We start from the raw sequence: 245,955 nt of genomic DNA, 5'->3' as shown, positions 1-245,955 counted from the left end.
ATTATTATATATATATATATATATATATATTATTTCTAGTCTTTTTAATTTGTATTGTACCATGCCATGTTTTTTTATGCTGCTGCAAGACAAACATTTCTCAAATTGGGATCAATAAAGTATAGCCTACTATCTTACCTTATCTTACCACCAATGTGTTTTTAAAACAATGAGCGCCCTTACTTTGGTGTTCGCGGTCAAATTTGACCGGTCCTGTTTTAACTGCTATTACATTAACACAAAAACCATTAATCATCACCAAATTTCATTTAACACCCTTTCAAACTGTAAGTATCAGACTACTGGTATACATGAAAAACTGCAGTAAATATACAAAGAACAGACACTGAACATGTATTGCGTGTGCCAGGTGTGATCCATGTGGGGGGATGGGCACATAAGGGGGGGAACACATCTAGAGTGTGTGTGCGTGTGTGTGTGTGTGTGTGTGTGTGTGTGTGTGTGTGTGTGTGTGTGTGTGTGTGTGTGTGTGTGTGTGTGTTATCTGATCTGGATGGTTACTAATTCCATTTATTTATGGCTGTCATTTTTGACCGGGAACAAACACCATGGGTGTTACAATGTTGACTAAATCATCCACAATTCAATGAAAGTGGTGATCAGCAATTTTATATGTTCAAATGTCTATGTGAAGGATATCATAAAGCCTTAATGCAATCGAATGTAAAACAAAAAAGTTATGATTGATGAAAGTAGTAAATCGGTCAGATTTGACCCGGAGGCAACAGGAGGGTTAAGCCCACAACGAGCACACGGGTATGGAGGACCGAATATGACATAAGTAAAAAATAAATAAATGCATAAATACAGAATAAATAGAGGAATAACCAAATTAAAGAATAAATGAATGTAAAAAAAAACTGAAATAAATAAATGTGGGAATAAATATAGGAATAAATAAAACACAAGAAAAAATATAAATATGGAAATAAATAAATAAATGTATAAATAAAAACATTTAAGGTGAGAATAAACAGAACACACATTATATATCTTTATGTGTTACTATTAAAGGTTTTGCTATTACCTAAAACTCAGTAACAGGAGAGTAAGGGATGGGATTTCTAACAGGTGAGACCTTTGATTTGAAGCTCTTCTCCACTATAGCAGTGAGATCATGCACAAATGTAACAAGCATCACAATACACATTAGGATAAATCAACATAATAACTGCACAGCTGGGAATTAACAAAAAAATACAAAAAAATATATAGATATTTAATATGACAACAAATGTTTTCTAAAACAAAACAAAAAGTCATAAAATAAGAATTAAAAACATTACTTTTCAAAACATTTTTATATAAAACTTGAAAAAAATATTTAATTAAAATAACATGAACATTTGGTTTTGTCAATGGGGACAATTATTTCTGTTTGCTGCTTTTAAGAAAAAATAATACACATTTAAAATCAGTCCTCAACCTGCTATAGCTCAGTGGTTCATGCAGGCAGATCATGTCTAGATCTCTGTGAGACGTGGGTTCGAATCTCCCCCCCTTAAGTTGTCTAAACTAAGGATATTGACTAAATTTAAACAAATGCAATAAAAAAATCCTTGATGCAAAATCCATTACCTTTTTTAGGTGTTATTAATGTACCAGGGAAAGTGTTCGGAGATGTTAGAAGTGCCTTTTTATTTCCTTTTAACATTCTGCTACTCTCTGACAAGAAAATAAAACAAAACGACAATATTTAATTCGGGCAAACAGGCCAAACAACATTGCATTAATGAAGCTTTATTCTGTTTGGTCGTGGTTGAGCTGCGTGCAGAGAGGAAGAGGAAATCTCCCCCATCTACCGGCAGGCTGTGCTGATCAGGGCGGGCTTACGCTGCGACGCACGGTGTGATCACTGGGTAGTCAACTCGATTGTGTGCGCATCATCATCTCCTCTTCTCCATCCATCCGCACAACAGTGTCTTGTCCTGGACATTTTCTCCAGGCTTCACAATGACCTTCAGGCCATCCATTTGAATGGTGTGTGCATAGTGGCTGCTCTTGTTGCTGCAGCCTTGCAGGGAAACGGATACCTGTGCTGCATTGGCTTCACTGCAGAGTGTTTTGGGGACAGCAGGTCCATACATTTGGCTGCATTGTGGCTGTGAAACCATGGCGAAAACAGTCACATCTTCCAGTGCAATAACAGGTAAGCTGAATGTTTGCTTGGTTTGGTATCATCATGCTATCGGGCTCTATTGTTGTGTTTGCGACGCGATTTAAAGCAGACTCATGAATGACGCAATTGACATTTCCACCGCTTTATGAGAATGATGCTGGCTGTGCAGACCGGCTTCAATGTTTTGTTTATTCGCTAAGGTTCTCTAACCCTTTTCGACGGAAGAAGATCTAAAAGATGTACACTTTTCCAAGTAAATAAACCTAAATCAAAAAAAAAAATTTTTTTTAATCACGAGTGAACGTCAACAAAACAGGATTAGCCTCTTGTGCGCACCAGTTTAGTCATTGTTTTTAATTCTGATCCAAAAAAATGGTGTAGCCATTTTTGGTGATGACGCGATTTAATCAGATAAAAGGGTTCAAACGGGTGGAGAAATGACGAGTGGTTATTGCCTATGACCCAGACAGACCCCATCATTTATTATGAGCATCAAACTATTTTGGGATGCCTTTGACACGGGTCATTATCTCACATTGTATTTGCCCTCTGGAATAAGTGGATTTGAATTTCACATAATTGCATGAGTTTTGTTCCAGAACATACTTTCCACTGTCTCATTGACTTTCAATGAGAAATTGCAAAGTGACAGACCACTGGAGGCACTTTATGTGTGTTTGTTTCACTGTCATGCCTAAGGCAGCATGTTGTACACATAATGTTGTTTCTGTAGCTTGCATTTTTATAAAACAGCTATGACAGGACATAGAGTATGAGCAGTATTCACCACAAAACCATAAGAATAAGCTACACTAAAAACAACCAGTACATTAGATTGTGGCCACTGAATAAATAATAATGTTAGGAAACAGGATACATTTGACCAGTTATCCATGATGAATGTATATGTTAAGTTAGGTTGGTAAAGCATTCATGCTTGGCAGCTCTCCTGTCTGACATCATGAGAGTTTCTGCCAGCTTTCAGTACACTCAATAAAAGAGAGGAATTCACCTCATCAAGTGAAGTAACTGTTTTTGATGGCAGCTTAGCTGACACGGCACATATTGATCCAGGGAATTTGTGGATTCAACTTTTTTTTTTAACCTCTGTATTTACATGGCAATTAAGAGACACGTCCAAGATCAGATTGCAATATTATTAAACTCAATATCTAATCTTTAGAGTATAGATGTATCTAATAACATTTTTTTTATCAGACTTATGATGTGAAATTGATGTGAGAGTAGCAGCTTTCTCTTAAGATCAGTGCTCCGTGTAATATTTTATTTGTTTTGTGCTTCAGGTGAAAAGATGGCACCGCCGTCCATCACTCTGCTCCCTGAGAAGAGATCTCCAACAAATGGTCACAGCTCTCCGGCCCGAACTGGAAAAACTAGTGAGTGTTCCTATCACATGATGCACCCTTTTTTCCAAGTGACCGCACAATTATTTGGAGAAAATGCACAATTACTAGAGACACATTATAGAATGCGTGATAAGACTCTGCAGGCCCAGGGACTTGTGTTTCAGGGCTGCTCTGTTATCAGCAGTCACAGCAGCAACATAATCAGAAGAGGCATTCAGCATGTGTGGAGGGACTATCACGCCAAGGACGGTTTCCCCCTCTCTCCTGCGTATTGCTGCAGTTTGCCCTTGGCATGGGTCTGCTTGGCATTTTGCTATACAATGCATTTACCACAGAGCAGCCCCTCACAGAGCTGCAGACATGTTTCCCTCTGCTGGTGTTAGAGCAGCACTGCAGGTCAGTATCAGGTGCTGATGTCATTCCTCTTTAGACAAAGCTGAGTGTGCTTTGTCTCCTTCTGTCATCACAGCTCCATCGAGCACAGAGAAGAAGCCGCAAATAAATGGACATGCGTCCCCTTCACACTTAACAGCTAATAACCATGCAGGTAAACAAAGTAAGTTTATGTTTGCATCTGTTCAAAAGCAAGTTATCTCCCTTTCCAATGCCTACTTTTTGTTTCCTGACATTTGTATTCCTCTTTCAGTTGTGGAGGGTTATATGAAGACGGACGACAGGATGCGATTAGCCAAAGAGAGACGGGAGGAGAGGGAGAAAAGCCTGGGTAGGTGATGTCCTTTTACTTTTGACACAAGTGTGAATAAAGGATCAGATTTTTGTGAACTGATGAGCTCTGAAGTTCCTGCCACTGCTGAGATTATTTGTCAGTGCACTTTTCCTGCAAAGTTTGTTCTCATGCAGTTTTTCTCCCAACAGTTTAATTGGTTATGGAAGACCTTTAATGGCCAGTGGAAGTTAAGTTCATGGAGCTCTGATATGATGAACTATGTCACTTGAGACAATGAGATAGTAACAGAGTAGTCCACAGAAATAGGTCATGCAGCTCCTGCAGTTGTCTCATGAAGACAAGGATTTCTATCTTCATAATAGTCCTTTCTGTGGATTCATATATAAAAATATACTAAACTACATAGAACTTCAGGTGAGTGTTTATTCACAAGTAAAAAATATATGTCTTAAAGAGATATTTTGAAAATAGATTGAAATGCATTTTTGAGTTTGAGTTTTCATTCTTACTCACATAACGTCGGTCCATTAGCTTCTTTTTTTTTTTTTTTTTCATGAAACCTTGTCTTGTCTCTTTCAGTGGCCCGGGAGCAGCTGATCAGGGAGAAGGAGTGCAGAGCTCGCCTGCAGTACGAACGCACAGTGGAGGAGCGCTGGAAGCGGCTGGAGGAGCAGCGGCAGAGAGAGGAGCTCCGCAGAGCTGCAGTGGAGGAGAAGAGGAGGCATCAGCTTGAAGAGGACAGGGTCAGCTGATAAAACAAAAAAAACATATAATCATGATCTGTCTAATGCACTCTATTTCACGTGTGGTTGCCGCAAGATACAAAAACAAAGTCCATTCATGTGACTTTTCCCTGGTGGTGTGTACAAATGCCAATGAAACAAAGCTAGTGGTGAGGTGACAGTAGTTACATAACAATTGTCTCTGCTGTGTTGCGTTCAGGAGCGCCTGGAGGCCCTGATGAGGCGCTCTCTGGAGAGAAGCCTTCAGCTGGAGCAGAGGACCAAACGCTGGAGCAGAGGCTGCCACGCAGGAGGCGGTAAGAACACAGATTAGAGTTTTGGATACAAGAGGCATGAATGCAAGGCATGAAGGATCTTAAACTTAGACACAAGTTTTGCTTTTACCAGAAGCATTGCATTTAGCTGTAGACACCATGACATATTATGTGTGTGTGTGCCCTGTAGGTTTCTGTGTGTATGTGTGTGTTTGTGTTAGCATGCATGTGTGAGTGTGTAAAAGAAAGCCTTTTTTCATGGCCCGACCTTGGCCAACAGCCTGGCTGCCTAAATACGCATGAGAAAAAATGTGTTCCTGATTTCCCACAGAGACATGATGGAGTTACATATCAGCACTGGTGTCTATGTAATAATAATAAACCTTTCAACAGAGTACAAAGTGGTCTACATGAAAAAACAACACATTTAAATACAAAGAAATAGGTCTACTAAAAACCTTGTGCGGCCAAATCTTAATAACGTAAATGTGAAAACAATAAATCTGTGCTTAAGTGAAATTTTTGGGCAGTTAACAAAGTCGGAAATGTAGAAAACGTACACGTAATTGCGTCATAGCACTACATCAAAAGCCTGTTGTGGTTACATAACATCACAACATCCCTGCTGGTATGTTAACTCCCCTCCGGGTCTCTGCAGCTGGACGAGGAATTGATAAACTGTTCATAACGCTGTGCTCTGCTCTGCTCCGCCCGCTGCCTTTAGGTGACAGTGACAATGCCCCACTCCCTTTCTCTGCTGTCTCTGCCTTTTCCCATGGCATTGCCTCCCCCCTTCCTGCTGTCAGCGAATCTGGTAAAGTTAAGACCCCCTTTGCCCTCCCATATGTATCACCCCTCCTATTCATGCAACACCTACCATGACTGTTTTTGTTTGCCTTTTGGTGAGTTGGAATTTCAACTTGCACCAAAGTCAAACTGTTGCTTGCTGTGATGCATGCTGCTCTGTTGTTAAAACTTGCAAATGGGGCATGATATGCAAAGTAATGTGCATGTTCTCTACACTTTTAGTATGTTTGCTGTGTTTGTGCTTTCTGCTGCAGTTACTTTTAGCATAGTTAAAGTGGGGATGGAAGCAAAACTGTGGAGACAGGCTTCAGGGATGCGATTTATTAGGCAGATGCAATCAGTGCCGAGGCCTTTACTGGCATTAAACCAAAACGTATAATGATCTAACCTTATTTTCAGGAAGATTTGAAGCTGGAACATTTTCATCTTCCTAATTTTCTTGAGGAACTTTCATTCCTCCCTCTCTTGTAGACTCTGCAGTTTGGCAGCAAGCAGATCACGATGTAGAAAAAAGAGGACACTAACAAAATGTGTCTTTTCCTTCATTAATTTGCCACATTTAGTCTGATATTCAAATGTTTGTTTCAGTAGCTGGTTTGTATAGTTCGCTTTCAAATTTCCCTTGAAGTCAACCTCTGGATTAGTTTCCCCAGATTAGTCACACGCAATTTAAAAACAGGCTAAAGGGCATAAGATCAGAATGACGTGATCCTAAACACTTTTATTTGTACTGTGTGTAGATAACTAGGAAAGTATTTGTTTCATTTTACCCTCGCTTCACAAATGAAGGCAGCTAAGTGGTTCAAAAATGGAGCAGACGTGTTTGGAGATTAATTGCACATGACCTAGAATAGAAATAAAATAGACACAGTCATCCCACTGAGAGCGCTGCAGCCTTTAGGGATTACTCTTTACAGATGGGGACAGATGGACCAGAACTAACAAATGATCGCAAGAAGACTGCTTAATGTTGTACGTAGGGCCTCTGCTATTGTGATTGTGGGTTTGCACAAAGTCCATGTGTGTTTTCATTTGCTTTTTTTGGTGTGGCAAGGACAGAAATGTTGGGAATTGGGACTGTGTAGCCACCGCGCTGGTATGTGTCTGCTTTCATCCCAGTGCATAGCATACAACCCCAGGATTAATTCCATTAACATACCCCATTATATCTGACTGTGATGTGTTCAATATCCTATCCTCAATCGGGACTAATCTAATTCTTGGAAATCAATAGCCTCTTTTTTGGCAGAATCAGAGCAAAAAATATGTTTGTCCAAAAGAAGACTGGGCATTGATTTGGACAAAGTTTTGCAGGGAATAATTAGATTTGAGCTTCCATGTTTTTCTACCAAACTTCTGAGCACCAACATTTCAATGGGAGAAGAAAAATGTATCACTCATTGAAAATGGAAGCCTATATCGCTGATAAATGTATACCTTGTGGCTTCAAATGCAACAGAAACAATTGTCTGTGAGCTGGGTGCTACACACACTGTCTGGTCAAACCCTCCCCTGGCAACTGTATTAACATCCCTTTTTCACTTGTGATTTGCCATCATTTGATTTGATAAGCATGCTGTTTGTCATCACGCAGCGCCCTGCAGCCCTCACCGGTCCCCTTTCCGCGGCTCGCTGAACCCTGCAGATCACAACAGAGCTGGACTTCAAGGAGGATCGCAGTCCACCCCCAATACCCCCAAGGTCAGACCTTGTACATATTTGTATATATATCATTATATATCATAATTGGGTAGGATCGGCAAGATCTTATGTATTTAATTCCCCATCTCTGTGCAGAAAGAGCGGCTGCGCAGAGAGAGAAGAACTGCATCCCCGGGCTGCGGATCCCCTCTCAGAAGATCTGAATCCCCTGCAAGTGTCACAAGGCACTTGGCGTCCCCTACTACCTCCAAGTAAGATTTGTTTGGTGAAAGGTGTGCAAACATGGCTGTCAGCAGTGATGGCTATACACACATCCTTTACTCGAGTAGAAGTACAGATACTCGTGTTTAAAAATACTCTGGTAAAAGTAGAAGTACTGACTAAACTTCTTTACTCAAGTAAAAGTAAAGAAGTATGGGCTTCGAAGTTTACTTAAGTAAAAAGTAACCATAACTACCAACTGTTTTAAAGAGTAACTGACCTCTCTTTATATTAATAGAACAATAATGTCATTGTTAGCTAATGAATGTTTCCATGCTGAACAACGGCAACATGACAACGTTTTCATTGGTCCCTCTTCTTTAGAGAAGACCAGGAAATGATGGATACACGGATCGTGTTCAAATCAATAGGCACGCAATGACTCTAAAGAATAATGATCACGCCACCAAACACAGATTAAAACCAAAGTAACAAACCTGTTTGGAAAATGTAAGAAGTAGAAAGTAAAGGTATTTGTGTTAAAAATGTAAGAAGTAAAAGTAAAAAGTTGTCAGAAAAACAAGTAGTGGAGTAAAGTACTGATACCAGAGAAATGTACTTAAGTAGAGTAACAAAGTATTTGTACTCCACTACTTCCCACCTCTGGCTGTCAGCTGGTACCACTACCTTGTTTGAACCACATTATATTTAAATGTTTTTATTGTCATTAACACTTAATCATTAAGGGGCCCTACTATGCTTTTGAGTTTTTTCCCCCTTCCTGTTATATATGTTTGTGTGTATGTAAATAGTCTGCTAAGGGGCTGGACATGTCTAAGCTTTTGACCAATCACAACAGAGAGAACATTAAAGCATGTAAACAAGTCACAGTAGAAGCACAAAAAGTTACCTGAAAATGAGCATAAAAGGGCATCTTTTAATGGAACATCTTTATCTGTGTGCAGGCTGGCCTCGAAAATGCGTGCCCAGTCTCCCTGCAATGCACATCAGTACCATTGCTCTCCTACAAGGCATCGTCAAAACCGGTCACCTGATGATAGGAAAGCAGAAGACAAGAAGGTGGAGAAACACAACGGACAATCCTCAGCAGTGAATAAGAATACGGACAACAACAGCACAATTCCTTCTTCACAAGATGAGAAGAATGTGGTCAACGTTGAAATCACTAAATCCAGATCACCTAAAGGTGAATCTTCGGATATGCATCTCAAAAGTGACAATAACCACACGTCTCCTAAAGTGGATTCCTCAGAGAAGAAGACGCACAGCAACGCTCAGGACGGAGATAAGAAAAAAGGTAGACTTAATACAAGTTATTGTATGAGAGTATACAAGGGTATGTGTTTCGTTACAGTTGTAAGAGTACACTTTGTTGATGTAACACCAATTTTTTCTGTGTGTTTTCAAGAATCAGCACCATGCGCCTCTACAGGGAAGGTGGCAGCTGGCACAACAAATGCAGAGGAGGCCACCAAGTTGCTGGCAGAGCGTAGGCGTCAGGCTCGAGCTCAGAAAGAACTGGACGAGAAAAAACGGGAACAAGAGGAAGAAGAACGGTGAGTCTATTGATAAATCAATTAAAAAGGCATTGGATTGAAGTCTTTAAATGGAGGTAATGAGTGTCTCCTCCTTCCAATCAGACTCAGGCAAGAACAGCTGAAAAAGCAATTCGCACAGGAGAAGCAACAGCAAGAGGCAAAGGCTCAACAAGTCAAGGACAAGGGTAAAATCGAAGAAGATCTTCACAGGCTTAAAGAAGAAAAAGACAGACTAAAGAAGGAGGAGCAGGACAAGGAGCTACAGACTCAGGTGGGCAAAGAGGCGAGACGTCATTATGAAGCCAATGTTTTTGCCCTGTTACTTTACATATTGGGTTCTGATTGTTGGTTGTTTCCTGTGAAAATTGTATTTCTTTAGCATGTTATCTGAATTGTTCTCCTATCTTAACAGAAAGAGCAAGTCATGGCTAAGGAGGAAGCCGAGCGCCAGCTGCAAGACAGAGGACTGCAGAAGCAGCAAGAAGAGGAGAGGCATCTAAGAAAAAAGGTAATTTTAAAACTAACCGATTGCAGAATACAAATATTTTAAACTTTGCAATGTTTTCAAATGTAATGTTGATATTTATTTTTTCAGAGAATTGAAGAGATCATGAAGAGAACTCGGAAGGCCGAAGCTGAAATGAAGGTACTGTGAGAGAGCCGCCCGTTCTCGTACAGTGTAGCTGCCTTTAAACACCTACATGTGATTTTTAAAAGTGGGACTTTCTGTTGTTATCTTCTTTATTAAATACTATTGTTCGTGATACTTTGGTTTTGTGTCCTGATTACCACAAACGTTGACTTGATCGTCTCTGTTCTGCATTGAATCAGAAGGAGGAGCAGGCGGAGACTAAGCCCGTCTCCCCACCAGGTCAGTGTGCTTTTCAGTCGCAATGCAGATACTTACGTTTGCTTGCTGCCCCTGCTTACTCCACCGCTCTCTGTACTCCTTGCAGCAAAATTGCAAATATACCATGCATGGTTTATGATGAGATTCCTTTATAAGCTTATTTTGTGCATGTGCAGCAGTAATCTTAACGTTGGCTTGTGTAAAGTCTCAATAGGGGACACATTTTTTACACATTCATCTGAGCGTCTTGTTATGCGATAATAATGTGGCTTTGGCTTTGGCAATTCTAAAGAATGAACCTCCTTGTCTTCATCAACCATGTTCCTTGGGTCATACATTTAATAAACATGTTGTGAAGATTATGCCATTTTCTTCCGGAAAATGGAGCAGGAGAAAAGATCTTCCCTCTTGGTGCTGAGAGGGCACTTTTTACTGTAAATCAGTGCCATGGGAGTTGCATGTAAAATGAGCTGCCCTTGAAAACACCCGTGGCAGATTTATCGAGGGAAAGCTGTGCACAATGCAAGCTCAAACTGTATTTGGAATGTTAAGTGTAAGTTCTCAGCTCATTGGAGCCAATGTCAATGTTTAGTATCAACTTGACCAGTTATACTGTTGATAGTGACATCCAGTATTGCTGCTAGAAAATAATCAAGTCAGTATAGTTCACTTGGAGTGACCAGGACCATCCAAGTAAAGTGAAGCCCACTGTACTGTTCTTCACTCTCCACAGGTGAAGTAAAGACTGTTCAATCTAAAGCTCAGGTGAACGAGCAGGCAGTGAAAAAGGTTGAGTTTCAGGTTAAAGAGCATGTCTCAGTCAACATGAAGGAATGTACCCCGGTGAAGAAAGAAGCGCCAGCAGCACAGATGGACCATCAGAAGAGTGTGCAAATGACAAGCAACACTCATCAAATGACAGCATCACGCAGTGTTACTGACAAGAGACCGGACACCAGACAAACCAGTGAAGAGCCCGGCAGCCCGACTAACAGAGAGGGCAAGGCCGGTGTCCTCAAGCAACAGGGAAGAGAGGTGGAGAAGAATGTAAACAAGCAGCAGGGAGCACATGTTAAAGAGCAGATAAACAAAGAGCAGACAAAGCCGACAGCAGATGCCAAAGTCAACCAAAGGGAGAGTAGTATGATGAATGGAGCAGTTAAGAGTGAGGGAAGTACCTTGAAGAGAAGCCATATAACAGCTGAGGTAAGCAAACAGAGGAGCCTGCATCATGTGGTGACTGCTGCTAGAGGAGGGTCCCAGATGGAGGTGATGAGTCCCTCTGTGGCGACCCTGCCAGTGGGACACCCGTCGCCGCCAATCATCAGGCTGGAGCCTCTAAATGTGAAGGGGACGGGGTCTTCTGATGAGGTGCAGGCCATGGAGGTCAGGTGAGGTCCTCTTGAATTGTTAGTATCGCTAACCACATCACCCACGGCCCCCCTGCCACCATAACATATTTTACATTTAAAACTTACGCAAAGCATTATTTGTTGAGACAATAGTGTTTTGTATGACTTTGCTATTTTTTATTCACCTTTTCTTGTTTCATTCCAATGTCATGACAGAGATTTGGGATGAATAAGTATGCTTTCAATTATAAGAAATATGTATTGTAATATAAAGACCACCATAATATACATATTTACAAGTACATTATTTTGGGCATTTATGGTGTTTGCTCTGCTCTCCTCTCTTTTTCTTTTTAAAACTTAGAATAAACATAACAATGAATATTGATAGGTTAACTCATAGTACATTCTTGTTTTGCTTATTTATTTAAATACATTGCAAAGAAATACAAATAAAAAGAGGAAAAGTGCAGTGCATTGTTTGTACCTATACCACAGCAGTCAAGAAAAGGCTGTATTTTCAATATCAGACTTGCCCCACAAATATCATAAACCATTGTTTTTTTAAATTATATTCCAGCCCAGCTGCTAAGGAGGAACTGATTTCAATCACAAACTTCTCACCAGTCAATGAAATCCAGCACAGCAGTGTGAGTAACAGCCGAGCTCTGGAAGACCTGATGGACCTGACAGGCAGCGTCACCTGCTCCAAACTGAGCTCTGAGGGCAACAAGGGTGACTGCAACAAGAACCTCATTGGGGGGGTTGTGAGTCCCATGTCTGACTCAAAACTCATTGTGATGTCGCCTCCTTCTTCAAATAAACTTAGCATCAAGTAGTCTGTTAATCTTTTAAACGTGTGTCCCTGTATCACTTCGTTGATGGGAATAGAGCCATAGAGATCATCATAACAGAAACTATGACTCTCAATATAAAGAAAACATATATTCTATATTCTAATCGCATAGCAAATGACCATTGAAATTATGTGTCCACGATTTGGCTTACTCTACTGTTCTTAGGAGAAAAAGTGTGTGTGTGTGAGATGAGTGGGAGAGGTGTGTCTGATGTGTGAAAAAAGAGGACAAAAAAAATCAGGGTTTTGAATATTATAGACATTAGGTAAACACACTATTGCTAACGTATAATAACTCTAAATTTCCCTGCACAGATTATTCACTGGGTCCCAGTTCAGTCCCAGTGCAAAGCCTGCTCTGAGCATTGATGGCTGCATTTGTTCCTCTGACTTAAATGCCCCCTTAAGCCATTAAAGTGTGTTGCTGATGGCGAAGGCATGATTATTTCATTTTCATGATAGCCTCATTGAAATACTTCAAAAATATTCTTCCCAGGTAATGTATTCATGCATGTGTCTGATTGATTTAGATGGAAGTTAATGGATATATCTGGTAAACTAAACTCCAGTGACTCTTCCTCATCAGCGAGGTCTGGCCATAAGATTGATCATTTTTCATTTGATTATCCTTTTTATTCCTTAATTGGAACTTTCTAAATGCATGTGAGAGAGGAGGTTGATTCCAAAGCTGTCAATTGAATGTTATTGCACATTAACAAAATCATCAATCAAATGATGGCCCACATACTACATGTTTGCTGCAGACTAGAGTGAATTTTTTTATTTGGCTCTTTTGCAAAATTGCCGTCATTTATTTCCAGGGAAGGCACCTCATTTTCAGGGATTCCATTCAAGAAATAGATTTCTTACAATGAAAATAGTGATGCCTGAGAAGCTTCGTGTGATTTAAAAAGTTTCTGTATGTGTGACTTTCTATATAAAAGGTTTCCAAGGCACAACACTAATTGACGCTTTAATCTATAAGACAAATAAAGTTTAGATTTAAAACAAGTGGATATTTGGCTGTTAATGTGTAAGACTGAAGTGCACTGGGGCAGGAATAATTGCTTAGCAATCCACTTGTAAGTGTATCCTGTAGCTATAAAGATGCTGTTTAAGTTTCTCTCAATCCATCAGGCTGTATTGTGTTGTCCTGTGTAGGAAATATTATGTAGTCTCTCTCTTGAGAAATACATTAAATGTCTTAATTGCAGTTCATTTTCTGTGTCCAAATGTTATTCCAGTAGAGATGCCTTACAGTATAAGGAACTTATTAGTTACTTTATTTTTTTGCAAACCATATGATGTTACCTGTAATACTTGAAACTTTGTTTTAAATGTTTCATTTCTGCCATATTGCACATTATTATGTCACGTATATAGTCAAATTGAGACTTGTGTTCCAACATACATAGTCTGGATCGACAGATGCTAATTGTAGTAGCCAAATATGTATGCTCCTTATAGTATTCGAAAGTTAGTGTTTGCTGTATATTTTGCACATTTGAACATTGCTGTACCACATGAACTGATTTTGGGAAAAGCAAAGGAGGATATACAACCATTTGATAGTGTATTATAGTTTGCTCATACCCATCCCAGTCTGCTTAACTTTTAAGTTAAATGATTACTGTAGACATTGTGCATGGTTAGCATGGTCATACCAATGTTATCTGAAACAATAAAATGTAAAACTGACATTTTTTGTTTTTGTGTGTTAATGTGTGTTTGTGTAATCAAGCAGTTCACATGACAATGATGATACTGGAAAACAAACATGTAGTGAAATAAAGAACAACATGGAAGAGTTCAGTGAAAGAGAAATCAATATAAATTAAAGCTGCAAGCAGCGATCAACGGGCCTTCGCAAGACAAGCAAGGTCGGGGTGCTTCCAGGATCCCTGCATGCGCAGCACCGTAACCCCATCGCCACTAACCAATCCGCATCATTAACCTGATTCGTTCCGTGCATGGGCGCAAATAAGCTACTTCTTGCCACCGCTTTCGTTTTGCAGGATTGTTGAAATGATTTCCTAACTACATTTCCCTTCATGGGAATCAGATTTTCCAGACCACACACACATAGACACACACACCTAGGCTACACACTATAGGGCTGCACGATTTGGGGAAATAATGTAATTGCGATTTTTTTTGCCAGATATTGTGATTGCGATTCGATTTGCTATATTCGTTTTTAAGCGACCCAACGGAAGTTTATTGTAACATGCGGCCATATCTCCGGCTAGGAAGGTCGTATCAACGTACTCACGTCTCTAGCACCCCCGCAGCCCGAGCTACGAGTGAAAGAACTAAACTTACATGAAACTTCCATTGGGATTGCTTTAGACCCCGGCCACACGAGGACGAAAACGGCTAAACGCATAGGATTAACGCAAACGCAATCGCAAACAAGCTTCCGTCCACACGCAATAGTTATCCGGATAGTAGGCTTGTTTGAGACGCGTTGCGGCTCGCCTCGAACGTAGACGAGAGTAGCCGATCGCAGCCGGGGGAGGTCTCAAAAAGCTCGCCTGAAGTCGGACAGCTCGGAGTCGGCTTCGTCTTCTTCTTCTTCTTCTTCTTCTTCTTCTTCTTCTTCTTCTTCTTCTTCTTCTTCTTCTTCTTCTTCTTCTTCTTCTCTCCGTTTTTTGGCGGATTGCAAACAACTTTAATGTGCATACCGCCACCTCCGGAGTCGGCTTGACTCGGTTTGCATTTATAAAGAATGCACACATGTGTTTAATCGTTAATGTCAGATATGTACTAAGTAAATACATTTGTTCCTGCTCAAGATTAGATTCAACTTTATTGTTATTGCACATATTACAGGTACTGAGACAACGAAATACAGTTTAGCTTCTAACCAGGTGCAACAGCAGTAAAGTTGAAAAGTAATGTACACAATCTACAGAATAAAATATAGAATGAATTGAACGATGAATAAACAGTGAGGGGTATGAATACACTAGATATCAGCCTGTGAGCAGTATGAACAGTGTGTATGAATATGCTAAGATATATAAAGTATGAAAACGGTAAGCAGTATAGTATAAAATATATAGATATTAATTTCATGATGATAAACATTGTGGAACAATGATGAAAAATGGGAATGGATGTGGCGACGTAAAACTGATACAAAACAACAACAAACTTTTGCCAGCCAATTGGAGAGTTTCATCAGCAGCACGTGGTAAAAACCACCAATGAGCGCTCAGCTCGAGATACCAGCGAGCCGTTTCCCATCAAGCATTTCGCTTCCGCAGCCCGTGGAGAGCAACTGCGCCAACTCGCCTCGCCTCGCTCTCAAGGCTGCGGGCGTCTTTGTCCCGCGAAATTTCAGAGTCTCATGTGGGCGGGCCTCCAGAGCAAGTCGGACAAAATGACTAACCATCATGCAACGCACTAGCAAGACGTTGATCGCAACTGCGCAGGTCTGCGCAGGTCTTGCTTGTCTCAAACAAGCCTAGTGTCTGTCTCATGCAGCAGCTGATCCAGTAATGAGTGACCCGGCCGACAGTACAAATAAACATATTTATAACTAGTTTAGGTAGTTTGAGAGGTGTCTCCGTCCTGTCAGATTAGACTTCGCTCGCGTGTATGTCCATATCGAGAGAAAGATAAATAATCTGAATTCAGTGTGCAGTTTACTTTAACGCGGGGGTGAGCAGCAGAGGTGGGGAGAGGCGGGGCTATTGCGCAATCATTATCAGAAAATGATCGCTGAAGCTGCAGTACATATCCACAAAAGCAGCGAGTAAGATCCCCCCGGATGTGTAAGTCTGCTGTAGATGTTGCACAAATAACTGTAGCATGGTCAGTAGCGTCCGGAGCACGATAGCAACTCTGCGATCCGCCATTGTTGTTGTTGTTGTTGGTGGCGAAACACATCAACAATGGCGCGGGGTAAGCGGAGGTGAGCAGCAGAGGTGGGGAGAGGTGCTATTGCGCAATCACTATCAGAAAATGTTCGTATAGGGCGCACACACGGAGCCGTTTGACCCCCCAGAGCGTTGCGTATGCCGTTCTATCCACATTGGGACCCGTTATCGTTTCCTCAGTCGTTTAGTGCCGTATGCGGTCGTCCTCGTATGGCCGAATGGTCTATATGACACTAAACAGTAACGCAAACGGCCGTTTTCTTCCTCATGTGGCCGGGGCATTAAAGTCAAGCTTCAGTTTAAGATTCACCCTGTAATAGATGTAAAACATGTGATGGAGCATTACTAACCTGACTCAGATGGTTTGTTTCACCAAACCCTCAAAGGCCAGTCTGTCTGTCACCTTTGTTTCACCAAACCATCTAGGAAAGCTCCATTGGAAGCCATTTGCAAAAATACTTGGCAGGTGATTGGATCAATCTGTCTTCTATCATGGGCCACTTCTGATTGGTTAACAATGGCTGGTACATGTGAAGCACAGCACTTCTGATTTGTGTGGATGACTGACACACAAGAAGAAAACATTTTTTTTTAAAAAGAAAACGTTTTTTTTTAAATCGCAGGCTCTGCAATTTGATAATCGCATCATTTAAAATCGCGATTTCAATTTAAAATCGCGATTTTAATTTAAAATCGATTAATCGTTCAGCCCTACTACACACACAATTATTGTTGACAATATTTTCCCTAGATTCCTACTTTTCGAGATAGTTATTAATTAATGTATGCAGAGGCAGTTATGTCATATAAAACATTTGATATATATTATATCTATATATGGATATGTATAGTCTTAAACTTACAACTGGCCTTTGAGGGCAACCATTATACTAATGTGGAAATTCAGTTTGACACACCTGACCAAACGGAAAAATCAGGAGATGGCTTTGAGGATGAAAAGTTATCAAAATCTGGAGTTTTCTTGAAGTGCCTTTTCCTGTGGCGGTCAAACCAAACAGGAAGTTAATGTTCTCCGGGTTTACTTTCTCTAAACGACGATTTTGATTCAACACATCTTTGCATCGCATCAGTTTACTGCTGTCACGAATGAGCTGAGAACCACACTGCAACACACGGGAGACCAGAGAAAGTGCGGCGGCGGTTCGCCGACGCGGCGTACCGGTTAGCAGACTGAAGCAGGGTCGTACGTGCCTGCTACCAGGTCTTATGACAGCGCCTGATGAATGCCTGGACAGACGGACAATGTAGAGAACAATGGGGGCTGAAACTCGTAGGCACACTGGAAAGGGGAAAGGCCGGTGGCGGAACTGATCAGGGTGTTGTGGGCGTACTCCATCCACAGGAGTTTGGTCTGGCCGTTGGCCTGTGGGTGGAAACCGGATGTGAGACTCACCGTCGCCCTGATCAGTTCACAAAACTCTCTCCAAAACAAAGAAGTGAACTGGGGCCCCGGTCGGAAACCACATCGGTCGCCATTCCGTGGAGGCGAAATGTGAAGAAGAATTCGCTCAGCCGTCTCCTTAGCTGACGGGATCTTAGGCAGGGGTATGAAATGAGCCATCTTACTAAACCGGTCTACCACCGTCAAAATGGCAGTATGTCCGTGGGACGGTGGTAGACCGGTCACAAAGTCCAGGGAAATACAGTAGGGCCTGGCTCATTTCGTGGCATCTGCAGGCAGTGGCAAGTCCTTCCGGCATATGCCACAGAGGCCACTACTCTGTGTGGTAGCTGTGGCAAGTACTTCCGGCATATGCCACAGAGGCCGCTACTCTGTGGTAGCTGTGGCAAGTACTTCCGGCATATGCCACAGATGCCACAACTTGCCGAGGCATCTGCCGCTGCTCAACGGGAGTTGCCACAAGATGCCAGAGTAAGAGAAGGTTTACGGTAGCTGCCACTCGCCTTCCGTGGCAAATGCTGCTATTTAAACCCGTATTTATCGTGTAAAATGTCGCTGTTTTGGCATGACTTTATCGAACTGATCTGTACACAGGACTGATGATCTGTGCACAGGGTTGGGTTGTAACTGAATACATGTAACGGCGTTACGTAATCAGAATACAAAAACCAAGTAGCCTAACTGTATTCAGCTCGCGTTACATTTGAAAAACAACTAATCCGAATAGAGTTACTTTCGTAAACCTGAAGTGAATACATTTTGGAATACTTATTGGAATTATTGGTGGAAAAGTTTCCTCACAAAATGTATCCCAATATTCATTACCGGCATAACTGTGTGCACAGCGCAGCAGCATGTATGTGAGGCCCCACCCCCGCATGCAGATGAGAGAGAGATCTCTTTTTAAATATATTGAAAGTTAGAAACGGAGATGGTGCGATAAAACGTGCAAGATAATGTTTATGTAGCATTTCTTTATTGTCGAAATGATGACATTTCATTACTGGATCAAATCAAAGTGAATGGCCTGCTGCTGCTGAAGGCATGGGGCAAATATAAGTCCTTTGCCTAATTTATAAAATAAACCTTAGCATCTCACTAGCAGTGGCAACTGCAATCAGTTACAGCTGCCCTAAGTCTGTAGCCAAGTCTAATAACACCAGTGTACACGTTGCTGTGTCAATACAGATATGTATTTGTTAATTATTTGTCTTTCATACACCTGGTTTATCGTAGCAAGCAGTGGAAACTCCCCTCGAGAAGCAAAAATTGCCAAGGGCGTTGCAACCCTCACTCGCCAATATTTCATCATCAATATAGCACGTTTGTTTATTTTAGCAAACCATGCTCCAAGTAAAATTGAATAGAAATTATAATGTTTAAAAAAATAGAGATCGGACCATCAGTCCTGTGTACAGATCATCAGTCCTGTGTAGAGATCAGTTCGATAAAGTCATGCCTAAACAGCGACATTTTACACGATAAATACGGGTTTAAATAGCAGCATTTGCCACGGAAGGCGAGTGGCAGCTACCGTAAACCTTCTCTTACTCTGGCATCTTGTGGCAACTCCCGTTGAGCAGCGGCAGATGCCTCGGCAATTTGTGGCATATGCCGGAAGGACTTGCCACAGCTACCACAGAGTAGCGGCCTCTGTGGCATATGCCGGAAGGACTTGCCACTGCCTGCAGATGCCACGAAATGCGCTTGCTGTCTCTCGGGAAATATGGACTTTGTGACTGGGACTGGGGCGACGTGGGACTGGTAACGGATGAAGGAGGCCAGCAGGCGCTTTGTGAGAGGGTCTGTGCTGATTGCACACAGGACAGGCGTTCACAAACTCCCGGGTGTCAGCTTCCAGCGTGGCCGACCAGAACCGTTGCAGGACCACCCCTCGGGTACGTTGAATCCCAGGGTGGCAGAAAAGTCTGGAACTGTGAGCCCACTGAAGCACCTCGGGCCTCAAGACCTGAGGTACACACAACCGGTTGGGAGGACAGGAACTAGGACCGGGCTGGTCCACCAGAGCGTTTTTAACCCTCTCGTCAATCTCCCAAGCGAGGGCGGCGATCACTCAAAGAGCAGGCAGAATAGTGTCCAGGATACTGCGAGTGTCTCCTCCCCCCGAACTGCAGGGCGTCTGTCTTCACATTGCGGGAGCCCGGGCGACAAAAGCTAAACTGGGTGAAACCCACCTCCACCACCAACTATCTAGCGGGGTCTGGTACTCGTAGGATTAAATATCGTCCAAATAAACAAAAACATGCCGATCCAACATGTCCTGGAGTACGCCGTTCACCAACGCCTGGAAAACAGTAGGGGCATTGGTAAGTCCAAATGGCAACCCTGTTAACAAGAAACCTTTGCTGTTGAAAACCTGACTAAATAAAGAGGATTTTTAACTTACTATTAGGGCCGGGACTTTAACGCGTTAATTAAGATTAATTAATTACACAAAAATTAACGCGTTAAAAAAATTAAGGCATTTTAATCGCACTTATTTTTGCACCGCGGAACGTTTCTCACTGGATGAGTTGCAGGCGTACCGATTATACTGGAGCACCAACTAACGTTCATGACTTCAGACAACAACAAACCACAGTGAACAACAGTGGGAAATGTTGTTTTAAAAAACGGACGGATGGAAGCGTCGATAAGAGCACGGTTGTGTGCAAATTATGCAAAAAGGAATTCGCATATCACCGCCGCACATCAAGCCTCAAGTATCACCTCAATACAAAACATATAGCAGCTAGCGTGGAAGCTAGCGTGGACGTTAGCCTCTTTTATCGCGTTCACACCAAAAAGAGCCGGTACTAAAATTAGTTAATGAGAACCTTTTTACCCCCACGAAAGTCCCTGCTAGAGAGCAGAGAGCTGCTAGAGAGCAGGGACTTTCGTACGGCTCTCTTGTGAGAAAAGAGCTATATTTCTGATTGGCTGGGCGGATTGCAAACCACGCCCCGTAAAACTCCCAAAAAGTTTGTGAAGCCGCCATTTTATTATCCTCGCATTAGCATTATTAGCATTAGCCCAGCGCAGAAACGCAGAGAGACTAACTTATGGCAACACAAAATAAAACATGGGAGCGGTGGAGATGAGGAGGTGTCGGCGTTCTGGCGATTTACTCGGAAGGCTGCTGGGACTCCCAGCAGCTTCTACTGAAGCCAGTCCCCAACTCCGGGGACTTCCGGCCGGGGACTTTGGGCGGCAGTATACGCCGTGAAGTGGTTTGCGGCCTACCCAGTAAACCCAAAGCAGAAGAAGAAGAAGTGACGTCAGCGGCTTCATTTGCCTAATCCTCCCCCAGGTTCTCATGAACTAAATTCTCATGAACCTTTGTGGGAAAAGTACTGCGGTGTGAATGCACCTAATGGTATACTAAAATCCATGTGAAAAAAATTGCTTCTCACTGTTCTCAGGTCAAATATTTATATGTGATTAAAAATGCGATTAATTAATTACAAAGCCTCTAATTAATTAGATTAATTTTTTTAATCGAGTCCCGGCCCTACTTACTATATGATGTGTTATATTTTATATTTCCAAATAAAACGTGTGTGTGTGTGTGTGTTTATAATCAATGCCCAGGATAACAGAACGTGTTTGTTGTGGAAATACAATTCATTGTGGTTGTAACTTCTCTTTGTTGTAGTATTATTATAAAAAAGTGAAGAGATCAAATAAGAGGTAAAGGCGCATACACTGGAGTGTCAGTCTTTGTAAATATGCAGTACCCACTCCGAGTCAGAAGGTGGCGCTTCAGTTTGACGCGCACACACATAGGTGATGGGCGGAGCGACGAAGAAGAGCAGCTCAACTGTGTCGCAGAAGCACGGATAGTTCATCTAATCCACGGTCTGTCTTTGGTGAGTGTCTTGCTAAACTTCAGAATTACACGTATTGGCAGTTAAAGGTAACGTATGGTGAACAATTATGTCCAGCCTAGCACTAAAATGTTGAAATGACTAACCAGCGGGCTGACGGAGTAGCAAAACACACAGGCTAAGCTAACTAGCCTTAGCAGCAGGCTTCGCAACAAGATAAGGCTGTACGCGTTATTTCGAACCACATATCTTCTTGTTTCTTAAGAGCATCCTTAAACAATTGGGTAACATTACTTACTAACGATACTCCTTAGCATACTGCTACAGTGAAGGGGGTTTTAATATCCAGAAAAATAACGAATTGACTGGGCCGTTTTTTTTTTTACGACCAGCCACAAATACCAAAAATGGTAATTCGACCTGCCCATAGCAATTACCAGGACCTAAGGGGGTTGAAACAGAAACACGGCGACCATATACAGATCTTCACCCTAAACCTGAAGCTGTTTTCAATAAGCAGTCTTTCGTTTTATCAGTCATTGTGTGGAATATGTACTTGTAACGGTACAATCGTTTTAAACGAGGTCGTACAGTTTCCAATTTGATCTTTCGTCTGATAATCAGAGTTGAAAGAAGTACTCGGATCTTGTAGAAATACCAGAGTGCAGGAATACTCTGTTACAGGTAAAAGTCCTGCATTGCAAATGTTACTCAAGTAAAAGTAGAACAACATATTAGAAAGTAAAAGTACTCATCGTGCATATTGGCACATTTCAGCATCATAGATGGGTAGCTTTTGGATTTAGAACAATTTAGTTGATGTGAATTTATATATATTACAAAAAAACATTAAACCGTGTCTCGTTGAAAGAAGACAGATGGAGTACAGTGTGATTTATCAGTGATCATATTGATTAGGTTAAGTGACTGGCCTTTTATCTCTGATTAATGGTTTACATATTTCTGTAGGTTGAATCTCGCAATGTTAAACCGTTAGAAAGCCCTTTGAACCTTTGTTTAGATCAGGGGTGGGGAACCTTTTTTCTCTCAAGGGCCATTTCAATTTTTTCAACATCCTCCGAGGGCCGTACAAATTATTGACCTCTGCTTAAAAAAACTAAAATCACAGCCCATTAATTTGGCCTTTCTTTCATGCTGTGCAAAGAAAAAGCAACCTCTTAATCCAGATATCTTACCATGATGATGCATGCACGTGCACGGTTGTGGCATGAACACCAAAACAGAAAGATATGGACACAAGATGTGTGCAAATGTATTTAGTTTTCTATCCATGTGGACATGATTTAAGTGGGAGGGGGGACCTAACCTCCTCTAGGGGGGTTCGGGGGGTATGCTCCCCCGGGAAGGTTTTTATTTTTAAATGTTGAAGTTAAAAGCATCAATCTGGTGCACTTTGAGAGCAAAATTAGGAGCTCTATGGATACATCTCTCAACACCCATATGAAACAGAACTGTAAACAGATTTACTTTTTCTTTATGGACATTTTACAAATCACTCTCCTTTCAAACTGTATTATTTTTACTGTCATATAGTATTTTATACCTGTTTACTTTATTATCTTATTTTTTTATAATAATGATCATATAAAGATGTGCCTTTACCTCACTGGTTGGAGAAAAAGCTTCTTATATTCGTTAGCCTAGCTAGCTAACCAGATGCTAATAACAACAAAGTTATTGACTGTATGATCAGTATGACAGTCATGAACAGATCGCCACTGGGCTTACAACTAAAGACACAGACACGCAAAAACTGCGGCATGTGTACGGCTCCTTATGGGTAGGCTACTGCAATTTTTGGAAGTGCCGGAGCAGTGTTCTGGTGCTCTCCGTCAGCACAACACCCCTGTCAGACGAGACATATAACACGTTAGGCTCGTGTTGTGTTCAAGGACCCTCACCTTGGCCAGGAAAAACAGGCACTCGCTTGTTTAATTTTTTTGCGGTCTAAATTTTTTTCTTTTTTGCGTGTGTTTATGAATTACCTCGAGGGCCGTACCAAATGGTCTCGCGGGCCGTATACAGCCCGGGGGCCGGAGGTTCCCCACCCCTGGTTTATATGATTAAGTGCAATATAAATGCAGTTAGAATACGTTTATTCTGCTTAAATCTAAATATTATTGTATTTAATATGTAGCCTTAACAAAATGACACATAGTACATTTAGTACATAGTACATTTTAGTGTAACGTATTATTCAACATAATTTAAACATTGACAATTAGGGATGCATATCGTTGACTTTTTTTACGATACCAATACCACTGAACGATACCGATTTTAGAGATGATCCGATCACGTGATCGGGGATCGGAGCCGATCTCGTGATTTTTAAAAGATCGGAATCGGGAGAAAAAGATCGGGAATCTTTTTTAATAATTTTTTTACGATTATTTTTATTTAATGTTACAAAACAAAAATGACCATGTTCACGTCTTAAAGTCATCCTGAGGCCTTAGTTTTGGTTTAAAATTACACAACATCATGTATGTGTTGCTTCTTTTGGGCTTGTTTTCAGACCTGGTTGCTTATTTCTCTCAAATCTGGCAAGTGGGCAGGGCGCAGTGTCTAATAGTAGCAGTAAGCTAACGAGAGGCTACGTTCAGCTGGTGACTCGGGAGTCGGGACAGAGAAAATATCAGGAGTTTGGAAGTATTATAAAATTGAAAGCGAAGGCAGTGTAACAGCCAGATGCAATGTTTGCAAGAAGGAGGTTCCGCGTGGTGGAAAGAACAGAGCTACGTTCAACACGACCAATCTAATACGCCACCTGAGAAACAAACACCAACAACAACACGGCGAGTACACTAGGGCTGTACCCGAATATTCGTTCGTTGGAGTACTATTCAGGTTTCAATTTCGTTATTCGGAAATACTTTTTGTTTGTTTTTTCATTTTTTCCCCCCGTTTAAAAAAAAAAAAATTGAATTTATTGAAATCTCCAATATCAACGTAAGAGCTTGTGCCTCTTCGGGGGGTGCTGACACTTAACCATAAACGTTATCGTTTACTTTCTCCGTCTTTATATGTAGATATTACTTTTCTCCGTTAATCTCCGTCACGTTGTTTCCAAAGCAGCAACAACTTCCTGTCAACAGCGCTACCTCTCCTTCAAAATAAAAGCATGTCCACAAATAGGAAGCCAAGCCAAATTACACTTAAGACATATACAACTTCAACGAAAGTAACAAACACAATGCGATATCTTTTTCAATTTCAAAGAACACAAATTGGGTTACATTAACAAATAACTATAAAACAACAATACTGTCGAATAACAAAATGAATGCCGTGAATACACCGAAACACACGTGTTGAAGTGGTTCGCTGCTGATTACTATTGAATTGTGTTACTCCAGTAGGATGGAAATATAATACTTTGTTTATTCATGTTATGTTAAGCTGCTGTTGTTCATTGCATTATTACTAGACTAGTTAGTCTTAAGGCTAGAATTCTGCACTAAGCCACATTTTTATTTTATTGTATTGCTGCTCGGCTGCTCCCAGTCTGTGGAATGCTCTCCCCGACCAAATGAGAGCACCACAGACCGTGGAGGCTTTTAAAAAAGGCCTCAAAACCCATCTCTTCAAAAGAGCCTTTGCCTAGACCTTTTTATCACCCTTTTATTTTTATTTTTTTATTTTTTATTGCTTTTTATTAATTCTACCATGTGTAGAATTGGTAGAATTGTCTAATGTTTATTTATACTGTTCATGCTCACTACTTGTAGCACTTCGGGATTTGAAATCAAATATGAAGTGCTTTATAAATGGAACCCATTATCATTATTATTATTATTATTTGTGACTGAATGTGAACTTGTAAAGCTAGTCAAGCTACCTCTTTCCAGTAGAGTTATTTTTGTTTTGTTACTGCACTATCTGCACTCAATTTGTTTACATGGTTATTTTTAGGGATGCACGATATTGGTTTTTTGAAACCGATACCGATAACTTCCTGCTTCTCAAGACCGATAACCGATAATAATATAATATATATATATATTAAATGTACCTGTAGTTTTTGCACACCTGGTGGTAAAAAAAAGACTAGTAGTGAGCAAATTACATGAGCATTACTACTATGAACAAAACTAACCCTGGGGTCGTCTCTGGCAAACTTCTTGCCTTTTTCAAAAGCTTCGTCGATAGGTAAAAGCCCCGATGCCTTTGCAGCTGGCTTTGGATTCGCCACTAGTTTAGCAGCGCAGGCGTCTTCGTACGCTTTTAACACACCATCGTGGCGATGTTTCAGGTGACTAATCAGGTTCGAAGTATTATAGCTCGTTGCCTTTTTCCCTCCTCGTGGAACTTCTGCATTTGTTAATACAAATAGCAAGCGAACTATCTAACTTTGAAATAGTCCCATACTACTGACGACATGTTTGTTTACTGTCCTGGCTTCACGGCCGCACACCATTTACGTCACAGCCAGGCATGAGTTAGGGAGCGCTGGATTTGTGAAAAACTCCCCTCTTCCTAAACCACTAATACCACAGTACTGGCAAAACGCTAGTTATTTTGTGGTGGACCACTGATAAGCGTTATTTTGTTTTGATCCAATGCTGCACAACTGAACTGATCCAATGCTGCTGTGAAAAAAAGAAGCGATATCCATGTTGGACAGAATGGATAGTTGGGTACTGTCATTTAGATAAAAAAAATAACCTTAAGGGACAACTTGAATGCTTTTTCCTTTTTTTTTTCTTAATGCATTGCATAAAGATCGGATCGGGAAAAATCGGTATCAGCAGATTGTCAAAATCAAATGATCGGGAGCAAAAAAAGGTGATCGGGACATCCCTAATACCGATACTCGACCGATACATATCGTGATACTTTCATGTTGCATAAGGGAACAATTGAATCATCCCGCAATTACTCCCATGAAGCGCTTTATGATATAGTTAACATGTCAAATGAATATTAAAATTAATTGTGGGACTTCGACCTTTTAGTACTGAACAAAAAATTGAAAAACACGTTTAACAACACGGGCTTGAAGACTGTACATTAATGTACTCTGATTTTATGTGACAGTAGCAAATGTTTTGAGAGGTTGGAGAGTGAATGGACAACGGAGCAGAATGTTTCGCCTCCCAAGACTTTACCCATTTCCTCTTTGCTTTTCGTTCGGGTTCACCTTGCACTTTATCAGTTGAATCAATTTGAACATTCGTTAAACATTTATTAAATTATCTAACATATGTTCAGCTGGCTCAGCTTGATACTACAAGGTTCTTGTTTCAGCTTTGTATTCTGGTGAAAGATTGTTGCATTATATATTTTTTTTAGGCTGTCAAAACTCAATATTCTTTCCTTGTCTATAGATTATTAGCTCACTTCCAAAAATGGTTCGACCACATTTTGGACCACCACGCCTGAAGCCAAGGTAATGAGTTTTTGATTATGTCAAGGTGCATGAAGATACTTGACCTTTAAGTCAGTGACTGTTACATATTTTGTAATTTTACTTTTAGAGATTTAAGCTAGATACCGACCCTATTTTTTTTAAAGTATTATTTAACTTTACACATTTCTGTTTTTCTTGTATCCTAGCAGACCATACGGAGATGGCCATGGCATTGGAACCAGTGAAGGGAATTACAACCCTAACTCCAAAAGTCGGAGGGATGTCCAGCCCTACCAGGCTAAGGCCCCTTTTCACTGGAAAGATTCCAGGGGTAGAGGACGACCCCCCGTTGTCAGAAGAGTCCCCCTGATGGGAGAGCAAAGGGAGCCACGTTTCAACAACTGGAGGTCCCAAAATCAGGATTCCTTTCAATCATACCCTCCCAAAATGGATCAACATCATGGCCAGAGAAGGCCTTCTCCATCAAGGCCAAACCGCTCCCCCCATGCCCAGCATCAGACATCTTCTCGCAGTCCTTCTCAGGGATCCCCGAGTCAAAGGGGTCCACCTTTTCATGGCCACCCCTCAGGTCACAGGTCACCCTCCCCGAGACATTTTCGCAACCACCCAGCTGACAGGAGGCCTGGCTCTGCGTTTGCCCACCAGGGGTCATTCAGGGGCCACAGAAGGCAGGCAGGTTTTCAGCATCAAGAGCAGCGGAATCGAGACCCTCGTGGGAATTTCAATCCCAGAGAAAGGCCCCATGAGCACTCGGGTCCTGGCATGAAGCGCTGGAACGAGCCAGGAGCTTTTTCTCATCCACACAATGGAGAGCACGCACCCTCTGGGTCACAGAGGAACCCCAGAGAGATGCATAGGAGAGGCCCATGTCCAGAGAGGTACAGGAGCGAAACAGCAACCCCAGCTGGGTAAAAATATTAAAAAGGAGGCCTGAAGATGGCCCAGTCCTCCCAGTCTCTGGGCATCATAGTGATTACCTCTACTCTGCCCCAACTCATAATTATTACAGGGGTCTGTTAATTGGGGTCTGGTGTTAATTGAGTTTCACCTGCCATTGAGAGGAGTGTTACATCTGTAATTGCTCTTTGAAAATATACTTCTCCTACCTGTTTCATTCTATCATAACGAGGGTGCTGCTTTAAGATAAAAGTTAAAAGATACACCTCCCACTTAATATGGAAATGGATCTATCATTGTAACGATTTCTCTATTGTTTGATGGATGTGCAGGTGGTCATCAGAGCAAGACTCCAGGCGGCAGCGCGGTCCAGTGGAGAGGCAGGGCAGCAGATCCCACAGTAGAGAGCGGGCACAGGAGACCCCTCATCCGCCCCCTTTCAGATCCCCTTCATGGAAAGGAGGACCGTCATCCTCCTACCACAGGAACCCTCAGGAGAGGCAAGTGGCAGGACCCCGCAAGAGGGGGATAGAAGACATCAGCATGCCCTCCGAAGACCCTGCACTGGAGCATGGCCATCCCAAACACCCAAGGAGAGAGAGGCCTCAGCTGCTGAGTATTCCCAGGCCCTTTGGTGGTAGACCTCTGTCACTTAGGGATAGAAGTTTCCTGGTTAAGAGCAGACAAGTCAAAGCAGAGTCTCTCATGAGGCTCAGAATCCCCCCATCTGTGAAACCAAGGCCTCGTCTAGGCGATTCTTCCTCACAGGAAAACTTCAGCTCTGTTCTTGCTATCAGAAAAAAGCGTTTCCAGTCAAATGAAACGCTGGAACAAAGGAGGGGAAAACCACAACAGTCACCCCCCAGAGAAGATAGCGATGCCAGCAAGTCTTCAAGAGACTCTGATACAGAAAAAGAACAGGTGGAGTCACGCCGGCCCTTGAACACACACAGGTACGGTATTTTTCTTCTAGCACTGTTCGCAGGGGCTTGATGATGATTAAGAGGTCAAGAAAGAATGTCTCTATGTGGAAAAAGGAGATGAGCTAAATGTGCAACACTGATTCAGTTGATGAAAAAACAGCAACGGTTTTCAAATGCCTCCCTGTCTGCGTGCTGCCTGTGTTTCAATATCTTCCAATGAAGTGGGCTGAAGAGAAAGTGCTAAGTTACGTACTGTATCGATAAAGCCAACCTGTTTAACCCCTGACAAATGTTTATTGGCCTTGATGAGGAGTGTGGCAAAGATTGGTTGATCTGAGCTGTTGAAGGATTCCTCGGTCTGTCAGCGTTACGCTCCAAAGAATAGCTCTTCCAGCATGTTGTGGAGACCCCTGCTCCTCATAACACAACAAACGCATTGACGCTGACGCTACAACAGTAACAGTATTTCAGTGTATGGAACATAAGGATATGAAAAGGACCGCACTTAACATCAACTAAACTGAAATTGCCATGCTGCCCTTCAGATTATTTGGCACTATGTCGGCCAGTCGTGGACCGCAGGAAAAGAGATGCATCGGATGAGTTTGGTGGCTGTTTACGCAAGAACTTAAACAGAAGAAAGTCAATTGGCATTTTTGATCATGGGATTTCGTCAAACAAGCTGCTCCAAGTTGTTACACTTGTTTTGACTTCGAATATAATCAGAGAAGAATTTGAAGATGGATGATTAAATACCGGTGACGGCAAAATCCAGAAATCAAAGAGGAATTTCTGTTGAAGGGCACAACTAGCCACCGTTAAAGTTACACGTCAAAGTGAATAATTTTTACTGATCACATTACTCGTATTGATATGCCTGAAACTATTTTTATGCACATCAAATTACCCAGAATGAAGTGAAGACTAAACAATTGATCTTCTTTTTATTGATGAAGCACGGCAATTACCATATTTAGGATTCCTACCTACGTGTGCAAAGTCGATTTAATTCCCAAAGGATTGGCTAATTCAGGTCATACACGATTCTGCACCACCTGACGATGGTCCTCGCTCCCTTTCAGCAGAACGAAGAGAAGCAAAATGACAAAGTCACACAGACCATAGGAAGTACCGGATTCTTCGCTTCTCTGCAGTCATGAGAAGGACACATTGGATATTCACCAAGCATTAGCCACGTCATGGCTGAAGAAATAACTTGATGCCTAAGGAGTGTTTAAGTCAAACCAGCGACCATAAAGCAACTATTTTGTCACCTCTATTAATATCACATTTACAACGCCCTGCAGTGAAAAAGGCCTTTATATAGCATTATCAAAGGCCAGAAGAAGACAAAAGAAGACTACATCAAGCTCTACGAACGACAGGAGAAATGGAAAATAAATTCAGACCTACGATTGGTTTTGATGAAACATGATGAAGAGTTGCCAGCTTGATCCTTACTGAGGATAGAAGCAAGACCAGTTTGGTAGCAGCTTGATATAATCTTAATTTTGAATGCACCTGGACCCACAGGTCAGCATGTTCTGTGGTCCGCTCCTGCACTAGTCTGACAGATGACATCACTAATAATCATAATATCAAGTAGCTGATTTACAAGCCAAATGCAGCCAAAGGCTTCTGCCCAGAGAGTCAATAATCCAAACCAACATTTGAAGACATTGTCAGTATGATATTCAAAAGATGTTCAATATCAATTCTCGACACCATGTCCTTACTCAAAATTATTACATGAAGAAGACAGTGCAAGCATCCCTACTGTATTTTACGGCAAAACCAAACCGATTTTTATTTAATGCTTGGCTTATTTGAAGTCATGTCCGACGCCCTAATTGTTATGAACAGTTGAAGATGTATTAGGAAATGAAGTCTCACTTGTCGGCACTGCAAGACATTTTGCCAGTTTGCTATGAAACCTGGACTTCTTCCCGGCAGATGAACGCTGGATCATCTCTTAAAGTCACGGCACAGCTTTGGAGAAGAAGATAAGCTGCTAAGCAGACACAATTATCGCTCTGGATGTAGTCAGTCAGTCACTCGGAAAAACGGATTGTCTTCGAGACAAAAAGTCGTAAAAAAAGTTCAAGGCAACTAAAGGAACAAGAAAATACCCGATGACAAAACAGTCTGAAGTTCAGTCCGACTAAACCAGCTATTGTCCTGCCGTGCTTCTGAGAGATGGATGATTTTGTGACGTAGACCATATCTAAAAGTTGTCTCCCAAGATTTGCCCGCTCTAACAATCACCGAGTAAACGAAGAGTGCTCAGATTGATTCAGGGTTCAAAAATAAAGGAGCATGGATATTCCATGTTTTTTGTAAGTACCCATGTGATGCGTGGCTTTATGATCAATGTTCTGCCTGCAAAACAGTGCTGTCCATTACTGGTTTAAAATGCATTACTGCTGAGATTGGACAGGGTGATTTAACTTATTAACTTGAAACCTGTCTGATAACTTGAATGAAGTGATGCTAATATTACCAGGCCACATTTCATATGTTCTTACTCTGCCAAAAGCCTCACATGAGAGATTAACGCAGTCTCCACCGATCTGTCCACAGATCTTCTCCCATAGAGAAACGTGACCTTGTTGTTCTGTCCCACTGGGACTCCTCCTCTAAGGACGGCTCGCCAACGAAAGATCGCAGCCCAAAGAAAGGTAATTGGTCATTTCCTTGTGTATTGCAGGGACAATACAGGGGACGATAACTATTATACAAAATGTTCCAATATCAAATTTAATTTCAAAACGGATTAATGTGAATTCCAATATTTGTATTTTGTAAGATTATCAAACAAAAACAGCTAAATACCGTTTTTCAAAACGTATTTTTTTTTACAAAAGGACCAATATATTGCTACCGATCAACAGTAATTGTATAACACCAAATCAAGGTTGTGTCCAGCACTATTGTGTGGTTGTTAAAAAAAGTAAACACCAGTTTTAAATGTAAGTAACAGCAGGATTTTCTATTTTTGTATAACTCTAAAAGTGCAAGTTTAGCATGTTCAATTTTACTTGTTCTGGTAAGTATGGCAGAGAATGTTGACTCCTATTATCTTATATCTAACTCTTAATCAAACAATCAGCTTAAGCTCCCATTATCTCAGTTTAATCTTTTCTTTTTTTTGTAGAGCGCAGTCCAGATCAAGACGCCTCACCGAACAGCCGAGCCTCAAAGTCGAATGATTCCAGATCATCGCCTGAAGACCGAAGACGAGGCTTTGTGGATAAGAGACCGTTCAGGTACATTGCATAACATTTCTCAGTCTTCAAACAAGGTCCTAATTCAAAAGGTCCTGCAGTGGTTTCGAATTGTCGAAATATGAAAGCATTGCAGACGAGATCCTGTGTCTGACATTACCTTATACTCTGCAGGCCATTTCATATGATGCACGACAGCCACAGATCTGGGAGGCCCTTCAGGAGACCAGGACCCGGACCAAGACAAGGACCCGGACCTATGCAGGTGGGCTAAACATTTGCAGTAAATAGCAGTACATTTGGTCACTCAAATATATACATTACAGTGAGTGCTGAGTCACAACTTTGAGATGTTTCAGTGATTTAAAGTGTTTTGAAAGCTCAAATATGACTAAATTAAATGGACTGAGCTGTCAAAGGTTTGAAGCTATATCATGTTCTTAAAACATTTTGTATTCAGCCTATGTGGTAGCAGGAAAATCTACACTCGGTTATTGAAAACTATATTTTGGAGGACGTGTATTAGCATCAATGATGGAAGCTGAGCAATCGGTTATTTATTGTGAATATCCACTGAAGTTTGTCAGCTGCCTTGTTATGGCAGATATATGAAGTTAAGTTTGTTTGACTACTGGAAAATTATGTGATGTAAAATAAATTAAAGTGGTTATAAACATACTGTATTAACTCGGCCTTTTAAATCCGTTTCATAGAGACCCAGATTCACTGGTGGTCGAGGGAGGGGGGGCCCTGAAATGTCTGGACATTTTAGAAGACCGCTCATGGTACGCATACTGCCTTCAGTCATCGCTAGATTGTTCTAGAAAAAAATGTAATGCCATCATTGATTCCTTTATTTTCTCTTATAACTGATGTTTGAATTTCTTGTGTTTTTTAAGGAGAGCTTAGTGACACGTCCCTTCCCCAATCAGAGGCCAGTTTTCAGAAAAAGTTACAGCATCATGTCCAAATACCGCACCATGAGAGTGATGCGTCAGCGAGCGCCGTACAACCGGGGGCCCAACCAGCGCTGGTGACACCCTGTGGTGAGTTTTTATTTTGTGTGTGACTCTGACGGGGCTGCATGGCGGTTTCAATTTACCATCTAGTGTAAACCTGTCAATCTTCATTTTAACATTTTCTTTGTTTTCAGTACTTTGTATGTGCAGTATGGCTGTGTTTGGAATGTTCTTGCTGTATAGAATTATTGATTTATCATGAATAAACATGGTCTATATAACAGGGGTGTCAAACTGAAATACACAGTGGGCCAAAATAAAAATATGTGCAATATACCGGCGGGCCAGAACTAATGGTAATTAGAAATTATCCTGCGGGCCGAAATTAACTCTACCACGTGCCGGATTTGGCCCCCAGGCCTTGAGTTTGACATATGTGGTCTAGAACAAGGTAGGTCCATATGAAGAAATTCACAATGTTTTTGTAAGCCTGAACACTGATTGAGGTTTTCTCAAAGTATTTACACATTAAGAATTTGGATAAATATTAATCAGAAATGTGAATTTATCGATTTAAGGGTATCCTTTATAATCACAATCAGAAACCCCTTGTTTTTGTCCCGCAGCAGGAAAATTACAGCCATACAATATCAAGTAGAAGGTTAAAGGCAAAAGAGTAGACTAGAAGGCAAGCACACGTTATCTGCTGGTGGACTACCTGAGAGATATACAGCAGGAGAACACGCCGTCCACCGCGGAGAATAAACAGAAGGGCAACCATGACAACCATGCTCCGGAGTCTTCTTCGCTGCTTTTGGTGTATTTTGTGGCGGCAGCAGCGCCACTTACAGGCCTGGCATATGTACTACAGCGTTTCCAGCATTTCCAGCGGTCTAGTGTGAACGGACACGTTAATGAATCGAATGCGTGTGAACGGAAGACTTTTTTGCGTTTGCTTATGCGTTTTACTGTATGCGTCCTCGTGGGGCCGGGGTCTAAGCCAAACTATATCCGGTCACAGAGATCTGCTATTTTAAAGTAAGGTCAACACATATAAATATAGTCTATATTAAGAACGAGAAAAGTCTTAACATATATATCGTTTTTTGTAAACATATGACAAATGTGTGAGGGTGATGACGTCAGAGCATCGTCCTGTGTGCCGGGCTTAGCCCCGGACAGCCCCAGCCCAATTCAACCCCTGGGTATTTGTGAGGGAGCTCCTATATGGCATTACCCCGCTGAAGCTCTCCAAAGTTTAATATATTTCATAGTTCAAAGTTTTGTCAATTGTTTTGTTTATTGGTCAAATTCTGGTTTCTGAGGAGTTCTACTGGAATGAAAGAGCACAGAGTACAGAAGCAACAAAGCAGCATACTGCACTAAACCTGACCTTCACAGAGAGGTTGAAGTTCATGTGGAGAGGAGGCTTCAGTAGTCTGTCTGCACTCTGTTTAGTTGTGCTATCTTTCAATCAATATAGTAAATGTGAGGTAAAGTGTGTCGCCAATGTAACCGGTTAGAACTCGAAGTTGCGATGAGGTCTTAAAATGTATGGAAAGGGTCTTAAAAAAGGTCTTAAAAGGTATTAAATTTGACTTCATGATTCCTGCATATACCCTGTCTAACCGCCTTCTGGAAAACCTTCACAAGTACGTTGGTAGGCAAATGCGCTTTGTGACACAAGTGACGGTACGCATTTCAGATTGTTGCCGCGCATGCGTACCAGTTATGTGCACCCCTGTACTACAGCAAAAGTATTCTCCGTCGGGACTTCCTGCAACAACACCACGCCGTTATCTTGATTCTGATTGGCCAGAAGACATTATCAAAGATGTTCTATTGAGAAGACGATCACTACGTGACAAAAGTTTTCAAAACCGTTTCTGGTCTTCGGTATTTCCAGACAAGTGGCTACTGAAATCAATCTGACTGACTGCTGTCTGTGCAATTCTCGGCGCGAGTTGGCGGACTTTATTTTGCTTACTTTAACATCATTTTTCATGGTGGGGCTAAGCCATTTCTTGGTATGGGTGTAGCCTACCCCAGCCTGCACATGCGTTAAATATTTTTAACGGAATTAATTCAAAAAATGTATTTCCGTCGTTAACGCGATCATTTTGACAGCATTAATCGGAACAGCTAGAAGTCTGGTTAAATCAACATCACTTTACCGTAATGCAACCTTTAATTCCAAAAAAGGCACTAAGGATATTCAAAATCTAACACAATCTTTAGTCGCCTATCACATTATTGATATGTTGCCCAGCCCTAATCAAGAACAATAAATATGATATTAACTTTATTTTTCTCTTGATCCCAGCACAGGTCCCACAGTCTTCAGACATGAGAGCAGAAACATCTGGAGACCTTCTCCGCTGGTTGGGCAGCACAAACCTTCCCGACTACGATCCCAACCTGCCTGTATATTGTGGAAGAGATGTTACTTCCAGATGTTCACTGGTATAAGGGTTTCAGTGGCATCTTTAAGGTACTTTTTGTTTTAGGGTATTTGTAACATATGCCAATATATTAAACAGTCCTGCTTTTTTTAGTCGTGTATAATTATTTGGGAGTTGCTGCTTGTGATTGTGGCAGTCATCCTTTTATTAGAATAGTTTTTTGTTTTGTTTACCCGCAGCAGCATTCGAAGTCCATTTAAAAATGTACTTTAAAATGTCACCTACTGTTTGTAAAGATGTATCACATGTCCTGTTTAATCATGGGTGGTTGGATTAGAAAACCGCAGCCTTTCAAAGGGCGTTCAGCTACTACATGTAAAGCTTGTATAATCACATGTTTGAGATTTGAAATAAAGTCCAATTTACCAATCTCTGTTTAAGGTTTCTTTTTTCAATGCCTCCATGCCGGTGACCGCTGTGTTCAGAGGAAGTATGTCTGTCAGGTTGTCGGTGCATCCTATTCTCGTTGTCACCTATCATCATCTGGGGGATTTCAAATTTTGTTGCACAAATGTCAAGGATCAACTGATTACATTTTGGTGGTTCAAGGTCACTGTGACCTTGCATATCATGTTCATTTAGTAATTAACTCGAGTATTAACTTGCTAATTATGGCAACTTCAAAACAAATATCTATAAGGATTAAAATCAAAAGTGATGACATTGATTTACTTATCGGGAATACAACCACGAGGCAGTAGTAAATTGTAGATTCGGACTAACAGACTTCCTGTCAACAATAATGATATTTTTAAGAATTGTAATCTTATCTATAAGATCGGTTTCTTAACCTCTGTTTTAGCAGTGAAATCGTCGATAGGAGAGTATATAAGTCTCATTATTTAGAGTGTCTACACGGTTTGAATGGTTATTGATATAAATTATAATTAAGTAAAATATTTCCAGGATGGTTAGGGGACTGAAATAAGTCGACTTGAATCCCCTTTATCGGCCAAGCTCCAAAATAATGGGTCTAAAATCTCCCATGATGCAATTCAATTGTTTATATCATTAGCTCCCCTTGCTTTCTAAAACTCCAGAGACTCAGATAGCTTAGTTCACTGCTTGAGGCTCCTCGTGATAAGCAAAAAGTAGTTGTGTAAATCAGCAGTGTCTGTTTGAGCATTGTTTGGAAATGAAAACACTTCCTGAGGCTCACAATGAATAAAAGCAGTTCTCCTGCCCAGTGTAAATATGACATATTGTATAACTGCGCACCAGTTGGTCCCTTTAAACACACCCCTCGCCCTTCGCTCTGCCCCGGTGATATTTGTGAGCAGAGTGCAGCTAAACTTAGCCGTCTGACAGTAGCCCTCCTCATCACAACAGACTGTTCACAGCACTGGGTTACAATGGACGGTGTCGTGTTACCACAGATGCTGCTGTATCTCACCACTGTCGCCGGCCAAACAAGGTGAGTGTGTGCCCCAGATCCTTGGCTGTGACAATAATCTGGTAATTGGTTTACTTTGTTAACTAATAAATGTACAGTATAACCTGTCACTGCTCCTCGCTGTGCGTTGGTTCCAGCATGTGTTGCACATTTGTTCCCTGCTGTGGCATGAGAGGGAGAGGGGCAGCTGCCACCAGTGAACCCATGTTTAGTGTCCCTTATTTAGAACTAAGATTAATGATTCAACTGAAGTTTATTTTATGAATTGATTATATTTTAACAAATGGAATTACTTTTTTGTCCTAATGAATTTCAATTTCTTAGCATGATATGAGAATGCATTGAGTTTCTGTGAATGTTTTCCCTACTGATTTGCTCCAATCTGTCATTTGTAGATGTAGACTTAAAGACTCTTGCACTTGTATTCCTCTCTCTCACGATGGGCAACTATAGCTCTGCCCTCATTCCTGGTAAGACTTGCAACTCTTATTGTTACAACCATCTGTTGCGACATACTTTGAAACACTACCATGCTTGACTGCTCCATGTTAATGCAGGCTTTGAATGACACAGATTGAAAATACATTCTCCATATACCACTCTTTGTAACATTTATTTTCTGTTTCTCTCAAAGTCACGGAAGAGTTTGACTCAGTGGTGTCGATGGCAGAGAGGCTGAATGAGCAGGTAGCTGCAGATATGAGCTTAGTTTACAGTCAGAGCTTCAGACTGGAAAGTATACCATTAAATTATATTCATCCAGAATAGTTGTATTATACAGTTATCATAACTTGGCTCACTGTAAGAAAGTGTTTGGTCTGCTGTGTCTGTGTCCCATCTGTCCTTGGGATACATTTAACTTTTCTGAGCTGCCTCACACACTCAGTCATGCACCGCAGTGAAAGATACCTTAAAGAGGCCCTATTATGCTTTTCTTTTTTCTTGTAGTGTATGATATAGGCTGTTGTGCATGTAAATGGTCTACAAAGGCTAAAATCCCAAAGTTCCCTCCAGAGGGAGTTTCTCTCTCATACACTTTGTTTACTTCTGTAACATCAATATGTAACAGTCGCGCTGCTATTGGCTAGCGCTCTAACACTAAGTAGGCTAAGGGGCTGGACATATCTGAGCGGTTGACCAATCACAACAGAGCCGGCCAGCTAACCAATCAGAGCAGACTGGGCTCTGGTTTCAGAGAGAGGGTGAAAAGAGGTGCTGCAGCACAGGCAGTATGAGAAAAATAAAGAGCTTTTTGAACATTAAAGCATGGAAATATCTCACAGTAGAGGCACAAAATATACATGTGAACCTGAACCCCTTTAACTATTTACTCAAAACTAAATTAAAATGTAATAATTTCTTAGAAATTTACTTGGATTTTACTTCTTTTGCATACTGCCATTGTGTGAACTACTCTTAAAATGTCCTTTAATGATCAGATATCTCAAACTAAACTACATTTACAGGTAGCACTCATGATGGAGGAGGAAGAAAAACAAAAGCAGAGCCAAGAAATTGATTCTTCATCACTTCAAGAAAACTCTCAGGAAATGAGCCAAAATGGGCCTTCCCTTCCTGTAAGTGTAAAAGAAAAGGCTAGGCACTTCAAATGTATATTTCAGATTTTTTTTCGTGTTGTAAGCCAGTGATGATGGGTTATTTTCTACAGGCAGCAACACCCAAAAGTGTGTCTACCCAGTCCTTCACCTCCCTGTTACCAAAGGCTCTCTCTGCTGTACTCTATCCGACGGGCCGTAGCTCCGACCCCCAGCAGAGCAGAAGTCCAGCGAGCCTGGAGCAAGTGCAGAGCGAGCTGAGAGAGCTGAGGGACCAGTTTCAACTGATGAAGAGACAGCACAAGTAAAGCTTTTTAAAACATGAGATCTTTTATTTACCTGCCCAGTTTCTTCCGGGTGGGTTGAGACCACCACTTGCATCCCTGCATTAGGCCTACTGTCTGTGTTTGTTTTTGCTGCACTAATCGGACAATATCTTGTGTTCCAGCAAAGAAATTAAACTGCTAATGAGCGAGCTCGATGAAGAGAAGAGGATTCGCTTGACTATACAGGTTACAAAGATTAAAAAGATGAAGCTGCATCAATGTGCAGAAAAACGTTAAGGTGACAATATTATATTATCTTGCAACTGCACTCATGGATTGATTTTGTTTTGTTTCAGATGGAGATGCAACGTATGAAGAAGCACATGTCTAAATGAGCGGAGAACTTCACCTTCATCAAAGACGAGTTATAAAGGTCCCGTTGTACACATATCTGATAAATGATATTTTTCTATGTTTGAAAAACTCCTTGCTCTTTTTCGTTGAAAAATATTATTATTCTTTTTGTATTACTTCTCTTCGGTGGTCATTTTATTCAACTTTTTTGTTGAACTGGCCTGAAGGACTTTTTATTGAGTAATTGCCTAAAGTTCACAGTGAGAGCAGACTTGAGGTGAGAGGAGTGTCTGTTATTATATCTCTGGAAATGAGCAGTGCACGGCCCTGGGATACATTCAGTTTGATTTATTTACTTCTTTTAATGACTAGTGTGTTGAGGAGGTAAAGAAATGTGTCTCCTATGACTGTTGGCCTGAAAGTGTTGATAATCAGTGTTCAATTGGTTGCAATATTGTTTGTTACAACCGTGTGGAAAACAGAGAGGGGAACATAAAATGAGTGCCAGTAGTACATTAAATATATCTTATAAAATGTAAAGGAGACACAAACACAAAGCTTCTATTGTATATAAGGTGCATGTAATTAATAAATAACTTTTGACTGAAGTCATTGAATAGTGTTGTGTATTTGTAAATTCAATAAACATGTTAACTTGACAATTTATTAAAAATGATTAAAAAAACACAAATAAATATATACTTACTAGTGAAGTCATTCGTTTGATTAAAAAAAAAATACATAATCTGGAAAAGTAGCCCAGTACTTTTTATGGTAAGAAAATCACGAAACCATGGTTTTGTTTTATGACAATTATTGTTAATACTTAGTTACTTAGAAATGTGTGATCTTATAAAGTACTAAAATTGGTCTGTCTCACTGTCTTTCTAAAAATAAATGTCATAACTTATGTGAACAAACAACACACTTGAAACCAAGAACAAATAAAAACTATCTTTAAAACCAACCTAGATTTTGTTTCACAAAGCCCAATATTGACATAGCTGGTCATCCAAAGACAGTATATATATAAAGCTGTCATCATGAGATTCCTTCAATTTCAAATACATTTAAAAAAATCTCATTCTCACAGTGGGATGCAAATAATTCCTTATTGGGGCAAAATGTAAAAAAAAAAAACATACATTATCTCTTAAGAACACATAATATCAAAAATGTGTTTAAGATCACAAATGATCACATCACAGCCAGGTGAGTACTATCTATGGCGGCCCTTTTGTTTTCCTTACAATCCTGGAGAGACTGATGAGTCGGCTGAATCGCTTCCAGGACGAGCTTAGTTTGATATTTATTTACAAGGTGGTCTCAGAAGTTGGAGTCTTCACATGGAATTGGCCTGAAGGTGACCTCTTTGTTTTCCTCGAGAATAACATCATATCGACAGAAACTGTGAAGGAGCACGTTAATGTTACTGAACGTCTTCAAATTCAATGTCAAATAGATACAAATCCTTAGACATTGATAACATTTAGTATGAATATGTTGCATACCTCTCCTTGCGTTCCAGGTGTGTGAGACGGATTCGGAGAACCCGGAGCTTATATTTGGGCTTCAACACGTTCCCAGTGGAGAATTTGAGAGACATTTTCTTCACTGACTGAAGGTCTTTGTCAAACTGGGCAAACAACTTGGTCTCTGTGAACTTCTGGAACTGGGATGCTCTGCTAATATATGAAAAAATGAAGAGGTTACCAAACCATTAACAGAGTGGAAGAGAGATGTTTGGGGAATCTTTGTTACAGAAGTTATAATACATGAAGTGAGGACTTACTGGTTAATGGTTGCCACAGTTTCTTTACCGTTACCATGGAGTTTAACAGTGATGTATCCCCAGCGGACGTCCTGGTTCCATATCATCACATCCACCCTGTAGCTTGTTGCTAGGAGATTACATTTCTTATTACAAATCAATCCGTTCACCATTTTGACATTAAATGATACATCCTCTTATAACGTCTACTCGTAGAGCAAAATATAATAAATAATGCCAAACAGTCAGATTAAATTGAAAATTATTTTCAATTTTGAAAAATGTACAGTCAATTTTCTGTAATTTTCGATTCTGTTGAACCTCAAACTAATTATCCACAGTGGATAATAAAAAAAGCGCCTTGATAACTGTCAATAAGAACTGGTTTAAGCTTGATGCACCAGACTACAGACGATGGCTGAACATTACCGGGATATTCTAATAATGGAAAAACTCACATACAGGTTAAACGTTATGAAAGATATTCTCTGAACTGATGGAAATATGCTGCTGCATTTCCAGCGTGAAGAAAATATGGATGACGATAACATTTATCTTGTAGTTCATATAGGATAAATTCACAAATTATCAAGTTTGCAGACAAACAGTTCAAAGACTGGACGTTCCTATATCATTTAACAAAAATAATGGTAGCCTATGCACTTGAATGTAAATCCCTAAAAATGTCTAATACATGTCAATATGGAAATTGCTGTATTAAATTACCACATCGGGGTCCTGCTATATTGTGGTGGGAACGTATTTATCAAATGTGAATAGAGAATCAAACCGTTCAGCTGTCTGTCGTATTTTATTTCTACAGTCTGCAGAGTGAAAGACGAAGAATAGAGTTTGGGTTGCATATTTAATCACAGAGAGAGGAGAAAGGTAGGGGTAAAGCTTGGTGATAATGAAAGGATTGTTAGGGAGGCCATATCAGGATGTTCTCAGTTCACCTGAGTTGAAGGTCATACTGTTGGTGCACATGGAGTGTAACTAACAACACTGCAACAAATGTTCTTAATAAGGAATGTTCCCAAGCTTAGTTAGCAAATAAGAATCACACAATGATATTATTAAAGTAAGTAAGTGAGTATAATATTACATATATATATGTTTCTGTCTATTACGATTGTGATTATGAGTGTTTTGTTACTTACTGCAGTACGGAGATACTTTATTTGTGTTGAAGTAAGTTTTAGTTTGGCCCAGCTTCAGCAGGACGTCTCTCCACTTTGTGACATCATAACCTGCATTTGAGTGAAACAGCTGCGTCAGCTCACATCCTTTTTTTTTTAAAAAGAACATCCAATTACTTTTACTCAAAAACACTAGTTCTGAATATATGTTGCTTCAGGAATGACTAATTTTAAATCTCACTGACTTCCATTCCCAGTACCCATTCTAGCATAAATATGTGTACTTTATTAGTTAGAGATAATTAAAGCACCAACCGAAGACAGGACATCCTTCAGCACCAAAGCCCTCACAGTTCAAGCAGTTTCCATTCAGAAAGTCTTTGTAGGAGGAGCAGGGGAAGCCCCGGCTGGTACACGTCCGATCCAAAGAATCAAGGAAGAGCATCACTGATCTCTGGTGGTCGCATTTAAAATAGGACGATCCTGCACAGTAAGTCAGAATTGTAACCATGATAGAAATCCTCATGAGGGGTGTTAAAAGTCCCCTATTATACTGTTTTTCATCAATATCTTACATACAAAACATTTCTCTCAAGTGTTTGGCTTGAAATACCAAACAAATCATGAATTGCAGCATCCCATAATCCCCTCTGTTTCTACCCTGTTTCAAAAGTGCTGATTCTCTGTCTGTTACTTTAGATGAAAATAAGGAGCCACTCCCCACGCCCCTCTGAGAGCTATTTGGTTACAAAGAACCTCAATGGTGCTCTAGGAGAAGATTCGGGTGATAAGGGGTGGGGGGGGGTGCTACCTTGGTTGGTTATTGGCTAATGGTTACACAAGCCAAAAAATCGTTATGACATCATAAAGTGGCCAAAATCTGATCAGCTCAGGTTTTTATAGAAATGGATCAGGACAAAAAGTGAGCGAATCTTTTTTCCTGAAACTTTCAGAATCTCTTTACACAGAGGGGAGGACACATGTTTATGTATAAAAGACACGAAAAAGTGGATTTTGCATAATAGGTGACCTTTAAAATCAACATTACTTCACTCAAAGATAATACATTTATAGTTTTTTTTTCTTATACCTCCATAATTTGAAAGCCCTTACCAGAGAACATGGTCTTTGGGCAGCCGGGTTGATCTGTTCCCCCGTTAGCGTAGAAGTCAATGTGACCCAGAGGTTCCCTGAAGCCCAGGCCTGTAGACGATGTGAAGAGAAAAATACCAACTTGTATGACAAACAATAGAGTGAATATAATATATAGTATTTCAGTTTAACTGACCATCTATATCTGTGTGCAGGACATCTACAAACTGTGCGTCCGTGGGGTCCAGTCGTTTCTCTGGAGGATTGCCGGTGAACTGAGGCCCGGCTGCATCCAGACCTGCAGACAGTAGAGCTTCAAGTTTATTCTCAAACCAAGATTAGCTGACTGGGGCTAGAAATAGCTTAGTCATGATTTAGATCTCTTAATTTAAAGAGCTTTTCCCTTTTTCTAAATCATCACTACTGCCTCTGCTGTGTTGATTATTTTCTAATAAATGCTGACCAGTGTTTCTCTTTTCCAGACATCTTTCATTGTAACACAGAAGTATGTTGATACCACCACGTCCTGTTTCTGTTTTATATGCCTGAACTCCAGATATCCAGTCAGGCCAGTTTTTCTTTTCTTTTTCTTAATTGTGTATACCCTACTCCTTTGCAGCAGTGCTGAGCTGGACATCTGTGGTCCCGCAGAGGAAAGGTGCTCAAATGTTACATAGTTTAACAAACTGTTGGAGGCAATGTGCGAGATTTCTGATGTACATTTTAACATACATCTTAAAAATATGTAACATATAATTGTCTACAGTTGTCATGTAAATGGAAGAAAACAAATAGTGTAGCTGTTTTGTCATTGTGAATAAAAGAAACAGAGATTTTAGCATAACGGTTTTGAATGATTATCATCAGTATTGTGCTGTTTCACAGTGAGTTATGGCAATGTCAACACCCAGATCACATCACATGCCATCTCGCGAATATCTGAGGGGTGATTGAAATCTGAAACAAAAAAAAAGTATTTGAACTCTTACCTGTAATTCTTCCAATAGACCCATTCAGGTTAGCACCTACGAAGCCTGCGATATGAGCACCAAGACTGACTCCGATCAAGTAGATGGAGTTCAGAGAGGCGCCATTTTCCTGAAAAAGATCCACCGTTAGTCTTGTTACTCACAACACAGCAGAGATGGTCACAGGTAATGTCAGATGCATCTCATACCTGCATAATTTTAATAAAAGCAGTGAGGTTGTCGGCTGCCTTGTATGTGTTCTCCACTGCCTTGAAATAATTGACATTAGCAGCTCCGTAGTTCCAGTCCACCACTATGACGTTCATGTCTTCCCTGGCCAGAAGCATGTCTGAGAACTTCTGTATCCACGCCGGTGGAGACCCCGTGGGCCGGTACCCGTGAATGATGAAGGCGGTTGTTCTGGATAGGTTGAACTGGGGATGTGAGGAGAAGTTGGCGTGGGACACAAGTGTAGCACAGGTGACATTTTCCCTGGTGTACAGCAACAACCGGACTTTGAGGTTGGTTCCGATTAATGCGTGACAGAGATTCAGATCTGTAAATTCTTCACATCTCTGAGCTGGGAGTGATAGTGAAGAATAAAAAAGACAGAGCACAGACATTTTTATTTAGGTAGGCGAGGATGACAAAAAGGAATAAATGAGGCATGCTAGTTTCCAAGAAACCTTTTTATATTTAGTAACTGACCACCGAAAGTCCCTGGCATCAGTGACACAGCCCGCTACATGAGTCAGTGTGGGAGTATTTAATGCATCTTTAGATTGTTTTCTAACACAGCTTCGTGGGAAGTATGAGTGAAACTATACTGCTAATACACTTTGCCAGGGATAACAAGAATAAACAATTAACAAGAATATAAGCAAAGTGCTTCAACTATATTACATTCCAACAAAAAAAATATGTGGAAAGTGAAAAAGACCATAGACATTACAAATGTACCAATCAAACTATGTAATACTATACTATATAATGATAACTATTGAGCTAAACAATAATTAAGGCTTAAAAAAACATGTCTACAAACAGACTGCCAAGCAGATACATTATGTGAACTGGTAGTGACAATTAGATTGAGTTGATATCTTGCTTGATGCTGGATCACTGACAGTATATTGAATTAAACTCAGATGGAAAAGTAGCTTTATGTTTGGTAAGCGTCATCATATGTTCTCAGTAAATGTTAGTGTTACACAATAGTTGTGGTTTTTCTACATACACAGAACACCATGATGCATGGCTGCATACACCAGCTGACAGTCCCCCTATGTGTGTAAACCACAATGTATGTGTTAGTTTTCCTTCAGTTCCTGAAATGTTTACTGAACTTAAATTTACTGACAAACGTGTTTGTGCATTTCATAAATTGCAGTGTTTGCTTATTGGCTTACCTTTGCATATTTGAACAGTTATCAGTAGGAGCAGCGTGAGCAGATATTGCCACAGGAACATGCTTCACACCAGCAAATATTCTGTAGACCATCACATGAAAGCACACCAGTCAGGCATTATTTGGCCCACAATATAATCACCAGCAAATCACATGGACACACACACAACAGGCATCACAACACAAGAAGACCCTTCAGATGGTCCTCTAAAACTTGGTGTTTTTCTCCACATCCTGTAGTTTTGCTCTAGAGGCAAATCTAACTGGACTGAAGCGAAGCCAAGAGGTATTTTGCTTATCTACTATCTTTCAAATGTTATGGATGAGTAGAAAAAACATCTTAAAGACATTGTTTGTGCCATTTAGTTCATTTGCAGGCTGATTACCTGTTTTCTAGCCCCACCCACTGTGATAAATCTCAACCAATGCCACTGTGTTTGTCAGCAAAACTGAAACATGCAGAAATCTTTCTGTGACTAAACTCTTCTGCCTCAATTGACACCTCATGTAAACTGAGTGTGAAGTGTCTTCCTTCAATTTAACAAATTTGACAACATTGAAAAAGAACATGCCATTCTTATCAGTCTTACCTTGGCAGTAGGATAATATTTCCTGGTCCGGTGTCTCAAACAACAAGTTATTCTCTGTTTGTGCCACATATTTGGGCAGTGTTCACTTCAGGAAGTGAGAGGTGGAACAGCAAGGCAATACTCCCGCCCTCTCTCACGAGGATAGCCACACCCCTTGCTCCAGGTCATCGAGCTTACAGGTGAAACATTCCTGTCGAGTCACACCTGGTTCCTTTGTGCTTAAACCGGTTATGAGACGGTTTCTTATGTCACTGCTTTGATCTTGATTTGAATCATTGTAAAATCAACATGTTTTGATTCCATTCTCATTCAGATGAAAACGAGTGAAAGAGAAACTAGTAAGATTCCCAAGAAGTTGTTACTTGTGTAGGAAGGAATATTCCCCTAAATTACCATGCAGTCAGGTTTTATGAGTCAAAGGAAAAACCGCACTGACATTTGCAAGAGGTTGCACAACAGTTTGTGCTCCATAATTTAACCTCAAGATTTCCCACAACACACTGAAGGCCTACATTTGGGATACTGTTTACAGTTTATTGTGCCATTTTAACCTGGCATGAACATTTGATACCTTTGACGGAAGTTATTTTCCATTTTATTAATGCATATTTAACTTGCCTTGATCCTTTAGAACAGGGGTGGCCAACCAGTCAGAGGTTAAGAGCCACATTTTTTCTATGTTACTGCAAAGAGCCACATCAAACACACTGATACTGCTTGTTTCAGTTTTTTGTTTTCTGGAGACAAGATTTCAACCACGTCACTGATGCATTTTTATGGCATTGGGATATATATTTTTTAAATCCTCTGGAGCAGAGAGGAGCTGTGGATTATTGTTATTGATTAATGCATCAGTGTTTCTTAGGGTCAAAAACACTAAACTCACAACTTGAAATGAAAGCGTTTAGTTTATTTAATAAAAGAGCACATGTTCAATGTGAAAAGTGACAGTAGTTATAGATTATTTGCAATTTGGTGCTATATAATATATAAAAAAAAAAAAAATTATATATATTTTTTAAACACCTTGAATTTCAGGGGGTGCGCGGGGCTCCGTCTGCGGGGTGCAGCGCCCCTCCAAGACAATGGTAGGGGAAACACTGGATAATGTTTAATCAACGATAGGTTTCCCCCCCCTCAAAGGTGATTGGTTCACTGCATCGCAGGTATTATTGTGATTGGCTCTTGGGCCACATCAAAATTAGACGCGCTGGCATCCTCTCATACTGACACCTGACACCACACATACACACGTAGGGAGAGCCGGGACGAAAGTAACACGGGACGAAAGTAACGGAGCGATTTTATCCGAGCCCAAACAACTTTGACCGGCCAAATTACGTCAGAATTATTAGCATTCGATACTTAACAGACCTACTAAATATTAGGTTTAACTCTGAGGAGTAGTGTTGTCACGGTACCAACATTTTGGTTTTGATACCAAGTCAAGAATTGCGATTCCGATTCTTTTTCGATACTTTTCTTTAAAAAAGGGAAACAGTCTTAAATGTAATTATTGTGCTTTATTTCACACCAGAACCATAACCATAACACAAACTTTTAAACAATGAGAACAATAAATAAAATAAATGACAAGAATTCGTATTAAATACAATTAATACATGTCTTACAGACAGGCCGAGGCGCAGCGGCAGTTGCACTCCCACTTGCAGCCATGCTTCTCGTTTTCTCACATGCTCTGGCAGCTAGCGCGTGCACGAGAGAGGGGAGGGACTTAGAGCGTGCTTGAGAGGGGCGGGACTGCAGGCACGGTGTCAGTACCAGATATGTTCGGCCTACCAAATATGTTCGGGTGTATTTCCGTCGCATCCGTCATCCGTCATATCCGTCATATACTCACCTCCCTCTGCTCCCAGCGCTATGCTGCCACACACCGGCCGTCTGCGGAACTGCAGCCGGAGGAACTCGGTACAGCTTGTTATGTGTGTGTACTTAATTATTTACAATTAAAAAATATATATATTCTGCGTTACTTTAGCCAACACTTTTATAATATATAAGCCTGATCATGTCGTTGAAAGCAAGTACAGATGTTCTCCCTTTTCCACAGTTCTGTGTGAACTTCATCTAAGGTAGATGCTTTGCTTCTGCACCAGTTTAGCAGAAGTCTGTTTTGTAAGACTGGTTTTGTTGCAGTCTGTTCATGCTATGTGTTTCTTGCGTAAGACTATATACACACGGAACACATGTATTACAGGGCTGTACCCAGTGTGCTTCATAAAACATTTTTGAAGCTTATTTTTTTAAATTAAGCCGTTTCCATGTTATAACAGCATCTCGTTAAATCAATATCGGAAACAATAATTGTCTTTTTGTGGTTATTTAAATGTAATTTATGGTGCTATTAGAGTGCTTATAGACTGACACGTTAATACAGATGCCCCCCCCCCCCCTTTGTGTGCGGTGAGCTGGAGAGAAGGCAGTCTATTTATTTTGGTGGAAAAAAAAACCCCTAACATATATGGATTGAATCAGAATATTGTGTTGGATCAAAACATATTGTACATTTTGAGAATTCTTACATCTATTACAATACATTTTGAGCTTTGGACAATGTTTGGATCAAACGAGCCAGAAACAACCTTAAGCAGCCACCACTGGAATATTATTGCAGTAATATTATAATACTAGTAGCCTTATATTAGTGTAGCCTAATATTGATCGACAAATATTTAGAAATAAATCTGGTTCTGCCTGCCTGCCTCATCGCACTCTGCCCTGCTGCATTACCATGTATAGTATTTACATTCATAATGATCCTTTTTTGTTGCAGAGCTTTAGAGGCTTTAAGAGACGAACTGTCAATGATGCCAACTTGGCGACCTACAAACTAGATATAGCAATCTTGGAGCTATTGCGGCTAGCTACTTTCATTGGAAAGAGTCTCTAATTTTTTGTATGTATATATTTAATATATCCATCCCAAGCTTACCTACCCAACTGAATGAATTCACACATTCAAGTAAATAGAAAGACAGCACAGCATTCAAGTGTTTATTGAGAATTTGAACTTCAACGTTAATGGAAAAAGCTCCAAACTTTTCTCTACAGCCCTTAGTATCAAGAAATCCTTCTAGTTCCTTTTACATGTGGATAGGAAAACAGCACAGATTGTTCAGAATATATGAGGAAGCCATCAGGGAAGCAGCATGACCCAAGGCAGGACTGCAGAGACAGGTTCAGCCACGACCCGAAGTCCACGACCCGAAGTCCACGACGGGCAGCGTCCGGGAAAACCAAACTTGAAGGTAAGATATCAAAGGATGATCTTCATTAATTGCAGTGACAATTTAGTCTATTCTGACATTTGTTTGTGTGAGTTAATCTTTACCTATGATATCTGGTTGCAGAAGGGACTGCAATAGCCTGGATGTTGGTCATCAGAGTAGATGCCCTGCAATTCTCCTCTTTTACCTTTCCCAACATATCCTATGAATAGAAAAAGAAAATATTGTAATTGAATCACACTAGGACCACAACACACTAAATATGTAATGACACATAAACATTATTATCCAGAATAAGAAGTCTACCTGGTTTGCAGTTTTTGTAAGGCTCCAAGCATCCACGGCAGGTGTCAATGGTGTACATGACGTTGAAATCCTGCTTGTATGAAGCAGAGAACAAACTCCATGTAGCAACACCTGTGTAAAACAAGCATTTCAATAGAGCCATTAAAAATATGCATAGACACCACAGCTGTCGTATACTGCTGCACCTTCACTGAATCACTTACTCTCAAGCCAGCGAAAGTGGGCCCCTCTTCTGAAAGACACAGTGGACATTGTGTCTCTGAAGGTGGTACACACTAGAGTGAGTGATGAGTACGCTTTGTCACCTTCCTGGAGAACCACTTCCATCAGAAGGTCCGAGAGAAGACAGTTTGGCAGCTGTGAAGTATTGGTCAGACTAGATCAAACATATTTAACAACACATTGACTAGACTGTTGCCAGCACAATCGAAATACCAAGATTCTTTGGGCTTCAGGTAGCAAAAAGACACATTTTTAATATTAATGTTGAATATATCACACACATTTTTCTTATGTTTTGTTATTCTTCTCCTTGAGGTAAAAAACAGCTATCAATAAAGTTAAAAAAAGCAGTGAGACATAATAGTTGGAAATTCTGCCGTGATCACAGGTCGTTTTTTAAACAAAAAACAGTTACTGCTTCACTGAAAAGATATTACCTCCAATATGAAGCACATGTCGGACTTTTGAAACTGGACCTTTGAAGGAAAATATAAGGTGTGGGTCATGTGATTGTTTAATTACATGTGTATACAATTATCAATATGTATGCATGTGTTAAATAATCTGGATCTGTCCGTGGCTATAAAAATCACATAATATCAGGATGAAAATGTAAATCAGTGTCAAAGAAACTGTTGTCTATAAAGTAACATTTAAAATGTATGATTTACCCTTCAATCTGGTACCGTTCCATGAGCATAATGCACCACCATTTCCGGATCTGTGCTATGTCCCGCTAAAAGAAAATGTAACAATAATAAAGTTGAAAATGAATGGAACCTCATCATTTGTCTACTCAATGTTAGCCCCCTCTTCCCCCTGAAATACTAACTCAGAGGATAAATACTGACCTCGGTAAACCAAAGTAGAGCATCTGTGCTGAAGTTGAGTGCATACTGTGAAAGGATAAAGATCTGTTAAGTTATGAGTTTCAAAAACTAACAAAACCCCTTAAAAAAAAGTGTCAAGGGAGGAATTTACCATCAGTATGAAGACACCACAGTCATTGCCCGTGGTTTGGTGAGGCTAACCCTGTAAGAATTTGGAATATAACAGTGATGTTCATGGTCAAATGGAAAATAAAGACATGTGAAAGCAGGTGTATGAGATGGTGGAGAAATGTACCTTGACGTCTCTGCCGAACTTTACTGTCCACTGACCTGGAGCAATGCGGTGCGCTAGGTCACTGTCAAAAGAAATGATAAGACATGGGAATTGATTTGGTGAAGGAACGCTATACTCAATGTAATTCATGTTTTTGGATTTCCTTACATTGAACTATTGCATGCCTTAAAAGAGGAAAGTTATGAAAGCCACTGAACGGGGCTAAAATAAAACAAACAAAAATACGTTTACCAGCCGCTGAACAAAGCTGAACTTGAAAACAACCTTTGAACAAGGCTTATAACAAAATGAATATTATAATTCATAGCATCCTGTTGCAGACTCTTTTTCTTTTGGTTCCACTAAGGACACTCCAGACTTTGTGGAAATGGAGATATATTATAAATGAATTTGATCAGATTCAGACCCCTGGTCTACAAGATGGTTACTGCAGTATTAGAATACTATAAACTATTTAGAACTCCCATACAAGCCACAGAACGGTGAGGGGGTAATCATGTTACAAAAACCTAAATATGTCCTTGTAGGAATTGTCCCCAAAGCCATCTGGCTTAAGAGGGTCGAGCAAATATAACTCTCTCTTTGCTGGCTTGATCACCTGTCAACCATTGACAAAATAGCTGAAATTAGACATAATCAAACACCAGAAGAAAACCACACAGCACAACTTATGTTCATTTTGTACATGCTGGTGAGATCATTTGGAACAGACTCACGCAAAGCAAATAGTGATCTGCCTTTCCTTGCTGCCGACTCCAGGCAGGGATGAAAACCATGTCCTTGGTGGCCAATTGGTCAGCCTAGTATTTTAAACAAGGGATTTTAAGTTGCTGTATATCAATTTCAAGAAACATAGGTCTCAAGCAACAGGAACTTACTGGAAAACTGGCCAACACGTCAGCTGTTTTGGACTTCCAGGTAGGAACCACATACATATCCACGATGTATATATCTTTGCCCTATATTGATAGTTTTTCAAAAAAAATGAAATCTTCATAGAAGTATGTTCAACAACAAGAGACAACCACACTTCACGAGATTGGAGTTTCACCACTAAACAGCTATTTAGAAAATATGTGTTATTCAAAAGAAAAAAGCAGGCCAATGATGTCTGTTGAAAACCGTACATGTCTTTGGGTGGCTTCTTGTACCATCTTCAGGCACGTGTTTCCAATCTGAAACAGTAACAACAGTAAGTTACCTGTGCCATTTATTTGAGACAAGATGAAGTTGGGAGGAAAGCTCAAGTATACCTACATTTGACTCCATGCACTGAGGAAGACCCAGGCTCCAAAAGTCCTCTCTGGTCAGGCACACATCACCCTCCTTCACAATGACCTCTGCTCCAGGCCTATTGTGGTCTAGCACATAGCTGAGCTGCAAATAACAGATTGCAAAACATACTTCAAGCCAATAGAAAACATAGAAAAATTAAAATCAAAACAATGCACCTCCATCACTGTGCATGAAGTAAACATATATCTACCAGCTTGTCTTGAATCGGATGTAGATCCTTTGCGTATTTCGCACCAGAGAGGGCATACTGGTGGTCAGCAACTGACCCCTCCGAATCCAACTTCGGTTCAGCTGTTATTAGATAGACACAAAATAAACAGTATTATTGAAGTACCACACATGAAGTATACCTAAAATGTGTCCTTGTATTGATAATCAAAATACCTCTCAACATAGGCCTGATAAAGGGCTTCAGCTGAGACACATTCACACTCTGTCTCAGCTGAGCTCCTGTTGAGCTCAACAGGGTTGCCACACCCTTGTTGGTGATTGAGGAAACCACATAAGGGCCAAACCAGTTGCACTCCAGTTTTCCACCTTTTCGGCCCTCCTTCCTCTTATTCGCTCTTAGGACCTCATCTCCAACGTTAATCAGGAAAGATTTCACATTCTTTCCCTTGCGTTTTTCAAAAGAGATTTTCTGTCTCTGTTGTGCTATTTGGATGTTCTGGTAAATCTGAGAAAGATATGTAACAGTTATCATTTACAGTCCTTAACATACGCTTGCATTTTTTAGGAGTTATTATGTTTTAAATATTGCCATTTTATTCTCACCTTCGAGTGCAAATCTGCAATGGTTGCAGCCTTTGCCTCAAGCTGCTGTTCTGCCTCATCAGCAGGCACCAAAACAGAGGTATCATCCCTGTCATTGACTGTAGCATTTATAACACCCGGGACGCGAGGGTGCCTCCCAAACTGGGCAAAATAGGGCGTGCACTTGGTTGACCTCTGAAAGCATAAAAATTCCTTTTAGTATCTCTGTTGAGTATTGTTTCCATCTGCATTTGTTACAACATTGTACCTGCTTTGAGGTGTTAATGCTCGCCACAATGCCCCTCAGATGTAAATCCCAGTCATTCTGGTCCTCTCCACAGTACTTTGCAAGTGCTTTTTTTATGTTTTGGTTTGTACGCTCATCTTGGCCATTGCACTGGGGATGGTACGCTGAAGTGATGCAGTGTTTTACACCCAGTGCATCAAAAACACCACGGTTGACCTGCAGATGGTTTAGTGTACACCAATTACCAAATTACCTGAAAAATCGTATTACATTGTTACACATAACACATACACTGTATTAGATAGATTATTGTACCTCATTGACAAATTCCCGTCCTTGGTCGGTAATGATCTTCTCGACAAGACCGAAATCGAGAAGAATATTTACAATCTTTTTTGAGACCTCAACAGCTGTTTTGTGGTAGAGCGTTTTTGCTACCACCCACTTCGTGAACAGATCAGTCGCTGTTAGAATGTATCTGCAATATAAAATGCAGAATGTTGTAAATACATACAGAATCACTGTAAATGATTTCCTTTCTTTTTAAACCAGATTCTTCACGTTTAGAACCTTTAAAGGAGGTTACACATGCTTCAGCCCATCATGATAGTACCTTTTGCCCTTAGCAGTGGAGGGAAGTGGGCCAATGAGATCCACACATGTCTCACTCTGTTTCAATGTACACATACAACACATTTCTGTAGATCAATAATCAGTCAGTCAGTCAAAAACTCCCACCCATTTCTTCACGTCCTCCCGCATAGTGGACCAGTGGTACGTTGCCAAAACCTTCTCGGTGGTGCGCCTTCTCCCTGCATGACCTCCGGAACCCAGGTTATCATGGCACTCCTTCAGGACATTGATAATTTGGTCCTTGGTGCACACAACCATCCTCTCATTGTCCTTGTATGTGTAGTACAAATCTCCAGCTGGCACAACAGGAACAACAAAACAATCATTTAGACATGTGTAGAGATGACATTATGACTAAAAGCTGTTCAAGAAATCCAGTGGCAAATGTGGTTTAGACGTAACAACTACAGTAATGTAAAGTGTGTATAAAAAGAAAAAGGAGAAACAAGCTGTGGAGTCCTTGCGATTTACTGAAAAATGTTGGAATTGCAATATGATAAACCATTAGAGGTATGATCACTTTTGCACCAAAAAACACCATTAGATAAATAGATAGATAGATATATACTTTATTGATCCCTATAAGTAAAGGGATGTGATGATGTCACATGTACAGGGGGTTTATACCTCATAATAAAAACGTATGTTCGTGACTTAACCATGGTCTTATTCTGTTACTTACCTTTGATCAGGTATTGTTTGGATGCCCTCCGAATTAACGCCTTCCTTTTATCATGCTTTTCAGCGGCGATGGTGAGATTGTGGTAACCACCATTGAGCACGTACTGCTTTATCTCAGCATAAAAGCTCTCCATTTCTGTCATGAAAGTTAAAATGGTCGCGGTAATTATGGGGAAGCGGAGGGATCTAGATCGTTCACACATAACAAGCTGTACCGAGTTCCTCCGGCTGCAGTTCCGCAGACGGCCGGTGTGTGGCAGCATAGCGCTGGGAGCAGAGGGAGGTGAGTATATGACGGATATGACGGATGACGGATGCGACGGAAATACACCCGAACATATTTGGTAGGCCGAACATATCTGGTACTGACAACGGCAGCAGTGCAGGGAGTGGAAGTAGAGCGCTGAACACACACGGTTCTTATTAAACAGCGCTTTCTCACCGGAGTACTTTTCTCAGTCATTCTTAAAGTACCGATACTAATGAAACGGAGGAATCGTAACGTTTTTAACGGCAGGGTATTGCGGTACCTTTCAAGTATTGGTACACCGTGCAACACTAGTCAGGAGTCAGTGTCTCTCCCCCAAACTCACACATATACAATTCGATATGAACTGAAGAGCCGCATGAAACTATAGGCAAAGAGCCGCATGCGGCTCGAGAGCCGCGGGTTGGACACCCCTGCTTTAGAAGATGACTTTATACATACAGTATGCAATACATACAGTATCATGTGTTTTATAATACTTTTTTTTTTTAATATGGCAAACAAATGAATTGAACAAAATGTAGTGTCACTTGTTCCCTGGGTTCCAGTTGCTGTGTAAGTTGAACACATCTTGATCTAATACCTAATTTTTAGCTTTCTATGACCAGTGATGGAAAGTAACAAAGTACATTTACTCAAGTAACATTCTTAAGTATTAGTTTGGCGTAATTGTATTTTACTTGAGTATTTCCAATTTCCTATGTTGTACTTTTTACTCCACTAGATGTATTTAACACTAATAATAATAATGCATTTTATTTATGGGCGCCTTTCAAAGCTCTCAGGGACACCTTACAGAGCATGATTAAAAACAAGCAACAAAGAAGATCAAACAGTAATTCAAGACTTAAAAAACAAAGACTTAAAACAACAATCAGTGTAGAAGAATTAAGATATTGAATACGCCAGTTTAAAAAGGTGGGTTTTCAGGCAGGATTTGAAGGTTGAGAGTGAGTCCATATTGCGGATGTCTCGTGGGAGAGAGGTCCAGAGACGGGGGGCAGAGTGGCTCTTGACCCCATGGTGGGCAGGCGGGCAGAAGGTACAGTGAGTTGGAAGGCAGAGGAGGATCGAAGGGTACGAGAGGGAGTGTAGATGTGAAGGAGTTCAGAGAGATATGGAGGTGCTAGAGTGTGTTGAGAGAACCGGAGTGATATGATCAATGGAAGTAGTTCTGGTAAACACTATAGTTACTAGCTACTTTTTACATAGAAAACATGTGATTTCCTTCAATAATATGATGCAATACTGTCCTGCAAATATACAAAAATGCAACCCAGTATTTTAAGTATCTAAAATTGGCTTCACAATGACAAACTGCTACATTAAATGCCCTGACATGTATATGTTATACACATATAATATTGTGAGAGCAGTAATTGTGCATGTTGAATATTTGATACTTTAAGTACATTTAGCTGATAATTGTTCTGTACGTAAGTAACATTTAGCATTCAAGACTTGTAATGGAGTATTTTAAGAACATAGTATAATAATAATAATAATAATAATTTCAATTTATATAGCGCCTTTCACGAAACCCAAGGACGTTTTACAATGGGAAGTAACAAAACAAAACAAAAAGTAATAATAACCATACAGATACGGCTGAAAGTATTTCCACTTTTACTTAAGTAAAGGATCTGAGTACCTCTTCCATGAGTAGTAGGAAACTGCACTCACAGCAGACATGTTATAACATCTAGCTGTGTTTCCACTCTGGGCAACTTATGATAGCTTTGTGAAATGTGGGAACACATTGTCCCTCTGTGTTTGGTTCCAAAGGCTGCCAAAGTAGAAGCTCTGGGCACATACTAATATTTGTATCACGCTTCCCTCTTCAAAATACTACAATATTAGCAGCCGCTGATCTCTACATGTCACAGCCTGGTAGGAAATGTGAGAAATCTAGTTTATTTATAGTTTAGCATTGCATAAATCATCCTGTTGATACAATCTTCCCTGTTACCACATGAAGACAGAGATAGTCCTCACAAGTATTAATGAGTAAGAGCAGTCTACCATTGTGAATAGTTTTATCAGAGTAACTTGAACTTTGCTCACTACATTCTCTCGTCATCAGGATCAGGCAGGCCCGTGGGATACATACTGAGTTAAAAGCACACAACTGCTTAGACTATCCCCGCTGTGTACACTAGGAAGGCCAGCTGAGAGCGGCAGGGTGTTGTGAGAAGACACAAAGCAGAACATCCAGGATGGCAGGGAGGAGACGAGGCCGGGGAAACAACGCCCAGCAGCACCAGGCCCCACAGCACCAGAGAGCGGGCCCTCGCGGGGTAAGACCTGTTCTGTCAAGATTTAATGTTTATTCTCACACTTTAAATAATGGGACGTCCTGTAAAGGAGATTCTGATTGTCTTTTTGTATTTGTATATTACTTAGAGTGGACATCAGTCATGAGATACCGTTGTATTTACCAGTTATATTTGTTTTGTGTTGTTAATTCAAAGGCTTGGTCAATATTACAGTAGTAAACTTTTCTCTTTTGTCTGTTTGACTTGTGACAGGGAGGGTAAAGTAAACTGAATAACTGGTTGGAGTGATTACGTTTGTTCTTAAAGCAGTAACATGTTATTATTCTTAAGTGATATTAAGTAAACACTTGTTTAGTATGATAGAAAATTGTTTTAAGTCATCCTTTCACTTAAAATAGTTCATTATTATTTGTTTAAATTAGCTTTCTAGTTGTATATGTGGCCTGTGACAGAATTGTGAGCCACATAGTATATCATTTAAGTACAAAAGTTACACATTACATCATACATGTGTGCCTCCTTTGTGTTTGTTTACTTCCTACCTATAGGTGTAAAGTCACAAAATAATTGCTAACTATGGACTATAAGAAACAACATTTATAAGAAGCATGGAGGGCTGTCGTAGCAGCTTTTAAAATCAGCTGTGGTCTAGAGAGAATAATCAGTTAGGTAACAAACGTACAGCAACACAATATTCGTATTGAAGGCAAAAAAGATCTTTATACTTGCAAGTATGACGTCTGCTCCAAAGGAGAACGTACTGTTCTGAGTTAAACAGGCTCTCTTTATAAGAGGACATCAAAGTAGGTTTACATTATTACATTCTGGGAGGCTATAGCAATGTTAACACATTTGATCGCACAATTTCCTTAACAGGGCTTAAACAAATTGTCTTCACAAAGATCACTTCAAGATCAAATTCAAGAGGGTGAACTATACAACCTTACAGATTAACACAGCACAGGAATCACCAGACATTTGAGTGGAAGCAGAGTTCAAAGTATATCTTACATCACATCAGATAAAGATGTTTGTTTCTACACACAACACAAAGTTCATGACATATGGAGACGCTCGTTACCGACAGAATTCACACATTCATCTGTTTAAAGATCATTATCAAAGCTATATGGTTTGATAACAAATATTTATTTTTGTACACATTTCTTCTTACCAGATCGAGGATGAGCTTCTTTCAAATTTAAATATGAATGTTTTATGAAAAAGAATCCAACTTTCTTGTTTTTGACTCCCACGCTCAAAATAGGTACAGTTAACTGGAAACGTGTGTATACAATGTCATGTTTTTCACTTAATGCACAATAAGACCTAAAAAAAGGATTAGTAGTTTATAAAACGGAGGTTTTAAATTGGAAAATGAAAGCTCTAACAAAGTTCAAACATGTTCTTCCCACTTCTCTCCCTGTATTCAGTCTCAGCGGAAGCCGGCTGCTTTTGCCAAGTCCACAGGTTGTGATTCACAGACCCCCCATGACAAGCTGACCATCACCCAGGCACGGAGGGGCACACCAGGTCACACTTCTCTTTAGTTTTTGCTCTCATTTATAAATAATGTCATGCAACCAAGAAAACAACCAGCTCGTAGGTTGTGAGCGATAAGGGAATAGTAGGAGAATTACTCAGATGCTTAAAGGGGCTATATTATGCTTTTGGGGTTTTCCCTTTCCTGTAGTTTTTTATATATGTTTTTGTTCATGTAAATAATATATAATGACCTTTTTGAACATTAAAGCATGTAAACGTGTCACAGTAGAGGCACACGATAAAAACTGAACCTGTAATTGAGCATAATAGGGCCCCTTTAATTATGAATGTATCAGCTGATATCAGCTGTAACTAGTTATTTATTCCTTTACTGCTAGTTATTTGGCTGATTGCAGGGTTGGTATTATTATGACCTTATTATGCCACGCCATTCTACTGTGAAAGCAACAGATTCAAAGTATCAAAGTCTAACAGTTGATCAGATATTGGCATCAGCCTATTCTACGTCACTCAATATCTTTGAATAATATGGAAAGATGAATTGATGGTTTATGAATATTATTTTGGTCTTAAAAGACATGTTTTCATATGCTTCATCATGTAGCCAATCGTCCTGTGCGAGTCTACGCTGATGGGATTTTTGATCTTTTCCATTCGGGACATGCTCGAGCTCTGATGCAGGCCAAAAATGTGTTTCCAAACACATACCTGATAGTAGGAGGTAAAGGATGAATCTCACTCCCTGACATACATCTTATCTCATCTTATTGTCATGTAGGTAGTGTGTGTAGTAATCGTAAAAAACAATTTTAAAGTAACCCTCCCAAACCTTGATTACAATAATGATAAAAATGTCGTTTGAAGGACCCAAATATTTTATTAATTGGACGAAATAGTTTATTCATTCCAGATTAAACCTGGCTTCCTGGTTTATGACTACCAAGTTCTTTGTGTCCCTAGTCTGCAGTGATGAACTCACTCACAAGTTAAAGGGCTACACGGTGATGACAGAGGACGAACGCTACGACGCCCTGACACACTGCCGCTATGTTGACGAGGTGGTGCGGGACGCTCCCTGGACGCTCACCACAGAGTTCCTCCATAGACACAAGGTCAAAGGTTACGCAGTCATTGGACACACAGCTTCTCATTATGTCGTACAGTGACAACACCAACATATATCTGGTGCTAAATCAGTCTGAACGCTTCAATGTTACACTCACAGATTGACTTTGTGGCCCATGATGATATTCCTTACACTTCTGCTGGATCAGAGGATGTCTACAAACACATCAAGGAAGCAGGTAAACCTATAGATAATGATATATATGATTTTAGTTCATTCATCATTTTATTTACTTACATTCCTTTATGTTTTAATGTCAGGGATGTTCGTGGCCACTGAGAGGACAGAAGGAATCTCCACATCTGATCTGATCACTCGTATCGTCAAAGACTATGACATTTATGTTCGACGCAACCTGCAGAGAGGCTACACAGCCCGAGAACTCAATGTTGGATACATTAATGTATGTGAAATTGTATTTGTTACAATTTACAAAATAGAATATTGGAGTTTTTGGTCATCATAAATGTACTGTCAGTCACTTGCTTTGTGTTTCACTGACAGGAAAAGAAATATCGACTCCAGGAACAAGTGGACAAGATGAAAGAGACGGTCCGCACGGTGGAGGAAAAGTCCAAACACTTTGTCTACAGGGTGGAAGAGAAGAGCCATGACCTCATCCACAAGTGGGAAGAGAAGTCGCGAGAATTTATCAGCAACTTCCTGGAGCTTTTCGGACCTGATGGAGCATGGGCACGTTCACTTTTACATCAATATTAAAGGTCCCCTATTATACTGTTTTTCATCAATATATAATAGGTCTCAGATATATACTAAACGTGTCTCTGAATAGTTTGGCTCAAAATACCAAACAGATCATTGCAGCATCCCATAAGCCCCTCTGTTTCAGCCCTGTTTCAAAAGTGCTGATTCTCTGTCTGTTACTTTACATTAAAGTTCCCATGTCATGGCCATTTCTCCTGATCATAATTCCATTGTTGAGGTCTACTAGAATAGATTTATATTGTGAAATGTTCCAAACTCACATTGGTTTCTCATACAGCATCTCTGTATAGTATGTGTATTCACTCTCTGTCCTAAACGCCTTGTTGGAGCTCCTGCCCCCCCCCCCCCCCCCTCCCTGTGAGCCCACTGTGCTCTGATTGGTCAGCTCGCCTGGTCAGCTCTGATGAGTCCACCACCGTTACAGCGGAACATCAGTGATTATGTGTTACAATGGCGTTAGCAACCAGAAAATGACACCAGTAAGGACAAACAGATGCTGCGTGGGGTCTGGGTGCCGTGTTGGCAAGACGTTGCGCGGCTCGCTGCTGCGAGGAGCGGACAGTGTGAGCTGGGTTCATTTCCTGCTTGCTGCGTGGGATTTGGAAGACAGCGAGACATCGCGAATGGGCGTGGGAAAGGGGGGGGGGGTGCTGAGCGACGCTCCACTAGCACTTAAACCTTCATAACACACAAGGGGACGGGTAATAACCGGAAAAGCATGACATGGGACCTTTAAAATAAGGAGCCACTCCCCGTGCCCCTCTGCAAGATATTTGGTTAAAAAGAACACAATGGTGCTCTAGGAGGAGATTCAGGTGATAAGGTGAGGGGGTTTACCTAGGTTGGTGATAGGCTAATGGTTGCACAAGCCAAAAAATCGTTATGACATCATAAAGTGGCCAAAATCTGATCAGCTCATTTTCAGACAGGTTTTTATATAAATGGATCAGGACAAGAAGAGAGCGAATCACATGTTTATGTATAAAATACATGAAAAAGTGGATTTTGCATAATAGGTGAACTTTAAGTTTATTTTCAAGTGGCGCATTTGCTTTTCTTGTTATATAAATACATACACGGTTTAAAATATCATACTTTTTCCTGTCTCTGTCACGTTTAGCATGTGATTCAGGAGCGCAGTGGCCGGATGCTCCAGGCCCTCTCTCCCTACTCCTCACCCCGTGGCTCCCCCAGCAGCAGTCCAACCAGAAGACGACGCTCCCTTTCTCCTTACTCCTCCTCTGCCTCCCCCTCCCAGTCTTCCTCCTTTCTCTCCCCTCCTCCCTCCCCCTCCTCAGTTTAAAAGGCCTATATTAAAGATTCCTCCTCAGAAAAAACAATCTCATCATGATTTGGCCTAAACGTCGGCCACATAAACGTTTATTGGTCCATTATCTGGTCCATAATATGGAACTAATGCTGGTTTAATCAAATCCATGTAAATAAAGGTGGTTACAAAGCTTGGATATTATTTGTCTCATCATATTTGTTACTCATTAATATGTCTTACATTACATTGCATTTAGCTGACGCTTTTATCCAAAGGGGCTTACAATAAGTGCATTCGACCAAGAATGTCTAAATACATAACCAACAAGTCCTTATACCTAAATGAAATGGCAGTTTTAAAGTGACTTCATACTGAAACACAACTGCCTGGTTAAGGTTGTTTAATTTTGAAAGCTGTATGTTAAGCAGTGGCGTTTTTATATGTACAAAAGTGGTGGGGCACAAAAAACGTAGATGTTTATATATAAGCTTCTGCAGTGAGGTTCATGGCTGGTGAGGCACTGACTCTTCAGGTTTACAAATATTATATTTGGACCTAAATCAAAATATTCCATTATATTCAAAAGCTATTTTAGTTTGATGCTTCGATTAATTTTAAACAGACAGTTCAACAAAAAGATACCCACAAAATGTAATTTTATCATTTAAATATTGAATTGTTCTCTCTTAGTAAGATCCCATTTTCAATAAAAATGGTGGTCTTACCTTGACTTGAAGATGAAGTTCATTTGCCTATCCCTCTGGACAAAAATCTCTATTACTTTTTTGTAAAAGTCCTCCTTATCTTCTTGTCGTTTCAAAAGTCAAATCACAAGTCTAATCGATAGATTTATGATCGATAGATTTATGATTCGAAAATTATAAAAGTATATATGTGGATATTATCCGGCTGAACAAAACGTGCATTTATCTAACAGGTACGTTTCCCACAGCTCTTATTTCGAGCTATTTTCTAAAATCCTATGGAGGAATCTCATTACTTTTTTGTCGGGTTTTAGGACGCGTCACTGCACCTCTCTCGTCTCCTCTTCACACACTACACTTATCACGGCACACATATCCAGCGCACATATACAGCCTATCAGTTCTGAATTATGTGAGATGATGTATGGTGGGGATGGCAGCTCAGTGCCCCTATGGCCTATGGTCATTATTTTTTTGCCACACACATTAAATAGAAACATATTCTGAGCATGCGCAGTGTAGTTTTTACAGTCACCAGGGGAATGATCGGGTTTTGTCCCACATGGCTCAAAACGGCACACACAGTATAGACACTAATTAGAAGAACACAGATTAAAACAGCAATGTACAGACGAATCAGATGATTAAACATTATCTTAAAATATATTTTGTTGTTTATTTTTTTGCATTTTTTGGTAATCATTATTTGTAATACTTTCTGCTGACACTAGGTGGGGCTGTGCAAAAAATACAATTTGATTTTCACAACAAACTAAAAATAATTCAAAACCTACCTATACTTAGCAATTTAAATTCACACCTAGCCATGCCAACACAGATACTGGGGTTTAATAATAACTACAAACTATGTATGTTTGGAAATATTGAGAAAACATGCATTCTGCCCCCATGTGGTCAAAAATAATTATTCAGTGCAGCTTTAAACCAAACTCTTTAAACTCACATTGGCTACTTTAAATCACTAAATACAATAGGAATATGTGTTTATGAATATTTGTTTATGGGCTTGTTCTCACTCTTTACCCTTTGTTTTTAATTCTCACAATGTCAATTTATTCATTTTTAAAAAGCCTGTGATTTATGAATGTGGGGATTGTCCACATTATTGAGTATGTAAGTCACTTTGGATAAAAGCCTCTAACAAGTAACGTGTAATGTAATGAAAAAATATACGCAAAACAGAAATAGAAGCAAGAGATCCAACGTGTGCAGTAGAAGCGTTAAAAGGTAATATTGTCTCTATAATAACAATACTAATTGTATTTATAAAGTACATTTTACAATGAGTCGCACATTGCATAACAAAGACTAGAACACAAGAGAGATAACCAGATAAATATACTGATGATATTTAATTAAAAAGGTAGTTAAGTCTAAGCAGCCTGGTGATTAAATCAATGTATCAACAAAGGGTTAACATGAGATTCACGCTGCATGCAAGACGCTTGGGAACTACAAACACAACTGCGCATGTGCAGCTCGATTATTTAAAGGGTATGACGTCATTGACAGCTACGGATTAAAGATGGCGCCCTCTCATGCACTGAGGTGCTGCAAACGGGCTCTGAACTGGATACCTGTCATTTTTATTAACCTGGTTGTCGGCTGGTCTTATTACGCTTATGTTGTGGAGCTCTGTGTCTGTAAGTACACTCACTATTATAAAGTATTTACAAGAAGTGGGGCGGATATCTGATTGTGTTGACAGTTTCTCGGGGTTGCCAACTTTGATAAGCTTGAGATTTAAAGTTTCCCTATGCTGCATACGTTACTGTAAACATGCGTTTTATTCTAATTACAATATTACACAATATGCGTGTGTTTCAGATTGTTTAACCATTTAAATACATGCTACATTTAATTACCACATTATTTAATTGGGACACTTTCTCAGTTAGACTGGGAAAGGAAAGTCTGTATCGTTTCCAGTTATAGCCTAATAAGTGAATAACGGCTTCATCATGATAGTAAATGCATTTACAGTGCGAGTTTACCGGAGTAACAGATTAAAGAGATAACACTTTGTCATATGCGTTACAATGTATAGTGTTCTGTAAATGAATGGAAATGTATAAGCTACTTTTAAATGATTAAAAACGTAAATGGTTACAAATATAGTTTCAAAGTATGTGCCCTAGGGCCTAGTGTATTTCCTTTTCCAAAATATGATTCTGTAAATATGACTTTTATATTGTGACACATTACATGTACTCATTAAGTTTAAAAAACGTAGTTAATACAACTTGTGTCTTTACAAATGACAATAACAAATATTATAATGAATACTTTTTGTATGTAGATTGACTGATAACGAATAAACCTTGTGAGCCAGCTGTAAAATCAGAATAAGGGATCATTTAACCACATGATGCAACAGTGGTTATTCATTGTGGGGAGATGTGATGAGGGCCTTCTGTTCAACTGTTTATAGGTTTTTAAACACATGCTTGATGTGGTCCTTATTCTGTAATTAAGTTAAGTAGATGTGGCCAAAAACAGACAAATGATAGGACAAAAATGTGGAAATTACAGCTATAATTATAGGACTATCAACATACTCATTTAATATCAGAGCATTTCCTAGAAAATACTCAGACCAAGCCTAAATGAGCAGGTCTGTACTCTGTAATTATATTCTTGGTCTGTACTTTAAACTGATTTCTAGTAACTGCACTAACTACAGTAACTTTTTTTTTTTTACCATTATATGTAATCTGCCGTATGTCTAATGTTGGGGAATGTTCGTAATGTGATGAATGTAAATAATCAATAAATACATGTTTAAAAATCTGGTCTGAAATAAACAGAGCTTTCTTTAGCAATGCCTTATCCCCAATAGATATCTATTAATCAGTTCTGCCGGCCATAACATTCACTGCCCTCGCTCTCACAGTAGGTTTTTTTCATGGTTTATTTCAGCCTGGAACTGATGATACCATTATTAGCATGCAGGCGTACTGTAGTTCTGTCCTTAGCTCAGCAGCGGAGGTCAGGACAGGGACATCCCCCTAAAACAAAGCTCTCTGTTGTGTGAGGGTCACTGCTGGCCGTGCCAGGCTGCTGCGGCATGGTGTGAGGAACGGGTGGTGGTGGGGGATGTGTATTCTTAGGACTTTCATTACTACACACTAAAATGTATTTTTTCTTGTCATTTTTGTAGATACAATCCCAAATAATCCAGAACGGAGTAAGTGCTACCCACCACAATTCATATCCTGTTCATAATTCATATCAAATATTTTTGCTAACTTTTAATTTTCTCTTCACAGTCAGCTATTTGGTCCTCTTTCACATTTTCTTCACCATGTTCATATGGTCCTACTGGAAAACGATCTGGTCCAAACCAGAAAGCCCCTCTAAAGCGGTAAGCCAAGAAAAGAAGAAGTTTTCCAATGTGCACTTATATAAACTTTGTATTCAAGAAGGTTATATATATATATATGGTAAATATTAGGGGTGTAACGGTTCACAAACATTTCGGTTCGGTACGTACCTCGGTTTTTTGGTCACGGTTCGGTTCGGTACGTTTTCGGTACAGCAGAATTTTTTTTCACAAAACAAAACATATATATATATTTTTTTTTTTTATTATTATTAAACTGTGAATAATGTATTCACTCAAATAAATACAAAATATAATAAAATAAACATTAAGGTGCAGCATTTCGATGAACTGAAATAATCTGTATTTGAACTTTACTGTAGGCTACTAGTACTCACAAAACATAAACTATTAGTTTTGGGTTTTTAATTATTATTAAACTGTGAATATTCACTTAAATAAATACAAAATATAGTAAAATAAACATTAAGGTGCAGCATTTCGATGAACTGAAATAATCTGTATTTGAACTGTACTAGTTCCTAAGCAGCCAGTTTGACATTATGACTTGCTTGTCATTGTATTTTCATGTTTTTTTAAAGAAAAATTAACTTGTCCACATTGCTTGCCGAAAGGGCAGATCTGCTGGCACTAACAATGTCTCCTGCTGTGGAGAACACCCTCTCTAGGGACAGAGGTAGCAGATACAGCCAGGTAGCGCTTTGCTAACATGGCAACATAAGGATATTTGGCGTTTGTAATAGCTTTGGTTCGGTCTGAACTCTCTGCGAGTGGTGGAGGCTTAAATGCTAGTGGGAGTTGGGTTTGCACTTCAGTCTTTTTTCTTTTGGTACCGGTGATATTCACGTTCGGGGTGATGCCTTTTCAAGAGTGTGCAAGTTTGATGTATTGCCAGCCGCGTAACCAATTTTAGTTGAACAATGCCGACAAACAGCTTTGGTTCGGTCCACCTGTCTTTGTCCTTCATCCTTGTTCGTAACTGCGAAACCAAAATGTTCCCAAACCGGAGACTTCAATGATGCTGGAGGATTTTCGAGCTCAACTTTATCTGCGTTCGCCATTCATTTTCGACAGTTCCTCAAATTACTGACTACATTTGAACGCATCCCTCTGACCAGCTCTCATAGTATGCCTCTCATCCAATGAAATGACTTGCTCGCTCTATGACGCGTTGAACCCAATGTGACCAAATTACTCTGAATGCTGCGACGCAGCACCTGAGATTACTTCCAAAAAGTTGTTCACGTTCTCAATTGTTTACGTTTAACGTTATATTCGTTCGGTACACTTCGGTACACACCTGTACTGAACCGAAGGGCCCGTACCGAATAATTTCGGTACGGGTACGTGTACCGTTACACCCCTAGTAAATATACATGTATAGCAAACAGTCCATGAGTGTCCTATACATCCCATTATTTATAATGGTTGTCTCTGACTCTTTCTCCACCTGTCAGTTTTGTTTGCCCAGAGCAGAGAAGGAACTGTTTGAGAGAGAGGAGCGAGCCGAGACGCAACAAGAGATTCTGAAGAAAGTGGCGAAGAATTTACCCGTTTATACCCGCACAGCAGGAGGAGGTGAGGCTTTCACCGCAACAGCAAAACTGACTGTGGTTGTATTCGTATTTAAACACCCAGTGAACTTAAAGGTGGGGTAGGTCATTCACTTCAGAAACACTTTTTGTTATATTCCATGGAATGCTCTTAACATCCCGATAGCAATGAATACATTAAATGCTTTGACAATAAATACATTTAAAAAATTCATCTGTGGAAGCCGTGGCTTTTCAAATTCTAGCGCACTCGAGCTGGTTCCTCCATTCTTACCTACCCTACCTTTTAAGAAATCGTCTTACCTTTTGTTGCACCAAATACAATTGCATAAATGTGTTGCTATATGCTTATACCTCTATAACATATATTTGACTGGTAATGCTAATCAGGCTGTTTTGTATTTACTGTACTGCATGTATCAGGATGGTTAATTGGGATCAGGTGCACCTCGTTATCTCAATAGACCACACCTGGCCCTTCTACTAATCAACCATCGTTAGTGGTTTTAAAAGGACATTTTAAAAAGGCAATGTATTTAATACACCTCTGCTATGTCACATACCTTGTCATTGTGCTGTCTTTCATTTTTGAGCAATATAGATACAGCATTAATTCAGCTTTTCTTTTCTCTGAAAAGCCGTCCGTTACTGCGACCACTGCCAGGTGATCAAACCTGACCGCTGCCATCACTGCTCAACCTGTGAGATGTGAGTCTTTTCTAACTGCACACACTTTATAATTAAGGTTCATTATTGTCATTTAAAACGGTTTTCCCAGAAGGAGCACATGTGTTTAACGGATTCTAACTTAGATTTTACGTTATCAAATATAAAACGTTTTGCTGCAAGAAAACATGTTTGCAGCTCAAATGTGTCGCAGTTGAGAAATAGAACAGTCCGTTGTTAAACTAAAATATATTTGTATGCTGGTTTTAAAATGCATTTCTCCAGTGTTTTGATATACAATTAAACATTTATTGAAATAAATGTGCAATATGCTTTTCTGACATTAACAAGTGCGTCAGAGTAACCGCATCAGCAACATTTCTAAAATATGAACATATTATATAGACACTAATAGGACGTCATCTTTATTTTCCCTTTTCAAGGTGTGTGCTGAAAATGGACCATCACTGCCCCTGGTATGTTTTTTCATTTAACTTTGCATTTAAGCCAGTTTTTATTCCAAGTGATAAAGTGATAAGCATCCTTTTCTTTCTTATGTTTCGGATGCGTTTTCTTCCAGGGTGAATAACTGTGTGGGATTCTCAAACTACAAATACTTTGTGTTGTTCTTGACCTACGCCACACTCTACTGTGTGGTGATTTGTGCTACAGTCATCCAGTATTTCCTCAAATTCTGGACAGTAAGTACAGAAACTTCCTCTTATTTTCAATTTTATAAATCAGCATATTTGACATGTGAATGATTGTTGTGGTTTCAGTTTATTGAAGGTGTTTGTAGTATCTTTTAGATCATTTGACTCAAAATACTTTCTGAGAAATCTTGTCATTTTGAACAAAAATATTTGACATGACTGCAGCTCTGATAAGGCATGTGATGATTGCATCGTAAGATATCGACCAATTTTGTACAGAATGTGTCTCTGTGGTGCATGTCAGGTGATCATTTATCAGAGGATTCTCTTCAGCATATTGCTCTGCATGAAACAATGGCTCCTGTCACGTAAACCCAACAGTGAAGGAGGAGATTGTGTTCTAGCAAAGCATAGAAATACTAAGATACTGTTCTGTGCAAGGGTTAGATGTTGTACTGACCAGTGAGAAAAAATACCAATAAAAACGATTCATGGCAATCAGCTGTTTGGGTAAACATCACTTAACCCTAACACAGGAAATCATCTTTTTGACTGACACTTTTGTTATTTTGTTTTCCCCCTCTGGAGAAAGTGCTGCCGGACACGCATGCCAAATTCCACGTCTTGTTTTTGTTCTTCGTGGCTGCCCTGTTCTTTGTCAGCGTCCTGTCACTACTCGGCTACCATCTGTGGCTCGTGGGAAAGAACAGGACGACTATAGGTAGTTATTAATATATTTATAATATAATTCAACTTCTGAGTATAGAATTTTAAAAGTCAAAACTGACAATATTTCCCCCCTATTTTCAGAGGCATTTCGGGCTCCTGTGTTCGCAAACGGTCCAGATAAAAACGGGTTTTCTCTCGGTTTTAAGCGAAATGCAGCCGAGGTATTTGGAGACCAAGGGAAGTACTGGATGTTCCCTGTTTCCTCAAAGTAAGACAACTGTCACCTTGGAAATCCTTTAAATGGAGTGAAGACTCCAAAAAACCATTCACCCTGAATCCATCCAATGCTTACATGTTGGCTTATGCTCTTTTAATCTCTGTTTTATCAGTCTGGGAGATGGACATTCCTTTGTTACCAGATTGGTACACATAGATCCTGAAAGAGCCAACGGTATCCTTCAGCAAAATGGCAAAAGGTTTGTAAAGTTGTTTTTTTAACGGGCAGTATGAGAACATAAACAGCTTTTTGAACATAAAAGCATCTCACAGTAGAAGTTAACATACAAATATGAACCGTGAAAGGAGCAGAATAGGACCCCGTTTTATTGTATCCGTTTCTTCTCAGTTTTGTTTGCTGTGTTTAATCTCTAATGGGAATTGAATTACAGCCCTGCCGATGGGAAGCCCGACCCTTGTGTCCATGGTAACAATATACAACACACAGCAGACGACAGCAAAGGGAACATAGGTTTGTTGATGCCCTTCTATCACAATTTGTGCTCATTGCGGTTTATATGTTTTCAATATTACTTTCATGTTCAAACATCAAGCTTTTAACAGTGCCTCTTGTTTCCTAATTTTCAGAGGGAGGACAGACGGACTCTGTAAAAGTGGAGAATGAGCAATAGCAGGTATGTGAATAGTACGTGAATGCTGTACAGTTTTGCGGGTTTGTCTTCCTTTATTGATTTCCACGTTGTTGGCTGTTACTGCAGGTCACAGGTACATTACATCAGCAAACCATGATGCCTTAAACCAGGAGCATCAGCCCCGCTACAGGAGCCGTCCTCCACCTTCATCTTGAGTTCAAACCTCAAGCCACTTGTTTTGCACGTACATTTATTTATTTGACCATCTTTCATCCAGCCTGTTTTGAGCCAGCACCGCAAGAATACTGTTATCATGTCAACAGGGACCTCGTAGACGGGAGCAGATGTGATTCGTCTTTGTTTTGAGCCAAAGACATTCAAATAATGTTTTGTCATTATTGCATAAATAACGGACTGCTTTTTTCCATCTTGAGCCAATTGATTGTCCGTCTATATGTACATTAATCCCATTATACATTCCTAATAGAGAATCGTTCTCTGTCAGTATTAATCAAGCTTTAATAACTAAACAAGAGCAGAGGGAGCCACTAATGCGAGATGTGTATAAATCCTATAAAATGGTGCGCAATTATTTATTGCAGCAGTCAGTTATCAGTTACAGTTTACATGATCGAACAATTTCAAAGGTCTTTCTTTTTACACTTTTAACATCTTTTTTTTAACATTTCAAATGTTATACTATGTTCAGCAGACAGGTGATGTATTGTAAGCTTACATGTGTGGACCAAATCCAGTTAAAACTCCACTTAAAATGGTTTAATCTAAAAAAAAGAAACCTCATTGCACTATAGATATTTGTTATTTATTTGTTGACAAGCTTTTTATAAATAAATTGTATTTGAATGTCTATTTATTTTAATAATCATGTTTAATTTATTTCGTTTTTTAAATGAGCATTGTCCTTTTCCACAGATGTTTTCATGATCAATCCTTTGCTACAGTATGTGTTTTAAATTAATCACTCTTGTGTGTTAATGCCAATGATGAAATATGTCTCCTTTCTTGTTTTCTCACAGGTAATAGTTTAAAAAAAATATTTATTTGAACTTAAGAGCACAAAATGTAACCACATATAAAACTAAGAGGATATTGTCAGAAGGGTCAGTGACCTTGACTTGCTGTGTCCTTGAGTCTGAGCCAGGATAGATAAGACAGACTGTATAATGATAGAGGTATTTAGCTAGTGTCATCACAAATGCTCCTCTCTCTAACCCTGGCAGCTGTTTTATTGTATTACATTCATTTGAGTGGAAATGATGCACAGTGCAGTGTGGACGTATGCCTGAATGATCAGTAGAACATATTAATGTGTATATGTTACTTCCTGGGTGCTGGCCCGTGTGCATGTACTCGCAGAATCTCACGGTAGTTTAACAACTAACTCTACTCACTGACCTCTGTGAACTTTGCTTAATGCACCACCAAGCCGCTAAACCTACAGCAGTAAGGTCTGTAAAGAACTGTTCAGGCACGGTGACCTTCATTGATCTGTAACAATAAACATAATGTCAGAAACTCAAAGGTGTGATTCTTCATTTCAAACACAGGTTCAGTGGGATTTCTAAGACATTTAGAGGAGTTAAACATTCGTACCTGGTTTATTCAGAAGCTGCTTGAACTAAAGATTTGTCCAGATGTGGATGTTAAGACAGATCCAAGATTCAAGGCTTTTATTGTCATTCGTACATAGCTACAGTGTAGTTATGTCGATGAAAATCTTAGGTCCCAGGCTCCTCCAACAGTGCAACACAATAAAACAGATAAAATAGTGCAAGTAAATACAATAGAATAGAAGTAGTAATAATATTCTGCCTCAGTAATGCAAGCTCTTCACAATTAATCATGAAATAGAAAGTACTCTCAACCATATCTGTGTTAATAAAAAGAAGTGGTGGAATACATTTGTTATTGATAAAAACAGCAGAATTATTCTAAACATTTTTAAAAAAAAGCCATTCTGCATGGGTACTTTTACTTTTGATACATGATGTACATTTTACTGAGAATACTTCCTAACTTCTACTTAATTATTAGTTTATATTCAAGATTTTTACTTGTAATGGAGTATTTTAAGACCATAGTAATTCTGCTTTTACTCAAGAAAAGGACCCGAGTACTTTTTCCACTACTGAATAATATTAAACAGTAGCTTGTGATCCAATACAAGGCATGCACCAACTGGTACTTGCCTACTTTATATAATAATATGTTATTTGTGAAATTGTATTTACACTTGGCTTTAGGGATGCCAACGCTGGCTGGTCCACCACTCTGGTCCAGACCAATAAACTCCAAATATCTCAACAGCTATTGAACGAATTTCTTTAATTATTTGTACAGACAGATGATTTCTCGAGGACGAATTATAATTTTGGTGAACCCTGACTGTTTTATCTAGCGTCAATGAAGGTAAAAATGTCTGTTTATGACCACATCCCTGCAACGCTTCAGGCATTTTCATCTCAACTGAATTTGTGGATGTCAAATCAGACCAGGGGCTAAACCCTTAAAGCCCCCATCCTCTTATTTTTGGACCCATTGCTACGACCACAGCTTAAATTTGACTTCAACGACACATCTGTAAAGCTTTGTGATGACAAATCTGGCCAGGGGCATCAAGCAAGGTCCATCAAAATGGGTTACTATTCACTTTTCAGTTAAATAAAATAAATTGTCAGTTATCAGAGCTGGCATATTCAGACTCAGGGAAGGTGTTTCCTGGATATTGAATTGTTTTATTTTATTTCTCTGGTACATAACTAAGTGGCGGCTAGCTGGGAGAGAGGTGAATGACACTGAGGTCGTTCACCTCTCCATAACAATACTACAGATTAAGCTGTCAAGTGTGTCAGCGTTACTTTAGAAATGTAACCCTTTTTGAGCTTTTGTTAACTTCTTCAATTACATTAGACTTTCAAACATTTTAAATTTTTTGCAATGTTTTTATTAATTCATGGTATCCCACTTTATTGTAATACTAACATTTATTTATCTCTCGCTCAAGAAAAGGTCATAATCTGATATACTCAGTCTATCCTCCAAATGTTCTCAGAGTGAATGCCATTTATATGTATATATATATATTGTATTTTTTACCCTATTGAAATAAATGGGTTGTATTAAAAAGTATATTTTCTGACACTATTTATAGAAATAATCAGACATAAATCAAGAATCCTACACTGAATATTTGTAGAGGGAACTGGGCACCGTAATGTGACAATTTAATCACAAACTAGAAAATGCATTTCCTGCAGAAAATGCATGTGAATGCTGTAAACAGTGAACATTTATGGCTGAATTTAGCTGAAAATGCAGAAAAAGCTGAATATGTTATTAACTGAATGGTAGCTGCTTCTTGCTAAACAAATGCAGAAAAAGCTTAATATTTCAAAGAAAAGGTTTAAAAAAGGTATAAACAACAACATGTATAGCCTTGATGTCCTGAAATAGCTGAATAATGTAATAGTTGAATGGGTTCTGCAGCTGAAAATAGGCTGAAGGAGTTAAATATCAGATATAAGTAGTAGTGAATGAATTTGTATTAAGATGAGAAAAGAAAGTAAAAAGGCTTGGGAAACTTTTGAACTAACTTGATGGTGAATGATCTGTCGCCATGGCAATGACATTTGATGACATCCCATAATACTCTTAGATGTGTTGATGGCTGCATTGTTACCAAACCTGTGAAGTTTTGGGCCATTTCGAGTATTTTCACTGAAGTTATGAGAAAACCGTGTTTCATGGTGAGCATTGTGTTGCCATGGCAACGGCATTTGAAGAAATCTCAAAACTGTCACATAGATGTCTTCACGGCTGGACTGTTAGCACACATGTGAAGTTTGAGCACTCTTTGAACATTTGCATAGGAGTTATAGTGACATAATATTTTATGGCGAGGGATGCGTTTCCATGGAAACGGCATATGGTGAGATCTCAGATTTGGCGTAGAGCTCTTGAGGCATGGACCGGTGATATACAAGTGAAGATTGGGGGACGATTGGACAGTGTCGATTGGACTTACAGCCTCATCGTGTTTCATGGCGAGTGGTCTGTCGCCATGGCGACGACATTTGATGACACCCCATACTACGCTTAGATGCATTGATGGCTGCATCGTTATCAAACCTGTGAAGTTCTGGGCTGTTTGGAGTATTTTCACTGAAGCTATGAGAAAACCGTGTTTCAAGGCGAGCATTGTGTTGCCATGGCAACAACATTTGGAGAAATCTCAAGACTGTCCCGAATCGTCTTCACAGCTGGACTGTTGAAGTCTGCTGCATGTCAGTTGGAGTGATGACATCATCGTGTTCCATTACACAGGTGTTTATATTTGAACTAACGAGGTGTGTGGAGATCACAGGTTTCCATTGTTCTGAATGAGAGATGAACCTCTTACATGTGAACGTTTTGTGTAAGAACCGTAACAGATATCTGAGAAATTTCAAAACGTGAAGCATGTCAAGGAAGTTGAGTATCTGAAGTGTAATTTTTGTGTAGTTTTGGGTTTTAATGTGGCCTTTTTGGCAGTTTAACTAAAGGTGTGCGGCTGCTACCGTGAGGAAATATCTGCCTGAAATTACAATGGGCTTTAATGGAGGAATGTTGAACGTTTTTGTCACTTAATGCCCTCAAGAGGCATTTTCTTTAATATTTTTTCTTATTTTTTATTTATTTTCCAACCTAGGAGAGGTTTTCCTACGTTTTCCATGAAAACATATGTCTGAGGAGTGTAGGGTTTGGGAAGTATGGCAAGTTTAAAACATTTTTGGGGTAGAATTTTGAGCTGTCCTGCACTCTGTTTTGAGATCAAAGCACTCTAGAGTTAACGAGCTGCTCCATCTACTCTAATGTAAAAATCTTTAAAAGGCCTTTCTACCAAGCTCCAAACTAAATTCAATATCTCAAAAAGTTGAAAAGATATCAAAATTATTTTTATACAAGCTTTATAGCTGAAGGTATTGTGATCATTTGAAAGTTGGAATTAAGTGTTTGGCTGAAATTATGTGGAAGGAGATGCATTTGGCGCAAAGTGTAGGAAAAGTGGATTTGAAGGCATCTCCCATTGACTTCAATGTTACAAAAATAGTTTAAAAAGCTGAATATTTTGAAAAGTATAAAATATTTTGAAAAAGTTGAAGGTTTCCTATCGATTCCTGAACAGGCTGAATAGTTTAATATTTAAATGGTTTCTGTAGCTGAAAATAAGCTGAAGTTATGGAGTGCCAAAGTATTGGCTGAAATAATAATAATAAGGGGAAGAATAACGTTTTGAAGCACTATAGTGGAATGCTGTAAACAGCATTCGCACTAACTAATGTAAACTACTAATTAATTTGGTGAGAAACAACACACCCTGTCAAAGTTCATCTCTCCTCATACTTAATGGGTCCCACCCTTTTGAATCTTACCTTTTTCTTTATTACATTGACAACTTAAAGTCTGTGAATGAATATCAATGATTACCTTCTGAGGTTTTCCCATAAACTTGTCAAGTGTCATTCCCCTTTTTACTCCTTAGAAGTCTCCTAAAGGATAAAGTACACTTGCATCTGAACCTCCCACTTGAAAACACCGACAGACACTGCAATGCAAAGGAAGCAGATAAGTAAAGTAACTATTGAAGAGACTTCCTCAAGGAGAGAAGGCGAGGTTACATTTTTAAACTATTAGTGAATTTCTCAAGAAGAATATCAGCCATGGATGAACATCTCAACATCACCATTGATCCAGCTTGTTTACAAGATCCCCCGCTGGCTATTGACGTGATAAAGCGTAAGTGACCTATATTACCATATCCTGCTTGCTGATAATGTTTACTTATCAACTAATCTGAGCTAATGACGAAAACAACTCACTCGTGTGTGAAGCTGTGTGCCTTAGAGTCTTGAATGAGACATATCATTTAAATGTGTTCTTGTTTTATTTGCCTCTCTTCCTAAAACGTGACACAATTTTCTTTTAACCCAAATATTGTGCTGATTATTTCACATAAATAGCATTGCGACTGTTTAGAGTCGGAGAGGTCCTGATAATTTATTCCAGTAAATTACTCTGACCTACTAATTGACCTTTCCGAAGTTATTGAGTCTATGTAAGTTTGCTGCTTGGCTCAGATCCACCAACGTCAGCAAGATCTCACCTCTATTAACTTCCCGAAGAACCAGGTTTCAATTAACTGCTGTTTCAATTCAGACAACTCTTTTTTTAATCTGTTTAAGGGATCCCGAAGGATTTTGATATCAGTAAATGGAGTGTGCTCCTACCTAAGTGTGTGTGGCAGGGTGCAATCTTACCTTTGAAGCAGGAGAGGAGAGCACAGGTGTCTTTTAAATTATCCCAATCCAACAGGTGGGATTCAGTTTATTTGAAGAAAAATAGGTCCAAACTAATACAGGGTTTTTACCTTCTCTCTTTACAACATTATAATCATACTAAAAACCTGGTGCTGTGATCATGTTCAAATATGAAACTTTAATTCACAGTCTTACATTTATTACCAAAATGTTTTCATTTCAACTGCCCAATTCAGTTGTGACATTTTAAAATTCTCCCGATAGAATTTAGAGGTATTTCCTCGTAAAAAGACCGGTGAGCATAAAAAGCGCATTCAACTTTTCATTCACCAATCAATTCACATCAGTTTCATACCGTTTTTTCCGACACAGACGGCGGATTAACCTTTCAAAAACACATTCCTATCCGCCAAGGTTTCGGAGGAAGATTTCCTCACAGGTCGCGGGTTATAATATTCACAAACACATCTCTCATCAAATCATTCCACTCAGCCAACAACCAAGAAATTCACTCAGCATTCAAACCAAATTCACTCAGCATTTCAACCAAATTCACTCAGCATTTCAACCAACAAATTCAAGAGATAGTTACCAAGTTTGAGAGAACCTTTACCGAGAGCTATTAACCCAGCTCTGAAGGACACAGCCTTCCGGGAGAGAGTCTACCAGGGGAAACCCCCCTCTCTCTCGCGCTCTCTCAAAAAACCAGTCTCTTTATGCTAAAAAAACTGGATCGAAACCCCAAAAAACAAACTCCTCCTCTACACCCAATTTGTGGAAAACTGCGCATGCCCTCTAATGTACAGGGCTAAACATGTCCCGACATGTTCCATAGCTTTATGGCATAAGACACAACTTTTCATGTGAGGTAAAAAGGACATGAACTCTTTTTGGCCTCTAATGTGTTTCTCCTTAAGCCTGAAGCCCCCCCTCCCTGTGGACTGCTGCCAGAGGAGACACCCATAACTCATAGATCTTATACACTCAACCTAAACAAACCACTTTGTTTTGTTTATACTGTAACTATAGAAAAACCTAAAATATGAAGCATTTTCATCGTGGGTTATACAAGAATATAATTGATTATAACTAACTTTCGTTTTTAAGTATTAAACATACTATGAAAACTCACAACACGACGTATGAATACTAATGTGGTTCCCTTTCTGTTTTTAAATCAGAGCTAGATGTGTTTGATTTCTGCCTGTACCTCATGCTCACCTTCATGGCCTGCGTATCCCTGCTGCTGTACCTGGAGCAGTGCGCTTATATTTATAAAAATATGCCCTACCCCAAGAAGACCACCCTCATGTGGATAAGTGGTGCTGCACCAGTAAGCATTTTATTTTAATTTTTTTTTATATATTGTGCTATTTCTTATACCAATAGGTGAAACAAATCATTATTAACCTCATGTCCTAAAGTATGCCCATTAATGAATTGCTCTTTTTTTTTTTAGGTCATTGCCACAATGTCTTGTTTTGGGATGTGGATCCCGAAGGCAGTCATGATCACAGATATGACCTCTAACTGGTACGTTTCACCAGCTAAATTAGTACCCAGGGAAAAGTATTTTCTCACACCGTAAAGTTTTTTAACAGCGTAAATATGATATAGTAGGATATTTACAGAAGTCGTAGACTCTTACTTTAAACATATAAAATGATCAGTTGTCTGTTATCGCATCGCTCTGACCGGAAGCTAGTTCTCACTTTGTGAACTCAGATATCCTTTTTTGAATTGAAATCCACATCTTTCTTTACTATGTTTTAATCAATATCTTAATTAAAATAAACACCTTTCTGCCTTTAAAACTGCCCGGCAAACGTGCACCCCTGGTATGAATAAGCTAAAGAACATGGGAGGACGTTTTAACTACGTGTTGAATCAGTACACACACCCAGAATGCCTCATCACCAACCTGCACGTGCTCAACTTCAATAAAACGCAGGAACGTTTTATAGGCTTTTGCCACCTTCAGTAATAGCCTGCATTTTATGTGTTTTCTGATTTACGAGATTTAAGCACAGTACGTACAGTACAGCATGTGCTTCCTATTTGTACTCACTGTCAGAAAACAAGTTCTCTTCTTTGTAATCAATTAAAACAATTGGCATATGGCTTTCTTGCTGAAACCACTCAAGTCAAATTTATGAAATTGCAAAAGAAAAGTCCAGTACCTGAAGTGTTTTCTTTGTAAGAATCACTTCTCTTTATCTGTGTAGTTATTTTGCAGTCGTGGTGTATAAGGTCTTGGTTCTGATGATCGAGGAGTTGGGCGGCACCAATAATTTTCTGCAGAGATTTTCCACGGAGACCTTTCGGGTCAACACAGGCCCGTGCTGCTGCTGCTGCGTCTGTCTACCCCGCGTGCACATGTCACGGTATTTATACCCGCCTACACAAATACTACCATTCTGCCTTTAGCAATTGAAGCCTGTGGTCTTTTAATGTGTATATAGAGATTTTTAGGCAATTTAATCATGCTCTTATTTATATCCATTCATTCTCTCTATTGACTACACATTGTGAACATTTATAATGAGTATATTTCTTTGTATGGGATCATTCAGGCGATTGTTATTCTTCCTGAAGTTGGGAGCTCTTCAGTATGCAATCCTAAAGACGGTGCTCTCCATCCTCTCCATAGTCTTGTGGACAAACGGCAACTTTGATCTCTCTGATGTAAGGGTTTGATAAGTGTCACATCTCACTGCGCTGGATATTAAGTGAACTTGACATGAACAAAGCATTTGTTTTGCTTCTTTTTCAGTTAGAGATTACTGGTACAGCCATTTGGATTAACCCGTTCATTGGCATTCTCACTATCATCTCCCTTTGGCCTGTTGCCATCATCTTCATGAACGTTAACAGCCATCTACGCAGCATCAACTTGGTACCCAAGTATGCCATCTACCAAGTGAGTCAATACAACCAACACTTAAAGTACACTATTCTCAATTTTCTTTCCAGCAAAAGCCTTGGTGAAAAACAGTATATGCATCCTTATCAGGAAAGCAAAACAGAAAGTGAAACATCTAGGGTGTAATCTCTCTGTTGCAAATCTCTAGCCAGATGGTTGAGGTTAGACTCAAAAGATCATGACTTGAAGGTAACCCTTGGTTGATAACCCGTCTTTTTTACACTACAACACTCGGGTTCAGTAGTCTTACCTCTCGTATTATATTTGCCTGTGAGTATTTCCCTTTTCCCTGTGGTTTCTTCAGCAGCTCCCGGTGGGTAAAGGCCTTTACGGTTAGGATTGGCCTCGGATGGTAAGGTTAGGAGTAAGTCTCATGAGAGGTTTCACAGTTTTGCAAATCGGCGGTAACCATCAATACAAGTCTGTGTTATACCGACAGATCATCAAAGCTTAAATGTCAGGAGTCTCAATTTATAAAAACGAAAGCAGTACAAATTAGTGTCGAACAGAGTTTTCACACCAATCTCCTTGGCTTTATTTGCGTTTGTTTGGGGTCATAATACAAAACTTTTGCTAGAAAACTAGATATTGACATATGATGCACTGCATAGAGTATGTAACTAATCAAGTCTTGGTTTTCTCATCAGCTCATACTCGTACTGAGTCAGCTGCAGACATCAATCATTAACATCCTGGCATTGAATGGCACCATCGCCTGCGCCCCTCCCTTCTCTTCTCAAGCTCGTGGCTCCAGTAAGAAACCTCTCTGAAAGTCAGCTGCTCATGTGTGAAGTAAAATAATCCATCTGACACCCTGTTTATGTCTCTTTCCCTCTCTGTTGTGTAGTGCTAAGTCAGCAGATGATGATCATGGAGATGTTCATCCTCACTCTGATCAATCGGAGACTGTACCGTCGTACGTATGACGCACTTCCCTCAGAGGAGGCACATGACAACAACCACAACGCCCTGCAGACTGCCCTCGTGGAGCATGATGTCTAAAAAAGGAGACAGTGATGTAAGAGTGGAAGTCAACACTGCTCTTAACGATGTGTCAGATCCTCTAAATTAAGAGATAATCAAATATCCCAAACTTTAAAGTTATATAATATTATTTGAAGATAACTTGTTTACCTCATTCCGTGATAGAACAAAAACCATTAACTGTTGAAAGTTTAGTTTTTTCATTATTTTATGTATGTATAGTAAAAAAGGTGGACAAAAGGTTGGAGATGTAGGTTTATGAATATTTGTGTATGGGAGAACATCATTTTTACATTTGTCTAGTAAACTAGTGTGTGAGAAACATAAAGAGAGACTATCCAATAATGGTGACTTTGGTCAATGTGTGGATGCTGAAATGAGTCCTAAAATGATATTTGATGCTTTGTGTTTTTATTACTGAAGTGTACAGTAAATAAAGATGGATATGTTTTTGTCATGAAAGGGCCCAGGTTGAATGCATTGTACTGAGGATATATTTGATACAAAGGATCTATTTTCTCTTCTGTTCCCAGTGTATAGAGTAAAATGTTTTTGTCTTCACGCAATCTGGGAAAAACAGCCAGATTTCTTCAAAGATTGCTGACCCACTTACTCAGACCTACTTGAGACACAGACGGATGAGACAGCAGCTTTATTTTCAGACTCAGTGTACACCCAACATCCTTCTACAGCCAAACTGTGTTGTTTCATAAGCAACCACAAGAGGCCATGCTCGTCCAACCAAAAAAAAGTTGACTCACATGATTAATATTTATTATTTCTTTCAGTTCAGCCAGAACTAACAGGTTTAGTCAGTTACTTATTTTAGGAGGAATAATTCAAGTCATTAACGAATGTTTGTACCAAGCCCAACATCCAATAAACTGTCTAAAAACATCAAACAAACCGGATACCCTATGTCTTTTTAGGTATTTGCTTGCTATGTTCTTTGTTGCCTTCTTGCAAATCTTCCCAAACATTTGTATCACATCAATTAACTAAAAATGTGTAGGAAATAATTACTTGAGCACGTTTTTCATAAATCTCTTTTGAACTTTTACCAAATGCCTGTTCAAAAACACATTTAGACATAATATTATTGGCAAAACTAAACAATAAGAAAGATAACTAATATACAATGTAGTTGAATCAAATGTTATTTCCCTGAATCGTGTCATTTCACTTACATTTCATTAATAACTCTCAAATGTGTGATTGTCTTCAGGACCGCAGTTTACTCTGTTAAGGTTGTTAAAAGGTCACCCCACACAAGATTGATCACTTTTAATGATTGAATTAATTTTTTGTACAACCAAAACAACAGTATCCCTTCATTGGATGCATTGCATTGTGTTATATTTGTTATCTAATAGGTTTTAAACCATGCTTTTTGAAGTCATGTGCAGCATAAGGGACAAAGAGGAAAATATTGTCCACTTAAAGTTTAATAATTTCCCAAATTTAAATCGGATGAATGGGTGCCCTTATTATAAATATTTGTTATTAAACTATAAAACGGCATTGCTTTTTTATTTTTTGACCAGTTTTCAAAATAAAAGCAGAACTGTTCCAATAAAAGATGAATAGGCTGCATTTTTACATTACATTACATTTAGCTGACGCTTTTATCCAAAGCGACTTACAATAAGTACATTCGACCAGGAAGACACAACCTTGAAGAAAACAGAATCATATACAGTAAGTACATCAGGTTTCATAGAGCCAAACATTTCAAGTGCTACTCAACTGGCTTTAGATAAGCCAGTCCTTTATTAGTATAAAGGCATTTGAAGGTGCATTGCCTTAATCTGAATGAGATGTTCACATAAAGCCAGATCATTTCTAATTCAAAATGTGGCCCTATTAATGGAGCATTTGTCTTTGGTGTTATGTAAACAGAGTCATCAGACAGAGAGGAAGGGGAAGCTGCGTTCAGGGTGGGTTGATGACAGCCCCTGGCCCTGCATTGCTGACGAAAGCTGCTTAGCTCCTCAGTTGCTATGGCAACAAGGGAGAGCAGCCAGACAAAAACGAGGCAAAGGGGAGGGGCTTTCAAGGGAGAAATAGAGGAGAAAGGGCTGGATGGGAGAGACAGACAGAGGGAGGGATACAGACAACCGATATAGAAAAACACTGAGAGCAACGGAGGTAAAGCAAGCCTACAGAAGAGGAAAGATATAACGTCTGGACATCAATGCTCTCTCCACTGACTGGGGAATAATAACAGCAGGAAGTGACTATAGGATGGAGAACGGGGGAAACAGAGAGAAGATGGATGTACAAACGGAGAACATGGACCCCCCGCCTTGTGAATCCCAGGCGAGTGGAAAAATCAGAAAAGGATTCAAGCTGTTTGGTAAACGCAAGCCAGGGAACATCTTTTCTATTCGAAGCAAAGGGGATGGAAACAACAAGTCACCTGTTAACACGAGCAAAACCATAGATGGAGTATCGGAGAACGCTGCACCAGATTCAGAGCAGGAGCTGGACAAGGAAAGGGGACAGGAGCTGAGTCAAGGAGAGAGGGAGCCGTCAGAGGTGGAGCAGCTTGGAGAATATGGCGTTATGGCTGCTGCTCCATTTCGCGCCTCCATTTCTTCAACCAGTTCAGCCAAGTCCCTCAGCTTCCTGTCGTTGCTGAGGGGCGGCCGGAGAGGAGTAGGGGACCGTCGAGTCCAAACTGTGTCCCAGCCTGTGGGCAGGCAACGGCGAGGGCTGAAGGGTCTCTTTAACAATGTTACGTTCAGGTCAAAAGATAAAGAGGAGAAGGAGGAAGCACCTCCGAGCCCACTTCTCATGTTGTCCCGCGCCAACAGTGTGGAAATCATCAAAGAGGATATGACCCTCACCCCACAATGCCAGCCGCGCTTTCTGAAGAGCCGAAAGACTGAGAGCTGGGAGGCGAGCAGTTTAACAACACAGGACAGTGCAGACACGTCCCCATCAGAGACCACAGCTCCTCAGGCGACAGCGGGAAATGTGAGTAGAACTAACGAGCATGTGCCAACTTTACCCACTTCTGACCCACCCTTGGTACCCGGTGATAACAGCCTCAGCTGCCTGCTTGCAGACATCTCCTCTCTCCTGACCTTTGACTCAATATCAGGGGGTGGAGACATGATGGCTGATGTGGAGGCAGAGTGGGGAAGAGCCAGCAGTCCCATCACTGCCGCTTGGACCGAAGTCACGCCATCGTCCACATCTATCTTCTCCAAACCCACCATGTCACGACCACTGACCTCCGTTAGCACTGCTGCTACGGCAAAACCCTCTCCCGTAGCCGTCCCCACAACAGCCTCCGCCCAATCCTACACCCAATCCTACACCCCTGGGACAAAGACAGCTACAAGAGCTACGACCTCTTCTCCCGTTTCCAGGCCGAGCTCAATCATCACGACGTTGACCAAAGCTTCCACTTTGACAACTAACTCAGTCACATTAAACTCGGACTCTACTCCAGCCTCTGCCACTTATGCTAGCATTAAAATTACATCAACTCCAATCGCAACTAAATCCTCAACTCCCCCTGTAACATTGACAAGCTTTTCGGCTCCTAAAATATCTCAACCTTCAGCGGCAATTAAATCCACACTGAGCACCACCTCTAATTCTACAACAGCTCCCCCGAACACCCCGGCTGCCGTAGCCAAGGCTCCCCCAATCGGTCCAAATCTTACTTTCAAGGCGAGCAAATTCGCATCTATTACACCTCCTCCTCAAACTATTGCTTCAGTAAGTACACCTTTGACTGTAGCTACTCCAACCCCTGCATCAGCTAAAGCTCCCCCAGTAACCCATAGCCCTCCCACCCCTGTTGTTTTTACCCAACCTCCACCTGCTAAATTTGATACAGTTAGTAGTTTGAACCTGAAAACTTCCACTTCCTACAAACCTTCCCTCAGTTCAGCTGCAGGAGAACCTAAAGCCCCAGTGATAATCTCACCAGTTTGTGCTGTTACTCCCAAACCCGAACTGGTTATGCCCCCCAAGGTGACAACGGTTCCCACATCAACTACGACCCCCGGCTTGGTATCTGCACCCATTTCCAAGCCTACTCTCAACTGTAGCCCACTGGATTTAAATAAGGCCCCTCCTTCCCTTGCAAAAGTTCCAGATATCCTTCCTTCCTCTAACCTGACTGCTGTTACTAAAACCCAAGCCAGCCCTGTGTCTGTCCCAACTCCATCATCAACTTCTTTAGATAAGATTCCTCCCCTGACTAAACCCCCTTATGCACCAGTCTCTTTAGATAAGATGGCCCCTGCTCCAACTCCAACCCCAACCCCTGCTCCTCATGCTGTTTTTACAGCCTCTCCAGCACCTCCTCCTCCAGTTCAGATCGCAGTCCCTCAACCTAAAGCCCCACCTGCTCCTGCTCAAATCCCAATTTCCGCACCTAAAGATTCACCTACTCCTACTGCAATGCAAGTTTCTCAATCTAAATACCCTCCTGCTCCTGCTGAAACCCCAGTTTCTGTATCAAAACCCCCTCCTGCCCCTGCTCGGATCCCAGTTGATGTATCTACTGAACGTTCTGCCCCTGTACAAACCCCAGTTTCAGTATCAAAACCCCCTCCTGCCCCTGCTCGGATCCCAGTTGATGTATCTACTGAACGTTCTGCCCCTGTACAAACCCCAGTTTCAGTATCAAAACCCCCTCCTGCCCCTGCTCGGATCCCAGTTGATGTATCTACTGAACGTTCTGCCCCTGTACAAACCCCAGTTTCAGTATCAAAACCCCCTCCTGCCCCTGCTCGGATCCCAGTTGATGTATCTACTGAACGTTCTGCCCCTGTACAAACCCCAGTTTCAGTATCAAAACCCCCTCCTGCCCCTGCTCGGATCCCAGTTGATCTATCTGCTGAACGTTCTGCCCCTGTACAAACCCCAGTTTCAGTATCAAAACCCCCTCCTGCCCCTGCTCGGATCCCAGTTGATGTATCTACTGAACGTTCTGCCCCTGTACAAACCCCAGTTTCTGTATCTAAACCCCCTCCTGCCCCTGCTCGGATCCCAGTTGATCTACCTGCTGAACGTTCTGCCCCTGTACAAATCCCAGTTTCTGTATCTAAACCCCCTCCTGCCCCTGCTCAGACCCGAGTTGATGTATCTACTGAACCTTCTGCCCCTGTACAAATCCCAGTTTCTGTATTAAAACCCCATTCTGCTCAGATCCCAGTTTCTCAACCCAAACCCCCTCCTGCACCAACCCTTGCCCATAGCCCTGTCACTTCTCCTTCTTCGACCCCTGGTGAGGCCCCAGCTTCTGCTAAGATGCTAGCAAGTGGACGGGCATCAGTCGATGGTGGACTGACTAGTCCAAGTAGCACAGGTCCTCAGACCATGCTGTCAAAAACAGAAGAACTCCAGGGCCAGCCCAGGGAAAGGAGGATACCTCAACCAAAGGCATCAGGATTGAGTAAAATCCCTGTTGTTGGAGGGGGCAGAGCAGGCAGGATACCTGTCCGGGACAGTCAACACGATGATGAGGAAGCAAGTAGGGACCCACCTACTCCTGTTCTCGAAAAAGAGAGGCCTCATTTCAACTCACATGATGCCGGGATCAAAGATAAGATCTGTAATGTTGAGGCTAATGTGCCCACCTCAAAAAACACACAGGAGGAGAGTCAACAGCTTCCCCAACCGAAGGTCCTCACCAGTTTACCGCGTGACTCAAAGATCCCTGTGAAACATGGCGCTCCGCCTCACGCTGCCTCACAAATCCCTCAGGCGAAAGAACCCTATCGTACCAAGATACCCGTGTCCAAGGTTCCTGTCCGCAGGGCCGGTAATAAACCTGCAGCTGCATGTGGAAGCACCCAGATAAGAAAATAAAACAATGGACTGCATCAATCAACGATACAGATTATGGCTTTGACTGCGACTTTTCTCCTCTATATAACTACACAACCTGACTTTTTTTCAGTTTTCTAGACAGTGATTCTTGGCTTCACTGCGATAGTACCAGAGTCAAGAGGCTGACAGCACTCAAGCACAAAATATCTCCACAAGGAGCCGAAGCAACAATCCTGGCTCTTTGGTGCTGAGCCAACTGGACACGCTCTCAGGAAAGGTTCAGGGTCACACCTGGACACACAGCAGCATCGTTGACTAAGGATAAGCAAGATGAAAAGGACTTCTGGGAACATAGACAAACACATACACAACATGGGCGAGTGCCTTTTTATAAGGGTGCTTTTCCGACTCAGAATTAATATTTTCTACAATGCTTTTAACTTTTGTTACTCCCACCTTTTGTAGAAACCGTCAACTCTTTGTCTTTCTTTCCAGCAAATCTCTTTGATAATAACCAGTCCCTTTATTTATGTCAGAAGAAGAACAGCAAGAGCTCTATAAAGTAATGCAACGACCAAATTTACATTCCACACCAATCTCTGGATGTATGTAGCATAAAAACGTGCCATTAATCTTTGCACATGATGTTGAAATGTACATCGCCTGTGTCGACTGCTCATATGTAACATGATCAGATCTCACTGTGAACTATGGGACGGACTGGTTTTGAGGGAGAATTGGAACTAACCTTCCTCCCAGTGAAGTGGACAGTGGACAGCAGCTATTATGAATGGCACTGTGGACATTTGAGTGAAACAGAGAGGATGCTGAGATGAGATCTCACTGGCACTGCTCCTTATCCCACTTATACTCGGATGAGATCAATATCTCTGTCTATAGTCTCATCTATGTTGTTCTGTTTCCTATTTAATCAATAAAACAATATGAATATACTTCGCAAGATGAGATCTGTTTAAGTTGTGGATTTTATCCGGCATGTTTAATATTGTGTACGTTTGCAGAAATGTGGTACATAGTAAATGATTTATCAGCTGTGTTTTAAGAAGGATTAGAAATGTTGTGATCCTTATATGTGGAAGGAAGTGAAGAAGAGTAGGATCATAGTAAAGAGATCTGATACACATTTGACATTTTCACGAATGGCTCACCATCTTACTACAGCCTGGGCTCATAGAAACATCATTACAACATCATCCACACTGAAAGCTCACTGACCTGAAAAGCGAGCACATGAATGTCAGTAGAGCCCGGCCAATCAGCTGCAAGGGAAACCGCTTAACATGCATACCTTATTATCAGGAAAAGGGTTCGGGAATGTGTGTCATTGCTATTTTTAGTGCGAAATGCACCCAATGAATGTGCTGCATAATGCCTGAGTGGATAATTTGATTTGGTCATTTAGTACCAGTCAGTTAGTCATTGAATAGTAGAAGAAAAGCTTGGTTATTTGAACAGGAAAGGCTGTCAAAAAAAAGGGCCTTCTTAATTTTGCACAAGAAATTTAGGAAAAACATGTTGAAAAGCAAAAGTGCTACTATTGGTGAGAGTAAAACCTCAGGTTAAAGATGGGAAGTTGATTTGAGTCATGGGGTAATGTTTAGAGGCATCTGGTGTTAGGAATAAGGCGTAAGGGTGCATTTCTTACCAAAAAAATGTGGAGGTGACACAAAAAGACCTCTGTGTACTTCAGCAAGCCAGAGGCTGCAAGCTGAGAAGAGAGGACCATCCTGTGGCCTAGACAAACACGAGGATTTCACTACATCAGGTGCTGATACTGGTCACAGATGGTAAACCTTCTCCTGAGAAAAGAACAGTTTCCCCCTGAGGCTCTGACACTACAAAGGTTTGCCTTTTTTGTAACTGCGATTAGGAATTAAAAAAAGGGTTTTAACAGCATGTAGATTTACAATCAGGCTTGTTATGAGGGCTCACATTGTGACAGTGTGATAATTAACAGCATGCTCTTCATTACAGAAAAACTGCCTATGAATATGTTTTGTGAAGAAATCTGAAACAAGCAGTGAATGCTGCCTTTTGTCCACCTCTATTCACATGATTTCCCAGTATTTACTCTTTCATGCTTATAAGTGATAGTGACAACAGCCTTGAGGTAGATTCAACCAGCATAAGCTTTGTCTGTATATAGGTTGTTTGTGTATAATGCCCCATTGCCCTAAATATGTAACACAAACACCCATAATGCACTGAGGCCACTATGACTTTCTATGGTCTGCATGTGTTTGTGTCTTCCGCCTCTGGAGAGACGATGTGCCTCTTTAGAACCTAATTTAGCATGCTTCATTCTGTGTTTCCAAGGCAACCCCACTAGGTCAGCCAATGAAAGGCTGCGGGTGTCAAGAGGAGGAGTTTAAAACATGAGTGCCTTAATGAGCACACTCACAGTATACATGCTAATAAAACCCGTTTTACACCATATACCATTTTTTATTATTATACTGAATTATAACAATTAAGATGTTAATAGTTCACTGTAATGTTCACTTATTGTAAGTCGCTTTGGATAAAAGCGTCACCTAAATGCAATGTAATGTTGAGACACATTATACAATGATTATTAATTAACTTCCAAACGTTGCTGGTTGTGCATTGACCTGAGCTAAACCAGACACACAGTGAACTTCTTGGATGCTAAAGATAACATTCATAGAACATTTTATTTTTTAAGTTTCCAAGACATTTTAGAAATGATTCAGATATGCTGGAAGGTAATGAATTAGCAAAAAATGTCATGGTGATATTGCCTGTTATCGCGGCTATTATTAAACAAATGAAAGGTCCTATAAAAGGTTTAAGGATCTGGTTGAGCTTCACTACAGGGGCATTGTTCAGATCTATAAAATAAGGCCATAGATTACCTTGATGATACACTACTTAACAGCGTGAAAATAGTAACATGGGACTCAATATCCATGGGATAACACATCGTCTTACCATGTTGAGATTTAAAAAGCTTATTTTCCATACTCCAAAATACACTTTATCAAAGCAAGAGCCAATTTATCCCTCACTGTTAAACATGTTTGAAAACAATATCAAACCTTGTAATGTTCATATTCATATCATTGCACAAATATGGTTAATAATCAAAATTATTTATTCTTGTTCATATTGAAATATAAAAAACGGTACCATGGGCTTGACAAAAATTACCATTGTTTATATAAAATTATCAAATAGTATATTTATTAAAAACATATATAAATGCAATAAACTGTCTCGTTTCAGGGTCATACATCGGACGACAGATAGCAGATGAGATAACATTACAGATACTACTCTTCACTGAGAAAAGGCAACAACACATCTGCTTCATCGTCAGCCTCATCTGCACTCTGCAGTGTGAACACCAACAGGGTGTCACATGCTATTAAAAGCTCTCTTTCATTATCAAATGGAGTCAGTCCGTTGCAAATTGTCAAAGAATAGAGATCAAACATATGGCTTTTTATAAAACACTCAAAACAACATTTTTGAAATAGTTATTAAAACATTCATGCGTGTTCAAGATCCTGAACATGATGATTTCTAATTCGCTTACAAAAAGCAAATATTAAGCTGGATATGCATGTGCTTATAGACGCACATATTTGATAAGCATTCAGGAATATGGATGACTATGAAGTACGGCCCTGCCAGCCAGGGCATTACGTCATTTAAGTGCAATAATAACTCTGCACTGAGGACCTCTGCTGGTGAAAATACTGAATTATATTCTTGAGAATAACATGGGTGACGCAGTACAAACAGCATCCCTACTGAACAACATGGCTTCATCATATCAGGCCTGCAGCCTCTACTATAGATAGAGGGAGCTAGCTGCACCATGATAGGCATGAACACAGAACCAATGTGATCTATGCAGATATCTACTGTTATAAGTAGACTATTTGCCAACATTTACTAATAATTAATTACAAAAAGTGCCTGTAATTTTCACTCATTCATTAGTATGCAAATATGAGTCGTAAAACCAAATTAGGACTCATTGGAAAGAAAGTGAAGCAAAGAGACATGTAAGGAATACTGATGGTGGACATTCAGCCCTACTTTAAATAAGCAGTCAAGACCATCTTATGCTTGGCATCTGGCAGCAGCAGTACCATGCTCGAGTTAGAAATATGAAATAATACTCGCACTAATTACATTGAATATTGTGAACAATATAGTAATATTAAATCTGAGTTGAAATAAAAATGTGCATTTTTGCAAACACTGATACAGATAGAAAAGGTTGTGAAGAGCCTGGCGTCCAACCAGAAGGAGAAAGGAATGAAGAAAAAGAAGGCAAAGAAACAAAAAGGTACAATTTAAACTCTGCTTTTAACATTCCAGACACTTAGTTTGGGAAATACTAGATTATTGGAAGCTGTTTCGCAGACAGGCATCTGTTATAGACAACAGTATGTACCGCAGTTAGTATGTACCGCAGTTAGGAAGTGAAGAAGAAGTTGTGTTTAGATGCTTCCCTGATCAAGTTTGGACTGAAATAGGGCAAACATAACATTGAGAGCATGAGACAAGCAGAGATTTTGAGGAATGATAAAGTTGGAAAATGTTATTAGTAAAATGGTGCAAGATTTAGTGACGCTTTGGCCTCATGCTACATCAAACAACAACAAAAATGTCTAAATAGCTTAATTATGAAACCTGTATATCAATTATAAAGCATAGGCTGTAGGTTACAATGAATACAAGTGTAAACAGAAGTTGTTGTTTTTTTGACCTGATGAACATCAATCTCACTCGCTTTTCCCAGTATGCTGACACACTGTTTACAGAGGAAATGTAGTGCCGTGAACATTTGTTGTGATCTGTTACACCATGAAATGCATGTGTCCTTCAGCACCCGTAACCATGACATCCATCCAGATACGCATGGCCTCAGGTGACGGGGCCACCATATAGTACACCCGATCATGGGTCTTCAGGCAGAACGTCAGCGAAGGGTTGGGGCTCTTGGGTGTGGAAGTGAATGTAATGTTGAGAAAAAAGTGAAGGAAGAATAGGAGGGTAGAGGGGTGAGGTGACGCATGTGTGGGGAAAAAACAAATGGAGGGAGAGAAGCAGAGGATAAACAGATGTCAACATTGTTGAAATAAAATGAGGCATGTGTAGAATAAGCCACAGACGTGTACACACTTACTTTGTGTGCGTTCTTCAAATGGTCGTAGTACACCTCCTCTATGGCTTGAAAGTAAATGACTCCTTTTATCTTGGTCTCATGTTTGTCTGCAAGCGGAGGAATATAAACACAACGGAGATCAAAGCTCGGCCGTAAGAGTATCCTTGCATAGCTTAAGGGTGACATCACTGTTGCAGTTTCACATCTTAAACTTTGAGTTAAGTTAAAGGGCCTCAATTGTGCACATTTTCAGGTTTATATATTTGTATGTAGTGTCTCTACTGTGACATGTTTACATGCTTTAATGTTCAAAAAGCTCATGCTGCCTGTGCTGCAGCACCTCTTTTCACCCTCTGTCTGAAACCAGAGCCTGTCTGCTCTGATTGGTTAGCTGGCCTGCACTGTTGTGATTGGTCAACTGCTTAGAGATGTCCCGCCCCACGTACAATGTGTTGGAGCGCTAGCCAATAAAAGTGTGTGAGTTATATACTGATTTATCCCTATTTTACAGTGGTAGGGGGGGTGTGGGAGAGAAACTCCTTCTGGAGGGAACTTGGGGATTTTAGCTTTTGAGAGCATTTACATGCACACCATTCTCTATGACACACTACAAGGGAAACCCCAAAATGAGGGTAACTCACCTGAATAGTATGTGAGAGTCCTGCGATTCTGGTCGAAAACAAACCAGCGTTTCTTCCAGGTCTTGATCTTGCCGCCCATTTTAACCAGGAAGCCTCGGCAGGTTTTATCAGTGATGGCCAGATGGAAGCAGGCGTCTGGGTTGTGTCCAGCTGCCTCAATGTGACCGTGAAGATCAAAGTCGTCTTTCCTCATAGGGAGGTAGCGGGTCAACAGCCGAGACTATGGGAAAAGCAATTAATTTAGATTTTGTTTATGGTGAAAAAAAACACATCAGACTTCAACATCTTCCTGTCAGTTATTGTGTATACCTGTGATCTTTGTTTCTCCCTGAGCTTCACCTCTCTCTCGACCAGTTTCTGCCTCCTGCTCGTCTCCTCCTGCAAACGTTTCTCCAGTTCCTCTCTTCTTCTTCGCTCTTCCTCCAGAGCATGACTGCGCATCTCCATCTCACGCTCCTGCACATGCCACATAGTGTAAATTACATCCATAAAGACACACACACATCCAAATACACAGCAGGTTTGGGTTATGAATGCACATTACCCGATGCTCAAGGAGCCTGTGCTTTTCAGCCTGGGCCTCTCGCAGTAATCGCTCCATCTCCTCCAGCTTTGCCATGTTGGACATACTGGCACTAATGGGGAAAAATAACAATATTTGAAGCTGCGAGCGATGAGCAGCTCTTCGACGATTGTCCGCAGGTCGATGTCACGCAGATGTTTTCCCGGACTCGGTCGTTAGCAAACATGTGAAGTCTCGGTCCGAACGGACAATGGACATGGGAGTTACAGCAGTAACATAAACATTGTGTTTTATGGCGGATGATGTGTCGCCATGGCAACGGCATAAGATGAAACCCCATAATAGGCTTAGACCGGTATGGAAGCCCTTTTCTGTCCCTGCTTAGAGGATAAAGAATATCCTATTTGTCATGATGAGGATATCAAAATAGTAAGAAAAGGTCTCAGACCTTAATTACATGTATCTGATTAAGGGGGAATACACTACTGTTTGTGATGTGATAAATATACTGCAACAAACAAAAATAAAGAAAATTATTTCATGATAAGAAACTTGTAAGCCCCTAAAACACAAAACAGTAGATACAAAAGGGGCTGTTATTACATTTGCTGATGTTTATGTAACTGTGAGAAAGCGTGGGGAGAGCTGGATGTCTTTCTAAGAACATCTCCTGATTGTCTCTGACAGGCTCAAACTTATCTTCTAAAAATACCACTCTCCTTTTATATTTGCTCAGTCTAAACTTTTCAAAGTAACCTTTTATGTGTACATCATGGCGCTTTCCTCTGACCTGGAGATGTTGTCGGGGGAGCAGGCGGAGAAGCTGGTCTCCATGCTGTCGGAGCTGTCCACACTGACGGTGTCTGAGGTCAGGCTGGTGTCCTGGTAGGAGAAGGAGTCCAAAAACACGCCGGGCTCTGAGATCAGCCTGCTGCAGTAATCACTTCTTCTCTGCCGCTCTTCATTCATGTGTGCATGGCTGTTGTCTGCTGACGGAAGAAAAGTGCACAGTAAGAACATGGAAATACCCTTCAGCCTGCATGATGTAATGTTAAATCACATCAAAAGGCCTGCAGTTTGTTAACTAGTGAGCCAGGTGCCATTACATCTTGCAATCACTATTCAAGGTACACTGATTAAAGTAAATAGAAAAGGATAAAGATAGGGGGAGAAATGTGGAATTGAAATCTTCCAAAAAGATTACTTTACTTTGGCTTTAAACATTACTGTGACTTTTTTAAATTACATTTCTAAAGACAAACCTTACTAACATTTTATCTTGACAAACCATACTATGCCTTCTTTGTATTGCATTTTCAAAGACCTTTCTACTTTATTATGCCGAGTAGTTTGTCAAATGTTATGTATAGCATTCAACATCACAGTATTTTAATGAGTGATCATTTATGATCAAATGTTAATTGTGAAACAAGTTTCTCAAAACCTTATCACACACATCCAATGCCATTAAGATACTTTGTTTTTGTTCCACGTTTAAAGAAAAGCATATATTTTGCTGTAAATCACAAACAGCTAATGCACAGTATTTGTGTTAAAGGTCTCCTATCATGCAAAATGCACTTTTGTATGTCTTTTATGCATACATATGTGTCCCAGGGAACTCACAAAGTGTCAGAAAACAAAACCCTCTCTCTTTTCCTCCGTTGTGTTAAGACAGAAATGTAGTCTTTGATATCAGATTTGAACTAAATGTGGCTCCCGTCGCCCCAGATGAATGCATCAGTTAAACATCTCCTGTCCTACATGTGTAACGCCTGAGGGTCAAAGCTGGTCATTCAGTGTAGATTTGAGGCAGACGAGACACGACAGTCCGGTCCTCTGACTCACTCTTGGGCGGGCGGCGAGTGTTCAGGTCCCGGGGGGAGAAGCTGAAGCCCGGTGGGACGACGCTGCCACAGCTGGAGCTTTGGGACAGAGGCAAGTGGGCCTGAAGAGGAAACAGCAGCACACATGCTGTTCAGGATCAGGCAGGACAACCATCACGCCACTACAAAGTATTTTAATGATGAAACAGACAGAAACTGTGCATTTCTGAGAGTTTGGGTTGATACCTTTCTAGGGACAAGTCTTTCCTTATACAAAAAGTGAAGGCAATGAAATCCCCTCTCCTGCAGTCCAGAACTAGAATGAGCATCATTATATCAAAACAGTTTTTCAATCCGGGTGATTCTTCCTGTAAGGCCTTTACCGTTAAATTAGAAAATGCTTTAAAGTTCACCTATTGTGAAAAATCCACTTCTTCATGTCTCTTATACATAAACATGTGTCCTGCCCTCCGTGTAAAAAGATTCTGAAAGTTTCAGGAAAAAAGATTCACTCTCTTTTTGTCCTGATCAATTTCTATGAAAACCTGTCTGAAAATGAGCTGATCAGATTTTGGCCACTTTATGATGTCATAATGTTTTTTTGTCTTGTGTAACCATTAGCCAATCACCAACCAAGGTAACCCCCCCGTCCTTATCACCTGAATCTCCTCCTAGAGCACCATTGTGTTCTTTTTAACCAAATATCTCTCAGAGGGGCGTGGGGAGTGGCTCCTTATTTTCATCTAAAGTAACAGAGAATCAGGACTTTTGAAACAGGGGGGATTATGGGATGCTGCAATGATCCGTTTGGTGTTTGGAGCCAAACACTTCAGAGACATGTTTTGTATATATCTGATACCTATAATATATTGATGAAAAACTGTATGATTGGGGATCTTTAAATGAGAAAAATACTAATATTTCTGTGACCTTTAATGATAGCTTTTGAGGAATTAGGCAAAGACCTTAGGAGGAAGCGTGCGTCCGAGGGATCTGCCGTAAGCGGTGAGGAGCTGCTGGCTCCTCTTATGAGGTAGGCTGTCACTCGGGTGGGAAGAGTTTTCTTTGTTACTTCTTCTTCTATCCTTCAGGGAGTGCTACAGAGGAATCACAAAGAACAAGATGAGATAAAAAATAAAATAGACTATGTGCCAGAGGAGCACTCGGCTGGTGGAAATACGAAGTTCTATTAAAGCTGTAACTTGCCTCTTTGATGGAGTTGTTAGTGAATGCCTGCCCCTCCGACAGCTCTGCATACTTCCCTTCCAAAGACGCCAGTTTCTCTCGCTCCTGCAGACATCAGGATAAGACCTTCAAGTAGATTTCATGAATGCATGTACTTTATCATCATAATCAAAAATGTTCTTACCTTTTGAAGCATGATGATCAAATTGTTCTTCTCTCTATGGAAGTGCTCTCTTTCTTGCTGAGCCTGCAAGGTGATCTGTGAGGACTGTTTCTTCAGTGTCATGATTCTTTCCTGTGACATAAAAAGCATAGTTTCACCATGTCACACTATCCTGCAACTTAATAAGAGCACAGTAAGGTTTCACATGAGACTTATGTTAGGAAGCGGCAGCAGAGAGAGAAAGAGAAAATCCTCCTTTTAGGATGGGAAAAACATTTATTCTCATCCTGTTTCTTCCCCCTTTCCACAGAATTACCGCTGTTGGAAAATCTATGTATTCTTTGTCTTTAGTGCTATATGAATAATATGTCATGCTTACCATTGCAGTTTCTTGTAATTAGTTCATGCTTTTTTGCAGCTTTATTTTCATGCACAACCTGTAGTAAGATCAATCACAACAAACCACAATGTAGTAATTGAACAAAGCCCTCAAAAAAGAACAATTTCAATGATTACCATAAAACTTGAAGGCTTGAACAGATCTTTTATTTTGTTGCAACAAATAGAAACTTCAAAGTAGCTAAAAGCCTGCACTTTTTAAAATACATATAACAATTGGTCCACCACCAGAAAACAGCACACATTTCAGATGTGGCTACTTTATGGACACTAATCTGCAATCGTACTCCAACAAATGCCTAGTAGAAATCGTACTGATGATATTTCAGCGTTAAAGTACTGTAAGACATTTCAAAGTGATGCGGTGCCAGCCCTGCCTGCAAAGTAAACATGCTTCATGCGCACTCTTGAAACCTCCGTGGCCGTACCTTGCGTGTTACAGTCAGACGCTGATGCTCGGCGATCTCGCGCAGCAGCTCCTGGCTCGGACTTTCTTTTTCCTCGTGCTGATTAATTTCTCTCTCCAGCTTCTGAAACTCCAAATCCTCCAAACTTTTAATCTGCTCTGCAGAACCCTGATAAACAGCACAGAAGCACACACAAATATAACAATCTGAAGCTACATAAATAGATGAGGACACGCTGTGTTGGATCTGCTCTGGGCACAAGGATCACACTTTATGGAAATACATGAATGGACACAGTTTGGGTGTTTTATGACATATTATTCAATGCAAAAAACATGTAAGAGTTTTCCTACTTTTCACAATGTAATAAGTGTTGTGTTTTCTTGCGTATGATTACAGGTTTCAGGTTATTTTTTATTTCCACCAAATCTAAGGCAGATGCGCTAACAACCTCTTTTACACATGGTACCTATTTGGGCCCCTAACCAAATGTGGGAACCAGGGACACCAAGGCAAAAACTAAGTTTTGAAGGTGAGACTGGACGTAAAGGAAGGGATCTTGGATTACAAAGAACAAGGTCAAGAGGATAATAAAGGCACCAAGAAACTCGTTTTGAAGGAAAATAAAAATACAGGCGGGACGGTGCTCACTGCTAACATGAGCTAATCCTTGAAAGAAGTGGTGCGGTTGAGTTAGTTTAGGCGTTCTGCCTAGAGGAGTAACACAAGAATGAGACTGTCTGAATCTGAATCTACAGCATATGCAGGAAACAATGTTGTATTACTTTCTTTGGAGATGCCTTTACATTTTAGCCATTTGTTCTGTTGCACACATGGACTGTTTTAGTAGAGGGTCTTTAGATGAACTTTTAAGCTGCTTTGTAGATCCCATTTGTGATGAACCCTCTTGGAAACCTAATGTGTTTGTTTGGTTCCAAAGGAAATGTAACTGGACCCATGTTAGAGGAAGCTGTGGTTGAACTGAACGGATCTCAGAGTTTGTTAAGTCTCTGTGAACCCGTGTCCACACATTACTGTACATCTGCCAAAGACGTATCATGGCTTGATCATTTGACATGTTTTTACCTGTGATTTCTCCTTGTGGTTAGTGTTCTCAGTACAAGAAATCTTCTTCTTAAGAAGTGTGTCCAGGACCTCTTTATCCCTCTGCAGCTGGGCCATCTCAGACTCTTGTTCCCCCTCCAGCAGAGCACACTCCACCTCCATCTGCAGGAACAAGGGCAAAACAAACTGTCTTCAAAACATATTGTCAATTGTAAGACAAACTTAATAAGCTAATCAGACAGAATCATACAAACAAAAGAGCAAAACGGATGATTATTTCATCCACTTTAATGTTCTTTACTGGGATGAGCTTGTGAGATAAATGTTAAATGCGCTCAAGTTTTCAGTAATTCATTAGTTTGTCTCACACTTTAAAAGAACAAACACTACTGAGCTGTCCAGCTGTCAGCTTTCTACCTCTCGGACAGACTCCTCCATCTGGTTCTCCAGGTCTTTGATCTTCTGCTCCAGCTCCTCCATGTTGTTCAGGACTTGGATCCTCTCTTCCTCTATTTGCGTTACTTCCTGTTTCAGCTGCACGCTCTCCAGGGCCTGCAGTGACATCAGGAACGCATCAATACTTGGCTGTAGAGGAGGCTTGCATATACCACAAAAAACATATTGTTGTATTAAAAAAAAAAAATCACAACACATGAAGTTAGTGGGGAATAAGCTTCTGCGAATTTGATGAGAATACTTTGTATAACATTTTCCACACCATGTGTTGTTAAACTAATTTGCATCAGTTTTTCTGAATAAGACTCGGCAGCTGCTGTTTTAACTCATCCGAAGCTGGATTGCTGACAGCAGGGGCAGGGTTGTTTTCTACTTGGTGTAATGGAAATCTCTATCAGTGCACTGCACTGCCAGTCACGCCAGAACACTCCCACATATTTCATCGTCTACCAACATCCCACACACATTCATTCATACCCATACGTGGGTACATTTAAGAGATCCTGAATTTTCAGGTATTCTTTCTTTTAAGAGTCAGAAGGATTGTTTTAATGGTCACAGCCTCATGTGGCCAGTAGCTCAAAGATTTATAGTTTCCCTGGGGGGATGTGAGCGCTCTTTCCTTCTGCAGACACTGCTCTGAGGAATGCAGATGGTGGAGGAGAGAGGGATTTGGAGTCTGTAAACCTCTGTCCAAATTGACACATTGCAGGAAAGATTGTCTCTAATTTCTAATAACCTGATTGAAGGTTGTGTCTTCCACATAAAAAAAGTATTGGTTTAATACCTGCGTAAATGTGTCCACTGCAATCTCATTTTCACAAGGTCTTCATCCATTCAAACATCTGGAAAAATGCATGCGTTTCCATGCATATACACTAGCATTCTTCCACTCACACACACACAGCCGCACATAGTTGAGCATACATGCACACACACATGCGCACACTAATTCTCCTTGGGATAGAGTCATTTCCTGTTCCCCCCAGTTTGAATGGCTGAGTGCTGAAACAAACCTAGGACTTCTTCATTAGAACCAGACACACCATTAGGCTGTTACCGCTGTAGAGTGGAAAAGCTTTTACAGAGACAGTAACTCAGCGGCACTAGGACTGAGAGGGGGCGTCCCTGGAAACTAAACACACAGTATTTCATACATTAAATACATGTATCTTCATAAATGCTGCTTATGTAAAAATACTTCCTTCTTTAAAACAAAAATAGTTGATAATAGAAGCGATGAGGTCAAATTGTAGTCACATCAAAGCTATGAGGGCTTGTGCAACTGTGATTTCAATGTTTATGAGTCTAAGCAGCCCACATAAACAGGAAATGTGCAAACTGCAGACTGCACACAGTTACTGTATAAACTTCAGACTAAAAGCCAAAAGATTGTGAGGAATCTGCGTCATTGAAAAGAGTTTATGTGTTGAATAATACTGGGAGTGTGGAAGAGACACACTAAATTCAACCACCAAAATAACCCATCAAAGATTCGGGTAAAATGTCCGCACTAATATATACATGGTCTTTATGTCTTAAACATAATTGTACTGACATTCCCATCATAGTTCACATAACCAGTAGCCTACTAGATTTTGAAATGGCGCTCTGTATAAATGCGCCAAGGCAAATGGAAACATGTACCCTGATACTATCAAAGGTAAACAAACAAAGATCAACAAGCTATCAGCAGTCAGAATAAACTGCATTCCTGGGGAGGGGTGTGTCCCGTTAGTCATCACTACAACTTGGTCCTCCCTTCACTCACTCACCCGTCAGTAGCAGGAAATAACTGAGAAAGGGTGAAGAAAACAAATAGGGAGCAGATGTTCCTTTCTTTATCAAAAGCATTCAGTCCAGGTGATGCAGCCTTATCAGACACTTTACCTTGTGTCCTTAACAGTCCTTTTTCAAAGCAGGCATTGGGACTTAGTAGGAGAAGCACAGGTGTTACTAATAACACTAACGATGGCTCGCTCTATTTAAGCATCCCACTAACCCAGGACAGTGTGACAGTGAGCCAGCATGTCCAATAACAGGACGCTGAATCCAAGGCAGCTAACTGGAATCAGATGATTGCACTTAATGGTTAAACCTAATCTATTGCCATACTGTCCACATTTCTGCGATATGCACAGTATCCAATTAGCTAAGGGAGGTTCACATAAAAACATAAAAATCCATCCAGCAATAAAAAACACACAATACCTGTGTACAATACGATACAACGCCTCTTTTCAAATATCAAGAATATCCCATAATACTAGCAATGTTAATGATGCCTCTTGTAGTGAGAAATGTGAAGCTTCTGTAGCTTTTTTGCCTCTTTATTTTACTGCGGTTACCTTTTTTTTTCATCACTCAAAAGAAAAACGTTCTACACTAGCCTCACCAGCGTTAGTAAATGTTTGCTAACTCGTAGCTAATTTCTCAGCAGTTTAGGTTTATTAGCTTAACATTATTATTAACATAGCTATCTGTGTCTGCAGGCCAATTGAATAATTAGCATAATTGTATTCAACGTACAAAAACTAACAGGAAATCAGCTTATTTGAAAATGATATCATGCAGACCACCTTAAAAGTTAAAAAGGGCTCTTGGGAGTTAATTCAGTTTAGAAACAATGGAATTGAAAGAAAATTGAGTTTCAGGGATTTTCCCTTTTTTCATCTGTTTCAAGCTTTGATTTCTGATTTTGGTAATAAGATTGAATTTACCAGATTGTTTCTCTATAATACAATGGTCCAATTTCAATAAACTAGTTCTGGTAATAAAATTGTGATTTTGTTGTTGTTGATGATTTACTGGCATTTGATTTAATTCCTTATCCCTTATAATTTGTAAATATTCAACCCAACCCTTCTGACATGATATTTAAGAGGGTCTGTCAGGAGGATACATTTGGATTTAAAAGCTGACCTTGGCTCTATGGTGGGTGGAAGGTGAGGGGGCGCTGCTGTGCAGGCTGACGGCAGGAGAGTGGGCCCGGGCATCTCTGTAGACGCTCTGCTGACGCTGGCTGACCGGCTGCTCCTCGGACAGCTGGAAGTCTCTGGTTTTGGCTCCGAAGCCGCTCTCTGGAGCCGGGCTGCTGGGAGAGTCGGAAAACACAGACTCATCGTCGGACACCTGCAGCTTCTCCAACTCCTTATTGATCTTCTGCAAGTCAGAAACAGCTGATCCCGCCGGCTCTCTCTCCACATGGCCGAACCCGGTGCACAGGTTTAAGATGGTCTCTAGACGCTGGCACTCCTGTAAGCAGGGGATCCAAACTCAGAGATGGCAAAAGTACACACATCCTTTACTCAAGTAGAAGTACAGATACTCGTGTTTCAAAATACTAGAAGTACTGACTAAACTTCTTTACTCAAGTAAAAGTAAACAAGTATGGGCTTCGAAATGTACTTCAGTAAAAAGTACCCATAACTATCAATTGTTTTATAGAGTAACTGACCTCACTTTATATTAACAGAACAATAATGTCATTGTTAGCTAAGGAATGTTTCGATGCTGAACAACGGCAACATGACAACGTTTTAATTGGTCCCTCTTCTTTAGAGAAGACCAGGAAATGATGGGCACACGTATCGTTTTTAATATCAATAGGCATGCAATGACTCTAGATAATAATGATCACGCCACTAAATGCAGATTAAAACTAAGGTAACAAACCTGTTTTGAAAATGTAAGAAGTAGAAAGTACAGGTATTTGTGTTAAAAATGTAAGAAGTAAAAGTCAAAATAAGTAGTGGAGTAAAGTACTGATACCAGAACAATTTACAAATGTACAGTAAGTACATTAACGAAGTATTTGTACTCCACTACTTCCCACCTCTGTCCATGCTTCATTATTTCACAGCGTTTTAGTTATTTAACTTGTATCTGACATTGTGCAAAATGGTGTTAAGAAGGAATAAGGTTCAAACACAAACTCACCAATCTCTGAACTTTCTGCTCCCTGAGTCGTTCATCTCTCTGATGCAGGTGATAGTCTCTCAGATCCTCTTTGCCATTCAGAGAGCTAATGCTGCCCACCCTTTGTCCAGGACTCAGTCCCCCCTTCCCAAAAGACAACCTCCTCTCCCCAAACCCCAGATCTAAGCCCGTCCCGTCCAGATCTACACCCAAAGAGCTCAAGGAGGCCAGGCTGGCTCTCCTGGAGGTGCTGGGCATGCTGGCTGGCACGGTCACGTCTGGCGGCTGCTCCAGGGAGGAGAGACTGCGCCGCTGCCCCGCTGACCCTCTGTGGGACTCCGAGGAGTGTCGTGATGGCAGTGACAGCGCAGGGGGGTCAGGTGCGTTGTGTAGCCGTGGAAGAGATCGGCTGTGCGTCCCCAGGCTGGTGAGGGAGCCAGTGGAGTACTTCCTCTGCCGGGAGTCTCCTCCAGCTTTGCCCTGAGAGTAAATCCTGCGACCCATGCGAGGGCTGGACGGCACGCTGGCTGCTCCACTTTTGACCCTGGGAGATCGAGGTGGGGGCTGCCCGTAGGAGGAGAGCAGAGAGTTTCCATCGGCTGCGTTAGAGAGGAACAGGCTGTCTTGAGACTGGTGGCGGGAGTGGGAATGTCGGAGAAAGCCGTTGGAACTCAGCTGGCGTTCACCTTGGCGAGGCGACGGAGGCACGCTGCTGCTGGTCATGTAGGAGAGCGTTCTGGAGGCAGGGGGGGGCCTGTCGGTGTTGCTGAGGATGGACAGCGGCCTGGAGGACTGGGACCCCACAGGCGAAGGCACGCTGAGGTACTTGCGGCTGCACTCAGCTGCCCTCAGGCTGGCCTCCAGAGCACTCTTCCTGCGCTGCAGCGTCTCCATAAGATCCTGCAGCTCTGCTTTAGAGCGAGAGCCCCTCAGCAACGTCCCCCCCACCGAGCCACTGCCGCTGTGCTCCATCTTCACACAGTCTGTAGAGAAGAGAGAGTTGACAGAGCATGAAATCCTGTCCCTTTTTGGACTGTGTAATAGTCAGGTTTAATGTAACCAGCTCAGCTAAGAGAAGAGCTATCACTCATGTGCTGAGTAAGGGGAGGGGAAACCAGAGAAGAATGTACGCTCATACAGTTCTGAGCCCAAAACAAACACTGGCTCAATCAGTGGTTAAGGTTCTTCTGAAAATGGAAGAATGATATGGGACCAGGACTAGCCAGAATGCAGCATAGTTTCGTCTGCAAGAGAAATCACTTCCAGCCCAGTACGAATATCTGAGCAAGCAGTCTGAGGACAAAATCCTGAGTCATGGTTGTCTGGACGCTGACTCATTGTTGTGATATTTAAGAATATCTACCTCCTGTACTCCTTTGTCACAACCAATCCTAGTATAAGAGACATTATAAAAAAAACAATTCTGCACATGCATTTAAGGATCTGGAGTGCCAACCCAGCCACAAACTGTGTAGTAAGACCACCCAGTCAGTTTTGTGGGCTGCTTAGGAAAACAGGGGATTCAACAAGCCAATCAGATGTGGCTCACATTAGACATTACAATATACCACCAGAGACATCTGTGTATTTCCATCCATTCCCAAAGGACTTCTATTGCACCATATTTTTCATGCAAACTAATAACAATAGACTGGACTTTTTTGTGAGGGGGGCCTTTAAGAGACAGATGATAAAATGGAGCGTTTCAGACAGAGATATATTCAGAGAGACAGTCGAAAAATCAAGTATCTTTTGCCCTTTATTAAAATTAGCCGTAGCGTGACCTCAGCTTTCCAAAGATATTCTCCTTATTTAGCATGCATTTTCAGGCATTGAAGAAATAGGCTCGAAACATGCAAATGTGATTAAAACTAAGACGTCCAATTGGACATGGACTTATGCCAAAATAACTGAGTTATCCAGATTACTCAATCAACCTTCTTCTTCTTCACAAAGCACTTAAACTAATCCAGACTTTCATGTAAACCAGCTGAAATTATATTTGTTTTGTCATTGCGCTGACTCTGTAAAGGACCTTTAATGAGATGCAGTCAAGACGTGAAATGGATAATCAGTAAGTGTAGATGAGTTTGAGTTTCACCACTTAATGATTTAAATAAAGTGATCAATGTCAGTTAAAGAAAACAATGACGTTTGTTTTGGATGTTGTCTTACCTGAGCTGTAGCCCAGAGTGGAGACAGCACTCCTCTGAGGCAGCATGCTGTGCATCACACTGACCTCCTTTCTCTGATTCAGACCGAGGAGGCAGGATTCAGCTGGACCCTAGTGCTTTGTTCGCTGAGAGAAAGAAAAGAGGGATCAAGAGGAATATCACATAACATGAAAACCCTGTAAAAAAAAAAAAGTGGTAAACAACTAATTTAGCCTAATTTACCTATTGGATTCCAAATAAATGATATAGGTAACCATTTAATCAGTTAAATTCAAACTTTGGAATACACTCATACTAGGGCTGCTCAATTAATCATATTTTAATCACAATTACGATGTTGGCTTGCAACGATTATGAAAACAACACAATCGAAATAAAACGATTATTTATTTATTTTTAAATTATTTTTGTATTGATTTTTCAGTTGAATTATACTTAAAGTTCAGAGTAATCAACTATTAAAAACATACTGTTCAAATAAAAAAAATGCAATAAATGGATGTTTTCAAAGTAAATGGATAATCGTTTTTAATAATCAATTATTGACCCAAATAATTGAGATAATGATTTTTGCCATAATCGAGCAGCCCTAACTCATACTACTGCAACTTCAGCTAGCAGCATCTTTCAGCAGCAACATATTTAAAGAGCATCACAGGAAGTTGAGTCCATGACTTGCGGTCCCAAAATGTATCCTCTGACAACTCTGCAACAATACCTCGATTCAAGCAGATATTTCAGATGTGCATATTTAAACAGAAATGGAGGAGAAAAAAACGTTCCCAAAGACTAAGTAGGAAAACAGATTCAGAGGAAAGTTTTCTGTCTGGCTCAGCGTCTCCAATAAAAACCAAGTCTGAAAAGCAGCAATCTGCACCTAAATCTTTGGTTTAACACCCTGCTCATGACCATTCCTTAAAGTTTTCCCTCAGACTTATTGAGACAGCTGCCAGAGTCAAAGTTCAGGCAGGGTCAATCTGGACTGGGATTGCTTTTAAATATGCATTTTCTAATTCAAACAACATTTTCATCCTGAATCTTTGAGTACAACTACCAAATGCACATCTTAAAAACCTTAACCTATGAGTTCAATATATTCTTCCTTTTAGGCTCTTGTGACTTTAGATGTGATTTGTGAAATATAATGAGTACATTATTATTGGGTCATCATAAACAAAGAAAGATTGAATGATGACAAAACAGCACTAAAACAGCCTCCAACCCTCAGCAAGAAAAAGGCACTCCTCTATTTAAAAGAAATATAACATACTAAGAAATCCTAGACCCGCACTCAGGTCATTACACATGAAATTCAGATTGAGTAAAGTTATTTTCAGTGTCTGATTTTTCAGTCAGACATGACTGCTTCCTGAATCCACAGACAGAAAAAGAGAGAGAAGACTGATCCAAGATTTTCTTCTCCTGCTGTCTGGAGAGCTGGGCCTCCAGGAAGTAAGGTATCCTTTTACAGTCACACAATCAATCAGCATGAGTTCATTCCCCAGACCTCCTGAAAAAAGGGGAGGGGGAGTGAGCCCCCAGCCTCACGTCAGGAGCAAAAGCTTTTACAGCATCACCCAGACAACAGTCCGGCAGGGAAATGCAGATATAAACACAGAGAGATGTAAACAGTTTGAGGAATGGCTTGGAGAAGAAGTGTGGTAATACTGAGGACATACTTTTACTTTGCCTCAGCCTCAAACCGCTGTTGCAAAATGACATTGTTATGGTGGGAAACCTCACAGATATGCAAACTGAATAAGCTTCAAAGTCAATTAGGCGTACAATTAGCAACCAGAGCCCATGGTGAGATCTCGAAGTGTCTTAATTTGTCTCACCAGAAAATCCAAAACACAATTTTAAATGATACATAAGAAATCAGCCAACAAACAAACACACGGACTGACTCATAAACACTGTTGGCTGTCATCCAGTATTTTTTGGAATTATTCGTGTCAATTCAGACACAGCAAAATGAACCAACACCTCTTAGCCTCAAAACCATGTTAGCTGACAATCCATTCCCTAGACATGCTTCTGTACATGTTTGCATCTTTCTTGTGCAACAGCTTGACACATTTGCCTGACTTCCACATTCTTCAGTGTTTTTACGCACACGTTCACAGCTCTTCATTTAGCAACAACTGTGCATGCAGTGTATGATAAACAAAGTATGAGTGTAAATTAGCCAAAATGCAGCCATGTGATCCTCCGGGAGCATCCCTGTTAGTATCGACCAGGACATTAGGGAGGTGAGTGGATCGACTTCTGCGTAAAAAGAAAATCGACTAACCTTTGCTCTCGGTCTCACTCACATAGTGTGTTTTTTTATCGCGTCTGCTGCTGCGGAGTCCTCTCTCTTTATGAAACGAGAAACTAAAGTCTTCCCATGACAAAGGATCAGACAGCAGACCCTTCCCCTTGCTTCCCCTCCCACCTCAACTTTTAGCTCACTCTCCTCCCCAGGAGAGTGAAAAGGGTGGAGGGGGGGAGTGTGTGGCATGCATCAGGCGCTTCTGCTGCCCCTCCCTGGTTAGATAGAACATTGCTCATGTGCAGAGAGCAACAAGATGAGCCTTAAATAGGACATATTACGCTTGCTTTCCGATTCATATTTGTATTTATTTCCTCTGCTGTGGCATGTAAGCTTTAATGTTCAAAAAGCTCTTTATTTTTCTCATACTGCCTGTACTGAAGCACCTCTTTTCACCCACTGTCTGAAACCAGAGCCCAGTCTGCTCTGATTGGCTGGCTGGCTCTGTTGTGATTGGTCAACCACTTAGAGATGTTCCGCCCATTAGCCTATCACCTACAATGTGTTGGAGCACTAGCCAAAAGAAGTGCAATGTTACATAGTGATGTCACAATGATCAATAATCTGCAGTATCATGTTGTTACTATATCATATTACAGCATACAGATTTCAGTGATTTACTGTGAATCTGTACCTGTCTCTGATCTCCATTTTCTATGTCTCTCTTTAAACCCTTGATCTGTACTCTCTTTACTTCACATAATGTCCACAATGGCAACAGTTTTCTTGTCTGCTTGTTTGTTCACACAGTGCAATAACTAAACTCTCCCCTTTTCTCACACAGAGGAGTCTTACCACATTGTGGGGTTTCTATAGTGGAAAAAGCAAGAGCAGGCAATAAAGTTGTAAAGTTGACTCTCAGATTGTTGTTTCAGCAGTATGTGGAGGCAGGAGGAGGCCCCATCGTTGTGTTTGAAACAGAGCCAACCTCACTCCCCCTGTGAAGCCAAGTCGAAGCCCCTCACAGTCAGACACTGAGAAACACTACCCATACAGCAATCCCAAAGATATTTAATATTCGGGTCATTCTTTGATCTAATAGATGTTCAACAATGAAAAACAGCATGTGTGGTTAATACAAGAGAAAAAAAGTAGATGATACATTAGAAAGTTCAGGGACTAGAATTAATGCAAAATTACTTTGGAAAAGTCCCCTGAATCCCACTGAAAATCTTGAACCTTCATGCAAAACAACTTCAATTACATCATAGGGAGGGGGCTGCGGAGTGCAGCCTGGACTAGATGATTACTTCCAGACTCAGAGCCGGGGTCTTTGTCATAAAAACCCACAGGCACACACACATACACACGTCTGTCAGCCTCACTCTTTCATTCCTTAACAATTCAGGAAAGTCAAATGACACCTATACATCTCAGGAGGGTCTCATTTGAAAACTGGGAAACGGTATTACCAACACATTGATTTAACAGTTATAGGGCTGGAATGTCATTCCACTTCCTGCCAAAAAGTGTGTTTTTTAAAAAAAAGTTAAGATTTGAAAGTATACACCCCTCTATTTGCTGCAAACTGTTGTGTGTGTATGCGAAAATGAAACCATGTGTAGAGCGAATCTAGAGATTCTGACTGAAGGCTGTGGAAAAACCAGGGAGGAGGGGAGCCGAGAAGCTGGAAGAGAAATTAGTGTCAGATTGTGGGAATGGGTGTACATTCAACTCGGGTAATTTTTGGAAGGTCTGAGTCACAGCGTGAAAAGTCTCAAATATCTCTCCCAATCGCAAGAGGCCAAAGTCAATAGGCAATTTTAGGTGTTAAATCTTTTTGTTTTCCTTAAACTGGACTATTGTTGATTCATCTTGTTCTGTCTCGTTTTGTTCACCTGCCCCTGGATACAAGGGGCAAAAAACTTGACTCCCAAACTATTTTAACTTGGAAACACCTTTAATCTTAAAATGTGTATTTACTCATATCAGCTCCTACAACCACTCAAGACAAACTAACCGTTTGTGAAGCATTTTTGTGGACTCACCCCTGCAGTTCATAAAGATAATGAGCAGGATGTAGGCCTATGGTGAATACAACCCACACCACAGCTGTTTGCATTGTTTCTCTAGATGACTAGCTTCAGTTTGATATGAAAACGGTTTTAAGGTCCACTGGAAACCACAAAACAAGATGTTTGAGAGTTTGTTCCGCCACTGAGCCTGTAATTAAATGGCTGTGGTGTGATGTAGGCTCAGTTTGACAGACAATGAAATCATGTCCCCTTTTATTGTGGCAATTTGTTCATTGTCGCAAATCACTCAAATTGCCAGAATAAAGAGGGACATGCTTTAATTGTAAAACTCGAATCAGATGTCCAAACACGCTTTTTGTGGTTTATTTAAGATTAGAAAGCAGATAAATTGCTCCACTGTTTAGTTCAGTGTTCACAAACGCTCACATTAGCAATGGTTTAGAATGGTAAGTTGTTGTTTATCTGTAAAATGCCTGAGCTGGATGTCTGCTTAGTGAAGCCTCCTTACTCATCCCCGTGAAGAAAGCAACAGCTGAAGTGAGTAGGGGGAAATACCCATAGAGGCATATTTGTGCACTCTGAAATGAATCATGTTTCATATACTTCTGTTTCATTATGAAAGACTATAATCAACCTTGAATGTTTCAGATTTTAGAAAGTGGGTCTGGAAAAAAAAAACATGGCAAAGGTGACAACGGATCAGAACATTTAGCTATAAACACATTTTTATTTTTAAGGCAGGAAAACAAGCTTACACTCAAAGTAAATATATCATATCAATATATCAATAATGTTTTTTCACAGTATATGGAACAGTTACTGCCCCCATGATAAAGACATTGCTCTTAGAGACGCAGATTCCCAGGTGTGATCTGGATGTGTTTTTGGAGGTGGTTTATCCTCCTCTGCATGTTGCCCATTCATGGCCATAAAATGAAATGACTTGAAGTTCATGATGTATGAACAGGCTCTATGTTTTCAAACTCTTCCCTCTCTACACTACAGGATGGCTGCCCATCATTTCCCTCCACAAGGGGGCCGACTGGATTTTCTTCTTGCTCTTCTTCAATAGCTTCTGGTAAAGCCTCAGTTTCGTCCTCGGCTGTGTTTGGTGTGCAACCCGCCAGTTCATCCTGCGCTTCAAACTTTATCTGTGTTCCATTGCATTCATCTCCGTGTGGTCCGATTATGTATCTAGCTGTGGTGTTCAGATGTTTGTGAAGCCCATCTTCAACAAAACCTGCTCCATTGTATCTTTGCGAGGCTCTTCTGGTCTTCAGTGCTGCACCAGAGAAAGTGGGTTATTAATTGCATGTAATATTGCGCTGTAATTTAATCGATGAGTTGAGCACAATTTATATTGTTTATTTACTACTATCATTTGTTAGTAGCGGCAGTACCTCTAAATACTGCTTTATTTTTTTATTACAATTTGGTGAAACTTTGACTATATCAGCTAAGGAAATGTACACGTTTTTGATACCAAGAGTCCAGACAGTACCAATATCTGGCCAGAAATAAAGCAAAGTCAGTGATATTATTCCTAAACATTTTGGGTCAATCTCTCCTAACAGCCTATAGATGCTGTAACAGCAGAAAGATCATTTCAAATAATCACGAGTCTTCAACTCTTATAGAAATATCCCCCATGTATCAGCACTTTGTACTTTGAATCAAATCTGGATCCAGATGCAGTTTAACTTCCAAAACCAACCATCCAAAAATGCTAAATAATTACAATGCATTGTTGGGGGTTTGCTCTCTTTGAAAATGTTCAAAAGTGCAGACAATGCTGAATTAAAACACTTTTTTTACAGCTTTGAACTGTACAATTAGCCATTTCAGCTACACTTGATTTCATCACCTATCTTCTTCAAAAATACTCCAGAGTGAATATCGTACATACCCTTTTGTCTCGCACATTGAGGGAGGGCCAAAGTGATGGTGAACAAGAAAAAAGCTACAGAAGCTGCGGTGCTCCACCATGACCTCTGCACACTCTGATCGTCCACGACTGCAAAACAAATGTAAGACCATTGTTTCCACATTACTTACTGGATTTATTGAACCAACATCTCCAGTGAAAAATAAATCTAATACTCACTTATTGATGCAACAGTGATGTTGACTTTAGTTTGGATGATGTGTCTGCTCTGCAGGCCTGAGTGGGTGCAGGTGTACGTCCCAGAGTGCTCCTCGATGTCTGGCTTGAGCAGCAGAAGTGATCCGTCGCCCAGCAACAGCAGATCCTGGTCCAGTTCAGCCTGACCCTCCCACAGGTTGAAGCTGTGTCTGGTTTTTGTGTCATATCTCAAGATCACTGTGGGCTCAGTGGACGAAGTGAAGGTCCAGGTGAGGGAGAAGTTCTGTGAACTGTCGAGGGCGATGCACGGGATGGACAGAGCGAGACCCTCTTCCTGTATTATACCCTCTGACAGACAACAAATAAACATGTGTTTACTTGAATTGATAAGAAATACAATTTAAATGATATCTCATTGAGTAAGAAAACACACCTTGGTTTTTCCAAGAGGCAATCCACACCTGGGTCTTGTCAGCCGCTATGAAAGAGCAGAAGTAGGTATAGTTGGAGAGATTACCCAGAATCCTCAGGGTGCTCTCCACATTGAACAGACCCTTATGGTCTGTGGTTTTTATGGTAGAGTTTTCCAGAGCTTCCTGGGCAGAGGGAGGGTCTGTGTCCCACGTGACCTGAGGGACCGGGTAGATGTTGTAAGAGGAGCAGGTGACCGTCTCTTCAGTCATCTCCATGATCACTGACTGGATGACAGCTGGGAGGAACAAAATACAACATTGTGGATATTTAATGAGGATATGATTACATTTTTCAGATAGGATTATAAAAACGTGAACTGAGACTGATTAAAGTAAGCAGGGCGACGAAAACGGTCAGGTGAAGCAGGATTTCTGCATGTTGTTCTGTCACTCACACAAAGTTATATTTAACGTTTCTCATTCCATTTACAGTGGTCTCTATTTGCTCCTTCTTTCAACATTTCTTGTCTTTTAATTAAAGCTCTGATCTACTAGCTACACCGTAGTTTAGTGTGGAAGTACTGTAGCTGGGGCAGACTGTATCTAGATACTTGTTCTAATAGCGCACATCTAGAACCCAAAACATGGCAGAAATTAAACTAACCCTTCACACCCTTTTTATGATGATTTATTTGGCATTGTGTAAGTATATTTATTAGAATCCTTCTAAAATACAACACTATAACAATGTCTTGTGTAGGGTTACTGTGTGTAGGTCACTTTTCATGTATTATTGATCGTGCACTGGAGCTTGGGGTGGAGCTAGTGGTGGTTGAAAGGGGGTGAGTTGGTAGGTGACATTTTTCTGTTGATCGTGTTTCTACATCATTTTCTATTGCAATATCTACAATACTTTCCTACTATTTTTCACCACAATCAGCCATCACACCTGAAATACTACTACCGATTGGACTGTATTTTCGCTTGTGTTTTCGCAATAAATAGTTAAAAAATCGTGAGAAATGCAGTTTTGTTTTAGAGCATCAACGTTTTTTTCTTTCTGTATTTAGCCACTTATCTTCTTTTTTGCATTATTTTAATGCATCAAAGCTGTTTTCTAGTTCTCTTCCTGATGACAGAAATATTAAATACAAATCTAAATGCCCTTCCTGCCTTGTAAATTCTCTCAGACATCACCAGAGACTAAATCTTCATGAAAATCACCAATCTAAAACCTTTAATTTTCCCAAAACTGAGTGAATACTTTTTACATGATAACACAATCTTACAATGATAGCTGTAGTACACTTTCCACTGCATTGCCATTAACACACGGCCAAGAGCTTTTCTAGTGGGCAGTAGTGGAAAAAAAAGAGTGCAAAATGTTCCGCCTTGTTGTCACGTCCTTGATGGTAATTTATAAATGGAGACGCTTCACTACTCGAAGCTTCAGGACAAACACCAACAGCATTCACCTTATGGCATACACTGGTCATATATTTATTTATTATTACAATAAGCAGTATGGTTTTCCACTGTATAGTATTTAATGTTACATTCTGGTTTTATTTTTCATTTTAAATAATAAAGTTGACTAATTTCTGCATTTACTAGCACATTGGTCACATTGTCTTTCACAATTTAATTTCTATGTATCTTCTTTCATTCTAAAATTGGCTGAAATTATACTGACCTTTCACCTCCAGGTTGACAAACATCTCCTGGTTGCCCTTCCTCGTGCTCGTGTAACATTTGTACCGGCCCTTGTCCTGAACTTTGACCCTCCTGAGAAGCAGGGAGGCGTTGCCCTGAGGGATGTGAGAGTTGAACAGGCAGGTCCTGCCGCTGAAGTGCTTGTTCTGGTGCCCAAACTGGTCCTTGTTGTAGTAGTAGCTGTGCACGGGGGTCTGCTGCTTGTACCAGTGGATCACCACGGTGCCGACGGGCCTGAAGCTGCAGGGCAGGAGGCAGTCGTCAGGGATGATGCACGTCACGTTGGCATCGGCTAATAACACTGTGATACAAAATTCGATTAAATTCAAATGTATTTATATAGCCCAATATCACAAAATACATTTGTCTCAGAGGGCTTCAAAAATCAACAAACATGAAGGATAATTTAAAAACAACAAACATATCTGAGAATATAGTAAAATGACAAGATACATGTGAAAATACCAACAAAAAAAGAACTTTAACATTTGGGAATATGCTCAAATTGGTTGCAAAACAGTATTATTTGTCTTGTTATTAGGTCACTGCTGCTGCACTATCCTTAAATTCAACCTCAAAGACACACAGCTTCTACAACAACAACAACAGCGTGTCAGAATCAGGAATCCTCAGATTTAGCAATAATGTATTACTGATTTTACACAATGTGAAATGCAGAATTCCTCCAAAAGAGCCTCTGTCCTCTGAGTTTTATTGTCTAATAAACATCTAAGCTGTTAGTTGAACTACAATAAAGACTTTTTTAAATCGGTGACCCACTTGTGTGCAGCTCACAGCTGGGGAGCTCTCTGAGGAAAAAGTGCAGCTGTGTTTACTGCGGATGTGAAAATATAAAAGCAAACTAATATTATATGTATTGTTTGCAGCATTTGTCATTCTCAATCAAATCTGACATGATATACTCATCTGAACTACTGAGTTGTAAAATAAGTGTTGACATACAAATCAGTTCACTGTGTGCCATGCTCTTTATACACATACATCAATAACAATCATCTTTGGAAGGATGATATCATAGCTTTGTGGTTATTACAATAAAAACATATACCTCTTAAAAGGGTAACATTTACACTGTCTGCAAAGTAAGACCGTTATTACTCTTAACTGATTCTTCAATAGGAAATAAGAAACCCTAACCCAAATAATTTGTTTTTAGTATTTGCCAGAATTGTGAAGTGATTTCTTTTTCCAAAGTAAAAATAAATCTTACTGCAAAAAGACACATTGCAGTAGCTTTTAATCTATTTAATTCCCTTTGTTTAAAATAAATCACTCATCTGTGAGCTTAATGAACCTAGTATTACAATACCTTTTGAATGTGTCTGTGACAATTTCTCCAAGAAAATAAGCAGCATTATAATGAGTCCGTGTGCCTCTGCCATGTCAGACAGCCTCCTTTGTTGATCCAGTCACAGTATTTGGCATGAGTGTGAAAACACAGCGGTGTGCAGTGAAGTGTTTCTGTGGGACTCCACTTTACATCCTTCCTAACGCTAATGAAACACTGACTAATTAACCAGGCAGGTAAAAGTTTAACCAGGCTCCTTGTGAATGCTTCATCACACCTCTCTAGTGACATAGTTCACAAGAACACATGAAACACCTTCTGAAAATAGACTTACTCATCACATTCAAGATCTTCTGGCTAAAAATATCAGTATTTTTTAAGGAGAAAGAAAACTTTTCAGAGAAAAAGCAGATGAAGACGTTCAGGTGGACAAAAATGCAGGACATTAAGCTACACATTTAAATTACACTGTTATAAATCCTTTAATGTATTATATTCCCCTAAAAAAAATATTCTGGAATAAATCAATCCCCCTTTTTTGTATATAGACAAACGTTTAACGCCAGTTGTAAGAGGCTTCAGTCCCATATGACCCTGCAGAGGCATTGAAAAGTATTAAACAAATGCAAGGATGTGATGGTATTTGGCTAAAAAATATTTCAGTTATGCTTAATCTCTGTCATTTACAAGTTGCACACATATTTTCTATGTGAGTGATAATGCTGTAATGCTGATATTGTAGTTCAAACACACAGTGGGCGTTGTGTGTGTTAATGCATTGCACTTCCTAACATACTTTGACAGATGATGACCTCTAGAGGGCACAGATGAGATGTCACTTCCATAAATGAGTGTCCGCCTGCGGTCCAGCAGCTGACGGGTCACATGTCCAGAGCCAAGGGCCACGTGCACATTCTTTAAAATGGCATTGCTCAGCCCTCAATCAACTGTAATCCCAGATTAAAGGGAGCATGCCACTACAGTTTGTTTCCATCGCTGATTATAAAGTTTATCTTTCTCTGCTGCAGGTTTTCATTCCTTCCTTGATTTAAAATAGCACCATTCAATGTTATTTTTCTATGAGTTTACTGTTATTCCTCACTTGAATTTAAATTCAAACTACTTATTCAAATCAATTTGAATAAGTAGTAGTTTACTTTTCCTTTCATTGTCATTAGTGATACAGGGTCATTTACTATGTCTATTGCACATCACATGACCATTGGCCCATTAACAATATGTCATGTGGATGCTGCTTATTGTATGTGGACAGCTTGCTAGTTCATTTGAATGCTGATCATTATTATAAGCATTTAGAAAGAGCTAGCTACTGGGGCTACAAGCAGAGGACCCAGGATTTCATCCGCCTCAGGACCATAAATAATTATGAGAACATAATAACCTGAAATAAAGGCACTGGCTGCCCCCCCAAAAAAGAAGAATATTAATTTGCTTGTACGGTATCACTTGCCATTCATGTGGGTTGAAATCTGTAGGAAAACTGAAAAAATAAATGTGTGAAAAGTGTGAAATGCAATAAATCATTACAAGATTGAGTATAACTTCCAAATAATGCCAACAAATAGGGGGGGGGGCAGTAAACAGACAGTTCAATGGGGCTGTGCAGCGTCCATTAGGAGAGGATAACAGGCTATATTTGGCTGAATGTGACAATGAGGTGATGAAGTGACGTATACAGAGAGGGTATAAAAACAACATAATCCTAATTTTTTTTGACTACCGGTAGTTTTGGGCTTGGACAGAATAATAGAAAAACTATTATCGGTTTTTATCAGATTTCAGAAGTCAAAATACACATAATGGTATATATCTATATATATATATATATATATAAAACTAGTATATTGTTTTTTGTAGATGAACTGGATTGGGTTTTACTGTGTTGTTAAACATTGCTTTTTTTGTTGCCACATGTCAATACACTTTTTGCAAAAAATGTGTATCTGAAATCTTTCATGTCTAAGTTAATGAGCTGAATGCATAGGATCATTTGTTCTAACACTATCTGTAATCCCTTTTTCCTTGTATTTAGCTGGGAGGAAACAGCTCAAAGCCTCCGTTAAGTAAGCATATCCACTGCTGTGAATGGTTTCTGCTGCAATGTTTGCTGATGTTGTCGAGACATATGCTCGCATCTGCCTTGGATAGGATCCGTCCTCCAACCATCGAACTGTGTACCGAGGGAAAATCCTGCAATGTATAAAAGTAGGCTGCAGGCTTTTTATTTGTATCTGCTCAGAATGATGATGAAACCGTTGGTTGTATTATCCTTATCCCCGCCCACTGCTGCCTCCAGTTTGTAGGTTACTGAAAGATTTCACCAACCACAGATAAGAAGATTAGAGAGAGGAATTAATGGTATTCCTTTGTCATTATAGGAATAAATTGATATTTGGTTTTAAATCAGAGGGTGGGGACAGCGGGGAGTTACATGTTGTGTCAGCAGACGTCAGCAGAGGGATGGCACAGTGGACAGCAAATGCAACCAGGGAGATTCCTGTGACTTGGAGCTAAGCGCTGGATATCTGGCCGATGTTCACCATGTTAGAGGAGATGAAACAGCAGGATAATGAAGATGTGTGTGTGCGTGGCGGGACAGAATGAGTGCTGCTGGGTCATGGAAGTGCCAGTAGAGGACAGGGACAGCTGTGGCATTCCCTGGGCGAGACACTGACGCAGCGGGAGGAACGTTTGGGTTCCTCTCGTCTCTCCAGCACCAGCCTAACCATGAGACTGGCCCTCCTGGCCTTCAGACTGATGTGCTTGGCCTGGCTGTGGCCCCTCACCCACAACAGCAGCCACTCAGCAAAAAAGAGGAGACACAAGGAGCACATTGGAGAGAGCACCAAGCAGAAGCATGGAGGGTGAGCTAAAGTGGGATTTCTCCTTGTGATTCTTTGCTTTGTAATCGTGGAGCTGCTTTTCTGATCAAAAATCTTTTTATTGCGTTTCGACAATGCATAAGTAATGTTTGTCATTTAGAATTGGGAAAGCAAAATATATTTATACAAATGAGACAATGGTCTGTACTGATTGTATGTACAAAGAGAAAAAGGAATGACAAAAAACACAAACCAACAATAACAACGACTAAAGTAATCCCCTACATTCACATATACACGATTTCTCATACACACAATTATTTACCAGGAACATTGTTGAATGAATATTTGGAGCTGCTTTTACTGTTTGAAATGTCGACCTATATAATTTTGTGGCTCTGTGTTCTACTTCACAATGTCATCAAATATATGGCTATGAATATTGAAATAAATAACTAAATGTAAGAGCAGGTGATTTATCATGTGAGGTGAAAGGTAATATGGGCATGAGACTGAACAGGTATTTTTGTATAAGACTTATGCAACATAAAGTGCTTAGTACAGCAGTGAAAATCTGAACAATCACAAGGATTTCTAGGAAGACAGTAAAACAGATGTGCATTTTGAATAAATAAAAGTTGCAAGGTGAACCTATAAGACACAAGAACATGATGTCTCCAACCCAGTTATATGCGAACAGTTATGGAACTTCTAATTTCCTCTAGACCAAAGCCTTGGGTTGTAATCAGAGTGCTAAAGTCCAATTAACCATCACTAACTCCCTCGACCAGATGTCAGTTCTGCTTCAATTATGCGTACGTGTCAGAGAAGGAGTTTCTACATTAATCTGTCATTTGTTCTCTTTGCTTTTCAGACGAGTTGATCTTAAACTCAAAAAGCTGGACAGCACCAAGTCGCTGCTAATTAAATCCGAGCAGCTGCTTCGGATTGAAGATCATGACTTTGCAATGCGGCCTGGCTTTGGAGGTAAGAAACACAAATCAAATCTATCTATTCACAGAAAGCCTGAATATATATTTAATCAAATATTCTTTCTCTTTTTTAAATTAATTTTCGTAACATGTGCTCTCCTGGCAACTCAGGGAGGTTTAAGTAGGTTACTGTGCTGCTGTTACGCCAACCACAAAAAACACTGGTGACCTAGATTGTCTGCTGTGTGAGACGATGACAGACAGCCTAGTAGGCTACAGATACAATAATCTGTGTACTAATTCTGTGGAAGAAAAGCCTAATGTTATATGACATTTTCGTGTTGCATAATTATTAGAATTTAAAACTAGAAATGTATTATTTGTATCCCCGTTTCAAAGACTGTAAACGATAAGCTTTGTGTTCTTTCTGTGCCTCGTAGCCGGGTGAGGATTTAGTTTTGATTTTAACTATATATAAACCATGAATAATAAAAAACAAACTTTATCTGAAAAGAAAATGCTCTGGTGCTTCAGAAACAGTCTGTTTTTTTCTGGGTGGCTGTCTTAATCCTTTCAGTGGATGTGTTTACGTTTTCTTTTTAATCAGACGCACAAAATAACAGTCGTCTCTGAGTCCAACAAGTGACTCTTTCTTGACATTTACGAGCAGCTATTTTAATTAAAAGCCTTCATTGCCGAGGTGTTGTCCTCTGACCACTAGACTGTACAGACTTCCTGCATGTGTCGACTCTTATGACCTGTTTTCTTTGCAAACAATAAGGTCTTACAAAACTAGCATTGTGTGGCTGGTTTGAAATGAGTGTTCAGTAAAATGTCTGGTGTATCAGTATGTGTTTGGTATGGTTTTCATCTGGTACACTTGTGAACTGTATGAGTTCCTCTCATTGTAGTTCTTGATGCACATCAGTAAATACACATGTTGCTTTCTGAATACCTTTTGTCAAACATTACATTTTCTCATCAGAAAACAGTCTGTCTGGAGAAAATATTTTAAAGGTTTGGCCAGTAACCATTACTTTCCGTTTCATGCAACGCTGATGTTTCAAATAGCAACTAAAGTCGTGACAATAGAGTTAGAGTTGAGAGACAGCGTTTACAACATATTTTATTCCCCAGCAGCCTTTTCCTAGTTCATTTTAAGCCAATGAAAAGCTAAATTGACATCAAATGATAGGGTTGCAACATTGCATTACGGCTACTGCGTTTCACTTTTGCTCTCTGCACAGCCTTTTAGCTGCGTACAACCAAAGCGTGTTCGCTCGATACCAATTGGACTGCAAACAGAAATGTTTAAACACCTCTTGCCTACCGATTCTGAATGAATATGCTGTCATCTGTTTTTAGCAATATTCAGTGACATAACATTAAAAAAAATCAGCAGGTCTTTACCTCCAGGACCCTACCTGCCTGATATAATCTCTCCCACTCCACTACTCCAATGTAATCGTAGACTGATGGCTTACCTTCATTAGATAATGGCACAGAGGGAACGCTATGTTTAGTACACATCATAAGTTTATAGTGTGACTGGGCGATGAGGGATAAGGTCCAACTATATAGAATATTTAGTTGGGTACACAATGGGTACATGGCGTTGAAACATTTCAGTTGTTTAAGTAGATGTTTGGGTTTATCAATGCAGACTGCCGCCGGCCTATGCGCTCACAATCTAAGTAGATCCTCTTTGTTGCGCTGTTCAATAATGGGCTGGCAACACATGCTCGTAGAGGAGAACACATCCTTAGTTTGTTTCCTGGCTCTGAACCCATTTGACATATTTTCCCAGTTTGGGTTTATCAGGTCATGTGAACTAAAATACCCCCTAATAGGATTTTGATGACAGTGATTGTTTGTCTTGTTGGTGCATCCTGGGACAGGCTTAAGACTCATATTGAAAAGAAAGTTAAAGAGCATAAACTGAATGATTTTCTGGTAGTCTGTTATGAGTAACACAAGGGATATTTATATCCATGCAGATTCTGGTGAGACAGAATCTTGTGATTTAAATCTGAACGGTCTCAAGGCATCTCTAAACTCAGTCATGCTTAAGAACTAGCCAGGGCATCGCTCTAATCCAACTGTTTGTCTTTCGTCAAATCTAGTTTATGTCGTACTGTATATGTCACGATGTGGGATTTACACTTAAATAATCCCTGGCAGATGTGTGATTCATGGACGGCGTGTTACTGTTGCTGAAAAGCTGATCCACTGTGTTTGACCTTTTGTAGGTTCTGCTATTCCTGTCGGCATTGATGTTCAGGTGGAGAGCATTGACGGTATATCTGAAGTAAACATGGTACGTGCTAATAGGATATATGCACTTAGTCTAGGAACAGTGTTTCCTTTTCTCATCTGAACATCAGGGTTGTTTTGTTTTCAGGACTTCACCATGACGTTGTACCTGAGGCATTACTGGCAGGACGACCGCCTGGCCTTCCCCTCCAGCAGCAATAAGAGTCGTACCTTCGACGCACGTCTTGTGAAGAAGATTTGGGTTCCTGACGTGTTCTTCGTCCACTCTAAGCGTTCTTTTATCCACGACACAACCATGGAGAACATCATGTTGAGGGTTTTTCCTGATGGCAATATTCTCTACAGCGTCAGGTAATAAAAATATGTTTTGTTAATATTTTGTTACTCATTAAGAGATAAAAATGAATGTTTGAAGTGAGACAAACTTGTACTGTTCAGCAACAGGGCCCACTGGGGCCAAAAGAGGGTAATTCCAGGATAATGGCACATGGAATTTGCTTTTGTTGTTGTTGTTGTCACTTTTAAGGACACCATAATGGTCCTCAATATTTTTGAAATGTCTTGTCACATTAGCTTGCAGTATGTGATGTGTATTATTGCAATTGAATTCAACTGCACATCCAAAGCTTTCATTGTCCAGCTTTAAGTGTACCTGCGCATATAGGAGTTATGATTGAATCATTTGCATATTAATAGTCCGGTAATTCAATTCAGGTTCTTTTTTTTGTTTTATTTTGTAAATATTAGAGGAAATTAGAGGAAATCTACAGATCAATAAAGACAAAGTGAAATGAATACCTTAAGGTGTGTTTTGGTTGTTTTCATTCCACCAGTCTATGGAAACAAAGCAGACCAGAATTGCGCAGTGCATTACACTGAAGGGTTTCGCCTTAAATAATAAAACAATTTTATAAAAAAGGACGTCAACCAAGATATGAAACAATCCAGTGGACTGTTACTGCGGGGTTTAATGGGCATCGTCTGAAATAAATATAAGAAGCTTTCAGACGACATTCATTTTCATCATATCCATTTCAGCCACAGATGTCGTCAATATGGCGTCATCCCGACAGATTGTAGCGCCAGCGGCCTCTGAGAGAGAGTTAGTGCATGAATGCATCATTTAATGTCCCTCTCCACCACCATATGTTAACATCAGTCCAGTGATATTGTTGTATAGACTTTCTGACATCTTGCTTGATTTATGAGGGTGTAAGCTGTGTTTCAGGATCACGGTGACTGCGCTTTGCTCCATGGACTTCAGTAGTTTCCCTCTGGACACACAGAATTGCTCTCTGGAGCTGGAGAGCTGTAAGTACGAAACAAACTACAGTTGGAACATTTCCTGTTGTTAATGCTTGATAGGGAATTTAAATCGGTTTTCCTGAGGATTTATGTTAATTTTTTTTGCAGTGCTTGCTTGGCATGTTTTGCTGAATAACATGTTACATAACTTTTGATACACTGGTTTTTAATTCAAAAAGCATCGGCTAGTGATACTGCTGAGCTCACTAAATTACATGAAGCAGTAGCCAAGCTTCATAAACGCACGGTAACCCCCGCCATCTTCTCTTTGCACTGAGTAAATATATCATAATCCTCAATCAGCTCTATCTCTGCCCATTATAAAAGTCTGCTCTTCTAATGAAGGACTTACTGGGGATTCTGTTTTTCTGAATCCCTGAACTTGGGATTAATTTCCATGTTGGGAATCTTTTGTTATTCTGGCCTGCTTCCATTTCTCTTTATCTGTCTTAAATTATTTCATGGATGAAGCATGGATCCTGATCTCACAGGAGAAACCCTTTCTGTGCAATCTTTCCTCTCCTCTGATCCATGACTCTTCTGGCAACATCAAAATGTTGACCCCCCTCTCTCCTCTCTTAAAGATGCTTACAATGAAAACGACCTGATGCTCTACTGGAAGAATGGGAACGATTCTTTAAGGACAGACGAGATCGTGCTTTCTCAGTTTTTTGTTGAAGATTTCCAGCCTTCCTTCGGGCTCGCCTTCTACAGCAGCACTGGTATGTGAGCTCAGAGCCGCGAGGGCCCCTCTGAATTGTACCTGCTTTGAACAAACACAAACAAAAAAGTCAAACTAAATAAGCCACCAGAGCTGTTACTGTTCTTTAAATGATGCTGAAGAGTATGATATTTTTTAATGAGTTTATCACCTCAAATTCATGCGTGACCTTTCCTCTAAATCAGGGGTGTCACACTCAATTTCATCGCGGGAGATATCAGCATTATTGTTGCACTCAAAAGGGCCGGTTGTAACTTTAAGACTATATAAATATAAATATATAATATATATATAAAATAATGTATTATATTACATTATTGCCTCTGTATTGGATTATTATCAGATAGGGTAATAACTTCATAATTAACTACATCTGAAAGCACAGGTCTCTTCAGTGCGCATGTCACAAAATGAGATGCATTGTGCGACATGTAGTTGGGCAACGTATTATATTCTTTGCAAGCTCTTGCCGGCCACATAAAATGAAGTCGCGGGCCTTGAGTTTGACACCCCTGACCTAAATGAATCAGTAACACTAAGGCTAAACATCCCGAACTATAGTGCAATGTTGTTTCTGTGGGTTGCCTTATCATTTAAGCATTGACTAAGCCCACTTTTTGAAACCCAAAAAAAAGATGACAAGGGAGATTTGTGTGAAGTGTGAAGTAATCTTGTGGGGACCTTTCCGCTCTTAGAGCTTGTTATATAACTGCAGCTCTAGACAGAAAATAATCACTTTGCCAACTGAGGTCTAGGTTCTCCCTGTAGATCCATCTAGTACTTTCTTACATTCCCAACTTTTACTTTATTTTCATGTTTTTTTGCAACATTTTCCAGACTTTTCTGCTGCTTCTCACTGTTATTATGCCATGCTACCCACTCTCTACCCCACCTCCACTTTCTGTCCGTTTGTCTGTTTCAGGTTGGTACAATCGGCTCTACATAAACTTCCTTCTCAGGAGGCACATCTTCTTCTTCATGCTTCAGACATACTTTCCCACCATGCTCATGGTGATGCTGTCCTGGGTGTCTTTCTGGATAGACAGGAGGGCTGTACCTGCCCGTGTCTCTCTGGGTACTGAGACTACGTCTTCATTTGACCTTTAACACATGTTGACAGATTTATTCAACAAATACAATTTAACTTGTATTTTTATCCAAAATCATCAGTTTTACTTATAAGAAATGCTTAACAATTTAGGTATTTAGCTTTTCTAATTTTTTATGGAGAGATAAGAGCACTGTTTAGCTTATTTTAGCACAACAATAGAAAATAGGGGGAACACTTACAGTAATTGCTAAAAATGAAAAAACAATGGTGAATTCAAGAGGCAGATATTATGACAATAGTCTTTAACCCAATTCAATCTGATAATGTAAACTACATGCCAAGACCTGGTCATAAATAGTAAATAAAGCATTTGAAATGTTTTATCAATCACTCGTAGGTATGACGTAGTTATGTTGTGAAACAGCAGTATGTTTTTCTTCGGCTTTAAGCAACAGTTTGCAGCTTCAAGTCACTAAAATGACTTGTAGTGTTCGGATAAAAGATTCAATTATTGTAGTTATACAGATATTAAAAGACTAACAATTGCCACGGAGAATATTTATAATGCTTCGGTTTGTTTTATGCCTATTGAGTACTGGTGTGGTGTTTCTGATATGAGGATTTGATAATTATATTGTGGATAGGGCTATTTTTTTAATTGCTCCTTTGTATGCAGGCATCACCACGGTCCTGACGATGTCCACCATCATCACCGGTGTCTCAGCCTCTATGCCACAGGTGTCTTACGTCAAGGCCGTAGACATCTACCTGTGGGCCAGCTTCCTGTTTGTCTTCCTGTCTGTCATCGAGTACGCTGCTGTCAACTACTTCACTACCGTGGAGGAGATGAAGAGGCTCAGGAAGGCAAAGGTCATATTCAGCTGTTTGTGGCCTAGAATATCTTGTTAAATAAATAAATAATACCAAATAAATACCATCTGGACAGACTAACTCTCCTCGTCTGCTTTTGTCTCTGCAGATCCCAGACTCCTACGACGCCAACCAGGCTATGGCGTTCGATGGCTGTTTCCATGACAATGACATCGACCTGACTCCTTTTCCAGACACAACCAGCACCTCAAACACAGAGAGGAACACGCAGTCTCGAAACTCTACCGTCTCCGGACCCACCCAGGGAACGAGGCTACGCCGCAAGCACCCTTTACTACAAAACCTCAGCTTCATCATGAGCAACAGCTACATGATCGACTCCTACTCCAGAGTCATCTTCCCCCTGGCTTACCTGCTCTTCAACATCATTTACTGGAGTATGTATGCATCGTAAATCACCAATGCATCAGAGGAAACTATTTATTTAAGACTATTTCCACCACAATACAGTTTAACACCAACAGGCTGCAATAAACTGATTAACAATACTCTGCTATGGGATTCGACCTCAAGTCTGTCTGCTGATGATATCGTGCATGATGTCGTTATGGAAAACATCTGGGATCAGCTGTTGCATTGAATGGCTGGCTATTTTTGCTGATGTTTATATTTTTTTCTCGCATGCCTGTTTTATAAGAAACATACTTTTATTTAAACAAATGTGTTCTATTTTATTTCTTGATTAGACACAGAACATCTTAAAGTATAATAACTGTACATTGTCTTGAAAAATAAATGGATGTTGTGTGTCAAGTTTAAAAATATAATTCTGACAAATATTTACTTTGCTTTATTTTACTTAGTTTTTTTCTTATGTTATTTATTTATTTAACCCTTAGATGCATAAGTGGGTCTTTTTTGACCCGGTGAGGTGGTTTTCTTGAAGTATCTTTGTAATTACATTTTTTTATCATTTCATATTCCAGCTATTCCTCAAAAAACATGTTTTGGATATCATGCCATTCACATTTTTTATTTACATTTTACATTGTAGTTTTTGTATTTCTACCCCAAGCTTCCATAAGTGGGTCAAAAATGACCCGCATGCCTTTTCTATGGAATCCTATGGGAAAACTTTTTTTTTCAAAATGTAAAAGAAATATCTAAAATTATAAATAGTGAAAAATGTAATATAAATTATTTCTAGTGTGAACCAAAATATAATACTAAGTATTATACAAGTGATTTTTCTTAACCAAAATGACAAAAATGGCATAAAAACACATAGGCCTATTATTCTAATACGGGTCCTTTTTGACCCACTTATGGAAGAGTAGGATCCAGTCACTCGTGCATCTAAGGGTTAACAGGGACAGTGCACATTAATCAACATTCCTTTTCATTTAGTGCCAGTTAGCCAAGATGCTATTTTTCATCTGTAGTAACGGGACAGATTTTGTAAGTCACCCTAATGAGACAAAATGTCATTTAAAATAACGAGTAAATACAATCAATAAAAATATGCAACATACAATACTGGAAATGTTAATAAAAAAACCAAAAAATAAAACATACATATTATGAAAAAGAACAGGTTAAAGCACAGGCAGTGCATACAGACAGTGGGTTGTAAGGTGCAGAAGATTGTATCAGTGTTGACAGAGCTGATTCCTTACCAACTATTTAATTGGGATTTAAATACACGGAATGTATTATGTTCTCTGATTGTAGCTGGGATTGAGTTCCATTGTTTAGCAGCTTTAACAGAAAATGAAGATTAACTGAAATAACCTTTCCTGAGTGGAATAATGCAATCTCCTCTTGCTGCACCTCTTTTCATCCTATTTGCGGTTGTCCCTATGATAATAATATCTGTGTACTTTAGCCGTAGACATTCATTAATATTAATTTGACGACAATGTGTCAGTCTTAGCCACAAGGCATTATTTATCTTTGCTCCGCTGCTGTGGCAGTGAACAAACACAGTTAAGGTGCAGCCCTAGAAAACGAAACAATGAGCTGAAAGTTGCTAAAATGTGTGACTATTTTCAAAATACAAGTAGTCATGTTCTCTATTAAGGAATTATTGCCCATTTAGGATTAAAAGCCCAGGAATTAAATTGCTTTATCGATCGTGGAAACAGCAGTTGAGAAAGGGATTCATGTCAAAACCCTTCCTCCACCATCTCATGACGATCATAGCATGTAGAAGACACTACTTCATGCTATCGATCAAACACATGCAAGCCCATATGACAACCAAGAGTGACATAACAGAGGATTAATAGATCATAACAGCAGGCATACAGCACATGAGACATTTAACAGTATACTTATCGGATAGAAGCTTTTATGTGCTACTGCTGCTGCTGCTGCGAGTTTTTAAACGTATAGCCTATATGATGCCGTAACCCAATAATACATTATTGTTTATTCTTTAAATATTTCTGTGACAGAAGTGACAATACACTCAACAATATACTAAAAAAACAATTACATGCTATGCTGTATAGCATTGATACCCACTTTTATATGTTAACATGAAATGAGTTTAAAGGATTGGAGCGAATGAGAAAATATGGAGGGAAGGGATTAGAGTTCATAAAGTCAGCCATAGCCCGGTTGCATAACATGGTGTTAATGTACATGAATCCAGCAGGAAGTCCGTTTTGTCAAAGCTTATGATGAATAATGTGAAGAAACCTGACCAGTTATTTTCTAAAAGCTCAGCAGGGGGGAATATCAGTGCACAATATAGTTCAAATAGAAACATAGGAAAACATGAACATTTTAATATTTGCTCTGGTCTCATTTGTGTGTGTGTACCATATACAGTCTATGGCAGGGGTACTCAAACTTTTTTGTTAAAGGTCCACTTGTGAATTTTATACAAGGTCAATGGTCCGGATCAATGACAGTAAAGTCCCCCCTCCCCGGAGCGGAGCAACGAAACTGAAATTAAGAAGCAGTTTCGGCGCGCTATGCATGTACTTTGGTCAGGAGGTTTTAAAGTGCTATATAAATAAAGTTGGATTGGATTGGATTAATCTACCTTATTTGGGGGCCCCCTTCTGGTCCAAGCACTTGCCTGTCGGTAAACGGCGCCCCTGTATACACACAGACATTCAATACATACATACATACATACATACATACATACATACATACATACATACATACATACATACATACATACATACATACATACATGACATACATGACATACATACAGTATCATGGCTTGAACTAGTGGGAGAAATGGCACTGTTTGTCTGTAGCCAATGCCTTGAACCTCGGCAAAAATGACATTAGAAGCATTAGAAAGTCAAGGTAAACTTGTGGGTAACTTAAATGCGCGTGACACTCGCGCACACAAGTAAATATATGCACGTTCATTCTCAGAACGCGTCAGACACAAGACAATATACATTAAAGGGGACCTATCATGCATAATGCACTTTGTGATGTATTTTATACATAAATATGTGTCCCCGGTGCGTCGGGGAACTCACGCAGCGTCAGAAAATAAAACCTGCTCTCTTTTCCTCCGTAGGCTACCCAAATCTTTTAAAAACAGGAGTACAACGAGCGGATACAGATTTGCTGCCAATCTAACGTCAAATCGGCAGCGGACCAACAGAAATTGCTATCAGAAACAATGTCTGACGCGTTTTGAACGTGTTTTGGACGTAATCTCGTCTTTGTTTACATTAGCAAGCCTCGCTAACACTCAGAGCTAACCTGTACTGGAGAGCACATGTGTTTAAAAAGCAGGAAATCAAAAAAGGAACTCACCTTGTGATAAACCCGCAAGAGAAAAAGCATTTGAGATCCATATTTCAGAAATAATCCTTGATGTGGATAAGAACAGGATGGCGTTTTATTACAACATAATTTAACTTTATCTCCGGTATAATTCTGATCAGGCATTAGCTCCGCCTCCTCTTTTTTTTTTCAAGCTAAGGACCCAAAATCCGCGTTTCTCTAACAGGACTGCACAAGAGGGGTATGAGCAGTATGAGGCATGGCTAACATGGGTGAACTGTTTGGTATTTTAAGCAAAAACTTCACAGACCTATATTTGTATGGCCCTACAATATATTTGTTTCCAATATAGCATAATAGGTCCACTTTAATTTACATCAGAATCTTTTTATTGTATAATGGGACACAGGGTTCGGTCCGGATTGATTTGCAGTTCGGTCCGGATCCGGATCTTCGTCCGGAGTTTGAGAAGCCCTGGTCTATGGTGTGTACATCTGATCTTTATCCTTATGTCGCCCCCTAGTGTACAAACTGGGAACACCTATTATTCCACTGTTCCTTCCTTTATTATTTACAGGTAACGCACGCTGGTCCATTGTCAAATTATGTTGGTACCACAATATAATAGGTCTTGTTAATAATACAATTATTAATGGTTTACTAACCCTAACCCGTCCCTAAAAGCTATTTCATTGACACATTGATACATATCTAATCTGGGCTATCAGGATATGACTGTTCAAATTCAGGAACCCTTCTTTTACATCCACTGCCAGCATAGTCATTTTTTCCATATTTAGTATTTGATTTAACTTTATTTAGTAAATGAGCAGTGTGGCCTCTGAAGAGTGCACAGACAAACACATGGCTTTGACTCTTTAGGGTGTAACTGTATTACAGTACAGTAAATATAGAGGTTAGTCAGTGTAAATATAATTTAAACTGCCACAATAATTGATTAAATTAGTATGCTGCGTCCATATTAAAATAAATATAGAGGTTTGCTTGTGTAAATATAATTTAAAATGTGTGAGTTCAGGTGCGTCACATACAAACGCCTCCCATTATGAGTCCTGAAAAGCAGGTGCATAATAGGACATACACATAATGCTGGTGTGTGATTTCGTATTACGCAACTGTAAATATTTGAATGCCCTTTCTGCAGTTACCCTGGAGACATTTAGTTCAAGTCATGTCTGTCACTAATTACATTAACAAGGTTAGGACACACCCTTAGGCGCACCTTTACTGACAAACAAATCAGAATCAGAATACTTTTAGATAGAAAACCCCCTGCATAAACCTACACAGACATTAGCTGCGGACATTTAGGCTAATCATTTTTTGGAGGATTGTACAGCAATGAGCCTTCTTTGAACTTGTCTAAACTCGAATAATTTCCATGTTCGGGAGGTAGACATTGTTGAGCAGGTAATGTTTGCAACATGCACCTGTTCAGGTTGACGTTCCAGGGGCGTGCCACATGTGTCAGCTTTTGATCCTGCATGGGAAAGTCACAGTGAACTCACTCAGCAGTCTGTCAACAACGCTAGCAACGGGTTTGTGTCGGCAGAGAGAAGAAAATGCACACATAAAGTTTGTCTTTTGGCTCTGTTTTCAAGGCTAGTATTCACCCTCTGGAAGTGATGTCCCAAGGAAATGAGGCTAAAATGAAGAGGACATCTGCTGGCTTTTGTCCTTATGGATCTTCAAGTCGATACACGTTTGGCCCCTCTGTTAGGTAAAGTGGTACGGCTGGTTTTGGTGTGTCTGCTTTTCCTTTATTAGTGCCCACAGCTGGTTTGAAACTGGATTACCCACCAAGCTCTTCTATTTACATATTTACATATTTATTATTTACACCATATTTGTCTTCATTTAAAGAAATTGTATGTTGTCTTCTTTTAGGCTTTGATTGTGAGAATATACTATTTCATATTTAGCTTGGGTATATTAAGTGAAGTTCAGGATCATATTTCCAGACATAATGGCAGTTCAGATAACATTAAGGGGCAGAAGAAAACATTCCCAAGATGAATGGGTCTGTGGATTTGTACTGTTGAAGTAAAATTCGTCTTCATCATCTACATACTGAAACAAAAGATTTTGATTTGTTGAGCAACATCGGTCCTCTACTCTAATCATTGTGTTCTCACCTGTCACAGCTATTGCTTAGATGTTTCTTCTCTCATTTTCTCTAATTCTAATATACTCTATTCCTCCTCAAGTCAATGTACTAACGTTAACTACATTACGTACAGGATGTAGGTGAAAAGGGTTAAATTACATTTCAGTACATTCCACTGCCTCGAAAGGGCTTAGCTGACTAAGTTATATTTGTTGCCCTCTCAGTTGAAGCTTCATGTATCTACTACAGTATATATTTCTCGCTGTGTTGTGGCCCTAGGTGTGCGTGTTCGGTAGAGTGCTGACCAGAGCAAAGCTATGGCAGATTAATAGACATAAAAAACGAATGACTTTGTCTGGTTTGGTAGTTGTATACAAAACCTTTGGCATAATTTCCATCTTCAACGTTGTAGCAATCCACAGAGAAATGAAAAAGAAAGATAATGAGAAATAACAAATGTATTTAGTTCTACATTTTTATGTTCTGATAAATAAATGTATTCTTGGATTTCAAACATCAGCTTTATGATGTTGTTATTTAGTATCTCTAAGGCTTATCCTTTACACCTCATCTGTTGTCCTTCTAATTACATAACACATGTAAACCATGATCTTGTGATGAACAAAAGCAAGTAGTTGTGTTGCCTAAAAATCATTTCACAACGTTAACCACTTGTTTGAAACTACAATGACAAACCTCACTCATCCATTCTGTGAGGATGTTTTGATTTCCTACTAGTGTGAACAAACAACCGATCATATGGGTCGTATTCGTAGTTGAATATTACATATATTACATAACGTTTATAGGTTATTTTGGGCTTTAAATAAAAAAAAACATATATTAAAGCAGGTACCAAAGTTTAGAGAGCTTTAAATGTAAAATAAAACTCTTCTGCTACCACATAACTTCTTAATACACTGCATGGTATAAGCACAGTTTCATAATAGATGTAAACACGACCTGAGCAAACATTCCTCATTTATTCATAAAACCCAACATGTGTTTCTAGACTGTGCGATATGTACTTCTCTCTATGTGTTACTGTGTGCACTTTTCCTTAAGCAGTGATAAAGTTAATGTGTTTGCTCTGTTGTAGTGGACTCTGATTAAAGGTGATGCTTAACAAGAATATGTGTTATAATTGTGTTTGATTTGGCATTATCCATTTCTTAGGCACATTATAAGATATGGTAAATTACTGAATTATCCGAAACCAAAGAGAAAAGCTCTTTAAAAAATGAATACAGGAAAGGCTTTAGCAATTATCAGCGTGAGAGGAAAGGAGATTAGTCTGAGAATATTTTTTACATGACTCACTCTTTCACCTGTGTGATCTGCTGTTCAACAATAGGTACTCAATTGAATGTCACTACAATGGCATTTGAACTAGACTATTTCATTCCATATAGACATTTGAAAAAGTGTTTAAATGATTGTATGTGTTATCTTACAGACTGGAGAAGGCAGGCTCTTGTGCGAAACATTACCACTGTCTGCACATACTTCTGCTGGCCATGCTATTGGCAGGTATGTTCTGACATGAGCTATGACAGCTTAGAGCAGACAATGGAGCGTCAGCATCCGTCATCTCAACTGGACTGACAACTTATATTTAAATATGTCTCCCATGTCTAAATTGCCAGTCATTCAGCGCGCACACACACACACACACACACACACACACACACACACACACACACACACACACACACACACACACACACACACACACACACACACACTACACACACACACACACACACACACACACACACACACACACACACACACACACACACACACACACACACACACACACACACACACACACACACACACACACACACACACACACACACACACACACACACACACACACACACACACACACACACACACACACACACACACACACACACACACACACACACACACACACACACACACACACACACACACACACACACCAATGGGTTTTGCAATATGTAAACTATTACCTGTTATTCTAGTCTAATATCTGTCTGTTTCCTACTGTAACTTATTTGTAGAGGAAGGCAGACAACATGACCAAGAAATAGGAAAAAATTAAGAGATGTGTTGTAATTCAACTACTTTAGGAAACTACCATATATACCTGAACAAACGTTCCGAAGTACATGGCAGTTTACATCTAAGTATAACATATTTAGATGTGATTTAGAATTAATTACAAGTGTCCTATGGACCATTATTGGTATTGTGTAACACACAATAACATAGTAAATAATCACTTGTGAAATAAATGAAACATATTGATGAAGTCTGCAGTATTATAGATGCATCACTTTAAACTTGACTTTACACATTCAGTAATAATGACTATTTTAGCGTAGTGTAAAATACAAAAGTTCTAGTGTCTACACTAAAATAAATGACTCATATTAATCAACATTAAACTGAAGTGTACATTTAAAATGTTCCTCTTAGTCGTTCATTCTGTGCAAACTAAAAATAGTTATTCTGTCTTTTACGCCGACAGGTCAGGCTTCCTGTGTTGAGACCGCTGATGCTCTCCCCACTGTTCCTCCAACAAACACACAGCCTTCAGGTAAACATGCACAGGCATTATGTTATACTGTGTCAAACCCAACTTTACACTTCGCTCATCCACTCTGATCTCAGTAACCATTGAAGACTGATGACTGGAAATACAATATGTTACATACTATTATGCTTTTGGGGGTGTAGTGCGTTATATAGGTGTTTGTGCATGTAAATGGTCTGCAAAGTCTAAAATCCTAAATTTCACACGAAAGGGGGTTTCTCTACCACACACTCCCCCCAGCCTGAAACACCACGATTGTACTCCTTTGTTTACTTTCATAACATAAGGACATCAAGAAACACTCGGCTTCTATTGGCGCACATTATACGTGACCGGATAAGGGGCGTGACAGCTCTACGTTTTTCACCAATCACAACAGAGCCAGTCAGCTAACCAATCAGAGCAGACTGGGCTCTGGTTTCAGACAGAGGGTGAAAAGAGGTGCTGCATCACAAGCAGTATGAGAAAAATAAAGACCTTTATGAACATTAAATCCTGTAAACAAGTCACAGAAGAAGCACACAATACAAATATGAACCTGAAAAAGAGCACAATATGTCCTCTTCAAGATCAGTTGACTAAATAGGGAAAGTACAACTCTGCCTGTGAACAGCTTTATAATGAACTTTGTGGATCAGGGATATGGCTGATATCATCTGTGTTATCCGAGGTTATTTATTATTTTTTCAATCTGTTTACTCAACTACATTCTGTCTTTCCTCCTTTCACAGTATACTCCTTTTTTGTTGTCACTGTGGATGTCAATGAAGAGAAAGATGAAGCGGAGATAGTTGCCTGGGTATGTTTAGGAATAGGTTCCGGACTTGTTGCTAACTAATATACCGGATATATGATCTTTATACCCTGTAAATAAATATAATTAGCATTGTGTTCCTTTCCCCAGCTTAAACAGGTGTTTGCAAACAAGCTGCACACCTGTCTGTCTCCAAACATTGAAGAAACCACTGTCGCACCTACCTCCCCACAAACTACCTCTCCATACACTTCATATGAAACAACACTCGTGAAGACAGCAACATCAACATTACAAAGCTATAATTCAACTACAGCTCTGGCAATCACTAGGCTAAAGAGCAACAACCATACTACAAATGCTACAACTACAACGTTAAAAAGGGACACAACTACTGCAGCTGCAACAGTTACAGTATTTAAAAGCATCACCAGCACTCCAACTGAATCAACTACGGAGTTAAAAAGTATCACCAGAAGACCAGCTGCATCAACCACAGCGTTAAAAAGCATCACCAAAACTACAGCTGGAATGACAGTCTTAAAAAGCAACACCCCAACTTCAGCTGGAACAACTTTGTTAAAAGGCCTCACTACAAACGAACCTGGAAGCACACTTTTTTTTAAAACAACATTGGTAACAAAAGCCACTGGGAACCACAAAACAAAGAAGCCAAAACCAGATAATGGAAACAACAAGCGTCCAGTTCGGGAAATTCGGGCCAGTGTGACAGAAAACAGGTATCTCACGACAATTTTTGATTAAACAAACTAATGATTGAAAGGGTTCAGTGTAGGTAGGTGATAGACAACAATAGTCATACCAAGGTTTTGTTGATATTACTCATGATTGAGTACAAAAATACTGCTTTTTATCTCAGTAGGAGGAGAATGTTGTAATTGTGCTGTCTTCATGATGTCATCATAATCAATGTAAAATCAATTAAGCAAGGTCTTGTTTTTAATTGTTTGTGAGTTCAACTTTGTAAGAGGAAAATGTGATATCTCATCTACCAAAAGTTATACAGACTTTTATAGCAACTTTAAATCAATCTTGTTATGTCAATTTGATTTTCAGTGCGACCATCAGTGGCATAACATCTGATCTATTTCAAGTAAGTCAACACTAAGATGTATCTGTGGGTAACAGTGTGTGTGAAAAGAACGATCATGTGAATTCATTTTTTTTTAACAGGATCTTTGTGTTTCATGCATCAACAAGACTGCAATAAGGTAGGTGAAGTATACATTTTCAAATGACTAAAACGTGTGTAAAAATTTGTTTTGTTGTTAACACTGACCTTATACTTCAGAGAGACCAACTGTTCTGTGTTGCTGAGGCTGAAGCAGAAGGTCCCTTTGTGTTGTATCTTCCGTACGCTCTATGAGGCCAGTCGTTCCTCCTCTGACATCCATGTGGTGGGAGCAAATAAAACCGGTGAGTGTTCGCACAGTCTGAAAATAGATAATAACCTACCTAACAAATTCTCATAATGCAATCAACCTTCTGTGTAATTGAACAGGTATACCAGAGGACTGCAGTTGCAATAATACTGATCAAGACGTTGAATTATGGTAAGGTGTTTGGTATTTAAAATCTTTTTTGTATTTGTTGTATTTTTTTTAAGGGGTATTTATGGGTTAATCTTTAGGGTAAATATATACAGTATGGCCATGTTATGTGCTGCCTTTTTATAAGATTGTATGAGGTTGTCTTGTTTTTATTAATCAAATTCGCCTATCTTTCCACAGTGAAGACACTGGGACTGTGGCTCCTCTAGGCAACTCAACACACTGTGGGGCAGGTGAGCTTTCAACATTTCCTTTGAACATCTTCAAAAAACAGAAAGTAAAGAAAATTCTTCTGATCTAGGCTACATTAATTAACCAACCATTTCAATGTAGACATGTGGCATAGGCCTAGGTTAGCCTACATGTAGTCAAAGTAATGTTGACTTAACTTGGACAGTTAATTGGAAGAGCCGTTGTGAGGCTAAACATTTATTCCAAGGTTTATATTTACATTTTTGGGAAGCAGATTTGTTCGCTTTCTTGCTTATAATGTTTTAAGAAGAACAATACCCATCTGATATATGTAGGCTACCGTAAATATACAGTTACAGCCAGTTAGCTTAGCTTAGCATAAAGACTAGAAACGTGCAGAAACTAGTCCGGCTTTTGTCGGTAGGTAACAAACCCTGGCAAGACCACTGATGGTCACTAATCAACACGTTTTATTTTGTATGTATAAGTTCATTTATTGGCAGCGTGCAGTGTTTTGTTTACCTTTCAATGCATCTCGCGATATCACGCGATATCACGCAAGAGTCGCGCGATCACAAGATCACCTGGCGTGTCAGGTTGGTTTTGTTACCATGGAGAAACAGCAACCGGCGGAACTTCCTGGAAGTCAATGCGCCCAGCCCATGGATGTATAATAAGAACGGCCCAGCCGGCCGAGTTATATAGTCCTGCACAAATCACTCTTTAAAACTGACCCTTTATATAACCTACACACGTTTTATTATTTCTTGTGTAAATAATAGGTGAAATAATGGCACAGTGGCCAAAAATGAGACAAAGGCAGGTTGAATACTGTAATTTAATATTGAAGTGGTTGTTTTCATACTATCATTTAGACCTATATAAAGAAAACCAATATGCTTTGATTTTTTTTCCAGTTCATAGCCCCTGCAACTGCTCTGCCTACTGCAATGGAGTTGGTGAGTGTTTTATTAACAACAAAACCACCTGATAAAATAAGACATTTGTTAAGTGTTATCTTTTTGTTTTCAGAGGCATACTACACTTTTCGATTTTCAGTACAAGATTCCAAGATGAACTTTTCATACGTTTCGTCCATGGTAAGTCAACATGCACGTGTAAGAGTATGTTCAATTATTTTCTTAAGTGTCTCAAATTATACATAAATGAATTATCTAACTCTAATCTCTTGAATATTTCCAGATTTATAGCCTGAGTAAACCAGATTGCCCTTCAAGGGAAGAGTAAGTATTTGCATTCATCAAATCAAATGAAATTTGACATCAATAAATACCTTTTGTTAAAATAAAAATAAATCACAATCTTTGTAATGTTCCTTTGCAGCGATTCATGTCCATTGTCCGTCATTGCATCAGAATACAGGGTAACCGACGACCAAACTGTAATAATTGTGTCTGAACTTCACATTTTAGTTTAAATAGGCAATTACAAGAAAGATCAAATTTGAATATTAAGTGAAAATATTTTTTTTGCATTTCATTTTGCCAATGTGATGCATGGCATTGAGGCAATTGGCCACTGCACATGTGCATCTATATTGCACTTTTTCTTTTTGGTCAGATGTCCATGAAATACAAATGTTTTGCTCTGGATTGACACTGTGGATATTGTGCTTTTTAACAATGAACATTTCTTCCTAGAACGCCAATGTGACATGTGGAAGCACATCAACAAAGTGAGTCAAATCCTACTCATAGCTTTGCTGGACCATTTGCATTGATGCATTTGAACAGTGACTGAAATCTGTACACTTCTGATTTTTTACTTTAAGACTTCAAATATGCAGAGTGACTTTACGCTTTGGCCATGAGGTTCCTATCTGTAATTTGTCGAATGCTGTGATTCATTTGTTTGAATCTGAGCCAGGAATACGTTACATTGGAACCGTGACTCGAGCTGGTGTGTGAACTTAATACAGGGAAAACAAGTCAATTCAACAGCAATTCATGCCGTCAAGAAAATACCTGCAAGTCTATGCTGTAAAACTCCTCATTTGTGTTTTTTCTTTTGTCTCCCACAGCCATTTGTGGAAATTCCTTCAGTGACAATCCACTGAATTCTATCAGCAACATCTGGTACCAATTGAACCTACCTCCAGCTTACTTTTGCCCAACAATAGTAGAGTCTAACCTCCTGACTTGGTTTGTATGATCTACACTATTACAACAAAAACCTGATTTAAAATCTTAACAAATACTTGCACCCAGGATTCTAATTTCTCCCTTTTTTCTTAACAGTCATGGCAGGAAAAATATACTTGTGGAGCTTAAAGAGTCGTGTGATGTTGAGGCGTTTACACCCAGCCCGGATGTGACAACCTCACAACCAAACACCTCCACCTCATCTGTGAATGTAACTTCATCCACCTCATCTGTGAATGTAACTTCATCCACCTCATCTGTGAATGTAACTTCATCCACCTCATCTGTGAATGTAACTTCATCCACCTCATCTGTGAATGTAACTTCATCCACCTCATCTGTGAATGTAACTTCATCTACTTCATCTGTGAATGTAACTTCATCCACCTCATCTGTGAATGTAACTTCATCCACCTCATCTGTGAATGTAACTTCATCCACCTCATCTGTGAATGTAACTTCATCCACCTCATCTGTGAATGTAACTTCATCCACCTCATCTGTGAATGTAACTTCATCCACCTCATCTGTGAATGTAACTTCATCCACGCTGACAGCAACATCTCCAGCTCTTAATGCAACCCTCACTACTGCTAATGTCCCCGAGTCAGGTTTGTTTTCACCTCAGCACTGTGTACAACTCCGTTCCCAACATTGACATCATTATAGCATCATTAAAGTGTACTCTTCTTGACTGCAGCTGAAAGCCAAGCCAATGCACTGCTTGAGTTGACCAAAGACATGTCCAAGCTGAACTCCAGCCAGGTGCGTCAGCTGGTGTCAAAGCTGGAGAGACTTTTGTCGGGCCCAACGGTCAGCTTTGCTCTCGGAAACATCTCCGTCCACATTGTCAGCAATCTGCTCGGTGCCACTCCTGAGGTGCTGTCCGACTCCTCCAACAGGTTTCACATTTCATTTATTTTGTCGTCTACAGAAATGAGATGGTATAACTCAAGACCTTTTTGAGAACTTTATTTTGACAATTCAGTTGCAAGTTGCCCCCTGGGAAGCAGTTCACTTCAAGCAGTCATCTCAAGGTCTGAATAAATGAAGGCAATGGAAAGGCTCCTCAAACTTGCACTCTCTCTAATATCCAGCAAGGGGCGACTCCACTGGTAGCAAAAATACATCCTCTCCTAAAAGAGCCTTTTATCTTTACATCACATGCATGAGAATGTATTTAATGTCCAAATAGATACTGGATTTTTGTTTTGTACTCTGAGATCCTATTTAAATTCAAAGTCGGTTTGTTGTTGGGGTGTGAAAGGGTGAGGGTGAAAACAAAACGCAGCACCGACAGCATCAAATGTCCTGTTTTTGCCTACAAAAAAATCCATAGTATCCTATATGAATGTAATCATATAGTTCTAACCTGGTAGCTGGTAACAAAGGCCTGTTTCTATGGCCCAGAGATTAGGAACCACTGGTGTAACTGAATTTGCTCTAATAATAATTTATGATTTGCGTAATACCAATTACATTTCCTTTCCTTAATTAGCATTATAGGGGTTGTTGATACCGTGGGGTTGAAGCTGGTCCTTGATGGAAAGGTTGAGAACCTCCTGTCCTCCGCTGTGGCTCTGTCTGTGAAACCAGCAGATGGCAGCAACTTCCAGGAAACAGTTTTCTCCATCTCAGACCCTAAGACTGTACAGGTATGACATGAATAGTCCATTTGATTATACCTGTATGAAGCATTGTCTATATAACATGCCATTCTGTTAGTTGCCAGAATGATATTGATTGAATTTATAGATATTTTACAGTAGATGTTGGATGTTTTAGAGGTTTTTAGCCTGAACAACATACATAACTTGTTTAGGTTCTGTACTTGACCTCAATATTTCCATTACTCGATGCTTCAAATCCATTTAATTCCAGAGCGAAATACAACACTTTGTTAGATCACATTTAACCAGTTTTTTTCAGCTTGAGACCCATTACAAAACAGCAATGTCCATTTTGGGCCCCTTGTCACATGTTTCAGAAGCCTAAGAGTTTTATCAGTTCCACAAAAGAGACATTTACCTTTTAAACCTTTAAGAAGAAAAATACCAAGATATTAACACCCTGTATATAATGCAGATAAAGGCATTAAAGAGCTTTGTTAGAACAGAAACACTGACATGTCACAGCATGAAAAACTGTCCATCAATTCCATTTTAAACAATTACAAAAAAATGTTTATCTGTAAACAAAACCCTGCATTACACATACACTGATTGTTAGAGTTAGATTCAGTTTATTCCACACATTTAGAAAGGTTGTTGCAGTAAACTAGGTCACCTTCTTCCTTTAATAACAAGGACATTACTTACAATTATATGTCATGGTAAATCCCTGGATTACAGTTGTTTTTGCACACAAGAAGAAATGGGTTGAGCTTGGACAGATTGACATCAATTACCCCAAATAAAATAGAAGTTGGATTTACAGTCTGATGATACAATCTAGTTGTTAAGCCAGTGTCTCTCTGTTCAGGTCCGTGGGGGTCCCAGCAGGCCCAGCAGGAAGGTGAGAGCAGACCCCCCCCTCCCGCAGGGCTCAATCAAGCTGCCCCCCTCCCTCACTGAGGACCTGACCAGCCAGGAGCAGCAGCTGGTCTCCAGAGTCCAGTTCAATTTCTACCAGAAGGACACAGTTTACCAGGTCAATACTATCAACAGAACATCACAAGAAATAGAACTCATTACAATGCAGACTTGTGCATCAGATCTGTTTTGGATTTAATATCCCTGGTTTTAAGTTGATAAGGAAACAGTTTAATTTAAATATTATAACATTGTCTTCACAAACTGACCCCTTTTGTGTGTTGTGTTGTGTTGTGTTGTCTCTAAATATTTAGGACAGCTCTTTGAGAGGCAAACGCAAACTCAACAGTGGGATCCTGGGAGCGAGTGCGGCCAACCTGACAATAAAGGAGCTCCAAGATGATGTTGTAATTCAGCTGAAGAACACAGAGCCTGTTCCAGTAAGCAAGACTGAATGATTATTTTAATTTTTTTTAATTGTTTGCTTTACTGTTTTTTATTTTCATAGCCGTATTGTCTTTTCGTCTTTAAATATTAGACAAAGGTAAACCAGCATCTACAGCAAATAAGATCACAAGAGAATATCTGAACTTCCTTTTTTCAAAAAATGAGGGGAAAAATAAAGATAAAATGTGTTATACATTATAGCAGCTGCATATTACATTAAAATGTAAAGTTGTACAATTGGACATTGTCAACAAATACTAGCTTCTTTTGCTTTTTCTGAAACTGCAGGCTAATTGTGTGGCTATCTGCGTTTTCTGGGACTTCACATTCAATAGTAAGTTTTCGGATTATCTCAATCAGAATTAAATAAATATAAACAAAGATGAAAATATGATTAATCTGTGTATTATACCTGCAGACGACTCAGGGGGCTGGAATCCAAGAGGCTGCTCTGTCCGAAAAAGCACAGACAACGAGACGGTTTGTGGCTGCAACCATTTGACAAGTTTTGCTATCCTGCTGGTGAGACAATGAGAATTTGCATCCTTTTATTTGGTGAACACTTTTCCACTCTTCTGTAACTTGCCTTTATTTCTCTTTTGCCTACAGGACCTCGCCAGACAGCCTCTAACCAGCCGTACGCAGGCCACCATCCTAACGTTTATCACATATATTGGCTGTGGAGTGTCGGCCATCTTCCTCTCTATCACCCTCCTCACCTACTTGGCCTTTGGGTGAGTTTTAGGATACATTGCATGAATTAAAACTGTTATAATAACCATTGAAGTAGCATATATATATATATATATATTTCATTCGGTCTTGGGTCCTTAAAGGTCCCATGTCATGCTTTTCTGGTTATTACCCGTCCCCTTGTGTGATATGTAGCTTTTTCTGCACGTAAACGGTCTGCAAAGTCACAAACCCTCAAAGTACACCCTGTAGCGAGTAAAACTATAACACAGAAAAGACGTGTCTATGCTGCTCCAGAACGCCTCGTTGGAGATTTTTCTTTATCCTTTTTTATTCTTCCGGGGCAGGTTGACGTCACTAAGTCCAAATGGACCAATCCGCACACACACACACACACACACACACACACAATAACTCACTCAGCCTGAGCTCCACACACACACACACACACACACACACACACACACACACACACACACACACACACACACACACACACACACACACACACACACACACACACACACACACACACATACACACACACACACACACTCAGACCCCACGCAGCAACCAGGAAACGACACCAGTAATCCAGCTCACACTGTCCACTCCTCGAGCCCCACAGGGCGGAGCAGCGAGCCCCGCAACGTCCCGCCAACACGGCACCCAGACCCCACGCAGCATTCTCATCTGTTTGTCATTACTGGTGTCATTTTCTGGTTGCTAACAAACGCCATTGTAAAACAAACACTGATGTTCAGCTTTAACGGTGGTTGACTAATCAGAACAGAGTGGGCGAGCTGACCAATCAGAGCACAGTGGGCTCACAGGGAGGGGGGGGGGGGCAGGAGCTCCAACAAGCCGTTTAGGACAGAGAGTGAATACACATACTATACAGAGATGCTGTATGAGAAAACCAATGTGATTTTGGAACATTCAACAATGTCATCTATTCTAGTAGACCTCAACAATGGAATTATGATCAGAAGAAATGGCCAAGACATGGGACCTTTTAAAATACTCAAATCAATATCTGACGTTGTTTGTAAACTAGACATTGCTAACACATGACTCGAGTAACAGTTTTGTACTACTTCCGCAATCTAAATGATATTGAACAACCAATAAATTAGATAGTGATTGGAAACACATCTGTGTTACTTTGTTTTGACTTCCCAATGGATCGTGGGCTTGTAATTATGAATACAAATATGAAAACAAAAAAATGAAACTGATCTTTTTTCAGATCACTCTTTACAAACAGCTGATTAAGAAAAGTTCACTGATGATTTTTGTTTGAACATTGCAGGAAGTTGCGTAAGGACATTCCCTCTAAGATCCTGATCCAGCTGTGCCTGGCTCTGCTTCTGCTCAACTTGGTCTTCCTGGTGGACGCCTGGCTGGCTCTCTACCCGGAGGCTGTGGGCCTCTGCATCTCCACCGCCTGGTTCCTGCACTACTTCCTGCTGGTGACCTTCACCTGGATGGGACTCGAGGCCGTCCAAATGTACCTGGCCCTGGTGAAAGTCTTCAATAGCTACATTTCCCACTACATGGTGAAGTTCTCGCTCGTCGGCTGGGGCGTCCCGATGATTGTGGTCATTATTGTCATCGCGGTTGACAAGGATAACTACGGCCTTGTCTCCTATGGAAGGTTTTCCGATGGCACTAGTGATGGATTGTGAGTCTTCTGATACGATACCAACAAATATCCAGACACACGAAAAACAAATTCTGCACAAAACAATAAGCTAACCCCATCATTCTCTCCCACAGCTGCTGGCTGAAAAATGACATTGCTTTCTATGTGTCAGTGGTGGCCTATTTCTGCCTCATATTTGTGTTCAACTTCATCATGTTCGTGGTGGTGCTGGTCCAGCTGTGCCGGATAAAGAGGCAGAACCCTCACAATTTGCAGCACCGCAGCATACTGCAGGACATGCGCAGCGTGTCGGGGATCACCATCCTCCTGGGACTTACATGGGGCTTCGCTTTTTTTGCCTGGGGGCCCCTTAACCTGCCATTCATGTACCTGTTTGCCATCTTTAACTCCTTCCAAGGTGAGTTGACTCATACAGGTTTGAGTAAATTGACATAATAGTGAACTAAATAAGCAGAGAAAGGAGATATGCAGTATAATACACATCTTCGGGTTCATGTTTTCATGCTTGAATGTTACAAAACACTTAATTGTTCTCATAATCTTAGTTTGAATGTACCTGTATTCACCCTCGGTCGAAACATGCTTATTTTTGGCACCTGTCTCTTTAAGACTCTCCTGAAGAAGCCCAGTCTGCTCTGATTGGCTTCTGAGAAAAGTTGTAGGTAGTTCTCAGGCGGTAGGAGGGGATACTCAGATAATGGGCGGTGTATTTTACTGAGCCTTTATAAAAGGATAGAATGGGGAACAAAATCTAAAGGGATTGTTGAATCCTATGTATGAGGACATTAAAAAGAGTTTAATCCACTTTTCTAAAGCTTTTTATCTTATAGTGCTCACCACTCACACACAATGTGTAAAAAGTAAGCCCAAAACCTAAACAAATGTACTTTGCAGGTGATATGCTGAACCTATAAACCCTGTTTCTGTTTCTTAGGTTTCTTTATATTTATCTTCTATTGTGCGGGGAAGGAAAATGTGAGGAAGCAGTGGAGGACCTTCCTGTGCTGCGGCAGAATGAGGCTGGCAGAGAACTCAGGTTTTTACATTTCATAACCATTCTGGACATCTATGGTTATTACTCATCAATTATTATGTAACATTTCACCTTTTATTCTGTGGAATTTATGTTTTGAACAGAATGGAGCCGCACTGCAACACAGAAGACCGCAACTAAGTCATCAGTGAACAGAGTCACATCTCTTCATTCCTCAAACTCGTCCCAGTTCCACAACTCATCCAGCTCTTCCTGTTTCCTGGTCAGCGACTCCTCAGAGCTCACTAATGGCATCAGTAAGTGAAGACTGCCTGCCATCCGGATTATAATCCTTAGCTTTGCCTTAAGCAAGACTCAACACATGTAAAACAGGTTTTAATTATTGCTGCAGTTTACTGGATACAAATATTAAACAAGGCTGTGCACTGCAATATTATAATACAATAATATAGTCGTCATATATTGTTACATACCAAATACTGCAGGCTCTTGAGCAAAGTGGCCAGAAGCCCAACACTTTTAACTATGTTTTATTCTCCTACACACTTGTCATACCAGTGTACAACACAACAAATATTTATATTGACTAAATGAGTTGTTCGTTTAACAGTCCTTTTGGAAAACAGAAATAATGCAGTAGTGCTGTGTTACAGGTAGCCAATTTGAAGACCATGTGATCACAGCAGAAGAAGGCTACAGTACGGATGTCGTCCTCAACGAGATCAACATGCAGCACAGAAACCAACAAACGCCCTGATCCAGACAGGACTTGACTGTTTTTCATGGGTTTCTTAGGGCAATTGTTGCCTTTATTGATACAGATGGATTGGAAAGGGGGAGAGAGGGGGGGAGACATGCAGCAAAGGTCCGCAGGTCGGAGTCGAACCCCTGCAAAGAGCACTCAGCTTAATCTCTACCGGGTTCGCTTTGGGCAGCCCAGAACTGAATATTGAAAGGCTCTTATTTTTGAAATACTTGTATATAATGTTAATAAAGACTAATTTATATACTGTCCATCTTCCTGTCACTTGTATTATATGACTTGTAATGAGCAATGGTAATCCTACATTATAGCACTTGATTTTAACACGCTATCCTATATTTAAATTTGTATCTATTGTATCTGGAAGGAACCTGGAGAACCTTTATTCCTTTGTATAGGGATGTTATTGAGATAAGTAGCTGAATAAAAATGGTACATTACACACACTGATGTTGATTCATTGTAAACTATTCTATATTAGCAAAGGCCAACAGGCTGGTATCATTTTCACTGTGAATTACTTGCTTTCGGATTGTTGAAATAAATGAAGCATGTTCACACTTATTGTGTCAGCATGCTAATATTACAGTAAGCATTGATCTCAGCAGAGGTTCAGTAGTTTCGGCAATATCAAGTGGAAACCTTCATACATCTAGCTGGAGCCAGTACGTTTTTCTCCGGGCCATTTTAGCTTGAATAAGACAATTATAGCCAATACATATTTCATTATATATATAGTTGCGGAACATACTGGTTTTCAATACAACAGTGTCAACCTTTATCAATGGCTCACACTGAAACTGAATTATTCTTATTATTTTACTACCCGCTGTTTGTATTGGCATGTTCTCAATTACATTTATTTTGGAGAAAATAACAACAAATCACACATTTCCCCCTAAAACACATTTAATTGTAGAGGTCACAGAAAATAACTCAAGTGGAACAGCATTTGGTGAAATGATATTGAATAAATAAATGTAACCGAGTCCCACAGGGTTGATCACGTGTAAACGTGCTGTGTACTGTATATGCAAGCTACATTCACTGTCCTTTACATGCACCTAATACAGTATTAAAAAAAAAACGTAATATATATTGTAGGAACCCAAAAGGAGCTAACAGAACATGACATAAAAACAGCACAAGCACAAAGGTGGCATTAAAGTGGTGGAATAGTTTCCCTTTTAAAACACATTTGGACTTAAACCCGTCAGTCTCACTGGGCATGATCACATTGCTTTGATACAATCTGAAAGAATCAAATCACATTTAAGAGGCAGTAACAAAAAAAACACAGCGCTTAAAAGCATCTCAGTTTAGCTGTGCTGAGCCTAAACATCACGACATGAGCCTATAACTCAAGTGTAGAGACGTCTGAAAACAAGAGAACACGCGCCTGTCGTACGATGAGTTGTGTGTATCAAATCAATGTTTACACATCTAACCGTTTCGTTCAAAGAACATGCAAATGGACATTCCAAGAAACACAAACGAAATACAACAGAGGTTGTAGCAAAAAATGGTAAGACAACTAAAACAGGAAGAAAGTGAATGATGATCGGGCAGAATGGGGTCAATAAAAGCGGGAAAATAAAACCGTCATTGTACCCCTTGAGATGTGCTCAGACTGAATGTTATCTTGATAATGCACATTGACTAACATGATGGAGCATTTTGAAGAAAAAAACCCAGCAGATTACAGCACATATGTTAGCTGTAGTGAGTTAGGAGAGGCACACACACATCAGGCATACACTGCCACTTGTGTGTGGAGCTCCAGTTATTTACGTTATATTTCTCCAGATCGACTCTTTTAAAGCCCACCTAAGACTGCGCTTACCCAAACGCTTACTTGCCTCTCATTTTTAATGTCACGTTCAGTCTGAACACATCTTTAAGGCTACAGCAGAAATGGGAGGAGCGTTCACATTCCAGCTGATGGGGATTCAAGCAGAGAAACTTGTTGGTCTTTACTTCTTCCATACAGAGTAGAAAACCCATCTGACACAATGGAATTAAGGATTGTACACAACAAAATAGGACAGCATGGAAAAATGTACAGTATTTGCCCATTCACAAATATATAAACAATTTTTAACTCAACTTGGCTCTCATTTCTATTGGTTTTGGTAACATCATAGGATCGAACAGACACTACAAAAAGCCATCAGATCACTGCAACTAACTAGTATATCATTATTACCAATACAAATAAGGTCCAAAGCTACACAAATATAGGTATTAAGACAGAAATAAGGTATAATACAAAAATATTTGAGTGTTGTTGTAATGGGATATGAACACCACATTTGTGACCTGCTCCATCGAAATCAGTCGCATTGACCCGAAGACACATTTTGAGTTGTATACACTGTTAGAAAGAGGATATTCCTAGCTTTCTAATGATATCAGGATTGTTGTTGTACTCCAAATATTAAGCGAAATATGTCACATTATATCATGACTGTTACAGAGTCATCATTTTGAGAAAAAGGCCTTTAAAGTTTCCTCTTCTCTAGAATCCATCGATCTGATTGATTATTAGTGGAGCAAATGATCAAAATACTACGGAGGGAAGATATTTTCATTTGGAGGGGAAGCTCGCGAGTGTGTGTGTATACGTGTGTGTGTGTGTGTTTGTGTATTTTTGCGTTTGTGTGTATTGTGTTTGTTTCCCGGGGAAAACCCTTTACGAGAAACACCGGCTGTTGTTATGCCTGCTGTGACGTTAAGTTACTCCGTTCTCCGCTTGTAATTATGCCGAAGCTTCAAAGTTATATTTATCATCTGAATTCGCCGAAACAAGTTTAATATTCTGAAAGCCAAGACTTTGTTTGATTGAAATCAGATGAAAACAAACTGTAACGGACGCTGCCGTGTTATCTATGATTACTATACTCTTACATTCATAATGTCAGCCGGAGGGAGGGGGGGCGGCGTGTGGAAGAGCAGATTGCGAGTGAGAGCTGCCTGTCTTCGTCCCTTTACAAGCTTCAAAAATGTATTTATCGTGTGACTTTGGAAATAAAAGTTTCATATTCTGAAAGCCAAGACTTTGTTTGTTTAAAATCAAACAAAACACCCGAACCCCGAAAAAATAGTTTTTTACGTAAATCCACGTTTATTTTGAAATGAGCCGTTGCGACTTCCGACTGATTTCGATAGAGCGGGTCACATTTATCATGAGCATAATTAAAAACATTAAAATGTCCAAATACTGATGAAAGGATACTGCTCCAAGTAGGAGGGCACACACACCACCTCTTTAGAGAACCCCACAGGACACGAGAGCTTCTTCAGCTGTTCTTCATACAGGCGCAGTGCCTCCGTCATGGTCTGTGCGTTACCCTGGTGACAGGTGGCACAAGAAAAAATAAATGTCACGGGACACACGTAGGCCTACTGTAGATATGGATTCTTCCTAAACACAAATGAAGGGTGTTAAGTGGGAGTGGTGGGTTACGATGCTTGGCTGCAATAAAATAATAAGATGCATTTGCCACTTGTTGACATATGTCCAATGTGATGAAATATTACTTTGGGAAAATGTGAAACTACATTATATTGTGAGATACGGAGCATATTCTCTAAATATGATAGACTGTTTAATCAACAATAAAAAAAAAACATGGAATAAGAAAATGCAATCATTCAGATTGAAATATTACTCTAGGTGCTATACAAGTTTTCAGAAGAAATAATTACACAACATTATCAGCAGTTGATTAAAAAACCGACTCACCTGTGTGAAATATTTCCCCGAGGGATGCAAGACTTTTATTGAAAGATCTAAGATGAGACGCAGGAACTCCCATGTAGAGTCTGCAACAAGCAGATAAGACTCAGACACCAGTTCAACAAGCTCAGAACATTTATGTAACACCAAAGGAGTGAAAATAGCCTTCCCCGCAGGCAACACAACAGGTTGACTAGCTGGTAAAACATGTTAGACAGGTCTTCCTTTTATAAACAAACTTTTTTTTGTATACAAACTACTATTCCTTAGTTAAAAATAGTCAGGGTTTATATATTCCACATTTCTACTTCCAGATATTACCGAATCCACAAAAATTAAGTGTTTTGTCAACTTTTGAATCATTACTTATTCTACCTTTTTTATCATCATAGCTTTTTTACCCCCTTATATTCCTTGAACTGTTATATGTTTTTATGCTGCATTTGTGCAAATAGCTTTGGTTTGATATTTGATTGGATTCAATTAATTAATGTTTAAGTTGAGAAACATTGTAATCGTTGCCCAGCACTTCTTTTAACCTAAATGTAATTGATTTTTCTGTTGAAATGTATAATGTGTGCCATGTTGTGAAAGCACTATATGCTGCACCTAGTGTATGAAGAGTGCTATACAAATACAGCTTAATTATTATTATTATTAATATTATGTTTCAGAAATGTAACACAAATAAAGAGAAAGTGCCTGGTGGAAATGTGGAAAATATAAAGTAGAAAATATAAAGTACAGAAAATATATATTATAACAAAAATACAGAAACCTTCTTCTGGCTCCGTGGATATCGGTATTGCAGTCAGGTCATTAATAACGTAATCAAACGTCTTTCCTTCCTGCACATACTTCCTCAGCACAGGGACACAGTCCTCAACTAGTATCTGTCAAACAGGAGACAAAGAGAGCACACTTTACTTCATTAGAAAAATATGCTTGATACATGCATGAGTTCAGTTCAATCTCAGGTTCTCCTTATCTTGTTTATCTAACCCTAACCCTGATAACATGATGCAGTTTTACCAATGATGGTGGAAGACAGGTTAGAAGAACAATCCAAATAAGTAAACATGGATGGAAACAATGCTGTGTTTAAAACACTCAATCTGCTAACAAAATTGTTTACAGTCGGATGATACATTAGGTGCACCGATGTTAAAGAGGCTGTATTGTGTTTTTCCCTTTCTTGTATAGGTTGTATGTGTAGGTGTATGTTGTAGGTGTAGGTGTATGTAGGTGTATGTGTATGTTGTATGTATAGGTTGTTGTGCATGTAAATGGTCTCCCACACACTTTGTTTACTTCAGTAACATAATGGCATCACTATGGAACACTTGCACTTATATTGGCTAGCGCTCCAACACATTGCATGTGATATGCTAAAGGGGCGGGGCATCGCTAAGCACTTCACCAATCACAACAGAGCCGGCCAGCTCTCCAATCAGAGCAGACTGGGCTCTGGTTTCAGACAGAGGGTGAAAAGAGGTGCTGCGGCACATGAGAAAAATAAATACTTTTTTGAACATTAAAGCCAAAACCTGAAAATGAGCATAACATATCCTCTTTCAGCTCAGTGAGAGGCAAACAACAGATGGCAGCACTCACTTGGTAACAATCTCCCTCCAGGCTGTCGAGGATATTGCCACAAGTTCGTCTCATGTATTTTTTGCACGCGTCTATCACCTTCTGGTCAATGTGCATACTTTGTAAAGGAAATATCATTCAAGTGCAGATGAACAATACAATGAACAATACCAAATAGAAAACTGGCTTTTTATGTGATCAAGTTTAGAGACTGATTAAAGTAGCTGTGAGAGAAACAGTGTCACAATAATAAAAAAAGGATATATCCAACATGGTGATCATCTTTGGCTTCTGTTTGACCATCTCAAAAAGGATGCCTCCATCACCTCCTCCTAATATCAGCACCTCCTTTCCAGCATAGCTCTCTCTTCCATTACCCATGATGGCCTGGGTGTAAGTCAAATCGCTCTCTGCCAAGTCTGCAAGGAACACAGATTATTTACACTGATGCAAATATGACCTGGTACATTTGAATCAATTGACACTAATGGTGTACTTAATAATAATTTCAATTACAATAAGTTAAAGGAGTCAAACTGGATCTGTTTTTTCGAGTGTGACAGACATGCCTGGCACTGTATACACTTACTTATGTCATCATCAAGTATCAGGACATTCCCATACTGCTGTGAGTGCAATATCTTAATGTTTTGGTATGGAGAATCTTCTTCATACACCAGCTGGTCCATGTCGTACTCCAACAGTCTGTCGTCAGTCGTGGGCCAGTATCGGTCCACCTCTGCTCCTCGTACGAGGGCCGGGAGCCTTGGGAAGAAGGGTGAGCGGTGAAATAACCAACACTACTTCACCATGAATATATGCTATTGCTTTTTAACTAAATTAGCAAAGCGGCATAGCCTTACCTTTTAATCCGTGTAATATTTCCATTTAGGATCATCTTTAGCTTAGTTTCCAGTGCATTTAAAAGCTATGGAGAAAAAGAAAATGTCAACTTTTAGGATAAATTATGGGCAGCACTCCAACACCAAAACACATTTAATAGTATTTCCTGGAAACCAAACAAAGGTTTATAGTATAAACTTGCTTTTCTGCATAGCTATTAAGATGTGAATCTACGTTTTATGAGTGATAACGTTATTACATCCCCTAGCTCAAAAGTTGCAAACCTCACATGACATGCTCCATTGTGGGACTTCTTGTGTGTTTTGAAGTATTACGCAATGTTTTTTTCTTTTTTTCCACCTACATTGTCTAGTTGTGCAATGTTATCCTCTTCATAACATTGAAGATCAACGGTGACCAGCCCGTGGGAGTGCACACGCAGAATAGCAAGCCTGAAAAGTAACAGAATAAAGTTAGAACAAAGCGGTTAAGTGAGAAGAACATTACATTTAGCTAAATTGATTACTAAATCAGGGCTGTCCCAGACTGAGCATTTACATAAAGAGAGCCACAAACAGCTGCTTCTGTTGCCTCCCCAAGTTCATTTTAAACAGAATCGTTCATAAATTGAAATTATATTCAGTGCTATGAGAATGTACTGATTAATAAATGTTTTCTTTGACTTTGTAGGCAAGGCAAGGCAAGGCAAGGCAAGGCAAGGCAAGGCAAGGCAAGTTTATTTATATAGCACTTTTCAACACAAGGCAATTCAAAGTGCTTTACAAAAAATGAAAGAGATTAAGAAAATGGCATTTAAAATCAGTCATTAAAAAGAAAAGCTAATAAAATAAACATTAAAAGATTTGTAGACTTTATTAAAATTGTTATTTGTAATTAAATAGGCTAAATATATCGTGATTTATTTAAAGCTATTCTATATCAAATCATAAATGAAGGACCCACATATTGCCCAACTGCAATGACCCTTTGCTACATGATCACATTTCTAAGCCACTGCAACAATTCAGGGTCATCCCAAACCAAAATCAATATTTGAACAAACCCACATCCTGGTGTGTTGAAAGGTTTTTTGTTTCCTCTTTTACAAAGGACATTGAATGAGGACAAGTTTTCACAGTGGAAGCATCGATACATCCACTTAACCAGATCTGCTGACCATCAGTGGGCTCAGTATGCCAAATAGAAAAACTGGGGAAACTAAAAACTAAATATCTCTATAGATGTAGGATAGACTTATAAAACAAACAAAGCCTAGCCCAATAATTCCACTTATTCATTTCCAAATGTTAAGCTAAATATAAGCAGCCCCGGATGATATTTACAATGAAACTACAGGTTCCATGTGGCAGTAATAAAATCTAATATTTTGTAATGACAACTCTGAGATGTTTCTGAAAACTCCTGCATTTATGCCGCAGAGACAAGGAAAACACAAAGCTTTTGTTTGGCAGAAAACGCTGTTCCTTACCGGCCATTCTTGCCTACAAAAGTACCGAGGTATCCATGTCCATTTGTTTCATGGACAGTCTCGGTCATTTCCTGCTCATGAAATATGGACAGTAGGTGAGGGACTGTCGTAGCAGAGTCAACTGGGAAAAGAGATGAAGAACAATAAAAAACAAAACAATAATTGACTCGCTTTAAACATTCTGTGAATCAGTGGTAAAATAAGTACCGAGATCCTTTATTAAATGCTCTATATAACAATGCCATTCCTAGTAATACTCAAGTAAAAATATTACTCAAGTAAAAGTATTATTACCAAAATACTTCTATGGGTCAACTAAAAGTACAACTTATCTGGTAAGAATAACAATGATCTATAATACTTAACATTGCTGGATAATCCCTTATTTATTCACACATAAAAGCATAATTTTACTATTGTAGCTGATCCAGGTAGAGCTTATTTAATCATTATATGTACAGATAGGTTGTTTAATATATTGTAAAAACAGAGCAGTGCAAAGTAAAAAACATCAGAGGGAAAGTCTACTTAATTTTCAAATCAAGAACTACTAAAATAATTACATTTATATTGTTATAGATTAAGCAGTTAGATTGGGCATGTTTTGTTCTAACAGTTTTGTATATTTTATTTACGAAGACATTAAAAACACTGCTTTTATTTAAAATAATTATTAATATGTTTGCAATGTGCCATCATGTGATTCAAAACCCAATTATAGAAAAACATGTGTATTTCCATAGAGTCCCACACATTATTATTGGTGACCTCGGTAACTTTCCCTGGAAGTGCTATTTAAAGACAAGTAGGTTAATGCTCGTCTGACTGCGGTTTAAGAGCTCGGCACACCTCTCCTGTTCTGTATTAGCACACTGCTCACCTTTACATAGTTGTAGATCAACACATAAAAACTACACAAATGAGTGAAAATGCGCCACTTCCTGTGCGACAGAGCTGACTTGAGCAGCATACTTTATTCATACTGTTAGCCAGAGGGGCTTCTATTCAAAGACTGAATATAAAATAACGTCTAACACACCACCATGCATATGACATTAAGATTCAATGTTTAGCCTATAATAACGTTAAGCTTTAACCCCCACTTGTCAAATAGTGTTTATGTATATGCCAGTATCCGCCTCGTTTCATCAAAATCAATACCGCGTTTCTGTTTTGAAGGGCAGTGATATACTAGAAGGTATTAGCATGGTAGCCAGCGAGCTAGCATGCAGCCCTGATGCACTGAATGTAACCAGAATGAATTGACTGCATTAAGCCGCTAATCGCACTCGTTTTACCTGCCGTTGAGAGCTTGAAGTCGAGGGTATAATGTCGCAGAGCCATGTCTGAGTGCAACCGTCATCCATGCCTGGGAATAGACAGGCTGCGAGTATTTATCTGTGCAGAGACAGAGGGAGGGCCCTGCTACCGCTGCTGCTGCTATCACTGTCCACTGCACAGCCTGCGGGCGATGCGGCGAGAGCAAAGAGTCAGGAAGCCACAAGATAGAAATCCTCCGCCGGTGTGTTTGGACCAGGTTTGGACTGGCACACAAAGTGAAAACAAGTGAAATCTATCTCTCTTTTATCATTATTTATATCCACGGTTTAGCATGAACTCATTTAATATCAATTAAATAAAGGGAACCAAGAGCCAGTCATGATTGGTATTTTTAAAAAAAAATACAGTTCAGAAACATTTTGAAAGTGAGCACGTGTTTTTATTGCTTTCAAGTTTTAACCCTCTGGTATGATGTTGCCTCCAGGGCCCTTTCTCATTTCTCTAACACAACGGCTCTTTTAAGAGCCACCTACAGTTTCAAAGAGTTGCAATCCTACGTTATTATAATGATTAAACTGGTTCATGTATCACTTAGTTTACTGAACCGTGATGAATGAAATAAATTAGTGAGGTAGTGGTTTACGGAAGTTACAAAGACATTAATATATGAGTAACAGGTCAGTGTAAACACAAGCTTCTGTCAATTATGGATCATTCAAACTATTTATATAAAAATATGTAATAAAGTTCTAAAACAAGTATTCGGTATATTCCTTGATAGCTTTTGGAGAAGGTTGTTTTTAAGTTTACTAAAATCTATCGTTTCAACTGTTTCACTTTATAAAAGGGAACAGGTGAGTAGAGCATCATTGAGTTTCTTATTCTCTCAGTAAATTATCCAAATGAAATGTTTTTCATTATTTTAGTCAACCCTAAACACATTGATTGTACCTTTTAATAATGACCTTACATGGTCGGCAAAGTTAAATTAACTTCAGAAAATCAAATCTGTTCTGAGAAAAAACTAATAAATGTTTAAAGATAGGAACTTGCCATCCCACTGAAAAACTGTCCGTAGAGATTTAAAGGCGTAGTTGTAGTTCAGTCCAACGTTTCATTTGGATTCATTTGACAACAGTCAACTATTTTCATAAAGAATATATATATTTTTCAAAGTCAACTTTATTGTCAATCTTACTCAGTTTGTGTTTATAGACAGAGATCAAAAAGACGTTTAAATAAAATTATACAATTTACAGATATGTATACAAATATATATATCCTATATACACCATCATGTATAATGATGGTGTATGATGTAGAAGGAAGTGTGGTAGATAACAAGTAAATATAGAGTTACATACAGATCCATGTTACAGCAAAAGATGGTATAACTAAGAAGCACGCAGTATAATAATAATTACATGCAACAATTAAATAACTGCTCAGTATCTCCACCACAATCCCAATCTGCTGTGTCCTGTTTTCCTCCCCCCTGCATAACACCCCATTACACATACCAAACACAACGCAGAGTCCGAGGGTGTTAAGAGTATGTTTATTTAAATGTCCTCCTCTCTACTGGCCAACACAGGGAGCATATGCTGGGTGTAGAATTTTTCCAGGAGGAGGAGATTTCCATGCCATGCAGGGTCTTTGGGGATGGGGATGATGATCGCCTCCTTCGTGGTCCAGACAACAAAGTAGCAGAGACTCCGGTCTGTGATGTGCAGCTGCCCTTGGACCTGGTGCCAGTATGGGTGATTCTCCTTGAGAATATATGACCCACCCTCCTCACGAAGACAGAAGGATGGTAACTGGACTGCCTCCGCGATGGTCATGTTCCTCTGGCTGTGTGGACACTTCACCTCCAGCAGGGCAGATGGCTGCACAAGTCCATCGGGTGATGCTCCAAAAACACCCGACTCACTCACAAAGAGACCAGACTCGATTCGAACACTGTCACTTGATAGGCCTCCACAAAAGCCTTCACCCCTTCGGCCTCGTTTACAACCCCCCAGTTGACAGTTGGCGATGTCTCTGGCCAGTGGGTTGTATGTCTCCTCTCGCTGTTGGTAAAGTTGAGGCACCGGCTGGACTACTTTTTAAGTGCCAGGCTTCCTCCACTGGCACTCAACATCTGTGGAGCTGATCTGCCACATGGCAAATATTGCCAATGCTGCAGCGTGGCTGCATTTGTACATCTCCTGTGCACAATCACAGACAGCGCTCTGCATCGCGCCATCGTCTCCCATGCAGATCTGTAAAAATAAAGTAAGTACCATTTGTTAGCATGCTATAATAGATTGAATGAGCAATAATACAAGGATGGTCCGGATCTGGGGGTGGGAGGGTTTATTTTCCCATAGTTTTGTCCTCTTGTCTGATTGTTGTTATTGTTTGTTTTTTCTGTATTTTTTGTAATTTGTGCTATATTGGTTGTGATTGTACATTGTATTTTTCTAAATGTGTATGAATACATTTTTGAAAAACATTTGATCAACAATAAAAAAGGATTTGGTCAGGATCTAGACTCAGTGTGTAGTTTATTAATTAATCAATGCTCTCTACATTATGAAAACACATACCAGTGTACCAGAGGGAGTCACACACAGCTGTGCCTAGATAACCAAAATCCTTGAATCTACACACAGCAAATAAACTCAAATGACACAACGAGAAAAGGGAGATCACACATACAGTATAGTCGATATAAAACTGGCCGCTTCAATCTGAAGAGCAACTAAAACAAAACACGGGAGTGTACCTTGTTCTTGTGAACACTAATGTTATCCACAGCATACACAGAGACCACGAATTTCTTAAGGAGAAAACTAGTTACTAAAACAAAACACGTTAGTGTACCTTGTTAGCTAATGTTAGCTAGCTGACATTAACGTTACACATTGCACTCATATTACTCACCGAAACCTTGTAAAGCCGGTCCCGCTGCTCTTACAGAACCGACTAACTCCCCTTTCTTGTATGTACAGCTCTCAACATGTCCAGACTTGTAGTGATGTTCACCTCGTTTTATACTTTTTGCCTCATTCTGAAAGAAACAGGTGAAATTTGCTAACGTGACGGCCGTCTTTGTGATAGTGACGCGTTTTGTGCGAGACCAGTGACCTGTAGTTCACTGAGCGGTTTCACACAAAAAAATGTGTAACTTCACAGTTTTACGACACATTTTTATTTTTTTTACTTGTAAAATGTTCTTTTAAATTGACAAACATCATATGTGTCATTCGTGGCACAATTCAAACGGGATCAAAAGATAACCTTTCTCTCTCCATTGACTTCAATGTATAATTTTCCGCTTCCGGGGTCCCATGGAGGCTCCCGGAAGGGGAGGGACTTCGCCTCTCTATAGTGTAGAAGAACCGGGGTTGCGTTCCGATCATCCAAAAATTAGCTCCTAAATTCTAACCCTATCTCCTATTCCTTGACCTCTGAATGAAACGTCACGGGGTTAAGGGATAGTGGATAGGAGAATTCAAAAGGATTTAGGAGAAGATACTGTGGTACTAGAGAATCCGAATGCACTTTCACTATCCGACGTGTTTATGATGCGCCAGCGGACGTCATGAATGTGCGTCTGCTGCTGTGGGGAAACTATGGAAACTAGTTTTCTATACAGCAGACTACAACATGGATGTTCAATAAGAACGAGGGACTACTGTAAACTCATCTAGAGACTCTGCACCGTGCTCTGATGCTGTTGCTTTATGCTTTATGAACGTGGACAACAGAGAAACATATTCTTCATGACCAAAGTTGGAATTGAAATAAAAAAGGAAAGTGAAACGTATGCTCGTCACCCTCTCCCTCCGGTCCACATATGATTGTATGAACTATTAAAAGATCTTAAAATAAATACAAATGTATTTATTATAAACGTTAGTCCTTAACATCTATCTGTGTATATCACCATTCAAACATCTTTTAAAAGTTGAACAACCCCACACAGCTCAGTGAAATGTTGACTTTATTTGATCATTTCAGTAAAAACTAACATTCATATTTCTCTTTTTGATTATAATACTGATGAACGTTCAAAACAAAGCACTTTGGCAACTTACCACATACGTTTTAAAATGCTTAATAAGCATAAAAGTGTAGAGCCAATGAATGGGAGTCGGAGGCGGTGTGTTCAGTATGGAACTCCACACTTTATTATCAAAGAACATTCAGACAGGTTAAGACAGGGGTACTCAAATACAAATCTTAAAGGTCCAAAATAAATGTTTCAATAAGACAAAGGTCCGTTTATCACGGTCATTCAAACTTTTAAACAATTGCAACAAGATTCTTAACACGAGGTTGCAAAAACAAAAATAATCTGTATGCAGCAGTTTTCATTGTTGTTGTGTCTGTGCTTGACCCCTCAGAGTCGCAGAGCTGCACAGTTATGAATAAAGGCAGCTGCACCCTCTTTCATTCAGCATTCCCATTATTGCTTTATAAATGTATTCCCCCTTGTGTGTCCACTGAGGTTCGTCAGGCCCAACACATCTTCAACAAACTCCCCCTTTGCCTCATCATAAAAACTCACAAACACCAGCAACTGAGCATTGTCAGTGGACTCACCCACAGCTAAGGAAATGCACTGACTTAAAACAGTTTTTTGGGGGCAGACCCCCTCAAAGAAAAAAATATATTTACACACGTAAGGTCATCATCTTAATAGTTGTGTATGCTCATCCGTGAGCAGAGCATCAAGTTGACATGTCTATTACAGCTGAATGCGGCGATTACCATTTTGTTCAGCAAAACGCCTCACAAACGTATTAAGATCAACAGCTTTAGTGCGTTTTGATTCAATGCTGAGTACAGCCAAACTGACAGTCTCTTCTCTGTCAGACCGCAAATACCTCATTCCTTCAGCGCTTGGGTCCGAATGCTTCTCGTTTTGCGCCGTCCAGTTCAAAATGAAATCGCCGCCAATCGTATATCCACGCTCGCGCCAGGACCGGGGGAGGGGTTACATGACGTGCATCTTGTGCTGCATTCACTTGCACTCGGACATTAGAGACTTTCTCTCATAAATGTCCGATGAGCCACAACTTTTCTTTCAAAACAAAGCTGCCAACTGGGGTGGCAGCTGGGGTGGCAAGGCCTATTTTTAGGGTGTCAGTTGCCACCCCGGTAGGTGAAACTAGGCTACTAGCTACAGTACAGATGGAACTAGATGAGCTGTTAACTCTCGCTCTGAAGTTTTTTTTTTAATTCTCGCTCTGACTTAGACAGGTTGAAAGAGACACACACATTTTTCCCACCCACATTCCGCGAAGACCCGCCCTACTGTGCCTCTGATTCGCAGATTGTTTGGGGGGAAAAAACGCTGACTGGATGCTGAATGTGATTGGACCAAAGCGTTGACACACACAGGTGGAACACAGTGAACAGTCAGACATGCAGAGCGCTGTTTGCAGTGGACATAGCGGAGCATTTTGACTCGTTGCGAATAAGTTGTGGCGATGTCTCACATATAATACAGAGAGATAATACATATGAAAAGTATAATTTGCTCGGAGTCCGGAGACAGTGGTGGTTCGGTCCGGATCCGGACCGGAGTCCGTAGTTTGAGGATGCCTGGGTTAAGACATTAGCTTATTACTTGTTGTGAAGCTAGCATGAATGAACCTAGCTTCCGGTGCCCTCTCTAACGGGTCCGTGTTGCACCACAATAACCAGAGGTGAATTATGTCCCATCACGTGGCACCACAGTAGGCCTGTTATACTGAGTGATATTATACACACTGCTCTGCTTTCTGCTTTCTGACCTCACAGCTGTTCTCACTGTAAACATCGTGTTGCGATAAAAGCAGTTTCTAAAATAATATCCAGGGGATGCATGCAGAGCTGTCATTGGCTGAGATAAGTCCGGCCGTGCGTCACGACTCTTTGAAACATCTCTGTTCCCGGAAATGCATCCACGAAGGAGCCGTGGAGGACACATCAGTGTATCCTCGGTTATAGCTCCTCCAGAGAGCCTCTTCGATGCTCGAAGTGCATTTAGAGAAATGAGATCCTTGAAATCCTTCAACATGGCGAGCTGAAATTCATTTCCGGGTCACTACCGGAGGACCGACTCGAGGAGGGGGATTTGATGAAATGAGAAAGGGCCTAGGCAACATACCCATTTGTTGCCTTTTACATTCACACAATACATCTCAAATTATGATGCAATACTTTAAAAAAGAGTCAGGAACCAATAGGAGTGTTGACAGAGTTACATGTATAGCAATAAACTGGTCATGACGACGAGGTCTTCTTTAGCCTTAACTGGCATGGTTTATTTTCATATGTCCATTGCACCACTTGACCTGCTCTCCATGAGAGCTAGAGAGAGAGAGATACCTGACGTTAGCTACAATAGCTGCGCCTCCTTACACCTATAGCGCTACTATTACTGTGGAACAGTTATAGTGCAGTTACATGCAGACATATTAATACTTACACTTAACACTCCCACTTATGAATGACGTGTATACTGTACAACTTTTCCAAGAAAAATAACAGTTCAAAACATCAAAAGAACATGGCAGTCAATATTACATAATAGGCAATATTTTACACACCGAACATTTGTTCAATTTCAGTTTGGAGACAGGCTTGGTCATAGCATCTCGTTCCAATTTTGCCTAGACTGTTTCAGGCCGTAAATGGATTTTTCTAGCTTGCACACTAGCTTCTCTCCTTTCTTCTCGTAACCTTCAGGTTGTTCCATATATATATCTCTATCAATAGGTGCGTGCAGGTAGGCTGTCTTCACATCCATCTGGTGTAAAATCAAGTCGTCTTCGGCTGCCTTCTGCATAACTACCCGTACACTGGTCAGATTAGCTGTAGGGGAGAATGTCTCACCGTAGTCTATTCCTTCCCTCTGACTGTAGCCTTTAGCTACAAACCTGGCCTTGTACCTGTCGTGCCCTTCAATATCCTCCTTGATTGAGTACACCCACTTGCCTCCCACTGTCTGTCTACCCTCGGGTAACTTTGTTAGAGTAAAAGTATGATGGTCCTTCAGAGACCTCATCTCCTCATCCATCGCTCTCTCTCATTTTCCTGACTCAGGGGATATCATGGCCTCTTTAAAGGTCTGAGGTACACCACTCACTACTCTGTAGCAGTAATCTATGCTGGTAAGTGTACTGTCATCCTTGTCACTTTCTCTCTGGGCATAGTCCTTCAGATACGTTGGGGGTTTATGTTCCCGGGGGGGATATCTCCCACTGCATGAGGCACGTGACGTCACCCTCGGGTGCTTCTCGCCATCATCCTCCGGTGGCTGTTGACCATCTGTCTGCATGTCTGTGCTCAGTACACTAGGCTGTGGCGTCTCTCTTTTCTCACACCCTACTCTGGAGTCCAGCTCTGGCTCCTGTGTCTGTGTCTCGTTCTCACATGTTGTCTTTGTGACAAACTTTACTAACCTGTGCTTTTGCACTTTCCCCTTACCGGGATAATAGACTAGAAAAGCGGGGCTGCCCTTGTCATGCCCTACAAAAAGTCCTTTCTCACACCTGGACTCGAGTTTTCCTCTGTCCTGTTGGTAAGCATAACACACTGACCCAAACTTGTGCATCCTGGCTAGATCACACCTTTTTCCTGTCAGTGCTGTATATGGGGTGGTGCCCGTGTGCTTGTTAAAACACCGATTTCTGGTGTAAGCTGCTTCTTGGACCGCATAATGCCATAGACTCTTAGGTAAGTTACCGTCTATTAGCTTACACCTAGCCATTTCGAAAAGAGTGCACCCTTCCCTCTCAGCTATCCCGTTCTGGTGCGGGGAGTAAGGACAGGATGTCTCGTGTCTGATCTTGTTCCTTCTCAGCAGTGACTGAAACTCTCTATTTGTAAACTCTGTTCCGTTGTTGGACCTCAGGCATTTTACGCTGCCATACGGAGCTACATCTGCAAGGAATTTCTCTGTGGCCTGAAGTGCGTCACTCTTTGCTTTGAGAAAGTAAACAAACACTGCCCCTGTATACACGTCTGTGAAAGACTGCATATATTTAAAGCCACCTATGGACTCATTATTTACTGGACCGGCTAGATCTGTGTTAACTAGCTCAAGTGGTGTCTTTACTTTTTCTGTGGGACCTCTGTTCCTTGTTTGAGTGAACTTTCCCTTTATACACACATCACATTCTTTGTTAGGTCTATGCTTTTCACCGTTAATGTGCATGCCTACTGTTACCGCCTGCAGCTTCAGTATATCCTCGTAATTACAATGACCCATGATGATCTTATGCCATGTCTGAATATCATGACTGACATTACACACATCATTTTCATTACATTCTGTTTGTAGATAATACATTCTCTTGTACACCTCAATGTTAAATCTCGTACCGTCAGGCTCCACAAGAACATCTTTACCTTCATTGAAGAACACCTTGGCACCATTTGCAGTAGCAGATTTTACAGAAAATAGTTCTTGGGGGAACGAGGGTATGTAGAGGGCGTTCTTCAACGTCACTGTACACCGGCGCCCCTCACTGTCTATGAGGCATACCTGTGCATCTCCTCTCCCGTGCGCCAACCCGAAAGTGCGCTTCCCGTCTGCCAGCTCCATGCTGTGTCTCTCCGGCTCGAAGGTGCTGTCAAAGTTCTTGAATCGGTTCCTGTCGTTGATAATGTGGGACGACGCACCTGTGTCCACGATCAGTCCCTTCCTTTGGGCCTGCTGCTGCTGCGCTGACCGGCTGGCGTATGCTGTCTGCGCCCCGAAGGTGAAGTCCTCTCTTCCCGCTGCTCTCCGGGCATCGTCTAGACTCGCCTCACGTCCACCGCTGCCGCCATCTTGTCCACAGCCGCCATCTTGCACGCGCGCGTACCGAGCGCTCTGTTCGCGCTTCTTTCTACACACTCTGTCTGCGTGTCCCGAAGTTTTACAGAAACTACACCAAACAGTTTTTGTGCAATTATCCTTTCGGTGACCCTTTTCTCCACATCGCCAACACGCCATATCCGTCGGGGGTCCGGTCTTTTTCTTTGGCGCTGCCTGGGCCTTCATTACCCTTTCTCCCGCCTCTTCGGCGACCGAGTCTGAGTCTTCTGAGGCCTCGAAGTTCCGCAACTTGGCCTTGAACTCCCCCAGCGACATGTCCGCTGAACCGTGCGTCACCAACAGTGTGAATGTTTTATACATCTCCGGTAGTCCCCTCATAACCATCGCCATCATTAGTCCATCGCACGGTGCTTCTCCTGCACTTTTGAGCGCCGTGATGATCTGCTCCGCCCTGATGACGTATTCAGTCACAGTCTCTGTGTTAGCTTTCTTCAGCGCGGTCAATGTTATATACAGGGATACAATCCGGGGCCTACCTCTGCCGATGTAGTGTTCTCTTAACACTTTTAGACTCTCTCGGCCTTTGTCCTTTGTGTCCCGGAATATCAGCCCCAAGCTTGTGTTGTCTAGGAGTGGTGCTAGTTCGCAGTATGCGTCGGCGTTCGGCTTAGTATCCAGGGCTCGCGCGGCCTCCGTTATTTCTCCCGTGAGGCCCGTCAAAATTGTCTTTTTCAGCCCCACTCCGTGCATACAGCACAACATCCGCTCTTCCCAGAGCTCGTATTCTTCTGCCCTTCCGTCAAACGTGGGCCACTTGCTTCTGCCTCTGGTCGCCATCTTTTGATTGTAGCTTAGCTTAGCTGCCCGTTAGCTTAGCTTTAGCGTCCCGCGGTTTTCCCGCCGCTAAACTAGCCTAAACTTTTCAGCTAACTAGCTATCGTTATTTCGCTCTTCCTTGATCTGGGCCCATAACCTGTTGACAGAGTCACATGTATAGCAATAAACTGGTCATGACGACGAGGTCTTCTTTAGCCTTAACTGGCGTGGTTTATTTTCATATGTGCATTGCACCACTTGACCTGCTCTCCATGAGAGCTAGAGAGAGATAGAAGGGGAGGGAACAATCCCTTATACCTGATACCTGACGTCAGCTACAATAGCTGCGCCTCCTTACGCCTATAGCGCCCTCCTACTGTGGAACAGTTATAGTGCAGTTACATGCAGACATATTAATACTTACACTTAACAAGTAGTGTTTGAATTTGTCCCATCACTCTCTGGCGGCAATATTCTGAATCTAATCAGCCCTATAGCTTTATCAAAGGAAGGTCTTAAGCGCACTCTTAAAAACGGATAGGGTGTCTGCCGCCCGAACACAAACTGGAAGCTGATTCCACAAATGTGGAGCTTGATAAGAAAAGGCTCTGAGGAACTAGAGCAGGGGTGGCCAACCAGTCAGAGGTTAAGAGCCACATTTTTTCTATGTTACTGCAAAGAGCCACATCAAACACACTGATACCGCTTGTTTCAGTTTTTTGTTTTCTGGAGACAAGATTTAAACCATGTCACTGATGCATTTTTGTGGCATTGGGATATATATTTTTTAAATCCTCTGGAGCAGAGAGAGGAGCTGTGGATTATTGTTATTGATTAATGCATCAGTGTTTCTTAGGGTCAAAAACACTAAACTCACAACTTGAAATGAAAGCGTTTAGTTTATTTAATAAAAGAGCACATGTTCAATGTGAAAAGTGACAGTAGTTATAGATTATTTGCAATTTGGTGCTATGTATATATTTAAAAAAAATAAAATTATATTTTTTTTTTAAACACCTTGAATTTCAGGGGGGGCGCGGGGCTCCGTTGGCGGGGTGCAGCGCCCCTCCAAGACAATGGTAGGGGAAACACTGGATAATGTTTAATCAACGATAGGTTTTCCCCCCCTCAAAGGTGATTGGTTCACCGCATCGCAGGTATTATTGTGATTGGCTCTTGGGCCACATCAAAATTAGACGCGCTGGCATCCTCTCATACTGACACATGACACCACACATACACACGTAGAGCCGGGACGAAAGTAACACAGGACGAAAGTAACGGAGCGATTTTATCCGAGCCCAAACAACTTTGACCGGCCAAATTACATCAGAATGATCAGCATTCGATACTTAACAGACCTACTAAATATTAGGTTTAACTCTGAGGAGTAGTGTTGTCACGGTACCAACATTTTGGTTTCGATACCAAGTCAAGAATTGCGATTCCGATTCTTTTTCGATACTTTTCTTAAAAAAAGGGAAACAGTCTTCAATGTAATTATTGTGCTTTATTTCACACCAGAACCATAACCATAACACAAACTTTTAAACAATGAGAACAATAAATAAAATAAATGACAATAATTCGTATTAAATAAAATTAATACATGTCTCACAGACAGGCCGAGGCGCAGCGGCAGTTGCACTCCCACTTGCAGCCATGCTTCTCGTTTTCTCACATGCTCTGGCAGCTAGCGCGTGCATGAGAGAGGGGAGGGACTTAGAGCGTGCTTGAGAAGGGAGGGGCTGCAGGCACGGCTGCAGTGCAGGGAGTGGAAGCAGAGCGCTGAACACACACGGCTCTTATTAAAACAGCGCTTTCTCACCGGAGTACTTTTCTCCGTCATTCTTAAAGTACCGATACTAATGAAACGGAGGAATCGTAACGTTTTTAACGGCAGGGTATTGCGGTACCTTTCAAGTATCGGTACACCGTGCAACACTAGTCAGGAGTCAGTGTCTCTCCCCCAAACTCACACATATAAAATTCGATATGAACTGAAGAGCCGCATGAAACTAGGCAAAGAGCCGCATGCGGCTCGAGAGCCGCGGGTTGGCCACCCCTGAACTAGAGGAACATGTTTGGCAACAGCAGTTTTTTGACAATAGATCCTTGATATTTTATTTTCTTCAAATGGTTGCTTCAGTTTCTCAATTATGAACACCAGACTTCTCGGGTGGACGCATCACCTTCCAAATAATAGGGCAAATGTCTGTGTTGTACAAAAAAAAGAGTGGGAAAGGGATAATAACACAGCTTTCAGGTAAACACACCTTTTAGCCTTGAGGGACAGGAGGATGGGTGCATCAGGAACACATGTGTTTACATGTTATTGCAATTGGGGAAAACCCTCAATTAAAACATAGTATTAAATGAACAAAGTTTATATTAGCCGGATTTGAGGAAGTGCTAAGCCGCACACTACCATTACAGTTCACTGTTGACTGAGCTCAATCATCAGCGTTACAAATGTTTACTGCTGCAGATGACACAGTAGATGTGTGGTATATTGTTGGCAAGCTATCAAGATTGCATTCACCTTGCTAAAGTCACTGTCAAGTTTTTTTTAATAGGAATGAAATAGGCTCAAATGGAGAAATTTGATAAAAGCCTGTGTCCACATTACAATCAGAAGCTAGCTAAAATGAACATTTGTTGTAAATCTTTTTTCATCTATTCATGAGCAGAAGACTCACAACATTATGAAAAAAAAGTATCTCATGTTGCAAAAATCTCCCAAATCTCATTTATATTATATTGGATATTTTACACGCTGCAGAAGGAAACAGCCATGCATTGATCAGTGAAATAGTTTGAGTAATTCTGCCCCATTTCTATTTGTTCAATCGTGGCTAGGTATTACACATTGCTCCTTTTAAACTATCTTTATCGCTGTTGGTCTATGCTCCTACTTGTCCCATGCCAGAGAAATTTGTGTTGGATGGCAGGTCAGTAGCTTTGGCGTCAAGATTGGGGGGCGAGCATGCGCCTAGCTAACCCATAGCAGAGGAGCACCTCCCATCAGCAGATAAATCTCCCTTAGCCTACTGCTCGTCGTTACTGAAACTGCCATGGCGCAGACACCCTGCTGAATTTGCACCTCCTTTGTAGTTTATTGAAAGGGGAGAATTCCTTCCTGTTGGGATTAAGTGGTTTAAAATAACACATTTGTTTGAGTAAACAGTTCAGTTTAATTTATCAGCAACTGTTAAAAGAGAACAAGCCGACACCCTGAACTCACCTTTCTCCTCTGGGGCCAACACATCCTCACTCCCAGGTCGGCCTATGTGGAAGTTATGTCAAGTCCCCTGTGTCGGCTTTTTCCAACGCAAGGGGGGGGGCCCTTAGCGTCCATTTTCAGCTTTCCGGGATGTCCATATGCTTCTATGGACGCTCATGGAAGCACGGCATTCGTTTGTGTCGGCTGCCCTTAAAAGGCAATGTGAGCGTCCATTCTCATTGGATAACGGAGAACCCGGAAGTAAGTATTCCCCTTACTGTCGATTGATTTTACAGTGATATCTGCACTACTCATCGACTAAAAAATACCAGATTATCCTTGTTAATTACACAACATTGATTGGTTTAAATTGTGTGCAATGCTTTTGTATTTTTCCCCTTCGGTTCGGAGAAACAAATATTTTTTCGGAGTAAAGGATGGCAGAAGACACTACACTACCCAGAATCCCCAGCTATCGTTTGGACTACACCATGTGCTCTGTTTGACAAACCCCCGTTTTTTTTTCACCATTCATTCCAATCGCTGGCGTCTATGTCACGTGATCTTCAAATTTCTCCCTGCAGAAAAAAAAAACATGGCCGAGCTTCGTTTTATTCTCGGTGGAAATGCCTATTTTAAAGTTAGTTTGGCCATTAAAATGCGTTTTGATGTCATTTGATGCGAGAAATACGAGTTGTTATTTCAGATTATGTGTGCAGTGGATGTAGCCTACATGATCTTTAGTTTGCTAGTTATTACGAAGATTACTTAAGGAAATTGCGTCCATAACGTTTTCATTGTTACCAAGGTGGTTGCTAGGGACGCTGCTATCGATATTATTTGTTTAATGGTGTTATCTTTATTGCTACCCCCTTCCCCGTCAATGTATAGTGTTGGTCCACAGCGCAAACATATTAGTTTACAAAATCCGCATCTAAAGATAGCCTATGTTATTTTCCCCTGTGCAATTCCAGTCTCACATCTCAGAGCACATCGTCATTAACAAATACCGGAAACAGACCGAAAACATTTAAAAAAATTAAATAATACTTTATTCCGAGTGTGCTTGCTTTTCTCTTTGAAAGTCATCACATACCGGCATTGTAATACACGGTTCGGCTGCATTAAATATTACATATCTGCCGTAGTTCTGTATTTATAGAGCCCTGATGAGAAGACTTCTAGACAAACATGAGGAACTGAAAACGTGACGTGGATCATAAATATATCAGCCATTAAACAACATCTTACATTTCTTTTCACACAATACGTCTCCTTGCAGTATCAACACTAATTCGGCTGACTTTTATATTTGATCCAATTGGTAGATAGGCTGTATTTACACCATAAAGGTGCACAGCTGATATAAAGGGACACCTAGTGGTTAAAGCATGTTATTGAATTTCATTATTTTTATTATTAGATATTAATAGGATCCCTATGAAGTATATTCATTACTCGTTATTCCCTACTAATAGTTAATTAAAGACTGTATATAATGACTATTTTGCACATCCCTTTCAAGATTTCAAGATTTTCTAAGGTTTATTGACATATCATATTCACGAACGGTGTAGTTATGCATTGAATGAAAAACTTGGGACGCAGGTTCCTCAATAGTGCATTACAAGACATCTATCAATATTTGTGCATACCTCCAGCAATGTTAACTATGTTGAAGCACTTATTTTAACTGATATTATACATAATGTATTATACTCTTATAAGATGTATGTAGATATTTAATCTCCGGCCTTGTCAGGTATTGAACAATCAATAAATAAAGAACACAGAATTGTTGAATATAAAACACAGAATTTGTGTGATTATACTAAATAATTTACAAATAAACACCACTGCATATTTAACTGTTACACATGCTGATGTAACGCAAATGTTCCAACTTGGGATCAATAAAGTATATCTTATCTTAAGCTGATCGATGGCTACTGCCATATTTGCAAAATGTGCCTCTGAGTGCATGTTTCAGGCTTATCAATTAATGTAATGTAATGTTATCAATTAACAACAGGGGTCACAAACATAAGACCAGCTGTTAAATAAAGCTCGTCTGACCTTAGCTGGCATGTGTGTATATATATTAATGCTGCCCATTATGGGCACAAGCAATTTTCACCCATTTATTAATTATATGTTTTAAATGTGAGTGTTTCCTATCCCCTAAACCTCCAGGGATGTACACAGTTTAATACTGGCAACTTCTTATTATGGGAAATACGAAAACGTCTTTTAAAACTACAACTCCCAGTAGAGACGTGCCATAGATAGAGAACATGTTGCGAAACAGAATAGCCAGCATGTGTAGTTCTGGGGACGGGGTGGGGGAGGGGGGGGACGCGGTGGACCCGTTCAAATCCAGTTTTGGACAGTCTGCCGTGGTTCCATCCCATTTCAAGTGCTGTTCGAGGCTCGGTGTAACCCTCGGAGCACACTCTCCAATCACAGAGCTTGGTTTGTCAAACAGAGCACATGGTGTAGTCCAGAGCCGTATAATAGAAGAGTTATGACATCTCCGTTCACTCCAATGGACCACTTTTTTACAGCAATGGCGGATCGTGGAGCCTCTCATTCGTTCCCCGGAAGTTAGCGCCAAGGCTAGCAGAGCGGTAGAGTTGCAGCATAATAACCGTTCGTGACGGACTTTTAAAGGTAAGAAGAAGTTTAAAGATTTATATTGCGGATATTATCAGTACATCTGATTCAAATTAACATGTGTATTAAAGGATGTCAGTGGATTATCCCTAAATCAGTAGATTTAGGGAACGTTTACAGATAACAGATCAAGCTAGGATACCGAAGCAAGTTAGCAACAGACGTTGAACAACCTTTTAATTGTAAATTCCATTCTCTTAATGTCATTTGGTCCAACGTTGTTGAATTAGAGAAGAGGGGCTTCTAAACGGGATTGTATGCGGGGGTGGAGGGAGTTAAATATTAGATAAATATAACTTTGGTGCGTGTAAGAGTGAGTGTTTTTAGCAGAGCCATATTGTGTCCTTGTGATTATGTTGATTATTACCTGCCTGTATAATGTTGCAGCTCAGCTGATTTTGGATTGATGGCAAAGGGAGAGGGACTTGAGTGAGTGTGAAAACACAAGGTAAGTTTAATACTACTGTTTTATATAAGTAAGCATACTAAACATGTATTCTATCACTGTATTATATAAGTAATCTTGTTAGTAACCTACTGTATGGCAGGTGGAGGGGCAGTGATGTTACAGGTGGAGGAGCAAAACTGCAAGACTGCAAACTCACAAGACAGAGAAATCGAAGTTTGTTCTCCAGAGATGAGGTTGATTTCACTTCAATTTTTTCATATTTTCTAAAGATGTGGAAATGGCACAAAAAAAAACTTGAGAGCTGTAACCAAGACAACTGTAACAACATGAGTAGACAGCCACCAAGGTTTTTCAAGTCCCTCTCTTACTCCATTTTGCCAACCCAAACTTCCAGGTACATGACGGGACACCTTGCTTGTTTTTGTTGTTTGCACTCCTCTGGCAGGTGGAGGGCAGTGATCCCTTCCCTTCTTCCCTCAATCTTTGAGACTAATGTAAGTAGAAGACATGGCACTGTAAATGTTCAAACATTTAAAATATTATACCACTTAAAAATAAGAAATATTACTTTTGTTACTAAGAGTTCATACTTATTATACCTGTGTCACCTTTCACACTATCGCTGTGATCATGAGCTATGGGCTTTGTAGATACAGGTCCCGGGGTGAATCGTGGTGCAGGGGCCCTTCTCTTTTTGACCACAGGGCAATGCAGCCTAGTCTTGCCCTTTTTTGTCTTGACAAACTGGTCTGCATCAAAATGTGCCTGCGGAGTGACTTGAGGTTACTTCACACACAGAACAACTCAGTTTTGTCTGCCCACATACATATTCCATAGTGGTTGAATACACAGTATTAGGAAACACTTTATACTTACTGGACATGTTATACTCATTACATACTGTATATACAATATGACCAAGAATGTGAGACAACTTTATAGAAATTCATATCACATATGTTACTGATGCCATTTGTCATACTTTGTTAAACTCACAAATAATAAAGTTCCATAACTTCAGTTGGGAACAAAGACCACACCTTATCTCCCCAAGGCAATTTCCCATCCAATAGGTGTGCTATATAGGTGTGTATAACCCTTTCTCCTGTCTGTTTATCCCTCTTTCAGCACAAGAACCAGAGGGGGATTCAATGGAGCCTGAATACCTGCACTGAGACCCTCACCCTGCACCCTGAGTCTCAACTCTCAGTGTTTTTCAAGCCTTTCCCTGTTTTTTGTATTAAACAAAACATTAAGCTTTCCTAATGGTGTGGTTTTCGTTTTGTGAACAAGTGCAAATGCAGTGTTTGTATATAAATCACATATTTTTTTGCTGTTGGTCGTGAAATTGCTCCTGCTTCCTCCGCTCTGTGTCAGTGGGGAAGCTGTACATTCATACTCCTTTCTCTGAGCGATTGGAGCATCCCCAGGCAGCACAGCAAACCATGGTGGCGACTAGGAGGCAGCACAGCACACCAGGACAACACCGAGGAAAAGGCACAGACAAACTGCATGATATGCTATTCAATGTTTATTGAATTCCATGTATTTGCAATGGATGTTCCTAAAACAACACATTTAACATCATCATCATGCTGCTGCTGCTAGTCCTTTGATAGTCACCTGTCGGTCTCCTGTCCTTTCTGAAAGCCATAAAGATGACATTAGTCATTTAGATAACTTGTGTCCTCAATTACCATGGGATTATTGAAACGCATTACTAAAGCATTACTTTAGATCCCCTCCCTCTAAATATATCAATAAACATTAGAAAGTGATGCTCCTGACTACCATACAGGTTTAAGAAGATACTATTGGTTTTAAAGAATTCAAAGCTATAAATAAACAGCAACAGGCTCTTTAACCAAGGCACTGTTAGCCTAACATGTAAACTAGTTCACACTAATCCTAATATTATCACTTAATATTAGCAAATTCTATTTTATTTTTTAAAACATATTGATGTAAATACATACACATATCGATTCGTTGTATACATTTTGCAAATCAAAACCTTTATTCACTAATAATGACCAAAAATCGTAGTTCTATCTCCTGTTATCAATGCATTCACATTGCCCGCCATGAACTTCCGGGGAACGATCCTCTTCTACATGAACCACGTGACGATAACCGTTTTTGGACTTCCGTTGTCGTAACTCTTCTATTATATGGCTCTGGTGTAGTCCAAACGATAGCTGGGGATTCTGGGTAGTGTAGTGTCTTCTGCCATCCTTTACTCCGAAAAAATATTTGTTTCTCCGAATCGAAGGGGAAAAATACAAAAGCATTGCACACAATTTAAACCAATCAATGTTGTGTAATTAACAAGGATAATTTGGTGTTTTTTAGTCGATGAGTAGTGCAGATATCACTGTAAAATCAATCGACAGTAAGGGGAATACTTACTTCCGGGTGTACAATTCTCCGTTATCCAATGAGAATGGACGCTCACATTGCCTTTAAGGGCAGTCGACACACACGAATGCCGTGCTTCCATGAGCGTCCATAGAAGCATATGGACATCCCGGAAAGCTGAAAATGGACGCTAAGGCCCCCCCCCCTTGCGTTGGAAAAAGCCGACACAGGGGACTTGACATAACGTCAACATAGGCCGACCTGGGAGTGAGGCTGTGTTGCTGGGGCACACAGTTCACAGGCCTTGGGGCGACAGGTGGAGTTGGTGGATCTTTGTCATTGATATGCTCAGACACAAGATCTTGGAGAGAAATGTGTGGTAGTGGTGGCACCGCATGTCGCTTACAAGGACTAATAGTTGACGAAAGAGGTACAAGAGGTAAAATAATAATAATACTGTTAAGGAAAAATATGGGTGCTAAGTGTAACTTTACAGAGTCTCCAAGTGCAAATAAAGTATACCCTTTTTAAGTTAGCACATTTTTCAAGACAATTACATTTATGTCTTAACTCACCTTTTTCAGCATATTCAGCCATTGACTAAAAAGTAAGACAAAAGATGATGGTATAACATGATTTCATGCATCAATTCAAGAGCACATACCAATTAAACAATGAACTGGTTGGTTGCAGGAATGAGCATTGGCATCTGTCAGTCTAGCAAACTTCCTGCTACACAGTCGGGTATTGTTGTTAACTGTGTGATATGTCCTACTTAGAAATACTTTTCAACTGGTAAAATGTACTTCCTGGACTGTCGTCTTGTTGTTTTTACTCTTCAGTGTAGCCACGATAGCTGGTTCCTAGTTTCAGTTCTTTAAACTAAGCTATGCTAAGCTAAGCTAACCGTCTGATTTCATCTGACTTTTGGCAAAATGGGTTTGGGTTAGCTAAATCTAAGAATTGGACATAATATATTTCTACTTGAACAAGGAAAAATAATTATAAGTGAAGCAGAGAAACAGATTGACTATTGACATTTTACTCAATATTAAATAGTGCTCTTTTGGAGAATTAATGCTGTGATGAACAATTCTAACTATAACCACTTAACACCCAGAGTGTATTGATAGTATAACACATGGTCAGTGATCTTGGTGCAGTGGGAGCATAATCGCCCAATTATTAAATCATGTCCACAGATAAGAGGCGGTCAGATGGTTGGTGGATCAAGGGGTCTGCATGTGGGACACGACCAATCAAAAATATCAGCTATCATCATCACACATACATCTGGATCTAATCTATAAACATACAGTAACACATGGGCACATTTTATTAAAGCGAATAAAATAATATGAAGAGTTATTTCAAAAAAGTTGTAATATTGTTTACTATTTCCAGCTTTATCCTAAGATTGTTTTTATATGTTTATCACAAACAAATAGGAAATGCATTACTTTTTCTCTTATTACATTTTTTAAAAGGAGAGAGGAAAATGATTAAGATTGACTTCTCAAAAACTGTATTGAAAGGCATTGCACACTTTTAACAATATAACATGTTGAAATGTGTCATTAACAAAAAGCTCTAATAATGTGTACAGAAACTGAGCACATCATCCTTAACAACTATTCATCACACCTTATTTATGTAGATTCCAGTTAAACTTCTACAACATTTTTCCTCTAACAAGACTTCCATTCATTCATGCTTGATTATAATAATAATACATTACATTTATAAAGCGCTTTTCCTGGTGCTCAAAGTGCTTACAAACAAAATAACAACAAAAGTAAAAAGTGCTTAACTAGGTGGAATAAGGGCGAGGGGTTAGTGGATTAGGAGTTGAAGGCAAGAGTGAAAAGTTGAGTTTTGAGGGATTGTTTGAATGATGTGAGAGTGTTGGCAGATCTGACGTGGCTGGGGAGGGAGTTCCAGAGTGAGGGGGAGCTGCAGCGAAGGCCCTGTCACCCCAGGTCCGGATTCATGTCCTGATGGGCTGCAGTAGGTTAGCTTCAGCGTCGTTGGATGAGGTCACAGAGGTAGGGGGGTGGGGTCTTTGAAAGTGAAAAGTAAGATTTTTCAAGTCAATGCACTGTTTGATGGGGAGCCAGTGGAGGTCATGGAGGATAGGGGTGATATGGTCGGAGCGTCGGGTGAAGGTGAGCAAGCGGGCAGCTGAGTTTTGGACATATTGAAGTTTTTTTTGTATGAATGCAGGTGATCCAAAAGGTATGCTGTTTCAGTAATCCAGTCGGGATGTTATAAAGGCATGGATTAGAGTTTCAGCAGCGGTCGATGAGAGGGAGGGTCTGATGCGGGCGATGTTCTTTAAATGAAAGAAAGCATTTTTTGTGACCTGGTTGACGTGAGGGAGGAAGGGTGGGGGTCGAGGATGATGCCAAGGTTACGGATGTGAGTGTAGGGGTTGACAATGGAGCCGTCGATGTAAAGTGAAACATTTTGGGTTGAGCGGGTAAGTGAGTTTGGGCCGATGATTATAAGTTCCGATTTGTCACTGTTAAGTTTAGAAAATTGTTTTGCATCCACATTTTAATGTCAGTGAGGCAGGTGCTGAGCTGGGAGTGTGTGGTTGGAGAAATATATTTTGTTGAGAGGTAGAGCTGTGTGTCATCAGCATAACAGTGGAACTGGAGTTGGTGTTGACGGAGGATTTGTCCAATTGGGAGGATGTAGATGATGAACAGAAGGGGACCAAGTACAGAACCCTGAGGGACGCCATGATTGACGGGGGCTGTGGGGGATTTTGAGTTGTTAATGGAGATGAATTAATGTCTGTCAGAGAGATGGGATTTAAACCAGGAGAGGGCAGTACCGGTTATGCCAATGGAGGCGATTGATGAGGATGGAATGGTTGATCTTGTCAAATGCGGCTGTTAGGTCAAGGAGAATGAGAATTGAGAGGGAACCAGAGTCAGCAGAGAGGAGAATGTCGTTGGTGACCTTGAGTAGGGCAGATTCTGTGCTGTGGCGAGTACAGAAACCAGATTGAAAAGGTTCATGAAGGTTATAGCAGTCCAGATGGGATTTGAGTTGGGAGGCAACAGTTCGCTCCAGAATCTTTGACAGGAATGGGAGGTTAGAAATGGGCCGGTAGTTATTGAGGGAATCAGGGTTGAGACCAGGTTTTTTGAGTATGGGAGGGACAGCAGCGAGTTTCAGAGCAGGGGGGACGAGTCCAGTGGACAGAGAGGAGTTAAAGAGTGTGGTGATCAGATGAGTGAGTTAGGGGAGGCAGGCCTTGACAAGGGTGGAGGGCATGGGGTCCAGGATGGAAGTTGAGGTATTCATGCCGGTGACTTGGGCAACTATGTCCAGTGAGGTAATTTGTCTGAAGGCTGTAAAAGGGTGCCTGGAAGGAGGAGAGTAGGCAGGTTCCGGAAAAGGATGGGTGGTGGACGAGACGGAGGAGTTGGCTATGTTGCTGTGTATTATTTCGATTTTGCTTTGGAGGAATGAGAGGAAGGATTCACACTTTGAGGTGGTGAAGGAGTTGGAGATATTATCCATTGGGTTGAGGAGCTTGTTAATAGTTGAAAAAAGGGTCTTTGGGTTATTGCTGCCAGATTGTATTACAGAGGAGTAGTGGAAGGAGCGTGCACTGTTGAGGGCATCTTTGTACTGTTGTTGATGCAGTCTATAAATCACCCTACTGGTGGTAGTTTTTGCATATAAAATGTCCCACAGCTGTAATGATGATTGCTCAGTGAAGAGATCGACTCACCGTTCATCCCCAAGACATTCATGTTGACAGTCGCTGTATCTCTGGCTCAGAGAGAAATGTTGGAGGACTGAATGGGCTCAATGTGAGTTTTTATGCTCAGCCTTAATTCCAGTTTATAAAGGATGTTCCATAGGGACACAGTTCAACAGCTCGGGATGAAAATGGGCTGTGATGATGAGATGTTACAAAAAAACTGCACCAGTGTGTTCAGAGTTACTGTGTTAAATGACTCAACAGCATTTTCTTTTGATATTTTCTCTTATTTAGTCATTTTGAATCAGTATCAATACAGTACAAGTATAAATTACTGTGAACGTTACGCAATATAAGCACAATGTTAATTAAAGGTGCACTATTCCAGCCAATCAGCCACACGGGACAGGAAACAGGCCATGGATGTACAAAGAAAAACACATTTAGTCAGACATTCTTTTTTTTATTATGGTTGTTGAAATGTCAACAGTCCAACTCCAGAGTCTCTCACTTTTACCACAAACAGGTTTTGGTACATACTTGATTTGAGGGAAGTTTAAAATAATTTGTTTTGTTCAAACTGTTGTTATGGCTGTCAATGTAGCCTTACATTAGATAACCTTCTGTGGATTGTCATTTGACAATCAACATAAAATATATTTCCTTCTGATCACCACATATTATGTAATTTAGTTGACCTCTTTTCACTGAAAAATAACTGAATCCATTCTGTAAATGTTGCAAATTAGGAGCCACATTTTAAGGATTCTGATACTGGAAAGTACTATCTACATACATAATACGCACATTATTATGCTGATGAGTAAAAGGTCAAATAAGTGTCGGATTACAATGAAGCTTATTCTTATACAGAATGTATTAATCATTGTAGACTTATAGTTGTCTTGAGAAACAATAAATAATAAATTAAAATCAAATAAAAGCTACAGTATCTAAAGAAATCTCAACAGAGAAAAAAAAATGAATATGTTTAAGTGAAAGTAACAGTAATGAAAGAAAAAACTATTAACTACATATAAAGACAGAAAGGCAAAGTGTTAAGCTGCTAGCAACTACATGCTTTTATAAATGTGGTAGTTTTGGCACTTTGTCAAATTATGACAAATCACAGTCTTATCTTTTCCTCCTCAACAGCAAACACATTCAACTAAAACTTAGTAAAACATTTTCACGCATTTTGATAAATGATGAAATAACATGATGAATCTTAAAAAAACTTGGTGTGAATGTGTTTCACATATAAAAAGTATCTTAGCCATCTCAAGGACGCTGAAGTCATCAACGTTTGGAGTTACAGTATGTTGATGAAACTTATTTAGCATTTTCATGACAAAATCCATTTGATGTGAGTTTTGTCAGGAATGATGTACAACAGTACATAAGACACAAAATGAACCCCCCCATTTACTAGTGAAATATGCAAAACATATGCAAATAGCTAGTAGATTTGCATCACTCACCAGCCAAAATAAAAGTACTCTATTGATTGGCTGGTAACATTTTAAACATCCACTTTGCCAGTGACAAAAAACACATGTATAGCAGTTGTTATTCTCCCTGCATTTGTGTCAAGTACTTGTAGGCTAGGAAAGTTGATCCTCATATTGCTTTCTGAAACAGTCTCCAGCAGGATAGAAGTCCCAGCAACGCTCCTGGTACATCTTCCACACGTACGACTCCTAAAAGAGCGTGAGACAATAAACAAAAAGAAAGCAAACTGTGTTATCAGCACAGGCTCAGGATAATGAAGGCTACTATTTGACCAACTATCAGACTTGTTTTAAGCACCACAGAAGACGTTATTGTGTTTATAACAGGAATGATATGCACCTACTGAACAACAATAATGCAGAGAACAGGATGCTGGATGCTTTTAGCAGGTGCTAATCAAAATACTGTTGCTGTAAGCTCAAACGATGGTAATGCACAGACACCAACCGTTACTGTGCAAACAAACATGTGAACAGTCTATGTACACACACACATCCTGCTAGAAGTATACGTTGAGTTTGCAGAACACATACTCAAGTATTGTACTTAAATACTACTTTTAAACATATTTCTACTTTACTTGAGTGTTTCCATATATTGCTTCTTTATAATTCTACTCCGCTAAATTTCAGAGGCAAGTACAGTACTTTTTACTCCACTTCATTCATTTTCACACTCACAGTTAGGTATTTGGTACATATAAAAACACATGATTTACAAATATGGTATAATACAGTACTGTGATACTACTCTCCAGAGTATTTCACATATCTAGAATACTTAAAGGCTCTTACCTCTATAAAAACAGGATAATATTATAACCATAATAATAAAATACTGTGAAAAGGTCAATTCTGCATAACGAGTACTTTTACTGTAAGTATTTGAAGTACATTTAGGTGATATAAGACTTCTGTACTCTATATTATTACCAAATGGGCCATTGTGCAGAACAAATACTTTTGTACTTTAAATACATTTTGATTCTAATACTTTTGTACTTTTACTTAAAGAGCAACTTGCAGGTTAGACACACCAGTGAATAAATGTGTAGGAAAATTATGTATACACTAGATTTTCCAAAAAATATACAGAAATATACACTACAGTGACATCTGGCGTCGTTTTTGTAAGACATTTTTACTTACGTATAAAAAAAGCCTCCCCATGTGACCTCCCGCGTGTGACGTAACATGGGGGAGAGCGGCCGGTCTAACGTATGAATAAACATGGATCACAATGCTAGTTTGGACACAGAAGAGGTTGAAAATATATATTCGAATGCATATGATTATAATTATGAGCCTGCTCGGCGTCCTAGAGACCAGGATCAGCCAAGGATTAGAAGAAATAACGGCCATCGGCGAGAAATGGAGCTGTGGTGTGAGGAGAACCAGTGGAGAACAGGGCAGCTGTCTTGGTGAGTGACCGGTGTTCCGGATTAACTGGTTTCCCGATCAACTGGTTTACAGAGGTGGGGCACAGTTTAACCTGGGCGGATCCCATTTTTCCCTGGGCGGATAGCAGTTTACCACAGCTGAAGACTTCTCCACGTTGCTTTCAAACTGTGAGTAAACACCGTGTGCTTCACTTGGAGGCTGTCTGAAGGTGTACACAGGTCTCAGATGGACTTGGTATCACATTAAGAACGATATTCAGTAATAAGTCTGGCAACAATAGCTGGTTTAAATGATTTATTGGAGTTCGCAATTTTTGAACAGATATCCCCAGTCAACTCGTTTTTCTTTTTGTAGTCCTCACTGTTCGCGTCCGGATATCGCCATCGTAACCACAACCTCACACACTGGTACTGAATGTGCATCAAAGTCTTCCTACCGAGCCAAATATACCAAAAGTTGTAAGTAAACGACAGAAGAAGCGATCGAAATGTGTATTTCAGTCGAAGGCCACGCCCCCCACCTCTGTGCTCCCCCATGTGACGTAATATGACGCGTTTGACGTATGACGTTACAAAAAAGCAGTTTTTAGTAGCAGAGCTCAAAACGGCTCCTTTCCCTCTGAATTCCTGCCCTTATGTCTTGTAAAAAATATCAAATCCTGCATTAACTTTTTTTTAAATTGTAATTTCAGGCAAGGTTAAGCATACATATATTAAAAAAAACAACCTGCAAGTTGCTCTTTAAGTAACATTTTTAAATCAGGACTTTTACTGAAATCAGGAATATTTTAAGACCGTAGTATTTATACTTTTACTTCTAAGTACATGATCTAAGTCCTTCCTCCAACACTGTTAGTTCTTAATAGTTATTTGATAATTAAATGTGTTTGTCTTTGTCTATATAAAATGTAGCCTTGTACTACAGGCTGATATTTGTAGATGATGAACATGATATACCCTAGCAGTATATGATGCTACTTTTAGGCAACAATGGTGTGTGCACAACAGTAAAGGGACCAATAATTGAGGGAAGTCTTCTCTAGTCTCCAATACCCGCTGCCCCTGGTTATCAGTCAGTTTTAATCTGACTACTACATCAAAACACCAACAAAAAAAAAAGGCAATACAACTATTCAGACTAACCTGACCAGTGTGCTCCGTCTCATCTTTGTTGATAAGGTACATTAAGAAGAACCTGAAAAGAACCCACATGTTAATATTTTCCTCATTGATACATCATATCACTGAACGCAGAGGAGGTACACTCACATGTAATTGGCCAGGTTGTGTTCATCCAAAGTGTGGGTCTCAAAGCCATGCGGTGTTGTATCAAAGTAGTCGCTTCCAATGCCACATATGAAACACTTAGTCTGCACAAAAATCCGTCATGAGGGTTAGAGCCACTTGGTGAATACATTGTATACAAGGGTCAAATGAATCAGAATCAGAATACCTTTATTAGTCCCACAGAGGGGACATTTATGTTGTTACAGCAGAAAAAGAGCCAAAGACAGCTTAATGTTGATTGAATGAACAATGAATGAAAGGGTCATACCTCCATGTCTTCCTTGACCTGCTCTTGTTGGTCTCTGAGTTCTCCGAAGGCATCAATGATCAAACCTAAAGTAATCATACGGGGAGTCATTGCAAGATATGTCAGGTTCCCAACATAACTTTGAATCCTTTTCCTATATCCAGTTACAAGCAAGTCTGAAAAGGCTCTTTACATTTTCCTCTTTCCTCTTAACCAATCACATGAAATGTAAGAGTGTCTTTACCCTGAATAATGGCCAGTAGAATGACAATGACGAAGAAGAAGAAAGTGATATCAAAGACCACGCGATAAAGCTCGTATTCATCTCCAGCAGGATCTTCTATCTCGTCTCCGATGCCTCCGCCAGCACGCACACCCACGTACATGTGGAACAGGTAACACTGCAAAGTTGAGTAAATACACATCGCTTAAGAAGTGGAGTTGTCACAAATGTACCAAAGTGCATTTTTTTGCATCATAAGCGGCTTACGGTCATCATATCATCGCATTTCATATCTGGTTCGCCTTCATCTTCGCTCTTGTTGTAGAACTTGCGGAAGAAATTGAAGGCGATCACAGTGTAAAGGTACACCACCACGGCCAGCAAGCCCACTGTCATCATGAGCTAGTGCAGACAACAAGGGAACAGAGTAAGTACAATAATACTGAATATGAGTAATTGCAAGCTTTTGTCTGCACTTGCCTGTTTGCCGTTGTGTGTGACGGAGGACAGGATGGTGCGCAGAGTCTTCACGCCCATTGCAATATCCAGCAAGTGGCAGGCGTAGAAGAAGTTGTTGTAATGCCCAAGCAGAGACATGATGGTGTACCAACAGAGATACAGGAAGGTCTGCAAAGAGATAACAGGGAAGGTTTTTTCAGTTGTCAAAGGTCAGCTCGCATTTAAATTGTAAGTATACCACAGTATATAGTGCAATATACATGTGAGTAAAGATTTACTTACACCGTCCGTGAAAATAACGCCAAATTTCCAGATCTGGTACTTGAAGTCAACGGTGGTCGTCCTACAGAGATACATTATTGGTTTCTTTTTTATTTAAAATGGTTTGTTTGAAATGTAAGAAAAAAAGTCAAGTTAGTTAAAGGGACACTAAATTAACCCTAAAAACACAATAGTGCCCCTTTTTAAAAACGTTCACACAACTGGTGCTGAATAATCCAAGTTTCAATAATCCAGTTGTATGTTTACTTCTACACACACACACACACACACACACACACACACACACACACACACACACACACACACACACACACACACACACACACACACACACACACACACACACACACACACACACACACACACACACACACACACACACACACACACACACACACACACACACACACACACACACACACACACACACACACACACACACACACACACACACACACACACACAGTCAGTCTCTGGCCTGTGCAGGCGTGCTGCTTGTTTGTGCAACATGAAGGCGTGTTTGTTATTAGACAAGGAAACTTTGAGAAAAATGCACGGTAACTGTAGTTGAAGACAGCGCTCCCACGCTTTCACCCAAGGTCATTTTTTTATCTTCTCTTCGCCTGCCAGCTGCACCTACCAATTATATTCTACACAGATATCTCTTAGTTAGGCTACACTTCTTTTCATAATGGGCCTGTCCTGCATTTTATTTTCCCAGAAAACAATCAGGAGAGGACCTGTCACATGGAGAGATACCGCAGGTCCTTCCTTCCTGCAGCGGTACAACCAGCACTGCCCCTAGTAGACCCTCCTACACACACCACAACACAGACTATAACACCCCTTGCTGCTAAATACAAACCAACTTTGTGCAATATATGTATGCCATTAATAACTGTGTAATTTATACCTGGCTCCTAAACCCTTGTTACTGTTACAAGGTATGTATCTTGTATTTTGTAAATTGTGTAACTTGCTGCTGTTAAATACCGTCAAACTATGTGCAATATATACTTTATATACATATGCCATCTTTAATAACTGTAATATATACCGGGCTGCTAAATCATAAGAACTGCTACAGGATTTGATTTGTAGATTTGATTTGATCTGTATTTTTGAAAATTATGTAACTTTTTTATCTTTTTTTTTTTTAGCATATTGTTTATTATATTATAACTTAGTACTTTTTTTAACATATTGTTTATTATATTATAACTTAGTACTTTTTTAACGCATGTAAGATATGTAACACTAAGCTGTCTGTGGCTCTTTCCTGCTGTAACGCTGCAAATGTCCCCTCTGTGGGACTAATAAAGGTATTCTGATTGTTATTTTCTCTGAGCACCCTTTGGGAAGTTCCTTCACTAACGGGACGTCTTCCTTCAAGATTCATAGCACATTTCATGCTGATCGTTCTACCTTCATTTGTATACTTACTTTCTGATCACCTTCTTTTTTGATCAACAGGAACACACACAGATAAAGCAAGATTGATATTAAAATGTCTAGCTTATGCCTTAAAGGGGCCCTATTGTGCTTTTGAGGGGTTTCTCTTTGTCATATGTTTTTGTGTATGTAAAGGGTCTCAAAGGCTAAAAATGTATTTCTGTTGTAAATGTTTTAACTATACAAAACAATATAGTCAAATATATTCTGGGTAAGACTAAATGAGGAAATGAAAAAGCAGGTAATTATGCAGCCTATGGTTTGAGAAAAAGCAGGAGTGGTGCGGGTGACACTAGTATGTATTGACATATGACTCGTTGAGAAGAAGAAAGTAAACAGTATGGTAAATAAATAAAGTAAAGGAAAATCTTGAAGTAAGGGCCAGCAGGCATTATATTAGGAGTTATAAATAGTAGTTAAATTATTGTTGATGTTGTAAGTAAGTTGTTCTGTATTGTACTCTGTTTGATCTACAGCAAACTTAACCTAAAGTCGATTTAGTTTTAAGTCAAACCTGTGGAGTATTTGGGCAGTATATCGAAAGGCTTCTGGTCCAGTTTAAGATGAATTCAAACAACATGTTCCTTTTGTACATAGAGAACGATATGCATGTGATGAATATGGCAGACGAAGTGTTATTAAAAGAGGTCCTGAATTATTGAAACTATTTACCATGCAAACACAGAGTTGTCGGGTTCCTCCTGTTTCTTCTCATGTTGTTGACTCACATCCAGGGAGGCTAAATCGACACCCAAGAGCTCAGCTATTCTTTCTCTGCCATAAATGTCTCCGTACTTATCCAGAACCTGGACACAGACATTAGATTACACATCATGTAACAGTTGTTCAACACAGCCATTTAAAAACCACGGAAATCAAACACAACTCACCTTTCTTTTGACAAATTTATCCCAGTAGTTGTTTGGGAAAGAGCTGTGAAAAAATAGACATTCATTTTTGTTGTTATTTTAAAAAGATGAATTGTGTGTGTACTAAATCTTGACAGTTTTTAGAGACAAATTATTTATATTCATCTACATACGGTGTGTTCAAGACCAGTCTGTCCCATTGGCCCTTAATGTCATCGTCCTCAGGCTGCTCGGTGATGAAGAGGCCGTCAAACTCCAGTTTTCTAGCAAGTTCTTTCTCCCTTTTAAATATCACCAGTGGAATCTGGCAAAACAATCATAGAATGCACGTTTTTGGAGTAAAATTTGTGGTCAAAAGTCACATTTTACACACTGAATTAACTGTTTTTGTTTACTGTGCGCCAATCATACCTTGAGGCAATTGTAGCCAATGATACAGATGAATGAGATGACTGTGTGCAGGGCAGCAATAAAGGTTAAAGTAGGCTGCATATAGCCAGTACTCTCCTCTAAATAGAAATATATTGGTACATCTTCCTCATCCTCTTCTCCCTCATTCATTCCCGATCCCTCAGCCTCTTCTCCTGAACTTTCAAAGAACCCAGAGCCCTCGAAGAACCCGCTTCCCTCCGACGCTCCAGATCCCTCCATCTCCTCACCGTCACGCGGGCTGTCAGACACCTGAAGAAAGTATTATTTAGTAATCAAGTCCAACATAATCATTTAAAGACAATATTATCTTTTTACCTTGTAGAACAGCAGAATGAAGTTCAGGGCAAATGCGAGGAACAGAGCCAAAAACCGCAGGTTGTAGAAGTTTCTGGAGAGGTAGTTCTACAAGAGAGAGAGATTCAAATTATTTCAGGTGATTAGTGAGAAGGTCATTTCAGAGATTTTGAAATTATGCTAGCAAATAATTCTGGGAAAAAATACTAGCAAATGTGTCACCATAAATTTAATTCTTTGGTTTTCCAGCTCAGTCCAGATTTGAAAGCCTCCTTCCCTCTTCGGCCTCTTTTCTTTTTTCTTGGCAGATTTCTTTGGTGCTTCTGGCCGTGCTTCCTCCTTGCTCTGGGATTCTCTCTCTGCTTTCTCTGCTGCTTCAGCACTGACAACCAAAACACAGTGGAGTTATTGTTTAATTTCTGGTTTTCGTCAACATACAAATCAAGGCTGTCACTGTGGCAGGTGTGCGACTCTGAATTTGCCATGAGTCTCAACGACCCCCACAAAGAAGCCCCTATTTTCTGTAATTTAACAAGTGAAATGAAATTAAACTTTACATGCCAAATACATTTTATATCCTAGCAAAAAGTCTAGCCTGTTATCTCGAACTATTGAAGTGAGATTATATCTTCAGAGCAAACTAACGTAAATGAGAAACAAGTCAAAACTCGTACTCAGCCTTTTCGGGTTCTGCTACAGGAACCGGTTCCGGGGGTTTCTGGCTGGCTTCAGCCTCTTGTGGAGCCTGTAAAAAACAAAACATTAGATAGCCACTAACAATTTAGCCTTTCTATTTCACAAATAGAGTTATCTTTTAAAATTGACCTCATCCTTTTTTTGTGAACATCCATAACATTAATCTGGCTGCAACTTACACATTATTTATCTAATATATCATATTCCAATCACTTGTATATAGACTCTTATTGCACTATTTTTTATTTGTTTGTATTACTTGCACTACTTTTTCAGTTTTTTTCAGTGTTATTGTGTTGCACTGTTGGTGGAGCCTGTGACTTAAGATTTTCATCGACATAACTACACTGTAGCTATGTACGTATGACAAATAAAAGCCTTGAACCTTGTGTCTTAATGTTAGGAAGATGTGTGTCAATAAAAAGAGTAGAATATACTTGAAGCTGGATTGATGACTACCCAGTGAATTAGTTAATATTTACATATTTGTATTCAACTTAGTTGTCATCTAAATCTTACCACTTTTCTCTTTGTTATGGGAGTTCCTTCAGGGGTTGGAGGTTCAACAGGTGATTCTACCCCCATGTCTCCAAGTCCACCTGGAGCATCCATACCTGGTATCCTCCCACCCTCTTTGTCCTGGGTATCCTCCTCTTCCTCCTCTCCACTCCCCGCGTCCCCAGTGTCCGTAATGCCCCCAGTGTCTTGTTCCTCCCCTGTCCTCAGCTCCCCTGGTCCGTCTCCATGCACATCGTCCTGCGTGGGATCTGGCATGCTCGCCAGAATCTCCGTCACAGTGATATTTTTAGCTCCCTCGACTAAGCCACCTCCAAACAGTGTTTGCCAGATGATCATAAAGAAGCCTTTGCACACACTGTAAATGAAGTGTAGTATACTCATGAGGATGGTCCAGAAAAAGGTGGACAGAGCAACCACAATCTCCTTGAAGGACATCTTTCTCACTCTGCGATATTGTCTGCGAAGGTTACGGAAGGTGAAGATGCTGAAGAAGCTTAGCATGCTGTTTATAAAATCTGCAAAGGCAGAGCTTGACTCAGGCTGCCCTTCATCGCCGTTACTCTCCTCATCCCCTCCTCCATTTTCTCCCCCTCCTGGTCCTCCCTCAACTGCGACTTCGTCCATTTCGTCATCTTCTTCCCCCTTTCCCTCCTCTTCCTGCTCTGAAATCTGTGAAGCTATATTCATCTCAAAGATGGTGTCCTCGCAGAAGTTGACAAACATTTCCATCTTCTCTGATTCACCGCCCTCATTGACGACGTTAAAGATGAACTGTTGCTTGGACTCTCGGACCTGGGGCATCTCCCACTGTTTGCGGTTAACTTCAGTAATTTCAAAGTATATGCGCTCAATCTTTCTGCTGGCGCCCATTATTTCAATGCGGCCCAAGAAGGGGCGGAAGTAGTTCAGCACACTTTCCGCTTGTTCCAGGAAGTTCTGCAGCCTGACGTCATGGGGGACGTGCTCAGACAGGTTTGTGAGGAGCACCGCGATGTTGAATCCGATGTCCTTGGCAGGCTCCTGAAAGCGATTAGCAAACTCCTCATAGTGGATCATGTCATTTTCATCTGCTTCGGAGCAGGACAAAAGAAACTGGATCTCAGAAGAAGAGTACTGTTTCTGACTGTCCATGGCCTTGTGGAAGTCCTTCTTGGAAATCAGCCCTCGCGGGTCTGTGACATAATCCTTGAAAGCATCCGAAGCCACGATGTCTTTCAGTTTGAGGAACATGTCAAAGAACTTCAGGATCATCTCCACGTTGCTTGAGGACTCTACCAACATGTCTACCATCTGGCGGGCAATTGTACCATTCACCACGTTTCCTGAATAACACAGAGTGATAGTTCAAATATTGATTTGCAAAGGAAAAGACAAGGAGAGATGAAAACTGCTAAACATGAGTAAAAAAACTATTTTACCCTCCAACAGTGAAAGCAACATAACCACCATGTCTTTCTGGAGGTCAAGAAGCTCCTTCAGCAGACCAATCTGGCTTGAGTCCTGTGACCATAAAGAAATGCAAAAGGTCTTACAGTAATGACAGCAAACATTATATAATTTCAATGTACATGGACTTATAGAAATGTAATAGTCATTGTAGGGAGAAAACATTCAAAAGGTTCAGCAGCAGTCACACAGAATGTTTTGATTATATACTGTAGTAACTCAAATTCATGTGATGTTGTGAGATGTACATTCATGATACTGTGTTTTGCTTAAGTCACATTCACAACAAATAAGGTGCTGCAAAAAGTAGTTCATCCACCAAACCCTCATGCTGGGATAAAAAGTGTCAATGTGGTTTAGGAAAACTTAAATGTCAGAAGGAAATATTCACGAAGGTAGATTTATTAGCTAAATCTTTTGTGACACAGACAGAACATCATGGCATGTAAGAACCTTTCAGGAAAGTACGGTGGCCACCAGGTGCAAACGCGCTACAATGGCCCAAAACAATTCCAATATATGAGCAAAGCACTGCAGCTGAAGAAACGATGCAAATAAGAACACAAATGTGCGAAATCACATGCTAATGAAGCGGGGACACTACAAAGTGAAACAAACAGCTGGGACCGGAGCCCTTGTTGACTGTTTTTGTATATTTCTATGTCATTTTTGGAAGTGCAGCACGTTTTCTCCTAATGGAAGTGTTCAAGGCCGTTGTCGTGCATTTGCACCTGCTGGCTACCGTAGGAGGTTACATCTGCAAAAATGTTGTCTAAAAAGGTCTGCAGGTTTGTATTGTAAATAAACATTATACCACCTGTTAATTCATTGTTTCTTTATCCAGAGAAATGCAAACTCATTGGATATAGTCTCAGGATATAATGTCCAATAGTATTCTCAACCTAAATATGCCATGGATTGCTATGAACCAAAACACACTTTCAGTTTAAATCCATGACATTCATGTATATATATACATATATATAAATATATATGTTTAAATATGTATATGCAGTATAATATACTGTATATACTAATGTTATGTTATGGTTAAAATAGTTTCAAACCAAAGCCACAAGAAGTCACAAATCAACACAAGGCAAATAAAAAGCATATCGCTTCAGGTTAATCATTAGTAAAAGGAAACGGCAGCAGTACAGTAAACCGTGTTAAATGTGTGCACACAAAGTGGATTTCACATCAAAATGTATATTTCAACACCAAATAATCCCATATTAAAGTGTATACTTCAACAGTGGAGGTTAAAAGTCAGTCCCTCTCACAGGAAGTTTGTAATCACCTGCTTCTTTCTAAAGATATTTGATTCAGCAAAAGTAATGTGTGTTGTTACTTACAATAATGATGGTTTTAAACTTATCTCTGCTGTACATATAATGAATGCTTAACAAGGCAAAACAATGTGTAGGAAGGAAAATATTACTGGGCGGAGAATTTATATTTAGTATGCTCTCCTTGTTGCCTAATATGGTACAGTATGGATGAGTAGGTGTTAAATATTTTATTTAAGTACCTACAAATAGTACCTACAGGGCTCCATGAACACCTTGCTGAACATTATCCCTTACAACCTCTGAAATGTCCAAATTGACCAATAAGAATTGTGTATTAAATTAAGCCGTGCAATAAAATGCTAATAACATTAAAACAAAACAATCAAAAATAAATAAGTGTAACTAAAAAACACATTAAATTAAATTAAATCAACAACAAATAAATACAGTTGAATACAAAAACATTGTTGCATTGATGACATTGATCAATGTCATAATAAAATGCACAAGTTAAAGTATTAAAAATGGTCTGTATTTGATATTTAAAAGCAGGTGGGTACAAAACAACCTGATAAGGGAAACCAACATTGAAAAGATTATAGACTAGTAAACACAATATCACATCAATAATAGATAAATAAAATAGATACATACTTTACCCTGCATTGACCATGTGGAAGACAGTTTAAATAATAGTTGTTAGACAATTAAAACATTTAAAATGCTGTTGTGCACGACACATTTTCTTTAGTTTGACAATTAAACAACATTTGGACACTAATAGATCTACACACTAAAACATGCATTTATATCATCATACACATTTATCTTTTACAATCTGATGATTATTTAACTTTTTTAAACATTTAAAATGTTGCATATTTACTTGTTTATCATAGTATTTAAATATGATGACTGCAAGGTAGAACAGCTGATACTATCAGGTCAAGGAGGACAGCGCATGGGAAAGTAATTCTGTGTGAGTCGTGTGTTAGGAGAATGCTGATCTGAAAACTGATGAACAACGGCTTGAATGTACGATTAAAGGGTTATACATGCAGGATATTGTGCTAATATTAAAGGCCTTAGCCTCATTCGATGACGGCTCTCTATAAAGTGGAAAAGCCCTGGGATTTCCCTTCAAGTATTTGGACCTTTTATTTGTAGAAATTGAGTAACATTATATAATATGAAATCAGTTTGATTCCTCACTTTTGGTCATGTTGGTTTGTCTAATATTTTAAAGATTAAGTGCATTGTATAATGTAAAAGTAAAAGAGTGGTTTGGAAAAAAATATATAATGTCTAATACATTCAATGCATATATTGCTCTTCTTTTTTCACTACAGACATTTTGACTTGTCATGGACGGAAAAGCACATTCAAAATGACTATGGACTATACAAGGGTCCCGGTAAGCCATGACAGTTTGACCGAGAGCCAGCATGCAAACACCAGGACCCTGAAACCAAAGCAGCCATCCGTCATTTTAAGATGTACACTTGTGATGTTCCTGCTGTGACAGATCAAAATGTCTTTTGTTAAAAAAAAGTCATCCATTAAAATTAATTTCAACATATATAGGGATACAAATAAATAAAAATCCTTTGAAACCAGCCTATACAGGCACAACAAAATGGTTGAAATAATCATTTCATCATTGTAATTTTGTATGCAGTGTATAGAGGAACCTATTGAACGAAGGTTTACAAACATTTTACTATAGGTCCTGTAACCACTTCGTGTTTTTCATGCATATATAACGAGTCATATGGTTTAAAATGCTATACGCATATGCCTCCAGAGAGACATTGCTGAAGTAATGATGGAGTATTTTAGTAAACTTCACTAGCATGATGCACAATAAGTTGACCCTGTCTTTTAAGACTCATGAGAACATCACAGAGCTAGATTTAAAAATGGGCATCACTGCAACACTTGGAGCTACTGTAGTCCTAAGGAGCATAATCTTTTTTGGTGATTTCTGTCATTTTTACAGAAAACTAAGTGTCATGAGATCAAAGTTGTATTCTGTCAATTTTGATCAAATCCATGTAAATTGGGGCCGGGGAAGGAAGTTCAGCAACTAATTCTCACTTGTAAAGTACAATATATTGAATATATGTGTACCTGTGCCAGCTTCATCATCATGTGGGCAAAGACATGAAGGAACCCGACAATAGCGTCCCACAGCCTGCTGTGGGTGAGCGACTGCTGGTTGCCGGTGCACGGGCCCTGGACAGAGAAACCATGTGTTACATGCATAAAAGCAGAGAGCAAATGTCAGATTTCTTTCAGATTTTACCTGAATATATTCAGTCAGGCTGTTGAAAATCTGTTTCGCCACCATAATAGCTTTGGAGAAATTCTTTTTGCCGGGATCATCAATGATGTCCTTGCCAGAGTAATACCAGTAGAAATCACTGATAGACTCCTGGATTATAACAAAATTAGAGGTAAGTCGTTTTTTAGCATATCATACAAAGACTTTGAAACATTATTTCTTATAGGGACAAAGGTCTATCCATTTTTTGTAGTACTTAAAGTGTCTAGATCAGCCACACATTAATCAACACATACTAGTTTTAGTGACAACCTTTAAAACTTCGGATTTTACTCTTTACTTATTGCACTAACTTGAAGCTAAATGAAAAGTTGCACCTGGAGTCGGAGGAGGTAATCTACGGTACAGATGATGATGTTGATGGTGGTTGTGCTTCCTGTCTGTGTTCGCAGGTAGTTCTGGAAATCTGCAGCAAAGGACACATCATTTTGAAAGGCAGTAAGGCTTGACAATGTTGGCTGTAATGAAATGTTCAACTTGGTTTGAGTTTCATATTCCTCTCATTTGAAACACGACTCATCCTCACCGTTGTTGTGGCCCTCACAAAGCAACTGCAGGAACCGGAAAAGGTCACAGGTGAACTCATCGTCCGACATCACTTTCTCATCTAAAAGAAAATAAGTTAAAAGAATAAATGGTTAAATGACATCCTAAGATCACATTGAGATAAGACAACATACAACAGGTCTTACTGTTGGTTACTTAAACAGTTTGCCTGAGTAAAAGCAGTGTAAGGGTTAGTAAACTGAAGTGATTTCTCAACTTACCATCAACTCTCAATGGAGTTTAGTATAGGACACAGCAGTGACCACCTTATACCAAATTGTAATCCCCACCCCCAATAAATCAAAGAATGAGTTGTAATGAGATGTTGTAATAATAACATACAGGAGACATCAGCATCACATGCATACTGTAGAAACAAAGTGCAGTACAAATAATTAAGACAAAAACGAATGACACACACAATGCATTTAAAGGGATATTAAAGATTGGATGTCTTTATGTGATGTTGTATAAAGTTCTTTGAGTTTAGTGAAGGTTTATTTGAAGGCAATGTGGTGGTTTTGAAAGAAGCATAAATGGATATGACACCTTCAGTTCTCCGTCAGAAGGATTATCTCAAGGTAAGATGAAAGTGAAAAATGTCTAAATATATTTTATAGTAGATCATACAATCTCACGTCAAAACATCTAAACTATCCCTTGAACAACATGTATAAACATACAGACATTAATATTGGTTGCTGTACAGAGAGACAGACAGTTTTTCATAAAACATTGCCGTGGTCAGGGGTAAAGTGGTCTAATTTTACTTGTAGGCAGCAAAATCAACCTGTACATTTATTGTTATACTGCATGTAAACATTTTTTTAAATTGGGTTGATAATGACAAATCTAATCTAAATCAGTATCATCGTTTATATAAAATCACTGTACCATTTAGAAATATATGGTGAAAAAGGGCTGCATACTGAATATATCATGGCCTTGAAGGTGGGCGATATGACCAATAGGACACAGCTGTTTTTATTGGAGTTGAAAAGCCCCATCTTTTGTCAATAGCTTCCAATTTTTTATTTTTTTTTGGCATTTCTTCCCAAAAATATTCCATATAATGTGATCATATGAGAGTTCCAACATTCTGTGTAACTTAAAAATATCCAACCTAAAAGGTATAGCGCCCAACCCTTATTGGCCTGTTGCCTTTTTTAAATCCCAGTCCACCACTAATGAACACACACACACACACACAGACACACAACCATGCAACACACACCAGCTTAGCTCCAATACAGCAGGGTTAATTGTCAGAGAGGTTAGGGCATTGTCCATCAAAATGTTGAATGGAATCCAGCCCATTATGTCCAGGAATGGGACTGCTGAACCTCAGTCAGTTTATACAGTGTGAGTCTGAGAGTTCAGATAATGACTATTAGTCTTTTTCTATTAGCGGATAAAACCAGATTCAATTCTTTGCCTTTCAAAATGGACAAAAAATGCGAGTAAGGGGCATGAGCTTTGAAAAGGAAAGATGGACAGACACATCCAATCCTCTCTGGTTGGACTCTCAGCGTTAGAAAAAGGGAGCAGGAGGGACAGAGGAGGGAGAGAAAGCTAAATAAGAGATGGACAGAAATGATGATTTACCCCGATTTGGGTTAATGTCTGAGGGCCATGAAAGGAGGGACAAGGGAGAGGTGGCAGTGATCGAGGGGAAGGGAGAGAGGATCAGTGTGTTGACAGTAGAGGACTAAGAGATGAGGAGGGGGAGATTAACAATGTTCCATGGCATGTTCATTCAGGGGAGATTTCAAAACCTCCAGAATTAGAGCACAAAAGGTTGGAAAAACAATCAACAAGTTATACAACTAGACATAGAACAAGTTCAATCCTTAAATCTCTCTAACCGTTATTTAAGTGTTAATATTTCATGTTAGAGGAAGATGAATTAATACTTTCTCAGAATGTTGATTTATTAATTCATGTCTTATGTTTATTAATGTATTCTTTTGTTAATGAGGCACATAACGATAACATCACTTGCTTTTGGTTCTGGTTTTCTCTTCAGAAATTGTTCAGCAAAGTGTTACCGTATAATGTATAAATGAATTAATAACAATAGTCAATTCTGCGTATATGAAACAGGGTTTGCCTTCCGTATTTGAAAAGTTGTGATAAATATAATAACGGTATAATTTAGTTCTTACATATTTTTAGGTTGTAAAATAGTTTTTATAGACTTTTCAGATCTACTTTGATTGTGTTTACCCTGTTGATGTGGTCTGCAGTGTACACATTTGAGTTGTAATTTATATATATATTCCAATTTATTACATGATGGTATTAAAGCTAGAGTGGGTAAAGTATTTTAGAAACATTTTATTTGTTCAAATTGATTTTACAACCCAACAGCAATCAATAAAGCATAAGCTCTTACAATCAAAAGCAAAACATCTGGTATCTGTGGCTCTCACAGGACTGATTATAAACAAATAATAATTATATATTTAATATATATATAATATAATATATAATATTATATATAATATTATAATTTATAATAGTTTAGAGCAGCCCAAATGATACAAAATGAAGCTTACTCTGGCTAGCTTTTTACCCACTGTATATTCAAACAGTATCTGTGGTGTAATGTCTGCTGGATCTAAGTGATGGATGAGTGTGAAAAACGTACTAGAGCCCTCCTCTGAGACCATGCCCAGCCCCTCTGCTTTGTTCTGCCTCTCAAAGGCGTTGAGATCCAGGACGCTGCAAAATTCATAAACATAAAATTAGATAGCACTCCCAACTCTTCAAATGAATGCACATAAAATACTATTCCTAGTTGAAAATGGTGTCATTTAAAAAAATAAAACTGACCTGCATGTCTGCATCAATGCCTGGATACTCAAAAAGAATCCAACATCCTTCTTGTCCCTCAAGTACTCCAGCATTTTCTGAAAAAGAAAAAGATTATTAAAGAAAAATTCAAATTTAAAGAAAGACTTAACTGTTTTCAGAATACATACCCGTTGAACCACACAGTTTCCACCATTAAGGATGGAGTTGCCTAACTTAAGGGTGGTAGTCACCATAGGGCCGGTCTCACCTACATGTACAAAACGTAAACTTAGCATAAACGTATTCACAGTGCAGGAAACTTCCAGACAAACAGTGTAAACAAGCCTACCTTTGCAAGCACTGATCATTTGCAGAACCATTTCTGCAGCGCCACGATTGTGAAGTCGTGACTGCTGGTACAGAAGCCTTTGTTTCTCCATTTCTTTTTCCTGTGGTGGATGGAAACACTATGAGCATTTGGTACGGTTTCACTTCACACAGAGAATTTGAATGGATAGAATAGACTCTTCAAGGTCAGATATTTGAGTAAATATGTAATAGTAGTTATAAATACACTAGGTTTGGCACCAGCTTTTCTTAAACCCATGTCCAGGTTTGGACATGCAGTCCGTCCTAAGTTCCAAGTACTAGAATCAAACTGGGGATTTAGTCAATCGGGTTGCACCCCTTTTTACTCCACCTAACACTTATAAGTATTAGTCTGAACATACTAAGAGCTGGTGCGAGAGGCTCAAGGTGTTTAAATATATATTAAAAAAAGTGTCCATTCTATCAATTCATATTCCCGATTTCAATTCACATTCATTCTCCTCTCTCTCAAGTCCCTAACTTTTCATCTAATCATTGTTTTATCAACTTACCGTCTTTCCACTTCAGATACCAGCATAAAGTGATTTTAAAAGAAAAGGCATCTATTCATTCGTAAGTTCTGTCAATTAACTATTAATAAATAAATGTACATCTCATGCTTTTATTTTTGGTTTATCAAAAATATTTGGACAATTATTGCAGTTTCTTTTCTCTTCTATGTGCAACACTATTGTCTTTTTATATTTTTGTTTTACTGTCAGTACTGTTTTACTGTAACAAGTCTGTCTCTTGCATACATTCTATCACCTCACTTTATTAGTCATGGAGTTGTTACTCTACTTCTTCACGTTTGCTAGCTAGAGCAAGCGTTAGACTACAGGAAACAACCTGATTGGCTTAGCATTTCAGCCATATAGTTTACCAAAGTGTATTAACTTTAGTGCAGAAGCTCTGCACTAAAGACACTTTGAGCAAGAGCTGTAATCCCTCTGTATCAGAGATATTTCTTTGGCATTTCATAGCAGAGGGTCTTTCTTAAGGAAATTGTTTAAAATATTAACGTAAAACACAAAAAACGTGTTTTGTTCCTCTGTTTTTTTATTTGAAGTTTATTTCCTTTGAATTTCCTCTTGTTTTTCTTGTGTGAACTGCCTTTGTCTTTTCCCCCCAGATAGGCCACGCTCTAAAGTGTTTTACTCGATCCTCATCAGTCAGCAGTCACCTGTCCTTCAATTTCATCCCCCTTTCATGTGTTTCTGTACTCCCATTGTCTTTTGTCAGTTCGTGTTTATTGCTACCTGTAATACTGGTTGGTCTACCATTTCACCAGAGATAAGACAAGGCGAGCACAGAAAATGATGCTGTGTCTCAATTTGGATTTTTCTCTTAGTACCCTGCCAGGCCTACACTGTGAACACTTTTGTGAAATGTGACCTTGTAGTGCTGTCTCAAATCGCACATGGCCGAAGTCCTTCCTCCAACCATGAGTCACGATTGCAGCTGTTAGTTAGCTTCATTCGTAGTAGCAAATCATTACAGACCGCTTAATGCATCCAAAAATGGAATGGTGGCTTCTTTCAGCGCCAGTATTAAGGCGTGTTTATTAAAATGGTGCTGTGTTCACCGGACCAACTGCAACAAGGCTGGTCCCATCTGGATACACATAGCACACTGTATTTTGACATACTAGTACATTTAAAACAGCAAATGGTGGTACAGTGGAACGCAAATTGAAACACAGCATTAATGAAGGAATAAGGGTGATAACGTGAGACAGATGACAGCAGGGCAGAGAAGAATCAAGTGGAATTCATTGGGGCGGGGCAAACCATCACACAGATGTGGAAAAGAAAAAGGCAGGAACTAAAACAAGAAATGATACGTGAGGAGAAGGACTTTCAAAATAAAACAGGAAACAAACTACAAAAATAAACCCCAAGACCATGACAGTCCTGGCTCTGAATGGCCTTCAATCTTTACATCTGCTTATGCATTACTGTTTATTTATTGTATTGAGCCGACTGTGTATGAAAGGCCATTTTAAAAAGAAAATGGCAATCAAACAAATCTCTCTGAATTCAGAGGACAAATGAATATTCCTCTTTTCAGCAACATCACAATCAACTTGTAACATCCCACATTATGAACCTAAACCACCCCCCTCCCAAGTCCACCCCCCACCCAACCACCCACGTATGCCTGTCCGTGCTCTACCCACTATGTGTAGTGCAGTTGGACCTCGAAATATAATACCTATTGAGTATCTGATGACATCTGGTGATAAACTATGCACTGTATGATGTGTGTGACTTTTAAGACTACGAGTGTGAATATTTACCTTTCAACGTTGCGTGTTCTACACTGGCTTTCACTGTAGTTTGTCAGTATGCTATGTGAGTGGGGGAAGGGAACATTGATCAGTAGCATTCAGTTAGTGAAGACAAGTGTTATGAAGGTGAGAGGGGTTACATGGAGCAATGGGGAAAGAGACAGAGAGAAAGACAAAGACAGCTATATAAACTGGGAGGAATGACATCACTAGTCAGTGAGTTTGCGTTAGATCACATTCAAAATCACTCTCAGTAAAGATTTGAATTTGAAAGGCCTCTATTTTAGCATGTCTAACTCCCCAGTTTGATATCAGCCCTCACACTTTTTTTAAGGGTTTTTTAAATATACAAATATTTTTTTAGTGTTTTAAATAAACAATATGCGTTGACAAAGCATGGAAATAGCTTATGGTCAAACAAACAGAAATCTGTTTTAATATTTCAGCTGCATTAGAGAGTGAAGTCAGCACCGGGTGTCTCAGAAGGTGTCTGCGACTCCTAAACTTGTCACAAGGAATGTAGCAGCTGGCGTTTCCTTCAAAGTTAAAAAGCCCTGCCAGTCCACTGAAATTCTATGAGCTGTAAAGTATAAAACTCGAGGAAGGGACGGTGTGTTAGGCCATGGGGGAACAGAGACATTTGAGCTTCTTTTTCTTACACATTGCTTCATTTCAACGTTTTCCAAAGTGGTTTACATGTCTATCAAGTTGATAACTGATTTCGAAGTGAATTATTATTAGTGTGATGATTATTAGTGTGATTATCATTAGTTAATAGTTCATTTTGTTGATGTTAAAACATTAATTTAATCTTATTAGACCAATCCAGATTTGAGGCAAACAGGACCAATGGGTCTTCTGAAACTTTGAATCTTAAATGTACACATTTCCAGTGAGTGTTATGATTGTAGGGTGTTGTACCGAAAGTAGCCTGATTTAAAGAGATTAGGGTACAAATGGTATTTGATGCAGTAATAAAAAATCTGGATTGGAGCTTCAAGTTTCGAGCTGAATACAATCACAATGAATGAAGCAGAACGTACTAACAGAAGAGACGACGAGCAGACAGAACAGACAACATCAATAAAAGAGAGACAGACAGAGAGAGAGAGATGTGCTTGTGGAGTAATGTTCTGATGATGAGGTCACTCAATGCGTTGAGAGCTACCGCTCCTCTGTGTTCCTGGTCCCTTGCCCCCCTCGCCGCCCATTACCAGTTCTGTTTGTCGCACCTCAAATGGCAGCTCATCCTCCGCATTTTCCACCACTTCCTCTCCTCCTTCTTCTTCCTCACCAATATGGCAACTCTACATAGATGGAGACAAGAAAAACAATCTTAGAGCATAGTCAAATAGAGCTGCAACCAACAATGACTTTCATTATTGATTAATCTGTTAATTATTGTTTAGAATTCGGTCCATAAAATATCAGAAATAGAAAAAAAAATGTCATTCTAGTTTCTCAAAGATCAAGGGCAGTATTTGTAAATGAAGTTAATGTCTTGTTTTGTTAGAGAACAAAGAAAAAGGAAATCTCTTGAGGCTGAAAACAGCATTTCTTTGCTATTTGTTCATGAATAATTACTCTTATGGTTAATCGATTATCAAAATAGTCTGACATTGATTCACTCTTGAACAACTAAGTAATAAGTCAACTAATCGTTTTAGTTCTATGGTCAAAACCCTTTGTCACTCACCTTTGCCATAATATCTGCATATGCCATATACAGATGATCTGTATCAAGTTTACTGAAATGAAGACAAGAGAAGAGAGTTGGTCAACAACCTACCACCCTGTGTTTAAACCACATTCCAGCATTTCAGTTAAGTAAAAGCGATGATCTATCCAACCTCTTTTCTGTAAGAGCAGTCCGACTGAAATGCAGAATAAGCTGGTGGAGGGGATCTGGCTTCGTTTCTCTTTCTTCCTCTTCATCTCCTTCTTCTTGCTTCATCGCTTTCTGGGATGCACAAGGAGAGGAAGAGCAAGTAATGTCAGAGGAAAAAAAAAACACTATTCAAGATCAAACAGATGTTAGATAACACTCACAGATAAGTCATCTATCATCCTGTCTTCAAACGAGTAACCCTCCGAGTGAAGCCAGTTGCGTTTGTATCCCTCCAGGAACATGTTTGAAGCTCTGTGCCTGCAATGCAAAAAAAAAAAACCACAAACAACTTGTATTTGCAATTTTAAACCTCTGAAACAGTTGTTTTTTTTAACACCCCACTTGTGACCTTGATAGGCTTCACTAACCTGGGAATGTTGTATAGAGGTGTCATCCTAAAGCAAGCGACCACCGCCCTGCGCCTCTGCTTAGACAACAGTTTGTGCCACACCATCTTCTTGGATTTAAACGGGTGCTCCGTCTGTCACAGAGGAGGGAGTCATTGGCAGAGTGGCCAAACAATTCCTATGGTTACTTTTAATGTACTGCAGGACAAGTATGAAGTATTGACCGATTTCCCCCTCAACACCAATTACTACAGTTTTCACATTTAAGATATGATTCCAGTGAAAAGTTATCATAATCAGAAATACTTTAATAATCCTATAGGGACATTTTCATGACAGCATACAATTAAATGGAAGAAAAACAAAATATATATAAACAAAATAAGTAATAATGTGCAATAAAAGATCAAATAACATGTATAAACACAATAAATAAATAAAAATGTGCAATAAATATCAAATAAACTAAAAAGAATGAAATAATAATAATACATGGGATTTTTATAGCACTTTTCCTAATGCTCAAAGACGCTTTGTACATAACATCTGAACAGAAACAGTACAAAGAAAAAACATAAACAATAGAAATAAATAAGAAGTCAAGTGCCATCATATTGACAACAAGCCTTTCCCATGTCTGACACTCCAAAGGGATGAGTTGAACAGCCTGCCGTTCATCTACTCCAAATGATGGAGAGACTGTATGTATCTTCAGTAAAGACAGGTATGGTTGAGAATAACTCACCACTTCAAGGTGGTAGAGGACAGCAGAAACCTCCTGCACTCTTTTGACAACTTTCATCGGAGCGTCAGCATCTTCAGCCTTCCCTGCCATCACCTTGTAGAGAGCCATCTGCCAGCGCATCGACGGGTTGTCCACCTTTCCCAAACAAAGGGATACAGAGCTTCCTGATATGTATTCTGCTTATGTATCACAAATGAGATTCCAACACTAAAGAGCTTACAGTACAGGAGCTATACCTTGCCCTGAAGGTGAAGGTTGTTCTGCAGGAACTCTCTAACTTCTTCATCAGTGTCTCTCTGAAAAGTAAAACGTTTATCAACCATTGTCCTCCTAAACAATGGTTTGGGAGGTAAATCTGTTACAAGTGGAATGGTTACTTTGCTAAGGCTACAACAGGGTTACAAGTCAGACAACAGAAGCTTACACTAATCAAGTTCATTTAAAGTAATATAAAACTACCAAGGAGTATCGGATCTTGGCCAAGTTGATAAGCTCCTGATCGGCGGGAGAGCACATGTTGAGGCCTATGGGGAGCATCTTTTTCAAGGCAGCCACAATAAGTGAAGTCTGCACTGAGTAACGGTCTCCACGTCTCTTCTTCTTGGTACGCTCCGTATCTGAGCCTCCACCCTGAGAAAAGGGACGATAACCAGAAAGCATTCACAGCATCTGATAAAATGCCAGAGGTATGAAACGACAGTTACCACTGCTTTGAATCGAAAGACATTACACCATTGATTCATTGCCAAGCAGTCATTAAAGGGATACAAGCCCTCGCCGGTTTAACCTAGAAACGACTGCAACACCACAAGAGAAAATATGCAGCTGATTCCATGTACAGTATATGCTACTGTACATCACATACAGTATGATGTAATACAATGACATTATTTTAAATCTATGACAAAGCTAGGTGATTGTTTTAACACAATGAACATCCTCCTACCTTTTAGTAATGACTATACAGTTCTGCAAGCTCTTCAATAGGAAAGTATGCAAACAGTAGAAATACCCAGCTAAATTCACTTGGCTTTTAAAACATGTTACTGTCAACAGAAAACGTTGTATTTTTAATTCCCCAAATATTTAAGTAGTTGTTTCTCTGAGCTCAGACTGGTAAGTAGAGGGTTTTGTGAAAATGTGTGGGCAACGTGGGAAAATAGCTGGCTTTGGGAAAGGGAATGGGTCTTATAAGAAACAAAATCAGTGAAATTACATTGAAACAACATGCAACAGAAAACAGATTTCATTCAAGTGACAATCCATTCAGCATTCCATGAACATGATAAATATCTAAAACAAACTCCTGGGTTTTTCTTTAGTTGTGAAATTAAATGTTGTAACAACAGCAGCCCTTGTTCAACGATTAAAATATGAGATGATGTTACAGTACACAATTCTTGAAATTAGAGTTAGACCTATTAGTGTTCAGGCTGTTAATAACACACACCTGCTTGCATCCTGAGCTCCTACTCTGTTTCTGTGACAGTCCTTCTGTTACCTGCTCTTTCTGGAGTCCTCCAAGATGTGCGAATGAATGTGATTTATACAATGTATAAATGCATTTTGTCAAATATGAATGTTTAATCTATTAAATGCATGTTCCGTGAATAAGTCACATGGCATTTCTATTCGAGCCATAGAATTGTAGGGGTCAAAACTCAGGTATTAGGAATTAACTTCCCCCAATTCTCAATATCTCTAACAAAAGGCAATATTTTAAATACACTATGAACCGTGTTTATATCAGACCAGTTCAAATGTATTATTACTTGGTATTTCTCATCAGCAACCACACAGAAAAGTATAGATTGTAAAGTTACAGGAGAAATTAAGAAGTAAAACTGACTTGAGGACTTAGCAACTGTATCAATGAGATATTGATACTCATATATTGCGGCTGGAAAGAACTAAAAGCAGCTAATTATCCACTAAATCCCATGTTGGCTATTATGGTGTTGTTTATAGCGACTCGAGTATGTATTCCCTTAGCTAGCCGTGTATGAACAATGGCTAGAATTTAGTCCTTTGATTAATTGAAATCAAAATTCAGACTCATACATTAAGGCGAAAATGTAAAAGTGTACAGAAGAGCCCGGTTACAGGCTTTCTATCGGCAATCTTAATTGGAGGTGTTTGTTGGGTTCTCGTTGTAAGACATGTCTTATCAAGTCAATCCCTGAGGCCCTATGCCCCCCTATCCAAGTTAAAACAAACACTATCAGTGCCAGATGTGCATCATCCACTGCTCCTGCTTTAATTCAGTGCCAGACACAAGTGTGTTATGGAAGACTAGTTTAGAGGAAACAGGGTGCAAAGCATTTTGGGGAATAATATAGAAAATAAGAGTGAATTAATGTATTGGTTAGGTTCATGGTGATTTGAAGCACATTCTAAAGAGGGAACCCAACAAATTGTTTCATGGAAAATCTGCTTCAGTGAAATTAAGCATCAAGTCATGTGTTAGTGTGGATACTAGGGAGTGTAAAAGGAAACTAAGCCATGATGTGCCATGGCATTTCCAGGGAGGAGAGAAGAAAGAGCACAGAGAAGACTAACATCATCCCCTAGTGGCAAAAAGCTGCATTACAGAAGCTACAGGTCAACTATCCTTCAACGAAAAAGAAACAAAAGACATACTAGAAGATTCCACCTCAACTACGATCAGAAAAGAGCAAACTCAGTGACAGGATGATGGCACTGTGCTTTCACTGCCGCCTCGGGCTCGGTGTAAAGCCCAGTGCCATGAGCCCAAATCTACAGCTGAGTACTTTCATCAAGCGCCTCTAGACTCCCCCCCTCACACACTGGCAGGACTGGGGATGGCCCACAGATGGGGCCTGCCCATTTGTCCAGTGATCCGTTATGAGAATAATGTGTGATTCGTCCTATTGCACAATCATACATTTTTCTATAAAATACATCTTGTATATGATATATCAAGCAGACATAAATCAGTTGTGTGTGACATGGAGTGATCCATTCTAGGACTGTGTGTTGGTACACTGGGGTATAGCAAAACTAATGACAGTGTAAGTGGATCCAAACTCCATCTGTTGCTCCTTTGAAGAGACTTCTAGCAAGGATTTTCATATTCTATTAATATGTATACCTTTGTATTTATAGCAATGACAAATTCTCAACTGTTACACTCTGAATAGACTGCAAGGTATTCATGACTAAGCAGATACCGCTGCATGTACAGAGAAAGCATTTGAATTAGTTGTCTCAGATCATGTTTCCCTGTAGGGAATGTGGAGATCTCTGTGTGTGTCTGAGTGACAGTGTACTTTTTGTGTGTGTGGATGCGCTATATGTGGATCAGATGTGCCAGTGTGCTGGAGAGGTTGATGAAAAGCTCCCCCAAAGTGAGGTGCCATGCGGTCAGCACAGCGGTCGTGCAGGAACAAAGTCTAACCTCTGAGTCCCCGCCCTGGAAACCCAAAAGAAGAGGACAAAGGACAGCCAAAGAGAGAATATTGTTAACACAACTGCTATTGTTCTAAAAATAATGCGACTTAAAATCAACCTCCATAAGTTGTAGGAGGCTTTGCTTTGTTAACCAAGTTCAATAAAAAGGATATTAAAGAACATAACAAAAAAAAAACAGCAGGGTTATTAACCACCTGGTTAAGATTTCTGCGCCTTTCTTTTTAACATTTATTTCTTTGATTATAGTCTATGATACAATATTATTTTTTACAGCCATACTATGGGTTATAATAGTTTAATTAATGGCCATTACACCTGGCTGAAAATGGTTGTAACAAAATCTTGAAATTATGATAACAAGGGTAAAAAAAGAACTACAGTTGTAAGGCAATATACCTGATTTAAGATCTGACACTATAGCAGCTTCACAGCAGCGCTGGTTCTGCCTTTCTTTAACTCACCATGCTCATTTTGCTCTTGCTGTCAGCGGTGAGGAATGACATGTTATTGATCTCATTCATCACCACAAAGTTCTGTTCCTCTCGTTTGAAGTTCTACAATGGAGAGAGAAATGGAAATAATACAGTAAAGGATGCAAGTTGCAGCATGTGGCTGAATTTAAAGGCAAGGGGACATACTCACATGAGACTTGGACCAGAAAATAAAGACCTCTCCAACCATTCGGAAGAGCTCCTCTGCATCTGGGTCTGGGCATGTCAGCCATCTTGCCCTGCAGAACAAATAACTTTAAGGCTCCCCAGAGTCGCAACAAGTGTGGCTTATGAACAATGATTGAACGGATATGTGCATTGTGTTTCTGTCACTAGCAGGCAGGATTCACAGTTCAAAATGTGTGATATGTTGCTGATTGTAATGTACCTGTTGTTGTCCACGTAGCGAATAAGCAGAGGGTAGAGCGCATACAAGTCTCTGCAGAGGACAGCAAACTCATCACGTATAGTGCCGTCTTCCTCATCTCCCTCTGATTTCCCCTCCATCCGTAAATGGTCTTCCTCAGCCACCACCTTTGAAGTGCGTTTTTTCAGCTTCTCCATTGTAGGGATGAAGTGGGACTTGAGCATTTCTGGCTTTGCTCTGCTGACAATGGGCTGTGAAAACACTAAAAGAGAAAGAAAATGGCGTTATCTAACTTGCCCCAAAACTCACTCAGGCGTACACTGTGATGTATACAGTGTTTAGAGGATAACAAGAAACTCACCAGCCAACCTCTTCATCCAAGAGGCTTCATCGATACCCAAGTTGTTGACTACAATTTTCATGATGCTGCCAAGCAGCTGATTGAGATGTTCGGATGTGACATCTGTGCAGATCTGGCACTCCATCTCAGGGAAGTTCTCCAGTCCTTTCTCCCACCAGCGAGGCAGGTAGTTACACAGCATGGGCAGAGTGATTTCAATCACATGAGGCATCTCCGTGTACCGGGCCCCTGACTCTGCCAGTTCCCCGATCTCCTTGAGTAGAGCGTCCAGCTCAGGAATGTCTGGACATAGCTCATGGACCTCATTGGGAAGGCCCAAGACTTTGGTATTCACAAACAGGAAGATACATTAATTTATTTCAGAAACAAGACGTTGTCAGTAAATGATGCTGAGGGAAGGGCAAAGCACTCACTGGCTCTCTCCCTCGGTGTCTTTGTGGTGTAAACAGAGAAAGCATTGAATTCATTTAGATTGGGCTCTAGGTAGGCCACTGGCATCGCTGCTGCAAGGTGAGCCAAACACTCCCCTAGAGCTGGCCTCTGCCTGTAAATGCAAACACGAGTGTTCAACAAACAGGACTCCTTCTAAATAACGTTACAGATTTCAATGTATGAAGATATGGAATTACCTCTCAACATGTGGATTCTTGACAGTCCCAAGAGAGTAGATGCTACACATGATTCGATAGCATGACATCTGAAGATCATCCACTGTATGATAGAAACAGAGACATGTAAAGCAGTCAGGATACATACAAACAAAGAGAGCAGAAATGTGCTTATGTGAAAGCACTCACGCATGACATCATCTCCAAACTGGTGCTGAGCGACGTGATCGAACAGGGAGGTGAGCACCGGCAGCAGGGCGATGGTTGTGTAGTTGATGTTCTGGGACACACCTTTCACTTGCTATAAAAGAGAATATATGAACATGGTCTTAGGATAGTTAAGGTATAATGAGTAGAAAATACTTTGCAGAACTTGGGGGTAGGAATATGTGCAAGACCATTTCAAACATGTTGTTCTCCTATTACCTGATTGCCTTTGGATACTTTGCCCAGTTTGAGATTCTCTACCATCTTCTCTATGTCATCAGCAGCACTCTCAAAGAATGACCGCAGCCCCGCTTTCACAATCTCCGGCCCTGACTTCATTACTGTCCTAATAAAAGGCAAATAACAAAGATTATAATGAAAAACAAAAACACTTTTATCCTAATGGCTTTATGTATCTTGTGAGGAAATAAAAAAATACTAAACCTTGCATCCAATGACCGAGCCAGAATGTGAAGACAGTTAACAATAGCCGAAGCGTCCGTTCCTGCACATGCAAATACACTTATGCTGTTAACAAAACATTCAGATCATCACATACTGTCACGCCACTTGCTTTCACCTGAGTGATGGAAAAATACATTTTATTTTTATTTGTCCCGCTCATGGTACGCAAAAACAAATGTACAATTATTGCCAACAAAACATGACTCTACCAAAACACCATTGAGCGAAAAGGAGCAGGGAGAAGAATAAAATCTTATGTGACCTGCCCCTTTCTAAAAAAATTAAAATAAATACAAATAGATGGTCTGCCCTTCATAATATATTTTTTCACAGCCAAACATAACAGTATCTTAGGATACTAAGAGAAACACAAACAAAAATACTTATTTCCCACTTGACGGTTAACGGAAAGAAACAAAACAACAAAAATGACATTCCAGCCACACATGAGAAACACAGAAAAGATTGAAAAGATTCAGAAAGATTGATGTTGAGAGACAAACATCTTACCAAAGAGAGAAACTCTGTGCCTCACCAGAGCGGACATTTTACAGAAGATACTATAAAGGGAAGGGAAGAAAAGGGAAATACAAGAAAAAAGAGATTTTGATGAAAGAGGGAAAGTTATATGAAATGAAAAAAGGACAAATCATGTTTAGGTGACATCTGCAGTATATTCATATAAAAAAGAGAGATCACCTCGCAATCATCTCCTTCTCCTTGTTTGAAGAATGTCCACCACTACCCAGAACTTTAGCAGGCGTCGACAAGAAGTAGAGGCAGTGGTTTTTGAAATATTGGTTGATAAGAGGCATCAAGATCTGAAAATACGGAGTTTTCACACTTAGTACAGAGATGAGGACAAGTTGGTCCTTAAAAACTGTGGCAACACGAGCTTTGTACAATACTCTCACCTTGGCAAAGAATTTGATTTCCTGCTCATGTGGAGACTTTTCCACTCGTCCACTGCTTACCACAGCCTCTATGAAACACATTTGCAAAATACGATACAATATTATTAGTGTAACTATTGTGATACTATCAGATGTGACAGGATATTCATTCATGCTCCACAGTACCAAGATGAGCGATGAACTCCTGGGCAATTTCCATCCATTTCAGCAGCTTCTGCAGGAAACCGTAAGCGAATCTCTTCTCGATGGATGAGATGTCAGACTCCATATCTTTCAGGCCCCTAAAGTGAAACACAGTTTAACGCTTTGTGCTTGAATTTAATGAAAGATTCCCCACATACAGTCAAAAATGTAGGATCATAAACAGAAGGATATACCGAAAACTTAGAATATCTTTTAATGATTTGTTGTTCTGTAAGTGTTTTTAAAATATAGTAAATAAAGCACTTTATAGAAAATATACTTTGGCAATTGTATGCCTTGAAACAGCTTCAAATGTTCACGGCTTCATGCATCCAGTCTTTCTGTGTTGCATCATCCACTTTTGACGGCTTTCACTTTCATCTGTATTAATACTCTAATTAAATGTGTGTCATTTAAAGGGCCAGGTACTCTGGGGGTATTAACCGCTGTGGCCACACAATTAACATATTAAACAGAAAATATGTAAGCAGAGTTAATCAATTAGAATAGACACACAAATACAGTTCCCTGATAATTGTTCTTCTGCATTATTACCTTGTGCAAGCATAACCATTGAGCTGCAGGAACTTGAGCAGCTCATACGCCTTCTCTCTGTCCCGTGCCTTTTCTTTGGCCGTGAGAGTGTCATAGGGCACCAGCAGAGGATGTGTCCCACCGCCTACAACAAACAGAGGCACAATCTAAAAACTCATCCAGAAAGCCAAATCTCTCAGTTTCTATACGTCTAGGTTCCCGTTCTCCAGAAGAATATATCTTACCTTTGGACTGTATTTCCAACTTTTTCTTACGCCCCCAGGTGTTGTGGTAGTTTTCTGCCAGTTGCTCTGCCATAGACTGTGAACAAATATAAACTATGAATAAGGATGAGAAACTAAAATAACAGCACAGAAGGTTCAATATTTACCTGGAGGTCTCTTGAAAGAGCCATGTGTGTGACATCAATGGGCTGTGGACTGTAGCCCTGGCTTGGGTCATAGGTTGCCTACATCAAAAATACCTAGCATTACATACTGTACAATAAATAACAATGGCTGAGATATTAAGTATTTATATAACTGCTTCATACCTGAGCTGTCTGTGAGATTTTTCGAGATACTGTCTTCTTCTTATCCGACTCTTCGTCCTCTCTAGCTTTATCTAGGTTCCACTCCCACGCAAGCATGGCTTTGACCGACTCTTTGATCGGCCAACGGTAGATCTCTTTGTCCTGCCAGAAGAAAAAGTCAGTGTGATCATGACCAGGGACGCTTTATATGCGTTAACGCCGAACACGACTGGAAACCTACCTTTTCTGAGAAGGTTTTGTAGGGTCTGAGCATGGGATGAGTTTTTGCATTTTCATCCAGCACCTCACCGTATGACCAGTTATTCTGGATCTAAAACATAGAAACAAGTTTAAAATTGTGTTACAGCTGACATTTATGCTTACAAATATAATGCATTCTTAGCTGTTGAAACTAAACACAAGTGTTGATCCTGAAATAGCTGAAGAATAATAGGAAGTTATTAAACAATCCTGTTCTACCTTCTCAAAGGCCCATCTATCATGTGTATATTCAGCATATTTGTTGATAAAGGGATCCAGCCTTTCAGGGATGATGGTGCTGTGATTGGAGAGAGAATCAGTGAATTTAGCTTTTATCATTTTGAGACATATTATTATTATTTGAGATGTCGATGTCTTGGGAGTTATAAAAACACAAATCCTCTCACTTTGTGGTCTCTACTGGTTTAGGATCAAAGTTTCCCTCTGCATCTACTGATGCCTTTTTCTCCGTTTTGGAGGAGTAGCTGGCGTCCACATAGTCGGGAGGAATGGCTCCAGCAATGGCGCAAATGCACGGCATTGAAATCTTGAAAATCTCAGCATCAAATTTCTGAAATCAAAATGTAAATGAATGAATTAAAATATGCTCATACCATAATAAGTTGACCCCCCCCACGCACACCACAACACAGACTATATCACCCCCTGCTGCTAAATACCAACAAACTATGTGCAATATGTAAATGCCGTTAATAACTGTGTAATATATACCTGGCTGCTAAATCCTTAGAACTGTTACAAGGTGTGTATTTTGTATTTTGTAAATTGTGTAACTTGCTGCTGTTAAATACCAACCACCTATGTGCAATATGTGCTAGATGTGCAATATATATAGATGCCGTTAATAACTGTGTAATATATAGATGGCTGCTAAATCCTAAGAACTTTTACAGGATGTGTATTTTTTTTAATTTTGTAACTTTTTATTATATATTTTAATTATATCATAATTCAGTACTTTTTTTTAAATGCATGTCACATATTTAACAAATGTAACATTAAGCTGTCTGTGGCTCTTTTCCCTGCTGTAACTACGCAAATGTCCCCTCCGTGGGACTAATAAAGGTATTCTGATTCTGATCAACTGAAAAAGAAACCCTCATATAGCTGTTGCTTCACCTTGTGTGCTAGCGATTCAAAGATGCCCCAGAACAGTTTGCGGGTCAGATGCAGCTCCTCTTCTGATGCCAGTCCAAAGTTGGCCCAACCATTAGGGAGGCAATAATACTTCCAACAACGCTCATAGTGGTTGGTCAAAAGCTGCAGGATGTAAAAAAAAGGGAAAGTAAACATTAATACAAGAAGAGTCGTGTTTTAATCGTTTTATCATGTTTTAAAGTGCTCATACCTTCAGTGGCATTTTGGCGTACTCATTGAGAATGGGCACATCAAACACCAGCCGTCTCAGCAGGTGCTGAAGCATGGATGGACGTAGATGTCTGACAAAAAGAAAAACACAGAAAACATTCAATATAACCTTGGATATGTTTGATTATAAAACAACATTTGCCAGGAGGTTGAACTCACTTGCACAGAGCCATGAGGCACTCTTCAATGATGTCTCTTTGCGCCTTTGTGAAGGCTCGACCACGAGACAGTCGGTAGATCGTGTGCAACATGGAGTCAATCATTATGGCTCTGTGGTCACTGCCAGCGAAGAGCGGTGCACACTTAGTGATGAGTGGCAACACAGCAGAACACAGGTAGCGGTTCAAAGCCAGGGCCATCTCTGTGGTGCAGAAAGCAGCCTGATGGAAAGTAATTGGTGAATTAAGTCAGACAGTAATATGAATATTCTTCTTCCCAAAGTCCATATACGTATGTTTGTGAATGTTTTGATGCTCACCGTGTCCAGAGAGGCAGCAGCCCTCATGTCAGGCAGAAATCCCACCTCCAGCACATGGAGCAGGAAATCCTGGTTCTCAATACCGTACACTCTGTCCAGGAACAGAACCATGGGAGCCTTGTGATCCGGCACGAAGCTGGCTGACATCTTTGGTTCAATGATGCTGTTGTCTAAGAACGACACAAAAAAACATTTAAGATAAATCATTGTTCATGTGAAAAGTCGGATAGAAGTGATCACATTGTGCCGTTGTGTCCTTGGGCAAGACACTTTACCCGCATTTGCTCCTGTGGGTAATGTCCACAGTAATGACTCTTACATGTCTAATATGTGTGTAATGTGTACTTGTAAAGCGCTTTGAGCACCTGTAAAAGCACTCTAATAAAGAAATGTCATGCATTATTATTATTATTAAATGTAACAATTGAAATGTATAAATGTCAAATGTTTTCCCAAGTGTTTACCTTTTCCAAACGAAGGAATCTGAACAGAAAGGCTGATGACTCCCACCAGATCCTCAATAGGGACCAGAGACCTCAGAATGGCCCTGATCCTCAGAGCCTCACCCTTACCAGCCTGGATCAACTGCAGAGACACAAATAAACATTGTAATCTAGTTGCCCTATTCCTGCATCTTCCTTCCTTTCTTCAACCTTTTTGAAAACCCCAGTGTTCTCTTACATGCATCTCTGGAGCACAGCGTCCCAGCAGATCAATAAGGGCAGAGTAGAAGGACATGATGGCATTTCCTAGGTGCACCTTGTTCTCCTCATGCTGCTCCTCTCCTCCAAACCTACCAGAAAAAAAAACATTGCGGCTCTTTATCAAACACCGGAAGGAGGTAATGCACACTTTGGCACCTCATTAAATACGATCAGAAGGCTGTTAAGCCAAAGCTAATAACTCTTACATGGGAAAGCGTCTATCCTTCTTAACACTAGGGCCATCCCTTGCAGGGTCCTCAGATATTTTGATGGCCTCCTCTATCGCAGCCAGCAGACCATTACCACCCTCGCCTCTGAGAGCTGGACCGAAGCACTCAGGCCTGCGAATGAGGAGACGTACCACCACGTTGGCATTCTCTTCTACGCTCTCTCCTGTAGAGGGAAGAACAACGTACTAACTGTTATAAAGGGAAAAAATATGTATTCATTTGAAATCAGCGCATTCGAAATTGGAATATTGCATCATTTAGCAATTATTAAAATCTGACCGTTGACAAACACAGCAAAACGAAGAAAGTCGAGGTATTTCTCTCCACCACAAGGGTTCCAGCCAATGTCAGGGTAGCCTTTAGACAGCAGCATTGGACAGCTCTGAAGTCCACATCCTGCTAAATATTTCACCACCTGGAAATATAACAGTGTATTTAAGCACTGAAGAAGTTTGAACAATGCTTGTTTGGTACATGTTGACGGTTTTTACCATTTCTAGGTCTTGCTCTTGGAGAGCCAATGCTAGCTCGTTGTTGTCGATACAAGAGGCTGCAGCCACGTCCAAGGGGGTGGAGCCTCGCATTCCTAAAGAACAGCAGAAAATGTCCAGCTTAATGACAGCTCACACTTCAAGAGCATCAATAATAATGCTGATAAAGACAATCACCAAGGCCGATGCCACTGTTCTGTAGAAGGTAGCTGAGGTGGTCGAACATAGAGCGCTGATTTTGACGACTGATGCGACAGAAGTAGCAGAGAAAGCGGCAGCAGTTCGTCACCACTCGAGGGAATCTGATCTCCTGTTGGAGGAAGAATATTATACATGTAAGGTTAAGTAGCGTAACATCTATCTATCTCATTGTATTCCTCCATCTTTCACTTTGTAGGAATACTAAGCAAAGTCTTTCTGTGTATTGAGGATATTTAAAACTAAGTTAAGCAGAGGACAAAACATACCTTGGAGTCCCCGCCGCCAAGGACATTAACCATGACCTCCATGACAGTTTCATGCATGCCCAGAGCTCGCATCAAGTTGGGGTGTTGATAGAAAACTTTGTTACTCATGATGTTTCTAAGGAAGAAAAAAATTAAGTTTAGTTTCTGTCACATGTAGTTATCTAGGAATTCACTTTAAGGCAAGATATTCAGAAATAGTTTAAATGTTATAATGACCCGATGCTTTGAATCATTAGCCTCTCCTCTTCGGGACCCATCTGGACAATAAGCAGTGAGCGGATCTGGCCCAAGCACTCTAGCAGGTCCATGGTGTCATGGATTGACACGCCGTTGATGGTGTAGGCCTTGGGAAGGGCACGCATGAGCTCACCCAGCCCATCATACTGTCTGTGGAGCAGGCTAAACATCATGCGCACAAGCTCTGGGTTCTGGATGAAAGACTCCTGGGCCCAATGGATCATTGTATGAGAAATCAGCTCCTGCAATGTGCCTGGGATACAAAGAACATAGAGTTAAGCAATCATACCGAAGACACCATATTAAAGTGACTGTGGAAATGTTTTTACGGGGTGGTAAAAAAAACTCAATTAGCTGCTCCATTAAGTAAGGCAAGGCACGTTTATTTATATAGCACCTTTCAACACAAGGCAATTCAAAGTGCTTTAGAAAGAAAGTGTCACTTTACAAAAGGAATATTATCTCCAGACAAACAGTGAAACAATGCAGTTTTATTCCAGATGTATGTGACATGTAGAAGAAGAGAGACTCACTTGGTTTTTTATCTTCCTGCGGCTCAGGCTCCACCTCCACTTTCTTCTCACGGACTTTTTTCACCTTTGCCAACAAACGGACCAGTCGGCCACGGACGGAATTATCCACCTCTTCCTCCTCTTCTTGTTCTTCAATATGAACACCTGCGAGGGAAGTTTTAAATCAGATAGTGTAACTTCTATTCAAATTCTCCATCTGCAGTGTTTACCTAAGATGCAGATGTTGGTAGACTTGATTATACTGTATAGATAAACACTGACCACAGTGAGCCAGCAGGAAATTGTGGAAAATCAGCAGAGCATCGCGGACTTCATCAGGAACGGGGCACTGATCGTCCTCAGAACAGTTCTTAAAGTTCATGAGCATATTGACCTAGACACACAGCAAAAGAACAATTCCATTGTTATGGTACTTTTCTCAAAAGATTTGCTCTCTGGAGAATTTCTCGGGTAAGTTCTCTTCCAGCGAGGACATTTTTAAACCAGCTGCACTGAATAGTTGTCAGTTTGACATAATTTCATCCGCATTTGCCAGGTTTTCTAACATATTTAAATGAAATACATCAATGACCAGAGAATGTAAGTCAGAAAACAAAGGTAGATTCCAAGTTAATTTACTAACTGTGTTATAAGGATGGAGATTTTCCTTAACTGAACAAATCGTAATAAAATGAAAGATTTAACAAATGTACTATGCTTTCTTGGTATGCCTGTGTGTGTGTGTGTGTGTGTGTGTGTGTGTGTGTGTGTGTGTGTGTGTGTGTGTGTGTGTGTGTGTGTGTGTGTGTGTGTGTGTGTGTACCTGCTCCTGTGGCGGGGAGCGGAACTCCCGGGTCTTGCGGGCGGTCTCGGCTGCGCTCATGGTGAAGGCCAGCATCAGCTCGTTGTAGCGGTGCCTCTGGTTGGACTGTATCTGGCTGACAAACTGGTCTGAAAACGCAGTGATGGCCTCCACTCTGTGACGCAGCTCGCAGTCACAGAAATACTGCAGCAGAGTACACATCTGAAGGAAATAAATGAAAAAGGGTGAATCAGTTACACAGTATCACTGGGAGGAACCGATTTTTTGTATCTTTTAAAAAGTCATACCTGCAACTTGACAGACTCTGGTAGCTTCATCTGAAAGAGTCCCTGCTCCAGCTGTTCTTCTTTGTTCTCCTCTTTGATTTCTTTCTCTGTTTCCTCAGCGCCTTTCTCACCATTTACTGGCGCAGTCTCCACTTGCATTTCTCCGTGTGGCACGACAGCTTTCTCTAATTCTTCCTCCTCCTCCTCCTCTTCACCCAAGCCATCATCTTCATATTCCTCTTCTTCTTCCTCTTCACCCATGGCTTCATGCTCCCCTTGCTTTACCGCTCCTACTTTTGGGGGTGCTTTTTGTTCCTTTTCTTCCTTCAAATTGGCAATCTCCTCAGCAGGCTCCTCTGCTTTCTTACCACTGAACACTACGGGCTCAAGCATCTTCAGGATGTGTGTGACATCTTCATCGTCAAACACACCCATGATGAGGAGGGTACTGATGAGCTTCAGGATTGGAACAAAATGAAACTCAACACTACCGCCCACAGGATCTCTCATGGCTTGAACTCCATCTTGCACGGCCTCAGTCAGCATTTGTAAGGCTTTGGTCTTTAGCATCTGGAAAGATAAGCAAACTTGTCAATACTGCTGGCCAGGTTTACATCAAAGAATGCTTGTTATCATCCACAATCGTTAAGCAATTATCAAGGTAACGAGTAAGTGAGACCATTTTTTCAGTCGGACAACATTGCAGGAGAAAGAGGCTACAAAAAGATTACATTATGAAAAAAATGCAGTACTGTAGATAAAAATGTAAGTACTGCATCAACAGTTTCTTTAGAGGCCCTATTGTGCTCATTTTCAGGTCATATTTGTATTTTGGGCCACTACTGTGACATGTTTGGCTCTGCTATGATGTCCCGCCCCTTAGCCAATCACGTACAATGTGTTGGAGCGATAGTCAATACAGTAGAAGCACAAGTGTTATGTGTCACTATGTTATGGAAATAAACAAAGGAATCCAATGGAGGCTTTTCAGGCTGTGTGGGAGAGAAACTCCCTCTGGACCGAACTTTAAGATTTTAGCCTTTGTAGACCATTTACATTGTCATAAACCTATATTACACACTACAGGAAAGGGAAAACCCCTAAAAGGGCCCCTTTAAGTGCTGAATGTGTTCAAACTCACCTGTAAGGGGATGCTTGGGCTCAGTGTGTAGATGTTTTGATCTGTTCCAACAAACCCGACAGAAGAAAAATGCAGTTTTGGGCGCAGACATGTCGTGAGTCCGACCCCAGGTAAAGCGTCAGATTTGTCCGAGTACAGTGTGATACTGCGTGTTTGGTCTGTCATGGGAACGATGAACTCCTTGTTGGTTCCCAGCCGGTTCCTCTTGGCAGACTCCAGGTGCATGCTGATGAGCAGGTCGTAGAAGCCGCTCCTCATCGGTCCGGGCAGGTAGGTGTTCTCGATGGCGTAGAAGAGCTGGGACTCGTCCACATGGCTGCACAGAGCGTGAGCCACACGGTTGTTTCCCAAAGCACACACCAAGCCGTACAGCTTCAGAGTGTGATAGTGGAACTTCAGCAGGTCCATACATTCAGAAAGCTCCAGGATATCGATGCACCTAGAGGAAATTAACAGGTTCATTTTGCTGACATTTTCTTTTACCACTCCTTACAGTAAATGCATAGTCATCGTTTAACATGTGTGTGAGTGGTTACTGTACGTTTGTTTCAAATCAAATCAAGTTTTATTTATATAGCACATTTATAAACGATTTTTGGTCGAGCCAAAGTGCTGTACATATAATAAAAATAGCCTACAGTAGAGACACTTTACAGCAAATACAACAGCACAGATTGTTCAGAATATCAGTATGAGAAAAACGACACCCTCTATCCTTAGACCCTCACATCGTACAAGGAAAAACTTCCAGAGAAAAACCCACAGCTTGTTTGATGTGTTTTAAATGTTATGTACTCTGTTTTGTGTTATCTGTAATACTGTATGTTTGATAAATGTGTTTAACATTTTAAATTGTACGCTCTATTGCTGCTGTCTTGGCAAGGGCTCCCTTTGAAAAAATATATATTTTAGCTGGGTCAATTAGTCAAAAAAAGGTTAACCCAAAGATTTTTTTAAAGAGGGACACAATTCTGACCTGTTCTCCTCTGGGATGTGTAGGGCCATCATGGTGAGGGGCTCCTGACACTGCACCACCCAGCCCAGTCTCTCACTAACACGCCCTGTCTCTGGAGCCAGGAAGTTGTTGGGCATGCGGCTCCAGATGACGGGGGTCAACATCTGGACGTCCAGTCGAGGAGGGCACTGGGGGACGGGGTTCTTGCGTTCACTACGGAACATGGCGGCTGAGATCGGCATGATGTTCTAGCAAGATAAGAAAAAGGAGACAAATGATGTATTAGAGAAGAAGACAGATACATAATAGATGTAACTGTAGCCTTGATTTTGCAGATTGGCGCTGACTGAGTGGAGTGATTCCTTGTGACTGACCTTGAGCTTTCCTAGTTCGAACTGAATCATATTCTGACTGGAAGGAAGAACAAAGACAGCCGGGAACAGTTTTGTGTGTGGCTCCACCTGCAACAAAGGAACACAACATGGTTGCATTACATTATTAAGTTAAGACTTTATAAAGGCTCTGTTTTAATACTTTGTTGAAGCTTTTCTGACCTGGTAAAAAGTGTTGATCTCTTTTCCATTGGCAGTGAAAGTCATGAGTCCTGTGTCCAAATCAATCAGACAGCCAATCATAAAATCCTCTTGACTGACTCGGGTTTGCTGGGAGCTGCTGAACTCCCCTCCCCACACCATGTAGCAGTTACTGCGTTTTATACTGAGGAAGACACAAAATAAAATCATGCATTTTGTCATTTTAAAAGGTGCATAGTATATTCCCTGCTCACACACTCCAAAGGCGCATCATTTCCCCTCTACTTCTTGGTCCAAACAAATGATATTAAAGTTATCAAGGCTGAAGGGAGGGTGCAATATTCGAGCAAACTGCTATGAGACTATGCTTTCTTATAATCTACACGCAGTGCGTTAGCCGTCTGTTAAAAAACATCACATTTTATTGGTAAAGTTAGTTCAGTTTTTTCTGTTTTAAACTGAAATTCTGGCCACCTTTAAAGGTCCCATGATATGGCCATTTCTACTGATCATAATTCCATTGTTGAGGTCTACTAGAATAGATTTACATTGCGCAATTTTTCAAACTCACATTGGTTTCTCATACAGCATCTCTGTATAGCATGTGTATTCACTCTCTGTCGTAAACGGCTTGTTGGAGCTCCTGCCACCCCCCCTCCTCCCTGTGAGCCCAGTGTGCTCTGATTGGTCAGCTCGCCCAGAGTCCACCACCGTTACAGCGGAACATCAGTGATTATGTGTTACAATGGTGTTAGCAACCAGAAAATGACAAACAGATGAGAATGCTGCGTGGGGTCTGGGTGCCGTGTTGGCGGGACGTTGCGGGGCTCGCTGCTGCGAGGAACGGACAGTGTGAGCTGGCTTACTGATGTGGTTTCCTAGTTGCTGCGTGGGGTCGGCGAGACAGCGAGACACAGCGAGACACAGCCCGAAACCAGCCAGAGCACGCACACACACACACTGGCCTGGCTGTGAGTCTGTGTGTGTGCTCACATACACAGACTCACAGCCTCGCCGCGTCCCGCCGTCTCAGGCGGAGAAATCCGGAGCATGCAGCTGAGAAAAGATGGACCAATCCGTGGACTTGACGTAACGGCTCCGCGGATTGGTCCGTTTGGACCAATTGGTCCATTTGGGTATGGTTACGTCACCATACCCAGGAAGAAAAAAATGGAAAATCTCCAACGAGGCGTTCTAGGGCAGCACAGACAGGTATTTTCTGTGTTAGAGTTTTACTCGCAGGGTGTACAGGGTGTAATTTGAGGGTTTGTGACTACATGCAGAAAAAGCTACATAACACACAAGGGGACGGGTAATAACCAGAAAAGCATGACATGGGACCTTTAAATACAAATAAAAACACTGCCTAGAAAAAGGTTTCATACCTGTCATGAATGTTTCCTTTATCGTCACCCACAGTGACCGTCACATTTCTCACATGGCTGATGTCAAAATGTTGGTCGTACTGGTGATAGTCTGGCGTGATCCAGCCCACCCACACTCCACTGGGCTCCTGCCCCGCAAACACTCGCACAGAATAATAGTACTAGTAAAGGGAAGAAAGAAGTGGGTGGGAAATACACACAAGTACAGTTTCAGGTCAAGATGGCGTAATAACAGTACAGCCAGACGTTTATTAGACAAAATACTGCAATGAAGGCAACATTGTTTATTTCTTTTGTTTATTATTCTACCTATAGATAACAGTACAAGCAGAACGAGAATGGATTTTATATTTGTGAATATGATAATCATTTAAATGTAAGCTCTTGACATACTGTAGTGGTGTTGAGGATGATGTCGACGTCATCCCTGTCATCTGGCACCACATCTTCCATTAAGCGAGGCATTGCAGGAACAATAGGTGGAGGATTGATCAATGCAGCCTTCTTAGCCTTGAATAGGAATCTGTAAATAACAGCAGCAATCACTCACTATATGTACAAAATAAATGTAAACTAAGTATACCAGCCTTCTCCCCATACATGTACCCTTCTCAAGTCACTCTACATTGATTTGTACAAACCCTTTCTTCTTGCTTTTCTCCGTTGAGGAATCCTTCTCATTTTCTCCATTTTTGATGGCAGGGGTCTCTTTCGGCACGGACGATTCTTTCTTCTCCTCTTCCTGCTCTTTGCGAGAAGCTGACTTCTTGAGTATTTCAAAGTCAGAGTCTGGGTCCACCTCTAACACATCGTCCTCAGGTATGGTAAGTGCACGTGTAAGAAGTGTGGTTCCCGCTGGGACTTTAAAAGTCTCATGAAAATCAACTGGCATGCTGAGTCTGAAGAAAAGCAGATCTGTGTTTGCGTTCTGAGACCCGTGTGTCTTGTGGGTCACTTTGATACAAGGGGCAGATTCCACAGTCCCCATCAACACGCGACACCTAGAGCATACATGAAAGGGAGGTAGGCTGTGATCTAGTAACTTGTTCATAATGAAAACAAACAATTAATGTATTCAAACATTACAAGAAGTAAGGCACAGTACCTCTATGTGAGGATGATCAGTAGGTGCATTGATGTACTGGGGAAGGCTTTTGCTGAACCACATAGTAATGTCTCTTTTCATGTTGATAGCAAAGGGTTCGAATCCCTCCTGCAGCCCACAGATCGTAAAAAAACGAAGACTGCTGACGTTCTGACCCAAGTTGATCCGGCCGACCTGGGACAGGCCCAGACTGCACACAGGTATGAAGCCTAGGGATGATTGAAACATAAATGATCATTAGCATCAGAAATACACAGGTGCTAATATCCATAGTCGCTACCTGAGATGATCTGTTCTGTGTTACTCACCCTCTCCTATCTCTATATCCTTAAAGGCCATCTCGGAGCCTGAGTCACTGATCAACATTTCTCCGTTGAGTGTGAACATGATGTTCATCTCTGTGAGGTCGATCATACATCCCACCACATCACCAGATAGCCACTGACGACCAAATGGCTCGTTTCCCACATGCCAACGTTGGGCCTGGATTTGAAACATGTAAGTTTAGTATAACAGGGGCTTTTGAATGTTTTACAATTATGTAACTAGGTCTTGTTCCCACCTTGAAGCCATTGAAGACATACGCAAACTCATCTGCACCGAGTTCAGTGTCTGCGCGAACATTAGGCCTGGCCCAGCCCACTCGCATCTCCCCGACTGTCACCGCCTCAAACTCAAAGTACCACTTCCCCTGAGTGACAGCATAAGACTTCTCTGCTCTGAACACTCTGACCTTATCCCCAGTGGCTGGTCCATGCCCGCCTGCATTAACACAAACAAAGGAACAAACACTTAGAAGAGCTTGTAGTAATGATAATGATACTTGTAGGACTGCAAAAATAGGACAGATACATTTTAGACAGCAGGGCAAACTTACTGCTCTCCTGATCAGGTGGCTCTATGTTGTAGCCATATCCGATGAGAGTGCGAACAGCTGCAGAAACTGTGTCTCTGTTGGTCTTTTTAGTCTTTTCATCCAATAGGTTGTAAGGAACCAGGCGGGGATTACGCTTGTTCATTATATCCTGTACAAAAAAACAAGATCAAACATGTAACAAGGGCAAGTAAAGATTCGTGCAAATTAACTTTCAATATGTAACTACTGTAGCATATTATCTACAAATACTTATAGGGACGTCTTTATAAAAAGAATGGCTGTACCTGAACAATACTGTATGTCCAACCCTGGTGAACCCGGTCTCTTGCCCACACATTGTGTCCATTTTCTGCCAGTCTCTCCACCAGAGTGTTCTGATTAGGCGTTAGCTTGACATAGGTGAGGTCCAGAGGCGCTGGCTTGTATCCACTGCTCTGCATGTAACTAACAAACAATGCTTTGTGATCAGAATGTGTCCTAGAGAGCCTTTACAGGGCCATTAACAGTACATAATAGAAGAGAACCAATGCTAGAAGTGCATCACAATAAACAAATGCCTTGCAGCTCACGTTTTGGGGAGCTTGTTCCTTTTCAGATTCTCTTCGGCTTTCTCATCTCCCATTCCTACATGACAGCCCAGTGCCAGCAGAGTCCTATGAAATGAATCACACTGAGAGTTAGAAATACAAAGAAACCAAAGCAGATGCTGTTAAATAAGCCAATGTCAGTGACTTACTTTAGTGTCTCTCCTGACATTGCTAAATTGTAGTTCTTCTCTGGTTCAGGCAGACTCTGGAAATCTACCAGGCAGGGGTGCAGCTTCTTGTTGTCATCGCGAAACTTGACATTGGTTTTAAAAAGGAGAGTCAAACAATGTTTTTAGGGGGAACTTTTAGTGTACTGGGAAGGAAAAGAGAAGGAACTCACTGGTTCATAGGTCCACCCCTGTTCAATGCGAGTAACAGCCCATAACTCGTGGCTGTTTTCTGCAAGCTTCTCTCGAATGCGCTCCAAGTGGGGAGGAAGTACAATCTGAAAGAATAATACAATCAGTACAGTGCAAATGATATTAACTATAACTAATGGTGTTGATGTATCGTGATTTTAAGGGTGTCCATCTGGCCGGGGACAACAGCTGGAAATTAGCAATGTTGGCTAAAGCTGCCCCATTTACTGTTTTTTGTGACAGTTGATCAATGGGGACTGTCCACAACACTATAAACAAATAAACTACACTAAACAGTGCAAATGATGATGAGAACTAAATAGTATGGTATAAATTGTACCTGTATAGTGTCCACAGGGCCAGGAGTAAAGGCTGTATGTGAGAGAGACTGAGTCGGACCCAACAGGTTACGGACGCCATCAAAATCGTGTTTGTACTCCTTGATGGGCTCAATGCGCAGACGGTCCCTCGGTAGGACTGCTTCATAGCACGGAGCGTAGCCTGGAGGTGGGAGGAACTTGAAATCCCCATGACGCCCTCCGAGAAGAAATCGCAACCTTGAAATTAGAGCGGGAAAATTGAAATTAGTCTCATAAAGTAAAATCTATAATGCACTTATTAAAAGGGAAAATAAGCTTAATACAATGCCCTACCTAACGCCTGCAGAGAAGCTCACAACGGGGAAGAACAGGCCGTCCAGGTTGAAGTTCTCAAACATGCCCTGTACAGGATGCCCATTGATGCGAAAGGAGATACTGGGCACGCTCAGATCCAAACAGCAGCTGACCACGTCTTCTGCGGCCAGGAGGTGCTCATTGGGCGTGGCAACGTGACGCGGAACACGTCCTGTGGACACAGAGGGTAATTAGCACATATTTATTAACAACATGTTTTTGTTCTTGGAAATAAACTGTTCACTTTCTGCAAAACACTACTTTTAATTTATGCCATGTTTACTTTACCTGACCAGAGGTTTAGCCCGTCGAAACCGTAGGAGTACAGGTCATCTCCGACACCGTTGCCCCCCCAGCCTTCGCCCCCACCAGGGTAAGGACTGTAACCCTCCGTTAGAGCCCAGCCCACCCGCAGGTGGTATGGCTGAGCTGTAAGGAACGGCTCCACATGGTCCACCATCACCTCAAAATACCACTTCTTGTACTGAGTGGATCCTTCACAAGTCCCAAGGAAAATGTTGGGTCTCATGCTGAAGGAGGGAGGACAAAACAATCAGTGTAAAGGTTTTGATGATTGGCTGTAGCGTGGAATGAAGAACATGATCTGAAGTGTGCTTGAGCTAATGAACCCACCTCGTCACATAGTTGATAATGTTGGTTTGTAGCAGGAAGTCACGACCAGGAAGCAGATTCTCTGTGATGAGGTTCTGATTCGACCTCACAGCGACCCCGTTACACACACACAGAGAGCAGAGCACATCCAAGACCTGGTAGAAAAGGGAGATTGTTTTCAATAAACGAAAATCATTCTGGTGCTGCTTCGTAGCTTCATATTTGATGTATTACAGTGTCTTATCTGAACTGCAATAGATCAGGTTTTCTCAGCAAACAGTGTTTAATGTTCCTGACCTTGTGGTTGCGTCCATGCTTATCCAGCAGAGAGATGATTGATTTGATGTGATTTTCCTTGATAATATTCAGCACCTCTGGACTCTCAATCAGAACGCAATACAACACCTCGAGGATTCCTGTCATAAAATGGGACAAATATGTAAACAAACCCTCGCAGTCATGTTTATTTGATATAGTAAAAAAGCTATATACAATTATGTACGTCTTCAAACAGGACACATCAAGCTTAGAACAAAGAAATGACAACTGTATTCATAAAGAATTGCAAGTTTCAAATAGCTCGTTTTTGTTGCAAGAATAATATTTTAACTTCTGATTACATTTCAAGGTGTTCCTATTATATTGACACCATCTGTATGTTGTTTGCAAATTCAAATGACAGGGCAATACACATGGTTTTCACTTTTTTTATTCTTTATCTAATCATTCAAATACGGTTAAGGAATATACAAATGAGAGAAAAAAAACGTTCACGTTTAAATGTTTCTTAATACCTGAAGATGCCTCCAAACGATCCAGTTTACTGACCAGCCAGTCGAGGTTATCACAGAACAGGGCACAGTTGGCACGATTTCCTCTGATCAAAGAAGCTGGACAAAAGAAGAGGAGCAAAAAAAGATTGTTAATACATCTCATTAACAGCTAAGGAAGCTGGTCAGATATTGGGAAAGATTACCTAGTAATTCATACAGTAAATTCACAATCTCCTTCCACGACTCTGCGGCTTCTTCCCCAGCGTACTCTGAGAAGTGGGCTGCTGTGTTGTAGACGTTGAGACGATCAACACACTCCAGGACCAGGGTAATCATTCCCTGTTTAAAAAAAAAACATGAAGAGAACTCAAATACAAATATTAAACGATCTTGCACTATGTACATTGCCTAAGATATTGAAGTGACTGTTATTGATTGTTGTGTTTTATCTTAATGTGTGCATATGTGCAAATGTGTCTGTTGATTGTATATATAGAGGATATACATATTTATACATATTTGTATACATATTTGTATTATTGTATTTTGAATTCGGGATTGTTGGAAACGTTATTTCGATCTCTCTGTCTGTACAAACACACAGAAAAATTGACATTAAAGTTGACTTTGACTTGACTTTGACTAAATATAAATAAATCAACCAAACTTAATTTACACCCAAACTTGCCACTTTTATACATTTGAATTCATATGTATTCCTCAGTATATGGACTAACCTCCTCCTGGAAGAGGTTCTGTCTGTTCTTGAGGGAACGCAGCTTGAACTGTTTGTCCTCATGCTCCAGCTCCTCCTCGGGGGGGCGAAAGTAGAAAATGAGGTCCTGCAGGGAGAGCACCACCGTGTCCATAGGCAGAGATCCGGAGCTGGAAGACTTGTTTTTCCCACTCAGAGCATCTAGACCTCTGGAGATACGGAAAGAGAACATTGGAATACCACAATGAATATGCTGTAACTCGAAAAAACAGCTTTAAAGCAAGATTTAAATAAACTGAGTGCTACTTGATGAACTGGTTGAAGAGGCCTGTAGTGCTGAAAATCATTCTGGCAGCTTGGTACTCTTCTATCTGAGATCGAGCCACTGTGAGAGCATCATCCATGTGACCTTCTTTATGGAGTATGGCCTGAGAATTGAACACAGTTGATATTAAAACACACGTTTGACAGGAGGAATATATCCTCAATTAGCTGAGTGCATCGCTGGTTGCCTTTTGTGTCATTTCTGTTGGTGAGAGAATGATCTTGTCGTATAATTCTGCTTTACCTTTCTCTTTAGAGGACCCAGACGGGCAGATTTGGCATCGACAGCAGCATATGTGAGCCAGAGGCCAGTTGAGGCATGCTGCACGAAGCACATGGACTCTCCATACTTTATCTCAGGCGTGCCCATGCCTTCCACATCTCGCTTCTTGATCGCTTCGATTTTTTCCTGAAGTTAAAATAAAAAATATGTTTGATTCATCAAGGCAGGAAAGACAGTTTTGAGATTTCTGAGGCCAGTGACTTTGCATGACAATCACCTTTGAAATTCTGAAGCAGAAGGCTGACAACTTAGAATTAGCTTTTTCCGGGTCCACCAACAGCAGTCCTTTCTCTTCATCCAGACAAAGATATCTTCCTGTTGTTATGTGACGTATCCGGAAAAACTGGCCCCATTTAATGTGACCCCCGCTCCAACTACCAACAGAAATAAATCAATTTAATGTCAATACAAGTGAATGATTGTAAAACACATAAAAATGCACTGTATTAAGATACTCACGCGATACGAAGTGGCTCAAGTCTCCATAAGGAACGAGCATGGCTGCATACAGCCCCTCCTTCATAATAAGCAACTCTGAAATTGATGACATACAACCGGTATTAGTTAATTTAAAGTTTAAAAACTCCTCCAGACACCTGAAACCGTCTTCAGAGTGGTAGCACATTAAAATAAACACAACAGATAATTTGATATACTTTATTAATCCCCGTAGGGAAAGTTTCTCTGCATTGGACCCATCCTAGTGTTAGGAGCAGTTGGCTGCCATTTTGAACAGCGCCCGGGGAGCAGTGTAGGGAACGGTGCCTTGCTCAGGGACACCTCGGTAGCACTTGGTCTTGCCGGGACTTGAACTGGTGACCTTCCAGTTGCCAAGCCAAGTCCCTATCGACTTCGCCACCACCGCCCTGAGATAATGCAGTTTGCAAGCACAAACCAATATGGGAACTCCTTGCTGTTGAGAAACCTTCTAAATAAATGTTGCCAAAAAAATCTGGCTTTCTTAATAACGGAAAACATTGCCATACAGTATGGCTGTTCGACATCCAAACTAGGGTCGCAGAGACAGTCAAGACAGTTCGTAGGACTTTTAACACCAAATACACAACACCAGAAGGACTTTTTCATAATGTAGAGAAAGTACTGACAAACCTATGGTATGCTTCTGAAAATGGCTGAGAACAACATTAAGAACAAACCAAAAACAAACAAATTTGGGGCAGCAAATTATCACATTTTGGAGTAATGAAGTACACTGGTCACCTGCGCTGGTCGTCCCCTTGGTCGGCCCCTGGGATTGCCAAACACTCGTCCATGTGCCCATGGAACAGCCTGAGCACATACCCTCCAGTCAGAAAACCTAGAGGAAAGGAGTCATACAGGTTAGAAAGAGTGGACAGTTTTCTGGACAAATTATCATTTTCTTTTAGCAACAAAAGTACAGACCTTCAGATAGCTCACATCCAGACATCACAGGAGTCATGGTCCACAGCGTTTGCATGAAAGAGGCATCTACCATCAAGTCACCACTGGCGTAGGACAGATGCTGAAAAAAGGGCAGGAGTTCATATCGGTAGGATTTATTGAGTGCATGCTGTGAGTTACAGTGCAGGTAAATAAAATCATGGTTACCAGGTATCGCTCTGAAGAAACACTGACAAGAATGAGGTCATCTCCCACCCTGACCTTCTCTCCTTCAGACCTCTGCTTGGAGGCTGGATGGATGGTCCACCAGCAGGCCTCCCCTGTGACAGACAAAAAGATTTAGAACACAGAAATATAAAAACACTGTTTGTGGGAGGCAACAGACGGTAAATATAGAAACCTGTGGAGTCTTCCTGCAGGCCAACATCAAAAGCCAACTTGTCTGTCAGTGAGCGGGAAGTAGTCAAACAGCACAGGTACTGCAAGATAAACAGAGAGAAAAACACTTAAGAGGACGACTCAAAACGAGCAGCAGTAGTTACAGACTCGATTCTAAATGTGCTTACCATGCTGGAGTGAGTGTGCTTCAGGAGGATGGCATGTCCGTACAGCAGGGTGCGGTGACCCCCACCTTGTGAAGACTGGGAAAAGAAGGAAATAGATTCAGAGACAGAAAGAGGTTATTGTATTAAAAGTTAGCCCGTTGACACAACTTTGCCTTGTTAATATCAAAATGGCCATAGGGTTTACAGAGTCCGTAACAAGGAATACAAAAATACAGCCATATCTTACAATTGTAAAAACCAAGCAAAGTACAACTTACTGGAAATATACTAAGTCATCTGAGAACAGCTGAGGCAAATGGGTGAAACAACAGCTACATTGCATGAGAACACTGTTTATATAACTTTAACACTAATGGGGTTGTTAAAGGTAGCTGTAACACATTTATGACATGAACGTTCAGTGACAAAGGAGAACTTACCCATTTGTCCAAATCCACAGCCTAACGTTGGCAGGTGGGAGAGTGAAGGAGCATGTGTTGGCAAATCAAAAAAGAAAGAAGGTAAGTTTACGATTTTGAATGAACAATACATTTCATTTGTCTATTATATCATGGGTACGTCAAACACAAAAAGGGACATTTTTGAGTGCCGTAATGGACCAATCCTAATCGAGCAAAGCTATACAGTATTCATTGCAGGTAAATACTGCAAAAGACTGCTCAAAAAAATATTTTCTACAAATGTTTTACTGTGCTCTGCCAGACATAAAAAAACAAATCAATATTCTTAATAAAATGAAAACAATCTTCTTTATTTTAACATCAAGTGCCACACCCCTCATGTTTGAGCACAGTTAGAAAGTTTGGGGAAAAGGTGAGTGGATCAATGATAAATAAATATTAATTAGATTATACCGTTGATCATTAAATCAATCCATTGAACTTTATCGTTGTAACCAAACAGTTATAATTCAGCCCAAGTTGCCAATAGACTGTATACATAATGATCTTGCCTCATCCACTGAAGAGTTGGACAGCATCTCCTGTAACGCTCGCACAGACAGGGACTGCTCCAATATGAAGCAGCAGATAGCAAGGTCTGGAGGCACATTCTGAAACAGAGGAAAGCAGATTAGATTAAGAAGTTCAGACATTAAGAAATAACATTAAAGACATAATGAACAGGGCTTCACTACCTGAGCGTTTGAGGTGGTCTCCAGGAAACACAGACGATTACTGAAGCCTTCACACGACAGGCACAGCTTGATCTGTTCCTTCAGAATAGACGCAGTGCACTGAAGCACCACCTGATCATCCTACAACAACAGAGCAAGTCCACAGTTAAGGAAGAGTTTTTTACAAGGGGATTTTTTTCTGGAAAACATTGGGATTGAGCAAGAGATATGAAATAGGACCCAACAAAGGTTCCAGTCAGAGCTGTCTCAGGTAAACCTATCATTTTGGATTTTAGATAACTGTCACGCAAAAAAAACATTTATTTATTTTTTAAGTGAAAAAAACATTGAATCACTAACTGTGAAACTTATTGTAAGAATATTTGCTATACAAACTCTGATTGTGTATATTATGATTTTAAAAAGGAGAACGGCATATCTTCTAATGCAACACAACTTTAGTTTTAAAGAATTACTCACCAATTTATCACATTATCAAGAATTTGACGCAAGAGCATTACAAATATAGATATATATTAGAGCAAGACAAATATAGATATATATTAGAGCAAGACAAATATAGATATATATATTAGAGCGAGACATTGCCTTTTGTTTTGTTGTTTTTTAACAGAGACAAAGAGAGTTAACATATATGAAACATGGGAGTTGTTATGTTATATGGCTTTTTCAGTCGTTAACATTACCCACAATGCAAGTGCCATTACACATTTATCAGGCTTTGTGCGGCTCTCTCTGGAGCCACTGACTAAATGCTCAACAACTTATTTTTCACATAATCGGCGTTAAAGACTCCAGAACTTTTTGACGGACTTGGAGTTGTAAAATCTATAAAGTTCCCCTTTAATGCATTCTGCCAATCTTATAATACATTATAGCTCTTACATTTCATGGGTTCTCATATTAAACTTGCCATTCATGACTCTGATTGGTCGAATCGTTGTGACGCAAATTGTACTATATTTGTGAGGGCTGACATTACAAGTGAAATAAATTTAGAGGTGTCAACGTACCAAGGAAGCAGTTAACAAAGGAACACAGACAGTGTATATGTCTGACTGTATCTTACAAGTGTCTGGTTTTGGTCACCAAAACCTTACTGACGACAACATAAAAAAAAAACTTGGGAACATACACCAAGTAAAATAAACTGCAGAAACAGCTGTTTTTCCTGACACACATTTCCCCACTGTTCACTTGTTTTGTCTTAATGGAGTCCTGTTCCTGTCAGTAAGCTCTAATCTCCCCGCCTCTCTTGCTCCAAAACACCAGCCACTCCCCCTTTGATCTCTATTTCAGGCCACTGCACCTGCTGTCCACACAACCCCTTCTGGAAAGCAACAGATATTTAGGATTTGATGGCTAGGGGGAAAAAAGGCCCACATTGGAACCTTTGGATGCTTCAATTAGCCAGCTAGCTCAGGAAAGGAATATTTAAAATTCACCTCAGGTCAAACCTTTTCAAAAGGTTAAACATTTTTCGCCAAATGCTTCTGGTTATTTGAACGCTTAATGAAGGTTTAATTAAAAATAGTTGTCATTGTGTATTTGGGTTACACCGTTATGTCATTTAATGTACTTTGTGCCTTATTGTAGTTTTTTGAAACACATATAAGAGAATTTGTATTGTGCCTAAATTAACCTTGCCTAGTTTGCAGAGTTGTTCGACTCCACTTCGAGCGATAGAACTATTAACGAAGCACTTTTATACTAATAAAGGACTGGCTTTTCTAAAGCCAGTTGAGTAGCACTTGAAATGTTTTTGCTCTATGAAACCTGATGTACTTATATGATTCTGTTTTCCTCAAGTTTGTATTTTGTTGGACGAACGCACTTATTGTAAGTCGCTTTGGATAAAAGCGTCAGCTAAATGCAATGTAATGTAATGTAATGTTATGGACTGCTCAAATATCTGACAATTAACTGTCTATCGCACACATTATTGTGAAGTCAATAGTTTGTTAATAATTTACAACAGGCATTATACTGATTTAATAAATGCATCTGAAAATGTTGCTACTTTGAAGACTAATTCTGCAAAATATTAGAAAGCCATAGACAAATTGACACTTCTACCATAGCCTATTATCGAAGTAAATATCATGTTTCTGACACGTCCGGTTCCTAAGTTACTGTGCGGACAGGAATGTGTGTACAGGCAGAAAGACTGACATACTCCCAGGCAGACAGACTGACTGACAGATGGACTGAGAGACAGATGCAACATTGACAGCATGGGGCTGGCAGCTGTGTGTTCACATACAATTCTAACGTGTTTTTTCTAAACGTTTTGGTTTGCCAGAAGTTGTTGTTTGTCATTTAAAAAACGACCAGAGAAATCTACCAAAAATGTCACAGCATGTGATAACAACCCTGTCTAGCTCTACTGTAGTAGTAACGTTCCTGCATGGACTGACGTCAGCAGGTGCTGCAGTGGGCCGGGCTTCGAACCTGTTAATCCTCACACGGTAAATATAGAACTCTGGGTTGAGGGTGAACAGCTACAGACTGACAGTAACCTAATGACACATTGTTAACATATTTTACTTTAGTGCTGTGTTACAAGCCATGAGACCATGCCAACTGCAAACATGATTTTCAGTTATGTTACTTCTGTTTGAATATGTAATAGTCATTTATTTAAAAGTGTCCAATTAAAAATATGATATAAAGTCAATGCAAACACAGACTGTCGTCACACTTCAAGATACACAACTTATGATCAAGTGGCTACAAGGATCTGAGTTGTAAGTGATGGTTATAATGCAGATAGATAATGAGTTCCTGGCTTACACTAACCGACGGGCTAGAGTTACCAGGCTGTAGAGAAACTCAAGTGACACTATGTGGGACATCGACAATAGCTGAGTATCAACGCTGACTTTACAAATAGAGCGTGTTACATTTGGAAGACTGCTTGCAAGGCCACAATGCCCTTCTGTAGACTTTGGCGCAGAGATCTTAACTGGAAATCTGATCGCTGAGCGGTGAGTAATGCATCAAAAATAAACACATTTAACCGTAGTGCAAAATCAATTAAGCGAAACATGTAAAACTTTGAGATAACATTTCTAAATGAATAAATCCCTAAGCAAGATATAAGGCTACTATCATAACATATATGTTAACTGCCTTAGAAAAAGAGCTAGCTATTTGTATAGTTTTACAGAACTGTCTTTCAAACAGCAGAGATAAGGAAACTGCGACCATCTGTGCCGCACATTTTCGAACAACAAAGTAAAATCGAACTCGAAACACGATGTTTGGGCAAATGAATCCTTACGAAACCATAAATTAAACAACTTACAGTAGGTTTGATACAGCAAATACATCGTATGGCATTTTGTCTTTAAAAAAGTGATGGAAATGTAGGCCTACTATAACTTATAAAGACTTGTCCAGATAACAATGAGTATTGATATAAATACAAAAAAAATGGTCCAGAATACTTCAATGTATCCTATTTGTATTCTCTCTAACAGCGGGGGGAAAAAGGAACATGTTTGTAATTTAGAATAACATCTATCCATTTGCCGGGAAAAAACGATAAGTATATCTATATCTAAATCTATATATAGAGATTTAGATATAGTTATATATTATTTGGATGTAGATCTTGAAACTACAAGCCAAGTTGACACATCCACAATCCCATAAAACATTAGGCATGGTACATCTGAGCCCAGCAGTTCAACTATTAAGAGTTCTTGGTTTCAGCACTTGTCATCAGATGAGTTTGGAATCCTACAATTGTTCTTTAGGATTTATTCAAATTCACCTATGTAGTCCTAACTGCCTCTTCGTTACACAACCTGCTCAAATACATTTGAACTGAACTCTGTCTTTCATTTTAACCACTCAACCAGTTTCTTTAAAAAAAAGAAATCATTATTGTCTTTTAAAGAAAATGTGGTGTCTGTGTCTAACTGTCATAATACTTTAATTTGACTGCATCGAAATGCTTATACATTACACAGTGTCTTTGTATCAACTGTCACCTGTCACCAGAAGTATTCTTCTTTGAGACAAAACAGTAATATATCAAGAACCCAATGGGATAAAAATAGATGACAATGCTGACAAAACCAGCCACCTGTCCATGGCAATCTGTGCCATCAGTCTATGTAAGGAAAGTCAACCAAAACAGTAAATGCCTTGGCTCTATACAGTGAAGTGACAATTCACTACACAAAAGACTCATCATTTTACATTGTGAATAGGTTTAGTAATACTTTTTGACACAACGCGTATAGCATCACTTACTGTACGCAGGAACTGAATCTCTTCCTCTCCATCTGCACCTTCTGCCATTCTCCCAAGGCATTAAAAGCAAAACCTTGATGAAAAATGTTGTCTCTCAGCTTTTAACACCTGGTGCCTGTTTGCCCACTACTTAAAGCAAGACAATGTTGCCGAAGGTTTCTGAAGGGCAGTGTGGGTCTTGTTTCTCTCTGTGGCTGTGGCATGGGGCAGGGGGATTGACTGTTCATTCCTGTTCATCACAGCATCATAAAGAGGTGGAGCAAGCTGCTGCTGACAAAGCTGAATCAGCATATGTTTATGTGTGTATATGTTTATATAGATATATTTATTCGTTGTATGTGGAAATGCACTGCGAGGATTGCTTTTTTAAATTTCGTTGTAACTGGTGCGATGACAATAAAGGAATTCTATTCTATTCTATTCTATTCTATTTCAAATGTTTCTGTCATGACCATTGTTTTTGCACTATGTTGTGTCATCTAATGATTGCATTAAAAAAAGTTATTAACCTGAAGTTAGAACTTTCATTATGATAACAACAACAATTGAAGTAAATATGTGTTTTTTTATGTTTGTTAAAAAGACAGTGTGAACATTTAACCTTAGTTTTCTCATGCTGTATCCATTATTACTAAGTATTGCAGTTGTTTATGCAATATGCATACAATATACATTGCATTGACAAATAAATTAAAAGGATAATATTATGTTAGCGTATAGTTTATATGTACTGCCCTAAAAATTAAGCCGCTACAAGCCTTTTCATCATAAAATGAATGTGTGTAATGCTATTTAAAAATATAACATGTTAAGGCTATGCTAATTAGCTAAGAGTAGTTAGCTTAACGCTAGCTCTCATTAACGTTACATTCTTGTTTACTTTACATCCCTGGGAATTACATCTCACCTGTAGGGTCAGCTGCTTAAACGGCTATATCCTGCACTTTCTGTTGAGAATATAGATAACAGGAAAATAAGATAAAACAATTCAGAGACGTATAGCGACAAAAACAACAGAATATACATCTTAATTGAATGATTAAATGTAGCCTCAAGTTAGCCAGGTGACTGTTTTGTCGCATTTAGCTAAAATGTGAGATTGAACATTTGACATTATTATGGTGCTTTTCTGCGGAACACAAATGTATGAATAATACAAAGCACGCTGTTATAGAAAAACATATAATTAATATGTCTTTGTATGTATTTTTACAGTTTATAACTTGAATGACCTAGTAACGTTATTCCTGTAGAGGGCAGCAGAGCGACGGACGGCCGGTTGTCAAACATTCTCAGTAGAAGAAGAAAACGGTACGTCGGTAAAACAGTTCCCCCTTTATTTCCAAAACACAGAGCAGTTTCAGGTAAAAGCTAGCAGCATTTTTTTAACTATAGGTATCAACTTAGTCAAAAATATGCACATTTGCAAATTCACACATTAATAGTATGTTTGCTTTGGAACAGGAATCAAGATGTTATAACTGTCTCTACTGATAGTCCAGCTGGTAGCCTAGCTTGCTAAGTAGCGCTGCGTTAGAGTGTTTTGACACTCTAACGCTAATGTTTTGACATTGGTGAATGCTTTCTAATGTTCAAACCGTTTGTCGCACTGAACTATCAGATTCTACCTTAAATGTATTCACAACAACATTTTTCAAGTTGAATGAATCGTATCAAACGGATCGTTCAGAGTCCGTCCACAGATGTTGAGATATTTAAAAGTCATATGTCTTTTTCCTGTGTGAAAGACTTTAAGCTTGGTGCAGAGGGAGAATGGATGCCCTCACTCACATGCTTACAGACCCCCTTGATCCAAAAGAAGAAGACAATGGACAAATCACAGAGGAGTGCATGCTGGGGAACTGTATATTAAACCTACCAGAGGACCTACTCGAGGACGTGAGTTATCTGTCGCTCAGTGATTAAATGTTGCTCTTTCCTGCTTTAAATGACTGTGCACAGGTGTAAGACATGCATTCAATATTGTTGTTTACTTTTTTGTTTTTATTAGCCTGACATTTTCTTCTCCGTGCTGAGTGAAAGCACCTGGAGTGAAGTACTGTCAGATTCCCAGAGACAGCACCTTCGTCAGTTTTTGCCAAAGTTTCCAGACAACAATGTTGCAGAACAGGATGAAACCATCGGTGACCTATTCAACAACACAAACTTTCATTTTGGAAATCCCCTCCATCTTGCACAAAGACAGTTCAGAGGTGCTTACCTAGATTCACCCACCAACAAACAACATTATCATGCTGAATACATTTGTGATGCACTTGTTCTGAACATGACTCTTATCTTATCCCAGATGGTTACTTCAATCCTGAAGTGGTCAAGTACAGACAATTGTGTGCCAAGTCCCAGAAGAAGCGACAGTTGCACTCCCTTCAGCAGTATTACCACAAATTGTTGAAGCACATCCTCGTCTCCAGAAAGGTATTTTTATAAAAGTTTGAAATACAAGGCACATGGCGTCTCGCAATCAGTCTAATTGTGTTTTCTTGTTTTAGGAGTTGCTAGAGTTTGCAGTTCAAAATGGTCTGGACTTTCCACCAAAAAGAAAGTTGCAGACCAAGACTCATGCTGAAATGCGAGAACCAAGGGTGAGAAGAAGATTGAGCCGTATATTAAAGGATGTCAAAACTGAGTGTGGAGACAGCAACGCTTCATCTGATGATGACGGTCAGTCTGTTCTTTCATTTGTATCACTGCAAATAACAATAGCGTTATATTCCTAAAGCCTTTTCTGATAAAAATGTGATGAACACTAATAAGAGTATTATTGCATATGCTTGTAGATATATCATTATGGACTCCAGCACCCCATTCGCCTTCCTCTCCGACGCCCACTGTCTCACTCAGAGTCCTCCCCAGCCTCTCCACCCAAGACATGAAGATTACTGGTCAGTGGTTTCTGCAATATCAAGATGATGTTCCTAACAACACTACAGCAAATAAAATGATTACAAATATTGAAATGTTTCCACAGAAAAAATAGAACTAGGGGAGAGAGATCTAAAGGCCATGCTGCAAAACCATCGGGATAAGAGGAAGCGACAGCCAGTAAGTGGTGTCGGTAGAAAAAAACCAGAGATACAATTTGTCCTATTTTCTACTTCATCATTTGGTTGTTTACTCAGGATCATCCAGACTTGATGACCTCTGACCTCCACCTTGGGGACATACTTTCAAGAACAAATATCGGTCGGAAGGGGACACTGCGTGAGTAAAACTATAATAAAAAGAAAGTCTTGCTTTATTTGCTGTCATGACAAACTCTTTATTATTTTTTGTTTTTTTCCTTGCAGCACTTTTTGATCTGTCACTGCCTAAGAAGAAGATTAAAGATGAGAGAAGAAAGAAGAAAATGAGGACAATAAAAGTGGAATCTGAGGATCCTTGTGAAATTCTCTCACCTTCAGAAAACGCATCAGCTCCACCAGCGAGCATCATCAACTCCCTGCCGGACACGCCGTCCACTCCCCTGGCCAACATCAAAGAGGAGTAAGTCTATTCCTCTGCTGGCATTAAGAATATTATGAATTGTATATGTCTATATTGTACTGTCATCAAAGACTAATATAAAAAACTTCTTTACAGAATTGTGGAGGAGTGTCAGAGCAGTCCGGCTCCAGTTGAGGAAATAGCTATCAGTTTCTTCAGCTTGTTGGAGAGCATTTTAGCGACAGAAAGCCTTACCAGTACTTCATTGGTATGCACTCAGCACCACAGAGTCTCACATACATATTATACAATTGACTTCACTTTATAACACATACATTGTGATCTCTCAGTTGGAGGAAAAAGTTCAAATGTGGCAGTCCTCTCCAGCCAGCTCCCTCAACGTCTGGTTCTCATCTGTCCCGTGCTGGTCTGACTTGGTGCTTCAAGCCCTGCAGTTTCTTGCAGGAGAGACTAAAGGTAAGGAAGACTTTTGTCCGCTGCTTTTAATTGAACTCAATTAGGGATATTGCCAAACTACAAGAAACATGCAGGTCCGCTGCAACTCTTACTACTTTTAAATCCAGGCTGAAGACTTTTGTTTTTGCTGCTGCTTTTAATTTAAAGGGGACCTATCATGCAAATGCACTTTTGTACGTCTTTTATACATGAATATGTGTCCCCGGTGTGTCAGGGAACTCACCAAGTGTCAGAAAACACAACCCTCTCTCTTTTCCTCCATACCCAAATCTCTAAAAACGGGGCTGCAACGGATCTGATACAGACTGATCCAGATTTGAAATGGTTCTGACGTCAGAAACAAGGAGCTCTGCCTATATGGGCAACTCTCCACCTATCAGGGGAATAAGAGGTTGCCGTGACATGGTAACAGCATGGTAACATGACGCTTGTGCCACGCCCCCCTCCTTTGCAGGGGGGTGTGGTCAGCTGCAGCTCATTTGCCACAGAATCAGCCCTTGCAAAAACAGGGCTGGAATAGAGCGAAATGAGGCATGGCTAAAATGCATGATCTGTTTGGTATTTTGGAAAAAAAACTTCACAGACATGTTTTATGTTTTATATAGGTATGGCCCTACAATATATTATTCAAATATAGCATGATAGGTCCACTTTAACTATTCACATCTTATACTGCACTGTAACTTTTATTCTTGTCCTATTCATGTTTTATTATCTTTGCTTTTTAATGTTTATAATGTGTTTCTGCTGTACTATTTCTTAATGTTCTTAATGTTTTTCATTTTTGTAAAGCACTTTGAATGGCCTTGTGTTGAAAGGTGATATATAAATAAACTTGCCTTGCCTAAGTAGTGATCACTCACACTGACATAGTGATGCCTTTTCTCAACTCCATGTTACTTACATTTGCTATGTTTGTTATCAGATGGCATGATGGCACTCCCCAGTGGCTTTTTTCCATTTGTGGAATTTGCTGATGAATCTCAGCAGTGGAGGTGGATCGGTAAGGAGGGTCAGCTTTTGAAATCCCATATCGATGAATTCCTGATTTTATACTTGAGGGTTAAAGTGGATCATTTGTTTCAGGCCCCACGCACGATACAGAGAAGGATCTCAGCGCACTCTGTCAGCTGTGGCTGGACTCCAAAGATTTAGTCATCAAGGTAGTACCATTGTTATATCAAATCTGTTCAGCAATGACTGTTTGTACTGTGCTATACTACGATGTTAATGTCCACCACTATTTTCTTTGTGTTTTAAACAGACCGAAAATGAAGAAATGCTAGAGATGACTTCTCCTACTGCAAGAGTGTAAGATTCAGCGACTTAAAAGCATTGCAAACACAATATACTTGCTGAACAAATGATGAATTAATTGATTGACCATAGCTTTTTTTATGGGTTCCTGGTAGTACTTAGCTTTTTAAAAGTCATTTAAGTATGTGTATTTTATCAGCCAAATAGTTTATTGCACAATCAAAAAGTAACCATAGCTCTATTTTAAATGCATATTAGAGGTATCTTTAGCATGACATTAACATACCAAAGTAGTTAGAGTTACAATATGTTCTTTGAAGTTAACAGTGTAATGTCTCTTACCTAACAGCTCAACTGACTATGTGGTACGGCCCAGCACTGGGGATGAGAGACAAGTATTTCAAATCCAGGTTTGTGGAATCTTATGTCTTATTAAAGCATGTTCCCACTTTTTCCTGCACAGTCTTTCTAACCTAACATTTTTTTTTAGGAGCAGCAGCGATACAACCAGCCGCACAAGGCCTTCACCTTTAGGATGCACGGCTTTGAATCTGTGGTGGGGCCGGTTAAAGGCGTGTTTGATAAGGAGATGTCCCTCAACAAAGCCAGGGAGCACACGCTGCTGCGCTCAGACCGACCACCATATGTCACCATTCTTTCTCTGGGTAGGCCCTCTCTTTTACTCTAAAACCATTGTAAGGCAAAATCCACTTTTTCATGTCTTTTATACATAAACATGTGTCCCCTCCGTGTAAAGAGATTCTGAAAGTCTCAGTAACAAAGACCCCCTCTCTTTTTGTCCTGATCCATTTATATAAAAACCTGTCTGAAAATGAGCTGATCAGATTTTGGCCACTTTTTGATGTCATAACAATTTGGCTTGTGTAACCATTAGCCAATCACCAACCAAGGTAACCCCCCCCCCCCCCTTATCACCTGAATCTCCTCCTAGAGCACTAATGTGTTATTTTTAACCAAATATCTCTCAGAGGGGCGTGGGGAGGGGCTCCTTATTTTTATCTAAAGTAACAGACACAGAATCATCACTTTTGAAACAGGGCTGAAACAGAGGGGATTATGGGATGTTGCAATGATCCGTTTGGTGTTTGGAGCCAAACACTTCAGAGACATGTGTTGTATATATCTGAGACCTATAATATATTGATGAAAAACAGTATAATAGGAGAGCTTTTAAGTGTGTGCCACAATTCTGACCTTATTTCTTCCGTAGTGCGAGATGCAGCGGCCAGGTTACCCAACGGAGAAGGAACAAGGGCAGAGATCTGTGAACTGTTGAAAGACTCACAATTTCTTGCTCCAGATGTAACCAGTGCACAGGTAAGATATTATTTTTCTTTTAGTCTTTTAGTCATTCAACTTTACAGTGGCCTGAAGCCTTTAAGTAATTTTCTTCTTTGCTATCTAGGTGAACACGGTGGTCAGTGGGGCTCTGGATAGACTTCACTATGAGAAAGACCCCTGTGTGAAGTATGACATTGGTCGTAAGCTCTGGATTTACCTGCACCGCAGTCGCAGCCAAGAAGAGTTTGGTAAGATAGCATGTGCTCGATTTTTAGCTCTCAGCTGTCCACCTTTAAAGTGTAAAGATCTCTTAAGTCTGTGGTCTTTTTCATTTGTCTTATTTTGACAATAAGATTCATTTTATTTCCCATAACCCCATTAGATCTGCCTGACACAGAATTCAAAAAGTTAGTTTTTTTTGTACCGTGGATTTGTAGAAGATGTTGAACTAACTAATAACTTTCATTCCTTTAACTTTCTATTGCCCTGGTCCTGTGTTCACCATACTCTGATTGAATTGAGAGGAAGAAACAAGTTTTCTTGTAGTAAATGCTTTCAGTTATTTAAATGTCTTTTCATATCTTTCTATCTTTTCTCCAGAGAGGATCCACCAGGCTCAAGCTGCTGCTGCAAAAGCAAGAAAAGCCCTACAGCAGAAACCTAAGCCTCCGTCAAAGCCTGTGAGTCCATCGTCTTTATTTAACTGCAAAAAAAAACCACATCTACCTGTAAACTATTAGCTGTATGGAAAACACTGTGGACGTTTGAAGTTGCTTATCAGTGTGTAAAAGTTGTCAAGTGTTGGTTATGAATCTCCTGGTTATCTTTTAGAAGTCTGGTAAAGAAGGAGGCGGTAAAACCCCGGGGTGTCTGGAGGGAGGACAGGATATGGGCTCCATTCCTATGTCCCCAACCCCTACAACACCCACCCTAAACACACCAGGAACCCCTAAGTCCCCCTTACCCTGCGCTGCCAGCATGCCAACAAAGACCGGGGGCCCGGACACAATCAAGACCAGTACAGGGTCAGTGTGCCACAAGTCAAAAGTCAAAGTCAACTTTATTGTCAAACTTTCAGTTTGTGTGTACAGACGCCGGAGAGATCGAAATACCGTTTCCCACAATCCCGAATACAAAAACTATATAATATATACATATATACATATATACATACATACACAATCAAAAGACACATTTCTAACGTCTTTATGTTCTTATTAATATTATAATATTTAATATTCCATTCTTCACATACTTATGTATATATAATATCCTGCTTTATATTTTGTTTCTTTTGTAATTCAACATGTATATTTTCAACTTTTCCAATGCTATTTTATTTCTATTGAGATGTTTACATTTTGGAATGTTTATTTCTAGTCTTTTATTTTTTATTGTACAATGCCAAGTCTTTTTATGCTGCTGCAACGCAAACATTTCCCAAATTGGGATCAATAAATGACTTCTTATCATATTGATCTTATCTTATTATCCAATACATACAACCTATTTTCTTCAGCATAATTAGAATCAGAATCAGAAACAGGTATGTTACCAGGTAGGTTGACACGTACGAGGAATTTGACTTGATGTTGTGGTGCATACATAAAAGTAAAACAATAATACAAAAAAAAAAGTGTACTAACTCATCGTTTCCTTGCCTCTTCTCGCTATCCCAGAGTTCTCCTCGTGTCCCCCCCCTCGCTGCCCCAGCTGGGAACGATCTTACCCAGCAGTCAGGCCTGTCCACAGGTTTCACATACGGTCACGTCCCAACACGCGGCTCGGATAGTGAGCCACCTGGCGGCAGGCTCCCTCCCTCAGGTGCGGGTGGTGTCCGCTCATTCTGGTCTGGGTCCCTCGGCAGGAGGTCAACAGGCTACCATGTTGCATCATACCCCCCACCAGATAAGGATGCCAATGTCAATGACAGCCAAGGGCATCTCCCAGGTAGACAGATAAAGAGCAGAGTTTATTGTTTTGTATCTTGCAAATGCATAATTACTTATGGCTGTGTCTGTTATGCTTGTCAACAGACAGTGGTTTCTCTTCCTCTGAGGACTCAGTCTGTCAGTAGTCCGGTCCACGTGCCCACCACCCTCTCAGTGTCTGCTGTAGCTTTGGCCAAACCTCAAGCCCGGTCCCCTGGAAGCCCGGCACACATCCACCCCTCTTCCCCCGCTCTGCTGCATGGAGTCTCCGGCCAGAATATAAAACAGGTTTGTTTAAACTATGATGTTTATCCAGTAAGTTAACCTGAACAGTCTTTAGCTGCAATAATGGTTAGTTAAAGCAAAGGTTTAAAATGTGTAGGGAGGCTTGTGGCGCAGTGGATAGAGCCTTGTTGTTGGGATCAGGGGTCACAGGTTCAAACCCCACTGCAGTCAGCATGTCGTTGTGCCCCTGGGCAAGACACTTCACCCCAAATTGCTCCTGTGGGGATTGTCCACAGTACTGAATGTATGTAAGTCGCTTTGGATAAAAGCGTCTAACAAGTAACACGTAATGTGTAAATGGGCTAATCCCTCAAACTACAATAAGGTATTTACAAGTAGATAAACTCATTAAAATGTTTTAAACTCTTATTCCTAATTGTGGAAATCAGTCTTTCTATTTAGTTTTGGTTCATTCTTTTCGCGCATGGAGAATTTTTTTCTTCCCCTTCTGATTACAAATGTTATATAGTTACACCTTTTGGTGCTGGCTGAGACTGAAACAAATTCCATATTCTTAAATAAGTAACCCTTTTTTTCTGACTTTTTCTTCAGATCTTCCATATTGTAAGAAGTGAGATTTCACTTATGTTTTTAATGAGTAACCAGGTCTAGGTCCTATTTAAATGCTGTTAAAGCAAAAATATGGCCACTAAATAGGAGTGTTTCATTCAAGGTATACAATACAGGTATATTCAGGCAGTATGAGAAAGATAATGTGATTTCAACCATTAGAGCATGTAGACATGGAAACTGAAAATACAAGTATGAACCTGAACAATATCTTTGAATGTTCCCTTCGAAGGTGTCTATCACAGGCCAGTTGGGAATGAAGCATGCTGGAGGAGCAGGAATCCCAATAACAGCTACCAACCTGCGCATCCAGGGTAAAGATGTCCTCCGCCTCCCCCCCTCCTCCATCACTACTGACTCTAAGGGCCAGACGGTGCTGCGGATCACCCCAGACATGATGGCCACTCTCGCCAAATCCCCAGTTGCGACTGTCAAACTCACCCCTGACTTCCTGGGCTCAGCCTCAGGCAGTAAAAGCATATCAGCTACTCTGCACATGACGCCCCCCCACTCCTTGGCTTCCTCTGCCTCCGGTTCCACTTCGGATATTCAGACCACTAAAGCAGGCTCTATTACCTCCACCTTGTTGAAGGCCACCGGCGACATTCGTCTGATGCCCACTCTGGCTGTCACTATGGCGGACCAAAAAACAAGAACCTTCTCCACTGTTTCCTCCCCCGACAAGAGCGGGGCCACCATTCGGATAATGCCGGGCCTCGGTGTGATTCCACAGAAACAGGGTCACACCATCACTATGACAACCACCACTGGCACTAAGACCCTCACAGCGTCTACATGTGCTAACGTAGTGACCATGGCTGCCAGTGTTGTGGCCGGGGCCAAGGGGCTCACTGTGGCTCCTGGGGTCTCGTGCTCCACTCTGACGCTAGGAACAGCCACTGCCACCGTGAGGCAGGTCCCCGCTACAGTGGTTACCACACAAACAGTAAGAGAGTTTGTCTCATTCTGCTCATGTTTTAAGGAAAATGCTAGTTTTCTTTGTGTATTTTGTGCCATCATGATCGCTCCAGGTATTTCATGTAATTGAATAACAGCAGATGGCCCCTAGGTGTCACTGTTTCACTTGAATTGATCGGGTCCAAAGCCCCTACAGCAGGGGTGTCAAACTACATTTCATTACAGGCAACATTAGCATTATGGTAGAACCCAAAGGGCCGGCTGTAATGTTAAGACTAAATAAATATACATATATAAATAAATAATATTAATTTTAATGATGTATTATTAAATTGGATTATTATTAGTTCTGGTAATAACTTTATAAATAACTACGTCTGAAAGCAGAAGTCTAGGGCAAATAATTGAAAGCAAATATTCAACAATTACACCAATTGTATTGTATATTATTTTATTTTCAAGCTCTTGCGAGCCACATAAAATGAGTTTGACACCCCTGCCCTACAGCAAGGGTATGCATGTAACCACAATCAGCAATGATTTATAAAGCCAACCTCGGACAAACATCTCACGTTTGCCCATGCCAAATATCTAACGTTTGCCCATGCCAAACAACGCGGATATGTCTGAGTGAAATATGAGATAACAGATGGACACGGCTAAGCACAAATCTGCTATTCCTTCTTCCTCCTCACATGTTTCCCAGTTTCCCAACAAGAAACAGCAAGGAAATGTGTTCAGCATTTGAGATGATGCTGGATGAGCACAAATGCATCTCTAAATAGTTGATTTCTTGATTTCAAAGAAAAAGATCGAGGCTCTCTTAGGACAAAACAATGAATGCAAATCCTTTTTTTTGGATAGCTATGTTATAGTGAAATCCTAAAACATAGACAATGCTTTGTTTCATTAGAGTTGGCCTGCTTGAGGTTGTGATTTATTGATTTGAATAGTTTTCTCAGAGACAATGGGAATTCATTCATGTGGAACCCACAAAGTCTAGTTAATAATTTTTAAGTCACATGACTGGGGAATAATCTTTTTTTGTTGACAACCCTTTAGGGGAAGTTACCAACACGGATAACTGTACCCATCTCTGTGCTGAGCCAACCACTGAAGAGCAAGAGTGTTGTGACCACACCGATGGTGAAAGGAAGTCTAAACGCAAGGTAAGTCTCATTATCTGCACTGTCATTAATTAATTTTGTTTTAACTAGTGCTGTCAAAATTATCGCGTTAACGGCGGTAATTAATTTTTTGAATTAATTGCGTTAAAATATTTAACGCATTTAACGCATGTGCAGAATGGCCCGCCCCATACGTGCCACCAGTGGCAGCGCCAGGGTATGGCTGGGGTAGGCTACACCCATACCAAGAAATGGCTTAGCCCCACCATGAAAAATGATGTTAAAGGAAGCAAAATAAAGTCTGCCAACTCGCGCGGAGTAAATTGCACAGACAGCAGTTAGTAAGATTGATTTCAGTAGCCACGGTTTTGAAAACTTTTGTCACGTAGTGATCGTCTTCTCAATAGAACATCTTTGATAACGGCGTGGTGTTGTTGCAGGAAGTCCCGACGGAGAATACTTTTGCTGTAGTACAGGGGTGCACATAACTGGTACGCAGGTTATGTGCGTAATCTGAAATGCGTACCGTCACTTGTGTCACAAAGCGCATTTGCGTACCGACGTACTTGTGAAGCTTTTCCAGAAGGAGGTTAGATCACCGGACGACAGAGTCGGTCTCCGTGTGCACAGACAGGGCTGCTGTTAACGTCGGTCTGTACAACGGAATTGTGCCAAAACTACGCCAACCGGCTACGAGGGAGACTCCCCCCCCCCTTCACAGGAGAACTGCGCTAAAACAGCTGATCACAACGTTCACACTCTGTGGTCACGAAGTATTCCACTAGCCCGCCACCCCCGTCGACTTTCCTGAAGTACTCCCCCGTTGACAGAAATCAACACGTAATGAATTAAGACCCCACGGTTTGATGATTGATAGGTGTGTGGGTTGTCTTTCATTTTGACACGCAGAAACATGTTATAATAAACATAGATACTGTATGTTAAATGGATATATCCGCCTTCTTTCATTTATCTTTCCATTCCCACAACAATATACATAAATAAATGGCATATTTTGGACATAGTTCGAATAGTGATTAATCTGATTAATTAATTTTTAAGCTGTGATTAATCTGATTAAAAATGTTAATCGTTTGACAGCCCTAGTTTTAACCTTTTCAAGACAAAATGATTGGTAATTATCTATTTTAATAAATCGCTAAAAGATTAAATTAAATCTAAAAAGTAAAATTATTGGTAAGTAAGGTATTATTTTGCGAATTTCCACTATATCTTTTTATTTTCATGTACTGTTAAATCCAATCCTTTGACGTTTAACTTAATTTGGAATTTTCAGTTTTCTTTCTTATGTATATTTTGTATTGTAGTTTTGAAGCCTCTTTATTATATTTATTTATCAATAAAACAATCATTTTGTCTCACTTGATCCTCCTTTTCATCTGTAAGTTTGGCAGCTGGATTTGAAATGTTTTTGCCCTTCCCCCCTCTCCTTTTTGCAGTCTCAGCAGTCTGGGCAGGAACATCATCCTCACCACCATGCCTGCAGGCACCAAGCTGATCGCAGGGAACAAACCGGTCAGCTTCGTCACCGCGCAGCAGTTCCAGCAGCTTCAGCAGCAGGGACAGGCCACACAGGTGACATTACAGCGCACAGTTGTCAATAAGTCAAATAATTTAAAGGTCACCTATTATCACACTTTTTCATGTCTTTTAACCCCCCCCCCCCCCCCCCCCCCACCCACCCCCCCCCCCCCCCCCCCCACCTTATCACCTGAATCTCCTCCTAGAGCACCATTATGTTCTTTTTAACCAAATCTCTCTCAGAGGGGCGTGGGGAGGGGCTCCTTATTCTCATCTAAAGTAACAGACAGAGAATTAGCACTTTTGAAACAGGGCTGAAACAGAGGGGATTATGGGTAATGCTGCAATGATCTGTTTGGTGTTTGGAGCCAAACACTTCAGAGACATGATTTGTATATATCTGAGACCTATAATATATTGATGAAAAACAGTATAATAGGGGACTTTTTAAAGACTTGATCAAACCACATTGAGGCTGCTTTATGGTCCACTAAAGTAAGCCTAGAGCCTGATCGTTTTTCTTTCTTTGTTTTAGGTTCGTATCCAGACGGTCCAAGCGCAGCAGCTCCAGCAGCGCATGGCAACAGGCTCCCCGAAATCTGTTTCCACAGTTGTAGTCACGACAGCACCTTCACCCAAATGTGCCCCCGACCCCCCTCCTGCACCTAAACAGTGATGGTTGGTTGTTCAACATGATTTTACTTGTTTGTTCTCTCGCAAGTGTATTTGTAACATTGTATATTAACATTGTATATTATCATTACAATTGGGATAATACTCACAAAAACTTAGCTTTTTTCTTTTAAGGATTTGACTTGTGTTCAGTCTAACCCTTTCTCTGTTGAAGTGCGTTAAACTCTTCACAGTCACTATGAACAGTATGTTAAAAATCCCCTCCTGAATTATTTTGTCCACATTGTTTCAACAAAAATGTAAACAATGGAAAACGTGTGACTACTGTATGCTGCTCCAACCATGCAGGCTTCAGTCTTTCCTTTCCAGCAGCTTACTGTACACAAGACCAGTTGCTCTGTTAACATTTTACAACCTAAATACAACCTCACATCACAACTCATTCATATTAAAGTACACATTGTAAATTCTAATTGACTGTCAATAGGATTTTCTCTGTCATTTTATTTGATGTAAAGCAATATTATCAAATGTGAAGTGGAAATCTGTCTGATTTATTTGGATGTTGTGATTTTTGTTTTAATACACTAGTATCAGGTGTGCATTCTTTTGATAGCAGGCCATACATTTCTGTAACTTTGACTTTTCAGTTTTTAAAGGAGCAACAGATCATATCATATATATATATATATACAGAATTTGTGTTTTTATCTTTAGATTTCTTCCAAAAAAAGAAACTGAAATTACTTTGTGCAAAACAACAGACGCAGCCTCATAGACCGTCAACATTTAAAATTAAATCTAGTATAGTTAAAAGAGTCATAACCATGCATTCACTCTTCATCCGGCTCTTCAAGCAAAGCTTTCTGGGAGCTCATTTTGGAGGATGTATTTCACATTCCAACTAGCACTTTGAATATACTGTATCTCATTAATAATCCCATGCAGGTTAACAACTGATGTGTGACTCTGTCCTCTGCATGTTGACCACTAGGTGTCACTCTTGGTCCAGTCTTACAGGCTCACTGACATGCTACACCTATAATATAATCAGCCAACACTATAAATGTAAACCCCTACATAAAATACCAGCTGTTGTAGACATGGACATAAAGAGTAGCTGACATCCTCGTGGATTCATCTTCTTATTACAGACACATGCATTTCCTAACATTCGGTCTATATGCTGTAAAATGTATTATCTTTTCGATTTACACACGGCATCTATTGCACGTCTGTCCGTCCTGGGAGAGGGATCCCTCCTCTGTTGCTCTCCCTGAGGTTTCTCCCATTTTTCCCCCTTAAACTGTGGGGTTTTCCCTGGAAGTGTTTCCTTGTACGATGTGAGGGTCTAAGGATAGAGGGTGTCGTTTTTCTCATACTGATATTCTGAACAATCTGTGCTGTTGTATTTGCTGTAAAGTGTCTCTACTGTAGGCTATTTTTATTATATGTACAGCACTTTGGCTCGACCAAAAATCGTTTATAAATGTGCTATATAAATAAAACTTGATTTGATTTGAAATTGAAGAGAAATAATAATCATAACCTCAATGTTGTCTAACAAGGAATGAACGATGACATTTGTTGAAATCTTATTAATGTAGCAGTAAACCTACTATATGTATCCAATCCTTTTTACACGTATTTAGTGTCACAAAGGTACTATTGAAGACTAGGTTTAACCACAACAAACTTGATTATGTTGGCAGTACGGCGTAATGTAATGGTCTGACGAGGAGTTAAGAGCTGTCTCCACAAAATGTCATGGTCCCCCAATACAAGAAAACTGTCTTTTTTTAGCAACAATATACCATACGTTATGTTGGTGACCAATTCCTTTTGATTATAGGAAATGGTCAGACATTTTTTCCACCAGTGCATGCTCCAAAAATGTCCAGCGTTACTGTTCCTCTCATACCAAAAGGTTATTGTATTTGACTTTCCTGTGCTGAAGTTTCGAAAGTTCCCACCTCCTGTCTTTGTCTTTTACTGAGACAGGTTGTCATTGTGTGTATATGCATGTGTGTAAACCTTA

The 245,955-nt window shown here is 40.1% G+C and overlaps 14 protein-coding genes and 3 long non-coding RNA genes across 35 annotated transcripts; 10 read left to right on the top strand and 7 right to left on the bottom strand.

Moving 5' to 3' along the window:
- The first annotated feature begins 1,845 nt into the window (after window positions 1-1,845).
- On the top strand, window positions 1,846-14,177 carry map7d2a (MAP7 domain containing 2a). 3 transcript variants are annotated; one of them, XM_034199506.1, is made up of 17 exons: window positions 1,847-2,170; window positions 3,445-3,537; window positions 3,977-4,063; window positions 4,154-4,231; window positions 4,775-4,938; window positions 5,138-5,234; window positions 5,917-6,006; window positions 7,594-7,700; window positions 7,797-7,912; window positions 8,828-9,180; window positions 9,292-9,439; window positions 9,524-9,692; window positions 9,834-9,929; window positions 10,017-10,067; window positions 10,253-10,292; window positions 11,005-11,662; window positions 12,204-14,177. In XM_034199506.1, exons 1-17 carry the CDS (start codon window positions 2,134-2,136, stop codon window positions 12,460-12,462), a joined length of 2,643 nt encoding a protein of 880 aa, XP_034055397.1. In that variant the 5' UTR covers window positions 1,847-2,133; the 3' UTR covers window positions 12,463-14,177. The 3 variants fall into 3 exon arrangements, with proteins under 3 accessions (XP_034055412.1, XP_034055397.1, XP_034055404.1); XM_034199513.1 differs by having other exon boundaries at window positions 3,977-4,054; window positions 12,204-12,490; XM_034199521.1 differs by lacking the exon at window positions 5,917-6,006 and having other exon boundaries at window positions 1,846-2,170; window positions 12,204-12,490.
- Window positions 14,178-19,569: 5,392 nt separating this feature from the next.
- On the top strand, window positions 19,570-35,842 carry si:ch211-114c12.2 (uncharacterized protein LOC336578 homolog). 8 transcript variants are annotated; one of them, XM_034200468.1, is made up of 10 exons: window positions 19,570-20,113; window positions 26,965-27,026; window positions 27,197-27,916; window positions 28,238-28,858; window positions 31,409-31,506; window positions 31,983-32,094; window positions 32,227-32,317; window positions 32,766-32,837; window positions 32,952-33,098; window positions 35,335-35,842. In XM_034200468.1, the coding sequence occupies exons 1-9, from the start codon at window positions 20,063-20,065 to the stop codon at window positions 33,087-33,089; spliced, it is 1,965 nt and encodes a 654-aa protein (XP_034056359.1). In that variant the 5' UTR covers window positions 19,570-20,062; the 3' UTR covers window positions 33,090-33,098; window positions 35,335-35,842. The 8 variants fall into 8 exon arrangements, with proteins under 8 accessions (XP_034056359.1, XP_034056350.1, XP_034056314.1 ...); XM_034200459.1 differs by having other exon boundaries at window positions 19,575-20,113; window positions 27,194-27,916; XM_034200423.1 differs by lacking the exon at window positions 19,570-20,113 and adding an exon at window positions 21,491-21,655.
- Window positions 35,843-35,956: 114 nt separating this feature from the next.
- Window positions 35,957-39,711, top strand: si:dkey-71d15.2 (SH3 domain-containing kinase-binding protein 1). The gene is made up of 6 exons (XM_034200497.1): window positions 35,957-37,336; window positions 37,501-37,553; window positions 38,333-38,443; window positions 38,536-38,726; window positions 38,871-38,934; window positions 39,045-39,711. The coding sequence occupies exons 1-6, from the start codon at window positions 37,222-37,224 to the stop codon at window positions 39,081-39,083; spliced, it is 573 nt and encodes a 190-aa protein (XP_034056388.1). The 5' UTR covers window positions 35,957-37,221; the 3' UTR covers window positions 39,084-39,711.
- LOC117535854 (lipase member H-like) lies at window positions 39,693-46,157 on the bottom strand. Of its 3 annotated transcripts, XM_034200489.1 has the most exons (12): window positions 46,011-46,074; window positions 45,422-45,502; window positions 45,250-45,295; window positions 44,222-44,446; window positions 44,034-44,142; window positions 43,241-43,342; window positions 43,066-43,155; window positions 42,268-42,435; window positions 41,974-42,063; window positions 40,835-40,943; window positions 40,554-40,727; window positions 39,693-40,450 (listed from the first exon to the last, which is right to left on the bottom strand). In XM_034200489.1, the coding sequence occupies exons 2-12, from the start codon at window positions 45,427-45,429 to the stop codon at window positions 40,369-40,371; spliced, it is 1,203 nt and encodes a 400-aa protein (XP_034056380.1). In that variant the 5' UTR covers window positions 45,430-45,502; window positions 46,011-46,074; the 3' UTR covers window positions 39,693-40,368. The 3 variants fall into 3 exon arrangements, with proteins under 3 accessions (XP_034056380.1, XP_034056368.1, XP_034056374.1); XM_034200477.1 differs by lacking the exon at window positions 45,250-45,295 and having other exon boundaries at window positions 44,222-44,592; window positions 46,011-46,157; XM_034200483.1 differs by lacking the exon at window positions 45,250-45,295 and having other exon boundaries at window positions 40,554-40,724; window positions 44,222-44,592; window positions 46,011-46,157.
- Window positions 46,158-49,011: 2,854 nt separating this feature from the next.
- On the bottom strand, window positions 49,012-49,588 carry LOC117535095. The gene is made up of 3 exons (XR_004567368.1): window positions 49,565-49,588; window positions 49,363-49,460; window positions 49,012-49,272 (listed from the first exon to the last, which is right to left on the bottom strand). It is a non-coding gene; the product is annotated as an uncharacterized LOC117535095 (long non-coding RNA).
- A 3,771-nt stretch (window positions 49,589-53,359) lies between these two features.
- On the bottom strand, window positions 53,360-54,006 carry LOC117535088. The gene is made up of 3 exons (XR_004567367.1): window positions 53,946-54,006; window positions 53,523-53,685; window positions 53,360-53,423 (listed from the first exon to the last, which is right to left on the bottom strand). It is a non-coding gene; the product is annotated as an uncharacterized LOC117535088 (long non-coding RNA).
- A 2,858-nt stretch (window positions 54,007-56,864) lies between these two features.
- Window positions 56,865-61,889, top strand: pcyt1bb (phosphate cytidylyltransferase 1, choline, beta b). 2 transcript variants are annotated; one of them, XM_034201019.1, is made up of 8 exons: window positions 56,865-57,086; window positions 58,499-58,598; window positions 59,176-59,292; window positions 59,532-59,683; window positions 59,797-59,875; window positions 59,958-60,100; window positions 60,202-60,390; window positions 61,544-61,889. In XM_034201019.1, the coding sequence occupies exons 1-8, from the start codon at window positions 57,006-57,008 to the stop codon at window positions 61,724-61,726; spliced, it is 1,044 nt and encodes a 347-aa protein (XP_034056910.1). In that variant the 5' UTR covers window positions 56,865-57,005; the 3' UTR covers window positions 61,727-61,889. The 2 variants fall into 2 exon arrangements, with proteins under 2 accessions (XP_034056910.1, XP_034056919.1); XM_034201028.1 differs by having other exon boundaries at window positions 60,202-60,419; window positions 61,544-61,729.
- Window positions 61,890-63,937: 2,048 nt separating this feature from the next.
- LOC117535191 (palmitoyltransferase ZDHHC15B-like) lies at window positions 63,938-71,713 on the top strand. The gene is made up of 13 exons (XM_034199583.1): window positions 63,938-64,061; window positions 65,579-65,605; window positions 65,688-65,782; window positions 67,219-67,339; window positions 67,953-68,022; window positions 68,424-68,456; window positions 68,561-68,681; window positions 69,222-69,354; window positions 69,444-69,570; window positions 69,692-69,778; window positions 69,971-70,050; window positions 70,167-70,213; window positions 70,298-71,713. The coding sequence occupies exons 1-12, from the start codon at window positions 63,944-63,946 to the stop codon at window positions 70,208-70,210; spliced, it is 1,056 nt and encodes a 351-aa protein (XP_034055474.1). The 5' UTR covers window positions 63,938-63,943; the 3' UTR covers window positions 70,211-70,213; window positions 70,298-71,713.
- A 2,745-nt stretch (window positions 71,714-74,458) lies between these two features.
- Window positions 74,459-81,265, top strand: LOC117536718 (organic solute transporter subunit alpha-like). Of its 3 annotated transcripts, none has more exons than XM_034201711.1 (9): window positions 74,459-74,515; window positions 75,714-75,967; window positions 77,670-77,821; window positions 77,948-78,021; window positions 78,714-78,872; window positions 79,062-79,173; window positions 79,262-79,408; window positions 80,059-80,164; window positions 80,259-81,265. In XM_034201711.1, the coding sequence occupies exons 2-9, from the start codon at window positions 75,892-75,894 to the stop codon at window positions 80,411-80,413; spliced, it is 981 nt and encodes a 326-aa protein (XP_034057602.1). In that variant the 5' UTR covers window positions 74,459-74,515; window positions 75,714-75,891; the 3' UTR covers window positions 80,414-81,265. The 3 variants fall into 3 exon arrangements, with proteins under 3 accessions (XP_034057602.1, XP_034057609.1, XP_034057616.1); XM_034201718.1 differs by lacking the exon at window positions 74,459-74,515 and adding an exon at window positions 74,521-74,538; XM_034201725.1 differs by lacking the exon at window positions 74,459-74,515 and adding an exon at window positions 74,551-74,606.
- A 1,204-nt stretch (window positions 81,266-82,469) lies between these two features.
- Window positions 82,470-87,157, top strand: si:ch211-244c8.4 (calphotin). The gene has a single exon (XM_034199603.1). It carries the CDS (start codon window positions 82,640-82,642, stop codon window positions 86,228-86,230), a length of 3,591 nt encoding a protein of 1,196 aa, XP_034055494.1. The 5' UTR covers window positions 82,470-82,639; the 3' UTR covers window positions 86,231-87,157.
- A 2,212-nt stretch (window positions 87,158-89,369) lies between these two features.
- On the bottom strand, window positions 89,370-106,541 carry phldb2a (pleckstrin homology-like domain, family B, member 2a). 4 transcript variants are annotated; one of them, XM_034199382.1, is made up of 17 exons: window positions 106,406-106,541; window positions 104,114-104,237; window positions 101,960-102,921; window positions 100,943-101,275; window positions 97,982-98,116; window positions 97,586-97,726; window positions 96,521-96,667; window positions 95,715-95,825; window positions 95,552-95,635; window positions 95,311-95,442; window positions 94,368-94,467; window positions 93,310-93,508; window positions 92,541-92,631; window positions 92,306-92,452; window positions 91,997-92,216; window positions 91,377-91,462; window positions 89,370-91,188 (listed from the first exon to the last, which is right to left on the bottom strand). In XM_034199382.1, the coding sequence occupies exons 2-17, from the start codon at window positions 104,166-104,168 to the stop codon at window positions 91,048-91,050; spliced, it is 3,084 nt and encodes a 1,027-aa protein (XP_034055273.1). In that variant the 5' UTR covers window positions 104,169-104,237; window positions 106,406-106,541; the 3' UTR covers window positions 89,370-91,047. The 4 variants fall into 4 exon arrangements, with proteins under 4 accessions (XP_034055273.1, XP_034055275.1, XP_034055276.1 ...); XM_034199384.1 differs by having other exon boundaries at window positions 93,310-93,505; XM_034199385.1 differs by having other exon boundaries at window positions 96,521-96,628.
- An 11,112-nt stretch (window positions 106,542-117,653) lies between these two features.
- gabrr3a (gamma-aminobutyric acid type A receptor subunit rho3a) lies at window positions 117,654-124,670 on the top strand. Its single transcript, XM_034200665.1, has 8 exons — window positions 117,654-117,750; window positions 119,945-120,012; window positions 120,097-120,320; window positions 121,198-121,280; window positions 121,859-121,996; window positions 122,918-123,070; window positions 123,723-123,929; window positions 124,033-124,670. Exons 1-8 carry the CDS (start codon window positions 117,732-117,734, stop codon window positions 124,329-124,331), a joined length of 1,191 nt encoding a protein of 396 aa, XP_034056556.1. The 5' UTR covers window positions 117,654-117,731; the 3' UTR covers window positions 124,332-124,670.
- Window positions 121,141-134,517, bottom strand: LOC117535983. The gene is made up of 3 exons (XR_004567484.1): window positions 134,412-134,517; window positions 121,867-122,040; window positions 121,141-121,278 (listed from the first exon to the last, which is right to left on the bottom strand). It is a non-coding gene; the product is annotated as an uncharacterized LOC117535983 (long non-coding RNA).
- On the top strand, window positions 129,175-144,576 carry LOC117535949 (adhesion G-protein coupled receptor G2-like). The gene is made up of 30 exons (XM_034200633.1): window positions 129,175-129,383; window positions 131,227-131,300; window positions 132,292-132,360; window positions 133,089-133,156; window positions 133,262-133,851; window positions 134,189-134,225; window positions 134,306-134,343; window positions 134,424-134,548; window positions 134,634-134,685; window positions 134,863-134,915; window positions 135,792-135,833; window positions 135,907-135,974; window positions 136,078-136,118; window positions 136,219-136,258; window positions 136,536-136,570; window positions 136,667-136,794; window positions 136,916-137,036; window positions 137,133-137,647; window positions 137,737-137,938; window positions 138,535-138,691; window positions 139,518-139,685; window positions 139,882-140,007; window positions 140,303-140,348; window positions 140,433-140,536; window positions 140,624-140,748; window positions 142,020-142,391; window positions 142,487-142,770; window positions 143,308-143,409; window positions 143,511-143,663; window positions 144,021-144,576. Exons 1-30 carry the CDS (start codon window positions 129,289-129,291, stop codon window positions 144,122-144,124), a joined length of 4,134 nt encoding a protein of 1,377 aa, XP_034056524.1. The 5' UTR covers window positions 129,175-129,288; the 3' UTR covers window positions 144,125-144,576.
- A 445-nt stretch (window positions 144,577-145,021) lies between these two features.
- sms (spermine synthase) lies at window positions 145,022-153,339 on the bottom strand. The gene is made up of 11 exons (XM_034200654.1): window positions 153,093-153,339; window positions 151,795-151,915; window positions 150,670-150,757; window positions 150,326-150,390; window positions 150,052-150,227; window positions 149,727-149,881; window positions 149,484-149,573; window positions 148,648-148,762; window positions 147,876-147,955; window positions 147,366-147,481; window positions 145,022-146,134 (listed from the first exon to the last, which is right to left on the bottom strand). Exons 1-11 carry the CDS (start codon window positions 153,136-153,138, stop codon window positions 146,104-146,106), a joined length of 1,083 nt encoding a protein of 360 aa, XP_034056545.1. The 5' UTR covers window positions 153,139-153,339; the 3' UTR covers window positions 145,022-146,103.
- Window positions 153,340-175,514: 22,175 nt separating this feature from the next.
- Window positions 175,515-230,611, bottom strand: LOC117535418 (ryanodine receptor 1-like). The gene is given in 108 exon segments (XM_034199871.1): window positions 175,515-176,775; window positions 179,130-179,181; window positions 179,256-179,356; window positions 179,542-179,606; window positions 179,765-179,921; window positions 180,011-180,145; window positions 180,224-180,370; window positions 180,485-180,545; window positions 182,609-182,742; window positions 182,827-182,869; window positions 182,979-183,109; window positions 183,217-183,486; window positions 183,553-183,639; window positions 183,754-183,913; window positions 184,206-184,276; window positions 184,747-186,068; window positions 186,165-186,246; window positions 188,139-188,144; window positions 189,615-189,719; window positions 189,790-189,918; window positions 190,146-190,234; window positions 190,355-190,435; window positions 193,025-193,098; window positions 193,210-193,286; window positions 193,359-193,438; window positions 193,520-193,619; window positions 197,062-197,136; window positions 197,526-197,577; window positions 197,680-197,789; window positions 197,879-197,975; window positions 198,086-198,198; window positions 198,810-198,944; window positions 199,046-199,105; window positions 199,269-199,439; window positions 202,228-202,242; window positions 202,703-202,795; window positions 202,884-202,971; window positions 203,121-203,361; window positions 203,461-203,781; window positions 203,874-204,004; window positions 204,090-204,171; window positions 204,258-204,369; window positions 204,495-204,621; window positions 204,720-204,780; window positions 205,251-205,300; window positions 205,440-205,561; window positions 205,655-205,722; window positions 205,820-205,935; window positions 206,393-206,516; window positions 206,617-206,692; window positions 206,763-206,840; window positions 206,925-207,065; window positions 207,145-207,234; window positions 207,384-207,462; window positions 207,572-207,735; window positions 208,305-208,445; window positions 208,534-208,624; window positions 208,713-208,933; window positions 209,032-209,201; window positions 209,496-209,616; window positions 209,713-209,824; window positions 209,942-210,128; window positions 210,245-210,380; window positions 210,457-210,551; window positions 210,634-210,766; window positions 210,924-211,038; window positions 211,140-211,413; window positions 211,694-211,837; window positions 211,955-212,066; window positions 212,496-212,696; window positions 212,783-213,331; window positions 213,903-214,341; window positions 214,879-215,105; window positions 215,232-215,318; window positions 215,412-215,574; window positions 216,776-216,936; window positions 217,169-217,298; window positions 217,417-217,760; window positions 217,762-217,776; window positions 217,881-218,089; window positions 218,189-218,363; window positions 218,443-218,642; window positions 218,758-218,905; window positions 219,042-219,201; window positions 219,327-219,410; window positions 219,494-219,597; window positions 219,685-219,789; window positions 220,044-220,260; window positions 220,357-220,549; window positions 220,666-220,907; window positions 221,011-221,144; window positions 221,287-221,405; window positions 221,784-221,879; window positions 221,966-222,101; window positions 222,500-222,686; window positions 222,784-222,905; window positions 223,046-223,210; window positions 223,302-223,458; window positions 223,544-223,618; window positions 224,306-224,402; window positions 224,489-224,588; window positions 224,675-224,787; window positions 224,868-224,946; window positions 225,034-225,108; window positions 225,453-225,473; window positions 225,986-226,084; window positions 226,169-226,288; window positions 230,432-230,611. Coding segments are annotated over 108 exon segments (15,195 nt in total). The 5' UTR covers window positions 230,480-230,611; the 3' UTR covers window positions 175,515-176,679.
- Window positions 230,612-231,734: 1,123 nt separating this feature from the next.
- Window positions 231,735-244,390, top strand: nfrkb (nuclear factor related to kappaB binding protein). Of its 2 annotated transcripts, none has more exons than XM_034199887.1 (26): window positions 231,735-231,795; window positions 232,180-232,330; window positions 232,443-232,644; window positions 232,740-232,867; window positions 232,942-233,113; window positions 233,230-233,334; window positions 233,421-233,494; window positions 233,572-233,653; window positions 233,740-233,935; window positions 234,032-234,143; window positions 234,226-234,352; window positions 235,278-235,355; window positions 235,439-235,515; window positions 235,617-235,663; window positions 235,959-236,019; window positions 236,100-236,274; window positions 236,841-236,947; window positions 237,036-237,159; window positions 237,512-237,591; window positions 237,746-237,936; window positions 238,591-238,861; window positions 238,948-239,130; window positions 239,930-240,643; window positions 241,678-241,784; window positions 243,203-243,338; window positions 243,820-244,390. In XM_034199887.1, exons 2-26 carry the CDS (start codon window positions 232,205-232,207, stop codon window positions 243,958-243,960), a joined length of 3,816 nt encoding a protein of 1,271 aa, XP_034055778.1. In that variant the 5' UTR covers window positions 231,735-231,795; window positions 232,180-232,204; the 3' UTR covers window positions 243,961-244,390. The 2 variants fall into 2 exon arrangements, with proteins under 2 accessions (XP_034055778.1, XP_034055769.1); XM_034199878.1 differs by having other exon boundaries at window positions 237,743-237,936.
- The last annotated feature ends 1,565 nt before the right edge of the window (window positions 244,391-245,955 follow it).

This window comes from Gymnodraco acuticeps, unplaced genomic scaffold (genome assembly GCF_902827175.1).
Source record: "Gymnodraco acuticeps unplaced genomic scaffold, fGymAcu1.1, whole genome shotgun sequence".
NCBI lineage: Eukaryota > Metazoa > Chordata > Actinopteri > Perciformes > Bathydraconidae > Gymnodraco > Gymnodraco acuticeps.
This window is presented reverse-complemented; position numbering and strand designations above follow the sequence as displayed.

Excerpts from the sequence above, each read along its gene's own strand:
- map7d2a (XM_034199506.1), top strand. The coding sequence starts at position 2,134 with ATGGCGAAAACAGTCACATCTTCCAGTGCAATAACAG. Across the intron at positions 6,007-7,593 it reads TCCTGCTGTCAGCGAATCTG|CGCCCTGCAGCCCTCACCGG; the intron begins GTAAAGTTAAGA and ends GTCATCACGCAG. Across the intron at positions 7,913-8,827 it reads GCGTCCCCTACTACCTCCAA|GCTGGCCTCGAAAATGCGTG; the intron begins GTAAGATTTGTT and ends ATCTGTGTGCAG.
- si:ch211-114c12.2 (XM_034200415.1), top strand. The coding sequence starts at position 21,515 with ATGCAGTACCCACTCCGAGTCAGAAGGTGGCGCTTCAGTTTGACGCGC. Across the intron at positions 31,507-31,982 it reads AGATCGCAGCCCAAAGAAAG|AGCGCAGTCCAGATCAAGAC; the intron begins GTAATTGGTCAT and ends TTTTTTTTGTAG. Across the intron at positions 32,095-32,226 it reads GTGGATAAGAGACCGTTCAG|GCCATTTCATATGATGCACG; the intron begins GTACATTGCATA and ends TATACTCTGCAG.
- si:dkey-71d15.2 (XM_034200497.1), top strand. The coding sequence starts at position 37,222 with ATGTTTTCCCTACTGATTTGCTCCAATCTGTCATTTGTAGATGTAGAC. Across the intron at positions 37,337-37,500 it reads TAGCTCTGCCCTCATTCCTG|TCACGGAAGAGTTTGACTCA; the intron begins GTAAGACTTGCA and ends TTTCTCTCAAAG. Across the intron at positions 38,727-38,870 it reads CTGATGAAGAGACAGCACAA|CAAAGAAATTAAACTGCTAA; the intron begins GTAAAGCTTTTT and ends CTTGTGTTCCAG.
- LOC117535854 (XM_034200477.1), bottom strand. The coding sequence starts at position 45,482 with ATGTTCCTGTGGCAATATCTGCTCACGCTGCTCCTACTGATAACTGTT. Across the intron at positions 43,156-43,240 it reads CCTGCACACAGATATAGATG|GCCTGGGCTTCAGGGAACCT; the intron begins GTCAGTTAAACT and ends CATCGTCTACAG. Across the intron at positions 40,944-41,973 it reads TAAAGTATCTCCGTACTGCA|CAACAAGCTACAGGGTGGAT; the intron begins GTAAGTAACAAA and ends GTAATCTCCTAG.
- pcyt1bb (XM_034201019.1), top strand. The coding sequence starts at position 57,006 with ATGGCAGGGAGGAGACGAGGCCGGGGAAACAACGCCCAGCAGCACCAG. Across the intron at positions 58,599-59,175 it reads GGCACGGAGGGGCACACCAG|CCAATCGTCCTGTGCGAGTC; the intron begins GTCACACTTCTC and ends TTCATCATGTAG. Across the intron at positions 59,876-59,957 it reads CAAACACATCAAGGAAGCAG|GGATGTTCGTGGCCACTGAG; the intron begins GTAAACCTATAG and ends TTTTAATGTCAG.
- LOC117535191 (XM_034199583.1), top strand. The coding sequence starts at position 63,944 with ATGGCGCCCTCTCATGCACTGAGGTGCTGCAAACGGGCTCTGAACTGG. Across the intron at positions 68,457-68,560 it reads ATGGACCATCACTGCCCCTG|GGTGAATAACTGTGTGGGAT; the intron begins GTATGTTTTTTC and ends GTTTTCTTCCAG. Across the intron at positions 70,051-70,166 it reads CGACAGCAAAGGGAACATAG|AGGGAGGACAGACGGACTCT; the intron begins GTTTGTTGATGC and ends CCTAATTTTCAG.
- LOC117536718 (XM_034201711.1), top strand. The coding sequence starts at position 75,892 with ATGGATGAACATCTCAACATCACCATTGATCCAGCTTGTTTACAAGAT. Across the intron at positions 78,022-78,713 it reads ACAGATATGACCTCTAACTG|TTATTTTGCAGTCGTGGTGT; the intron begins GTACGTTTCACC and ends TTATCTGTGTAG. Across the intron at positions 79,174-79,261 it reads GCAACTTTGATCTCTCTGAT|TTAGAGATTACTGGTACAGC; the intron begins GTAAGGGTTTGA and ends CTTCTTTTTCAG.
- si:ch211-244c8.4 (XM_034199603.1), top strand. The coding sequence starts at position 82,640 with ATGGAGAACGGGGGAAACAGAGAGAAGATGGATGTACAAACGGAGAAC.
- phldb2a (XM_034199382.1), bottom strand. The coding sequence starts at position 104,168 with ATGCACAGCATGCTGCCTCAGAGGAGTGCTGTCTCCACTCTGGGCTAC. Across the intron at positions 101,276-101,959 it reads AGCAGAAAGTTCAGAGATTG|GAGTGCCAGCGTCTAGAGAC; the intron begins GTGAGTTTGTGT and ends CCCTGCTTACAG. Across the intron at positions 91,463-91,996 it reads GACTCTCACATACTATTCAG|ACAAACATGAGACCAAGATA; the intron begins GTGAGTTACCCT and ends CTCCGCTTGCAG.
- gabrr3a (XM_034200665.1), top strand. Across the intron at positions 121,997-122,917 it reads CGCCTTCTACAGCAGCACTG|GTTGGTACAATCGGCTCTAC; the intron begins GTATGTGAGCTC and ends TGTCTGTTTCAG. Across the intron at positions 123,930-124,032 it reads GGCAAAGGTCATATTCAGCT|ACTCCTACGACGCCAACCAG; the intron begins GTTTGTGGCCTA and ends TGCAGATCCCAG.
- LOC117535949 (XM_034200633.1), top strand. The coding sequence starts at position 129,289 with ATGTCCCAAGGAAATGAGGCTAAAATGAAGAGGACATCTGCTGGCTTT. Across the intron at positions 133,157-133,261 it reads AAGCGGAGATAGTTGCCTGG|CTTAAACAGGTGTTTGCAAA; the intron begins GTATGTTTAGGA and ends TCCTTTCCCCAG. Across the intron at positions 140,749-142,019 it reads CTCACCTACTTGGCCTTTGG|GAAGTTGCGTAAGGACATTC; the intron begins GTGAGTTTTAGG and ends TGAACATTGCAG.
- sms (XM_034200654.1), bottom strand. The coding sequence starts at position 153,138 with ATGGCTCTGCGACATTATACCCTCGACTTCAAGCTCTCAACGGCAG. Across the intron at positions 150,758-151,794 it reads TTTGTAGGCAAGAATGGCCG|GCTTGCTATTCTGCGTGTGC; the intron begins GTAAGGAACAGC and ends GTTACTTTTCAG. Across the intron at positions 150,391-150,669 it reads ACATTGCACAACTAGACAAT|CTTTTAAATGCACTGGAAAC; the intron begins GTAGGTGGAAAA and ends TTTTCTCCATAG.
- nfrkb (XM_034199878.1), top strand. The coding sequence starts at position 232,205 with ATGGATGCCCTCACTCACATGCTTACAGACCCCCTTGATCCAAAAGAA. Across the intron at positions 232,331-232,442 it reads CAGAGGACCTACTCGAGGAC|CCTGACATTTTCTTCTCCGT; the intron begins GTGAGTTATCTG and ends TGTTTTTATTAG. Across the intron at positions 243,339-243,819 it reads AGCAGGGACAGGCCACACAG|GTTCGTATCCAGACGGTCCA; the intron begins GTGACATTACAG and ends TCTTTGTTTTAG.